The sequence below is a fragment of the Dendropsophus ebraccatus genome, chromosome 4 (genome assembly GCF_027789765.1).
Source record: "Dendropsophus ebraccatus isolate aDenEbr1 chromosome 4, aDenEbr1.pat, whole genome shotgun sequence".
In the NCBI taxonomy this organism is placed as follows: Eukaryota; Metazoa; Chordata; class Amphibia; order Anura; family Hylidae; genus Dendropsophus; species Dendropsophus ebraccatus.
Genome location: NC_091457.1, coordinates 34,708,281 through 34,957,737, shown reverse-complemented (window position 1 = coordinate 34,957,737; position 249,457 = coordinate 34,708,281). Strand labels below are relative to the sequence as shown.

Sequence of the window (249,457 nt, the reverse complement as noted above, 5' to 3'; positions counted from 1 at the left end):
ATTCTGAAAGCTAACCTTTTATTAAATCAAAATTTTATGTCAGGCGAACAAGTAGTTGTTACTGTCCTATGTAATTCACTTACGCAACAAGTTAGTGACCCTTATAATGTACTAATCTTAGGGACCTCTATTTATCAGGAGAATGAGTCCCCATTTTGCCAAACAAGGCTGCAGGGTGAATGAAGTGGTGGTGGGAAAAGCTTCTTGAATCTTCTAATAACTTCTATAGACCTGAGATGTATATGTGGGCATAACCTCTCCAGTCAGTCTGTGGTTGGATTCAGCTGCCGTGCATTGGTAGAATGGGGCCGGAGTCCTCTGACCCCCAACTATGAGGTATATACAGTGGTGCCTTGGATTATGAGCATAATTTGTTCCAAGACCAGGCTTGTAATCCAAATCACTCTTAAACCAAAGCAAACAAAAATGTAAATGCAGACAATTTGTTCCACATCCCAAAATAATGATTTTTTATTCTGAATAACAGGTAAAAATAATAAAACAAACCTTTAGAAACAGCTGAATATGTCATATTATAAGTTACTGTACAGTATAACAATCAGCATGTGGAGTATAATGTATAGTAACTGCATAAAGCTGAAAAAAACAGCAGCAGTTTGTAGATACAGGATGGAACTCCAGTTGCCCATAATGCAGTAGTGTAGACTAGAATAGATAGAGAAGCAGGGCTGCTGTCGGAGGTCTGTGTGGTGACATGACTGCAGTGGAGAAGGAGGAGGGGGTCAGCATGGACCAATCAGGAAGTAAGAATTACAGAACTGTGCAGGAGCAGTGACAGAAACTTTTCTATACAGCAGTGTGTATAACTGAGTGTAAGTGCAGGCAGATTATAGCAGGAATGGAGAGGGTGGGAAACACAAGGGCTGATAGAGACTGCAGGGAGCATAAAGGAATGAGCAGGACATATGTGGGCACATACATGCAGCACTCTCTATCCCGGGAGAGAGGGATTACAGCTATGAGGAGATTACCTCCAGTGTCCTGTCCCCTGATGCAAGCCCCAGCCTGAAGTGGATCTGCCATTATTTGGAAGGTGAGGGAGACTTCCTGGGTCAAAGTACAGTGCTTTAGACCATGCTATGCAGACCATGCCCCTCTTCCGCCCTCCAACCCAGTACAGGGAGCTCTTACACCAAAGCAATGCTCTTACACCAAGTCACAATTTTGAAAAACTGTGAGCTCTTCTTGCAAAATGCTCTTAATCCAAGTTACTGTTAAACCGAGGTACCACTGTATATGGGGATGTATATGCCCATTTTGGATATGCTAAAGATGTCTTAGATGGAAGGCCAGTGTCTCTAAAATGTCCCCCTGTACACCACTAATCCACATTTCTTGCAGTCTGTCAGGCTCATTCCCACTCAGAAACATCCCGGCACAAATATCCTTATGTGAAAGAGTTAAAGCAATAAGTATTAATGTAATTAAAATATAAATGCACATTGAATGTTATAATAAACTAACCTGTTAAGAGTTTTATCGGAATACTGAACCTAGAAATAAAAAATAAAATAATGAATGTATTTAAAGATCAACAACCTGAATATATTTTGTTGTACTTCAGCCTCATTAGTCAATACTAGTCATGTACAGTAAATCTACGCCTTTTGAAGAATGAAGCTAAGGAATTGCTTTTTGCCTTGCTGAAATTCCTATATGCTAGGTAATTGTCTTAAAATCTCGTCTGAAATACCTTTTGTTTTGATATTTTAGATATGGCACACTGTGGAGATATAGTAGGTTAAAGGGGGAGTGCAGCACTGACTTATTTCTGAAATCTAGCACCATACGACATATCACTTTGTCATGTGGTGCTATTACCTTTCTTGACGACCTCCGCAGTGTCCGGGCCCACGCGATTAAAGAAGATTTAGACTAATGGACTTCTGGCAGGGGGTGGGACAACCTGGACGCCGTGGAAAGTAATAGCACTGCACTACCCCTTTAAATTAAAGTGTACCTGTCGTGAAGTTTTCTATGTTTAAATGAATGTTATATATATGGCCAAACTGTGGTCCATGCTCCCTCTGTGCCATTATTTGATCTTTTCTTTGTTCAAGGTTGTGTGTCAACTGAGGACAATTAAAATTCGGCTAATTATTTTAACTTTTGTTAATTATTTTTTTCAACCAGATTTTGCTTAGTTGCACTTGGGTGTGGTAACCTATATTATACTATACTATAATGGCAGCCACTGCATGTCAGGGACCAAGCCTGTGTATTTGCATTTTATGTTACATCTCAATGAATAATAATCAATATCATTTACTATGGATACTTGGAAAAACTTACCTTCCCTTTAAGAACTCCTCCACCACTTATCATAGTTTCTTTTTTCTCCTTTGGTAGCTCAGATGTGTTTCCACTTTTCTCTCCCTTCTCCTGTGCCGATCTGCGGCTTGCTCTTCTTGGTTGGTGGCTCGCAGGTGAAACCCCAAGGTGAGCGTCCTCCCTCTCACCTCTGCGCCATGCCGAGGAAGATACAGAATCAGGGCTGGTGCTCATCTCTCTGCTTCTCCAGGTAACAGGAGGCTCAGTGCTCGTTTTTGTAGAAGACACAGATTTGCCTTTTCCCTTCCTTCTCACTTCTTGTTCTACAGCGGTGCCATGCTGAGTCCTTTTACCTCTAGACCCTGAACTATCCGTACTGGAATTCTTCCACTGTTCTCTGTTGCTGTGTGAACTGTGTCGTTCTTTTACTCCGAGAGAATTAAGGTTCGAAGGACTTAACACTTGTATGGTAATTTCATCTAGAAAGCGAGAAAATCTCTGCTTCTCCTCTGTTCCCTTTTTTCTCTCATGTCCTTGTCCCTTCTTTGTTTCTTTTGCTGCTAGAGCTTCCATGGATTTTGCTCTGCGACCTCCATTTTTTAGCATTCTTTTATCATCTTGTTGACTCTTGCTGTTGGGTGCCACATCTCGTGTGTGTCCAGCATGGCTCTTCTGTGCTGGTCCACCTTTATATATACCTGGAGCCAATCGTTCTGCTCCATCTCTGTCGGATTTTCTTCCATGAGTATCCTTCTGCTTCACAAGGTAATCTCTCTTCTCTTCATTCTCTCTTGCTCTTGCCACAGACAGATCATTGCAGGAACGTGAGTGGGGGGCAAGAGGCTGGTAACCAGAAAACCGTCCTCTAACTCCATAATTAGATTCTGATGACCATGGGGATGAAGAAGAGGAAGGCGAGGAAGATGTCATATACTCTTTATAGTATTGGTCCCTAATACCCTCCCAACTTGCTTCTTCCTTTCTCTGACCCTTTGCTCCTCTGTGGCCAGAAGCATGGGGCAGTGGCGTAAAAAACTTCTCCATAACTTCCAGTTTTCCAGCTGCTACCTCAGAACTACCTTGATCCTCCCAGGATGCCCTGGGTTCTGAAAGTCTGATTCTTCTAACCTCTTGCTTAGTGTTCATGGTCTTTCAAATAGACTGTGAGCCCACCACTAAGTGAATATGTTCCCCTCCCTCTACTGTATCTCAATATGAGTACAGAACCGAAGTCTGCTGACGTCCAGAAAGGCACATGAGCGGAAAATATAACACAACACAGCGAGAAATATTGATGGTTCCTGTGAAAAACACCTACGGACATAGTGAAAAAATCCATTCCGTTAAAAGGAGGAACAAAATGTAACTGGCTGTGAAAATCTGACCTGACATATAATCAATGAACCTGTGGAGCATGAATGTGTACAAGGCACTGTTACATAAGCCCTCATATAGTCACCATTGTGCAGGGCAACCTTTTTGGGAGGGGAGCAAAATCTATTTATTTAGTAGTAAGTAGCCATTCCTTTACTGGATACTGCTCATACAGCAACCTCAATATAACATCGATTTACTGTACGAATACCATACATAGCTTTACTTACATAATAGCTGTAGGGGGGAAAAGAATCTGATGAAGGGGGTTATTTAGCCTCATTATACAGCAGCAGAGGGGTAGGAAAGTTCTAGCTGTGGCTGTATGTGGCAGAGAAGGGATAGTGAAACTCCGGATGTGAATATATTGCACTGGTGGTGATGGGGGGGGGGGCACTTCCAAGCAATACCCCAGCTCCCTAATTACCCAGGTTTGAGCCCAATTGAGTGACCACCTCGATTGTCGTGTTTGCTCTATGGATCCTCCCCTATGCACCCTCCAGCAGCTGTGGGATGCAATGCAGTCAGCATGGCTTCTGATACCCAGGACACCTACTAGGTGTTAACCCCTTAAGGACCGGGCCAATTGTCACTTTTGCGTTTACATTTTTTCCTCCTCGCCTTCTAAGACCCATAACTCTTATTTTTCCACCTACAGGGCCATGTGCGGGCTTGTTTTTTTCAGGTGTACTTTGTAATGGCATCTTTCAATCTGCCATAAATGAATGACAAAACCCTCAAAATATCATTTATGGGGTGAATTTGGGCAAAAAAATATGAGATTCCGCAAATTTTGAGGGGGTTCCATGGTTACGTAATGCATTTTACGGCAAAACTGGCATTTTTTTCTTTATTCTATAGGTCAGTCTGAACACAGTGATATGCATGTTCATTAGGTTTTTTAACGTTTTACTATTTTTGTTAGCAGTAAAACTTTATTTTTTTGCAAATAGGTGTATTTAAAATAGCCCTATTGTGACTCTTATAGCGCTTTTATTTTTTTCACCTACAGGTTCATATGGGGTGTCATTTTTTGCGCCATGATCCCTAGTTTTTATTAGTAACATTTATTTCTATATGAGACGTATTGATCGCTTTTTATTAATTTTTTTATGCATAAAATGTCATTTTAAAAAAGCATTTTTTTTTTTTACCCCTTTTTGTTCACCGTCTGGGAATAGTATTGTTTTATTTTAATAGATCAGATACACTACGGTATATTAATTGTTAATTAACTTTATTACTTTTATGTATAAAATGGAAAGGAGGGCTATGGGGTATTTTTTTGTTATTTTATAGATTTTTTTTTTTTTTTACACTTTTTAAGTCCCCTTAGGGGACATTTACATTATTGCATTAGATTTCATACACTGATCACTGCTATGCCATAGCATAGCAGGGATCAGTGTAATCTGCGATCTTCTTATAGAGCCTGCCTGTTGCCGACTCTATCAGAAGATCAGACTGCACGGGAGGTCCTGTTACTTACACTTAGGGTTAATGGCAGGCCTGTCATTAATGGTGGGGGCCCGGCTGCTAATTGCAGCCAGTCCCTACGTGCTAGGAAGTGAGCTCAGCTCCTGAGCTTGCTTCATAGCGCGGCCCCCCCAGCGGGACATACATTTACGCCCTTTTGCATTAAGGCCCAGCCTGCGGGGGCGTAAATGTAATTTACATTCCAAACCACTGGCCCTGTTCGGTCAGGGAGACACATAGTAGTTTTTATATATCTGTGAACTCCCAGAATGTAGAAAAATGCTTTTATACTATAGTGTAAAGTCTAAGAGGCTTCCTTAGCTCCTGAAGTGCAGCAAGCTGAAACACCGGCTTACTCCGTCCTCCCATACCTGATCCTGCTTGGGACTTCTTGGTATCAATCAGGGAGGGGAGAAGAGAGGAGGCATTCCAGCTTGTAGCAAATGCAGAGATTGGTACAAGGAGTCAGAGGCTTTTCCAAAGAATGAATGCATTTTACTAAATTCTGGAAGCACAGCTGGATATATCAAAGGTACTATGTGTCTCCTTAACCTTACATCTATTTAACAGTGTCAGCAGCTTGAAGCATAATTTACAGCTGACAGATTCTCTTTAAATCAGTCCCAGCCCTTCTTTGCTGCACACGGGTACAATATACCTGCCTATGTGTTCAGTAGGCATTCATTCTAACTTGGTTATGCTACATTAAAGTGAAGTCATGTTGTAAAGAAGGTAGTTACACTTTAATAAACATGTGGTGATAAAGGGAATGTTACTGCTGTAGTCTTTACAATGAGCAGAATAATGAATACAGTCTTTAAAGGGGTATTATGCACACTGCTATGGCTGGACCCACACCAGTGCTTCTCAAACTTTTTCTACTGGAGCCTCACCCAACAGACAAAATGATGCCTGGGCCTCACCAGACTGACAAAGAGGATGCTGGGGCCTCACCATCTATGATAGAAGTCCATGCAAATATAAAGTGACTGTACCACCAGGCCCAGGCTGAAGCACTGGAGGCGGGCCGACCCACCCTTAGTGGGAGGAAACCCTAGCCCCTCTATGATAGGGTTCCATTGATTCTAATGGAGTCACGTCATGGAGGGGCTGGAGTTTCTTCCCACTAAGGGTGGGTCGGCCCGCCTCCCGTGCTTCAGCCTGGGCCTGGTGGTACAGTCACTATAAAAACTATTGCTCAGTCTACCCTCCATTTGTCTCCTAATCTCTGTATAACATAAAATAAGTACAAGTACAGAGATTGTTGCAGCCAGGGAAAGGACTGTGCAGCTTATGGTAACTTTTGTGAGAACTGCCTCCTTAGCTGGGCCTCATCAGCAGCACTGACCTACACTATACCATGGCCTCCTGGGCTAATATTAAGCCTACAACTGGGCAGGCAGGATCCAGCTAATCTCTGTTTAAATCACTCTTGGTGTGGGACAGGTGATTTCAGCAGAGATTAGCTGGATCCTGTCTTCCCAGTTGTAAGCTTAAAGAGAATGTACCACCATTCATTCTAAGGGAGCCGTGTCATACAGGGGAGGGAATTCCCTCCCACTAGGGGCGGCCCGGCCCGCCTCCAGTGCTTGAGCATCAGCCGTTTCCGGTGCATAGAACGGCGCCGTGCACGGGAACCGGGCCTCAGTCCGAAAAAAACGGACCGCGGCACCGGCTTCCCTGTGCCGGCGCCGTTCGATCAGTGGGTTTAGGTTAAAGAGGATGTACCAGGTGGTACATCCTCTTTAACATTAGCCCAGGAGGCCATGGTACAGTGTGGGTCCATCCTGACTCTGGGGTCACCTTTACGTGGTTGGATGGTACACACTATTTGATTGAATGGTACGCCATGTTTTTCTTTCGGTTTTTGTGGCTGAGCATGCTATCTTGGAAGTGGATGCAACTTTAATTTGAGTAGAATACCAATTTAGTCCAAGATCAGTGGGAGACAATACAGGAGGCTGTCCTTTCAGTGAGCTGCACTTCTCTAAATGTACACATAAAAGACTGTTAAAGACATTGCAGAACGCATTTTATTGTAATGATTCCAGATAGTATTTGCATGCATTGTTCACCAGCTCAGCACTGAATCAATGTGAATGCAAGGGCAGCAGCTGACGGACATTGTCAGCCTGTGCTATCAAGTGGACGCCATTGCTCTAATAAGCTGCGATCTGATTGGTTGGATATTTAACAATTGCATTCAACAAGAACCAATGTCACCAGCAAACTATGAAAACATTTCTATTTTTTTTTTGCCTTACAAGATCAGCTGTTACCTTTGGCAAAAAACCCACATATCCTACACAAACTATAATCATGTCTGTGTCACTGCCTCATTCACAACTATTTCTAGATGCCGGCCTGTTGGTGGTTACCAGATCCCAGGAGGAAGGATTTGTCACTTCCACAGAAGACCATGGGATGGGATAATAGTGGAGGAGTGGGTATCTTAAGAACACACATAGAGGAGGGGGTTCTTTTTACAGAATAACCCTCTTAATACAACTAAGGAAATAAAACAATCCTAGAATAACAAAGCTAAATGGAATAATTTGGCCATAAATAGAAATAAAATAGTCAGTATTCTGTGTCCTTATATGTCTCTGTATGCCAGAACATCCATGTTTGCTTTATTAGATCGATTGTTAGATACAACGGTGAAAGGGATCCGCCACGGTCTACTGCCTGTTATAAGGCTCAGTTCATCTCAGATGCAGAGAAACAAAGCTAAAACACAGGATTTGGATCGAGCACCTGGGGAGGAGCGGCAGGGAGCTGCAGCCTGATGAGCAGGATCTCAATAGGAACCTAACAGTCACATTTTTTTTTCTTGCCCCATGAAAAATTACAAATGGCCAACCACCATTCACTGGCTCAATAACGCAAGTGACAGCAATAAAATCAACTTGTCACCCCTCTGATGAGTTACTCTATGAAATCCTTACAAGATATAGAGATTATATAATATACATATATATAATATATATATATATAATCTGTTTTAAAACAGGTACTCTGAGTGACAACACATGCTTTTATTTTACTTTTCAGTAGGTGTTTATCTTTGTTTTGCTATAAATTGTCATCTATAAATTTATATATACATTTAGACCTTTTCTGTATGATCAGTATAGGAATATATTATTATTTTCATATACAAAGATCTCATTTTTACTTGCCAGGGTGCCCAGTTTTCACTATAGTAAATCTTGTATGCTTTAATGTTTGAATTGTTCCTTAAACAGGAATTAAAAACTTCTGACATAAAAGACCTGATTGCTGCGGATTAGATCCCCACCCATTGCTAAAACTAAGGGGTAGAAAATCTCAGCTAAACTCTGCCACTTCAGCTGTGAATGGCTGTCCAGCTAAAAGATGGTGGTAGTGGCATATGGAGGCTTGCATCTCCATAGAGAGCGGAGCAAAGCTGATCACGGCCAAAGGGGTGAAGGCCTCAGCTGAGCTCCTCTGCCTATGTGACTACAATCATTAGCTGGTCTCTAAAACCTTAAAAAGGTATTCCGGGAAAAAGTTGAAGTACACCCCCCCCCCCCCCCCCTTCCATCTCCGTATTGGACCAGTCGGCTCTGTTATGAATACAACTGGGTCGGCACATCACCCGCAGCTCTATTAATTCCTATAGATCAGACGGAAAGAGCAGAGTACTCGTGCCAACCAGGGATCTACGGGAATGTAAATCGTCAGGTGTGGGAATGTTTCCTGCCACTGCAGTTAAAGGGATTTTCTGGACTTATGATTTATTGATGATCTATCCTCCGGAACAGTGGGGTGTCACCTCACAATATCCCAGCCGATGAGGTAGAGGCTGTGGTACTCATGTGCGCACTGATGACTCCTTACCTCTTACCGACCACACAGTAATACATCTGGTAGTGGCAGCATCTGGTGTCGCCACCCCGCTGCTCTCATATTGATGACTGATCTTCAGAATAGGTCACCAATAAACTGTTTGACGGCATAAAGACATATCTGCTTTTGGTACATGGAATAACTGTCACTACGTATTCTGTCTTCAGTAAAAGAACCGGCCACCATAAGATTAAAAACAAGAACACATATACAAAAAGACAAAACATAACTATATTTAACATGATGTCTATAAGGTTCTGTAAGTCTATATACAAGCAGCGTCCAGTGTGACTGCATCACTCCACTAGCAGGTCAAATTTCTCTGCTTCATCAAATTCTGCATTCATGGCTGCCGCCCATTCATCCAGAGTGGATACCTGTGAACATAGGGGGAAAAAATAATGTGAATTGTGGATGTAGCAATCAGATCAGTAAAGGAAAAAAAAACGGTTTAGGAGCATGTCTGCTGCACCCGGCTCAAAAGTTCACCAAATTTAAAAAAAAAAAAAAAAAATCCTCCCTTCTTACCCGATTTCCCATGCTAAACACAAAGAATAAGGTGGATGGATTCAACATCCTGCCATCTTCCTCTTTCCCAGACAGGATCACCGCATGCCCCAAGTGCCAGCTACCATTGACTAACTTGTGGCATGGGGTGTGGAGCTGCCCATTCACGTCCCAGTTCTGGCAACAGGTGACAGACTATATCCACACTCACTGGAAGATACGACTCCCACTGACCCCGCAGGTCCTCCTGTTCCACCAACCCCGCCCCCCAGATGACACAGACACCGTTAGTTATACCCCCCAGTTAGTACATGTGGTGCTGGTAGTAGCTCTGCGCTGTTTACTGTTCAGTTGGCTGTCCTCCTCTCCCCCGGACATCCCCATGGTTATAGACCAGCTGAAAATCTTTCTGAATGTAGACAGGGTCGACACGGAACGGCACAAAAACAAATCAACCAAACAGTTTTTCCAGAAATGAAGAGTCTTTATTACAACGCACTATGACCAACGCTCTATAGCAGATATAATGAAGCCGTTCCGCTTTACTGAGTGGTATTGTAAAGCTGATATAGCAGGCACCCTAGGCCCGCTGAAACTTCCATAACTGTAAGGTCCATATCACTACCTGTCTCTTGGGGGAAATAGAATAGAAAACAGAAAATAATAAGTAGAAAAGTGTACTATCACTCGCCCCCTGTTGAGCTCGAGAGGGTCTACTCTGACACTGGCAATCTTGAAATGTTGGTGTATACGTATGATCGATCGTTGTTGTACCACTGGCAATGTTTCTATGTAATTGTTATTTGTATTCCTGTTTTGTCTCAAAATGCAAATAAAGAGATTATTAAAAAAAAAAAAAAAGAATAAAGGTGGAGGTACAGGAATAATATTTGCAGTTTAATTTCCAGGCCACTGCATTTAGAAATATTGTACACTTTATAAAACAGAGTTTTGCAATACATAACTTTATGATAGCTGCCATGTTAAAAAAAAATTATATATATATATATATATATATATATATATATATATATATATATATATATATAAATTGTAGAAATAGAAAAAAATAGTTCCTTTGACTGCTTTTTGCGTCAAATGATATTAGAATGGATAAAATTACAATGACAATTTCCCCTTTTATACCATGTTACAAAATCAATTGTACATTTGATTTCACAAATAGTTGGATTTTTCCTGGGCCTTTGTAGCCATGTTCCCCCCCCCCCCCCCCTTTTTTGTTCTTATGCTTCCCCCTTCCTCGCACCTAACTGTTTACATCATTTATTTCTAAAGATCAGAAAATGCAGTTAAGTCCTTTTACCCACACATAGCTGACAGATTTTTGAAGCCAAAGCCAGAAACAGACTTTAAACAGAGAACATTTCATAAAGGCAAGACTGAGATTTCTCCTCTTTTCAAATCCATTCCTGGCTTTAGCATCAAAAATCTGTCAGATAGCTGTGTGTCTGTAATAAGACCATTTATCATTAGCAGTCTTTATGTCCCCTGCCTTATTAAGTTCTTGCGTAGTGTGTACACAATTTACAAAAAGTTACAGACTGATAAATTTGTACAAATTCACACAAGGTTGCACTAAATGTCTAGACAGCTCTGTGCTTCAAAACAGGTCATCAGTGGCAGATGAGCCCTGTATGTTAAATCAGACAAGGGGCGGGTGTGACATCACCGGGGAGAGGTGACTCTTCAGACCACGTCTCTGGGCCACATCAGAGATGTAATAAAGCCACAAGCAATTTATGTAAAGGTAAGACAAGAGGGGGGAGGTTGTTTGTGCAAACTAAAAACAGACGCATTTTAAACTGTAAGGCTAGGTTCACACTACGTTTTTGCAAACATTTTTTTCATCCACTTTTGCAAAAAGCAGATGGTAAAAGATGCATTCGTGTGCACCCGATTTGATCCATTTTTTGATTGACTTCCATTATATATAATCAGTCAAAACACTTTTTTTGTTTATAAAGAAAGTCAATGGAAAAACAGATGCGGACTTCAAAAACAATGTGGACCCAGCCTAAGAGATTGAAAGGACACCTAGACCGGGATGCAGTTGCAGCTGACATCAGAAGTGTGGGCTGCCATGAATATGTCCCATGCACAGAGATTCATGCATAAGCCTTATATAGAACTGAGCCCAGCGTCAGCTGCAATTCCATGCCAATGAGGGGAGAAAATTGTGACTGGTAACCTTTAAATTAAAGGTACGCTCCTGGCAAATGTAAAGAAAATGTTTTTTTTTTTAAATCACCAAGGGCAGGGGGTGGTGGGAACATAGCAAAGCATAGCATCCCTTTGCAGTGCCACCACTCACTATCAGCCTCCAGTCTCCCGACTTTGTGTTCTCATGACCCAGTAGGAACTACCCGTTTAGCCAGTCAGTGACTGCAGGGGTGTCCTGCCTCAGTCACTAACAGGCAAAGGAGGCCTTCCTGAGCAGAATTGTGACGTCACAGCACTGGAAGATCCAGGAGACCGGCGGGTGACCATGGGCAGTGGTGCTGTGGGGCAACGGGCAGGTAAGTATCCCTTGATTGTTATGTTCCCACGACTCCATGCCCTCCATGATTTTTTTACATTTGCCAGGAGTACCCCTTTAAATAGATTTCCCAAGTATTACTGATCCATGTTCTATGAACTTTAACCTTATGGCTGTGTTCTAAAAGTGTGTGCCAGATTACCAGACTTTCTGGATTATGAGAAAACAGATTATAGAAATCACATTCTGTTCTATTACCTAGATGACAATGATAATGAATGATGCAACAAATAATGATACTACAAAGTATATCCACAGCATAATTCACTGAGGTCACCACTTATTGATCACACACCAGGAAACAAACAGCTCAGTCCAATAATGGATCACTGCCCTGGGCACTACTGCAGTCAGAGCCTCCATTGTGAATGAACGTAAAAAACACCATCAATACAATTATATAATGTATATAAAAATAGATGTGCTTTGTACTGTGGCTCTCCAGCTATTGCAAAACTACTACTCCCAGCATGCCTGGAAAGCCAAAGGCAGCACTTACCTGTAAGCTAAATATAGCCGGGAGGAAGAGTCAATGATGTCGCTGGTCATGTCATGCGCCAGCAGTGTAAAAAATTGGTAAATTATATATTTAATGTGGGGAAATAATAACCTCCTAGATTACAATGCATCCCCTACCTACAGAATAGGAGAGAAGTAACTGATAGGTTGGGGGTCTGATCACTGGGACCTCCACCTATTATAGAAATTAAAGTGGATGTACCATTAGCAACACAACTTAAAAGCGACTGTACCCACAATCTGACCCCCCAAACCACTTGCTTTTAATCCAAGATCTGTCCTGCGGTCTGTTCGGCAGGTGATGCAGTTATTGTCCTAAAAAAACAACTTTTAAACTTTCAGCCCCGTGCCCAGTTTAAAAATTGTTTTTTTAGCACAATAACTGCATCCCCTGCCGAACTGACCCCACGACAGATATTGGATTAAAAGCAGCTATCTGAAAGTACAGGCTGTTTGGGGGGGGGGTACAGAGTCGCTTTAAGATTTTTACATCAATATACTGGCGATGGAGTGGGGATGCCTATGCCGCGGTTCTTCTTTTGAACAGGCCCGTCTACAGTGCTTTAGGCCCAACCGCTCTGCTGGAACCGGGCAGTGGATCAAGAAAAAAACAAAAACCTGATGGTACATTCTGTTGTAGAGTGGAAGCATACATGCCCGTTCAAATAAATATATATACCTACCTCTATTTGGGGAACTTTCCGTTTCCTTCTTTTCTGCTTGGTTAGCACCACCCCAGGGATGTTATGATCCGGCTCTTCCACCAATAGCCTTGCTGACGACCCATTAGAACTTTCATTGAATGTCTGTTTCATTTTCTCCCCAACTTTCTTGTTCTCCACTTCCTCCTCTGAGCTCAGAAGTTTATCAAACCCAAAAAGTGACTTCCGCCCCGACTTGGACAGGTTTGGTGTGGACGTGTCAGATGACTCTGATGTCTTTTTGGTGGGACTATACAGAAATGAGCTGCTGTTCAGAGACATCTCTAGCCTGCTATAGGAGCGCCGGACTTTCTGAGACATCACTCTCTGACGGTCTTCGTGGTTAGGTGACTGAGGGATATTCAGGGGAATGGGAGATAGGACATCTATTTTGGAGGTTGCGGATTGGTTGGTTACATCTTTAGCAGAGTCATGAGACTTGTGAAGAACTGGATTCTCTTTCCCTGCATTTGGTGAAATCTGCAACAGAATGACAGGTTTTTACTTCTAAGAAACATGACAAACCAGAATGAACCACAATGGGCGTCAGAGCTTCCACATTACCATGCACATTGCTTCAGCAGCGGCTACAATTAGACCATGCAAAGAGAATCTGTATGGCGGAGCTTCTGGTTTAGTGATCAGTAAAGGAATCAATGACCACTTTCCCTTATCTATCCTATCCCTTATGGGTCCATCTGACATTGGTGCTATCTGTAATGTGACAGATCCAGCAATACATTTCCAATAAACCTAAACCAAGTGTGAACAGAGCCTAAGGATACATGATTCACCTGACTGGTGGCTGTCATGTTAGTTACATTTTACCACCAGATGACCCCTTTAACTCCCCTAACGGTCATAATAAAATAAACACATAACAAGTCAGTTTTGAGAGTTTAACCTCTTAATAATTGAAAGTAGTTGCCCCAACTCATGCTTGCTTTGTTTTACAGTGCTACTTTAAATCTTGGAATAACCCCTTTAAGTCAACAACATCTCATATTGAGTCAAACAATATCTACAAAACGTAATTCTAAGGACCAGTAAAATAAATTATTTAGGGTCAGCAATATTTACTTCTCTTCTGTGTTCAAACAAGTAAACCTATAGGAGACCTTGTTGTTGGAGAGGAAAGCGGTAGTTTTTACAGCAATGAAAGGATGAGTGCAGGAAAACACTAATGCCACTGGTTGTATCCCTCCCAATCTAGTAGATATGATGGGAATTTTTACAGGCTGGATAACATAATGGTAGGGTATCAACTTCTCTCAGCAGATGACTAATATATAGCATTACTCTGATAACATTGTGGAACTGAACTTACCCTTGAACTTCTCCTTGGAGCGGCTACAACACTTGCAACCTAAAAGTGAAAGACATTTTCCTAAATTAACCAAAGTTCTTGATCAAGATCAGACTGTGGGTAATATGTACAGATGAGATGAATGCATGAGATGTATAGTAGTGGTTTGGCTGTCAATGTAAGAACTTTGCCTGAGAGCATGCACAAAGCGGACAGTGGTAACGCAGCAGTGTTATTCTAATATACTATACAGCTGATATACTTACTATTGGTGTGGACTGTGATGCAGCTATGACTGTGTTAGACCGGGCTGAACTGGCGCAAGGACTGGGCTGTTCTACCATGGATGCAGCCTTAGGTTGAGATTCAGCAGAAGCAAGTGCAGCCTGGAAAACAAAGACAATTCTATATAGTTGACAAATACAACACAAAGCTACACGTGTGTGAACACTAACCAGAACCCTGCTCCGCACTGACAGATCTGCCTCTGGTTAGAGAATGCAGAGTGACCTTATAAAGCGAATCTATTCTTCGTCATACCAACAAAACCCCCGCTTTCTGTAATTTTGTTAAAGATACCTGACTTTTCACTTTGCAGAACAACATGGTAACGCATGTGCACGGTACCGCTATGGGCAGAAGTGCACGGTACCGCTTTGGGCAGTAGTGCACGGTACCGCTATGGGCAGAAGTGCACGGTACCGCTATGGGCAGAAGTGCACGGTACCGCTATGGGCACGCCCGTATCATGCACCTATGCCAATTTATTCCTGTCCCACATGGAAGTATTTTGCCCTATATATTAAGAATTTTTGGAGATATGTGGGTGATATTTTTATTCTATGGGAGGGAGGTGAAGTAAAATTTAAAGCGTTAGTCTGCTATCTGAATGAACATAATCACCTTAACATGGCATTTACTAGTATATACGGTGGCAAGGAGTAAAGGCCCTATTACACGAAACCATTATCGGTCGTTACGGCCTTGTGATTGCCCTATAAAGAACATTGTTACTAGATCTGCACGGGCAAAGGGATGCTGCGCCTTATCTCCCACGTCCGAGAAATACACAATGGAGATGCTAAGGTGTTAAAGTTTCTCGGTCTGGAAAGAGCGTTCAACCCGAAAGGGGGCGGAGACCAACACAGGCATTTACTGCAAAAAGACTATATGGATCAGTAAACCTAATGCCTGCGGTTTCGGAGGACTCTACTGAAAGAAAAAACTTCGGCTTATTTTCTGATCTGCTGATTTTGCTACATGTCGTGTGTTTTTAATTGTAACTTTTTGTAACTATGTTGTTGTACTTTTTGTAACTATGTTGTTGTATTATATTTGTCAATTTGAAGCACACCTCTTCCTCTGTAAGGACGTCCTAGACCAGAAGAAATGTCATTAAACGCGAAAAAGGTTGTTTGCCTGGACGCGCCTGCACACCTCTTCCTCCACATGTTCATGTGAATTTTTGTCTACAATAAATTGTATTGATTTTTTCAGCTAACACAGTGAGTGCACAGTACTTTCTCTGCCTGTATATATGTCCGCTTTTAGGGTGCACCTCCATAGCTAATAGGATCCACCTGCTGAACTGTCCGAGTGCTACATATATCCTAGCTCATAATGCTTCTAGCTGGATTTTTACTGTGGTGCCATCCCAGCATACTCTCCAGCTGATTATTATTCTGATAACGTTGTGGAACTGAACTCACCCTTGAACTTCTCCTTGGAGCGGCTACAACACTTGCAACCTAAAAGTGAAAGACATTTTGCTAAATTAACCAAAGTTTTTGACCAAGATTAGCCTATGGGTAATATGTGCAGATGAGATGAATGCATAAGATGTATAGTGGTAGTTTGTCTGTCAATGTATGAACCTAGCCGAAGAGTATGCACACAGCGGACAGTGGTAGCGCAGGAGTGTTATATAGTTATACTTACTATAGGTGTGGACTGTGATGCAGCTATGACCGTGTTAGGCCGGCCTGAACTGGGGCAAGGACTGGGCTGTTCTACCATGGATACAGCCTTAGGTTGAGATTCAGCAGAGGCAAGTGCAGCCTGGAAAACAAAGACATTTCTAGATAGTTGACAAATACAACACAAAGCTACTGACAGATCAGCCTCTGGTTAAAGAATGCAGAGTGATCTTATAATAAATTATATTATATTACATTGAAAAATAAATATAGTGCATAAAGGCATCTGACTGTCGTCCAATCCTTTTCCTAGCCTGTCATTGAAGATGTTGGATTTTAACAGACCCTATATCTGTTGTTCCTATGAGAGATCAGTAATGCCGTGCATCCGACAGTGGCTTATCAGGATAGATCATCAATATCAGAACAGTACTGGGGTAGTGGTACCACCATTCAGCTAACATAGTAAAAAGCTAGAATCAGATGGCTTTGTACAAGGGGTAGTGTCCAGGAATACATCCACTTCAATGGCAGCTGAGCTGCAGTCTAACCACCAAACTTGATGGCTTATCCTGAGGATAGGCATTCAAATGTTTTCTGAGAAAGTCTTTATAGGAGTTCCTTATGGGAAGGGTCAATGATGTACTAGCCTGTATATACATATATACAGTGGGGGAAATAAGTATTTGATACACTGCCAACTTTGCAAGTTTTCCCGCCTACAAAAAAATATTGTTGGTGCACTTTACCTGTAAGACAGAATCTATATAAAAAAAAAATAATAATAATCCAGAAACTCCAAGTCCAGAAGTAGCCCTCCTACCAATATGGCCAACTGGTTGCAGACCATACCAGACAACTCTCTTTAGGCATCCGGTGGCAGCTGGTTACTAGTCCCAATACATTGGTTATCCACCGAATTACCTACTATGGAGGAGTGGTGACCAGTATCTCGTATGGAGAGAGACTAATACAACAAGTTTCTGGCCATATAGGCCCCAAGGGCCACATATACAAGCTTTGAAAAGTCCTTACTTAACTTGCATCCTAATGCACTAACCTTAAGTAACATTTAACCTGACACAGTAAAACAAAGTGGTTTCCCACTAAATCAACTGTTATGTCAGGCGATTTGCTATGATTTGTGTGAAATTACACAGATATCTTATTAATCCAAATCACTTAAATGTCAGTGAACCTATTATAACCATTGGAATGGTTTTGTTTACTCCCCCGCCTCTTCACGCGAAAACTCTCCTCTTCCCTCTCTTCCCCTCCTTACACCCCCCCCCCAGTACAAAAATATCCTAGTACGCGCCTTCCAAACGCTTTAATTAAAAAAACAGCATATACTCTGGAGCAGAGGGTACAAATTCCTATCGAGTTGATTTGCCTTGCAATGCTTCTTATGGTGTCACTTCTTAGTTGCCCTGGCTGTGTGTCATTGTCATGCTGGAAGACCCAGCCACAACCCATCTTCAATGCTCTTTCTGAGGTTTTTAGCCTCTGGATTCATGGCCCCATCCACCCTCCCTTCAATGCAGTGCAAGTGTCCTGTAACCTTTCCAGAAAAGCAACCCCAAAGTCTGATGTTTCCACCCCGGACGGTTGGGGCTGTACTCATCCTTCTTCCACCAAACAAGGTGAGTGGAGTTGATACCAAACAGTTCTATTTTAGTGTCATCTGACCACATGGCCTTATCCCATGCCTTCTTTGGATCATCCAGATGGTTATGTCAAGGGCGAAGTTCAAACGGGCCTGTATATGTCCTGGCTTGAGCAGGGGGACCTTGTATGTCCTGCAGGATTTTAGCCCATGATGGCATAGTATGTTACTAACTGTAATCTTTAAGAGTGTGGTTTCAGCTCTCTTCAGGTCTTTGACCTGGTCCTCTTGTGTAGTTCTTGGCGGATTCCTGACCTTTTTCAGAATCATCCTTACCCCATGAAGCGAGATCTTGCATACAGCCCGAAGACCAAGGAAGATTGACAGCCATCTTGTGTTTCTTCCATTTTTCTAGCAATTTTTGCTAAAAGTTGTTGCCTTCTCACCAAGATGCTCACCTATTGTGCTGGAGCCTATCCCAACCTTATGCAGGTCTACAGACAGCTCTTTGGTCTAGGCCAGTGTTTCTCAACTCCAGTCCTCAAGACCCACCATGTTTTGAGGATTTCACAGGTGATATAATTATAGTCAGTGCGCCAGTAACTGCCACAGCTGTTTATTGTATGGGATATCCGCCATACACGACCTGTTGATGGGTCTTGAGGACTGGAGTTGAGAAACACTGGTCTAGGTCATGGTGGAGAGGTTTAAGTGTGATCGAGTGTGGACAGGTATTTTTTATACAGGTAATAAGTTCAAAAAAGAGCAATAAGTACATGTAATGAGTGCAGAGTAGAAGAAGCTTCTTAAAGAAAAGCTAACAGGTCTGTGAGAGCCAGAATTCCTGCTGGGTGGTAGGTGATCAAATACTTATTTCATGCAATAAAATGCTAATTATTTAAAATTCATACAATGGGATATTCTGATTTTAATTTTTTTTTTTATAGATTTTGTCACTCACAGCTGAAGTGTGCCTACAATTGACATGACAGACCTCCACATTCTTTGTAAGTGGGAAGAGCACTTGCACCTGTAGGTTGCTGTTGCACTTTGTTTTTTCTGTCTGTACTTAAGCCATATGCAGCGTGCAACCTGCAGTGTGAACAGAGGCATAGTGGTGCAGCCAATTTTTCCCTTTTTTCAGGTGGGAAAACTTGCAAAATTGGCAGTGTATCAAATACTTATTTTCCCCTCTGTAGCTGGTGCACTACAGGTATACTTCATTTTGCAGACAGGTCTATCTGTGCGTCAGATGTCCTTATGATTGAGGGTAACGATAAGTAAATAAAAGCTGTGGGCACCACCACACAATCTAGGGAGGTGACACTTACCAGTGTTTTGCGCGGCATGATCTTTTTAGCTGTGATTGATCGCTTTATTACAGGAGCAGGCATCTGAAATAAAGAGCATGGTACTAGATAAAGAGATTATATATATAGATAGATAGAGATAGATAGATAGATATATATATGTACACACACACACTGGAGAATTCGCTTTATGTTTCCATTTATTGACCACAAAAAAGATCTTTAACCCCCTTAAAGTGACTGTACCACCAGGCCCAGGCTAAAGCACTGGAAGCGGCCGACACACCCTTAATGGATGGGAGGAAACCCTAGCTCCTCTATGATAGGGTTCCATTGATTCTAATGGAGTCACGGCATGGAGGGGCTGGCGTTTCTTCCCACTAAGGGTGGGTCGGCCCGCCTCCAGTGCTTCAGCCTGGGCCTGCTGGTACAGTCACTAAGGTCAAAGCCAATTTTCATTTTTGCTTTTTCCACTTTATGTTAAAAGGCCATAGCGCTTGCATTTTTTCACCTAGAGACCCACATGAGCCCTTATTTTTTGCCACATCAATTGTACTTTGCAATTACAGACTTTATTTTCCCATAAAATATGCTGCGAAACCGGAAAAAAAAATCATTTGCATTGAAAAAAAAAGGAATTTGTTTTCATTTCACAGAGTTTTGTGTTTACGCTGTTCCCCCTGGGGTAAGACTAACTTGTTATATATGTTCCTCAAGTCGTTACGATTACAACGACATGTAACATGTATAACTTTTATATTATCTGATGGCTTTTAAAAAATTCAAACCATTGTTAACAAATATGTTCCTTAAAATCGCTCTATTCCCAGGCTTATAACGCTTTTATCCTTTGGTCTATGGGGCTGTGTGAGGTGTCATTGTTTGCGACATGACATGTACTTTCTATCGGTACCTTGATTGCGCATATGTGATTTTTTGATCGCTTTTTATTACTTTTTTTCTGGATTTGATGCAACCAAAAATGCGCAATTTTGCACTTTTTAATTTTTTTTCGCTGACGCAGTTTACCGTGCGATATCAGGAATGTGATTAATTAATAGTTTGGGAGTTTACACACGCGACGATACCAAATATGTTTATTTATTTTTATAAAATGGGAAAAGGGGGGTGATTTGGACTTTTATTAGGGGAGGGGATTTTTTATTAATAAAAAAACATTTTTACTTTTTTATTTTTACTTTAACTAGAAGTCCCCCTGGGGGACTTGTATATACACAGCACTGATCTCTCATAGAGATCAATGCTGTTTATATACACAGCAATGATCAGTGAGATCGGTGATACATTGCTCTGGCCTGCTGCAGGCCACAGCAATCTATTGCCGAGCCGGTATCAGCGTCATTGCGACGCTGACTCCCGGCCCGGCCAGAAGAACGGATCTCCCCCCCGCGTCACCATGAACTAACATATTGTACATTGCGTACATTTCACTATGCAATAGTGTAATTATGAAGTGTGCAACGGCAGGTGACAGTAAGCTGGTGGCACTGCGGGGGCACAGGGACAGGTAAGTATCACTTCATTATTATGTAAGCAACAACCCCTGTCGTCCCTGTTTTTTTTTTACATTTGCCCAGAGTTCCCCTTTATATTATTTTTCTCTTATTTATATCCACGGAACATACTACAAATGTGTGACCTATCGTAAGGATAAGCCATGAATATCTGAGATAGGAACCTGAATAATCCACTGGTGTAGCCAGGAGGTGTATACCAATGCTGATGTACACTGCCAATGCCTGAAACATACCGGGCTGTCCGAGGATTTGTTGAAGGATGATGAAGTTCTTAGGGATCTTCTGGGAGGTGGTGAAGAGATATCTGCAGGGTCAAAAAAACTAAATGTTAAACATCAGAATGTACTTTCTAACCAGGCAGAGAACAACAGTGTTCCCTAATCTATAGAAAAACTACAACTCCCAGCATGCCCAGCAGGCAAAATCTGAGTCAGTGCTGGCTGTATATGACAGATGACAAGCATTGACAGCGGCCATGCATGCACACTCCATGTATTCTCTATGACAGCCATGTACAGCACAGCGCTATCGCCATGTATTCTCTATGACAGCCATGTACAGCACATTGCTATCACCATGTATTCTCTATGGCAGCCATGTACAGCACAGCGCTATCGCCACATATTCTCTATGGCAGCCATGTACAGCACAGCGCTATCGCCATGTATTCTTTATGACAGCCATGTACAGCACAGCGCTATCGCCACGTATTCTCTATGGCAGCCATGTACAGCACAGCGCTATTGCCACGTATTCTCTATGGCAGCCATGTACAGCACAGCGCTATCGCCATGGGCCTCTCAGACAATAATGGTCTCTAATCTACAGAAAGACTCAGGTCCCCACTCTTGAGAATGCAGGGGATCCCAGCTGTCTGACCCCTGTATTCTGTGAATGTTATCTTGTCGGTAGATGCCCTGTTGTTGATGGACAATGCCTTTAAAAATACTTTATTTGCACTCTCTACAGTTCTTAAACACATATGTGGGAACACAACCTTAGGCAAAGAGAAAACCACAAAATTGAAAACGGACTGTGACCTAAGGCACACATGTACAATGCACAGTATGTCCTGGTATGATGGGCCTAGCACTAGATCCCAGCACTATGCGCAGTCCCGGACACTAGATCCCTGCAGATCCAGCATTATATCCCTGCTGCTCCAGCAATGTGTGATCCCAGACACTAGATCCCCAAAGATCCAGCACTATGCGCAGTCCCAGACAATAGATCCCTGCAGATCCAGCACTATGCACAGTCCCAGACACTAGATCGCTGGAGATCCAGCACTATGCCCTTCCCATTCAAACACTCTGTAAATAACCCCACTGCTGAAAAAACATTCCCTAGACCCATCTTGTGCAGCCAACTATCGGCCTGTTTCTAATCTCCCCTTCATCTCTAAGCTCCTGGAACGTCTTGTCTACTCTCTCCTAACCCGCTACCTCTCCGATAACTCTCTTCTCGACCCCCTACAGTCTGGCCTCCGATCCCTTCACTCCACTGAAACTGCTCTTACCAAGGTGTCAAACGATCTCCTGAAGGCCAAGTCACAAGGAAACTACTCCTTGCTGATTCTCCTGGATCTTTCAGCAGCGTTTGACACTGTGGACCACCAGCTTCTCCTCTCCATGCTCAGCTCTCTTGGTCTTAAGGACTCTGTTCTCTCTTGGTTCTCTTCGCTCAGACTCTGACTGTCGCCCTGATCCTCTCCCGTCTTGACTATTGTAACTCCCTACTAATCGGTCTTCCTCTCTCTAAGCTCTCCCCTCTCCAGTCTATCCTTAACGCAGCAGCCAGGCTCATCTTCCTCTCCAGCCACTATACCAACGTCTCCCCAATGTGCCAGTCACTGCAATGGTTACCTATTAAATCCAGAATCCACTTCAAGCTCCTCACCCTCACCCATAAAGCTCTCCACAACTCTGCCCCTCCATGCATCTCCTCCCTCATCTCCACCTACCATCCTTCCCGTGCTCTGCAAATGATCTAACCTTTACATCTTCCATAATCAGAACATCTCATTCCCACCTCCAAGACTTCTCTCGTGCTGCACCAGTTCTCTGGAACGTCCTACCCAAAGACATCAGACTCATACCCAATATTTACAGTTTCAAGCGTGCTCTGAAGACTCATCTCTTCAGGCTCGCCTATAGCATTCCCTAAACTTGTTTCCCCCTTCTGTTGTCTCCCTCGCTCTATCTCTGACGGTTCCTGCACTTTATATGTTTACTTGCAATCAGACATCGGCGTTGTTACTGGCTCATCCTGTATTTCTAACTATGTACAATGGCTGGACCATGGACAAATGAAGCACCTATGCCTGGTGTCAACCCAAATTATACTCTGTAAGCTCCAAGGGGCAGGTCTCGTTTACACTTTGTATTTTATGTTGTTTTTTATCTATTATGATGTTTTTCTTTATTCTAATTTAACTGTGTATTATGTACCTCTGTACTGTATACATAGAAAAAAAAAGCGCTGCGGAATCTGTTGGCGCTATACAAATAAATTTATTATTATTAATATTCCCAGACACTAGATCCCTACAGATCCAGCGCTATGCCCCTTCTTGGACACTAGATCCCTGCAGATCCAGCACCATGCACAGTCCCAGACACTAGATCCCTGCAGATCCAGCACCCTGCAGATCCAGCACCATGCGCAGTCCCAGACACTAGATTCCTGCAGATCCAGCACTATGCGCAGTCCAAGACACTAGATCCCTGCAGATCCAGCACTATATGCAGTCCCAGACACTAGATCCCTGCAGATCCAGCACCATGCGCAGTCCCAGACACTAGATCCCTGCAGATCCAGCACCATGCACAGTCCCAGACACTAGATCCCTGCAGATCCAGCACCATGCACAGTCCCAGACACTAGATTCCTGCAGATCCAGCACTATGCACAGTCCCAGACACTAGATTCCTGCAGATCCAGCACTATGCGCAGTCCCAGACACTAGATCCCTGCAGATCCAGCACTATGCGCAGTCCCAGACACTAGATCCCTGCAGATCCAGCACCAATGCTGTCCCAGACACTAGATCCCTGCAGATCCAGCACCATGCAGTCCCAGACACTAGATCCCTGCAGCTCCAGCACTACGCGCGGTCCCGGCACTCACCGTCCGCTCCCCAGGTCACGGTGCCCCGGCTACCACCCCTCTTCTTCCGATCAGACATGGCAGCGGCTTTAGATGTCAGAAATAATCTCTTCTGCGGGTTCGGGAGACTGGTGCGTATTACCGCCCTCTGTATACAGCGCCCGCAGGATTACATAACGCGCCGCAGCACGTCTCTCCCAGGACGCGGCTTCTCTCCGCCAAATAACGCAGGTGCCGTATTACACGTCTTCTGCGGCCGATCAGATCTCTAGACACCTAGAATCCCCGCTCATGCGAGCGCCGTTCACACTCTCCCCGCCAGCACGATCGAAGGCATAAAGTTCAAATGTTCCGCGCCCAGGGAACAGGAAATGACGACACAGCAACCCGCCCGCCGCCATATTGTGTGTGGCGGAAGTGACGGCACAGCCCCCCCCCCCATATTGTGTTTGGAGGAAGTGACGACACAGCACCCCGCCCGCCGCCATATTGTGTGTGGAGGAAGTGACGAGGAGGATGCTGCGCCCTGACACTGAGGCTGTCACTGTCACCCGGAAGAGACGTGGCAGATAGAAGTCAGAAAAGAAGGAAAAAAAATCCCTGGGTGGAAAGGGCGGCAGTGACTGTGTGTGTGGTGTAATGGGGAAAGCATAGAGAACGCAGGGTCACAGCGAGGAGGAAGACGCTGCGAGGACGACACGGAAGTGGGGCGTGAGTGACCCTGGCACTGTAAGGTATGTCCGTGGGATTGGGCGATTGTAGGCCTCCAGGCAGTCAGACTGCTGTTCTCTGTTATCAGCCACAGCACAGATAGTGCTCCTCAATGGGATTGTTCCAGGGAAGTGATGACATATGTGATGGGGCCCTCAGGGGTGGTCACTATGGCTCCTCTGTCTACTCATTCATGAGGCTCAATACAAACCTCTCCATTGGAGTCAAGAAGAATATTTGCTAAGTGATAACATATACTTTTATTATATTGACAAAGCAGAGTGATGTGCAGGCGGCATGTTATACAGGGAGAAGAGCAGTGTGATGTGCTGGAGGCATGTTATACAGGGAGAACAGCAGAGTGATCTCCAGGTGGCATGTTATACAGGGAGAACAGCAGAGTGATCTCCAGGTGGCATGTTATACAGGGAGAAGAGCAGAGTGATCTCCAGGTGGCATGTTATACAGGGAGAAGAGCAGAGTGATCTCCAGGTGGCATGTTATACAGGGAGAAGAGCAGTGTGATGTGCAGGCGGCATGTTATACAGGGAGAAGAGCAGAGTGATCTCCAGGTGGCATGTTATACAGGGAGAAGAGCAGAGTGATCTCCAGGCGGCATGTTATACAGGGAGAAGAGCAGTGTGATGTGCAGGCGGCATGTTATACAGGGAGAAGAGCAGAGTGATCTCCAGGTGGCATGTTATACAGGGAGAAGAGCAGGGTGATCTCCAGGTGGCATGTTATACAGGGAGAAGAGCAATGTGATGTGCTGGAGGCATGTTATACAGGGAGAACAGCAGAGTGATCTCCAGGTGGCATGTTATACAGGGAGAACAGCAGAGTGATCTCCAGGTGGCATGTTACACAGGGAGAAGAGCAGAGTGATCTCCAGGTGGCATGTTATACAGGGAGAAGAGCAGAGTGATCTCCAAGTGGCATGTTATACAGGGAGAAGAGCAGTGTGATGTGCTGGAGGCATGTTATACAGGGAGAAGAGCAATGTGATGTGCTGGAGGCATGTTATACAGGGAGAAGAGCAGAGTGATCTCCAGGTGGCATGTTATACAGGGAGAAGAGCAGTGTGATGTGCAGGCGGCATGTTATACAGGGAGAAGAGCAGTGTGATGTGGAGGCTGCATGTTATACAGGGAGAAGATCAGAGTGATCTCCAGGTGGCATGTTATACAGGGAGAAGAGCAGAGTGATCTCCAGGTGGCATGTTATACAGGGAGAAGAGCAGTGTGATGTGCTGGAGGCATGTTATACAGGGAGAAGAGCAGTGTGATGTGCAGGCGGCATGTTATACAGGGAGAAGAGCAGAGTGATCTCCAGGTGGCATTTTATACAGGGAGAAGAGCAGAGTGATCTCCAGGTGGCATGTTATACAGGGAGAAGAGCAGTGTGATGTGCTGGAGACATGTTATACAGGGAGAAGAGCAATGTGATGTGCTGGAGGCATGTTATACAGGGAGAACAGCAGAGTGATCTCCAGGTGGCATGTTATACAGGGAGAAGAGCAGTGTGATGTGCAGGCGGCATGTTATACAGGGAGAAGAGCAGAGTGATCTCCAGGTGGCATGTTATACAGGGAGAAGAGCAGGGTGATCTCCAGGTGGCATGTTATACAGGGAGAAGAGCAATGTGATGTGCTGGAGGCATGTTATACAGGGAGAACAGCAGAGTGATCTCCAGGTGGCATGTTATACAGGGAGAACAGCAGAGTGATCTCCAGGTGGCATGTTACACAGGGAGAAGAGCAGAGTGATCTCCAGGTGGCATGTTATACAGGGAGAAGAGCAGAGTGATCTCCAAGTGGCATGTTATACAGGGAGAAGAGCAGTGTGATGTGCTGGAGGCATGTTATACAGGGAGAAGAGCAGAGTGATCTCCAGGTGGCATGTTATACAGGGAGAAGAGCAGTGTGATGTGCTGGAGGCATGTTATACAGGGAGAAGAGCAGTGTGATGTGCTGGTGGCATGTTATACAGGGAGAAGAGCAGTGTGATGTGCAGGTGGCATGTTATACAGGGAGAAGAGCAGAGTGATCTCCAGGCAGCATGTTATACAGGGAGAAGAGCAGTGTGATGTGCTGGAGGCATGTTATACAGGGAGAAGAGCTGAGCACATCACATTCATATATAGGTGTATTAAGATTCAGTATACCATTTCAGTTACACATCTTCTTGCTTATTCTGAGCTTAAGAGTCCAATGGGCGTTGCCAGTGTCTGACAGCCGCCTTCAATAGGCATACACAGCTGGCAACAAGTGGGATTGGGACTTCCCACTGGACTCCTAAACCCAGAAGTCTACATTAATGGCTTATGTGTTATATAGTATTATGTATAAAGACTTAATATATCAGGCTGCTCTATAACATCATGTCAGCAAATGAAACTGCTTGTTCAGTGTGACAGGTCCTGTTGAAAGTTTTTCACCCCCTTCACTATACCACAACACTGTTAAAGGGGTGAAGAAAAATTGTTTTCAAATCAAGTGGTGTCACAAATCTGTATAACTTCCTGACACCAGTTGAATCAGGTAAATCTGTTACCATGTGATAGATGGCCAGACTAGGTGTCCCTGGTCTGCTCTGGCTTTTAGAGGAGGGTCTTGATTGAAAGGTTCCCCCTTATGACTCCTATATGTCTCTAAAATTGGGCACAGTCACATTAAAAAAAACTTCTGACATGGCCAAGAAACATGTCAGAAGTTTTGATTGGTTGGGGTCTGGATGTTCAACAGTAGTCAATCCCTAAGCCAGCTTGTTATTCCCTGTACTGTGAATAGGGGATAACCTTTTGGAGTTTGGGATCACTGACATTTTTATTAATGAAAGTGACAGTGTTCCCTTACGGTGGTTCCAGAACCCCCTTCCACACTCCCCAGGATGTACTTTCTATAACCTAGGTGCTGCTGCTCCCTGCACCACCTATAGGTGTGTCCCGGCATTGCTGAATCACTCCTGCTGTCTCCCTAGTTGACAGACCTGTCCTTTAGTATTATCATTGTCTGAATCCCTCTGCAGCCCTTTTAATATTCATTGCCTTCTTGTTTGCATCTTTTGGAAGTAATCAGATTATGTCCGTACAGGTTTTCTTCTGTAGCCAATGAACCTGGAAAATTGCTGCTGATTTCAATGTTTTTGTATTGATGACTACAGAAGCTCTTCAGGAGTAGTCTTACCACCCCCTATTGTCTGGGAAGAGAAATTTTAAGTTTCAAGTTTCCTCTTGCTCAGCATCTTCTTTAACAAACCGCTTCAGGGGCAGCATCTTATTGCAATAGTGGAGAAGAGAGAGAGAAGCAAGACTGAGCATGTGTGTCCACCTTCCCCCATTTCCTGAGGTGGACACAGTCAAGGCTATTGAGATCAAACAGCAAGTGGCACTATATAACTATCATAACTAGAGTATTTGGTGATAGGAGCATTTGTTTTAATGTGTATATACTTAAAATATTCACAAAATAGAGCTGGATTTAATCACAAACAGAATTCCTATAAAAAGTGAGCAGAGCGGAAACAGAGCATGTGTTCTGCTGCTTTATTTATTCAGAGTAAAACTGATTGGTTGGAGCTCCAGCATTCGGATTCCCAACCATTAGCTAGTTATCCTGTGACTATAGGAATATTTTTAATCATGGGATGGCACCTTTAATGCTGGAGCAAGTGGACAATCCCTTTAAATAACTTTTTTAAGCATTGCTAATTTTCCGTGTCCCCAATCCCTCCAACAGGTGTCTCCGCCATCATGGGTCTCTGCAAGTGTCCCAAGAGAAAAGTGACAAATCTCTTCTGCTTTGAACATCGTGTAAATGTGTGTGAGCATTGTCTGGTGGCCAATCATCCAAAGGTGAGACTGAGGAGCAGACATGGTAATATTGTATACATTCAGTGCTTCTCACCATCTGCACTGATATAGTCCTCTTCCTTCTTATGGAAACATCTGTGTATTGTCTGTTCCAGTGCATTGTTCAGTCCTATCTACAGTGGCTTCAGGACAGCGATTACAATCCGAACTGCCGCCTATGTAACACTCTGTTGTCTTCTAAAGAGACCACTCGCCTGGTGTGTTATGGTATGACATGTTATCTCCTTTGAATTCATAACATAGATATAAAGAAATAACAACTCTATAAGTGTATGGAAACTTGCACTAAAACTGGCTGCAGATACAGGACGACTATGGCACAGAAGTTGTTCACTTTCAATAAACTTTGCATTCTTTGTTCCTTTCTTTACATATCAAGCTTCTTTCACAGACTAATAAAGTGATATTTTCCTACACAGACCAAAATATGCAAACAGGGCTATCTCTAAAACAGAAAATTCCTACAAAACTGATAGCTCACACCAAAGTATAATAAACAATGTACACTTTATTGAAAATTCATATAACATTCATAAAAACACATATTTTAAAATTCCATGATAATGATATTGACAGATTTGCACAGATGACATAGGTGGGCCACAGAGATCACTAGGACATGATTGAGCAGTGAGGGGAAGCGTAATAAGATTATTCAGGCGCCCAAACAAAGGAAAAAATTATTAAAGTGCACAGTGCTGCAGGATCTAGTGTCCAACAAAAATATAGCAGCAAAGGTAGTATATGCTAAAGTGCACAGTGCTGTAAAGATGCTATGTACAAAATCTCTGATATATGGGCGGCTGAAGTGATTACAAATATACACAATAATAGCGACAATGCCTAACCAGCTTCTAAATTAGTAACATGCAAAAGTGCAGGGTATACCTCAAGTCCGGTGACTGCGTGGTCCTCCTCCCCCACGCAGTCACCGGACTTGAGGTATACCCTGCACTTTTGCATGTTAGCAATTTGGAATCTTATTACGCTTCCCCTCACTGCTCAATCATGTCCTAGTGATCTCTGTGGCCCACCTATGTCATCTGTGCAAATCTGTCAATATCTTTATCTTGGAATTTTAAAATGTGTTTTTATGAATGTTATATCAATTTTTAATAAAGTGTACATTGTTTATTGTACTTTGGTGTGAGCTATCAGTTTTGTAGGAATTTTCTAATAAAGTGATATGCAGAGAGGATAGATATGCATAGAAAGTTTGCCGCTTGTAGTGAGTGTTATATCTCACTTCAGGGCTTTATACACAGCTGATACTGTTCACTGATGCTCTATACTGTCCTCCATGCAGCTGCAGCTTCTGAAGACGTGCTATAGAGCTATCTGGGTGCAGGCTCTCCTCTATGTTTGTGCACAGCCTATTGGATGCAGCTTAGCAGCTACTCTACACCCACCAGCTCAGGGAGAAGTGACAGTAAGATATGAAGCTTACACAACAAAAAACACCATATCCAAGTTATATAATGTCTAGAAATAGCACCACACAGACACAGCTTGTTCTGTAAAGTCACTGGAAAAGTGCCCAGACGGTGTTATGCATGGGCCACATGAATTATTGTGCATACATGATGCATATTTTTGATTGAATGGGAGAGAATGCCTCAAAAACATACCTATTAATCTAATTTATAGAAGTTCTAAGTTCTATTTTACTATGTTTCTTTAGACTTATTCCACTGGTCCTGTCTGAATGATCTAGCCTCACAGCTACCACCAAACACTGCACCTGCTGGCTACCAATGTCCAAGTTGTCAAGGCCCCATCTTCCCACCCAGCAACCTTGTTAGCCCTGTGGCCTCCACCCTGCGGGAAAAGCTTTCCACAGTTAATTGGGCAAGAGCTGGACTCGGCCTCCCTTTGGTAAGTCACTAAGAATAATAAGGCTGTGTTCACACTGCGTTTATGCAGTTCGTCACTAGCGTCTGTGGCATACTGCAGCCGATGCCTTTTATTTCAGGTCACCTGTTCACTTAGTTTGGCCTGCTTCCCATTGCTATACACTAATTTTAAGAGTCCCATTAAATTAGTATATACTAGTGGGAAGCAGCTATGACCTAATCACTAGGTGACTATTGTAAATGGCCTTTGACACAAGTGGGTCCCACTACAGCACACAGCTGTACACCTTTTTGGACTGGATGTCGACAGATACTACTATAAACGCAGTGTGAACACGGCCGAAGAGTCTTTATACCTTTTTTCTAACTTTCAGAGGTTTCACAGTTTCCACAGTTTTTGTGTTCATTCCTCAATATGTAGGCTTTGTCTATAGATCAATAATCCATATATTTCCTTGTTAGATTGAAGAGACTGCAGCTGTAGAAGAGGTTTCAGAACATGACGTCACAGATTACAGGGATTGGTCTGTTGTCAATTGTGAGTGGTTTATCATGTGTTCTCATATAAATCACAGTGCCGGACCATTCCTATGTGATGTTTATGATTATTTGCTTCTTCTTCAGCCTCCTCTTCTGATCACATGTCTGAAAACTCAGAGATACCACAACAAACGGGGTATCTCTACGGTTCTGTACCTAACGCCACAGCTCAGCATGGCTTATCGGGCAGCATGTCAAAAGACCACGCTGTAATGATGGGAGATGGAGGAGCTGACAGTGTTACTATTAATGCAGGTAAGATGAGCAAGTATAATGGAATAATGCAGGGCTACATTATGATTGTGCTTTACTGTAGTTTTCTAGTGCGTCCATATAAATGGGTGATATCGCATAGTACATTGTGTAGCGTACATACCCGACCCGCTTGTGGTCAGGATTCTAAAGGCAGCCATGCGGCTATTTAACCTGGTTTACACAACTCCTATAGAAGTAATTGTAGCGGCTACATTGTTTCCATAACACCCAAGTTACAAAACCAGTGCTGTTCATGGAGCTAACCTGATTCAGCAACTTCCATTAACATATATGGGGTTACATAAACAATAGAAAAAAGTCCACTTTGCTGTTTTCAGAATTGCTGTAACCTCTGACCATCAGGCAGGACAGGGCCAGGAAAAGGGACAAGATGTTGTTGGGAATAATATTATTATTATTATTATTACATGTGTCTCTTTCGTAGCCTCGACTCCTAGAAAGATTTATGATACTCGTGATGTTGCTGCCTCACAAGATACCGTGATTGACTTTGATGATGACAAATACAGGAGGAGACCCACCCTAAGTTGGTTGGCAAGGATACTCCGGTAAGCTTCCTGCTATATGTTCCTTTTCTTTCCATGCTTACATGTAGTGTATGTGTGCATATAGTTTGCATTATTATTTTGCTTTTACTTGAAAATGATTAGTACATGTGAATATACAAACCATTGTAATATATCTGGTCCTCCATTTAGTCTTTTTTTTCTTTATTTAATTGACTTTGAGAATAATTTTCTGTTTTCTTTGACGCCAGGAATCGCACTGGGTCAAAGTCACGGCCGGTCTCCACCAAACAGCGGTTCCTGGTTATTCTTGTCATCGGTGTATTGGGCTTTCTAACTCTCATTCTACTCATGTCAAAATGGGGCAGAGCATCAGCTGACAATGACCCAAACCTTAACCCGCTGTTCAACCCTCATATCAGAGTTGGGCAGAAGTAGATAATAGAGAAGCATTCCAGGGGAAGAATAAGAATGAACATTGTCCCCACTACAAATTACTTATGCGGCCTAAGAAATCCCAGGTGAAGAAGTGCTCGGGTGGTCCCATCTTCCTAATGGGTGGGCTTCACGTTTAACATCTTTTACACTGTGTCTTTACAGCGTTCCTGCTACTGAGATATTCCAGCTGTAATGGCTATAGTGTTTTCTTCTGCCCAGAGAAGATATATGGATGCATTGGCTGGTACATGAGCTATGGGATCCTTTTGTGCCTTCACAGATGGCACGACGACATACAGTCTACCATTTCGGACATGGTAGAGGTGTTGTGTACGACACAGTCTTTGCTCCTTGGTTTAATTTAATAATTCAGATTTTCCGTGTATAGTGGATAATTCAGATGCCGAGACTTGCCAAGAGAAAAACATGAACTACAAGTACAACTGGATATAACATTCTATGTACAGCTTTGGTTTTTTTTGTTTGTTGGTTTTTTTGTAAAATTTTGTCTTTTTTTTTTGCCCTGAAAGAAACCATAGGGTGGATTGGATTAGAAAATGTTCTTATTAATTTTCAGGCTATTTAACTTCTGATTTATAACAATAATATCATTCGTATCAAGTGCGACTAAAAACACTACACCATTATAAAAAAAAAATTACTAATAGATGTTAATTAAAATACAGATTCATGACTGTTTCACAGGTTATACGGTTGGTTAGTTGGCGAGTTTTCATATGTTTATGCAGGCCTAATAACATCAGTTACAATTCCAGTATCAATCATCAGATTTTGTAGCCAGTGTACAGGCAGTGTACAACCTCTCTATTGGGCGCTCTGCTAAAGCCTGTAATGGAATACCAATAAGACGTTTACCTGTTATATTATTGGCACGTGGCTTGTTTTTTACCAAAAAATGCTGCGCCCACATGTTAGCTAAAATTGGGGGGGAATTAAACACAATACCCGCATCATTTTTTGGAATTTTTAATGGCTATTTTGGCGTTTTTCACGTTGTTTGCAGTTTTGTAAATCATAGCAGATTGTGCATTAGGGCGAGTGTTTTTTTGTCAAGAAACATTTGGCGTCTTTATGCATATTGGTATATTTTCTCCTGTTCTTGAATAGAAAACCCACTATCACATGACTTGCACTAAAAATAAAAACGCATTTAATCTGAAATGAGAAAACACCCAAAAAAAAAATGCCAAAAATGGGAAGAACTGCTAGCCGTTTTTTTGTGACTATGGAAAATTCTGAAAGAATGGCAAGGTAGTATCCATTGATTTTAATCATTCGAAATGCTTGAGACCCCCGCCACCTTACATGGAGTCCAAAAATAGGATTTGAAGATCATTAGAGGTTATTCGTTTTAGGAAAATTGGCTACTTAGAACACTTTTTTATTTTTTTTTTACACGTGAGGCAAGAGATTTGCACAAGAGTCCTTCCTTTGAAAAGTTTGTATGAGAAATGTTGAAGTGAAATACAATTAAATTTTACTATCTATAAAAAAGTAACTATTCTCGCTTTATTCACTGTGTGAATGCTTGACATCTTCTGTATTTTGTTCTGAATATTGTTAGAGAAGTCCGGCCAGACCCATTTTTTTTAGAAAGTGTTGGGAAGGGGGAGGATAACATGCTCTCACCTCCCCAGCTCCAGTGCTGGTGGCCGCGTAATGCTTCCTGGTCTGAGTGTGGAACAAGGTTGTAACATGCCCCATCTCGGCCACTGACTGGCTGAGCGGACCTCACATGTCACAATTTGGGTCACTGTTCAGACCTGGAAGTGGCAGGGGACCCAGGGACCCCTGTGCTGGAGCGGGGGAGGTGAGAGCATGTTATTTCTTTTATCCTCCCCAGCACATGCTAAAAAATTGGGTCTGGCTGGACTTCTCCTTTAAGGCAAACATGATACTAAAAGAAACTGTACTATACTTTTATGCTTGTTATATAACCCAGAGCCACACTCACAGTTCTACTAAGCTGATAGGCATTGGGTCATACACACAGTTGGCAGAGCTCCAGTAATGTACTTAGTTTACCTTCAGATTCTTGTACAGTACATGATGTAAAGGTGACACCTCCCAGAATACAAATCACTGCACACTCTGTGCAGACATTGAGCCAGCAGGCTGGGTGATTTCTCATTTCACTGACAGAATTGTGAATGCAGCTCTAGGATATTTAACAATGATGTAACATTGATCTAGTAGTGCAAAGTCCATGAAGATTCTAAACAAAACTAAGAACCAAGTTGCCACTTGTATTCTTTTTTTGCAGGGTTTTTTTTCTTGCTAGTTTCCTCCTGACCCAGTAATATTAGTAGGCCCTAAAGCGTTACTGTCACTTTAAAACGTTTCACATGTTACATAGATGTTTTAAAAGTTTTGATTAAGAGGCTTACCCAGATGCTGAACAGAGTTCCTATCAATAGTATATTTTGTATACAGGCAATACAAAGATGTGGAGCATGAACAGAAAGTAGTGGCAGGAAATGTATAATAATATACATTTATACAGTATAATACAGAGGAAACATTTAACAGTGCTATTGGTTTCAGACTGCTATACACTAAACATCACAGCATGGTATGCTCCTTTTAGCATAGTATGTGCAGATCAGGATTTGCTAAAGTTTACAGGTGATCCCCGTAGCTTATGCTTTCAGATCCTTAGCCTAACAAGACCTAAAACAAGAAATGGGTTTTCCAGGATTCAAATTCTGGCATGCCCACTGACCAGCTGACTGACTGAAGTGGCCACTGGTCTCAAAGAAGTGTCCCTTCATTGTTTACCAGTACAATTGGTTATAGAATTGTAGTTCAGTGCTTTTCAAGTGAATTAAACTGACCTGCAGTACCAGGCCCAGCCACTACAAAACGTATGGAGCTGTGCCACTGAAGTGAACATGACATATGCAAACAGCCTCTTCTACCAGTGGCATGGTTGCCTAGGGTTGGGCTACCACCAGTCTAACATTGTCCAACGTTGGGCTACCACCAGTCTTAACATTGGAGCGTGCTCGAGTTGCACTCATCTCTAGTAGTCTATCCTATAGGATAGGCCACTGATATTATAATCTACTATACACTATCCTCTTTGGCTTTACACTGTGCAGAACACATTTTTATCAGTTTCTCCTGATATTAAAGGAATTTCTAAATAATTAGGAACATGCTTTTACTTGTATATTTATATACATTTTTGGAGAAAAAAATCACCAGAAGGTAGAGAGATTTACTTTAAACTTTGGGGGAAGCCTCATCTCTATAAAACTTATATAACACATAAGGCAGACTGCATGTCTTGTGGGTACCTCCTCATTTGCTTATAGAAATAATACTGTTTGAACAGTTTCTTGTTGTTTTGTTTTTTGTTTTTTTTAGTGGGGTCAAGCACAATGGTCTCCATAATATAAGTGATGTATTCTGCTCACCCAATAGTAATCATTTCCATCAGTGCAACATTACATCTCTGAATCTTGCTTGAGTTATTTGTTTCTATCTAGTGGTTTGGGGACAGGGTTATTTGACCTGCTACCAGGTGATGCTTTACGGCTGGAGGGTCACACGGTTCACTGCTGCTTCATCCTGTTTTATAGTATCAGGGAAGTTACGGCTTAGCAGTTGTGGCCTTTTATCACAGTTTGATGGCTTGAACAGTTTTGAATTATTGAAATTAAACACAATTGTAATATTTATTTGTTTGATTTATTAAAACTGGAATTAAAATGTTTGTGTGAATGTGTTTATGGTATTGGATTCATAAATTGGCTGTGTGTGGCACAGTGTTTATGGTGCCTTGGGCTATGAACACATAGGGGGAGATTTATAGCATCTTCGGGAGGCCGGCCTCCCGAGCATAACTGTGCTCAGCCAGTCCCGGCTGAGCAGCTGATGACGTGGCAGAGGGGGACCGTCATGAGGGACGGCTGGAGTGGTTCAGCTGGCCTCCCGAAGATGTCGCCATTGTCCCAAGATGGTGGCTGGGGGTCGACAGTAATGCGGTGAGTATAATGCACCACACTTCCGGGGTGGGGGAAACACGGGGAAGGGGGCCATTCACTTACATAAAACACATTACAAAGTTGTATAACTTTGTAATGTGTGTTATTTTGTAAATAAATGTTTAGCGCCGCACTACCCCTTTAATGCTAATTTTCCATTTTACTGTCTATTATTAAATTATCCTTAAAGAGGACCTGTCACTCCCCGTGCCAGGGTGACAGGCTCCTGACCCCCTGCTAGATCCCCCTATACTCACCTAATCGCACCGGGTCCCACTTCCTGATCCGGTCGGGTCACAGAGATTTCAGCTCCCAAAGCCCGGCGCACGCACACACAGCAGAGTCCGACGCTCATAGAGAATGAATGTGGAGTCCGATGATCCGTCATTCTCTATGGGCATCGGACTCTGCTATGTGCGCGCACGCCGGGCTTCGGGAGTTGAAATCTCCGTGAGCCGACCGCATCAGGAAGCGGGACCCGGCGCGATTAGGTAAGTAAAGGGGGATCTAACGGGGGGGTGACAGGTATCCTTTAAATCTTGTAGCTTTTATTCTCACCACTGGGGCAATAACTAAGCTGAGGCTCTCCCTTCTGTCAGTAGGGATAAGAGGGGCATACTGTAAAGCAGTGCTTTTCAAACTGTGAGGCGGGCCTCACCAGTGAGGCGCCCCCTAGTTGTTGGTGAGGCCCAGCTGGGGAGCCAGTTTTCACAAAGTAACTATGATCTGCAAAGTAGTGACTGTTTGCAAAAATCTCCATTTTACCAACAGTACGTAGTTGCTTTATTAGTATCTAGAGCTTGGGAGATTGGTAAAAGGTTGCCCTAGCATTATTTAAATGGACTTCAACCACAGATAATGAGGCTCAGGCACCCTCTTGGTCAGTCTGGTGAGGCCCAAGCATTGCCTTGATCTATTGAGTGAGGCTCCAGTAAAAAAAAGTTTGAGAAGCACTGCTGTAAAGTGATCTGTAGAGAATTACAGCAACAGGTGACACTAGTGACAATAGCAGCTCCCTGTGTAATGACCTCTGGAACGACATTATTGAGTATACTCAGCAATGTTTGACATTCATCTGAAGGGGACAGACCCTGTCTATTGTCATCTATGTCCATGAAGCTTGCTGTAAAGCATGCCACTAAATGCTGACAAAGCTCAGGTAAGATGGCAGCCCCTATAACAAGGTACGGAAAGAAAAATTTAAATAAAAAATTGCACTCAGAAAATAGAAACAGCTTAATAAAAAAAGAACCTGCTCCAGTATCTGACTCTAATCAGTAACAGACAATTGACAATATATTCTCTAAAAGGTGCAAATTTTTTCACAAGCAGACTCCAGCCATGAGCATTCTTAGAAGCTAATGTATCCGTTATTTACAGCGATCACTGTACACAGACAATTATTTCACATTAAAATTTATTGTGGATCGTGTATCACTTAGCCGGACGTATGAATGCTCTTATTTGCAAGGTATAGATGTGGAATGATAAATTCCCCCCCCCCCCATACTTTTTATGGTAGACATGTTAACATGTAACCGATCAAGTGGCCAATAACCAGTTTAACATATATATACATTTGGTGTTTAGTGTTAGACTGGGTTCACACTGCGTTTTTGCTGTCCATTTTTTTTTTTTTTTTAATTATTGTTTAACCTCTTAAGGACAGAGCCAATTTTCGTTTTTCCCTCCTAGTGTTTAAAAGGCCATAGCACTTGAATTTTTTCACCTAGAAACCCACATGAGCCCTTTTTTTTGCGTCACTAATTGTACTTTGCAAAAGCAGACTTAATTTTTGCATAAAATATGCTGCGAAACCAGAAAAAAATTCTATGCGCAGTGAAATTGAAAATAAAAAGCAAATATTTTACTATGGAAAAACTGACATGTTATCCATGTTCCTCAAGTCAGTACGATTAAAACAATATGCAAATTGCATAGTTTTTATATATTTGATATATATAAAATATAAAAAATATATATTTGATTTTAAAAAAATAAAACCTTTTAGAGGAAAAAAACATTCCTTAAAATTGCTCTATTACCATGCTTATAATGCTTTTATCCTTTGGTCTATGGGGCTGATTGAGATGTCATTTTTTTTGCGCCATGATGTCTTCTTTCTATCAGTACCTTGATTGTGTATATACGACTTTTTGATCGCTTTTTACATTACAATTTTTCTGGATTTGATGCAACCAAAAATGCACATTTTTTGCACGTTGGTGGGTCTTTGCGCTTACGTCGTATACCGTGCGAGATCAGGAATGTGATAAATTAATATTTCACACGATTACGCGTTCACTCCTCTTGCAGATGTATGCCGTACCCGTATGGCATATATTCTTAAGAGGTTAAAGTGTCACTGTCATTATAACTTTGGAAATCTAAATGAGCAGTAGGGCTGGGTTCACACTACGTATATTTCAGTCAGTATTGCGGTCCTCATATTGCAACCAAAACCAGGAGTGGATTAAAAACACAGAAAGGATCTGTTCACACAATGTTGAAATTGAGTGGATGGCCGCCATTTAATGGCAAATATTTGCTGTTATTTTAAAACAACAGCTGTTATATTGAAATAATGGCCGCTATTTACTGTTATATGGCGGCCATCCACTCAATTTCAACATTGTGTGAACAGAGCCTTTCTGTGTTTTTAATCCACTCCTGGTTTTGGTTGCAATATGAGGACCGCAATACTGACTGAAATATACGTAGTGTGAACCCAGCCCATATGTGATATAAAGCAAGTTTGCAATTTACAATCATAATTGTTTTGATATCATGCTGGACAACAAAGCTTTACTTACTTACTAGAAATCCAGGTCCAGTCTCCTGAAGGCAGATTTTTCATCTTGTGCTGGTTTAAAAAAAGAGACTAAGCACATGACCTCCCAGCCAATACAGAGAGTCACTGCTAGGGATGGTCTGAACCGAGTTCGGTTCGGGTTCGTACGAACCCGAACCCTTGGTAATGATTCCCGCTGTCTGCCCGCTCCGTGGAGCGGGCGGATCCAGCGGGAGGACCGCCTGGAAAACTGGGATACAGCCATAGCCATAGGCTGTATCCCAGTTTTCCAGGCGTTCCTCCCGCTGTATCTGCCCCCGGCAGGTTCGGACCATCCCTAGTCACTGCTTAATGTGTCCGTCAATCAAATGGTTGCCTACTCAGTTGTACTCTGTGCTCAGTTGACCTAAGAAACACAGAACTCACTGTTTTTAGAATCTTTGGGGGCAAAAAAAAGTCAGAAAACAGAAAGTACCGTGTTTTCCATGATAAAAAAAAAAAAAAAAGAAATAAAGAATGTAAATTGCAAACTTGCTTTATATCACATCTACTGTTGATTTAGGTTTTGAATGTTATGAAGATGGGTACACTAACTTTAATACACAGAAAAACATGGTCAAAAAACTTAATATACACTCATCCTTTTTTTTACAATGTAAGTCAAAGGAAGATGGAGCTTGATGGATGGCATACAACTGCATCAGTTTTTACCGTGTACCATGGCCCACGCCATCCACTGTGAAGGGTGCAGTGCCTTTCTGTTTAAGTGAATGGAGCCTGCTGTACCATTATATGAAGGCGCCAACTGTCACTGTGTAGTAAACTCCCATAGAATTTGTATTGAACCCACACTGTGCATGCTTAAAGGGGTACTCGAGAGGAAAAAAAATGTGTTACAAAGTTATTACATTTGTAATGTCTGAAAAAAATGAGGCTAAAACACACCATGCACAGTTTGTGTCAGAAGGAAGTCTTATACAACTCTGAGGTCTATTGCTCTATCCATGTCGGTGGGTCTAGTGTGAATGGAGACTTGTTAGACTCCCCCCTTTGGGTGGTCTGAGGATTTTCTCATACTGAGCATTCCTTTCTGACTATCCTGCAGGAGCAATAATAGAGAATATTCATTGCTCAGTATTCAAGAGATGTATATACCTGAGCCCTGATGGTCAGATTAGCTACAATTCAGAATAACCATTTTCCTGGGTCTTACAGGTAAATGCTAAGACTACATAGTGCATCTAAACTAAGCATGTTTTCCTTTGGAAGTGATGCTGGTTTTATGTACACAGTTTATTACTCTATAGAACTGGAATGTAAAAAGCGCTTCAAGCTATGTGACCTGCTTCCAGTATCTTATGGGAAGAAAATCAATTACTACTGTCAACTAATAATACAATGAATAGATCATCTATCCTGGGGAAAGTGACCTGGTGGCATCATCCTGCTTAGAGAGAACTAATGCCTTCTGAGCATCCTGTATCAATAAGCATTTAGCCGAGATCAGTGGAGGTCTTAAAAGGGTTGTCCAGGAAGCAGAAAAGGTCATACCTATGCTGCCATCCTCAGTTCCCTTCCTCTTCACAAGTATACCTTGTGAAATGAGAGCGGAATGGGGGCATGTCGCAAGCATCACGTTCAATAACCATTTTGTCATCTATTGGACAATGCTTGGGGGCATGAAGGCCGGGACTTCCCCTTGCCCCCCTCTCATCATGAGCAGAAAGAGGAAGTGAGCGCCAGAGAGCAGAACAGGAGGGACCCTTTCTGCTCCCCAGACAACCCCTTTAATGCAGTTTTCTCAAGTGCAACAAGCTCGCTGATTAAGTCCGCAATCTATCTCCATGATCCGTAAAAAACACCTGTTTTGCATCTGTGTTTTTCAAGGTTGTACTTAAAGAAGTACTCTGGCACCCAACCTCTCCCCCCCCCATCCCTCCGATAACTATCGCAGAATTTCCCCCCCAGCCATGTCCCCGCCATCCTCACTTCTGGGTCCAGGTGCAGTGAATGGGAGAGAAAAGGCTGCCGGTGCATGTGCCCACTGGCAGCCTTTTCATTGGCTGGAGCACATCACATGGCTTTGAGCAAGAAGCCTTTTCCTCTCCCATTCACTGCTGTGAAAGACAGCAAAGAGAAAGTAGACAAGGATCACCCCCTGCTGTGACATTGACCCAAGATGCCGCCTGGGAGAAAAGGACGGGGTTGACAGTGATTTGGTATGCATACTTTATGGGGGAAAGGGGGGGAACAGGGCCAGGCCGCTTATCAACACACATTACAAAGTTATTACTATGGGCTCTATTCCACCGGACGATTATCGTTCAGATTATCGTTAAATCGTTCGAATCTAAACGATAATCGTTCGGTTGAAATGCAGTTAACGATTAACGACCGAGCGAAAAATCGTTGATCGCTTTATAAGACCTGGACCTATTTTTATCGTTGCTCGTTCGCAAAACGTTCGCAAATCGTTCGCATTGAATAAGACATCGTTCGGTCATTCGCAATAGATACGATTGCAATAGCGAATAAATAGCGAAGAAAAACAATCGCAATTACGATCATAAGTAACAATTATCGTTCCATGGAAATGACTGAACGTTTTCAGGTCTTTCGCAATAGCGGTCGTTTGAGATCGTTAATTGTTAACGATTATGCGAACGATAATCGTCCAGTGGAATAGGGCCCTTTGTAATGTGTGTTAATTAAAGGGGAACTCCGGATAAGAAAAACTTGTTTTCTATTAAAAGTACATTAAAAGTTATATAGAAGTGTCTATACAATGTATTACCATATCTGTACGGTTCTGCCACACTGGTAGCGGATAGACATCCAGGAAGTGAAAAAAAATGGCCTCTGTGCCAGTTTACATTGTCTCTTACTCCTTCTGCTATCCTCCCCTAGGACACAAATCTTCCATGCCTCTGTCTCACATTATGTGTGTTTGCTGATGATGCAAACAGGGGGCAGGGCATGATGTCACAGGAGGCTTGGCTGGATAACCCAATCCCCTGAGTAATTCACCATCTCTGTCCGGCCAGAAGCAGCTGCTGCCCCCAAACAAATAGATTTTTGGTAGTTTCAAAACTGGTATAGATAGGTAAGTAATGCTTTATGCTTCTGCAGAAGTTTCATTTTTTAACATCTACTTGGAGTTCCCCTTTAAGCAGAAAAAGTAAATGGCTGCACTACCCCTTTAAAGCTTTTTAAAGAGGAACTCCAGGTAGAGGGGGAAAATGAAACTTCTGCAGAAGCATAACGCATTACTTACCTATCTATCCCAGTTTTGAAACTATTATTTTGGGGGGTTTTGTTCTGTATTGTGTTTCTGTACTTCCTGGTTGAGCAGTTGTACACAGTACTACAGGTTCCAGAATGCAATGCTTTCCCTCAGCTGTTCATCACAGTCCTCCACCCTGCCCATTCCCCGCCCAAATCTGTTGCAGAACATCTAGGCTGTATTCACACATTGCAGTTTCATTGTGTTACTGAATTATTTGCAGTCAGTACTTTATCATGTCATTGTGGTCCCACACAGCACACTGTATTCTCTACCTGTAACACCACACAGCACACTGTATTCTCTACCTGTAACACCACACAGCACACTGTATTCTCTACCTGTAACACTGATATTGGAATAAAGTGAAGAAATTTTTAAATTTAATTTAATTTTTTTTTCTTTACATCCCCACACACATATTATGATCAAGCATCTTTTATCTTTGAGGTTCAGTCCCACAGGTGTTTTTGTCCAGATGAGATTGGCAGTGCCGACTCTGATCCTCTGTGTCTGTGGGGGATCCAGCCAAGCCTCCTGTGACATCATGCCCTGCCCCCTGTCTGCATCATCAGCCTGTGCTCAGCAAACACACACAATGTGAGACAGAGGCATGGAATCTTTGTCTCCAAAGGTGGGAGAGCAGTGGGAGCAGGAGACAATGTGGATTGGCACAGAGGCCATTTTTCTTCACTTCCTGGATTTCTATCAGCTACCAGTGTGGCAGAACCGTACAGATACGGTAATACATTGTATAGACACATCTATATAACTTTTAATGTACTTTTAATAGAAAACAAGTTTTCCTTATGTATGTGGAGTTCCCCTTCAAGTAACACTGATTACATCACATCCCTGTTGAGTTATGACATCCTATTTTTTACACAGATCGGATTGCGGATCTATGAAAAAAAACTTTGTGTAAATAACCTAATAGAAAGCAATGGGCTATAAAATTGTCCATGGTCATGGACAACTTCACGAAACATGTGAATGCAGCTTAAGGGTATGTGCACACTATGGAATTTGGGCGGAAATTCCAATCGGAGTCTGTGCGGCATTCTCCTCGAAATTGCAATATGAACAGCAGGTTTTCCACCAAACTGGTATCCCACCATAATGGTAAGGACTTTCCTTGGATGCAGGCAGCTGCTGGATTGTATGTTTTCATCTTGAATGCACATTTTGGGTACAGAAACAGTTACTAGCTTTCCACAACTATTGAAACAAAGTGGATAAACGTAGTACAGCTTGTTGGGATGTTACTTTAATATCTTTACCAAAAAATTCCACATATGGTTAATGTATTTGATGCCCTTCAATATACACCTCTTACCACACCCTGCACCTGTGTGCTGGAAAAATAAATTGTAAGACATACAACAGCAATGTAGGACAATGTTTATGTTATTGCCTTGCAGACATAGCCAATGGCTGCCCAGCACTGGGTGAAGCTTATGGCATGTGCTGCTGCTCTCCCTAAATAGTCAGGCAGGGGCTACCAAGGGCACCCATAAAAGAACACCCTTCTAGGGCACACTATTATGTAAAATGTTATATTCTCCTCAACATTTCATAGTGACTTTTTGGACTGGACCTAGACGTGGATTTCAAGTAAGTATAGCTTTGTTTTAAAGCATAATAACTAAAAAAGGAAAAATGTAAGTAAATTGCAAACATGCTCATTGATTTAGGTTTTAAACGTTATAAGGACAGTGCCCATTTAAAGCAGACAAAAAAAAACAACTTTTTTTCTTTTAATTGCTTTGCATTGCCATATTCTGACCTCTAAAACCTTTTTATTTTTGTCAAAAGATCTTGTTTTTCTTGCAAGGTGAGATTAATTTCCATTCTGGAATAGCTATAACTCTCTGTTAATTATACTCAGATTGATGCCATCTAAGAGAAGGTTATGTGACCAAACTCTGTACATCCTTGACATGTGACCACACTAGGAGTGGTTGTTAGAAAGTAGTGTTAACTCTAGCACAATCATCAGTTTTAGCAGCGTGGCAAGAAAAACATCAGTGCATACAAGTAAACTTACAACATGGTGGCACACTTTAAGACACTTTGCAAGAGATTCATTAGCCACACGAATACACGACATACACGACATAATTGTGCCCTATCCTGTGGATAGGGAACAAGTGAGCTTAAATTGTGAAGCCCCTCAAATACTAAAACCAAACCCATACGGACGCTTACTACATTCCTTAAAAACTGAACTTATACATGTCATCTGCATTGTCCAAACGTCAGCAGACTGGTGAGGAAAATACATACTTATTTTTTAACCACAATAGAGCAGAAGTTTCAGAACCGTTTATTACCAACCATATCATTAACCGTGGAATTTTAATCATCAGAATCCTAAATTCTATGATGTCCTATTATTATTATTATAAGTCGTGGATTAGCCAATAAACATGAGAGGAATGATTTATTATAAAACAGCAAAATATCTTATATAACTGTCCCCCACAGTTGACCCCACTATTTATAAAAGGAGAAATTACCTAATATAATTGGGTCATTTACAATCACCAATGCAAATTATAAACAAAGGGTTGACCTTAGGTGTGTGCACAATGCCACTGCATATATTGTTCTCATGTGTTATTGAGGTGTTTCATGGGTCTGAACTACTGTAAAGTCAGGGTAGCGTAAAAAGAACCTTTGGCCATTATCATCATTATCCATGTAGAACTGCAGCTCAATGACTGGCTTGTTTGTCTAGTGCTGTTCTGTCAGTCGATGCTAATAAGGATCTAGACTGTTTTTTTTGCAGAAATCAATAGTCCAGGTGATTTTAAGAAACTTTGTAATTGGGTTTATTAGCCAAATATGCCATTATCTGCATTTAAAAAGCCTTTTCCCAGACCACCACCCCCTTCCTCTTTTCCATCCACTGCAAAAAATCTGAAAATTGTGACTTTTTGCATCAGACGTACCCAGTCTGTTCTAGGGAGAGGGGAGGGGGGAGGAGGAAGGGAGGAGGGAGTTAGCCGGCAGCAGAAAGCAGATAACAGAGGATTACAGGCACAGAGCTGGGTGAACGCTGTAATCAGAGCTCAGAGAGGTCAGTGGTGACTGTCAGAGGAGATAGAGGGTGAGGTATTTGTAGATTAACTCTTTGTTGTCCTGTTTTGGTCTTTTATTTAGCTCTCTCCATAGGAGAACAATGAAGACAGGGGGGGGAGCTTCAAACTGCTTTTTCATGATAAAAATGCATTTTTCGGCTAATAAACCCAATTACAAAGTTTCTTAAAATCACCTGGACTATTGATTTCTGCAAACAAAAATTTCACGACAGTGACACTTTAACTCAGGCTCAAGTATAGGCTTCCAGGCTGTACCATGCTGCCAACAGCTCAGTCTATTGGCCAGAAGAGGCCTGTATTCATGGTTTATTCCTTTCATTATGGGGTAAGACATTATTATATTATTATGGGAGACATTTGGTGCTTACTTAGGGGGCACTGTGAGGGGGCACTGTGTGAGGTCTTATTAAAGGGGATTATTACTATGGGGGGGTACTGAAGGAGTGTTTTTACTTCATTGAGGCTTACTTAGAGGAGCACTAAGGTCACTTGTGTACCTAGTAGGAGACATCATTACTATGTGGAGACCACTCATGAGGCACTTTTACTAAGGGGGACTATTACTCAATTGCTTTGTGGGGCACAAACCATGTGGGTATCTGTTATCGTTTGGGGCACTCCTGTACAAGCATAGGTATAAGACCATTATTTTCTAAGTAAAGGTATAGTAATATTTGTACCTGAGATGGCACCAGTAACAGTAATTAGAAAGCAGCAGGATGGCACTATTAAGGGGGTGGGCAGGATAGGAAGTTTGTAAACAGGGTGACTACTTCCTGGGGCTTTTGGAGCGACAATGATTGTGTAACATCCATCAACCTCTCTTCAAGTAAACTTCGTAAAACAGCTGTTCAGGTTTGATAAGTGAAGCATAATGTAAAGTATATTTTAGAAACATAGGGTTTTTTTTTTTTGGTAAAAACCTTGTTGAAGGGGTATTTCAGCCTCAATAAATGAATCCCCTATCCTTATCCTGCATGAAAAACCCTAATGAGTAGTTCTGAGCAACACACCAGCTATTCCAATGGGAAAAACATGGTGGTCCTGTAAATATGGCCCATTAAGCTGAGGGCATAAAAGAATCCTATAAAACTGTGGACCAGCGGGATTCCAGCGTATAACTTTTTCTTCTGCGAGAAGCCAATGTATTTTATAGAGAAGTCAAAGTAATTTAATGTGATGACTAGAACTTTGGTATTTGGCCAACTCCTCCTCAGCTGCGAGCACTGACCTACTGACAGCAGCATTTCAGATTGCTTTCTTTCACTAGATCCCAGCTCAGCTGACTCAATTGATACACCCTGGTACAGGAAAAAATCCTGATCTCTCATAATTAAACAATGCTTTCATTAAATGAAGGGTGTGGGTGTAAGAGTTATCTGTAAACCTCTGACATCACTGGCCTTACAGAATGCCACTGTCATTGCTCCCCGGTCCAGCTGTCCCTCAGCCCCCCACCCCCATCAGCGATCCCAACAATGAGGTAGCACCCTCCTTTTAGTTATTTTACTGAACAACCTAAATATCTACATTGCTATCTCAGCTTGTTAGCATCTATCGATAGTAAGGGGTTTCAAGAAAAGGGATGCAGTCATCCCTAAAGTTAATGGCGTGTGCACCGCTTCCGAATGCTAAGGTCAGAGGCGTTCAGCAGCCCCATAGAGAATTAACATGAAACAGGTCATGGTGGTTGGTCAGACATGGTGAGCCTGACTGCACACCCGTTGTCGGGATCCCACCAGTCTAACCACCAAGGGTCAGCTTTTTATCCACTATCCTATGCATAGGTGATAATAAGCTGTGATAGGAATACCCTTTAAGGTAGTCACACACCTTCAAGAACTATGTTCAGCAGACAACCGTGTCTCCCAATGTCCCCATACATTCAAACATTTGGCCCATGCATTGTCAATTGAGAGAGAAGAGGTAAGCCTCTGCCAGACAGCTCTGGTGGCAGCTTATCTCTCTAAGAACAACAGGCATGAATAGCTGAAATTTGACATGCCACATCATGTCGGGAGAGAATCAAAAGCTCCCCATACACTCTGGACTGTCAGCTGGTCCCAATGAAGTTGGCAGGTTTGGACGACTTTTTACAAAAGTGTATGGGGACCTTTAAGGTTGTTTTAGTTGGTCATAGCACACCTGGCTTCTCTCACCCTTGGCAATCAGTTGTTATCCATTGAAACTGATGGCTATCTATGTAATGTTTGATCAAACTGGGTCTGCCAGAGTGAGAACGGCTTTTATAGAGGGGTTTGCCATTCTGCCATAAAGAGTGGGACATGAAGAGCATTACAGCATTAGCTTTCTTTACTTTGTATCCTGCCCTAGACACTAAACCAGAATATGCCCACTTACTCACACATACACCCACCAACTGTTATTTTTCAACATTTATAATGATCATTGGCCAGTCATTTATTAGATTTGTGCACCATCCAAGCAATCATTATTTAACGCACAATTGATGTAAATCTTACTCCTTGGATTAGGGCTAAGCAATGGGCTCAATTAGGTAACACAAGGCACACAATGTTGTATCCAAATCTGGAAACTAAATTTAAAAGATTAGCGTTACCCTCAAATAGTAATAAATATGACAACTAAATATTACCACCGTAGAGTGAATAAATAATAATACCATACTGTGACTGAAAAGTACCACTATAGTGTTACTACATAATACCACCATACAGTGACTGAATATACCACCATACAGTGACTGAATACTACTACTATACAGTGATTGAATAATACCACCATACTGTTACTGAATAACACCACCATATTATTACTACATAATACCACCATACTGTGACTGTATAATACTACATTATAGTAACTAAATAATACCACCATATTATTACTACATAATACCACCATACAGTGACTGAATAATACCGCCATACTGTGACTGAATAATACCATCATACTGTTACTTTATAATACCACCAAGCAGTGATTAAACTATACCACTACATTATTAAATAAAACCACCCTACAGTCACTGAATAATACTGCCTTAGGCCATGTTCATACTGCGTAACAGACCGGCCGTTCCATGACCAGGCCAGATCACGGAACGGCCAGTCTTTGAAATGATCATCCCCGCCGGTACTGCAGAACTGGCCGGATGATCTTTGCAATCGCAGAGTTCTGATGCGGGTGCATCCATGCGCGCCCGCATCAGAACTCTGCACTGCATGCTATAGAGCAAGCGTCCGGAGCCACTCACTCCACTGTGTGCTCTGACAGGGTTTTCTACGGCTGCTATTCAATAAATAGCGGCCGCAGAAAACTGACAAGTCAGTTTGCGGTGCCGCTAGGGATCCCGGTGGGACGTATACAATGTGTATACGCTCCAGCCAGATCCCGTAGACAGCAAGGTAACGTATATTTTTGTAATAATCACGCTCATTGTACAACGGCCGTGGTTTTACGAAAATATACGCTGTGTGAACATAGCCTTACTGTTACTTCATAATGCCACAATGCTGAGAATAAACAATACCAACATACTGTTACTAAATAATACCACTATACAGTGGCTCAATAACCATATTATTATCATAACAATATATTATCACCATATTATTACTACTCAATTTCATCATGATATGACTGAACAATACTATAATATTGTTACTAAATAATACCACCCTACTGAATAACTGAATTAAAGAACATTGCTGTTACTAAATAAAATCACATTCAGTGACTCAATAATACCACCATAATGTCACTACATACAACTTTTCTATTATAGCAACTTTGTGGCTTTATCAAATGGGCAAGATGTCACCCGAGTAGGCTCAGCCCTTAAAAAAAAAAAGCTCTATATGATTGATGAGCCTTTTGGTTCAGTTCTTGTGTACAGTTAAGCTGATCACTTTACTCATTGGAAGTTCTTCAAGGTGTTGTAACTTGAAGAAAGGAATGCTGCATGCTGTGGCACGGCCATGGTATATGTGCATGTTTTCTTTTTTCTAATATGTGGAGAGTGTAGTGTCACTTCAGTTTTGTATATTGTGCCTTTCAGTTGATTTAGGTCGAGTGACTTTCTGACGTCATTAGGAAAGATAATAATCTGCCACAAAGTTCATTCATTTGTGTCAATATAGGGACTGCTGATGTTCTGCTGTCTGGTCTGGGTTGCATTTGCTTAAAGGGGTATTCCCATCTTGTTATCCCCTTTACATAGGATGGGGGAAAACAAGCTGATCGCTGGTGGTCCAACGTCCACCGATCATGAGAACAGTATTGCAGTCATTCAATGAATGGAGCACTCCGCACACCTGCTCAGCCACCTGCACTCAATTAATTTTCTGAGGGGCCGCTGAATGCTTCTTGTGGGGCATTTGCGTCACCATTCTCAGGATGGTGGGGGTCTCAGTGGTCAGCTTTTTATCTCCCATACTATGCATAGAGGATAATAAGCTCAGATGGGAAAACCAATTTAAGGCCCTTATAAATATTAGAAAAAGGTCATCTCACTTTGCTGACGTTTGTAAGATCAGAGGATTGTCCAATGTCTATGGGGGCCTCCTAACTCTCCCCTGACAGTTGATGCTTTATGGATTTTGCTTAATCCTCTTGTCCTCAGAGAGACAAGTCAACCCCAGAGGAGTCTGACGTGGCTTACCCCATCTATCTCCATTCTGCAACACCACCGCACACACACACACACACACACTACCTCAGTATGTGAAATACCATAAGCATCTTTATGAATACAACACAGACCAACCTATATGTACATACTGGAATACCACATGACAGTGCCAATGCTGTTGAATATGACCATTGCCTCTCTTTCTGGCCTACCAGGTGAGTACAACTTTATTCTAATCTAAAACTCCAATGCTGGGCCCTGTGCCCATCTTTAACAAAGTGCATGTGATTTAACCTTGGTGCTTAAAGCAGGCGTCGCGCAATGCCTGCGCCGGGACCAGGGCCTGACGGGTTTACTAAGGGGTGTGCGCCTCTTAGTAAATCCGGACTGAGAAAAGGGGGTAGGGGCTTGTACACCAGTCTTCATAAATGTTCCCCTAAGTGATAGTACACTTAGACATTTAGGCGGACATTTATCAAAGGGTGTAAAATATAGATTGGTGTAAACTGCCCATAGCGACCAATCACAGCTCAGCTTTCAGCTCAGAAAAATGAAAGCTGAGCTGTAATTGGTTGTTGAGGACAGTTTACACCAGTCTATATTTTACACCCTTTGATAAATTTGGGCCTTAGTTTTGTCCTACAGTTCTCCTTTCTAAAGTTAAAGTGCATGTGAGAAACAGCTTGTGGCCCCTTGCGATCACTTCTGCTGTATGAGATGTGAACACGAGGACAGATACGGTGTGCTAACCTACGCTGGTTGCCGGACGCCTATCTGAACCTATTTAGATGCTGCCTCAGTTTTGCACTTGCTGAGGCAATTCATTGGAACCTCTGAGGAATGATTATAAAAACCCATGGCTAATAACACAAGGGTCTGTTCACACTGGGTCATACTTTCACCAGGTCAGTGGTGTAGTGTATTGCACCCCCTAACCCAGTAGTACACTAGTCCAATGGCTAACTTGTAACAGATTGCATTGGAAGGCCGCAGTCACCCTGTGAACACCTTGTATATTGCAGTAATAATACACTTGCTATAAATAATAGAGTCCTGAGAGGAGAGCTGCCAGCACTGTCCCTTGTGTCCTTGTGTTACATTAGCTTCCCTTTAGTATTATGCTGCCATAGAGCCCTGAGCTCAGACAGGCACATACACAGGCTGCTAACATGGTCTGCGGTGGGCTACTCTGGTACTGTGGCTCACTATATTACCAGCATAGGACACTGTGTAATGGATGGACTCCCGTATGTGACCACACTCCCTGCTCCTGTACTGTACTAAGCGGCAGTGTATACAGTGTGTGCATCACTGCTCGCTTTACATTCACAGACTGGTTGCGAGAGTAATAGACAGTATCACAGTATATACAGGAAGGGGGTGGATTGTGTCTAATAATGGGGCAACATTTCCTAGACTCAGTGACATAAGAGGTACATGGCCGTCCCCTCCATCCTACTCTTACACAAGAATGTTGCACCCAAGGACAACTGCCCTTGTGGCCCACCCGCAGTACACCAAGTCTCCCCACTGTTTCTGCTGAGCTGTTCTGCCTCCATTCACACATACAGGGTCTGCGACAGATTTGAAGCTGTGTTCACTCATTTAGTTAGGGGCCATTCACACATCCGCAATATATTGTCTGTGCATGGACTGTATACTGCAGAGCAGACCTCAGAACTCCCGACACCATGATTCATTATGATGCCGGGTGCACCAGAAGTTTAAATATTCGGGCTTCTATTCTGACACAGCATGTCAGGACAGTACTACAAACAATTTCACACTATAAGGTTCATACATCCTTAGTGCATCCCTTTCCCCCGGACCGCACTAGGAAGGTGCATCAGTAGTGCTCCGTGCTTTACAAAACACTACAGTGAGATAGTGATCCATGCCACAAATCCCTGCTCACACTACAACATGTGTTTTTTTTGTGGCACGGAGTGCGGCCCCGTACACACATGTGAACGAGGCTATTGGAATGCATTAGTCCCATGTTCTGTGTAATAAAATTCATAATAATAACTTACCCGTAAGTGAAGTGCCCTGAGAAGAAGGGAGTTGAAATGGCCAAAAGTGCCCAGTGGTTGGCATAACATGGGCATAAGTGAAAACACAAAATTCGGATAAATAAAAAATAAAAAAATAGACTCTGGGCGACTGATTTCACACTGACAGCACACAGAGAGGGATGCCCCGCATCACACCCAGAAGAGTCCAGCCTGGCCCAAAGTGGTTCTGGGTGTAAAAACTGGCATTTAAGTGGGCAAATGGGCATTTTTTTTTCCTGATATGAATAAGTAACTGGTGTTTTCAAAGAGTTAAATAAATTTGGGCCACTGTTTTGCCCACTTTCATGCCAGCTAGTTTTTACCCCCAGAACCACTATGGGCCAGGCTGGACTCTTTTGGGTTTGAAGTGGGCATCCCTCTCTGTGTGTTGGCAGTGTGACATCAGTGGCCCAAAGGGGTGAGATCTCACTTATCTCAGGCACGATGAGTGATGTCTCCGGAGTTCAGGCACAAAGCGACTCTGCCATGAATAGTAGTCCAATGGATACATTGAAATTACGTAAAAACCAACACGTTTCGAGGTGAAACCTCTTCATCAGATCATTACAAACATGTCTGCATGTCGGATATTTATGTCGGAAGACGCGAGATGCATCCGACATGCAGACATGTTTGTAATGATCTGATGAAGAGGTTTCACCTCGCAGAGTCGCTCTGCGCCTGAACTCCGGAGACATCACTCATCGTGCCTCAGAGAAGTGAGATCTCATCCCATTGTTTCTCCCGAATTGTTCGGACTCCTGGACGGGCAGCGGGCAAAAAGGTTGTAAAATTCAAGCATCTGGCGGTGTGGCGCTCGGAGCACTGCCGCATAAGGTGAACAATACTTAATTCTAGCCCCTTTAAGTGCATCATTACGTTATGTGCGCCGGGCGCTGTCTCTTTCTTCTATCAGTGGTCCAAAGTATATATATTTTTTTAATCACAATTTTCTGTTTTTACTTTGATGCCCATTTTTGTGCCAACCACCGGCTACCTTTAACCATTTATAACCCTATTCCCCTCAGGACACCTCTCTTACAGGTAAGTTAGGATTATTACACATTTTCTGTGAGAATAATGATGATGATCATTGTTATTCCAGAGAACCACCCAGTACAGCGGTCAGGGCTGCTGCAGCACCGCTTTATGTCAGAGAAGGGGTCAGCAGCAGTCCCCCGCACGGTCTCAGGCACTGTGTAGAGATCGGTGAGAGTCCTAGAGATCGGACCCCATTGTCATCGTAAAATAATAGCCTAGAGATATCCGATCTTTCCTCCCGGACCATAGCAGTGCACGAGCTGGTTTCTACCCACGTGACTCTACAGAGAACTTGTAAAACTGTAAGGACCTTGTGCTGTCAATCATACAAGGGGGCGTGGCCTTCAGGTGAGCGCCGGGAGGCGTGGGAGCGCTGCCTGTAGCCACGCCCCTCCCGTGTGCTGGGCGTGGCCCGGACAGGTGAGGGAAGGAGAGAGCCGATTGCAACAATTACAGGAAGAGCTCAGGCTGCGCCAGGACGGAGATGAGCACTGAGCGCACTGTGTGCACTGCACCTAGGCTATAGGCAGGCTGGACGGCACTGAGGTGGGTGACCCTCATAGTCAGTGTGTGTGACAGCCATGGCACTGCCGTGTGACACTACTACTGCTGCAGGGTGTCACTGTGTGACCTGCCAGTGTGCATGACAGTGGAAGGTGACAGCACGCTCACACTATGGTGGCATGCTTCACACTATCCCTATGACCTGAGTGTGAGAGTCCAGACCAATGTCAGGATATAGCAGCAGCACATTGTAGCTGTATTGTCTATGGGTGTCCTACACCATCAGCCTTCCATTGTGCACAATAAGGCAACTGGGGCCTGATCCCCATAAGACTGGTAGCATTCAAGGAACTTTCCTTTAAGACTGGGTGAGGAATCCGGAGAAAGTTTGGACATGTTGTAATTTGTTTGTCAAACTCAACTGGAACGTCTCCCGATTCTTCTTATCCACAAACGGGTGAAGAAGACGACGACTCAAGATGTCTGTAGAGAAGAGACTGAAGAAGCTGGAGGAGCTGGTCCTCAAAGGCCCCTATGGATGTGACAGCGAGTCCCTGAGCGTGGAGACCCTTCTGGACACGCTGATCTGTCTGTGTCAGGAATGTAATGTTCCGGCCCTCCGACGGGACAAGAATGTGACAGAATTCCTGGCCTGGGGTAAGAGACTGCTAAACACCCAAACTTTACTGACTATGTGGATGATATGATATATGCTGCTGTCTGAGACCATCATAGGGTTACATGGCGGCTAAGGTGGCAAGGATCGCCATGTTGTGCTCCGTGAATATGGTGCATAGTAGCTAATGTAGGTGAAGGGGTCCGCAAGTGGCTGCAACCTAAATATCACCAGAAACCCATTCAGGATGGATTTGTGGTGGTTGTTGTTGTGACCCAATCTACTTACGTGCAATGCAGAATGATTTCTTAGCACAACGTGGCGATTCTAGGCCACACAACCTGTGTCGCAGTCAGAGTCGCCATGTAGCCCTAGTCTGAGATGAAACTTGTCTAATGTATATGGTGGCCTTGTGACTTTCCCTCAGTGGCACATATCAGGGTGTGTTGTTTAACATGGCTGATCCTTTTGTTCTCAGAAGAGATAAGCTGCCCCCAGGGGTCTCTGACAGCAGCTTTCTCCCTTCTACTCATTCAGGACATCAGTATACCAATGAAGAGCAATATCTTTAGCAGCAGACAGGTCACAGGTGGTAAGGTTCTGTGCGCACAGCTTGAGCCATATATTTGATGTATACATTGGGAAAAGCTTCTGACATATATATTAAACATATCCATAGTGCTCCTCTAACCCAATAAGCCCATATAGGAAAGTATGGCGGACCTTGGCTTCCTATATTGTGGACCCCTGCAAGATAAAGTTTACTTTCTCACCCTATAAGCTGCAAGGACACATGTCATGGATGGCATCAGTTTTTCACTGGTGTCTTGATGATTTCAGTTTGCTTGGCTTAAAGGAGAAGTCACCAGCAGGGAAGTAAAAAGTCACTATGGGCAAGGGGTGGGGGTGGGGGAATAAAAAAACAAGTTATAGTCACCATGTCCGGGTGCCCGCACAGAACCACATCCCGCTCCTGGACCCTGCCGGCTGTCTTCTGAGCTCCCTGCCGGCTACGTCACCCCCCGGCTTACTGATGCCCCGCTCAGCCAATCAGAGACTGAGACTGGTCACCACTGCAATCACTGATTGGCTGAGCCGGCTAAATCCCACACGTCTGTGACGTAGAACTCGGGCCGTCACGTACCCGGAACTGGGGAGGGGATGACAGCCAGTGGGGTCCGGGACCTCTGTGATGCAGTGGCAGCATGGGCACTGAGATCGGTAGTGTCTTATTCCCCCCCCCCCCCACACACACTCAGACACACGTGGACTTGTTCCTTTAACGGAGAAGTCTGGTGAAAATTTTTATTAAAGTAAATACCTATAAAGTGTTTTTTTCCCTGCACTTACTACTGCATCAAGGCTTCATGTCCTGGATAAAATGGTGATGTCATGATCCGACTCCCAGAGCTGTGTGTGCTGTGGCTGCTGGAGAGGATGATGGCAGAGGGATGCTCAGTGTCCCCCCAGTGCCTTGTGTCCCTCAGTGTCCCCCTGCCATCATCCTCTCCAGCAGCCACAGCCTGCACAGCTCTGGGAGTTGGGTCGTGACATCACCATGTTATCCAGGAAGTGAAGCCTTGATGCAGTAGTAAGTGCAGGGAAAAAAAGCACTTCCCGTAATAAGTCTATATTGGTGATTTGTATAACTTTTGGGGGGCAACACAATACTTTACAAAAATTTTTTGCTGGTCTTCTCCTTTAAGTTGAATTCCACGCATTGACTGTTGGAAAAGATGATGTATGATGATGATGATAGCTTTATCATCCAGTCTGTCACCCCCCCCCCCCCCCCCCCATACCATAGCAGACAAGCACTGCATAAGTTTGGACTCAACCTAACTCCTGGCCACTAATATATGCGGTGGGAATTTTTAAGTATACTTTGGTCTGGAATAGGGGAACACGGCAGATAATTCCTCCATGTAATAATGCCTTTAGTGAGTATTTCCATGATAAACACCTTTGCACCCTTACATTGCAGCAGGGACTCCTCAATGGCTGCCATTTGTCTGTCTTGTTGATACATTTTTAAAATCTAAAAGTTGCTTGTGAATACAGCTTGATGTAATGCTATGGGAGGTAACTGTCTGTAGTGTGATATTTGCCATCATGGCATATGCTGGCTGAGTAGTACAAAGCAGCTTCACACCTGTTACACTGCATGTAGCTTGGCGGCCATGCTGCTTTTTTAGTGATGCTGCGTCATGTAGTGTCATCGTTCTTTTCAATACAGTTGTAGTTCATTTTGCATTTGCATCTGGAGCAAACTAAGACTCTGTTGGCTTATGCGTTGCAGATTCTGTCACTTAGTGTAGTATGCAATACGCGTTCTTTCAGAAGAACCCAACAAACCCTGTTAAAAATCATTGGGGCCACTGATGTATCTCATACGGCAAATATTATGCTCATTATAATTTTTTATTTTTTTGCTGCTATGATGAAGCTGGAAGGTATAATTGATGATCCAGGTGTGATCACTGCAGAAAACAGGCGGAAATTTCAAGCAGAATCCCCGCTGCTTACTCCGCTCTAAATTCTGCCTGCTTTAATGTTATGTATAGGGCGCCTCCACTCTCTGCTGAGAGAATTGACTTGTCAATTCCTTCAGCGGAGAGCAGAGGCGCCCTATACATAACATTGAGGCAGTGAGGCAGGTGGAATTCTGAGCAGAGTCAGCATTGGGGATTCTACTTGGAATTTTAGCCTGTTTTCTGCAGTGTGAATGGGCCCTTAGAATATATATTCACACATACCGTATAGCAGCGGATTTCACACTTTGAGGTCTGCAGTGAAATCCGCTGCGTTACTCTGTACTGTTATGGCCTCTGGGCTCTAATTTCTCAGAGTGGGTTTTCATTCCGCTGCGAGAATGTAGCCACAGCCTTCTTAACTTACATAACCTGCCCATGCACCAGCTTGCCTCTCCGGCTCCCGGGTCACTGATGTTCCACTCGGCCAATCAGTGTGTTGTCCTGCCGCAGTCACTGACTGGCCGAGCAAGACTGCAGTGACCCGGGAGCTGTAGAAGCAAGCTGGAGTGCTAAGTTAAGCAATCCGTACAGAGTATCGTAACGCATACGCGTAAAGGCACCCTTAGGAGAGATTCACATGGGGCGAATATGCTGCGAATTGTCCATCTGGATTACTGGGCTGCTGGGAGCTCTGCAATGGTAAATCCATTCCGGTAATCCATATGCCTTAGATTTTAGTGCAGAATCTCATCCAGATTGCTGGCACTGTTATAGGCAGTGGGTGTTCTGCCGATGTAACATGCCTACACTGTGTGAACATCTATTGGCATCTCGTCCAAATTCTGCAGGCGTTCTTTGTAGCGTGGACTAGATGTGAACATTCACCAGTATTATCATAATTCTAAATGTATATTCACACTAGATTGCTTTTACCAGTGCAGACGTGGACGTTGCTTTGCTAAGTTTCTCGAGGCTATGCGGAAGAATGTTCTAAGGAGCCAAAACATTATTTCTACTTGTTCAGCATTAAAATAGCTGTCATTGCTGCAGCGATAAGACCTATTGGTATGTAGAAGTCGTCCACGGATGAGCGCTGTAGTTTGTCTATTGCTGCTGTGTACAGTAAATCTGCAGCAGGTAAATAGAAAAGTATTGTTTCCTGCGATGCCTCGGCTTATTAGGGGTAAATCAAAGCAGCCGGTAGGGTGTGACATCTCGTCAGGCTGTGACATCACTGTCGCCCAACCTGTCCCCGACCACAGTTTGGTATCGGTATTTATGAAATTCTCAGGGTTCAGACTGGTCGGTCTGGCTTTCTCTATATCTTGCAGTTACCTGTTGCTGGCGTTTGATCTTATAATACGGAGGTCTCCATCTTAAGGCTCACTACCTCACCTAATCTGAGGCAGGTACTACTAGCTCAGTATGTTGGTGTTCATAAAGAGTTAAGCAAAGTGTGTGGAGGAGGAGGAGGATTCTGGTTCATATATAGTTACTCTATTGTAAAAGCTCGGTTGTAAATAAATTCATTCATTCATGATCTACATCAGCTTGACACTAAATACATGAGCTGGCGGTTTGGGGACAGTTCGTTTCGGCTGTTCTCATCATATTTATGACACCTGGACATGCCCATAGGCTATCATTAGACCCATGCTGCACTATATACACACAGACGTCATTCACCCAATGGAGACCATAAGGCTGTGTTCACATGGTCAGTATTTTTAGCCGAAGAAGTGACACAGCAGAAAACTACAAAAAAAAATTTGCACTTCTGGTTTTGGCTAAAGATCATAACCAAAATATAGATCAGTATCCTATACACTGGTATAATGTGGACAATACTTCTAATATAAGTATTCCTATAGCTGAAGGTTTAGATATGGTGGTAACAGAGATGAGCTCCTCTTGAGCGTCAGTCCGATTGTGGAGCATTTGAATACCGGTGGCTGAAAAAGTTGGATGCAGTCCTTGATAGTCCTGGAAATCATGGATACAGCCTATAGTCTATGCCTGTATTCATGTTTTACAGGACTCCTAAGGGCTGCATCCAACTTCTCAGCCACCGGTATTCAAACGACGAATGATCGGGCTCTAGCGGGCTTGAGTTGCGCTCGTCTTTAATGTTAAGACCCAAAAATGAACTTATTCATAAAAGGGAATCCCTCTGATGATGATGATGATCCTGCCAAGAAAAAGAAAACCTCACTCAGTGACGTAAGTGAAGGAAGTGCCAAAATATGCAAGTATATAGGCAAAGGAGGATTTACCCTCTGTGTTTTTATGTGATCTTGCATATCTATTTGCAGTGTTTTTACATGGGGGTTATGGAAAGTCACATGCTGTAAAATTTGGCAGGTTGGCTGGCCTAAATCTTACAGGAGCTCAGCAGTAGCATATCTGTTTTTTTTTTAAAGTTGCAAATGATGAATCGCATGTAACTTGTAAACCATGTAAACGCTCCCCCACACAAACTGTGCAAACAGAAAACCTACAGCGTAAATACTTACATATATTCTGTGCAGGGACTTATGATGCCGTATCCAACAAACCCGGGCAATTACCTTGAAAAATTGTGGAACACATTGGGTGGTGCTCTAAATTTGCACATGAAATGTAAAGCCTAAGGTCAGTTTTACGGTAGCATAAGACGGATATGGTCGGATTAGAATTTGTGACAATAATACAAAGGCATTTTTGTGTTCATAATACACCACCTTAAAACTAGCCGTGGGCTGGGTCAGGAAGTTTGCAATTTGCTCAAAAAAAATAAAATAAAAATCTGCTCTGGGATCAGTTACATCCGATGAGAGCGCTGAATCAATAAAACGGTCAGCCACTGTGTGGTTAGATTAGCACACATCAAACTGCAGGAAAATCTGCACTAAATAATGCTGCATTTAGGGCAGATTTCACTGTTTATCAAAGATCAGCTGATGGATTAAAAAATAAATAAATAAATACTCCTCGTACCTTCAGTACCCCACGCTTTCCCCATCACTGATTTAAGGCTGGGTTCATAAAACATTTTGCCCAATGTGTTTTGCAGATCTGATAATGGGTTTTATTGGGGCTTCTATTTTGGTTGGAAGAGTCTGTGTCCATTTGATGCGTTTCCATCACAATCTGTTTTTTTCTGCTCAGGGTACTATTACACAGAACGATAATCGGCTGAATGGGCCCTATGCGGCCAATTATCATTTTGTGTAATAAAGACAATGGTCAGCTGATGATCGTTGTCATAGGTTCTGACCTATAATCGTCGGGCACCGACTGTGCACCGCTACATGTAATAGCGGTGCGTGGCTGACGATATGCAAAGAGGAATACATACCTATCCAGGTCGCAGGGCTCCTCTTCCTCTGTGCTTCTCCCCGGGTCCCGCGCGCTGCAGCTTCAGAGCGGCCTGTCCCTGCAGCCCTTGGTAAACGATTATTGGGCCGTGTAATAGGCCCAGTAAACAAGCGCCGATCTAGCAGATCGGAGCTCGTTTACAGGTATTACCGGGCCCCCATCGGCCCACGTAATACAATCCTCAGTCTTTGTGACAGATTGGATGTAAAATGCAAAGCTTAACAGGTGGCATAGTATGGCTCTGTTATATTTTTAAAAATGTACAGTAAAAACATGCAAACAACATGCAAATAGTGGCGTTACAATAGAGTCCAATTCACTGTGGGAAATACAATTTTAGTAATAATTCTGATTATACAATAATAATTCTTTGATATACCTTCTTTTGATTCCTGAGCTCCCTTGAGTTACAATTGGTTTGTACATGGAATCCTAAATTTTTCTACTTTGGTTCTCAAGTTTACCTCTCCAAGAAGAAGAAAAAAAAAAAAGTCGGTTTCTGCTGCCTGTCCTTCAAGTGCTGTGACAGAGCTTGTTTTTCAGGTAGAACATGTCCATGCAAAACCCAGGAGAATGTGCACTTCTCTAACCAACTTCTTGAGGCCCTACTGAAAAATGTTTTGGATTTACGACTGCGTGACTTTGCAGATCAGATGCATGTAAATAGGCTCTTACCATCTGATCCTCATAATACCATCGCAACTGTAAGGCAGGGTTCACATGGAAAGTACACTGCAAACACACACACAGTTTAGCGCAGATTTCTCCAGTTTTTCGGCAAGTACACGATATACGTGCGATATATGTCCTTCAACGGTATTTGCCGGGAAGTGTTTAGCTGTGTTTCAGGTTCCACTGCTGACCCTCATAGGTCAAGTAGAAACATAGGGGCACATTTAGAAACCTAGAATATTGTCGGCAGAAAAAGACCACTGGGTCCATCTAGTCTGCCCTTTTAGTATTTATCAATGTGCGCCCCTGGCATACGCCACGGCAAAGGTACAGATTTTTGTCTTTTTGGTGCCATATGCCAGGTGTAAGCCCCAATTGTCAGATGCGCCTAATATATCGTGGTTATTCCTGGGAAAGCTTCTTTATAAAGATTTGGGGAAGGGTGGTTTACCAAGACCAAGGAATTTCTCCCTGCTGTTCACTTTGGCAGACTTAAAGTGATATTGTCACCCCCTTACTCTTTGTGCGGTTCTCCGCACTATCCACAAGCTTAGATACTGCGCATTCAATATATACCTGTATAACACTTGTCTATGTCTTCTTCTAGCTCTAAAATCGCTTCATTTCATCAGTGGACAGTGTCACCCAGGCAGGGCTTCATGACAGTTGGGCACTCTCTCTCCAGCCAGGAGATGGGACCCAGCTGCTATGGAGCCCCACACTGTAATGGTGCGTTTACAAAGAGAGATTCATCTGACAGATCTTTGAAGCCAAAGCCAGGAACAGACTGTAAACAGAGAACAGGTCATAAAGGAAAGACTGAGATTTTTCCTCTTTTCAAATCCATTCCTGGCTTTGGCTTCAAAAATCTGTCAGATAAATCTCTCTGTTTAAACACACCCTAAGGGTCCATTTACACAGATTATCTGACAGATTATCTGCCAAAGTATTGAAGCCAAAGCCAGAAATGGTTTTAAAAAGAGAAGAAATCTCAGGCTTTCCTTTATGACCTGATCTGTTTATGGTCTGTTTCTGGCTTTGGCTTCAAATCTTTGGCAGATAATCTGTCAGATAATCTTTCTGTGTAAATGGACCCTTAACCGATAAAATTAAGTGAGAGTTAGGGTCCATTTACACAGAAAGATTATCTGACAGACTATCTGCCAAAGATTTGAAGCCAAAGCCAGAAAGACTATACATAGAAAACAGGTCATAAAGGAAAGCCTGAGATTTCTCCTTGTTTCAATTACATTCCTGGCTTTGGCTTCAAATCTTTTGCAGATAATCTGTCAGATAATCTTTCTGTGTAAATGGACCCTAATGCTAAGTTTACACTGAGCGATAATTGGCCCGATCGCACGATTAACGATTTCGAAGTAACAATTTTTTGTTTTATAACGATCAGCGCTTAGACGGTACGATATTGTACGGAAAAATCGTTTTGCGATCGCGCGCTCGCAGCCCGGCCCCCTGCTCATTCGCAGCCCGGCCCCACGGTCAACCGCAGCCTCCTGCGCCGCTCCGATCGCCACCCCCCGCCGCTCCGATCGCCACCCCCGCCGCTCCGATCGCCACCCCTGCCGCTCCGATCGCCCTGCCGCCGCTCCGATCGCCCCCCACCCCGGCCACGAGCATACGTTACCTGCTCCGCATCGCAGGTCTTCGACATCCCCGGCTCCCCTCTTCAGTGCACTGATTGGCTGAAGAGGGGAGCCGTTTGAAATTCCCGGCTCCCTTCTTCAGCCAAACGGCTCCCCTCTTCAGCCAATCAGTGCACTGAAGAGGGGAGCCGGGGATGTCGAAGACCTGCGATGCGGAGCAGGTAACGTATGGTCGCAGCGGGGACGATCTGAGCATCGTCGGGGGTGGCGATCAGAGCGGCGGCGGGGGTGGAGATCGAGCCGGCGCAGGGGGCTGCGGATGAGCGGGCGGGGCTGCGGGCGGCGCGCGGCCGGACTATACCGCGACGACTGTTTACACGGAACGATCAGCGAATTTATCAGACGATTTAAGAACATGTTAAAAGATCAAAATGAACGATTTTTCGATCGTTCGCCGCGTTTACACGTACGATTATCGTTCAAATTCGATCGTTATTGCGAAAATTCGCCTGATCGTTCCGTGTAAACGTAGCATTAGTGGGGTGAGCGTATCTCTTTAATTATCAAGATACACCGACCCCTTAATAATTCTGCTCCTGTGCATAACGGCACCATGCACCACACAGGGAAATCCACACCAGCACAGATTTCCGCCAGGGTACAGGCATAAAGCTTGAACACGCTGCATTTCAGGTGTTGTAAATCAACCAAAAAGTTGCAAAAATGTGAACTTTTACATGTTAAAGCAGGCATAAATAGATGATAAATTCCCGCCATGGCGTCTCAGGAAACTGTTCAAGTTGCTGTCGTCTAGACAAGGCTTTTGCTAGTAGTGTCCACTACTGTACCTCGATGGTTGTCACCACTAGGCATTCACCTTGCTAGGGAGGTTGCGGTGGTGTGAACCAACAGCTGGAGGGAATTGTTCATTGTGAGGTCCTCTCCTCCTCATGCATGACTGTGTGCAGAAGAATTAGTGAATAAAAATAGAAGGTTTAGAAAAAATAGCTATAAACTACAACTATTACTATTACTTTAAATGTCCGCTGGTAGTTAAAAAAAAAAAGGGTGGGGGTGGGTTGTTACAGGATCGGGGAGCCAGGCCTGAACACACAGCCTAGCGGAGTCACAATGATTACTACAATTAGCGGGTGTTACGTACCTGGACTTTTGCTATTTTTAGCATTAACTAGTTCCTGCCATTAAAACACCAGTAAAACCATTACAACTATGTTTATGGAAAACTAGGTTGCAATGTGTGGCTGGAAAACTAGGTTGTAACAAGTCAGTTTCTGTGTTCTTTCAGAAAACCTATCACTTAAAAAAAAAAAAGCAGTTCAATCTACAGCCAGTAGGTTATATAGCCAAACAGATTGGAAAAGAACATGTTGTTTGGCTGTGTGATAGCCTCTTCTGTAGTAATGTGCATTCACATGCCAGTCACTACATAGGACCACCCATTGGACTCCTATGCCTACAAGAACAAATGTTTAGAACGGTAAATCAATCTTTATCCCCAGTACCATGTATCAGTTCACTCTGATCCTACAGCCCTGTAATATGTTTATTGCAGAATGAATGCATTATAAATGTCATCGGTTCTTTTTAGGAGCTCTCTGGTACCCTGGTAGGGGTTGTCCTTATCGCTAGTATTGGTGCTGATCCAGATATATAAGGTGTGTGTGTGTGTGTGTGTGTGTGTGTGTGTGTGTGTGTGTGTATACATACATACATACATACATACATACAGTGGTGCCTTGTATTTTGAGCATAATTTGTTCCGGGTCCGTGCTTGTAATCCAAATCCACTCTTAAACTAAAGCAAATTTTCCCATACGAAATCACGAATTCTGATATGCAGACAATTGGTTCCACACCCCAAAAATAATGATTTTTATTCTGAAAAACATGTAGAACAGATGAAACAAACATTTAGAAACAGCTGAATATGTGAAATTATAAGTTACTGTACAGTATAGCAATCAGCATGTGGAGTATAATGTATAGTAAGTGCATAAACCTTAAACAGCAGCACTTTGTAGATGCAGGATGGAACTGCCGATCTCCATAATGCAGTAGTGTAGTAAAACATGCTAGAATAGAGAAGCAGGGCTGCTGTCAAAGGCCTGTGTGGTCACATGACAGCAATAGAGAAGGGGTGTGTGTTCAGCATGGACCAATTAGGAAGTGAGAATCACAGAGGTGTGCAGGAGGACAGAGACTATTCTATACAGCAATGTGAATGGCTGAGTGTAAGTGCCACATTATAGCAGCAAGGTGTATAGCTGAGTGTAAGTGCAGTCACATTACAGCAGGAATGGAGAGGATGGAAAAAAAAAACAAGGGCTGACAGAGACTGCAGGGAGCGTGAAGGAATGAGCAGGACAGATGTGGGCACATACATGCAGCACTCTCTGTCCGTGGAGAGAGGGGTTACAGCTATAATAAGATTACCTCCACAGTCCCTTCCCCTCCCCCTTTCATCCAGGGAGCACTTAAACCAAAGCAATGCTCTTAGGGTGCGTTCACATGTACAGGATCTGCAGCAGATTTGATGGTTCAGAACTGATTTTCTTTGAATCTGCAGCTTCAAATCTGCGCCATCAAATCTGCTGCAGATCCTGTACGTGTGAAGGCACCCTAAGGGTGCGTTCACACCTACAGGATCTGCAGCAGATTTGATGCCAAGTTCAGTTATTTAAATGAAATCTGCTGCAGAAAATCAGCTGCAGATCTTGTAGGTGTGAACGCACCATTAAACTAAGTTGCTCTTGCAAAACGCTATTAATCTAACTTACTCTTAAACCAAGATACCTCTGTTTGTGTGTATATGTGTATATATATATATATATATATATATATATATATATATATATATATATATATATATATATATATAATATTTATTTTATCCTTTGTACAGAATGTGGTAAGGGTTACAGTGTGATTTCTGGTGGTCTGACTCCTTCACTCATACTCATCATGGATACATTTTTGGCTATTGCCACAGCACAACCCCAATCCCATTATACTCCTTACAACAGTTGTGTAGAGTGCAGTAAGCCAATATCCCCTTCAGGGATCCACATTACACCAGGAAGCCTCAGTGTGGCTCTGGGTAGATCTGATGCTCCGCACACGTTGTGGGTGTTTTCAGACATGCCGGTTATGCTTTAGCTTATAATTAGTGGTGTCCTTGTTTGCAGATCACTTGTTAGGAGTTTTTCCAGCAGTAGACGCTGCTTATTAAACATCAATTAGCATGCAAACCGGTTTAATGACACGTCTGTGTATAAGGATCTTTTTACCGAGTATATAAACGTATACATGGGTGTATACCCCTGCACATATGTGGTCTGTTTACTACTCCCCATGTAGTTATGGGGGTAAAAGTCACCTCTTCCCATGTTGTCTATTGGTCACTTACCTGCCTGGTGTTTATAGCTTAGCTGCTCTTTGGACAAGCTAGGCATACACCTAAAGAGGTACTTAAGCACTTTAAAGGGGATGTGAAGACCACATTTTCTTTTACTGATTAGAATCGGATAATAAAACTTGTTCTTTTATTCTAATCTGTTTCTATTTTCTGACTGTAATTTTTTAAATATCACTTTTTGTACATTGTTATGGGGGCTGCTATCTTGCCCGAGCTATTTTAACAGCACTCAGTGACATGCTTTACAGCTAGACTCATGGACATAGAGGAAAACAGAGTCTGTCCCTTTGAGCTGAATGTAAAACATTACTTGTCATGCTCTGTGACCTTAGAAGAAGAAATTCTACAGGGAACTTCTATTGTCTCCTCGATCTACTGGTATCACATGATGCTGTAATGCTCTACCGATCGCTTTACAGCAGCCTCCTCTTATCACCACAGACACAACAGGAAGTCTCCGCTTAGTTTTAGCCCCAGTGGTGAGAATGAAAACTGCAAAGTATCAGGATTATTTTATAATATAGATAGAAAAATGGAAAATTTAGAAAAAAAGTTGCCAAAAATTCTTAAAAAATATAAATAACATAAGTCATTTTCTGATGACACAATGCCTTTAAGATGTAATTCTGCCTTTTTATACAACGTAATTAACAACATTTTCTTACCTCACCTCATTCTCTCATTATCCTCCTGTGGCGTCTACTGGCCCTCCGCTAAATGTTGCATATGCAGCTTACAAGGCAAACTTGTCTTGGCAGTGACAGCTCACTCAGCCAATCGCTGGCTGCGGCACTGTCCTGTTTGTCAGTGATTGGCAGAGTGGGCTGTAACTGCAGAGACAAGTCTATATCGGAAGTGGCGGCAGTGTTCAGTGGGGGACCCAGAGACACCGCAGAAGAATACCTGGGAAACATGGTGAGGTGAGAATAAGATGTTAACTAGATTTGCATTTCCAGGGAAATACATAGTGCTTAAAAAGAGCGCCCCTTTAATAGTGACTTCCCTTTAAGAAAAACTTGAACCCTTGATTCCCCTTCCTTTAAGAGCGACTTAGGTACCACCCTTTGAAAAGCAACTTTAGTGCTTTCCCTTTAAAAGTGGCTGGCCTCTGCCCTTTAAGAACAAATGTAATACTTTAGTACTGTCCCTTTAAGAGGGACTTATGTACGGTCACTTTAAGAGTGGCTTTGGTACTCTCTTTTTAAAAGCTACTTTGCTACCGTGCTTTTAAGAGCTAGTTATGTAATGTCCCTTTAACCCCTTAAAGACAGAGTCGACTTGCATTTTTGCCCTTTCGTTTTTTTCCTCCTTGTGCTTAAAAGGCCATAGCACTTGTATTTTTTCACCTAGAAACCCACATGATCTCTTTTTTTTTTTTTGTGCCACTAATTGTACTTTGCAATGACAGACTGGATTTTTTCATAGAGTACACTGCAAAACCCCCCAAAAATTCAATGTGTGCTGAAATTGAAAAAACAAACAAACACGCATTTTGTTTATTTGGGGGGTATGTGTTTTTGCGCCGTTTGCCCTGGGGTAAAACAGACTTGTTATATATGTTCCTCAATTCGTTACAATTAAAACAATATGTAACATGTATAACTTTTATATTATGAGATGGCTTGTAAAAAATTCAAACCATTGTTATCAAATATATGTTTCTTAAAATTGCTCCATTCCCAGGCTTATAGCGCTTTTATCCTTTGGTCTATGGGGCTGTGTGAGGTGTCATTTTTGATCGCTTTTTATTACAATTTTTCTGGATTTGATGCGACCAAAAAATGCGCAAATTTGCACTTTGAGATTTTTTTGCGCTTACACCGTTTTCACGTGCGAGATCAGGAATGTGATTAATTAATAGTTTGGGCGATTACGCACGCGGCGATACCAAACATGTTTGTTTGTTTATTTATAACATGGGAAAAGGGGGGTGATTCAAACTTTTATTAGGGGAGGTTTTTTTTTTTTACTAATGTTAACACTTTTTTTTTTTCCTTTGCACATATACTAGAAGCCCCCCTAGGGGACTTCTAGTTTAAGCACTCTGATCTCTCCTTGATCTATGATGTATATAGTAATACAGCATAGATCGATGAGATAGGCACTCTATTGCTTTCGGCTGCTGCAGCCGGAAGCAACCGAGTGCCGAGCCGGGATCAGCGCCATTATGGCGCATACCCCGGCCGGCAGCAGACACTGAGATCGCTCCTCCGGGACAACGTCCCCGGGGGGCGATCTCCGCCACTAGACCACCAGGAATCGGGCTGCATAAGTAATCAGATGCAGCTGTCAACTTTGACAGCTGCATCTGATTACTTTATTAGCGGGAGGCGGCCACAGTGCGTAAATATACGCCCTGTGTCGTTAAGGGGCTAATAGCGACTTTGGTACTGTCCCTTTATAAGACAATGTGGTCGGCCCTTTAAGAGTGAGTTTGATACCGGCACTTTAAGAGTTACTTTGTGACTTTGGTACCATCCCTTTAAAAGCGTATTTGACTCACCTGCTTCTTCACTGACTCACCTCGGCTACATCAGCGACTCGGCTCTGCTATGTCATGTGGGTATTAGCTCCTCTACATTACCGACTCCGCTCTGCTGTCATGCGGGTATCATTTCTGCCACATCACTGACTGACATCTGCTTCTTCACTGACCACCTAATGGTTAAGAAGATTGCTTGGTTACCATGACAAGGACCTTCCATCTTCTACATCTTTTATTGGCCAATAGTGGACATGTGACTGCGTGGATGTAGTCAGGCATAGATAGCACACCTGTTAACGCTGAAAAAAAAATGTGGATCTGCAATAGGCTGGTTAACTGGTTACTTTTTATTTTTATCTTTATTTTTTAACCTGAACAACTTTATTTAAACTAGTAAATAGAGATGAGCGAACCTGGAGCATGCTCGAGTCGATCCAAACCCGAACTTTCGGCATTTGATTAGCGGTGGCTGCTGAAGTTGGATAAAGCCCTAAGGCTATGTGGAAAACATGGATATAGTCATTGGCTATATCCATGTTTTCCAGACAACCTTAGAGCTTTATCCAAGTTCAGCAGCCCCAGCTAATCAATTGCCGAACGTTCGGGTTCGGATGGACTCGAACCCGAACCCGGTTCGCTCATCTCTACTAGTAAGGTACAAATTAAACATTTCTTACTAAAAATATGAATTGCGTCCACACTTCTGATGCACAGTCCGTATTTTTTGGCGGATTGCAATATAAATAGTGGAAAGAATTTATGCCCCCCCCCCCCAAAAAAAACAAAACACCAACCTGTACATAAAACTCTGTCTAGTTGCATCTTCAGGGGAGGTGTGTGTGTGTGGGGGCTTCCTGTTTCCTAGTAGTTCTTGTTATGTCGACAAACTGTTACCTAGAGAGAACTCAGAGTGCTCTATACAGATTGACCATCTTATTTTTAGTCAGAGTAGACTAGACTGGGTTCACCCTGCCTTTTGTGTTTCAGTTTCATTATATTTAGTTTTGCTGTATATAAAAATCTACTAGTCTCTGCACATTGCAATGTGTTTGGTCAATGGAAGAATCATTCTGATGTATACAGTGCACCAACATCTATTACCATGTGTGTTTTGACCCTCTTGAAGAATATAAAATGTATACACTAACACCATAGTTTCCAACATATGAAGATTTTTTCCGTGTTTTATGGGGGTGTGGCCTGTTGTGGGTGTAGTTTGCGGAGTTTGGCTGATCATCAGTGTGTGGGGTTTTTTTTTTGTTTTTTTTTTTTACTAATTCTCCCTATTGGCCTCATTGTATGAACCTTACTGTTATGACAATACAAAGGAAGTATATAACACATCCCAGTATCAGACCTCAGCATATTACAGACTTCAGTATCAGGTCCCCACCATCAGGCCCCCCATTATATTACAGACCCCAATATCTGCACCATCCTTACGTCTATACAAACTCCATATCTGTATTGCCACACAGTGTAGCGTTGCCCATTTTGTGCTCCCATGTATCCCTATGTGTTTTGTGCTCCCATTAAGTATTTAGGCCCAATTTGGGCCCTCAGATAGTACTTAGGCCCCCTCTCTCACATAGCATTAAGCTCCCCAATCTGTACCCCCATATAGTGAATAAGCCCCTATGTGCCACCATATAGAACATAGAACTCCTCTGTGCCTCAATATAGTGGTTGGGTCCCTCTGTCCTCCGTAGGTAGCCTCCCTGTAGGTATCCACCCCATTAAACAGTTTTTCCCATGTAGGCATCCCCTCTGGTTAATCCCCGCTCCCCCCATAGCCCCTCCTCCCAGTAGGCATTCCCTGAAGGTAATCCCCCATGGCATTTGGCTCCCATAATATGTAATGTATTTGGCGCTCCACTGTAGACATCCCCCTGCCTGCAGCCACAAGAGGTACTGTCAGACAGGTGAGCCAATGGTTTCTCCCTCTGTCCGTGCATTATTTAAAGTGTTAAAAAAACAACAACAATTTTTGACATGTTCTAGAGACATGTAAAAAGTTTTGGTTGGTCCAGCTCTTAGTGTTCAGACCTGTTAGTATCGTTAGAGCGAGCCGTGTAAGCATGGTCCTCCCCCAGCTCTGTGGTCAGGTGATGGTCGGGCTTCTAATGTAAGTCTATGGTTTCATTGACAAAGAGCAGCTAGATTCATGTGCTAGAATTTTGGCACATATGGGCCATGCCCCTTTTTAGCAAATCATTTTCTTTTTTTCTTTCTTTTTTTAGTCATGCTATTCCAGAAAGAATAACAGAGGAACAGCACGTAACAAAGTAATTGGAATAGATGCATGTGAATTATTATTTTGTGGGAAATACAAGGATTTACTAAAACAGACAGGTCTGGAGATCCTCTATATTTATTCATACTGATAAATATAAAGAGTATTTGGTGACCGCCCGTTAACCTTGCGATGCTCTCCAGATATACACAGTCTGTGCTTCTGGCGCCTCTCCAGCATGGTATGGATCTTCGCTTTGATTTTAGATATCCAGCGATCAGATAGGATCTGGGGCACGCAGTGCTGCTGATACTTATATTCATGCCCTAAACTCCTTCCCTTCCTCCCAGCGTCTCGGTTTCAGCCTCTGACTTTCCCTGCGCTCTTGCCGGATATCAGGGTGATACTCCACAGAGGAATGTAGCAATATGGGATTACATACCCTGGGGGTATCTGCATAATTTAACCCTCATTTATGGAAGTGCACATTCATACACATCTACTTGGCTGCCTTGTGTTTTACAATAGAATACCATGCAGAAATATAATATATATTCTTTATTCCTTCACAATTCTCATTAGTCTAATAATTCGGTTGGAAAAATGGGTGTTTCAAAACTCAGTCTGTGCTTATGCATCAACTAGACACCACCTTCGTATATATGACATCCTGCTCCGTGTGGCCACTGCCGAACTTTATCCACCATCTTTAACCTCTAAGGAATCTTATCACTTATAAGGAATCTTATTTATTTTTTCTAATCTTTTATTTTTGATAGTTGTGGGGTTTTGTTTTTTTTTTCCTTCCAGTTTGAGCTCCTGCTCTGTTAACCCCTTGCCTCTGCAGCCTGTTTTGGCCTTAATGCCCGGGGCCTATTTTTCAAATCTGACCTCTCTCTCTTTATGTAGTGATAACTCTGCAATTCTTTTAACTGTCTTGCAACATCTACAACATGTCTACTTTATGGTGACGTCATTTGGTGACCGTCCTTTTACTTTTTAGGATGTTAGAGGGCTTCGAAAGTTTGCAGCGATTTTTTTTTTTTTTTTTTTTTTTTTTTTTTTTTTTTCAAATTTTCATGAAAATTTCAAATTCTGATTTTATTAGGGACCAGTTCTGAAGGGGGATCTCCCTCCAGATGCCCCATAGACGCCTAGGGAGGGAGGGGAGATGAGACTGCAGCCCTGTAGACAGTATCTACTTATACAAGGGACAGCTACCCTAAGCTTTATGAGAGGGGATTTAGCTGATTTTACCTTTCAGGAATAGTGTTGATCATTTAAAAATAATATATTATATAACATGTGCATTACATTACTGCCTGTACATGTATGCAAATTAGCTCTTCTCCAGAAGAGAGAGACTGCTTTCTAGTGCTACCTATTGAAGATTGCTACCCTGTAACACGGGTGATTATCTGTCCAAACAAGCCGATTTGGGCAGATATCTCCCAGTGTAATAAAAACAACAATCAGCTCTGATGGCCGGCTGATCGTTGTCTTTCAGTAGGTTTAAAGGGGTTATCCGGCGAAAAAAATTATTCACAGAATAACACACATTACAAAGTTATACAACTTTGTAATGTATGTTATGTCTGTGAATGGCCCCCTTCCCCGTGTCCCACCACCCCCACCCGTGTACCCGGAAGTGTGGTGCGCTATACATTACCTGTCACGTGCCGACCACGGTCTCCGATCCTCAGCAGTGACGTCTTCTTCGGGAGGCCAGCGGATCTTCCCGAGTGCTGGCCGCCCTCTGCAGCGTCATCCGAAGCTCAGCCGCGATTGGCTGAGCATAACTGTGCTCAGCCAATCGCGGCTGAGCAGCTGATGACGTGGCCGCGTCATCAGCCGCTCAGCCGCGATTGGCTGAGCACAGTTATGCTCAGCCAATCGCGGCTGAGCTTCGGATGACGCTGCAGAGGGCGGCCAGCACTCGGGAAGATCCGCCGGACTCACGAAGAAGACGTCACTGCTGACGATCGGAGACCGTGGACGACACGACATGCGGTGAGTATAATGCACCACACTTCCGGGTCTAGCGTGGGTGGGGGGAAACACGGGGAAGGGGGCCATTCACAGACATAACATACATTACAAAGTTGTATAACTTTGTAATGTGTGTTATTCTGTGAATAATTTTTTATCGCCGGACAACCCCTTTAACTTCTTCACAACCATCATTACACTTTTGTACAGCGGGCTGGCAATCATTGCATATAGCGCAGGCTCAGGAAGAAGAAAAAAAGTGAATGAATGTAAAGAAAAATCTATAAAAATCTTCCACTTGGGTAGAAAAATACGTTTAGGTATAAACTTAAATTATACTGTTAGAAATATTTACTACCATTCTTCTTTTGCCACTTTTTGCTAATCTTTTTGTTGCTTTTCTATAAATGTGAAGAATTCAAACTCTTTTGTGGTTATATACATAAAGTTTTCCTTAGGGCTCATGCACTCTGAGCAAAAGACGAGGAATTGGGGTATCTGCACACTGAGCAATTCTCGAGGAATTGGAGCAGAAAGTTTTGAGGCAGAATTCAAGCAGAATTTAAGCCCCCCCATTGACTTCTATAGGATTCCTCTAGCAGATCTACAGCAGAAAATTCTGCAGTGTGAACAACAGAGCAGAAAACCCATTGAACACAATGGGACTTTGTTCTGTACATATTTTACAGGAGGAATTTCAAGCTGAATTTCAAGCTGAATTCCTCGCCTTTTCCTCAGTGTGCACATACCCTTGAAGAGGAAAGATTTCTGCTTGAAATCCCTGCTCTGGCAGAATAGAAGCTGAATTTGAGCAGATTTTTAATCAGAATGCAAGTGGAATTTTAAGCAGAATTCAAGCCCCATTGACTTCTATAGGATTCCTCTAGCAGAATCCGCCCAAAGAAGTGGCATGTCACTTCTGGGCAGAAAGCTGATCTGCTGCAGAAAATTCTGCTCGGAAATTCTGCAGTGTGAACAACAGAGTGGAAATCCCATTGAACACAATGAGACATTGCTCTGTTCATTCTTTTACAGGAGGATTTTTAATGCAGAATTTAAGAGCGGATTCCTCTTCTTCAATTCCTCGTCTTTTGCTCAGTGTGCATGAGCCCTTACACCTCTCTCTCTCCCTCCCTCCCTCGTAGCTCTGCCCATACCTGATATTATATGTAAACAAACAGTATTGCATAAGTAGCAATGGCCTAACATACTTATATATTACCATATTCCTAGCCCATTAATACATATGGATTGTTTTATGACACACAGAATCAATTGTTCTATACGCAGAACACATTGTCATAAACTATGGCATGTGTTCCGCAACACAGGTGAAGCTCCCCTGCTTTATTGTTGGATCACTCTTGTTCATGAATAGCTCTCTCCTATAATAGAAATATAGATAAGAATAGCTGTATAGTGCTCCCTTAATATGCTACTCTTGAAGATACCGCTAGTTTTCACTTCATTAAATTATGCATTGTTTTGATACAGTCGGCACTCTGCTAGTACAACCTTCCTGAGGCAGGCGTTATAAGCAGATTTCCCTTGACAGACACAGAGGCCTTCAGAAGATGCTTTTGCGTTAAGCTTGCTTGTGGTCTTATTGCTGGGCCTTCTGATCGAGGGTGTAAATTTGTTGGAATGTTTTTTTCTCCCAATCCTCGACCTGTGTAAAATGGCCTTAAGCTAGAACACTATTCGTGACTGGAATTCTTCATGCTTATGAAACATTACATTGCTTACATGAATGCGGATGTGTTAGCAGGTTGTATGTACAGAGACTCTTTTGCTCTCCAGTATAAGGAAATAAACAGAAAAAAAGGCATAGTGCCTCATAGAGTAGTACAGTCAGGCAGATAGAATTTGTAGTGGTAGAAATTGGTGCCACTCACCTTATGGGGTTATGGAACCTAGACCCGCAACACCCAGGAGCACGTCATAATGAATGTATATCACGTTTCACAGGGCTGCATCAGAGTACCCAGCCTGGATCGGTAACACAATGGATAATAGTATTACTTGTCCATAATCTGAACAAGAGGCACATCCCAAAACACGTTATTTTGGACTTGTTACAAGTGTTTGTGAGCATTTTTTGGTTTAAAGTGTCCTGCCATTATCCATCTCTTTTGCTTTCCAGAAATTGTATATAAGCATTAAATGTGATAATCATCAGAATGTTAATATGTACAAGTCACCTAATTACTAAAATGTAAATTAAATGCCTATTAAGGCTGGGTTCACACTACGTATATTTCAGTCAGTATTGTGGTCCTCATATTGCAACCAAAACCAGGAGTGGATTAAAAACACAGAAAGAAAAACTGCCATTATTTCAATATAACAGTCGTTGTTTTAAAATAACAGCAAATATTTGCCATTAAATGGCGGCCATCCACTCAATTTCAACATTGTGTGAACAGATTCTTTCTGTGTTTTTAATCCACTCCTGGTTTTGGTTGCAATATGAGGACCTCAATACTGACTGAAATATACATAGTGTGAACCCAGCCTTAATCTGCATGTTTAAACCACTTTTTATGCATGAAAAGAATAGTCAGGTATATACTCTATAGTAATTTAAGTCACTATGCTGCTTATCAATAGGCCCACCACTATAGAATTATTGTAAGAAATATATATATAAAAAAAAAAATCTTTGAACAACTAAGAGAAAACTTTACAGCTTTTAAATCCACATGTACTGGGGGGGGGGGGGGGGGGGGGGAGTAAATGTGTCTGGTCGGAGGCAACAGGCCCGGTCTGGAATTGGTTAATAGTTTTGCTGTTTAATTAAAACCTCCATTGTACATTGTCATTGCTTGGGGAAGACCTGGGCTCACCTCAAGATTTAATTTCTGTTAGATTCGGCAGAATGTGTTTGTCTCCTTAAAAGGAGAGAAAATAAAGCTGCAGCTTTTCTCTAAAATGCTGACCATGAGGATTTCCTGAAACGAGTGCTTATTTTGTTTACCATATTATTGGCACAAGAACTGGCTTGACTTTGTTTTATGTGTTTATTCCCATTTAAGGCTATGTGCACACTGAGCAATTCTCGAGGGAATTGTAGCTGAAAGTTTTCAGGCAGAATTCAAGCAGAATTTAAGCCCCCCATTGACTTCTATAGGATTCCTCTAGCAGATCGACAGCAGAAAATTCTGCTAGGAAATTCTGCAGTGTGAACAACAGAGCAGAAAACCCATTGAACACAATGGGACTTTGCTCTGTACATATTTTACGGGAGGAATTTCAAGCTGAATTTCAAGCTGAATTCCTCGCCTTTTCCTCAGTGTGCACATACCCTTATAGACAATCATTCTGACTGAAACTTTACACTGGTTACTGGAGCTGATACGATAGACTGACACTTCCAGACTACTTCCTTTTGTCAGCTTTGCAGTGTAGACTGGGACAGGGTCAACTGAGGAGGGAGAATAGCGACACTACACTTTATTTATATATATATATATCTATATCCATATATATATATATCTATATATCTATATCTATATATAGATATTAGATAAGGCTCTGTATGCATCTCCCTTGGTCTCTGGAGAAGGGTGCTGCACTCTATATCCTAAAGACTATAAGGCCCTGGTAACATGTTTAAGTCCATGTAAAACCTAGTAACAGTCTGAGTTTGTTTTCAATGGAAAATTGTAACATATTTGTAACCAAATAGTGGTAAGTCCATGAGTGGTAATTGTATTCATCCGGTGCTCCATATAGAGCTGGCACGGGGTGTGTGATCCAGGGTGCATTCATATTTTCCTTTACAGAGGTGGAGGGAATGTTTTTGTGTGCGTGGTTGACACACTGTATAAACAGAGTTCAGAATGTTTAGTTGATTTGATGCTGAATGTGGGAGTACCAGGGTTTGGTATGGGAATACTATGTACACACATGGGAGTACAGTCTTCAGCATGTTTGTTGTTTTACGGGAGACTTGCATGTGCTGCAGTGATAAAGCTATAGCAGGGACTTTGTAATGTAACTTTTTTTAAAAAGTATTGTTGTTTCCACTTCCACTGACTGACAGCATTAAGGGGAGACACGTCCCCCTCTGCTGCCACCAACACTTATGACAGGAACGGCAGGGCTTTCTAAACCCTGCACTTCCTAATCCCCTGCTCTGATTATGTGCTGCCACACAGCGAGACATTGCTTGATCAGAGCAGGGGATCGTATGCTGTAGGGCTTAGACGTGCGTCAGGATGAAGGTCCATGAAGGGATTAGTTGAGTCACGGGCATGTGACTGGGACTGGTATTTTCTGGGAAACATGGTAACTCTGGAGTACCCTTTTTGAGAATAGGCATATCACTTTTTTTTTCCATTTATCTGTATTATATAATTATAAATTATGGGGGCTGCCATCTTGCATGAGCCACTTCAAAAGACGTTATCTGAAAAAGTCCTGCACTCCACTACCTCTCTCTGACAAGGGGGGTGCATATCGGGAGCATTGTTCTATAACCTGAAGTCACCAATACTGCGACAACATTGGGAAGCTATTGAACATCCCTTGTGGGCTTGGTTTTGCCCACACGCAATGCTTCCGACTTGCACCTGCCCCTCATGTCTCAAAAGATACCCTTCAGAGATGGCCAGAAGGAGAAAGTGGAGCACCTGGGAGTGGACCAGGTAAGACCTTTCCTACTACCCAGATAACCTCTTGCAGCAGTCTTATGGACTATAAAAAACAATAGTTGAGAGACCATTGGATACATCCTGAAGACCCCCTGGAAAACACAGATCCAGCCTATGGCTTTATCCACGTTTTCCAGGTGATCCTTGGGATGTATCCACTTTCTCCATGGAGTGAACAGACAGCAAGATTCAAAAGTCGATTGCTGTTTCGCTCATCTCTAGTTTGCATACATTGCTCATTGCAAAAGTTCACGAGACTAAATTGTATTTTACTTGTTGCTATGTTCAATCCATTTCCAAACATATACTGTTATTTATGGGACTCCAAAACACTGGAGGCCACGCTTTTGAGTCGTGCAAAATAACAAAGGTTAGGAATGGTCTGAATGTAGTCTCTATTAGAAGGGCCTGCTTTGGGTACGCAGCAGTATTTCTCAGCATCTTTTTTTGCTGGTATGCTAATGTATACCCTGGACATAGTATACTTTTCTAGTGTAAAAGAGACCTTACTGGCCAGAGTGAAGAAAAAAAAAAAAAAAAAAACAGTGATCCTCACTAAAACATACTTGGAGTTTGTGTATTTACTCCACAATGCTCCAGCGTGGATACCCAGAGTGTATTTTAAAAAAAGATTCAATCCCTCTAATATGGGATGGTCGTTTAGCAAGGATTAGGTTGTATACCCTTTAGAGGGGTAAAGAAGAAGGGGGCTTAGCGGTCCTGAATCCTTATCTGTACTATTTGGCATTTCAGCAAATGCAGGGGTGGAGTGGACTGGACAGTCTGGGACCAAATGGTCGATTACTTACGTGTCTGTGGAGGATATATTATATAGAGAAGTGACTCGGAAAGTAATGGAGTACATAGGCTGTCTCAGTTCTATAAAGAGGAGCTCTCAAGTCTTTTGCTATGCTTGGAGATGGGTCCTTGCACTGATCAAAAAAGTGTATAAGATAACTGTCCCTCTGGAACCGCTGGAATGTTTTCTGGGTCTGGTTGTTAACTCGCCTGAACTAGCAGGTATAGAGATTTGGGTGTGTAGGATTCTTTACCAGGCCTGTAAGATTATAGCAAAGCATTGGGATACAGGATAAACCTACCACGATGGCGGAGCTAACAAATAGGTCGGAAAACAACCCTAAATGTGCCTGAAAGGAATGTTCTCTGATGGATATATAGCAACTATTTACAAAAGGGCCATAAGCCCATAACTCATCAGAGCTAATTCCCACTAGTGAAAAATAACTTTTATTGGCTCATGTTAAAAGTAAAAACCATTAGTGCGATTTAAAATATACACACTCCTAATAACGTCTCATCCCAATAAGGGGATAGTACCCCAATGGCTTAGTAGCTGCAGACTACCCGCCAATAGCTTCAATATTTTTCTTTTTAGTATTTTATGGACAAAGAAGTGCTATTTAAAATACACAGCGCTTATGACTCATAAGCCCACCTCCTGATGACACCCGAGAGCGGGTGAAACTAGTTGAGGGGCTATGTGCGGTGTATTTTAAATAGCACTTCTTTGTCCATAAAATACTAAAAAGAAAAATATTGAAGCTATTGGCGGGTAGTCTGCAGCTACTAAGCCATTGGGGTACTATCCCCTTATTGGGATGAAATGTTATTAGGAGTGTGTATATTTTAAATTGCACTAATGGTTTTTACTTTTAACATGAGCCAATAAAAGTTATTTTTCACTAGTGGGAATTAGCTCTGATGAGTTTTGGGCTATGGCCCTTTTTGTAAATAGAACAAATAGGTTGAACACAAGGCTGTTGGGGGGGATGTTTGTTTTAATCAGATTTTTATTAAACTTTTATGCTTTACAGACACCTTTCCGACACATGACATACATGTTCATCATGTGTTGGAGGGGAAGTATGGACAAAGCACAGGACCAGAGCTTGCACCATACATAATAAACCAGCCATTTAGTTTGTCTTGATGCTCCAATCAATATCAGTTGTGGTATCTAAATGGTTAGATATGTATGTCAGTGGTGGTTCAGGGGTTGAGGTCTTCTGAAAGCCTCCATGGCTGCTGTGACAGATTTGCTAGTAGAGATCATTGAACAATGAACAGATCAATGCTATATATATGTATTCCATTGACCTGCACAAGCAATTGCATAATTTCATATAAAAGCCCCCTGGAAGAACTAAAGTGGGGAAAAGGAAAGTAAAAAAAATAAATTTTTAAATACAAAAAGTTCAGTATAACGTCCATATTTAATTTACTTTAAATTTTACTTTAATCACATATTTATAATGTGGATAATGCGTAAATGTCCAGACAACAATACCAGTTTAATGTTGGTCAGCAACTAATAAAATGTAATCTAAGGGTGGCTTTACACAGAGAGATTTATCTGACAGATTCTTGAAGCCAAAGCTAGGAATGGATTTGAAAAGAGAAGAATTCTCAGTCTTTTCTTTATGACCTGTTCCCTGTTTAGTCTGTTCCTGGCTTTGGCTTCTAAAATCTGTCAGATAAATCTCTGTGTAACTGCACCCTAAGAAAGCGTAGGGCTCCCAATCAGTAGCAGATTATAATAGGTCCGTTTCGGCGGTAGCCTGGGGCCCTGAGCTCCTGGGGGGCCCATGGCCACCCAAAAGGTGTATTGTCTCCTGGCTACAGTTCTGCCATGATTTGAAAAAAAAATCACAGTTTTTTTTGTACCGCAGTTTTGCACAAATCAGGGCATCATGATGTTATCTATCCTGTACTATGAGCACCACTCTAGTGCCACCATAGTTATTGTGGGGTTGGGGGCCCAAACTTGGGGAACAGCCTGGGGCCTAGAGTAAAGTTAATCTGCCCCTGCTCCCAATACATCCAAATAGTAGCAGATATGCTTAGTGTAGTCATACTTCCCTTATCCTGAAGCTGATGGAGGATTATTCATTTTCTTAGTTTCCTTAAGTGTAAATCCCTATAATTAGATAATTTTTCCCTCTCGCCATGGCTGCTTGAAGTAGAATTGGATTCCTTGTTGTCAGCACATCATCTAAGGAATGATTCATGTAAATTATTGTGGTTGACTGGAGACTGGTTGTATCGTACCTGAAGTTGTATATAATTGTAACATGTCAGAATGTTGTACATATTAGAGAATGTAATAATATGTTGCATTGCACTGTTTTGGAATTTTGATTAATCACCATATTATATAATGCACAGGCTTCACGTCTATGTGTAATTGCAATCTCAAGGGTATATGACCTTTTTTATATTTATTAAACACAAATTGTACATTTATTTTTGGAGTGTCTTGTTCATCAAGAGATCCATATAAATTGATATTTGGGGGCTCCTCAGCACTCCTCAGAGGCAGGGCTCGCTGTATACGCATTTCTGTTAGTCACACAGCCATGAGGCACTTTGCTTAGCACTTCTACTTTTTTATTTTTTAACATTGGAAGTATTAGCCCCTTTCCTGCAATAAGCTGGGGAGTGAAGTGCAAAGTTGCGTTCTTCTTCCAGCTGTATTTGTATCTGGAAATTGGTTGGGATACTGACTGACCACAACTTTGGATACATCGGTGTGACAAGTGAAAAGTTAGTTTTATTTTTAAAAGTGACTTTCAACAATTTCAAGTGTTGGCACCAGGAAGCAAAGATCAGTCGGAACCCAGACTAGAATATAAGCGGTAGAGTGATGGAAAGGTAGAAACAAGGAATGTGTTTTTTAAAATTCTGCCCCTTAAAAGGATAGACAGGATGAAAAGATCTGTGCTGCCACTTTTCAGATGCCTATCATCAAGGTATCATAGACGTACCTTTAGTAAAGCTGTGTGTTCCGGCATGTTGGTAAAAATGTTTACTTCCGGCCTGACATTGGCGGGTTAGCTCCTATCCCCCTCTCCGGCCTGCTGCTGTGAAGACACAGGAGCGGGCCACAGAGCAGGGCAGCAGCTGACAATGTCAAAGACCCGCCTCTGTGACTCTGTTAGCCCAGAATAAACAAAGTGTTTACTGAAGATGCCGGATCACAGATCATTGCTAAAGGTATGTATGTGAGGCTTGTGTGATTGGCATCTGTAAACAGGCAGCACGGATAGGTCACCTTTAACAATAGAATATGATTTAACATCCAAAAGGGTGTCAAAATCGTTGTTTTTTTCCCCCTAAAACCTCTATAAATACACTATGAATTCTGTTTATTGCTTTATGGATGTTAGAAGTATACGTCACTATGTAGGGGTCATTCTAGGTTATTGCAGCTCGACTTTTGTTTGTCATTGGCGATTAAGCTGTTATTGCCCAGCTTTTGTCTAAATAATTCTGCTGCGGATCCTGTACGTGTGAATGCACCCTTAAAGAGGAAGTCCCACAAACACTAAAATCGGTGAGAATGGTGACCCTGTTGCTCCCGGGTCTCTTTCACAGCAGCCGTCTGTCATCTCCTGCTGGAAACCCGGTACATCTAGTACCTGCCTCTTCCGGCAGCAATGCCATGGTCCAGCTGAGCTATTGCACGCTCAGCCAGTCACTGATTGGCTGAGCGGGCTATCACTTAGCTGGGGATGTACCGTTGCGACTAGCAAGGCTGCAGGACCCCAGCTGCTGTAAGTCACCCGCCGGTTCCCCCGTCTGCCTGCTGATTTTTAGTATTCATGGGACTTCTCCTTTAAAGGGGTTATCCAGCACTACAAAAACATGGTCACTTTTCCCACTACTGTTGTCTCCAGTTCAGGTGCAGTTTGCAATTAAAGGGGTGCTCCAGCGTGGGGGCACTTTTTTTTGGGGACCGGGGAGGAGGTGGCTGAAATAAAAGACGTCCACTTACCTCCCCGGTTCCAGCGGCGGGTCCCGCATCGCGGCGCTTTGGTTCCCAGACGCTTCCTGGTGTCTGACGCCGCCCGAGACGCTACGTCTCAGGGCCGCTCAGCCACTCGGTGAAGGAGGCGGGATCCGTTTGAAGTCCACTCGGATCCCGCCTCCTTCACTGAGTGGCTGAGCGACCCTGAGACGTAGCGTCTCTGGCGGCGTCAGACATCAGGAAGCGGCCGGGAACCGGGCAACGGAGCGCCGTGATGTGGGACCCACCGCTGGAACCAGGGAGGTAAGTGGACGTCTTTTATTTCAGCCACCTCCTCCCCGGTCCCCCCAAAAAAGTACCCCCACGTTGGAGCACCCCTTTAAGCTCCATTTACTTAAATGGAACTGAGTTTCAAAACCCCACCCAAACTGGAGACAACAGTAGGGGGAAAGTGGCCATGTTTTTGTAGCGCTGGATAACCCCTTTAAGGTTCCTCTTGGGTGCAGCGTGAAACATGATTTGAATGTCAGCCCTGCTTATTGGCTGAGACAGACTCCTTCAGCTTGTCCCAAGTACTGGAATACATCCTGTGTTCTTTGATGGATTTTTATTGGATTTTTATTTATTTGATTTTTTTTTTTTATTAATTAATTTTTTTTTTTTTATATATATATATTGGTATAAGTAACCAGACCATTTTCTCTTCTCTTTCAATTTATTATTTATCATAATTTTTGGGTTTGGAAATACTGGAAACATTTCTGTTTAGTAAATACTGATCTGAGAGGTGGAAAGTTGGCAGTCACTGCCTTCTTACCTCCACCAACGTAAAATCCATATTTTCCTTATACAGTGCTGCTTTAAACCTGGCACTATATAGAATTACTCTGCTGAGAGAATGACCTTCCTTGCTTCCCTTCTTTATACAATTTCATAATTCTCTTGAAGTTGAACTTGCACTGTAGTTATATGTACCTGTAAAAGGTTATACTCGTAGGGAGTTGCATAACACGACTTTGCGAATACATATCCATTAAAGAACCAGTTATCAGTCTCCAGCTTCATGCAGAGGAGAGCTGTTTATGTATTAGGTGTGGTCCAAAACTGGAACTTTGCTCAGGAATTTCTGGATGACTTCTAATCTGTCACTTGAATGGTCCGTGATTGATGCGAGTTTAGTTCGGAGCGGTCAAGTCATAACAGCAGTGAAGTAATGGTGGGATAGATAGAATGCCTTACTACTTATTTAGTTTACAGTGTATCAACCTCTACACTGCCTTTATCATGAGCAATGCTAAACAAGAGTGAATAAAAAATATACAGCATACTGTAAAGTATCACTGTCTTTTAAATTAGTACAGGCGATTTTAAGAAACTTTGTAAATGGGTTTATTAGCCGAAAAATGCATTTTTATTATGAAAAAGCAGTTTGAAGCTCTCCCCCCTGTCTTTATGGTTCTCTTATGGAGAGGGGAGGGGTTGAGGGAGCTGAGGCACCAAAACAGGACAACAAAGAGTTAATTTACAGCTACATCACCAGGCTATCTCCTCTGAGGTCAGCACTGACCTCTCTGACCTCTTAATAGAGGCTTTGTAATCCTTTGTTCTCTGCTGCTGGCTAATCGGCCTCCTTCCCCCTCCCCTCTCCATAGAACAGACAGGGCCCGACTGATGCAACAAGACGCAATTTCCTGATAATGAGCAGTGGATAAGAGGGGGGTTGGGGGACCTGAGGAACAGTGACACTTTAAGTGATCATTGTCCTTTCAGGAAACTTCCCTCTGGTCCACAGCCAATGTAATTCCTAACTTTTTTTTTTTTTAATTGCTTCAAGAATTACCCCAAATGAACAGCTCCAAAGCCCTGGCCACTAGGTGTTCCCCTTTCCTACAGTCAGCTGCATAATGCCTGTTGTCAGGGAAAATCTGTATCTAGCAACAGCCTCAACCAAATGGATTACAGGAAGTGGGGTGGTTAGAGTTAGAACTGACTTGAGAGAGTCGGGGGCAGGAAGCTGCTGTTTCTTTCCTTTCTGTTCATATGGAACATTTCAAACCCAGTGCATTAGTTATCCTTTATTATCTGTACTAATATACTGTATAAATCATCCCCTGGCGCAGTGCATCTGGATCAATGCACTTTCACCAGCACTGTGTCATGGCATAGTGAGACGTGTGACGTGCCATGTTTTCCTGTGCTGTGATTAACTAGAGAAGTTAGAGAAAGAAGAACCTGTATGTTCACTACTGTTCACTACCGGAAAAACTGTTTAGCCCTGGTCCCACCCCCTGAAATGTAGTGAATAGGATATAACTTAGCACCATGGAGGGGCCACTGAGCTCACTATACACATGACGTAATTGTATTCCATTGGCACCATAAACATGCATGATTCAGAGGAAAAGCCTGGAGTGTCCTTAAAGAGTCACTGCCGTTAAATTTTTTTTTTGCAGAAATCAATAGTCCAGGCAATTTTAAGAAACTTGTCATTGGGTTTATTAGACAAATATGCCATTATCTGCATGTAAAAAGACTTTTCCCAGCCTCTCGTTTCTGTCATCCACTTCGCAGAATCAGGAAATCTCAACTGTGTTTTTTTTTTTTTTTTATCAGTCGGATCTGTCTGTTCTATGAAGAGGGGAGGGGGGAAGGAGCGAGATTAGTGGGCAGCAGAGAGCAGAGAACAAAGGATTGCTCAGCGGGGGAGCTATTCACGGTGCTATACAGAGGTCAGAGAGGTCAGTGGTGACTGCAGAGGAGAGAGCCCCTGATGTGAATGTAAATTAACTCTTTGTTGTCCTGTTTTGCTGCCTTTACTTTCTCTCTCCATAGGAAAACTATAAAGACAGGGGGAGAGCTTCAAACTGCTTTTTCATGATAAAAATTCATTTTTTGACTAATAAAACCAATTACAAAGTTTCTTAAAATTGCCTGGACTATTGATTTCTGCAAAAAAATGTTAACGAAAGTTACACTTTAAAGTGTACCTGTCATTTTTAACTTTTAAAATGTAATTTAACAGAGAATATAAAGATCATATAAAGCATGTATGCAATTTATGTTCTATTATTATTTTTATGCTTTAAAACAAAGCTGTACTTACTTTTTAGTCTTGCGATGGTTGACAAAATGAGACTAAACGCAGATAGTCTTGGCCAATACAGTGTGTCATGTCTCAATGCATCCTCAATCAAATTGCTGCCTTCTCTGAGTGCTCAGAAGATTACTTCCTGTGTTTAGTCTTTTATTTTTCTCTCTCTCGAAGAGTCTAAACACAGGAAGTCCTGTGTTTTCCAAAAAAAAAAAGGTTATGTAAATTGCAAACTTGCTTTATATCACATCCTCTGTTGATTTTGAGATTTTTAACAACAGTGGCACTTTCAGCTGCATACTCCAGGGCTTCTAGTAATGCATAAGCTGAGTGTTGGGTAATCCATACTCCTAGAAGTGGGAAGGACAAAATGAATACTGACTGGATGGAAGGGGTACCTGAGTTTATATCTTCAGACAAATTATGCATTGCCCATCTGGTCATGTCACTTTGTGGCAGCTATATAATGTGGCAGCTTTATAATGTAGGTTTTCCTTGGGGTGATACCACTTTGCTGGCACGCTAGCTGTTTTCCTTTCCTTGCTTGGAGGTGTGGAAGTCTGTCAATTTGATACTTTGCCAGATTTCCATTCTCTCCATTCTCCATACGCTTTGTTGTTCACTTAGGAGCATGTAGGAAGCCTCCACCAGTCTGTTCTGTACCCACCCTTCTGTGTGTTTTCCATATCTGCTCCTACACATAGAATTCTGGGAATGAGCAGGAGAGGAGAGACCTGCCCACCAACCACTTGTGCTCCATTTTGGCCGGCAGCACTTGCTCTGCTACAAAAAGTCCATGTTACTTTTCCATTTAATTGTGCGCATCTTCTTGTTCACAATTTAAATAAATATTGTGTTTGTCTGTGTCCTGGTCCTTAGTCATGGTTGACATTGAAGTATCTTTTATTTCAGACTACCCAAAAAGTAATTTACTCTAATACTTACCATGTACACAGTGCTGCCTCCTGAATGTAATCCCTCTCATCATTCTCAGCTGGTTACACCAGTGCTGATTTTGCCATATAACTCCTTCCTTTTTTCTGTTAGTTTCTTTTTCTGCTCACCTAGGACCCTGCAAACCTAATACATTAATAACCCCCTTTCCTACATGCAATCTATAGTAATATATAGTTAATCATCCCCTAGCACACTGCCAGTCTAAGGACCGCTTCTGAGTAGGTGCTGAAGTGAAAATACCCCAGAAATATGCATGTATATGCATGTAGTTATATATGGTAACACAATTTGAAATAGAATTTAAAGGGAACCAATCACTTAAAAAACTGCTATAACGCTATGGGAATGTGCTGTAGCAGCGCACTTCCCAAACATGCTTCTACACCCCTGTTCCTGGAATGTACAGCCTTAAAACTTACTTTATAAACTTGGAGCCCTGTATGTAAATTGCCCCCAAGTAGTCACGGTGGGCGGTGCGCTGCGGCAAGTAGTCACGGTCCTTGGGCGTTCCGGAGTGGAGCGTGATTAGCCTGCATAATTATGGCGACGTCACCGAGAGGCGTGCTGTCCCTAACGTCAGCACGCCTATGTTCTTTCTGTGCCGCTCATGTGCAGTACAGCGGGTCCGGTCTACGCCGTACTGTGCAGTTGAAAAATAGCTTTGAACTCATTGCTGGACCTCCAGCAATGAGTTTGAGGCTTTCTGCACCTGCGCAGTACGGCGCGGACCGGACCCGCTGTACTGAGCATGAGTAGCACAGAAAGAACGTAGGCGTGCTGACGTTAGGGAAAGCACGCCTCTCGGTGACGTTGCCATAATTATGCAGGCTAATCACGTCCAGAGGGGTGTGATTACCACTCCGGAACGCCCAGGGACCCGTGACTACTTGCCGCAGCTCCCCGCCCACCGTGACTACTTGGGGGCAATTTAAATACAGGGCGCCAAGTTTATAAAGTAAGTTTTCAGGCTGTACACTAAAGGAATGGGGGTTGTAGAAGCATGAAGCAGCGTTATAGCCGTTTTTTAAGTGATTGGTTCCCTTTAACCCTAGATTCTTAGGTTTTGCATAGGATCTTGGTCTAGCTGAATATTAGCATATCTATTTGAATAGGTTTGGAGCTTTAAAAATTGGTCACATGATCCTAATATTTGCATGAATGACTTAGTAGATTTCTTTCTACCTTGTAGTCTTTGTGAGGATTTTTATGTGAAATGTCCAATATCTCTGCTTTGAGGAGACATGTTGACACATGTGCTGCACCATCACACTGAAGCAGTGCATAGTCTTCCTCCGATCTGTAGCTAGATACTGTTGCTGTGTAGAAAAACTGTTATTGAATCCAGATATTATTGCACGATGAGACATGTCATCCCCGTGCCTCTGGGTACAATAGCCAGTCTATTACACCTGAGGCCACATGTTGGTTTTCAACAAAAATGACAGCAGTTAATATATGGCACTTGTATTTCTTCATAGTAACCACAGAAGCTCAGTGCAACAAGGAAATACAGCTACTTCTCGTGATCATTGTACTATGAGTAGCTAAAGCAGCCACCCTGTTCTTTAAAACTATGAAAGACCACATAGGCAATATTACTAAAGAAAGTGGGTCACCCAGGATGGTCTCAGTTATTGCGTCGCCCCTTGCATAATGTTATATTCCACTTTAATAAAGTGTAGCAAAATCTTTAAAATCTGATGTAATACCAAAATACTCTGATCGCCTTCCTCATATTGCGTTACAGAGAGACCTAGGAGGACAAACAAATTGTGTCTGTGTAATATTCCATAATCTTGATACTGCTGATAGTGTTGCTATTTTGTTAGCCAGGAAATGTTATTGTCTGTATATCCTGTTCCCATTTGAACATTTAAAGCCTATGTCATACAGTTCTGATAGATGTGGATCCCGTGTCTGGGACCTGCACCTTTCTGGAGAGCAAGGGACCCCCAGACTCCTGTGATCCACCTCATTGCTGTTTTACACAGTGTATTTCTACAGAGTACCTCTTTAAATAGCCTAATACTGCATCTGAACTTGAGTGAACATCCTAACCAGTATAGACAATGAATAGTGTCTATTTTCTATCCTATGGCTGGGTTCACACACTGTATACTTCAGGCAGTATTTGGTCCTCAAGTCAGGTCCTCATAGCAACCAAAACCAGGAGTGGATTGAAAACACAGAAAGGCTCTGTTCACACAATGTTGAAATTGAGTGGATGGCCGTCATATAACGGTAAATAACTGCCATTATTTCAATATAACAGCAGTTGTTTTAAAATAACAGCAAAAATTTGCCATTAAATGACGGCCATCCACTCAATTACAACATTATGTGAACATAGCCTTTCTGTGTTTTCAATCCACTCCTGGTTTTGGTTGCTATACAGCCTCACAAATACAGCCTCAAATATACATAGTGTGAACCCAGCCTATACTTGCATATTATAAAAATAGGTGGTTGTGTCTGAATTTTTTTTTTCCTATTTCTTTTTTCAGCTGAGCCATTTGCCTCAAAAATCAAACAAATGAGACTCAAAAGAGAAGACTTTGAAATTTTAAAAGTAATTGGGAGAGGAGCATTCGGCGAGGTAAGTGCTGTATCTGATCTCCGTACATGCATCATATGCTGCAAAATTGCATACAGAAAGTGTACATATAAAACAATACATTGTTGTAGCATTGCATCATTGTAGCAGTGAATAAGCACATCAGAAGTCCCTGCTCCTTTACACACATTACGTAGTATTCCATGCTAATCTTTAAGCGTGCTACATAATGTACGTGCAGGAGCTCTCAGCTATATAGCAGCACACATCTTATTCTACGTAATCTTAGTCACTGTAGTAGTAATATGTGGTCCTGGTGTGGAGGGGCACACACCACTTTTTTGGTTACATGAAGCGGTGTGTACCCTTGTCTGACCGTGCCCCAGAATCTTGTACCCAGGTGCCTTATGCAAATAAGGAAAATGGCTGAATGTTATCTCTATTACTGTTAATGAACAAACTACCCTATACAGAGACCAATGTTACCCACATACAATGACTGTAATTACACAGACTATGCAGGGTGCATAAGTGATTACATCCAGTGACACACAGATGAAAGCAGCGCTTGCTAGAACTGGGGATCCAGAGCAAGTACCTAGGATTCCCAGTGTTTGCGACCCCCAGAAATTGTGCCCCCCCATGAGTCATATAGGTATGGCGTCTTAGGTGAGTTCCTACCGATTGTCTCAGCCCTGAGTGAGAACAAAGGACCAGAACCACTTAGCCTCGTGCAGTGCCTTGTTTCTCCTGGGTGCTCCTTAGAAAGCTAAGGTTCCAAGTACCATTTCAGCAAAAGCTTATAAGCCTTTCAGCACTGGGCAATGTACAAAAGCCCAGCAGAGAACGAATAGTGCGCTGGATGCACAACAAGAGCATTTTTTTTAAAATTTAATTTCAGTGCTATCGAGCTCAAAACAAAGTTCATAACCATAAGCGCTTTATGTAGTGTCTTCTGTGTTGACATGTGATATCTTAACATTGGGTCCAAAGCCTGGGGCCATACTACAGTCTGATGACATTTGCTATTATTTAAGCATCTAATATTTCATCGATAGTTTTTATACGCACATTTACCAATAATAAGCCAGTCCAGATGTCAGTGTTCACCCAGGTGGCTGACGCTGAATCCAAGACTGTACCTGACTGATCGTACCTGGAAATGTTATGGATATCTCCCTTACTTTGTAATCTCAGGCATTGAGCTTGTCCGTAATCCTATCTTAACATAGAGATAAATTAAAAAAACAAACAAACAAAAGCCTTCCTGCTAAACGGCTTTATAAATGTTTTTGAGTGGGATTTTACTGCTTAGATCCCCCTACCATCCTTAGAAGAGGTGTCCCAGTGCTTTGACCCATAGGCTGTCCGCCAGTTTCTCCTTGCCTTGCTGGACTTGACTGACCAGTCTCTGCCCATGCATTCATCAGTAGAGATTGCCACTGAAAATAATCAAATGGGTACCCTTTAACATGGGAAAAGTCCCATTTAACACAACAGTAAGGTTGTACTTGTGCTATAGTTTTCTCACTGTAATGCTTTATGTCCTTTTTGATTGATCGGTCTGGGGCATTCAGTGCTCCTAGGAACACAGATTGAATTTAGTCTATTTGTAATGTGAAAGTAGTTAACAAATAAGTAGTCTCTTTCCAGCGAAAGGACAAGGAGGTTCAAGACAGCTACATGGTCAGATATCCTCCAGTTATTGTTTTATCTATCTAGTCCATCATAAAAAATTGTTGTAGGAAAACCCCTTTAGAGGGAAACCATGAGCAGGTTAGAAGCTTCCAACCTGCTGAAATGTCCCCATAGTGCATGGGGTACTGAGGATGAAGGTATTTTTTTTTTTTTTACCTTTTATCCTTGGTGCCATTTTTGTGTATGCCAATTAGGCTGTTTGAAGCACTGGGGGCGAGGCTGCCACCCTAAGTGTTTTGGTCCGTCCTTGGCTGGCCTTCTAATGAATATTCTTCCAGTGCTGTGCAGGGATGAGTGCTGGAGTGACCCTAAGGGTGGATCAGTAGCCCCAACCCAGTGCAAAAAACACTCATTAGCATATGGATTGAACAACAAAGTGCACGAAAATGGTGCAGAGGATGAAGGTAAATTCGCAGCACCCTTTGTGCTATAGGTACATATCTTCAGGTTAGAGACTTCTAACCTGCTGGTAGTTCCCCTTTAAGGAAATGATTAGAGATTAACTTTAACATGCGTCTAACCAGCAGTGTGTTAGTATAAGGGGACCTATTCAGCAATGGGGAGTTCGGTATTTGACTCGTCATACGACAGTTAATTGCCAAATGAAAAGCTACATCAATAGGTCTTTTAATAAACTAAGTTTATTATACTGTAATTTTATTTCCCTTTTTTTTTTCTGTCTTTCCAGGTTGCAGTGGTGAAAATGAAGGGCAGTGGAAAAATCTTCGCCATGAAAATCCTTCATAAATGGGAGATGCTGAAACGAGCTGAAGTAGGTTTTAGTTTAGGCGTTTCTGTGGATATAGTTACTTTGTATAATCACACTGGTGTAGCAGGTGTAAGTTTTGTGGTAAATTGATTTTCATTACCAGTTATAAAACTGCAACACGGGTTGGGCACCATAACAAGTAAAGGATAGTACAATGGTTACCCATCAGTAGGAAGGAGGAGAAGTCTGGGTTTAATGGGTATATTGGTCAATTGGTCCTCATCTATTGAAGCATCACACCCACCCTGTGCTATCTGGCATAAAGATGGTAATGTTTGATTGTTTACATCCTGTAAGTGGCACGGGACGGACGGCAAGATGTAACGCCACTGCCGACTCTACCCCCCTTTGCAGCTGCCGGAGCCTCGATGCTGCCTGCCTGAAGCCATGGCCCCCATCAGAGAAAGGAGCTCCCTTGGGGGTCGTACCTGGGGTCTGGGCTTGTGCGGATGCCACAAGCCAGGATGCAGCCTGCTGGGGGGGTGGCCATCTTGAATGGAGCGCATCGGAACGGGTCTGTGCCTCGCTGGGAGGAGGCATCCGCTGGAGAGTGTGCGTTGCCAGGCAGAGCAGTAAAGGAGCAGGAATAGCAGCAATAGACATAGGAGGCAGTTGGCACATGGAGCTGCAATGGAGGAAGAGCAAGAAGTTAAAAAAAAAACGGCAAAGAATGTTTTGGCCTTCCACTACCCAGTCTGTCCCCAGTCAGCTGACAGACTATAAAAGGTAGATAGAAACAGCTGTGGAGAGAGTCCATATTGAGGCAGACGCAGCCTCCCAGAAGAAATGAGGAACGCTGGAATTTTAATGGGTGAGGACTTGCCTCATTGCACACTTGTATTGTTTTCCGGGTCCTTGGGGAACGGTGACAATATATGTTTTGCTTCCAGCCTGCTGTTGACTGCATCGAGTAAGCTTACTAGGTTGTACATCCTGTAAGTTGCGCGGTGTGGCCTCCCTGGATCAGATGTGCGAAACCACAACACCCATCATGCCTGGATAGCTAAAGCTTTGGATTTGGCTGTCCAGGCATGATGGGAAATGTAGTTTTGCAACAGCTGGAGGGCCGCAGTTTGGAGATCCATGCCTTAAACCATTTTGTCATGTTTCTGAAACAGTACTGCTACCATGTGAAGGGGTGTACTTGATCTGCAGCAGTGTTTGTTAGTAATTCATGTCTAGTAACACACCTGAATGCCCATACCCAGGGTTTTCCAGCAGAACATTGTCTGGAACATCATGCACTTCTGCCACCTTGCTTTCTTCCCTTCATACATCCTCTTCCCCAGGTAAGCAACACTTAAACAGCCATCCATCTACATGATGTAGAAGAAAAACATGATGCATCAGATCAGGGCCCCTGCTGTCCCTGCTCCATGGTTCAATTTGCTCCTGTGCCAGCAAAGTATGAGAACAGTCTACACATTTCTATCCTGTGCCTACTACAGCCAGCTTTATTCCCTTCTCAGCTCATATATTGCACCTGTTGCAACGTCTGGAACCAACATGGCACGCAGTCCATTTGCCATCGGAAGTTCGGATATCAGTGAAGACTACTGCGCTGGTTCAGTAATGCGTGCGTCCCTGGTTCCAGACTTCATGAGTGAAAACAATTACATCCACTTACCTCATTGTCTCCAGCCGCTCTGGTCCCCGGCCACTTCCTGGTCTTGAGACAGGACTTAAGATGTGACGTAGCATGCCTGTTCAACCATTCAGCGGCTGTAGTGGTGCCCCTGTATCCATCCATACATCGTGTGTAAAGATACATAGGGGGAATTTATCAAACCCCCTATATCTGCAATTTGGCTGTAGCCCTTGTACACACACAACAGCTTATCCTGAAAAATTGAACATTGTATTTACAATTGTAAACATAAAGAAAAAATTGGCTCCACTCCTCTGGTCAAGCACAGGAACTGTACTAACCTCCCAGTTGCTGGGATGTATTACTATAAGGCTATGTTCACACAACGTTTGTTTTTTTCTTGACAGAATAACAGCCATTGTTTGATAATGACGACCGTAAATAATGTTCATGATCATTATTGATGGCCGTTGTTGTAAAATAACATGCATACAAAGACGACCTGTGAACATAGCCTAAAATGGATGTGGTGTTATGTGATTATTTTGTATCGTTTTTCCTTGATCCCCCTCCATGATGTCTGTATGCCTAAAAGGAAAATATGGATAGGGAGTTTACTCTTTTTTCCCTTTCCCTTCTGTTTCCTGTGCTTTACAAATAAAAGCCCAGAACCCAAGGCATGCTGTTTTCTGATTACTTGCTTTGAAGTGAAGCAGGGAAAGGGAGGATTCTCAGTTTTCGGAGGAGACACACTTTTATAGATTATAGACCTGTTGATGAATCATCGACTTCACATCACTTTCAGCTCAGATTAGTGGAGGAAACTACAGTTTTTATGTCATTTCATGCGAGCTGGTAATTCGCTAGTTCTGAAATGCAGCTCATAAAATATACCGACAAATACAGCATTATAGAGAGAGAGAGGGGGCTCCACCATAAGAAACCTGTTTCCTTAACCCACTGAGAACAAAATCTAGTTTAGGCCTTAGAAGGGCAGCCATTTTTTGGTGTGTAGTTTAATTACACTATGTATATGTATCCATGATATATCTACGTGATATAAAAGAAATTGTAATTCGTTAGACCACCTTCCTCCATTCCTCCATTTTCTAGTTCTGATGCTAACTTGCCATTTGATGCTTTTGATTGGACAGGGGTCAGCACGGGCACTCTGAGCAAGATGTGAGGCACCATGTCTTTCAACACCTTTCTGTCGCATTAACTTTTTTAGCTGCTTGGTTACAGTGGCTCTTCAGTGGGAGCAGGCCTTCATTTACCATTGGTACCAGATGAGCTAGTCGTCACTGCCACATACCTTAGTCAGCCTGCCTTATAATCACTTCATACCAGGAACACCCCACAAGACTTGCCCATTTTGCGCTTACCCAGTCATCTAGCCCTTGTCAAAGTCACCCATATCCTTATCCTTGCCCATTTTTCTTGCTACTACCATCTACTTTAAGAACTGACTCTTCACTAGTTACCTAATAAGAATTCCACCCCTGGACTGGTGTCATTGCCACACAATAATCATTGTCACCTGTCTAGTTTTGATAACATGACGCTACCACCTATTGGAGGTAGCGTCCCTTTTAAGTCTGTTTTTATATTTTTTTTTAATTCCCCCACGCTGCAGGCTGCCACATATACTTATCAATGATGATCAGTGTCTCGTGGCTTCCTACGGTGCAGCTCATATCTCGCGGGCCCCCACGTGACCGCTTCAGCTCTGCAGCTCAGGAGGCTGGAAGTTAGGGTCTCCAATTAATCTCTGAGAGCGCTCTCATAGAGACATGCATTGTAGACCCTGACCTCCAGCTTTTAATAGACCTGTAGAAAAAGAGGGTCAAGAGAGCGGTGACATCACCACCAGCGGGATATGAGAGATGTCGTAGTACTGAAACGAAGCTGCGCCGTGGCTCGCTGATCAACATTGGTAAGTATATGTGGCAGCCAGGGGAACAATAAGAAAAAAAGTCCAGTGAAAATTTTTCTTAAAGTATTGTATTGTCCCCCAAAAGTTATACAAATCACCAATATACACTTATTATGGGAAATGCACATAAAGTGCTTTTTTTCCCTGCACTTACTACTGCATCAAGGCTTCACTTCCTGGATAAAATGGTGATGTCACGACCCGACTCCCAGAGCTGTGCGGGCTGTGGCTGCTGGAGAGGATGATGGCAGGGGGACACTGAGGGACACAGGGCACTGGAGGGACACTGAGCATCTCTCTGCCATCATCCTCTCCAGCAGCCACAGCCCGCACAGCTCTGGTAGTCGGGTCGTGACATCACCATTTTATCCAGTAGTTGAAGCATTGATGAAGTAGTAAGTGTAGGGAAAAAAGCACTTTATAAGCATCATTCGTAATAAGTGTATATTGCTGATTTGTATAACTTTTGGGGGGAAATACAATACCTTAATGAAAATTTTCACGGGACTTCTCCTTTAAGATAAGAGAGCGATTCCATAATGTTTGTACAGATTGCTGAAGAATCAGGATTTGTTTAGCACATATTATGGATCCAGAATGACCTCTTGAGTATTGTGTTTCCTGAGGCTGGATTTACCGTGTCCGCAGCGCAGTCAGAATAGGGCATTGTGAGAGTTGACCTTCCATTCCCCCCAGGTTATGTCAAACTGGAATGCCAAGATGTGTCACTGTTCTATTCACATGTCTGGGATACCTTCCAGAGATCAGACAAGTATAGACAGGCATCTAAACCCATCCTGCACTTTGTGAGTGACTTAGAAGACTCGTGTATGTGTGTTTTATATACTAAGAATATTATCGGTGTATTTGGTGGACATTGCAGATATTACGCGTGCTACTGATATTAATATTAATATAGTAATATTGTGTGCTCCACATTGAACTCTTTAGGTGTTATGATAAAACACACTCCGTAATCCTGAGGGCAGGTGATAAGAGGAAAAATTTACAGTTCTAATCAACTTCAATGCAAAAAATTGTACATGCATATGACCGAGACTAGAGGTGTGCAGTCCCTAAACCTGGTGTCAAGCTTCTTTCAATATCACATTGTAAGGCTATATTTGTGCTATTTGACTAGTAATATGTGTTGCCATTTCCAGTCTTGATCTAGATTAGTAACACAGTAAAATCTCTGTGTAAAGACCACACCATCATGATAGGCTTTCAGTTCTCTAATATATAATGCTAACTGTGAATATCAAGGAACCCAGTGCAGACTGTTAGTGGCTCAAGTTAGGAAGGTCAGTAATGTATGAAATCTACAGTTGTCAGCTGATATATGTATGTACAGAGTGCTATTCTATTAGCTAAAGAAGTGGAAGTATAGTATATAGGATAATCCGAAGATAATAGGAAATAAATGTAGGGTAAGGTGGAAAAATGCATCCACATGAATCCACACTACTGTGTCGCAGAGAAAATTCCTAGATAGAGCAATGTACTGCCGATAACATGGGTAGAAGCTTAGTGCTAAAGCATGGCATTGGCAGTACATCGCTGTACTAATGTACAAATGCAAACTTATTCAGAATTGATACGAAAAAGGATCTTGTGATCTCAAACACAATATGTATGTGTGCTTCTCTTGCAGGTTATATAAATTGGTGTTCTGTACCGAGCCTTGTACGTTGATCTTAAAGACACTATCACTGGAAACATGTAGATTAAAACTTAACCAATTTTATTAGATATGCATTAAAAACGTGGTCCAAAAATCAAGGTCAATAAATAGTGTAAAATATGGCACTATATCAATGAATAAATGGAGTAGTGTGTTTACCAATCTGTGCGATGACACACTATACCCCTCACAATGAATCTTTCCTAGATATAATATAGTGGCACCTATCTGCCACCCCGGTCTCTACGCGTTTCTCCCCTCCGCAACGGGGTTAATGCTGCCACTCTCCAATGTCACTAAGGACAATGCCGGACCAATGAGAAATAAAGCACTGAAAAAATAATAATAAATCAACCCGCATTTGTGAAAAAATACACATTATCTGTCAAGTTGCAAGTGTCACGATCGACAAACCAGTGCATTTTTTATAATTTTTCTTTCCAGACTGCTTGCTTTCGAGAAGAAAGAGACGTGTTGGTGAAGGCAGACACTCAGTGGATCGCCAGCTTACATTATGCATTTCATGATGAGAACTACTTGGTAAGTTATTTAGATTTTTGAAAGAATACCAGAAATAGTATACAGGGTAGTGGTAAATACAATGGCAGCCATTACATGTCATTTGTCATCTGCAGCTCTTGGCTGTCATTGCTTGCTGCATCCTTTTCTGTCCTTTTCCCATTTGGCAAATGTCACTGTAGATATGTTCACCTCTAATCACCTCATGAAGTGATAACCCTTACGGAGATGTATAATGTGTTCTGATGACATTTTATATTTTAAGTACTTGGTGATGGATTACTATGTCGGAGGAGATCTGTTGACTCTGCTCAGCAAGTTTGAGGACCGACTACCCGAGGAGATGTCTCGATTTTACTTGGCAGAAATGGTGCTAGCTATAAATTCAGTACATCAGCTGAACTATGTTCACAGGTGAGGCATGCGCCTAAATCCAGATACAGACTCGTGTTTTTAGGTTTATCCTTTACTTATACATCGTTTTATACATATTTTTAGCTTTAGCCTTTACTTATACATAGTTTAACATGGATCTGTTAACTTTTGTTGCCCTTGATAGTCTAAACTATGAAATGTTATCTAGCTGCAGAATGCTTCTATTTCCCGGTGACTGTTGCTGGATAACGGTACATATCGATGACGTCACGTTTCCGTGTAACATTCAATATGTTTTTATCCCCACAGAGATATCAAGCCTGATAATATTCTAATTGACCTGAAAGGCCACATCCGACTTGCTGACTTTGGGTCTTGTTTGAAAATGCGTCCAGATGGCATGGTAATAATACTGACTGTAGCTGGTGTGTGCATGAACATTGCCTGTTACATTGTTATTTAAACACCCATTGTGTTTGTCATTACCATAGTTTCACCATTGTATATTTGGAAAATAAATTAGTGTAAAAAATATGCAAGTGTTTATTATCCTGAGACACTGACATGGTACAAATGAAACAGAGAGGGGGTGTTGAAAATTGAGGAAAAACATTTTATCTACTTTTTGGGGGGGGTTAAAGGTCAAGACAACCACAGTTGTCATGGCAACAATAAAATCCGCTCTAACGACAAGGTTTTGCACCATGCTTTATTCATTTGGCATAATGTCAGATATTTTTTGTCATTATGTAAATTAGGCTAAAAACCCCAGGTGCGTTCCCCAGTGTGGCAGATGCCCAGCCCATGGCCTTTTATTCTCCACCTCTGTACCCGCTGGCATCCACCTACCCCCTTTGACCGACACTAGATAAAGAAGATCTGGGCTAGACCTGCCTGGGCCTTTACCCCTGGACTTTTAGACTCATTATAAAAGGCTTATATCTCAGTGGGGGATGGAGAGGACTATGGAGATTAAAAATTGGGTGTAATCATGATGAGTAGCCCTGTTTAGCCATTAGATTATTTACACCTCTGTTATCCTAATGACAAGTCCACTTTAATTCCTCTTCCAGGTGGAGTCATCAGTTGCTGTCGGCACCCCAGATTACATTTCGCCAGAAATCCTCCAAGCCATGGAGGATGGCAAGGGCAAGTATGGAACAGAGTGTGACTGGTGGTCACTTGGCGTTTCCATGTATGAAATTCTCTTTGGAGAGACTCCTTTCTATGCGGAATCCCTTGTAGAGACTTATGGAAAAATAATGAACCATGAGGTAAAGTAAATATTCATAGTGTTTTCTCATGAGCTGTCGAAACCTTGTTTTTTGGTTTTGCTTATTGCATGCTTGCACTGTACGATGAATGTTTTAGACTTACAGGCTTTTAAAGCAAAGTGGTTAAAGACAAGTAATGTCTTCTGTCAGTTTACTGTATTTAACAATGTACAGTTATCATGTGCGTAGATTTTGGAAGCTGAAACCCTTTCATTTTTGTTTCTGGTGACTTAAAGGGGTAGTGTGGCGTTTAAAAATTATTCACTTAATAACACACATTACAAAGTTATACTACTTTGTAATGTGTGTTATGTAAGTGAATGGCCCCCTTTCCCGTGTCCCCCCCACCCCCGGAAGTGTGGTGCAGTATACTCGCCAGATAACTGTCGACCCCGGCCGCCATCTTGGGTCGATCAACATAATCTTCAGGAGGCCGGACCGCTCCAGCCGTCCCTCATGCCGGCCCCCCCTCCAGCGCATCATGAGCTTCTCAGACGCGATTGGCTGAGCATAACTGTGCTCAGCCAATCGCTTCTGAGCAGCTGATGACGCGGCAGAGGGGGGCTGGCATGAGGGACGGCTGGGCTCCCGAAGATTACGTCGTTTGACCCAAGATTGCAGCCGGGGTCGATAGTAATCTGGTGAGTATACTGCACCACACTTCCGGAGGTGGGGGGACACAGGGAAGAGGGGCATTCACTTACATAACACACATAACAAAGTTGTATAACTTTGTAATGTGTGTTATTTAGTGATTAATTTTTAAACGCCGCACTACCCCTTTAAAACTGAAAGTTCTGATTGTTTGGTGGAGTGATCATTGGTGGAGTGCAGACTGCACCAAACCAGAAATGTCATATATTAACTCGAGAGATCACCATCTCCAGGGTTAGGAAACACAGGACAGAACACTGTTTTCTGTTTAAACAGACCTTGAACATTTTTATTATCAAAAAATGGTGCAAATAACTCAATAGAAAAATGTAAACTTCTTAAAAGTTCATACGTTTTATACCTGTGGATGTGAACAGCTTCTACCCAGGACCACAAACTATGCACTGTCCATAGTGTTTGCTATTTACCACCAGCAAGTGTCCGTGTGGTTCACACAAGCTTGAATCAGCTGATCTTCCCTTCCCTTCTCTTTACCTTTTGTATTAGCTCTTCCCTTCTTTTTACCTTGTGTATGAACTTTTCTCTACTTACCCCAAACTGTGGACTGTCATGGTCAAGTGATAGTCTTCCCTGTTCTACCCACTCTATTTGGTTTTCAATACAACCTACCATGGTAAGCAAACCCTTCCCTGACACATAGACCCCTAGGTTATTCATATTTCTTGTACGTTTTCTTATGTTTTTTTCCTTCATTTCTCTTGCTGCAGGTACATCTGCAGTTCCCCTCTGACATTACAGATGTATCCGACCATGCGAAGGATCTCATCAGTCACCTTATCTGCCGACAAGAAAATCGACTTGGAAGAGGTGGTGTTGATGACTTTAAGAAACATCCATTCTTTAAAGGAATAGACTGGGATAACTTACATACAACTACTCCACCCTACATCCCAGAGGTGGACAGCCCAGCTGACACTTCCAATTTTGATGTGGATGATGAGTCTTTAAAACATTCGGTAGGTAACAGTTCAAACCATAACCTATAATCTCACTTATAATTGTGGATGTAACTATATACTATATGTGGACGTAACACTAATATTCCTTTTTCACATTGGTGGAGTCCTCGCACTGTAAACCTGTTTGTCAGTCTGTTTTTGACTCTTAGGCTGCATTCACACGTTCCGGGAAGTTGTCCGTGCTTACGGATCCGTGCGCACTGACAATTTTACATTCCATTGCTTTCTATTGGGCTATTCAGATGTTCCGTGATTTCACCGATCCGTGATTCGTTCCGTTAAAAAATAGGACATGTCATTACTCGGAACGGATGCACGGAAAGGATTCCCCATAGAAATCAATGACATCTGTGTTCATCCGTTAAAAACACAGATGTGATGCTTTAACACAGATCCGTGAAAAAAACGGACACGGATGCAAAACAGATGAAAAACGGACTGTTTTGCACGGATCACGGAGGTAGCTGCCGGACCACAATCACGGACCGAGAAAAACACTGAACGTGTGAATGCAGCCTTAGGCACCACTTTGTTTGTATGAACAAGGTAAACACAATGTCTCAGTGTTTTATGACAGGTGGTGTTTTATTTTTTTTATGTTATTTGGCTACTATACATATACACCATATGTATTTTGTCCATTTGTAACATTTAACAAAGTTTACTAGTTTATTAGTGTGTTGTTTTTTAACTCTATTTTTTTATGTTATGTTTGTTTCCAGGAAACACTGCCTCCAAGTAATAACAATGGTTTTGCGACACATCTCCTTCCATTTGTGGGATTTACATTTACATCCAACTGGTATGCATGTTTGTTTTATCTGACTGTACTTTATAGATATGACCCATGACATTAGGATGTTATTGATGACTCTACCATTTTTATTAATTCTCCTTCTTTAGTATAGAATTAGCAAAGTTAAACTCCCCCCAACTCTGAGGGCTTTCTGCTACTGCAAATGAGATAATAAACAATGGATATGGATTTTAACAACCTTTATCACCCTACAAATGTTTTCTATATTCCCCTTAATTTTTAACAATGGTCTCTATTCAAAACCATGTTTTCCCCTCCTAAGTCTGCTGACAAATGGCATCCTTCAGGTCTGATTCCGGTCTGTCACGCTAGACCGGGTCTTTCAAGAAGCTCCATAACCAGAACACTCACAGGGTAAATTTTAGTGAGCGAGGAGGCCATGCTGTTGGGAATAACCGCTGATCAATAAAGGGGTATTCTAATCGCGTAAACTTTTGTTTAGTGATAGGTAATGCTAGCTAGTATACTACTAGCATATACTTTTACTCTTTCTCTCCCACTGAGCTTACACTTGGAATATCCCTGGAGAAATGTGTAATCTCAATGGGAGATGCAGCTGTGCCTAAATCTAAATATCTAAATCGTGATAAATCTGGCTCGGGAGGATGCCATGTCTCTTCCCACCTTGTGATGCCCCCCATTTGGAACGTGGGGGATATGAGTGGTGTACAACATGTAATAGGGGCAAATTTGCGCCTTCTCCATGAGGTACGCTTGGGGCGCATTTTTATAAATGTCCCCCAATGTTTTCTTCTATACACCCCCTAGGAGGACGGCACATCAGGTATGGTACGAGAACGCTTTAGCAGCCCTATTAGGAGCTACTAACAGCGTTATATGCATTCTACTACCGATTGGTTCTCTTTAAAGGTGTCAAGATTAACTAAAGTCAGTATCCTCCTCCGCTCCAAGGCGGGTAAAACAGGTGCAGGTCCAAGGGGTAATAGTGACATAAAATATCATAAAATTTATTAAAAGAATTATGTCAGCGACACAACGCGTTTCGAAGTCCGGTCTAATGACACTTGATAAAGAGACCGGAACGGTCTCGAAAAGCGTTGTGTTATTACCCCTTGTACCTGCGCCTGTTTTACCTGCCTTGTAGTGAAGGACGATACTGACTGTCTTTCATCCCTGTGGGTATTAGTCTGGAGTGGCTGTGGTTCATTCACATGATATAAGAAAGAGTTGTGCCTTACACCAGCACAACCTAATCAGGTGAGAGTTCTATGTGCTTACTTTCACCACTTCAGCCCTGTCTGAGCCCTGTGGAGCGCTGTCTTATATTTTTTTTAACTAAAGGTAGGAATAGTCATAAATAGCTGGATAGGTTCTGTTAATGTTGGGGTTTACTTCCACTAATATTTGTATTATCATTTTTAAGATGGCAAATGCTGTGAGTAGCCTTCAGGTAATTCTTGTACCATCAGGTTTTCCATCTGAGCAGAATAGCTGTCTGCTATTTTAAGCAATAATAGAAAATCGTAAATATAATGCAGTCCTTTAAGCTTGTGCTTTGATCTGTTAAGATCTGTCAAAAATAGAGACTTTGGTGCAGATGCGAGTTTAGGATGGAAATTTTATTTATTTATTTTTTGTATTTTTTGTCTTTGTAGAGCAGTGTTCCCCACCCTGTGGCTCTCCAGCTGTTATAAAACTACAAGTTCCAGCATGCCCTGACAGCCTTTGAGTTGGGAGTTTTTCAACAGCTATAAAGCCACAGGTGGGGATCATTGTTGTAATGTGACTTTATAACTCTGTTTTACTATATTTGCAGCCCCTTATCAGACAAAGGCTCACTGATGAACTGCGTGGTCAGTAATGGAATGGGAACTGCTCCGGGGCAAGAAAAAGACTCCATTTCAGGTAAGTTTTTCCAGACATTTTTCCCAGTTGACTTACAGTTGACTTTCCCAGTTGGTTACATGAGAGGACATACACACGGTGCACAGTCTTCGGATAGCCCAGACAGACCTGCAGTAGAGAGGATTGTTTACTATGCTAACAAGCAGCACTGACAATTTCCTTGTCCACCATCCAGACTCACCATCAGACTTCATTACACACTCCTGTCACTGTTGGGGCCATTTCCAGGTGCTTGGCAGAAGTATAGTCGGTGTGACAAAACCCATTACATGTCCTGCCATTAACAGCAGACGTGATATGACATCAGTATATGAATATACACTTCATGATGGATAATTGAGTGACTGTTTGTTACCAAAGGCGGCCAGTTGTCCTAAAGTGTACCTGTCTTTATAATAAACTTTTGACATGTCAAAAGTTTTCATCGGACCAGGTCTGAGTGCTCAGACCGTATTGATAGGGAGATAGAGCAGAGAGAAGACGTGCTGCGGCGTGTCCACTTTTCACTCTGAATTTAAAATGGGTTCCTATGGAGCCTGACTCTGAGGATGCGCTGCAGCTGCTGTCCTCTCCCTGCTCTATCTCCCGATTGGTACGGGTCTGAGCACTCAGACCAGGACTGATCAAAACTTTTTACATGTCTCTGACAGGTACACTTTAAGGCTATGTTCACACAGAGTAAAAGTACGGCCGATGTTGCAATCAGCAACAATGGCCGTACTTTGTACGACTAGGAACGCCGCATTCTCTTCTATAGGATCCCGTCCGGAGCGTATACACATAGTATACGCTCCTGCCGGGATCCCATACGGCACCGCAAACAACTGACATGTCAGTTTTCTGTGGCCGCAATTCAGTGAATTGCAGCCGCAGAAAGCTCTATCAGTTCACACAATGAAGCGTGCGGCTCTGGCCGCAAGCTTCATTGTGTGCTGTGAGGAGTTCTGATGCGGGCACTGCAGTGCCGGCCGGGATGATCGTTTCAGTGACCAGCTGCTCTGTGACCCGGCCGGGTCACGGAACGGCCGGTCCTATACGCCATGTGAACATGGCCTAAGAAAACCAGGCCACCTGTTATCATTTTTTTACAATGCATGATCAAAAATGCTCATTATTTTGGCTTCCAGCTACTATGCAGAATTCACATGTTTCAAGCCTTGAGACCCCTGCTAAAGATCGAGAGATCCGCAGTCTGAAGACAGAGATGGAAATTCTCCAGAAGAAATTAGCAGGTGTGTGTGCACTGAGTGGTAATTATTGTGAACTTTCCATTATCTCAGTTTTGTAATTTTAGCACTCATCCAGGAAAATCTGTCAGCAGCTGAGTACGACAGCCCACTGGACTCTCAGAATGAGCAAAAATTAAATGAAATATAGATTATACTAAATCTTCTCCCACAAAACCTTGTATCAATCTGCTCAACTCCTCCTGTGTTATATCATGCTGCTCCCTTTCATCATTACATGTTGGAATGTCTGCAACTGATTATTTTTTTCATGGACTTTGCACCTACACTTTAACCACACTAAAATTATGCCATACTTCTGATATTGAGTATATACCACAAATGGAAGCCAATACACTGGCAATAGCCTTTGTAGAGCTGAACTGTTGGTTAATGTAACATTGGGACATGTATCCTGTAGAGATGAGTACCAGCTCCGTAGTTAAGGCACCCCCATTCTTTTATTGTGGGCAGTGTAAACTTTATGCTTGGCTTCTGTTCTAAGAAAAAAAACATGGTAAAGGTAATTTACTATACTTTTCTTTACAGAAAAATCCACAGAACAGGAGACAAACAATGGAGCACAAATTCAGTCCTTGGAGAAACAGATCAGGACACTGAAACAAGATAAAGATCGATATACAAAGGTAATAACTAAAAGCCAAATCTACTCCCATGATCATGATGTAGGGCAGGACAAGCAAAAAAACCATACAAATAACATACATGTCTTCAGTTATCCAGTGTTCTACTTTTTCTTTCAAGGATCTCGCTGAAATGTTGGAGCAGCTAAAGTCTCAGGGAGAAGAGATGAGGACAGCATTTGAGAAGCAAAGAAAAACTCAGGATGAGCTGCGTTTAATGGAAGACAAGTGTGAAGGACTTAGTACGCAAAATAGCAGGTTGTCCCGTCGACTGAAAGATAAAGAAGATGAAGCAGAAGCAGCCGCAGAAAAAGTTAGGGCCCTGAGGAAGGATCTGCATAAAGCAGAGGCCAGCAGGCGGGAGGTAGGGACATATACTTTATAAATAAAGTAGCCCATGCCATATGTAACCATCCTATATTAATTGTTTTTTGTATTAATTATAGAACAGCTTTTTATAATATGTAATTAATATGAAATCTGATTTCTTTAGGCAGAATCACTAGTGGAGGATCTGACCATAGAAGTGGAAAGACAGAAGAAATTGATAGAAAGAAGTGAAGCACTAGCGGCCCAAGCATTTGAAGACTTGGAAAGAGTGAAGGTAATGTTTATGATAGTGTGTTCATTTGCTATCTAAAAGCTATTTGATTTGAAGAGGCTGTCTGAATTATTGAAAGGAAAACTCTTTGCAGACTGTTATTATTTATACTCACTTGGTTTATTCTTGCTGCATCCAGCCCAACCCTTTTGTTGTATTGCTTACAATATTTACTTGACTTGTAGCAAGTACCACTGAGGTTGGTAATTGGCTGGGAAGGTGCCCAGACATACTTCCTGGGTAGTACGCAAAGTGCATTATTCAGGAAAGTTTCTGGAGAAGCAAGGATAATATATATATTGGAGTATCAGGCTTTTTAATTCTTTGGACAAACATTTTTAAAAGGGTTGTCCAACTAAATTGATGACCTACTTTCAACTACTACGACTGCGCTGATCAGTTGATTTAAAGGGGTGGGTTAAAGCCATATTAGACAGACCAACTCTTGCTGTAAACAACTTCCAATCTGCTAGATTGTTGTAGAAAACTTTTATCAGAAGGTAATCTGCTAGTTTGGCGCTCACTTACCAAGCCTATTACAAGGCTCAGTAACGTGTAGGTGGGGCTGCACAGACATCATTGGCAATGTCCATGCCATGCAGCCCTTGCTTTATGGTGATGTTTCCCCATTGTCCCCCTGCTTTGTATCTGGAGTCCTCTGTTTAACTCAGCTGCCACTGACACTTCAGAACTAGTCTATGAGGTAACAGGCCGCCCAGCCATTCACTGGCCGCATCGCTGTCCCGTCTCCTAGAAACATAGAAGATGTCTAATCTGCCCTTTTTAGTATTTCCATTCTCGGTCAGTAATTGGCTAAGCAGATGGTCACTGCATAGATGGGTTCAGAAGTGTCAGCGGCGGCGGCTGCAGTCAGCGGGGATCTCAGAGACAAGGCAGGAGGACACCAGGGGAGCGTGGAGAGGTAAGTATCATCTTTATTATTTCATCAGTGCCGATTTCATAAGTCGTCGGCCACGATGCGTAGCCTGCAGTCGATGATTTTTGAACATGTCTTGTAGCGTGATTGGTGAAGTATATAGCCAGCATTGTGAAATTCATTTTTAACAGGTACAGCAGACTGTTGCTTCTCCCGTCATCAGCGGCTCACTTCATAGCTATGAGATGAGTCAGCAGAGAACAGAGCTTGAAAGACGGATCCAACAGCTAGAGACAGAACTTTCTCAACTGAGGGGAGAATTTTCACGCCGGGAGTCGGAACTTGCCAGTGAGAACAAATTACTCCGCAGAGAACTTGGAGAGAAGGAGGAACAACTAATGTCATTAAAGCATGAATTAGAAGGAATGCAGGAGAGCATTGGCAAAACAAGAAATGATAGGTAACTTCTGTTTGAAGTGAATATGTCAGCCCATCTGCACATTATGATCCACAGACATAGGGTAATAGATAATGGTGCAATAACATGAATGTTATTAAAAAAAACCTTTAAAATAAGTTTTTTTTAATCTTAGGCTGAAATGTCAAGGAGACGGGACTGAGTGCTAAGTATTTCGACTCCCCCTCCTTGACACTAAAGTTTGAAATAAAAACCTTATTTTTGACTTCAGCAAAGGGCCTTAACTTTAGAAAAAATTATGTTCATATTATTGCAGCTCGGTGTACAGATGGGCTGACAGATTCACTTTAAGTGGCTCAGTAATTGATTTGATGTCTTTAGCTTTTTTTTTTTCCTTAAACCATTGAAGAGCACAAAGCTTATCAATAAGCCTAGTTTGCATGAAGCATTTCTGTCATTCCCCAACTCAGTGCTTTTAGACAAGAGGAGGAGCTTCAGAAGATACAGAAAGCAAATGAACGGGAGAAAAACCAGCTCAAGGAAGAGAATCGAAAACTTCAGGAAGACATGGCCAAGGTAAGAGAGACTATGCTGGCACCTCAAGCATCCTTCGTGTCCATATTCAGCAACAGAATGAGACTTTAAAGTGATATTGTCACCCACCCTTACTTTGTGTCGTTCTCCGAACCACCCACAAGCTTAGATGCTGCACATTCAGTATATACCTGTATAAAACTTGTCTGTTTCTTATTGCTGCTCTAAAATCGCTTTATTTTATCGGTGGACAGTGTCACCTAGGCGGGGCTTCACAGAGTTGGGCCCTCTACCACCTGGGAGATGGAGCCCAAGTGCCGCCTAGGTGACACTGTCCACTGATGAAATGATGCGATTTTAGAACAGAAGACACAGATCCTGCACATTCAATATATACCTGTAAAAAAAAACTTGTCTAAGTTTGTAGATGGTGCGGAGAACCACACATAGAGTAAGCAGGGATGACAATATCATTTTAAAGTAATACTGTCATCACCCCTTACATGCTCTTCATTTCATTGGTTAAGAGTGTTGACCAGGCGGGGCTTCACTGCAGTTGAGCCCCATCTCCTTGGCTGGGTAGAGTGCCCAACTTTCATGAAGCCCTGCCTAGGTGACACTGTCCACCATTAAAATGAAGCGATTTTAGAACAGAAAGAAGACTTGTATACTGGTATATATTGAATGTGCAGCATCTAAGCTTGTGGCTGGTGCAGAGAACTGCACACACAGTAAGGGGACACAGTATCACTTTAATACAGCTTTTAGTTTGTAATTTTAAAATATTCTTTATTTAGCTAAAGACAGTATCAGAAAAGCTGTCTGCTTCTCAGAAGCAACTGGAAGAAGAAGTAAGAGTACTGGAAGATAAAAAAGAGACGTTGGCCAATTGGGAAGCCCAGATCACAGACATTTTGCAGTGGTGAGCTGTCTTTTTTTGCTAATAGTTTATAACCATTGTTTTTGCTTATGTTTTCTTTGAAAAAATTAATTTTTTTTTACGTAGCTATTAAAAAATCTAGTTTAAGGGTATTGGATTCTTAACAGTCAGTGGCTAAAGATTGCCATAGAAACACAATAGTGAAACCCTTAGAGTGCATGCAAAACATACCTTCTTTATAGGCTCCATTATATAAGTAAAGTTATCTTACAGCTCTCTATATCAGTACATTCATGTCAGCATCTAGTCAGTCTTGGGAATGCAAATGGCTGTCACAGTAGGGAAGGGAGAAGTGGCCAAGGAATGTGCTGGTGACCAAGACGCTCACATAGGATGTGCAGTTAGATGTCTACCTTCTGGCAATGAGTAAACAGATTGGCAACATCTGAGAAAAGCACTTGAGGAAACATATCATGCGAATAGCATATGTGCGACTTTTACTCTTTCGTTCTGATTTCCTCTCCTTTTATTGATTTGTGTTACTGTGCATTTAATGTCCAAAGCTATAAACATATAGTCAGCTGTGTATGTACTTATTTCTTGTAGGGTGAGTGATGAGAAACAGTCCCGTGGTTATCTACAAGCCTTGTCAGTCAAAATGACAGAGGAATTAGAGAGCCTGAAAAATTCAGGAAATCAAACGCCATCCAGCAAGACTGGGGTAAGAATTGGTACAATGAGTGAAAACTCGCCCCTCCAGGCTTTTATACTGGAATATAAATTTGTACATTCTCTTTACATTACAAAGAGTAATTTCATCTGATAATGGTTACGTACTAAAGTAGGTAAAGCTATCTTTTATGGATTACCTGAGTAACCTTATGTATCTCTCTTCTCGCTTTTTAGGAGAGCCAATGGAAAGCGCGCAGGCTGCAGAAACTGGAGGCATCAGCACGGCTTGAGCTTCAGTCCGCTCTGGAGGCAGAAATCAGAGCTAAGCAGAGTATCCAGGAGGAACTGAACAAACTTAAGTCTGAGAGCCTTGAAACGGACAGGTACTGACATCCGTGTAACTACTAGGGACCTATGCCAATATCTTTGCAGAAAGTGGTTCCGTTAGACCTGTGCAAAATGTCACGTCAGTCCTGATCCATAGTCTCAAAATGTAGAGGCCTAGAAGGAAGTGGAAGCCCTCCATGCATTCAGCTCTCACAGAAGGTTTTCTTGAACATGAGAAAAGATTGTGTAAAAGCTGATATATTGCTAAGGACAACTTAATGGACCATTTACATTGTACCGTCTATTGCCATCTCCTTGGTACATAATGTGATAAGCTGGGTGGTAAAACTGATTTTAATGTGCACTGTGTATTTTATGGCTTTTCTATAGAAAGCTACAAGAGGCAGATGAAGACAACAAGAAGTTGAGAGTGGAAATAGAGAAGTTGCGTGAGGAAGCAAAGACAAAGGGGACAGCAGGTGACAGGGGGGGTATCCATGGTGGTAACATTATGGTTATGCTTAGTCTATACCTTCAATGAGAATTTTCTGTTTTTTAGAAAACAAATTGCAGCGATCTCTTATTCCATTCTTATCATTCCGCTCTGAGGTATGAATGGCTTCTTCACTTACTTAATGTCATACTTACTTAATGTCATAATGCCAAGACATTCCTTGGTCTTCCTTTTGTAAAATTTTACTTTCCTTTTTCCAACAGAAGGATGTCACGTCCGAAAACTCAGAACAACCTCAAATGTCAGGCAGTGTCATCTTAAGACGAGGAGACAGAACTGATGTGAGTCGTCGAGTATAGTAGATGTGTACTATTGATACGATACTAAATGTTCTTACCAAGCCTCCACCTTTCTTCATCAGTAGCGACACAGGTTCCCAGAATTAGTTAGAATTGGCGGATAGAAAAAAAAATTAGAAAATAAGACTTTATTCTTGCAGTGTTTTATATCTGCAAAGAGGCCCAAACCTCTTGGGCTTAGGGTGCCTTTACACAGAGAGATTTATCTGACTGATTTTTGTAGCCAGAGCCAGGAATGGATTTAGAAAGGAGAAATCTCAGTCTTTCCTTTATGACCTGTTCTCTGTTTATAGTCTGTTCCTGGCTTTGGCTTCAAAAACGTGTCAGATAAATCTCTCTATGCAAAGTAACCCTTACAAGTGGTTGCTCACCTCAGTAGAATCTATAATTTTGTTCATTCCTATGTGTGTGTGTGTATATATAAGTATAGTATACGGAGGTATAGTATATTAAAATGTCGCTAATCACTTTAAAATCATTTTAGCCACACTGTATATGTTACTTATTACTTACTAATGCTCGGAAGGAAATGTAAGATAAGATAAACTACAACAAACCTTTTTTACCAAATGCCTTTATTGTCTCCTTCTCAGTCTGTCAAAAACAAAGTCAACAGAAGATCTGCCGGGATCATAGAGAGTATAGACGAGACCTCGGACAAGGTATCTGTGCACAGAAAGTGCTTAAATAGAGATCTGTATACAGAATTGTTTTTGGATGAGAAGTAGTAATTTGCTTTTTTCTCTTATGATCCCTCTGGCGAATGCTGGGTGGACTTTATTAGCAGGTGTATTTTTTATATATTAGAATATTTACTGTATGTTTATTTCCTCCATAAGAGTTGTGTTCTCTTTAGACATATATTTTTTTTTATACATAATTTATTTTGGTTCTCTTCCCGTTCATACTTGCAGCCTAAGACACACACCTTCAAAATAAAAAACTTTACATCACCAACAAAGTGTCTCCGCTGTACATCGGTCATGGTTGGACTCGTGCGGCAAGGAGTATGCTGTGAAGGTGAGAACTGCTTCTTTTGAATTTGTTCGTGTGTTGCAGTTTAATAGTTAAAGGGTTATCCAGCACTACAAAACATGGCTACTTTCTTCCAAAGACAGCACTACTCTTGTCTCCCATTCAGGTGTGGTTTGCAATTAAGCTCCATTCACTTCAATGGAACTGAGTTACAAAAGCCCACCCAAACTGGAGACCAGAGAGGTGCTGTCTCTGAAAGAAAGTGGTCATGTTTTTGTAGCGCTGGATAACCCCTTTAAAAACTAATGTTCTCTTGTGTTTCTGCAGTGTGTGGATATATGTGCCATATATCCTGCTGTGATGGTGCCTCAATTTGCCCATGCCCACCCAGTCAAAATAAGAGGATTCTTGGCGTAGACCCAAAAACTGGCAGCGGCACTGCCCTGGAAGGATACTTGTCGGTCAGTTTAATATATCTAGTTATAATAAATATCAGTATTACTGTATTACGTTCACCAAGATTAAAACTAATTGTGCACTTTTGGGTTTTTCCTCCCACTGGGGGCCAGCCGCGTCCAGTGCTTCACCCCCTGGCCGGTGCTCAGGAATAGAACGGGGCCGGAACAGAGCCTCGGCTCTACTCATGTGCAAAACTTTAAGTGAATGTGCTGATACATTCACTTTAATGCCCTCTGATATTAAGAAATAAGATGGATGGTACAATATATTTTGTATATTCTGTAGTATAATGCAAAAGGACCTGGTAATTTATTCTATGTATATCATGATGTATTAAGCAACGGCTGGAGGGCCCCATCCCTGGTCTTAGAGGAAAGTTTTCTACACCACCCTAAGGAAATTCTTTACAGTAACGGCAGTAACGCAATGAAACTGTCTTCTAGAGAATGTAAAGTGTACATGTCACGGAAAAATTCAAAAGTTTTTCTTTACGTCATACGCCTATGATGATTTATAAATGTTCTCTATTGCAAGTTGTTTCAAGTTTGTTTTTTTTTTGTCATTTTTATTTAGGTCCCTAAGCCAGCTGGAGTGAAGAAGGGATGGCAGCGCGCCTATGTGATTATCAGTGACTTCAAGCTCCTTGTGTATGATGCCAACTTCCAGTCTAATACTACTGTCCTACAGGCCATAGATATGAGGTGAGCATCCACAAGGCACATACTTTTTTTTACTTCACTGTATTTTCAGCAGCAATAAATCATTGTCCTTTTTTTTTTTTTTTTTTCATGGGGAGCAGAGATGAATATTTTTCTGTAAGTTCTGTCTTGGAGTCAGATGTCATTCATGCAAACCCAAGGGACATTCCTTGTATATTTCGGGTAGGTACATTTTAAAAACTTTTAACCTGTTGTAAATATATTTTTTTCAGCTATTAGTTATATAGGAATGATAACCAATACCATTATTGCTGCGCCAGGCCTCGTCACGAAGGTTTACAGGGCATCACTTATGTAGTGATACATCCAGAAATGTGGTGATTTTATTGCTGACAGATGCAATCACTTGTACGATTCTGTCTTCTGCAGGTCACCTTTTTACAGCTCGGCTTCCCGCTTACCACGTCCTCTCAGCTTCTGCTGGCAGAGACTTCTGAGGAAATGCAGAAATGGGTGCAAGTGCTAAAGGAACTGCAATCCCTTCTGCGGGAGCAGAAACCACAGGATCGCTCTGTTCGGTTGTTAAAGGAGGCATATGACAGTGCACTGCCGCTCATACGCACAGCACTCTGTGCGGCCATCATGGGTAATGTCGCTTTTCATGGCATTATTAAAATGAAGTCCAGTGTGCTGTATATGTACAGGAAACATCTAAGGTATGATTACGTTTTACAGATCAGGAAAGAATTGCTTTGGGAACAGAAGATGGGCTTTTCCTGTTGCACATGAATAAAAACGGTGAGTCTGTGTCTGCCTAGAAACACGGCTGAGCTCCCAGCTGACTGCCAATCAAAGATGAGATGGGGGTAGAGAAAGTGTTACAGCCCTTAGCACTTCAAGGGCTGTGAAAAAAGAGGCACAGATGGATATATGAAAAGACTTCATTACCTTGGTCGCCCTCTTCTGCACCCGCTTCAGTTCAGCCATGTCCTTGTTATATACAGGTGCCCAAAACTGTACACCGTATTTCATGTGTGATCTGACCAACAATTTGTACAGAGGCAAATCTATGTTTTTGTGATAAGCATTGTTGCCTCTTTTCATGCATCCAATTTTATATTATTAGCCAGCCCCTGGCAACATTGTTGGCAGCCACTGGTCACTATAGTTTAACCTTCTCAGAACAGGTTATTTAATATTTGATTGGCAGGGGTCCCAGCATCCTCATGATTTAGCTTTTTGAAGAGGTCATGGTGTACGCCACCCTTGTCCTTACATTGCCATAATATTAGTTCAAGGTACTGCAGCTTTGTCTCACTCAAATGAACAGGGTGAGGCCACGGTATCAGTACCATGCATAGCTACTACCTGTAGTATTGCAGTGCAAGGGCAAGCACATATAAACAATAAACCGACTGCAGTGCTCATCCAAGTGCTATGGCCCCTTTGAACAGCCAGTTATTTTAGGGCTCTGGAAGTTGCCCCCTGGCCAATATTGATATAAAATTGATAGCTTAAAGAGAACCAGTCACTCAGATTTTCCAGGTAATGCCACTAGTTATGCCCGAAGATGTGCCAAAACGCTCCCTTACCATGTGGTCCGTGTCTTTGGTAGAACCTTTAGCTGCTCAAACGAAGTCTTTTATTCCAGCGAACAAGACGAGCCAGGAACTAGTCTGTCTGGCATGCTGGAATAAAAGACTTCGTTTGAGCAGCTAAAGGTTCTACAGAAGACACGGACCACATGGTAAGGTAGAGTTTTGGCCCATCTGGCTGGTATTAGTAGCTTTGCCCTGAAAATCTGAGTGACTGGTTCGATTTTAGATAGACCATCCGCCCAACTAACTGGCCCTAGTGTGTGTAGTCTTTAACATTGACAAAATACATCATTAGGGCTTCCTTTCAGTAACTGGAAGCGTATACGCCTGGATAGCTTTTGTTGGATGCCTAAATAATGGGATATGCTGCAGTCTGTGACTTCCAATGGAAGGCCAAACTGTGTTGTGAATGGCACCTTAGGCCTTAGCTGCAATAACATTATTATGTTCCTTTATATTGATAAGTATTTTGCTTACTATTTCCCAATATCTGTGACACATACAAAAGAAAAAAACTCATATCTGTACCTTTCTTTAAACTAGAGATCACCCAGCTGGGAGACTGCAAGCGCGTGTTGTCTTTGCGCGCTGTTCCAGAAGTCCAACAGTTGGCTGTCCTTTGTGGGAAGAGCCATAGTGTTCGTCTGTTCACCTGGGACCTCCCACCAGACTCTCCTGGAGTAAAGATTCCTGAAGCTAAGGGCTGTCAGGTCATTACAACAGGTTTGGTGTGCCAAGGCTCAACCACTGTCCTTTGTGCTGCTTCCAAGCGTCAGGTTGTCTGCTTTCAGCTGACCAATCGAAAAGGTCTCCCTCGGCGGATCAAAGAGTTCCAAGCAGCTGGAGCAGTACAGTGTATGGACATCTTGGGGGAGCGACTATGTGTTGGATTCACTTCTGGGTTTTCCCTTTATCCTCTCCTCAATGAAGGGGCACCATTAAACTTTCCAAATCCAGATGATTCCAAGCTAACCTTCCTTATACAAGCTGCCCCTGATGCACTTTGTGCAGCTAGACTGGCACTTAGCGAGTATCTCTTGTGTTTCTCCACATTTGCCATATATGTGAATGCTGACGGGAAGAAGTCGCGTTCACAAGAAATCATGTGGCCCGCACCGCCACTGGCTTGCTGTGAGTACACATTTTCTTTCTGTTTTTACATATGAGTAATAACTGTACAGTTATATTGTTTATGTCCCCTTGCTTACTAGATTACCTAAGCAATCTTACCACCCTTTTTTTCCTTAGTTTGATCACCTTGATTACAAATTACCAGCATCTATCAGCGTCTCTTATGTCTATCAAGGAGGTTGAATTCCTAAAATCATTATTTTTGTTCCCCTGATATCTGCCAGTGATGGAGTCAGGAGGTCTGTGTAGCCGTACACAGGTGGATGTTTAATCTTCCAATGGGTTGACCTGGGGACCATTCTATAGAGCTATGAATTCATACATTTACCATGGGAGCGCCCATTTCTAACAATGCATTATGATTACATTTTGTGGCATATTAATATCCTGATGTTGCCTTGGTTTGCTTGGTTGGCACCAAAATGCCTGCTTGTAGATGGTATAAATATGAATATAATGAGAAATCCAGTCAAAAGGCTCTTCTCATATCACAGATGTGTAATAAGATGGCGTCAAGTCTGGACCACTCCACTAATCAGCTCCATAAGACCTTTCCACATCCATAGCTTTACTCATCTTGAAGTGATTTACGATTTTTGTACAGTATCATCATCTTTTTTTCCCCCCCCATTCGTGTCTAAAGAGAAATATAATTCAGCTTGTTTCCATTTATCAGAGAGCAGTGCATTGTGGGGACTCTGAGTAACACATGCTGTTCTAAGATGGTTATCCATAAACAATGGAATGAAGATAAACTGCGCTGTAAGGACAACCAGCAGAATTTTAAAAAACACTATGGAAAAATTTTCAAAACAGTACAGCAAAATATGGAGTTACTTTTAAAATCCTTGAAGGAGTATTTGAGCTGTGTATTACTCTAATATGCTCAGCCTGGGTGGGGTTTCACATAAACACATACCTACCTTGTTCCTGCCCCTTCTCCCAGAGTCGGTCCATTGCACGTTTGCTGTGTTTTGGGTCAGCATGTGCACTGCCAGCTCAGGAACTCATTGGGTGCAGTGGTGACCCTAAAAAGTAAGCGCTGTTTAATGTGACTCCAGAATAGTGGTAGTGAGGAAGTTGGGTATAAGATTATATATACCCCCAGGCTGAGCACATTATAGTAAAATAAAAACTTCTGGATATTCATTTTAAGTATTTTAAAAATAACTTTACTGTTGACAGGGCTTCCCGGGTGCTGCCACTTGCTGTGCTGTCTCATAGCTCTGCTCCAGCCACTAGCATAACCCCAGGAGCTGCAGCAGAGCTGTTAGCAGGCGACCCTGTGTATGTTACCGCATTGTAACACAGTGTATTACCGCATACGGCTACTCAAGCATTGTTCTCCTGCTGTCACTCATTTTTGTTTTGAAACAAACTGAGGGTTTAAAGGCACTTATTGTTTTCATCTCCAGACATCTCACCTGTTGTGAATCCCACTCCCTCCTTCCTGGTGCCAGTTGCTTCAGCCATGAGCTTCCTGCTCATCCCACACATAGAAAATACTCCCTTGGATGATCACTAGGGGAGGGTCATCACTATGACCAGTGACTGGTTGAGCAGGCATTTTCAATGTGTCAATAGGAGAGCAGGTAGTGCTTGGCAGTTGTGGCCAGGACCAGTGCACAGGGGATGGGTGACAGGTGAGGTTCCCCCCCCATTGTTCATTATTCATCCCACTTAGCTTTTTTTTTTTTCTTTTTAATAAAGGGAATGTGTCACTTAATGTGACTCTGTACCCGCAATCTGACCCCCCCCCCCCCCCAAACTGCTTGTACCTTCGGATAGCTGCTTTTAATCCAAGATCTGTCCTGGGGTCCGTTTGGCAGGTGATGCAGTTATTGTGCTAAAAAACAACTTTTAAACTGGCAGCCCCGTGACCAATGGGAGTGGCCTAGATTGCGTATGCATTAGGATGGCACCTCTCTGTCCCACCTCTCTGTCCCTCCTCCCCGCCCTCCTGATCATTAGGAATGCTCCAGGCAGATTGCCTCCTATTCCCCACCTGTGGCAGCCCAGCACATGGGCTGGATCGTTAAGTTCCAGTGGCATTCCTAATGATGAAGAGGGTGGGGAGGAGGGACGAAGGGGTGGTGCAAAGTTAGGGCACAGATACTCCCGTAGGGTACGGGGCTGCAAGTTTAAAAGTTGTTTTTTAGGACAATAACTGCATCACCTGCCGAACAGACCCCAGGACAGATCTTGGATTAAAAGCAGCTATCCGAAGGTACAAGTGGTTTGGGGGGGTCAGATTGTGGGTACAGAGTTGCTTTAAATCATTATTTTTTTTACTGTTTAGACTCGCATACAAAAACTTGTTCTTTTATTCTAATCTATTACGATTTTTTTTTACTAATTATTTATTTCACTATTTTTACATTGCTATTGGGGCTGCCATATTGCCTGGGCTGTTCTTAACTGCATTTAGTGACATGCTTTACAGCGACACTCGTTTTCTGATGACACATTCCCTTTATGTATAAAAAAAATTTATTCTCCAGACAATGTCTTTAACTACACCACATTTCTTTAAAAAAAAAATTAAAATTAAAATAAATAAATAAATATATAATATAAAAATCTAAAACTAATGGCTGTTAAAAGGTGATAAAAATTGACTTATGACTCTTATGTGCATTTATTTATATACATGCCCATCCTAGGGGATGGAATCCAGGTGTATGATTAACGTAAATGTGTTCTCTCCTCAGCGTATACTTGTCCGCATCTCACAGTTTTCAGTGAGAATGCAGTTGATATATTTGATGTCCGAAAAAGTGAATGGATCCAGACTGTCCATCTGAAGAAAGTGAGTCTCCTGCCTTCTAAGAAGGAAATACAGCATGAAACTGGCTACATGATACAAGGCATTCTCTGAACTTTAAATTGAAAGTAACATATTGGGAATGTCAGTTCTTTCTCTCTGGACACCCAAATCCACATTCCCAATCTGCTCTGTACACTATAGATCCATGGCTTCCCTGACAGTAACAACTACTGCTGCATCTTGCTGGGCTGTACAACAGCGGTTGCCAAAGCAAGACCCCCCTCTCTCGAATGTCACTTGGTGCCTTACAATGTGATATACAGCTGACTAAATAGCAGATATATCACAGACAATGTAACACTACATACACATGGCCTTTGCTGTGACCTATTTCAAATATGTTGTTATGCTGCCAAACTAGTTCCAACTATTTTTAGTCTTTCACTTCACTGTGCGTCGTTTTAAATTGCTAACCTTGTCTCTCCTTTGTCTGTAGGTTCGGCCTTTGAATTATGAAGGATCTCTATGTATCTTTGGCACGGAGAAAGTTCGCCTGGTATATCTACGTAATAAATTAGCTGGTAAGGATTCACATCTATAGCCTCATACAAATTGTTTTTATAGAAAGGATTTTACAAACGTGTTGGCGCCCTGGACAATGTTTTGTCAATTCCCAACAGATGAAGATGAGTTTGAAGTTCCAGAGACCTCAGACAACAGCAGAAGACAGCTCCTTAAAACCAAGAGCAAGAGACATTTCTCCTTCCGAATTTCTGATGAGGAGAGGCAACAGCAGAGAAGGTAAGATGGCGGACTGAGGAATAATTTTGTGGCGTCATCATTTTTTTTTTTTTTTTTTTGATTGATGGTACCACATTGATACCATAAGGTAACTCAAAATCCACTGCACAGCTTGCATACAGGCATATCACTGCAGACTTGTTTCTGCAAGTGCATTTTCTGCGAGCTCCAAGTGAATGGGACAAGTGCACAGCCTGTCTTTTGGCTGGGTTCAGATTACGGTGATAGTGATAGTCTTGAGACTATTAGTGCACACTATAAGTGGGTGTTTGCCATAATATGACACACATAACAGCAACTAGCATCAGAGATCACTCAGATCCTCCCCACAACTCAATCATAGGGTGCCGATCAGCATGTAGTGGGCAGCCAGGGGTCTTCTGAGCAGTAAAATAACACTTTTTTTAGTATTGCAGTATACTGGGCAAGTAATCACATGGTGAAGTTATCTAGGGAGAACTAGAAAAGTACTTAAATAGGTTTTAAAAATATCTAATATCCCACGCCCATATTAAAAACTCACCCCATTTTCAATTTTTTTAAATAAATTCAAAACTCCAAAAAATCATCAGAATTGGTAGTGAAAGACCCCCAGAATTAGTTCTGGCTTTTAGAGGGTTATTAATGGGTTAGATAGATACAGTGTGGAGTATGAAGAGGTTTTGCGTCTAATTTTCCTCATATATTTCCCTCACTATCCTATTATATCTAATAGTCCAGTAACTTTTTTTCACAGGGTGATGATGAAAGACCCTCAGATGAGATCCAAACTAATCTCAAACCCTAAAAATTTTAATCATTTGGTTCACGTCGGGCCTGGAGATGGAAAGCATCAGTTAAAAGATCTGCCAGTGGTAAGACCTGTCTGTTATGTTGTCTATGTCACTTACGGGGAGGGATTGGCTAATTTTATGAAAATACTTGTGACTGCTTGTAATGTTTGGCTACTATATTAATGGGTTGGATGGAAGTTGGAGATTTCAAGCATAACTTTGAATGGAAAAAAAATAAAAATAAATAAAACAAATAAACTCATGAACACCTGTGCCAGGCAAAACACATCTAATGGGCTACAGTCTGTCCTAGCACTCGTTAAGACAGCACATCATCATGTGAGCATGTGTAGTATATCAGATTGGCCCACTAGCTTTATTTCAACAATATAAAGGATATGGTTTAGAGAGAATTAGTTTATCAGTATATGGCTGGGTTCACATTTCTGTTACTCCTCCACCTGTTTTCCATTTCTCTGATCCATGATCGATTCTGCAACAGAAGAAACAGAAATAAACTGATCCTTTTAAATCTCCATTTTTTTTTAATGGGAATTAATTTGCATCCTACTTACATACATTTCGTTTTTTTAACAGAGAAAAACATATGGCATGCACAAATTTTATTTCTGTTCCAAAAAAATGGACACCAAATGGAATGTCTTAAGTGAATAATTTTCTTTTTTTCCCCATTGAAGTCTATGGTGATGGATGTAAACACGTCAGTGTTCCCCATATGTTTTACATCTGTCTGTCACAATCCTTTTTTTTTTAAATTAGAAAGAAATGGATTATGCAAAAACATTTTTGTTTTAAGGATTGTAGAATGGATCCTGCAATAAAAAAATAAAAACAGTTTGAATCCATTTTAAAGTATACGTTTTTATACATTGGATACTGGTGACAATGGAAACTTTTGTTTGCCATATATATATTGTCTGTTTTAATTGTCTGACAAAATATTGTGAACTATCAATTAGGCACAAGAGGAGAAAAGAAGAAGCCTCGGCCAAGAAGTAGCAGGGATGGAAAGACCACTATCTTCCAGCAGCGACACTGGTAAATCCCCAACTGCTTGTATCTGTCAGACTCCTGCAGTATTCTAGCCTGATATGACTCAATAATACAGACTTTTTTTTTCTAATACAGTAAAACGAAGTTCATGTAGCTCTCAGTCAGAAGACTCCCTCTCCTCACCTCACAGCTTGATCCTCTCATCAGATGTCCTACATGGGGTAAGAACACTGTAATGTGCCAGTGTCAAGTAAGAGGAAAATTATTTTGAATCTATACAGTGGATGGAATTTATGAATCCAGTATGTCTGGCTTCGTGCGCACACAAAGTAGGTTTTAACTCTATGCTTCCCTTGCCAATAGTGAAGGGCCGTCTGATCCGCAGCGGATTTCACGATTTCATCCCTATGATACCACATACCCCCCCCGCGAGTATATGCTATCATAGGGATGAATAGTACTGGATCCGCAGCGTGAAATCTGCTACAGATCCGGTAGGTGTAAAGGCACCCTAAAGGGTTTTTCTGATTTAAAACTTACTCGTTCCTTATCCACAGGGGACAAGTATAAGATTATGGGGGGTCCGACTTCCTTGCCCCTCTGGGATCTCTCGATTAGCACCCCAACTCCTTTGTTATGAATAGAGTCGTGGCTTGGCACGTAACCCACAGCTATATTCATTCTCTGATAGCCGCCGGAAAGAGCCGAGTGCTGTACTCTACTCTCTGGTGGCTCCATAGAGAATGAATGGAGCCTTGGGTCATATGCTGACCCGCAGTTTCATTCATACACACTGCTTATGTGATCTGAAGACTGGCAGCTCTGATATATGCAAAGCCGTACTGTCAAGCCTTTTAAGAAAAAATTGTTGCATCTCTTTCACTCTGTCTTTCAGACTTTGAAGTGTAGACTTCTGCCATAAAGACAAAGACATGTTGTATTTCTTAGGCACCTAAGATTCATCTACTACTTTGAACAAGTGGCGTATGTTGTAAAAACAGGGAGTCATACATTTTTTGCTCAAAACATGGCTTGTGCAAGAATGTGTGACTTTTGTACAACCAGAATAAATTCCCCTATTTTTTTTATCAAGTTTCTTCTTTAAAAAATCCAATCTTTAAGCCTAATTTTAATTATTATTCATTATGCAGCTATTCAGCCAATATAGACAAATATTTTTTATATTATTCTATCACATGTAATTTCTAGGGTGGTCACTATGAGATCACATGACCCAACTGAATGAGATGGATGTCCTGTGATCTAATGGTGACACCCCCCCCCCCCCCCCCCCTGGAAATTACATGTGCTTTTGTACTCTCAATGGACTCACTATTGGAGATAAGAAAACTTACAGCGTATGCCTGCATACAATGGATTCAGCCTAGGGCTGCTTCCATCTTCTCCAGACAGCGGGATTTAAATAACAAGCTATCAGGTTCACACAAGTCCAGACTTTATTGTAAGTTTGCTCGTCTCTCGTCACTATCTTAGCCGGCAAAAAATCTTGTATGATAACGCTTTATGGACTTTTCCACGTAAGACAGACAAGGGAGACAAACATTAGATTATACAGCTCCTGTCACACTGTTATAATTAGGACTGTATACTTATAGGCTTGTAGGTTATTTTAAAGATATATAGACACACTAGCCCAGATTTATGAAAGGGCGTAAACTATACACTTGTTTAAAGTGCCCACAACAACCAATCACAGCGCCTCTATTTTACCAGAGCTGAAAGCTGAGCTGTGATTGGCTGCTGTGATTAATCTCCCCCACTGTGTCAGTACAGTAGTGTGAGGATTTTAACAGTTTTGGAATGATTATGCCAGGCGTTCTAAAGTCCAGTCTGCAGCACAGCATCCTTTCATACAGACCGTGCACAGAATGCGGGAATGTAGACTTGCCCATCTCCATGTGTCGTGCACAGGTCCGACCTCTATAGTGCATAACACAGTATCAATATCCAATACCATAAAGTATACACTATTGCAAAGTAACACCTATATCTCTTTCTATTTCTAGATTCCCGATCAAACCGGATTTTTAAATACATCCAACACGTCTTCCTAAGACCTTGTCACCTCTCCTTTTTTTTTTTTTTTTCCTGACAAAGGTTAATCACAAGTGACTTGGTGGATTTTATGAGTTTTTGTTACAGTCAGATTTTTCTTTTTGTCCCGTTATGTTTTAATGGAAGTGTGAATATATATATATTTTTCTTCTCTCTGGATTGTTGAAGTTGATACGCCAGTGACCATGCACCGCATCCCATCATCTCTTGTACCCATGACACGTTTTATACATTAGATGCCAAATCAAGATGATGAATTATATACAGTGTTTCTGAAATGATTTTATATGGCAAGAAGCACCGACAGTGGTTAGACTTTTTTATGGAGTTTATTATATATGTACATGGAATTACAGAAGCGATAAATTCTGGTTTGGAAAATGTCATTTTATTCTTCGGCTGTGAATATACAGCATTGTATGTAAGATAAAAATTTATACAGCATAAATATTATGAAATCTCTGACCGTGTCCATTCTTTGCTGAAGGCAAGGTGTCTCATCCTGTGTCCTGGTGAGAAAGCATACGAGAAAAAAATTATAATTTATTTACACGGAGTAATAATTAGCTCAATCGTTTAACGATTTCGAAGTAATCTGTTTTTTTTATGCCGATCAGCATTTAGACTGAAAGATAAATAGTTAGAAAAATCGTTCTTACGATCGCTTAAGGCCATCTCACACACTAGGGTGAATTTTTAAAAGACTATTTAGATGAAGCTATCTTCGAATTATCAGCGATTATTTGAGAACATGTTGAAAAATCATGATGAACGATTTCTCCCTTATCGCTTGATCATTAGCTGTGTTAACACGAGCCGATTATCGCTCAAATGTGATCGTTGTCCCGGAAATTTGAACGATAATCGTTTCGTGTAAAAGGACCATAAGGCTATGTTCACATCTGCATCCTGACAATGCTGTGCTGGATCTGTCACAAGCAGCATTCACAGCAGATCCTGTTGCCTTATTATGGGCTCCCTATAGATATGACAGCAAGTATAGTGTTTCATGTTCTGCCTAACTGACCTAAATAAGGACTAATGAATATGTCCATATCTGGCCTTCTGTTAATGGAGCCGGGTGTGATGAAAAATTATTGCCCAACTCCATTTTCAGAGATAAGTCAGAGCTGTCTGGCTACTGCCTACCCCTCCTCTCCTCAGAGAAAACTGGAACGCTTGGCTATGCTAACGTCCCTGTGTATGGGGAAGACGGGGGAAGTAACTGATGGCCGAATGATCATTCAGCCATCAATTATTGAAGGTGTATGCCCTCCTTAACTTTCAATGTCTTAGACACAATTTAGAAAATTCCTGTTCAGGGATAGAAAAACAAAACCATTGAGTACATACCCATCTGTGGTGTTACTGACTATCACTTTACTCTTTAATCCAGTTTTCTCACACCGAGTTTCAGGGGTCCCTTAGCAGCTCTCCGCTCTGCCCGTTTGGCTTCCATCTCTCTCTGGCGTTCCTCTCTCTTCTTCCTAGCAATCTCTGCTTTGCTTAGGCCTGTCATATAAACAACATGCAAATTCATATTCGTGTAATGGTGTTTCTAGAGATCAGCTATAGTCTACGCGCAACTGACCCTGCTCTGCTTCCACAGACTCCCAGTTGTCATCTCCGCCCCAGTCTCCACATCCTTCTGAGCTGCGATTATCATCTTGTTTCTGTTGAAGAATAACCATTATTTATAGTATATGTACCTGATCTTTAAAATACGATAAGGTTCTAGAATCACATTATCTACATATAGATGTTTGATATTTATAGATTCTACTGTGCACCATAGAGCAAAATCCATTTCTTATTGTCTTGTATTACTATATATAATATATAAAAACAGAAACCTGTAAAATGTAGGTAAATACAGTTTGTTCATGTTACACCATAGAATAAATTTCCTTTTCAAGAAAAAAAAAAACACACACAGAACACTGCGTAGATCAGAAGCGTGAAAAAGCCTCTTTGCACTTCTGTTGGCTATGCTTTTTCTTTAAAGCAAGTCAGACTGTAGAAGACACAAGTGGCATAGAGCTTTCCTAGCATTTCTGCCACTGTGGCAGCAACTACAGTTGATCGAACCTTGGAAAATCCTAGGTTTGATCCAACTCCAACATACCCGAACCTTCAGCATTAGATTGCTGATGCCTTCCCAGTCCGTGGGGAAAGAGTACCCAAGCACCACCTGGAATTCTGGGATTCAGCCTATTACCTAGAATTCCAGGCAGTACCCGGGCACTCTTCTCCTTCCCCACGGACTGGGAAGGCATCAGCAATTGGAACTCTTATCATTTTCTAGTAAAAACAACCAATGTAACAAGGAAACAAAAGGGGGGAATCAGTATTTCTGGTATTAATGTAAAAGTGGTCTCTCCTGCACAATCCATGATTTAACATTAAGAACATGGATGTTAGACAGCTGGAGACAAAGCAGGTACAGAGAGCAGTTCACTATGTAAAGTCCTTGCTAGAATACAGATCTAATGAACTAATCAGTGATGGTGGGTCTGGCCAGCACCAATAGCTATGCTAAAATGTGGCAGTCTTCTATCCTGGACAACCTCTTTAAGTTTAAAACTTGAAGAGAGTATTTCCTACTTACCTGAGTGGCTTTTTCAGCAGCAACAGAGAAGAAGTCTGCATGCTTCCCACTTGGTTCAGTCGTACCCCAGTTGTATTCACTGGCTAACCTTGTGCCCTCTGGTGGGGCAAATGTGGATGGGCTTTTCTCTTTTTTCTGGGAAACAGGCTGAAAAGCGTCTTCCCACCCCCAGTTGTCTTCAGAAGCAGGAGAGATCCCGGTATCTGTCAGTCTATGATCTGTCCCTGCATTTACTTTGTTTTTCGATGATGTATATGTAACCTGAGAAGAGAAGCAGAGACAACTGCAACTGTATGCAAAGCTTCAGTATCATACAAAGTCAATAAGTCATCGCTCTCCCATGTTGGCTGAGACCCAAAAGTGTGGGAGATGTAGGAAAACTAGCATGGAGGAGTTTCTGATGGCAGCCAAGCAGTCTCCAATATGGTAGTTGTGTTGGCAGGATACAAAATCCCTGTAACACTGACGCCAACTGCTAATAAGGTGACCGGTATACAGAAGTAGGGTGGTATTACACGGGCCGATGGGGACCCGATAATACCTGTAAACGAGCAGCGATCTGCTAGATCGTCGCTCGTTTACTGGACCTATTACACAGCCCGATAATCATTAAACAAGGGCTGCAGGGACATCCTTACCGATGTCCTTGCAGCCCTTGCCTAACTATATACAATACCTATCCACTTTCCAGGGCTGCTGCAATCCTCTTCTCCACGGGTCCCGCGCGTTCTAACTTCAGAGTGGCCTGTCAGCTGACAGGCCGCTCAGTCAATCACAGGCCGGGACCGCCGCGGCCTGTCAGCTGACAGGCGCTCTGAAGCTAGAGCACGCAGGACCCGGGGAGAAGAAGACCGCAGCAGCAGCCCTGGAACGTGGATAGGTAATGTATATCATCAGTCGCCGGCCACACACCGCTATTACACATAGCGATGCGCGGTCGGCGCCCAACTAAAATAGGTCCAAACCTATATCAACGATCAGCCGATGATCGTTGTATATATTACATGGAGCGATAATCGGCCGAATCAGGACGATTATCATTCCATGTAATAGTACCCTTAGCGGACGTTTAAAATCGTACTTTACTGCTACAACAGGATATTTACTCTTTAACCAGAATTATACTTTCTCCTTGAATTAGTATATACAACATCTGCCTGCGGCAGGAAAATAGCTGATTATAACTAGACCATGGATTATACGTACCACAGCATATCATGACTGCCAGAGACTCTGCATGAAAACGCCATGGATTAGCCTTGATGAATGATTGATCTGGGCATTGATCTGCTGGCATATTTATCCTTCGATTTCTGCCACAGATGCTTTGAAAAGTCAACATGGCATTTGCCAAGGGAAATCTGACACTTGTGAACAAAGTTCACTACATACTAGAGGTCATATAGAATAAGTAACACCAGAAAGGATTTCGCTGTGCAGATTCCGATCAGGTCAATGACTTATACAACGGAAATGTGGATCACCTAAGCTACATTTCATAAGAGCAAGGAAAGAAATGGGACTTAATAATACAAATTTAAATCCCCCTAAATAAACAAAAATAAATCCCCCTAAACATGAGCATCTTAGTGTCCTCTGTAATACAGAGAAACCCGTGGCGCACACTATATTTCTCAGTATTTTATCTAGAAGCTTTCACATGAAATTCATAATAAAACAAATACAGTATCCAAGTGAATACTGTATTTGAAATATTCTCCCCTAAAACATAATCCTCTGAAAGACTATGGTCACCTTTGACATATAAAAAAATTATACTTTTACATACGTTAGTGTAACTTTAACATCTAACTAATGGACTAACATCTATTACTTCATCCTGAATGTGCTAGTCTGTAACCTTTGCTTTCAAAATAGCTTGTGCCAGAAAGATATACAGATTTGTAAATTACTTCCAGTAATTATCAGCTGCTGTATGTCCTGCAGGAAGTGGTGTATTCTTTCTAGTCTTACAATTTTTTTTTACCGGAGTACCCCTTTAAATGAATAAACTTCTAGGGTCATCTCCAATCCTGACCATTACTGCAGGATATCAGCTGCCCACACAACTACAGCCCCCCACACAACTAACACATCCAGCCCACAAAACACAGTAATCACTAAACTCAAGGAGAACAGTGAAAAAAATTCCAATGAAGTACTCAATCAAGAGTCTCCACTGATGCCCCAAAAAATTTAAATATGCAAAACAAAAGTCCTTGGAGTCTCGGTTGCGAGTCTCAAAACACGGGCTAGCCAGATATCTCTAGCCGGCTGTCTGTGGATGGAGGCCTGCCTTGGCAAGCCCTTGTCATGATCGCAATACTCGTATCTTGAGTTAGACATTGACAAAAAGGGGCCAACATGGTATTTCCCCGTTTTGTGTTCCAATACTCGCAACCGAGTGGGACTTAAGTAGCTATTTAGCAGGGTGGTGTGGTGCTCTCCCCATCATGGAGGCACCCCGTGGCAACAGGCTAGAGATATCTGGCTAGCCCGTGTTTTTAGACTCGCAACCAAGACTCTTGTTTAACACACCCAGCCCCCCTCAAACAACTAACACCCCCCCCCCCTAAACAACTACAGCCCCCCAACACAACAACCACCCCCAGCCCCCCTGTGTAGCAGAAAAACAACAACAAAAAAAGGATACTCCCTCTCACATAGCTCCTCAGCAGCAGCTTTCTCCTCCGGAAGCTCTGGTCCCAGTAAATGCTGTTTCCACAGCAGCCAGCCTCACACACAGCTCAGCTACCTTCCCCCGAAGCTCCTATCTCCAGCCCTGCATCGCCTGCACTTTCTTCTCTCCTGCTTGTCCCTGACATGTGACGTCAGCAGCAGCATCAGCAACAGCGTGGAGAACATAAGTAGGAGAGAAGAGAGTACAGGCGCCATGGGGCTGGAGATATGAGCTGTGTGTGAGGCTGGCTTTGAAAGTGACAGTGTCTCTGAAGCCATCTGACACGGTCAGCCACCACTGACAGATCTGCAGACAGTGTCTGATGGATTCAGGGACCCCCCTTCAGTGTTTGTCAGTGACCGTGGCCCCCTTCAGTATGTGGCAGCAGTTGCAGTCCCGATTAGCTCTCTACCTGCCGGAGCGCCCCCCAGCTGGCAAGGAGTGAGGCACCATGTGCAAGCGCACAGGTCGCACACCCCAAAGGCCAGCCCTGATGGCAGGGGATGCACGGATAAGGCTAAACTTATTTATTCAGTATGGCCCTACAGCTTTATTATCAGTGGATAGTTACTGATTTGAATACATCTGTTTCATACACAACTGCCTGTTTACTAAACATACATAAATGATCCCCCTTCTTACCATCTTCTCTGGTGCTTTTTTACTTTTGCCCTGGCCCCAGGCTGTGTCCCAGTCATCGTTCTCTGCTTGTACTTTGCTCTGTTCTGAATCCTAAATACAAAAAGTTGTAAGATGGTCAATAATCACTGCAAAGAGAAATGTACTGGAAAATATATAAGACAGGGCACATGTCAATGTTTCACCTCTAAGCTTCCCCAATCTTCGTCATCCCACCGGTCTAGGGTATTTTCATCTGCTTCATTTTCAGCTTCTTCTGGCTCATACTGGGATGTTAGGGATAAGGTAGAGATGGGAACAGAGGCAGGTGCAGAGTCTGCAGAGAAAAGCAAACAGAGTGTTAGGCGTTAACCATGAATGGTTAAAGTGACACTGTCACCCCCTTTGTGTATTCTGACATCTCTACACAGGTGTAAAGGGTACATTTAGCGTTTTTGATACCTTATTTCATATCATACGTCATGGTTCAAGTAAAAAGTCATCTTTTATCAACTGCAGATTGTAATAAGTGGGCGTGGCCTCGCGGCATTAGTGCCACTTAGCTCCACCCACAACGGCCCGTTGGTTGGCCGACGTAAAGGGGGTGGGGTCTAGACCTTTCGGCCAGCCTGTTCCAATGGCCGGCGAGGGGCCAACTGTGGTGCTGTGGGCGGGGCTAAGTGGCGCTAATGCCGCGAGGCCCCGCCCACTTAACACAATCTGCAGTTGATAAAAGATGACATTTTACTTGAACATGCACCATGACGTATGATATAAAATAAGGTATGAAAACCGCTAAATTTACCCTTTACACCTGTGTAGAGATTTCAGAATCCAAAAAGGAGGCGACAGTGTCACTTTAAGTATGTCCTGTAAGGCAAAAGTTGTGTCCATCTGTTTCCCTCCTATCATTTACAAATTATACATTACAGGGGTTTTGCCTGTGAAAACTATTACACAAATCATATGACAGCAAAGAAACACCCTTTTTGATATACTGTATTATTATTGTCATTTCTAGTAACTTTTGACGTGTGAAAAGTTACCGATTGCATTGGGTCTTACTCCTGAATCCTGCTGCGCTCTAAAGAAACAACTGGGGGACAGTGTGTGGCAGTGCACCCAACTACCCACCTAAAAACTTTTCAGATGTCTCAGATAAATTTTTAGTTACACTTTAAAAAAGGCTATAGGCATGTTTGCAAACCAAACATCTGTATAAGTCACATTCTTCTTTGGCTTCTGATCCATTGGTATATGTCCAAGTTAAAAAACAACAACAGACTAAGCTCTTGATGTAATGGCCTGAAATGGCACTTACTACTGGACGAAGAACATCAATGCAAGATCTTAAAAGTTACTTGAATCAGGTAAATTTGTGTTAAGTATAAAATCCCTATATACTTAGACATGCATGTCTGTATACGATGTGAATTATGACTGGCAAACAGCCCTTTATGAATCCTAGATGACCTCGGAGGTAGAAGCACAACTAAGAGTGCCAAGCTAAGTTGCAGAGCAGATTTACCTGGTTTACTTGCTTCTGCAGGTGCTGTTGCTGCAGGTACAGGAACTCCGCTTGCTGGTGCAGGTTCTGCTCCACCTGCTGGACTGGTGCGGATGAATTTAGATGTTAAGGATGAGACTCCGGTTACAGCCCAACCGGCCCATCCACCAACAATACCCGGGCTTGTTGATGCAGCATGGACGTCTTTTTCTATGGGAATAAAACAACATTGACAATATAAAAAGGTCACGGTGACCATAATATCATTGTTAGCAGGTTAAACCATGGTGCAACGTGGCCAGAAGAGATATGAATTTTCATGCAGAAAACTGATTTAGATGTGGAAATCCTGGAAATCCCGGTGTTGCAAACCGAAATTTATGTGCATAAGAAGCCCACTGTAATAAACCACCACCATATTCTGGATAAATCTAAACACTGGGGGGCACAGGATTGTAAGGCCCGTTCCGTCATTTTTTTCGGGCCCGGAAACCACCCGTTAAAAATTACGGGTTGGACATCCGTATTGCTTCCGTATTGCATCCGGAAGCACGGACGTCTGATGATGCCTGCAATCACCACCGAGCACGAAAGCGTCCCCAGTTGCCATGGTGATCGCAGGAGGACACTTCTGTGCTCGGTCTTTACAGGCATCATCAGACCCCTCCTGCGATCACCATGGCAACCGGGGACGCTTCCGTGCTCGGCTGGGATTGGCATCATCAGACCCCCTCCTGCGGCGGCATCAGACCCCCTCTGTGGCATCAGACCCCCTCCTGCAGCATCATCAGACCCCTCCTGCGGTAAGGATGCGATCTCCTATGCGATCCTCCTGTGCCGTTCTGCCTTCAGTGCTCTTAATTGATTCATTGATACTTTCCTAACTACATTGTAAACACCCCAATTTATTGAGGTAATTGGTACTTGTACCTTTGTAGCCCAGCTGCCAATCATCATTACCAATTAGCACAATAAATTGGTGTTTACTATGTGGTTAGGAAAGTATCAATGAATCAATTAAGAGACTGTGAGCAGTGAATGAATGGCCTGTCAGCTAAATTCGGCACAATTCTGCTACAATCGGCATACGGTGTTCAGCAACAGAAATCCGGAGAACTATAGATCCCAGCACTTCTATATACTGCTGTGCAAATAGGAGCATGAGTTATCCATATTTTTCTACGGAAATACGGATGCCAAACATGTTGCAATCCGCAAACAATCCGTAGACAATTGATGTCAATGAGAGCATCCGTGAAAAAATCTGGGTCCGCACTAGGACATGTCCTTTTTTTTTTACGGATTGATTTTCATCCATTTCTGCTACTGATCGTGTGAATAGCCCAATAGACTTCAATGTGCACTTAACTTGGATACGGAAATACGGATCCGTAAATTACGGAACGTGTGAATAAGGCCTAAAATTGACAGTCTGGCAGCCAGGATCGGAGTACAGAGGGGTACAGAAAAAAAAATGTTAAGGGATTATCCAGGCTTAGAAAAACATGTCCGCTTCCTAGTGGAAACAGCAGCACTACCCAGTTTGGGCGTGGGGTTTTGCAGCTCAGTTTCATTGAAGTAAATAGAGCTGAATTGTTATACAAAATATAACCTGGGGACAGGGGTTGCGCTGTTTTTGCAGAAAAAGTACCTGTACTTTTTCTAATCCTGGATAAACCCTTTAAGGTGTTATTTATTCTGATTGATGAATGTTTTACAATTGATAAATAATGTCAGAATTGCTGTTTTTTTTTCTTTATCACTTTTCCCAAAGAGAAATAAATAATTAAAGAAAAAGTCACATGTATGTCATAATGCTACCCATAAAAAAAAAAAAAAAAAAAAAACTAAAACAAGCATAAAATATATTAACCACAGTTATCAAATACCAAAATGGTGCAATTAAAAAAAAGCGTAACTTTCCCCTCATATGGTGCCTCATATGATTCCCCCTGATGGCAGCAACAGCGCACAGTATACACATATCTCACTCACCAAGCTCAGCTAACTGTGCTGGGTCCTCTGATATGGCCTCCAGTTTATCCAAAAAACTGCGGATTGCTTTGAAAGCCTAAAATACATAAATGAATATCTATGAAACACAGACTTCTACGTTGCACTAAGCCTCAGTAATAATAACACCAGGATTTACTTACCTGATCCCGGACGCTTTTCTCTGGATCCATCGTCACTGCACAAAGTACAGGAAGAATTTTCCCAGCACAATCGTTCATAGAGTAAAAGTTATGTGTTGCAGCAAAACCAAGGACACCAGCCGCACGTGATGGGGAAAAGGGATCTTTTGTAGCTCTACTGAAAGCCGATATCAAGACCCTCTGTCGTGTCTGTAAAGAGGTGGTGCGGGATTAGAGGCTGCTTAACACTTGCACTTACAATAAGTAAATCATAAGATCCCTTTTACTGCTGAAAAAGCATCATAGAGGTCAAAATAAGGTCATAACACAGATGTATATCATGGACATGCGAGTCCAATAATTGACCTAAAATGATGGATACTCTAGAAAGGAAAGTTTTATCTGACAGATTTTTGAAGCCAAAGCCAGAACAAACTATAAACAGAGAACAGGTCATAAAGGAAAAAAAGAGATTTCTCCTCTTTTCAAATCCATTCCTGGCTTTGGCTTTAATAATCAGTCTGTGTAAAAGGACCCTAAGGGGTTACCGCCCTTAACCTGTGACTAGAGGAAGACTTCTTGAAATAAGAACACCCCTTTAAACAGAAGTACATTAATGTCTCTGAACTCTATATATACAGAACACAATACAATACAAGGAAAGCCTCATTGGTAAAAGCCTTTACTCACAGCAGGGTTAAGGTAAGACGCGATCTTGCCCAAACACACAGTAGTATTGCAGCGGATTGGTCCTTGGTCATCTCGTGCCTGCAGTCGTGCAAAATGCTTCATCAGCTCCACATTAAGGTTATTTTCATTTAACTTGGGAGCCAGGAGCAACATGGACTATAGAGAAAACATAGCACATAGTCTTAACAGTAGTAAGCTACGTGGTACGGTGCAAAACCATAAATATTACAATACATGTCACACAGCAGGCAATATAAATATTTCAAAGAAGAAATAAGCAAACGATAGCACACATGACTTCTGCATGCTGCCAGGTCAAAATGAACTGCCATGCAGATCGGCAGGCAATCGCAGCTGACTGCAGAAGATCAGGTTGCCAGAGGTCTAATGTCGCCTGAGTACCGAAACTTGTGAGGAGTGGGACATATCCACGACAATGTGATCTTTCAGGTGACCTCACCTACAAGTGAGCAAGACAACTCATCCACACTGCCATTACCTTCACAGTCTGTTCACGTATCGCTGGGTTCGTGTCCATAAAACCATGGACCACATGAGGGAAGATTTGCGAGTTGACAGTCGGCTCGTTGAGATACTGGATAAAATTCTCCATCTGTCTCGGGTAAAATCACGAACAAACTCATGTTAAAGAAAAAAGGGTACTGTCTCTGTGGCAATATATGTAAATGATATGTATTGTCCAAATAAAGGCCAGTCACACATCTGCATAGACCAGATTATGCAGACCGGACCTCAGAGCTCCCGTCTTCATGATTCATTACGATACTGGGAGCTCTGAAACCATTTACATATTTGCACTACTGTACTGACACAGTGTGCATGGACTGTATACTGAGGACGTGTGAATGACCCCTAAGGCAAAAGGCAGCTGACCTCATATAACAGCTACCGCACCTGCTGCAGCAGTCGTATCCTCATGGCTCGATCAGTGGAAGAGAACATCTTAACTATGATGGGGATGATCTTCTGCTGATATTCTTCTGCATTCAGGAATTTACCAATCTGCAATAGAAATAGAATTAACAGAATATATTTTGCTTCACACTGTGATAACAGAAGGATAGGAATAACTTTCAACAATGCAACAGTTCTAAATGTCCAGAAGCCAGAGATCACACATCACAGGTAAGCTTGTCACACACTAGAGGGCGCTCTGCCTAGCTCTGTGACATGGGCTTGGCTTCTACTGAAGCTATCGATAGTCACACTCCCACCTCAAATTTGAACATAACCTGTGTTGCATATCTGTAATTTTTTAAGAAAAGACTTTTTAGGTACTGACAATGACTGAACCGCAGAAATCAGCCCTAGCCTATTTTAGTCACACTTATGTGTCATGAAATATCACAGACAATTACCAAAAGTCAACAGGATTCTGAAGCTGAATAGAATCATAATATACTATTAGAATACTGTGAGCACCGCACACTAGTCCTCTCCATTATGTGCGTGTGCTCAGTAATCCTCAATATTCATAGGCAACAGCTCCCTCTGCCCACCGGCTCCTGATTGGCCTATACTATGTGCTGTATATTGGCTGACAGCTATCAATCAGCAGCCAGAAGGTGGAGGTGGTGGCACAGCACAAACCCCATTCATCTGCATTTTAGGAGAACGACTGAACAGAATGATGTAAGTAATACACTTGTCTCTTCAGCATTATTGTCTCTAGTTTATAGGGTTGATATTGCTAAAGGTAATAAGGAAAAGGATTTAGCTTTACTAGATAAGTGGTCAAAACAATGGAAACTGAAGGTCAATGTTTCCAAATGTAAACTAATGCACTTGGGGAGGAGGAATCCTCTATCCAAGTATCACATCAGCAGTACTGTGTTGGCAAAGACTTCAGAAGAGAAAGATTTAGGGAAAGTGATTTCTTAAAATTAGTCACCAGTGCAACCAGGCAGTGGGAAAAGCAAATCGTATGCTGGGAGGTATAGCCAGAGATATAACCAGCAGGAAGAGGGAGACTGTGATCCCGCTGTATGGTGAGACCACATTTGGAATACTGTGTCCAGTTCTGAAGACCTCACCTAATAATGGATATTGATAAAATAGAACAGGTCCAAAGACTGGGCACAAAAATGGATCTAAATCTGAATAGTCTGGAAGAAAGAAGGGAAAGGGGGGACACGATTGAAACCTTTAAAAGACAACTCCGGTGGGACCCCCCCCCAAAAAAAAAAAAAAAAAAACACAGACACACACAGACACCATACTCACCATCCCTCCGGTGACGATCGCCACTACATTCGCCCGCCGTCCGCCTCACCGTCAACGCCTTCCAGCGATGTCTCTGACTTCCGGGTCCTGGGGATGGAAAAGGCTGCCAGTGCGCTTGCGCACCGGCAGCCTTATTGGCTGGAGCGCATCACATGGCTTTCAGCAACCTCAGCCAATCAGGGCTGAGCAAGCTGGAAGCCATGTGATGCGCTCCAGCCAATGAAAAGGCTGCTGGTGCGCATGTGCACCAGCAGCCTTTTCCGTCCCATTCACTCTCTATGAAGACGCAGAGGAGTAAGAAGACCCGGACCGCCCCCCGGCTCTGACGTCGTCGTCACCAGATGCCGCCTGGGAGAAGAGGACCGTGACGATCGTAATAGGTAATGTATACATTCTTTAACTTCCGGGCGGGGGGTCGGGGAAGGGGGCCAATACCCAATTTTGTAACTACCTTAGTCTCTATACCTACGATGTAAGTGGACCATTATGCTTAGATGCTGTATAACTACTGCATAACCCCTTCCTCTGTATCCTATTGTACATAAGTGTATATATATATGTATGAATTTTGTTGTCTTACATTATTACCGTACTCTCACATGCATCATGTCAGTTTATTATCAGGTATACTTTCGATATCACATATACCCTGTATTCATACAATGTTTATCCATTTCAGAGATCCATTAGCCTGAAGAAGGTTCGGGAAGGGCCGAAAGCTTGCTGCTTTACTATTATGGTCTCTACTACATAGTATCTCATATTGGTCGGAGTATACATGATCTATCTATCACTGTAAAATAAAAAAAATTTCACTTCTGCATAAAATTGAGTGCCGTGGACTTTTCTACTGTCTGGGGAAGGGGGCCAGACCGGGTATTTAACCACATTACAAAGTTATATAACTTTGTAATGTGTGTTAAATAAGCTAAAAAAAATTTTCGTCGGGAGTTGTCCTTAATACTTAAAGTATGTTAAATGACTAATAAGTTTGAAGAGGGAAGTATTTCAATAAAAAAAAAATGAACAAGGGATACAAGGGGACATGATTTGAGGTTAGTTGGGCTAAATATCAGAAACAACATGAGAAAATATTACTTTACTGAAAGAGTAGTAGTACTTGGAACAAACTTCCAGCAGATGTGGTAGGTAAGCCTACAGTAACTGAATGTAAACATGCCTGGGGTAAGCATATATCAATCCTAAGATAATAAGAAGGGAAATACTAATAGGGCAAACTAGATGGACAAAGGGGTCTTTTTCAGGCGACAATGTTGCCCTTATTTAACGCAGCACACACCTAGTAACATATGCCATAAATGTGTAAGATGGAAAAGTTCTGTTATAGATCTGAAGCCTTAGAGGTTTTTTGTTTTGTTTTTTTTAATTCTAGCACGTTATACACTATCAATGAGGGATAACTTGTTGGCTAAACTGCTGTTGATAACTGATGGGATAATTTTTGGATCGGCGGGGATTCGCTACTGGAACCCGCACCCTGAACAGAGTATATCTGTAGCCTCAAATGAATCCATTGCTCCATTCATTCTCTATTTATCCAGAGATACAACTTTACTGCATTCTGGGGATCGGCAGGGGTCTCAGCAGTCCCTCGCAGATCAGCAAGTTATCCCCTGTCCTCTGGATAGCGGATAACATGCTGAAATGAGAATACCCCTTTAGGGTGGTTGTCCAGGGATTTCCTCCTACATTCTGAAATGCTCACTAAAAAAAAGTAAAAACCATGTACTCACCTGCCCCATCCTAATGGTGACCAGTCCCACCGCACAGCACTTCTTGATCTCAGTCTCAATACAAGGAAGTGTCCTCTTAGCAAAGCAAGTCACTGCCGCGGCCACCAATCGTGCAGGCATTTCTTTGTGTCAAGACAGAGACCAGGAAGTGCTGTGCAGTGGGACAGAGAACCAATGGATCGGGATGGCAGTGAAGGATCAAGGCAGGTGAGTAAAGCTTTTTATTGTCTATACCCAAGTCTAAGCCTGTAGCTATAAATCCCTTGACAACCCTTTTAACACAAAAAGGTCCTAGTAATTACAGTGTACCATGCCAAGTTGTAATTTTACTCCTAGTAAATTTCTGCAACATCAACAGTTGGCAAGCTGGTTCCTACTACAACTGTACCCACATTAACCCTTTCCGTTCTGATGTTTGTGCTGCACTAACTTTAAATAAGGGAGTGAGGATGACAGCGCCCGCGCTGCCAAACTCAAAGGCTGTCAGCAGCTGGGGAAGGATTTTATGTCGACAGAAGTCTTCAGGAAAAGAGTCCAGATGTTCACTGAGCTGCTCAAAAAATGTCTGCCGTTCAGCCGGGTCTTTAATCTGCAAAGAAAACACAGTAATAAAATGTTTGTTGTCAAGTTTAATCTAAGAATGGAAACACCAAGGAATATTATAATGTAGTAAAATAATACTAGCTTTCATAAATAGAGGGACTGACCTGTATCTCTTCAAGGAACAGATTGATTTCCACAAAGCTGTTGCTGAGAAATCCCCCGGGAGCCCGACAGTTCTGCAGGAATCTTGCAGGGTTTGGACGGATTTTAGGGTTTGCTCCGACAAGTTCACAGTAGTGAGGCACCAGTGTCTTAGGGATCTGAAGTACATGAAGCATTGAAGAGTAATGTATAAGTAAGTAAGAGTTAGAGGGGTAAACCTGCCTTTAAATAGGTTTACAGTAACCCATACAATCCATCAATTTACTGTTTTCAATAGTTGTGTATTTTTATACGTCAATATGAAAACACAACAAAAATCTAAAAAAAAAAGCATCTTGTATATACGTATGTTTTCCTGTAGCAAAAAAAAAAAAAAATGAACTCGAGAACAAGAGGACATAATCTGAGATTAGTTTGGGGAAACGTCAGAACATGAGAAAAAGTGACTTTACTGAAAGAGTAGTAGATGCTTGGAACAAGCTTCCAGCCGATGTGGTTAGTAAATCTTCAATAACAGAATGTAAACACACCTGGGATAAACATATATCTATCCTAAGATAATAAGAAGGGAAATAGCAAAAGGTGGGACTAGATGGTTTATTTCTGCCGAAAATCTTCTATGCTTCTATGACTGTCCCATTTATCGTCAGCAGAAATCCACGCGTATGCTGCTACAAGCTCAGTCAGATATATAACCATCTTTTCAGAGATTTTTTTCAATAAACCAACCACATGTAATAACAGACATCAGTTCAGGAAGTTTTTAATAAATGACTTACTTTTCCAAGAGAACGGAGAGCTGTGGGACGTGGAAGAGGGCCATTAAACACTTCCCAGATTAAGCAGCCGAGACACCACATGTCTGCTGACCTGGAACATGGAAATCACTGATCATAATCATTCTATATACCGTGTTAGTCACACCGAGAAGATTTTCATGAAAAGCTTTAGGGATAAATATTTCCTTGGTCTCACATACCACTTCTCCCCAGAAGTCTTTGTGCGGTCTGACTTCTCAGGGGGATTATACTTCTCCAGTTCGGGTCCTTTTTTGGGGGCACTTTCTTCGCTACCAGCCGGGTACATATAGTCCAGGCCTCCAAGCTTCCACTCCCCTGCCCGGTCCACGAACACAGCCGATATATAGACATTGTTGTGGATGAGGTTGCAGTCATTCGCCAGGAAACTGAGCGCTTTCTAAATTCCAACAGAAGAAATATTAGAACAAGCTTAAGCAAAGAAACAGGATTTATAGAGACACAAACACATCCGCCATATGATGAATACACTCACCACTATCTGGTGGAGACCCCAGGAAATTTCCAGCTCGCTAATTCCTCCTGTGTCAGCCCTTGACTTTATGTACGTTCCCAGAGAGGTAACCGGTTCAGTCACTATGTATAAGCATTTGTCTGTCTGCAACAAAACAAAAGAGGAATAGGGTATCACTGCAGTGAGATGTTACACCCCAATTCATTCTGGTCTGCAGTAAAGCAATCTACATCTTTGCAACAAAATGTTTTATTAATGCTTCAATACATCTTAGAGGGGAACTCCGGAGAAAAATATGAGCACTACTGAAAAATATTTTTATTCTTGTTCTGTACTTACTATGGAGGGGGGGGAGATTCCTTGGGCGCTTATTAAATATTTCGCTTACTTCAGCAGGTAAAGCCACTGCGGCTTGCTGAGTTATCTAAGCCTAAGTGGTTCTCTCATACAAGCCGCCTTGTATCTGCTCTCACTGTGTGAGCTGCTCTCCAGGGATTCTCTCCTTACTGTCCACAGTCTGAGTTGATGTATAAACCCCTCGTGTCCATCTTGATGGATTTATCTTTCTTTGGGTAACATGAATATGTGTGTTTCAAACCATTGCCACAGATGTATAAAATTCTACCCCTACCAGTGCAGTCTGCCAAGCACTTGTGACAAAATGGGTTGTTCTAAAGAGCTAACTGATACCAAAGCGGTACTGTAATAGGAGTAACCGCTGCAATAGGTCAGTTCCTGAAATAGAAACATAGACAATTGTTCACAGAGAAAGACCATTTGGTCTATCTAGTCTGCCCTTTAAGTAATAATTTCTTATTGTCCTAGGATAGATATATGTTTATTCCAAGCAGGTTCACATTCAGTTATTGTAGATTAATCTACCACATCTGCTGGAAGTTTGTTCTAAGCATCTACTACTCTTTTAGTAAACATCTTCTCTCCTAGACCCCCCTCTTGGACTATCAGCACTAATTTGGTATAATTGAGAAATGGAAGTGTTTAGGAACCCCACCAACTCAGCCACAAAGTGGAGACCATGTAAAGTTACAGAGCAGGGCCACCGAGTGCGAAGAAGCATAATTCATAAAAGTTCTGCACAGACCAAACCTCATCTGGCATTAAAATCAGTACAAAAACTAAATTTCACGACATGGGTTTCCATAGCAGAGCAGCTACATACAAGCTGTACATCACCAAGAACAATGCCGTGGTGGAGTAGTGTAACGTTGTCACTGGGGCAGTGAAAACATGTTCTGTGGGGTGTTTAGTCTATATGGAAATCTGGTGGATGACTAGAGAGCCAAACCCTCTCATCCAACATCAGTGTCTGACCTTACAGATGCTCTACTGGATGAATAGGAAAAAAATATCCCACAAACAATGTCTTGTAGAAACTTATTATATTATTATTATTATAACCTCGAGGGTGGGAGAAATTCTGTATTAATGGCAAGAGATTTGGAATAGGATGTGTAGCCGTCCCCATCCTTCTGTTATATAATATAGTGTAGATATCACATACATTATCCCTTATGCTAGAAGGTATTGCAGTTACTACCAGCTTAGAACAATCCTTACCTCTAGTCCATCCACGTACGCTAAGATATTTGGGTGTCTTAAAGTCTTGACTCTTTTCAGGGCCGATTTAGCCGCTTGCGTCTGTTCTTCTGCTCCAGGACGGATCTCATAGGCGAATACAGATACCGGGTCACCCCCAGCCTTATCAGTGAAGACATGAATAAAGATTATACATGGCAACCTTCTCTTCAAATGTGCTTAAATATCATACATAATAATATTAAATGATCCCAAATGTGGATTTACCAACAGTGGAAATGGATGAGATGTACATATCAAATGACATGTATTTCATGGCATACCGAGTCTATGAGCCATTACACAATGTGCTGGCATCCAGATGAGTAGTCATTGTGTAATGGCTCATAGACTCGGTATGTGGCTACTAGTGGCCTCTATGAAGAAAGATTTGGCACAAAACACAACTGGACTTTCTGGGTATATCCGTCCCTGTGCAGTAAACATGATCCCTAGGTACAGACACATTTGAAGGGTATTATCAACTTAGGTGATAACAAACAAATCAGTGGTGGTCTGACTGCTGAGCCCCCAATGAGAATGAATGCAGTTTTTATGCACAACCAGCCCTCCACTCTTTCTGTCTGAGGCTTCCAGACATTGCCAAGCACGGAGCCTGGAAAATACATTGCACTGGCAACTCATTTTGGGACAATTTTCCTTTTTTTTTTTGATCTGAGAGGTTTTACCACAAATGACATTTATCACCTCCCCTGTCTGATTGCTGGGGAGACCCCTGTTCCTCCTCAAAATGTATCAGGGAGTTTCCCATGCTTCCTGACCTACTCAGGCCCAGGGTCTTAATCCTATAAAGAATCTATGGGATGTGGTGGAACAGGCTGTTCAGGACATGTCACTGGCCTCCATCATGTGCCGCAACTGTGAGGAGCTGTTCTGTCCACATGGAGCCATATTCCTGCAGTTTTCTTTAATTTCTTCCTAATAGAATCTAGGCCATGAATCATGGTCTTTGAAGACCAAATGAGATCCAACGTACTGCTGGAAGGGGGGGGGGGGGCATATCACTGCATTGTTCCCAATGTACAGTATTGTAAATCAATAGGCCCCTTTAAGAGAGTATGCCAAACTGTATATATAACAAGCTGATTGTGGGGGTCAGACACAAGGACTCCCAATTATCATGAGAAGGGGTCAACACTGTGCCCTGAATGACGTGCATCCCAAGTGCATGACCAGTGCTCCCGTCATTCTGTAAGGCAGAGATGGGGAACCTTTGGCCCGCTGGCTGTTGCAAAACTATAACTCCCATCATGCCTGGACAGCTTTAGCTTTGGCTTTCCTAGCATGATGGGAATTGCAGTTTTGTAACTTCAAGGGGGGCTAAGTTCAGCAATATTCAGAAGCCCCAAGAAATGAATGGAGCCCCGCACGTGCATAGCAGTCCAATTTTTTTTGGGGGGGGACAACTGATCTCCGTTCTCAGGATCAATGTAGGTTGCAGTAGGACCTCCACCTCTGTTAACCCCTTATTCTGTAGATAAGCGATAACTTTGCATCTCATGATACCATTTTTTATAGGTGCCTTTAACAAGATGCAAAGAAACCACTTACCACTATCATATTAATAGTGAAGGTTCGGAGCCTGGTCACAGATTACGCTCACTAGATTTATTAGAGTAACCAGTGGAGAGCAGGCGACCTACAGAGCGGCGGGAGTTACCAACCCAGTAGTATACCCTGCCAGGCCATTACGGATGCAGCCACATCATCTGCTGCCAGCACCAGTCATCAGAGTACAGAGAAGCCAGAGTGCAGTAAACAGCACCCCACTCCTGATGACGGATCCTATTATCCTACAGAAGAACCCCACAAGCTTGTAGTCTATGGGATCTCTCACTAGTAAGGGTCCAGATCTCAATGACAATACATTAGGGGGCTGCTTTATATCAGTGCCCCTAACCTCAGGGCCTCCAGCTGCTGCAGGACTACAAGTCCCAGCATGCAATGAGAGCAGAGCTGTAGGTTTGCAGCAGTTGGGCAGCCACATAAAGGAGACCATTGCCTTAGACTGAGCTGTAAATACATTGTATTACATGGAAGGGGCTATAGCCCTATGCCCAGTGATGCCCACACCACCCACCCGCATATAAAGCCCATGCCCAGCACCGTGCCCCTGAAGTACAGCCCAGTTACCCAGGTGCCCCAGGATATGGCGTCTACCCACCTTCTTTTTGCCCTTCTGAATCCCCCATCCTCCCGGAAATTCTTCTCTCTCCCCGGTGATATCATAGGGAAAATCACGGGCCGGGTCCCGGGACCAGAACCACATCTTCACACCGGGGATAGACACGTCACGGTGACGTTACACAAAGCTGGGAGGGATTACCCAGACACATCACCAGCGGGGGTCATGTGACTGCAGGAACACGCGTCACCAGTTCCGTCACGTGATCAGCTTTGGTCGTTGTGAAGATCGATCACATGACGTGTTGACGTCATTTGAATTCTAAGCATTCTCTGAAAGGGACATTGATCCTCCATTGTCTGCGCAGAAAATTATGTGCAACACTGTTGTATCTGTGTAGACTACCAAACAAGGCTCAGGATGGCAGTGCCCAGACTGTGCCATACAGAACCCACTTAGTGCCAGTCATTTTTCGCAGACAATTAGATTAAACCTCTTTTAGAAATTGCTTCAAAAATGGAGGTCATGCCATAGCCGCTTTCTGCACCAAATGGCGTTATTTCCAGAATTTACACCATTTTCTCCACCTTCAACACAAGTTGTTTGCCAGTTCTTTGCCAGAGTTACAGAAACTGCACATAAGGTAAACTTGTTTTCTATTAAAAATACATTGAAAGTTATATAGATGTGTCTATATAATGTATTACCATATCTGTGCGGTTCTGCCACACTGGTAGCTGATTAACCTCCTCCCGCTGCTCACCTGTAAATTAATGTTGCTTCAGATTATGCCTGATGCTGCAGTGACGTTAATTTATGATCCAGGATGACACAGTCGCAGGAGCTGTGCCTGTGTCATCCACGGTGGGTTCCGGCTATTAGTGATAGCCAGGGACCCGCCGCAACTCTCAGTACCGGAGCCGCTTTGGTGCTGAGAGTTAACCCTATAGATACTACAGTCAGCACGACTGCAGCATCTATAGGGCTCCTGACAGAGAATTCTCCCTCTACAGAGGGAGAATTCTCTGCCGAAGTGATCGCAGAGCCCCAATGGTAGCCATAGAAACTGGAATCCTCAAGCTTCTGGTTTCCTGGCTACGGGGGAAGGCAGGGCGCGCAGCCGTGAGCTCTGCTCCCTCCGCTCTCTCCCCTGGCACTGTCACAAGATTTTAACAGCGGCAGGGCACAAAGGAGAGACACAGGGACATCAGCTTATTGGATCATTATGATCCCATAAGCTGATGTCCTAAAACGACATGGGCATTGAGGCATCAATGACCCCAGGTCATGAAAGAGTTAAAATCCAGAAAGGAAAGACAAATGGCCTCTGTGCCAATCCACATTGTCTCCTGCTCCCACTGCTCTCCCAAATATTCTATGCCTCTGTCTCACATTGTGTGTTTGCTGAGCACAGGCTGATGATGCAGACACAGGGCAGGGTGTGATGTCACAGGAGGCTTGGCTGGATCCCCAATCCCCTGAGTGATTCACCATCTCTGACCGGCCAGAAGCAGCTGCTGCAACTTCACTGATTGTGCAAAACTCTGCCGTGAAATTAGGGCTGTGTTTACACATGTTGGAGTTTCTTTGCAGTACTCCACCCTATTCACAAAAATGATGCAGTAACACAATTAAATGAAGGGAGGGCAAAAGAGTGCGCAGCATAGCGGCAGCCCGTACATGAAGGGGTGGGCAGCAAGCGGTTAACTGGAGCAGGGCAGATGCACATGGTGAACACGGGACAGTTAGCTGGGTCTGGGGACGCCAGGATGGGCCAATCAGGGGTTAGGCTGAGGTATAGGGGGTGTGTTTGGAGGGGCCAGATATATAGGAAGGGGGGGGAGGGGTCACTCGCTTGCTCCGTGTGCCTGGACAGGGAAGCGTGACCTTCTGCTGCTGCTGCTGTGCTTCTGAGGGATGGAGCAGGAAGATTTCACTGCCTCTCTGAGGGAGGCTGTGGCTCGTCATGGGGCTGCCTGGCTGCAGGAGCAACTCCTTGCGGTCCTTGGGGAAAAGGGGGGGCGAGGTAGGTGCTCAGGGTGCTCGTTCCCCCGTACGCCGTTGGCACCCGCCGGAGCGGCTCAGCCCAGGTGTGCCCCAACGCGTAGGGAGCCCTATCCAGGACCATCGCCAGTCTGGCAGGTCTACTGGGAGGAATCCGGCACAAGGAACGCAGGGATCCGGCGCTAGAAGCGAGGCAAGCAGTAGTGGATTATAATAGGTCCTTTTCGGGCGGCAGCCCGGGGGCCCAGAGCTCCTGGGGGACGCATGGCCACCCAAAAAGACATATGCTTTAGTGGTGTCTTGTCTCCTGACTACAGTTCTGCAATGATTTGCTAAAAAAAAATGATGCTTTTTTACTGCAATTTTGCACACATCTGGGCATCATGGCATTATCTATTCTGTACTATTAACACTACGATAGTGCTGCCATAGTTACAGTGGGGTGGGGGGGCCCAGGCATGGAGAACAGCCCGGGGCCTATGATAAACTTAATCCGCCCCTGGAGGCAATTGCAGCAGGCTCTGTCAGGGGGCAGCCAGGAAGCATGTGAGTGCCGGGACTAGGCCTCACAAGAAGAGTGTCGGGGGGAAGAGCGGACTATCCAGGTGGCCAGATGGTGCATCCCGGTGGGGCTCCCCAGCAGGTGACGTCAGCAGGAGTGCGGGGGGTGGCTGGGCGCTCCGGGGACGCGGAGGCTTACAGCGTGGCGGCCAGCACTCAGCCTAGCAGCAGTCCCTCTTCAGCACCAGTGCGGGGGTGGAGTTGGACCTCTGGCACTGTTACCTGCGATCCAGTTCCGGGGGGGGGCCTCTTGATCGGACGATGAGCGGGCGGACGTGGAAGAAGGCGTTTGCTGGTGTCAGTGAAGCTGTGGTACAGTTCTTGGCTGGTGTGCGTGAGCTGATGTCCTAGAGTGTTAATGCTAGGGCGGGTCAAGGGTCGCCGGTGGCAGCTCTGCACCTATCCCGACTGCGCCGTCAGGTTTAGTTTAGGAGCACTTTCTCTAACTGGCTTCAGGCGTTCGCGATATTGGCGAGCGTGGTGGGGGAGAAGGCTCCTCATAACTGTTCAGCCTATCGGGTTCATGGTGGCACGGCTTAGCTCAGGTATGACGAGCGATTCCGGCATTTTCTTGTGGATGTGTCTCATAGCAGCAGCAAGGGCGCCCTCACAGCCGTTTCGGTCGGGAGGCTCCGCTGGGACCCCGGCTGGCCAGCGCCCAGGGTGCTGCTGGCAGTAAAATGAGGGACACTGCTGGTTCGGCTCCTCTTGCAAGTTCAAGCATGAGTGCGGAACTTGTGGGGGGAGTCAAACTCAGTCCAAGTGCTTTAGACGACAGAAGGGGCGCTCTGGGGAGGCTGGTGGTAAAGGGGCAGACGCCGGTGAGCCTAGAGGCGATGAGTCCGTGGCTAAGTATCCGGATCGGGAGGCGGTGAGGTTCTTGTTGGATGGATTTCAGCTGGGTTTTCGTATCCCATTTTCCGCGGACGCCCCTTTTTTTTTGCCCACCTAATTTGAAGTCTGCCAGGCTGCGCCCGGAATTTGTGGGGGAAAAACTGGGGAAGGAGGTGGCCCTGGGGCGTATGGTGGGCCCTTTTCGGGACCCGCCGTGGCCTCACCTGCGGGTCTCTCCTTTGGGTCTGGTCCCGAAAAAGGAGCCTAACAAATTCTGGTTGATCCATCATTTCTCCTATCCGGCGGGGTTGTCGGTGAACGATGGAATTGAGCAGGATTGCTGCTCCGTTTCATATGTTTCATTTGACCGGGCGGTGGAATGGGTGCGTCGGTGTGGACCTGGTGCTTTCATGGCCAAGACGGACATTGAGGCAGCATTTCGTCTATTACCGGTTCATCTGAATTGTTTTCACTTATTAGGGTGCATGTGGGAGGGGAATTACTTCGTGGACTGTTACCTTCCCATGGGGTGCTCAATTTCATGTTCGTATTTAGAAACATTTAGCACCTTCGTGGAGTGGGTAGTGCGCAGGGAGTCGGGTCTGCAGTCTGTGCTGCATTACCTGGATGACTTCCTGTGTGTGGGTCTGGCACAGTCCACGTAGTGTTCCCTTCTTTTGCGCACGGTTGAGCAGGTGGCTAGTAGATTAGGCATTCCATTGGCACCGGAGAAGACGGAGGGCCCGGCGACGGTTATCCGTTTTTTGTTTGCCAGAGGACTAATTAGTGGATCTGCGGAGGTTGGTGGGTAGTTTTTTGGGACTCCGAAAAGTGCGCCTGCGTCAGTTGTAGTCACTCCTTGGCAAGCTTAATTTTGCATGCCGTATTATGCCAATGGGGCTGATCTTTTGTCGGCGATTGGCGTTAGCGACGGCGGGGGTTCGGTCTCCCATGCATCGGGTGCGTAGAGCGGATTTGCAGGTTTGGGCGATTTTCTGGATGGTTATAATGGCCGGTCAGTGAGGATGGATGATTGGGTGGAGTCTGCAGACGTGGAACTTTTTACTGATGCCTCCGGGTCGGTTGGTTTTGGGGCCTACTTTGGGGGTGAGTTGGCGGGTGGATGGGTTGGTGGCCAACTTGGCCCTACTGGAATTGTTTCCGATAGTGGCAGCACTGGAGGTGTGGGGGGACAGATTTCGCAATAAGAAAGTTCATTTTTGTTGCGACAATCTGGCAGTGGTGCAAGCTGTAAACAGCTTGTCGGCATCATCGCCGGCGGTGGTGCGGTTGTTGCGCAGGCTGGTTTTGAAAATTTGCAGCTGGACCGGTTTCGTGTGTTGGCCCCGGAAGCGGAGCAGCATGGGAAGCCTGTTCCGTCCTGCTTATGGGAGGTGGTATCAGGACGGCCTTTGGCCTGATGGAGTGTGCGGTGTCCAGGAATACAAGGAGGAGTCACGCGGCTGCCACGGTGAAAGTCACGGTGGTTGACTTTCTGCAGGCAATGCGAGTCGGATGGTGTTCATGGTGAGATGGTTTCCGGTGTTGTTATGTTTTATTGGGAAGGCATTTGGGGCTGGGGTGTCTGCTTCCGGGATAGCAAGGAAGTTGGCGGGCTTGGCCTACTGGTTTAAGTTGTTGGGGGTGCGGGATGTGTCTAAGGAGTTTGCGATTCGCCCAGCTGGATAGCTGGATATAAGTCTCAGGTGTCTAGGGATGGTAGGAGGCCGGTGTCTTTCGAGCTCTTGATCCGGTTGGCTGGTGTGTTGGGGGATTTATGTTCGGATGGTTACGAGACTTTGTTGTTTCGGGTGGCGTTTTCGCTCGCCTTTTTCGGTGCCTTTCGGATTAGTGAGCTTGTCAGTCGGTCTTGTGGTGTGGATGGGGGTCTTCAGGTGGGGGAGGTGGTATTGGGGGTTGACTGCGTATCTTGTTGGTTGAGTCACTCTAAGACGGGTTAGGCCGGGAGGGGGTTTTGTTGTACGCGGTCCCGGGTTCGGTGGTCTGTCAAGTGGTTTGTGTGCGCTTGTTTGTGGCACTTAGGCCGGGTGAATTTGGGGGGTCATTTTTAGCTCATCATTATGGTAGGTTTGTGGGGGGTTTTCGCCAATGTTTGACGCAGTTGGATTTGCCTGCCAGGGAGTTTGCTTCGCATTCTATCTTGAGGAGTCGGTGGTGTGTCAGTTTGGAAGATGGGAGTCTGCTAGATTCCGCTCTTATGTTCGTACGGATATGATTTAGATGGGGGGGGGGTTGTTGGTGGATCGTTTTATTAGCTGGCCTGTGTGGGTTTTTTTTTGTTTATTTTTTAGATGCAGTCTGCTTGATTTGGATCCTTGGCAATTCCTATGTGAGCAGAGGGGCAACTCGAGCGGATGTTAGAGAGGAGGGCAGACAGCTGGAGTTCCCGCGGGCGTATGTCGCAATCTGGTGAATGGGCATTCCTGGCATGCTGTGGAGTGGAGTGCTCCCTGAGGTGCATTATTATTCACGGATGGATCGGGCGCCTGATGTGTTGGTGCTTCACGTGGGGGGCAATGACCTGGGATGCGCTCCTCTAGGGACTTGATTCGGGATGTCAAGTTCAATCTCCTGCGCCTTTGGTCATTGTTCCCCAAAGTGATGATTGTTTGGTCGGAGGTGGTTGTCCGATTTAAGTGGAGGCATGCCCGGTCGATAGACCGGCTTAACAGGGCACGGGGCTATGTAAATAGGGAAGTGGCCAGGTTTGTGGTTCAGAATGGGGGCTTGCTGGTCAGGCACAGGGATTTGGAGGTCCCTGACTGGGGGGTTATGGATAGGGACGGAGTGCACCTGAACGATGTGGGGATGGACTTATTGGCATCGGATTTGCAGGACGGGTTGGAGAAAGCTGTCAAGGTGTGGCGGGACACTCAAGCTCAAGGGATCGAGCTTGCGCGTGGTGGCAGAGGGGTGGTCGTGGATGGCACAGTTTGAGGAGGCTTTATTGAAAGGTGGCAACCCCCTTTCCTTGAAATCGCAAGGAGGTCAGGGGCATGGTTGGTGGTTTACCGATTAAACGGTGTGTTGTGAGGTTCCTTAAGAACCGGGAAAGCAGTGTGGGCATATTTGCCAGCCCCGAGTCTGCATGGTGCGACTGGGGATCTGAGGTTTTCATACTGCTGATAGGCCATCCATGACCTCCTCTGATTATGTAATGGTTCATATGCTGGTTAGGTTTGGGGAGTTATTTATGGACAAGTAATGTTATTATATTTGTATGTTAATTATTGTTCAATAAAAGGCTGCTGTGGCCGTTATTTTTCCAACGTCAAGCAGGTATCGTGTCATTATTTAGGTAAGGGAAAAAGGGAGAGTGGTTGGTAAAAGGTTATAATAACCCCAGGAATGCCATACCCCTAATCAAGGGAGGGCGAAAGCGGGCACAGCATAGCAGCAGCCCGTACATGAAGGGGTGGGCAGCAAGGGGTTAACTGGAGCAGGGCAGATGCACGTGGTGAACACGGGACGGTTAGCCGGGTCTGGGGACGCCAGGATGGGCCAATCAGGGGTTAGGCTATAGGGGGAGTGTTTGGAGGGGCCAGATATATAGGAAGGGGGGGAGAGGTTACTCACTTGCTCCGTGTGCCTGGACAGGGAAGCGCCCGCCCGCCCTATATGTGTTGGCCGGTGGGTGGTTTACTATACGTCTTTACAATTCGTCGCGGCAGCTTGCGGAGGGTTGGTCGTGGATGGCACCGTTTGAGGAGGTGTTACAAGCTTTAGTGAAAGGTAGCAACCCCCTCTCCTTGAAATCGCAAGGAGGTTGGGGGCATGGTTGGTGGTTTACCGTTTAAACGGTGTGTTGTGAGGTTCCTCAAGAACCGGGAAAGCAGTGTGGGCATATTTGCCAGCCCCGAGTCGGCGCGGTGCGACTGGGGATCTAAGGTTTTCATACTGCTGATGGGCCATCCATGCCCTCCTCTGATTATGTAATGGTTCATATGCTGATTAGGTTTGGGGAGTGATTTATGGACAAGTAATGTTATTATATTTGTATGTTAATTATTGTTCAATAAAAGGCTGCTGTGGCCGTTATTTTTCCAACGACAAGCAGGTGTCGTGTCATTATTTAGGTAAGGGGAAAAGGGAGAGTGGTTGGTAAAAAGTTATAATAACCCCATGTATGCCATACCCCTAATCATGCTAAACGGTACAGAAGATCAGAGCCGGCACTGCCAATCCCACTTGGACAAAAAAACAATGCATAAACAGTATATCCCATGTAAGATAATATCGGATAAAGTCCTTATTTTGGGGCTCAACCTCAAAGATAAAAGATTCTTGATCATAATATGTGTGTAGAGATGAAATGAAAAAATTTTTAAATAAAATTTGAAACGTTCTTTACTTTATTCCAATATCAACATTACAGGTAGAGAATATAGTCAGCTGTGTGGTGTTACAGGTAGAGAATACAGCGTGCTGTGTGGTGTTACAGGTAGAGAATACAGCGTGCTGTGTGGTGTTACAGGTAGAGAATACAGCGTGCTGTGTGGTGTTACAGGTAGAGAATACAGCGTGCTGTGTGGTGTTACAGGTAGAGAATACAGCGTGCTGTGTGGTGTTACCGGTAGAGAATACAGCGTGCTGTGTGGTGTTACAGGTAGAGAATACAGTGTGCTGTGTTATGCTAAAGGTAGTAACTGTGTGGTGTTACAGGTAGTAACTGCACTGTGTGGTGTTACAGGTAGAGAATACAGCGTACTGTGTGGTGTTACAAGTAGAGAATACAGTGCGCTGTGCGGTGTTACATGTAATGAATACAGCGTGCTGTGTAGTGTTACAGGTAGTAACAGTGTGCTGTGTGGTGTTACAGGTAGAGAATACAGCGCACTGTGTGGTGTCACAGGTAGAAAATACAGTGTGCTGTGTGGTGTTACAGGTAGAGAATACAGCGCGCTGTGTGGTGTTACAGATAGAGAATACAGCGTGCTGTGTGGTGTTACAGGTAGAGAATACAGCGCGCTGTGTGGTGTCACAGGTAGAGAATACCGCATGCTGTGTGGTGTTACAGGTAGACAATACAGTGTGCTGTTACAGGTAGAGAATACAGTGTGCTGTGTGGTGTTACAGGTAGAGAATACAGTGTGGTGTTACAGGTAGAGAATACAGTGTGCTGTGTGGTGTTACAGTTAGAGAATACAGTGTGCTGTGTGGTGTTACAGGTAGAGAATACAGCGCGCTGTGTGCTGTTACAGGTAGAGAATACAGCGTGCTGTGTGGGTGGGAACACAATGAAATGATAAAGTACTGCAAATAATTCAGTAACACAATGAAACTGCAATGTGTGAACACAGCCTAGATGTTCTGCTTTGGGCAGGAAATTGGCAAGGTGGGGGACTGTAATGAACAGCTGAGGGAAAGCATTGCACTCTGGAACCTGTAGTTCTGAGTAAAACTGCTCAACCAGGAAGTACAGCCACACAATACAGAACAACCCCCCCCCCCCTACCCAAAACAAATAGATTTTTGGTCGTTTTAAAACTGGGATAGATAGATAGATAAGTAATTCTATATGCTTCTGCAGAAAGTTTTTTTTTTTTCTTTTTTTACCTCTACCTGGAATTCCCCTTTAATGGAGCTGGAAGCAAACAGTGCCATACATCGCATAGTGGCCGTTCTGGGTTACTGCAGCTCAATGGCAGCTGAGGTGCAGTAACCTAACATGTAGAGTACACAATGTTCTGAGCTGTCAGCTTCCAGCTCTACTTAGTGTATATGAGGGTGCAGCAGTTGTCAGCTGTCAGACCCCACTGATCAGATATTCATGATTCTGAGGATTGACCCAATGTCCCAGAAACAGTGATCCAAGTCAAATTGAACGTCCATCCTTGAACCTGTCAGAATTCCATGCTGATGCAGTTTCTTAAAGAGGCTTTCCAGGAACAGCTTACTATATGACTCTCTGTTCAGTGCAATAAAAGCTAGAATACTTACCTCCCTTGCTCCCCCACCCCACGTTAATATTTTCAGCAAAGAGCGGAGGCGCCTTATACTTAACATTGAGGCACTAAGGCAGGTGGAATTTCCAAGCAGAGTCCGCAGTTGGGATTCCTCTCGGAATTTTCACCTCTTTTTCTTAGTGTGAACGTACCCTAAAGGAAATCAAGTCATTTAGAGACGTTCTGATAAAAAGGCTTAAACAAGTGATGTAGAGACAGCATTATGAATAGTGTCAGAAACGTGGTTACTTTGTTCACCAAGCCATGCAACGTTTCGGCTGTTCGTCAGCCTTTCTCAAGCGTAAGTGATTAGTGTTAAATACACTAGAAATGGACTCCTAGTAAGTGAACAATAACCCGCCGTTTGCACGGACTCAACACACTAGAAGGGGATAAGCGAATCGATCGCAACTGGGCTCAATCTGGGGTATTGGCTAAGTGATCAATCAATACCCAAAGTGCATCGACAATCACCTTGCCGCTGCAGAGCACCTAATCCACAATGACACTAATAGCTGATAAAAAGGCTTGACACAGAAAAAATTGTTGTACCGTACACTAATAGCTCTATTACACAGCCCGATCAATAATCTGCTAGTATGGTGTCCCACGACTTGTGTTTCTTTCTCTCTTATGCACCTGTCAAAAAGCTCTTTCTCTTTCTAGGTTAAGTGGTGGATGAGGTATTTACAGTTCCCCCACTAGGTATCAGTATTTACTTAATTATATGAACAGCTAAAGTAAGTCATGGGTTAATGTTTTATGTCTACCATGTGTTCCATGCTGACCAAGACGAGGTGCCCTTTTCTTTTCAACCTATCATCTCTCTTCTTTCTCCTGCGCACACTCATCCCCACCACTCACAGGCAGGCATCCAGAAGGCCCCCGTAGGAGGAGTTTTACTGGTGGAGGAAGTACACTTTAGTTCTAGTCTGATTCTCAGAGGGGAAAGACACAAAGAAAGCAGTTCCTGCAGAAACCAAGCCAGGGCCTGGCTTATGCCAGGACCTCTGTTCGGAAGTGACACAGGCAGTTGCGTCTAGCCACGTGTGTGAACAGATGCGACTAGGGACCAACAGTTGTTCTATAACTATCACTATATCTACTATGCAGTGCTAAGCACACCCAAGGGAGAGTAGATCACCAAGGAACACACTGACCCTCGCCAGGAACACATCTGAAAAGAGCAGAGCAGTATCCTGAACAAGATAGGAACTAGGTAAAAAGTGGAAGTCCACAGCTCCAAGTAAAATGTAAAGTCTTTATTTAGAAATCCTCTTAAAATCCAAACATAACAATAAAAAACACGCTGACGCGTTTCAGGACACTGGTCCCTTAATCATGGCAAATTTATACTGAATATTACAAGCTTTTATAAGAGGATATGACCAGTATGTTACAAGGGATACGCCCCCCAAAAGGGAGGAGAAAAACATCACATGATGCTAACAGGTGTGTGCTAATAGTTGAATTAAACATATTTATACAACTTATATACAATATAAATATATACAAGAGTAAATTACAAATGCCCCAAAAAAAAAAAAAAAAAAAAAAAAAGTTCTGCAGATCCACCGGCAGCAGTGGGCAGAAGACAGGAAGGCAACGGGAAGCGTGTACAACCACAGTGCAGCGCTGTCAGGTATGTATGAACGTTATTTTTTTACACAATCGTCAGCTATCACTATTACACGTAGTAGCAGCAAATCATTTTGGGTCGGGACCTAAGGACACAATCAGCTGATGCTCGTTGTCATCGGCTGATCATTGTCTGGATTCTGCAGATTATGGCTCCATGTAATAGGGCCCTAAAGCTATTTCTGATCAGCAATTTGTGGTTCTAGGAACATCAGCATGGCCGCAGAAGAGATACAAGTGGAGTAGAGATTGGACAGTAGTGTATAATCACTTTGGTTTGTGGAATTATTAAGTAGCAGATGAGGAGACATTCCTGAGATCAGGAAAAGCTTGTCTGTACAGCATGCAGGGCTATTTATAAGCTGGAATACCTTTGTATCTATGCAAGCTGTTCTGTTTTTCAAGAGTACACTAGATAAGATGGTAAAGTGGGCAAGTATATATGCTGTTAGGGCAGGGGTCCAAATTTTCAAGCGTCAGGTGTAATTTAAATTCAGCCTCAGTGACTCAGCCATCCATTATTATTATTTACTGGAAGCTGGATTGCTACGTAAAGGGAAACTGACACCACGGATATGCAGTGGGATACGCGGTGGGAGTCGCGGTACGTGTGAATGGTTGCATTCACTTTAATGGTTCCTAAAATTGTCCATGGTTGTGGGACGTGTGAATGCAGCCTCACGGGAAAACAACTTCTAAAAGGTGTTATGAGAGCTGCTTTGCATATCTTTTCTTGGAAGATGTTCACTATCTCTGTAATATTTTGTGGGATGCTGCTGCCACCCTGAGTTCACAGCTAGTATTGCAACTCTTTTTCATGGGCTACAGGTGCTTGCAGCTGCAAATCATTGAGAAAATCACTTAAGTTGGTGTAGATTTCTAAAACTGGTGCACAATAGTGTCAGGTTTGCTGGATTTTCTGAGAGGTGTGCGCTTCTTAGTAAATTCAGCATGGAGACAAAGATTTATGTAAGACCGTGCTTCCCAGGTATTCGCAAAAGTACTGTTTTTGAAGAAATCTCCTTTAAGAATATATTTACATCTGCTTCTATTTTCAATAAAAATGTATTTAATCTCTATTGAAATTGGGGTTTTGTTGTATCTGGTCCGTACTATATTTAATTGTTAGCTTGAAATTAAGGTGAGAAATGGGAGATGACCGCAAGCCAAGCATGCTCGTGTCCATCTGAACCCGAGCGATCGCCATTTGATTATGGGTGGTTGAAGAAGCTGGATTCATCCCTAGGGAGTCCTGGAAAACCGGATACAGCTGTATCCATATTTTCCAGGACTCCCTAGGGCTGCATACAACTTCTTTAGCCGGTAATCAAATGCTGAATGTTAGGGCTCGGACGTACCCGAGCATGCTCGAGTTGGGCTCATCTCTAATCTACTTGTGTCTTCTGGGTGACTTGCCTGTATCAGATCCTTCATTTTTCATGAGCCGTTATTTTTTGCGCCACTAATTGTACCTTGCAATAGCAGGCTTAATTTTTGCATAAAGTATTTTGCAAAACCAGAAAAATACTAAATGTGTGATGAAATTGAAAAAAAAAAACAAAAACATTTTTTTAATTTGGGGAGTATTTGTATTTACGCCATTTGCCCTAGGGTAAAACTGACTGTTATGCATGTTCCTCAAGTTGTTATGATTACAACGATATGTAACTTGCATAACTTTTATTTTATTTGATGATTTGATGGCTTTTAAAAAAGTAAAACCTTTTTTAAAAAAATTAATGTTCCTTTAAAATCACTCCTTTAAAATTACCAGGCTTATTGCGCTTTTATCCTTTGGTCTATGGGGCTGTGTCAGGTGTCATTTTTTGCACCATGATCTGTACTTTCTATCGGTACCTTGATTGCACATATGCGACTTTTTGATCGCTTTTTATTTAAATTTTTCTGGTTTGATGCGACCAAAAATGCGCATAAGACATCGGGAATGTGATAACGTGATAATAGTTTAGGCGATTATGCACACAGCGATACCAAATATGTTTGTTTATTTATTGATTTTTATTTATAAAATGGGGAAAGGGGGCTGATTCAAACTTTTATTAGGGGGGATTATTTATTAATTAAAAAAAAACATTAATTTACTTTTTTACACACATACTAGAAGTCCCCCTAGGGGACTTCTAGTATGACTGCTCTGATCTCTCATAGAGATCTATGCAGTATAGTATACTGCATAGATCCATGAGATAGGCACTCTATTGCTTTCGGCCGCTGTAGCCAAAAGCAATAGAATGCCGAGTCGGCGCAGACCCCGTCTGGGACCACTAGACACCAGGGAAGTGGCAAAGGAGCATTTTGACAGCTGCATTTAAAATGCTAATTAGCGGGCACGGCCCCACTCTTAACTCCCCCACCCGCAGGAGGACGTACAGTTACACAATCATGCGGGAAGGGGTTAAGGGGGAGGAACTTGGGTCCGTCTCATAGGGTGGGAAGAGGAGTGTCTTGGCAGCTATATGTGTTGGGGCATGTCAGCCAGTGGGTGTTCTCATTCCAAGGGAGGTCATCATGTTGGGGAATTCATGAAACCACTAAGCAGCACACTCCTCCGATGTGTTCGATTTGCAACCGAGACCTGCATTGTAACAGTAATTGACTACTGCTAACACTGTGTGTACCACTGCCTGTATTTGCACCATTGTATTTATATGTGTTATATACGTGTATTGTTTAGTGTGCCCTTAAAGAAATTTATATTCCATTCAATCTTGGATTGTTCATTTATCTCGATCCACATGCCTGTGTTCTCAGGCTAATGCTACACACTACAGGGCTAGCTTCTGGCCCAAAATAACATTGTTATATCTAATGAGGAGCCTCTGCCTGAGTGGACATGGGGTATTGGCGTAAATCTGTACCCAGCTGACCTTAAGTGGTCGAGTGTAAACAAAGGTTTTTTATGCAAAATGACAGATGTAATTTACATAATACGGATGTGTTTTGGTGCCAAAAATATGGCCATAAAATGGCAAAAAGGATTTCTTACTTTAGATTAGGCCATGTTCACACATCATTTTATAACAGTATTTTTGGATGGCTGTCATTCTGAGGTGAACTACGGCTGTATATGACTGAATGACGGCCGTCCAAATATACAGCCTAAAAACGATGTAAGATCATAGCCTGAAACTCACCAAATAACAAAGGACATCTCTAAGGATTTCTTTACCGCTTTTAACCCTATGGGCTCTTTTGACGCCAAGGTCCATGGTGACATCTTTCACCAGTAGTTCTCAAAATAAACTTTTCTGAGAGGCCATGGACTCTCAAGTTATTTTTTGAGCTATTTTCTAAGCCATCAACATGGAGTTATAGGAGGTAGTCTTCTTTGGATTTTAGTTTTCGTATATCTGAGACATTTCCAGATTTACAATTACTTTTTCTTAATATAGCAGCGCTGGAGATTCAGAAGGGATTTTATATCATAAGTTTGTCTTTAATATAATAAACATATTGCTATAATTTATACAGAGGTGTGGCTATGCTCTCCTGCACCCTGGGCAAAGATTCAATTTGTCGCCCCCCCCCCCCCCCCCCTTGTGTGCGCAGTAAGCACAGGGGGGACCATGTTGTCCCTTCACTCCTGATATATTCGCGATTCGCTCATCTCTACGGGCAGCACTAGTGTGGTGTTCACAATATGGGATACATAATGTCATATTTACTGTGTACCTGGAATGTTTTTATGAAGAATGATTATCAGGCAGCTCTGGACCCAATCAGCATTTTTTAAAGTACTTCCATTTTTCCCATTTAAAATTTGGTCCCTAAGTACCTTAACGGAGGCAACATTGTCTCCGCTCCCTGCTGTCTGTACCTGAGGAGGCGCCGTTGACTCCACTCCCTGCTGTTTGTACCTGAGGAGGCACCGTTGTCTCCGCTCCCTGCTGTCTGTACCTGAGGAGGCCCCGTTGTCTCCGCTCCCTGCTGTCTGTACCTGAGGAGGCGCCGTTGTCTCCGCTCCCTGCTGTCTGTACTTGAGGAGGCGCCGTTGTCTCTGCTCCCTGCTGTCTGTATCTGTGGAGGGGACGTTGTCTCTGCTCCCTGCTGTCTGTATCTGTGGAAGGGACGTTGTCTCCGCTCCCTGCTGTCTGTACCTAAGGAGGCGCCGTTGTCTCCGCTCCCTGCTGTCTGTACCTGTGAATTAGGAGGCAAAGCTTCCTGATCTATCTCCACTGTGACACCCAGTGTAATGTGATTCTTTGGTGCCGTCTCCTAATGCACAGATACGCTCAGCAGTAGAGTTGATCGAACCTCGGGAAATCCTAGCTTCGATCGAACTCGAACATTACAAACCTTCCGCATTTGATTGATGATGCCTTCCCAGACCTTGGGGAAGGAGGAGAGTGCCCTGGGACCGCCTGGAATTCCGAAATTCAGCCTATTACCTAGACTATTACCTAGGCTGAATCCCAGAATTCCAGGCGGTACTCTGGCAGTCTCCTCCTTCCCCACAGACCAGGCAGGCATCAGCAATTAAATGCGGCAGGTTTGTGAATGTTCAAGTTCGATCGAACCTAGGATTTCCCGAGGTTCGATCAACTCTACTCAGCAGTGGAGACCACAGCAGCAATACCTTCAGTAAGGTATTCCATCACCAAATTTAAAATAGAAATAATTTCTGGATTAGTTCTGAATAGTTCAGTGGATTTGTGTTTGACTGAAGGATAGATATCAGAGGGTTGTTGTTAATGGTGTATATTCCGAGCAGAGACTGGTTACAAGTGGTGTGCCACAAGGGTCTGTTCTGGGTCCTATTCTTTTTAATATGTTTGTAAGTGACATAGGAGAAGGTTTGGTAGGTAAAGTTTGTCTGTTTGCTGACGACACAAAAGTGTGCAATAGGGTTGATATTCCTGGAGGTGTCAGTAATATGGAAAATGATTTAGCTTTGCTAGATACTGTAAGTGGACCAAACAGTGGAAATTAAAGTTCAAAGTTTCAAAATGTAAAATAATGCACTTGGGGAGGAGGAATCCTCTATCCGAGTATCACATCGGCAGTACTGTGTTGGAAAAGACTTCAGAAGCAAAGGATTTAGGGGTAGTGATATCAGACAGCCTTATAATGAGTCACCAGTGCAACCAGGCGGTGGGGAAAGCTAATCGTATGCTGGGGTGTATAGCTAGAGGTATAACCAGTAGGAAGAGAGAGATTGTGATCCTGCTGTATAGAGCTCTGGTGAGGCCACATCGGGAATACTGTGTCCAGTTCTGGAGACCTCATCTAAAAAAGGACATTGATAAAATTGAACGGGTCCAAAGACGAGCTACAAAAATGGTGGAGGGTGTAAGGCATAAACCATATCAGGAAAGACTTAAAGATTTGAATCTGTATAGTCTGGAGGAAAGAAGGCAAAGGGGGGACATGATTGAAACCTTTAAGTATGTTAAAGGACTAAATAAGGTTCAGGAGGGAAGTGTTTTTAGTAAAAAACTGAGCTCAAGAACAAGAGGACACAGTGAGAGGTTAGTTGGGGGAAAGATCAGAAGCAATGTGAGAAAATATTATTTTACTGAAAGAGTAGTAGATACCTGGAACAAACTTTCAGCAGAGGTGGTTGGTAAATCTACAATAACAGAATTTAAACACGCCTGGGATAGACATATATCTATCCTAAGATAATAAGAAAGAAAATACTAAAAGGGCAGACTAGATGGACCCAGTGGTCTTTTTCTGCCGACAATCTTCTATGTTTCTATGTTTCTATTTAGAAAAATGACTCTTGTACCATGGTCACTGTATATACAGATACAGGTGCTTTATAGATTGGCGTAGGGAAACTTAGCTCCCCAGCTGTTGCAAAACTAAAACTTTTGCTGTCCAGACATGATGAGAGTTGTAGTTCTGCAACAGCTGGAGAGCCAAGGTTCCCAACCTCTGCAGATAGTAGGTAAGGTTTATATAAATGTGATATGTATTTGGAAAGGGCAGTTATTAAGGGGTTAAGTAAAGAATAATGTACAACCAGACCTGACCCCCAAATTGACACTGGACACTCTCTTGTGTGTCTCCCCCCATCCCAGACTGGTGTCACCCTGTACCCCCCTCCAGACTGGGCACCCTTCACCCCCCTCCTCAGACTGGGCACCCCTGATTGTCCTCCCCACTCCAGACTGGCCACCCTTCACTACCCTCCCCAGACTCCTCCCACACACCTGTATTTTCTTTCTTCCTCCTCCAAAGTGCAGTGTACATACAGGACCTGCGGTGACATCATAGTCACATGTCAAGGTCCTTCACCCTCTATACAGTAACTTTGCTGTACTGTCTCCTGACTGCTGTTTAGCCCTGATTTGCACAAAATCTCGGTAAAAACACAGCAATTTTGCGCAAATAATAGCTAAACAGCAGCCAGGAGACAGTACAGTATGGAAAATACCTCTGCTGATCAAGTTAAAATCGTTTCCTGTCTCCCCACACTGACAGAGGGCAGGATGCTTCCAGGCTGCCTCATCCACTGTGATCCTTTTCTCTTTGCTCCCTGTGATGGCATCCCCCCTGGTCTCTGCGCCCAGGGCAGCTGCCCCCCCCCCCCCTCCCTACGGCCCTGATTTATATCAAAATTTAGTTGCATTATAAAGGTTGGTCACTAGGTGGTGGTAAATGTTTTCTTTATATTTGGTATACTTAATAGGGTATAATTGCAGTATAAAGGCTGGCCACTAGGTGGTGGTACAGGTCTATATATATATATATATATATATATATATATATATATATATATATATATATATATATTGTAAGGATCTTCCCAGGGGATGGTGTGTTTGGACACAGTTCAGCAGCACACTTGGACTTATAAAACAGCTTGGTGTTTATTTGTAGCATAAACAGTCCACAACAGATATATAGCAACACCGTGCTTTTAAGAACAAAACAAAACAAAAGGTCTTGCCCGTCTGGGCGCTAACGAACAAAACAGATCACCTCTCTGGCACTTCGATAACAGTATTGCAGGGTATGGACAATCCCCAGCAGCAGTGGTATCCCTTGCTCCCAGCAAACACAGCATGCAGGCTTTTCACTCCTGGCTGAGAGCAAGGACCTGTACACTGTGAGAGCTTTTTGCCTTCTCAGGCTGATTGGGATCAGAGCTCACCTGATCCCAAAACCCACACTGGATCGAGGGGGAGGGAATGGCAGATCCCACTACCAACCTATCCGCCATTCCAGTAAATCCGGCCCGGAAAATTAAACAACAACTCAGCAGCATATCACTGCTGAACAACCGATCTCTCCCAGATTTACCATCTCACACTAAGCTGTAACCTAGGTGAGATGTACCTCCCCTCGAACACTTCTCCAGTGACATGTCTACATATCCCCCCCTCTTTTTCAGACCGGAGGGCTGAGCATTTTGTCCCCACAGACAGTGTACCCTTGATAGGGCGTCAGCATTTGCCTGTAATTTTCCTGGCCGGTGTTCCACACTGAAATTAAAGTTTTGTAGGGACAGGAACCATCTAGTCACCCTCGCATTTCTCTCTTTATTAAGCTTCATCCATGTTAGGGGGGCATGGTCTGTCACTAACTTGAATTTTCTGCCTAGCAAGTAATACCTGAGGGACTCTAGGGCCCATTTTACTGCCAGACATTCTCGCTCCACAATGGCGTAGTTTTTCTCGGCCGGGGATAGCTTTCTACTCAAGTACATCACCGGGTGCTCCTCGCCATTCACGACCTGTGAGAGAACGGCACCTAACCCTGTGTTAGAGGCATCTGTCTGTACCAGAAATTCTTGCCTAAAGTTAGGGGTAACTAGCACAGGTTGTTGACACAAGGCAGACTTAAGGCTTTGAAAAGCCTTCTCGGCCTCTGGAGTCCATGTCACCATTGCGGACTTCGCACCCTTTGTCAGGTCAGTTAGTGGGGCCGCAACTGTGGCAAAGTTTGGCACAAACCTACGGTAATAGCCCGTAATACCCAGGAAAGCTCTGACCTGTTTCTTTGTGAGGGGTTGAGGCCAATTCTGTATTGCCTCGATTTTATTTAGCTGTGGTTTGATTAACCCCCTCCCAATAATGTAGCCCAGGTATTTGGCCTCCTCTAAGGCTAGTGCACACTTCTCTGCATTGATGGTTAACCCTGCATCGCTTATGGCATCTAACACCGCCTGGACCTTACAGAGTTGACTTTCCCAATCAGGGCTAAAGATGACCACATCATCGAGGTAGGCAGCGGAGTAATCACGATGTGGTCGCAGAATCAAGTCCATCAACCTCTGAAAAGTGGCAGGGGCTCCATGTAACCCGAATGGCATCACTACATATGGGAAGAGCCCATCAGGGGTGGAGAATGCAGTCTTCTCTTTAGCCTCAGGAGTGAGGGGGATCTGCCAGTAGCCTTTTGTGAGATCGAGGGTGGTTATGTACCTGGCATTACCCATTCTTTCAATCAACTCATCTACCCTGGGCATGGGGTAGGCATCGAACTTGGAGATCTCATTTAACTTTCTAAAATCATTACAGAACCTCCAAGTTCCATTGGGCTTTGGGATTAACACAATCGGGCTGGACCACTCGCTCTGGGACACCTCAATGACTCCTAGGTCAAGCATACGTTTTACCTCGGCTGACACCGCCTCCCTCCGTGCTTTTGGTATCCTATAGGGCTTAAGGTTTACTCTGCTTCTAGGCTCAGTTTCAATGTGATGGTGAATGAGATGCGTACGCCCTGGAAGGTCAGAAAACTTGTCTTTATTTTTCTGCAAAAACTCTTTAGTCTCCTACTTCTGTGACCCTGATAGAGTATCACCAATCTTGACCGGAGGGATTGGTTGTGACAAATTATTAACAGAGTTTGTCACCACCAAAGATTCCCTGTCTTTCCAGGGTTTGATCAAGTTTATGTGATAAACTTGAAAAGGCTTCCTTTTACCTGGTTGGTGTACCTTGTAGTTCACCTCACTGACCTTCTCTACAATTTCATAGGGACCCTGCCACTTTGCTAAGAATTTACTTTCTACAGTGGGAACAAGAATGAGTACCCGGTCACCTGGGCTGAATGTCCTGATTCTCGCAGAACGATTGTAAATTCTACTTTGGCCCTCTTGCGCCCTCTGGAGGTGTTCCCTTACTAGGGGCATTACAGTGGCTATACGGTCCTGCATTTGTGCTACATGCTCAATAACACTCTTATATGGGGTGGACTCGCTTTCCCAGGTCTCTTTTGCAATATCCAACAAACCCCTAGGGTGACGACCATAGACCAATTCGAAGGGAGAGAACCCTGTGGACGCTTGGGGCACTTCCCTAATAGCAAACGTCAGGTAAGGTAGTAAGTGATCCCAATCCCGACCATATTTTTCCACCACTTTCTTTAACATATGTTTCAGGGTTTTATTAAACCTCTCCACTAATCCATCTGTCTGGGGATGATATACAGAGGTACGTAGGTGTGAGATTTTAAACAGTTTGCTTAGCTCCTTCATCACCTTTGACATAAACGGGGTACCTTGGTCGGTCAAGATTTCTTTGGGGATCCCCACCCTGGAAAACATATAAAACAACTCACGGGCAATTGTTTTAGATGCAGTGTTTCTTAGGGGTACAGCCTCAGGATAGCGGGTTGCGTAGTCTAAGACCACCAAAATGTACTGGTGTCCCCTTGCCGACTTTACAATGGGACCCACCAAGTCCATTGCGATCCGGTCAAAAGGTACCTCTATGATGGGGAGCGAAACCAAAGGACTGCGGAAATGCGACACTGGGGCGCTAAGCTGACATGTGGGGCACGACTCACAGTATTTTTTTATGTCAGCATAAATCGCAGGCCAATAAAACCTCTGGAGGACTCTCTCCTGCGTTTTATCCGTCCCCAAGTGGCCCCCAAGGACATGACTATGGGCCATGTCGAGTACCTGACGCCGGTACGACTTAGGCACCAGAAGCTGTTCCACAACCTCATCATTAATTTTAGTGACTCTATAGAAGAGATCATTAGTCATAGAAAAATGTGGAAACTTTTTCTCAGCTTCAGGTTCCTGAGGTACCCCATTCACAACAGTGACCTGCTCTCTTGCATTTTTGAGAGTGGGGTCCTGTAATTGTGCAGTACCAAAATTATCCCTAGACACCTCTAAGTCTGGAACATTCTGCTCAGTGGGAGGAGCCTCTTCCTCACCAGCCAGGACCTGTAAAGGAAAAGCATCATTTTCATCCTGTACATTTTTATCACTTACGGTGGGTAATGCAATAGACTTAGGGGTATCCTCACTCATTTCAGGGGATTGTTGATTTCCCCATAGAGCCCAGAACAATGGAAAATCACGCCCCAATATCACATTATGCATAAGGTTTTTAACCACACCCACTTCATATTGTACAGTGCCTAGTTCAGTCCCGACATTAGCCAGCACTATAGGGTAAACTTTTATATCACCATGTATGCACACCACACTCATATGTCTTTTTGGCACAAAGTCCCCAGTCACCAGGCTGGCATGCACCAAGGTGACAAGGCTTCCTGAGTCCAGCAACGCCTTAACAGGGAAGTGATTGACCGTAATGTTGCAGACTTGCGGTTCAGTCTCTAGTGCAGGAACTGCAACACATGACGGTTCTGCAAATAGCGACTGACGCCGGCTAGCGTCACACTCCATGGGCTCAGTGGTAAGGGGGCAATGGGCAGACATATGTCCCGTCTCATGGCATCTCCAGCACTGGATAGGGCCTGGTCTCCTTGGCAGGGAGTCCTTTTTAGGGCCACTTAGCCATCTGGGACCATCACCAGTCTTTTGCCCTTGAGACACCGCCTGAGCGCTCTTCCCTCTATCAGCACCCCTCCACACTCCCCCAATAGATGGAAGTCTCTTACCAGCTGACGGCACAGATCTGGCACTCCGGGGAGGTGAAGGTGCTGCAGGAACATCACGGAGGTAGTCCTCAGTCGCCTGGAACCTCCACAAGGTTGACAAGTTCGTCGGCACTCCCAGGGTCACCTTGTCCCACCCAGCGTTGTAGATCAGCCGGAAGTGCGAGAGGTAGCGGGAAGTGTCCCCGCATCCTCCACCAATTGTAAGGATCTTCCCAGGGGATGGTATGTTTGGACACAGTTCAGCAGCACACTTGGACTTATAAAACAGCTTGGCGTTTATTTGTAGCATAAACAGTCCACAACAGAAATATAGCGACACCGTGCTTTTAAGAACAAAACAAAACAAAAGGTCTTGCCCGTCCGGCCCGGAAAATTAAACAACAACTCAGCAGCACATCACTGCTGAGCAACCGATCTCTCCCAGATTTACCATCTCACACTAAGCTGTAACCTAGGTGAGATGTACCTCCCCTCGAACACTTCTCCAGTGACATGTCTACAATATATATATATATATATATATATATATATATATATATATATATATATATATATATATATTGCAATGCAATGCAAACAGTGCAATTAAAATAGAAGAAACTTGCTGGATATAATTTCTTTTAAAGGGGTAATTCGTCCAGGACCCCTTTTATTTTACAATCGCCGGGGTGGGGGATAAAAACACTTACATCTACTTACCTTCCCGGCTCCAACGCTGCCACCCACTACCTGTTGCTCTGGTCCCTGGTCTCTGGCCGCTTTCTGGTCTGAGACAGGACTTGAGGCATAATGTGGGCAGGCCCACTTAGCCTTTCAGCAACTGTCCAGTGTCCAGTCTCTGCTACTGAATGGCTGAGTGGGCCTGAGACATCAAGTCTTAATGGGGACCTGTCACCTCAGCTGCCAGGATAAAGCCCGCTCAACCCCTCAGTGGAGCCCCTTATACTTACCCCTTCCTCGAAGTCCCGGTCCCAGACGCCGCCACCAAGAAATCCCTGTTGGAAGCAATGCGTGCGCTCACCAATGATGAGTCCGACGTCTATAAGGAATGGCTGACATGGTCCGGGACCGAGACTTCGAGGAAGGGGTAAGTATAAGGGGCTCCACCGGGGGGTCGGGCGGCCTTCACACTGGCAACCAGGGTGACGGGTCCCCTTTAAATCCTGTCTCAGACCAGGAAGTGGCTGGGGACCTAAGTAGCAGGAAGCAGACATTACTGCAGGTGCTGGGCAGGTAAGTATATAATTGTAGACAAAAACTGAAAATTGCTGCAGCAAACGGCAAGTATCAGGACTCACCGTATATACTTCCCCCAGCATACACACAATAGAAACCTGTTCTAAATTTTATTTTTTTTTATGAATAAAAAATGAGGTTCCTAGCAAACCATTTCATAAAATAGAATGTACCAAGTTACCATGTTAAGGTGACCCCAAAGAGGGTTTTACCCTATACTTAGCTAACTGCCTCTTTCGGACTATAAGTCTACAAAACTGGGCATATAGGATCAACTAAACTCTGTGTAAAACACCCACAGGAGCTGGGTGGAGTGCACAGCTAAAAGGAGGTACCCACACCTCCCACATGTAACACAAAAAGCTAACGAATAGCCAGCACTCCACTCACACTTGTTCACACTATGTAGTTTGGACGCTGCCATGGCAAACAGACAAAAATAGAAAATTGCTGCAGCAAACTGCACCACCATCTTCTCCACCATCCTGTTGCCAGTACTCCTGTAGTGTATGTTGGTCTCTCATCTGATTTTCAAATGATATCTATTTATAAAAGTGCTTCCTGACCCACTGATTTTTTTTTACTCTACCCTTGAGAGTTTGCATCCTTCTATTTTTATTATTGGACCAGGACTGTAAAATCATGACTAAGATAGCTGATAAATTACAATGTATATTAGGGCCTATTATCTCATAATCCCTAAATGTCTTTCTTAGACTAGAGGTGTAGCTAGCTTATCCTGCACCGGCAAAGATTACGTTTGGCACCCCACCCCCACCACCACCAACAGCAACAACACCACCAAAGACTTCAACGACACCTGCTGAGTATCTTGCCTGCATATTCTATTAATAAGATACCACTCTCTCTGTTCCCCTAAATTAAATATAACTCTCTGTGCCCCCTACTGTAATCCCCTGCATATATTACACTGTGCCCCCTATTTACCTTGTGACCTGCTAATGACCCTGCCCTGCCACTATGTTGTGTGAATAATTGCACATTTGCAAGTAAGCTGTGGTGAAGTGCTTATATACTGCTTCTGACCCTCAGCCTTGCGCCCACGGTATATGACCCCCTAACCCACCTCTTACACCCCTGCTTAGACACAAACACTCTCAAAGCCATTCCTATACACACCACAGAGACATTTCCACTACAAGACGATACTGACGTTTAATGGACCTAACATATGCCCCACTACTGTCAACCTTTTACTGGGAAGAGGCTAAAGGCACTATTACAGGAAAACTATTATCAGTCGTACTTGGCTGATTAACGGCTGTTCCGGTCAATAATCTTTGATGTAATAGGACATGTCAAAAGACCATGATGTTGGCTGATTGTGCAGTCTGCCGCTTGTCGTAACAGTAGTGGCTGCTGACTCAATTGGCAGCCCGAACGATCTGAGGATTGTCTGGGCCAGCCCTCCCACTGCTCCACGCTTGCTGTCTGTGTGTGTGTAATAGCCCAAGAAGCCAGCAGGGAACGAGGGGGAAGCGAGTGCTAATTAGACAGGTCGGCATTCGCTTCTCACCCATTATCATACTGTGTAATAGGACTTTTATATAGTTAAACAATTCTTCTTAAAGGGGTAGTGCGGTAACAATCGCGGCTGAGCAGCTGGTGACGCTGCATAGGGGGGCCGGCATGAGGGACGTATGGAGCAGTTCGGCCGGCCTCCCGAAGACAACGTCATTGTCACAAGATGGCCAACGGGGGTCGACACGAATGTGGTAAGTATAATGCACCAACACTTCCAGGTCTAGCGTGGGTGGGGGGAAACATGGGGAAGGGGGCTATTCACATACATAACACACATTACAAAGTTGTATAACTTTGTAATGTGTGTTATTTTGTGAATAAATGATTAGCGCCACACTACCCCTTTAATACTGCATAACTTATTATTCAATGTATTTCTCTGTTACCAGTGTACCTGGCAGTATCACAGCAATTGAATATGGGTCAGCAAAAACACCACATAATAGTCCAAAATATCACTGCATAACAATGGGGTATGTAAATATTAAAACAGAATTTTTACTCACTTAGGCTACAAACCCACTTGGCGGGTCTGCAGCGAGTCCCCTTGCTGCGTATTTGCAGCGAGACTCGCTGCAGATCCCGGCCCTATACTTTTAATGGCAGACAAACATGCAGCAGGGATGTACATCCCTGCTGCAAGTTTGTCTGCAGCCCACCCCATTAACCCCGCCGGAGCTGATACTTCACCTGATCCCGGCTCCGGCGGTTCCCGATGTCTTCAGCAAGCCGGAGCGGGGACCAGGTGAAGTATATGCTCCAGCCAGCCGCCTGCAGCCCCGGCCGCTCGAGGGTGCCCCGGCCGCTCGGTGCTGCGGGGGGGGCGATTGGGGGGGGGGGCGTGCGATCGGTGCTGCGGGGGCGATCTGGTGGCCGGGACTGCAGGCGGCTAGCTGGAGCATATACTTCACCTCAGGGGCGGAACTACCGCCGTAGCAGCCGTAGCGGCTGCTACGGGGCCCCTAACATCAGGGGGCCCGTGGCCTTGGCCCCCCGAAGATGAACGCTTGCAACACCCGGCGGCCGAGCGGGCCTCCCGGGTGTTCAGTGTTCTGACTGACAGCGCGAGAAGCCATAGGCTTCCCGCTCTGTCAATCATTCTTGTGACCGCAAGCAAGCATTCTGCTTGCGATCACAAGAGTGTCCCACCCAATGAGCAGCTCTTTGGTGAAGTCCTGGCAGCGTCATCGCTGAGCGCTCAGTGTGCGCCGCCGCGGCTGGGACTTCCGGTACTAAGAACACAAACCGGAAGTCCCAGCCGCCGCGGCGCACACTGAGCGCTCAGCGATGACGCTGCCGGGACTTCACCAGAGGGCTGCTCATCGGGCGGAGGCAGAGAGAAGAGGAGACCGGGGACCGACGGGGGAGCGTGGGGTTAGGTGAGTTATGTGTTTGTTTATTTGTTTTTTTAATCAGAGGAGCAACACTGCGGGCTATGTGGGGAAGGTGATGCACAATACTGGGGGCTATGTGGGGAAGGGGATGCACAATACTGGGGGCTATGTGGGGAAGGGGATGCACAACACTGCGGGCTATGTGGGGGAGGGGATGCACAATACTGGGGGCTATGTGGGGGCTGGGGATGCACAACACTGCGGGCTATGTGGGGGAGGGGATGCACAACACTGGGGGCTATGTGGGGAAGGGGATGCACAATACTGGGGGCTATGTGGGGAAGGGGATGGACAATACTGGGGGCTATGTGGGGAAGGGGATGCACAATACTGGGGGCTATGTGGGGAAGGGGATGCACAATACTGGGGGCTATGTGGGGAAGGGGATGCACAATACTGGGGGCTATGTGGGGAAGGGGATGCACAATACTGGGGGCTATGTGGGGGAGGGGATGCACAATACTGGGGGCTATGTGGGGAAGGGGATGCACAACACTGGGGGCTATGTGGGGAAGGGGATGCACAACACTGGGGGCTATGTGGGGAAGGGGATGCACAATACTGGGGGCTATGTGGGGGAGGGGATGCACAATACTGGGGGCTATGTGGGGAAGGGGATGGACAATACTGGGGGCTATGTGGGGAAGGGGATGCACAATACTGGGGGCTATGTGGGGAAGGGGATGCACAATACTGGGGGCTATGTGGGGAAGGGGATGCACAATACTGGGGGCTATGTGGGGAAGGGGATGCACAATACTGGGGGCTATGTGGGGGAGGGGATGCACAATACTGGGGGCTATGTGGGGAAGGGGATGCACAACACTGGGGGCTATGTGGGGAAGGGGATGCACAATACTGGGGGCTATGTGGGGGAGGGGATGCACAATACTGGGGGCTATGTGGGGAAGGGGATGCACAACACTGCGGGCTATGTGGGGAAGGGGATGCACAACACTGGGGGCTATGTGGGGGAGGGGATGCACAATACTGGGGGCTATGTGGGGATGGGGATGCACAATACTGGGGGCTATGTGGGGAAGGGGATGCACAATACTGGGGGCTATGTGGGGGAGGGGATGCACAATACTGGGGGCTATGTGGGGGAGGGGATGCACAATACTGGGGGCTATGTGGGGAAGGGGATGCACAATACTGGGGGCTATGTGGGGAAGGGGATGCACAATACTGGGGGCTATGTGGGGAAGGGGATGCACAATACTGGGGGCTATGTGGGGGCTGGGGATGCACAACACTGGGGGCTATGTGGGGGCTGGGGATGCACAACACTGCGGGCTATGTGGGGAAGGGGATGCACAATACTGGGGGCTATGTGGGGAAGGGGATGCACAACACTGCGGGCTATGTGGGGAAGGGGATGCACAATACTGGGGGCTATGTGGGGAAGGGGATGCACAATACTGGGGGCTATGTGGGGAAGGGGATGCACAATACTGGGGGCTATGTGGGGGCTGGGGATGCACAACACTGCGGGCTATGTGGGGGAGGGGATGCACAACACTGGGGGCTATGTGGGGAAGGGGATGCACAATACTGGGGGCTATGTGGGGAAGGGGATGGACAATACTGGGGGCTATGTGGGGAAGGGGATGCACAATACTGGGGGCTATGTGGGGAAGGGGATGCACAATACTGGGGGCTATGTGGGGAAGGGGATGGATAATACTGGGGGCTATGTGGGGAAGGGGATGCACAATACTGGGGGCTATGTGGGGAAGGGGATGCACAATACTGGGGGCTATGTGGGGAAGGGGATGCACAATACTGGGGGCTATGTGGGGAAGGGGATGCACAATACTGGGGGCTATGTGGGGGAGGGGATGCACAACACTGGGGGCTATGTGGGGAAGGGGATGCACAACACTGGGGGCTATGTGGGGAAGGGGATGCACAATACTGGGGGCTATGTGGGGAAGGGGATGCACAACACTGGGGGCTATGTGGGGAAGGGGATGCACAATACTGGGGGCTATGTGGGGGAGGGGATGCACAATACTGGGGGCTATGTGGGGAAGGGGATGCACAATACTGGGGGCTATGTGGGGAAGGGGATGCACAATACTGGGGGCTATGTGGGGAAGGGGATGCACAATACTGGGGGCTATGTGGGGAAGGGGATGCACAATACTGGGGGCTATGTGGGGGAGGGGATGCACAATACTGGGGGCTATGTGGGGAAGGGGATGCACAACACTGGGGGCTATGTGGGGAAGGGGATGCACAATACTGGGGGCTATGTGGGGGAGGGGATGCACAATACTGGGGGCTATGTGGGGAAGGGGATGCACAACACTGCGGGCTATGTGGGGAAGGGGATGCACAATACTGGGGGCTATGTGGGGGAGGGGATGCACAATACTGGGGGCTATGTGGGATGGGGATGCACAATACTGGGGGCTATGTGGGGAAGGGGATGCACAATACTGGGGGCTATGTGGGGGAGGGGATGCACAATACTGGGGGCTATGTGGGGGAGGGGATGCACAATACTGGGGGCTATGTGGGGAAGGGGATGCACAATACTGGGGGCTATGTGGGGAAGGGGATGCACAATACTGGGGGCTATGTGGGGAAGGGGATGCACAATACTGGGGGCTATGTGGGGGCTGGGGATGCACAACACTGGGGGCTATGTGGGGGCTGGGGATGCACAACACTGCGGGCTACGTGGGGAAGGGGATGCACAATACTGGGGGCTATGTGGGGAAGGGGATGCACAACACTGCGGGCTATGTGGGGAAGGGGATGCACAATACTGGGGGCTATGTGGGGAAGGGGATGCACAATACTGGGGGCTATGTGGGGAAGGGGATGCACAATACTGGGGGCTATGTGGGGAAGGGGATGCACAATACTAGGGGCTATGTGGGGAAGAGGATGCACAATACTGGGGGCTATGTGGGGAAGGGGATGCACAATACTGGGGGCTATGTGTGGACTAGGGGTGCACAATACTGGGGGCTATGTGGGGAAGGGGATGCACAATACTGGGGGCTATGTGGGGAAGGGGATGCACAATACTGGGGGCTATGTGGGGATGGGGATGCACAATACTGGGGGCTATGTGGGGAAGGGGATGCACAATACTGGGGGCTATGTGGGGAAGGGGATGCACAATATTGGGGGCTATGTGGGGATGGGGATGCACAATACTGGGGGCTAAGGATGGACAACACTGGGGGCTATATGGGGGATACACAATACTGGGGGCTATATGGGGGATGCACAATACTGAGGGCTATATGGGGGATGCACAATACTGGGGGCTATATGGGGGATGCACAATACTGGGGGCTATATGGGGGATGCACAATACTGGGGGCTATATGGGGGATGCACAATACTGGGGGCTATATGGGGGATGCACAATACTGGGGGCTATATGGGGGATGCACAATACTGGGGGCTATATGGGGGATGCACAATACTGGGGGCTATATGGGGATGCACAATACTGGGGGCTATATGGGGGGATGCACAATACTGGGGGCTATATGGGGGATGCACAATACTGGGGGCTATATGGGGGATGCACAATACTGGGGGCTATATGGGGGATGCACAATACTGGGGGCTATATGGGGGGATGCACAATACTGGGGGCTATATGGGGGATGCACAATACTGGGGGCTATATGGGGGATGCACAATACTGGGGGCTATATGGGGGATGCACAATACTGGGGGCTATATGGGGGATGGGAATGCACAACACTGGGGGCTACCTATATGGGGGATGGACAACACTGGGGGCTACCTATATGCGGAACGGGGATGGACAACACTGGGGGCTACCTATATGCGGGACGGGGATGGACAACACTGGGGGCTACCTTTATGGGGAATGTGGGCCATCTAAAAGGGGAACTACGCAGAGGGGCCATTTATGAAGGGGACTAGGGGGCATCTATAAGGGGAACTACACTGGGGGGGTTGACACAGAGGGGTCATCTAAGAGGACTACACAGAGGGGACCATATACTGTAGGGCAGGGATAGGGAACCTTGGCTCTCCAGCTATTGCAAAACTACAGCTTTATTTTTGACTGTCCATACATGATGGGAGTTGTAGTTTTGCAGAAGCTGGAGAGCAGAGATTCCCTACCTCTGATATAGGTGATGCACAGAGGGTGTCATCTACTATAAATGGATTACACAGAGCGGGATCTCTACTATAGTAGATGCACATGGGGCCATCTATATGGAGGACTGAACAAGGGGCAATCTATAAGCTGTCTACACAGAGCCTAATTTGTCTGTCTGGCAGATTCTGTGGATTCGTGGCTTGGAGTTCTTATAATGGCCCAGGACAGATGGAGAAGAAAATGAAAAGGAAACAACTCTAATGAGAGAAGACGTCCCCTGTGAGTCACTTAATATAACTGCAGTGTAATTTATATGGTGTATAGAACCTGTGTAGAGCTGGGTGTGTTGATGGCATAGTGGTTGGTCGAGGAGGGGGGGCCCCAATCAAAAGTTTGCTATGGGGCCCAGCCATTTCTAGTTACGCCCCTGCTTCACCTGATCCCCGATCCGGCTTGCTGAAGACATCGGGAACCGCCGGAGCCGGGATCAGGTGAAGTATCAGCTCCGGCGGGGTTAATGGGGTGGGCTGCAGACAAACTCGCAGCAGGGATGTACATCCCTGCTGCGTGTTTGTCTGCCATTAAAAGTATAGGGCCGGGATCTGCAGCGAGTCTTGCTGCAAATACGCAGCAAGGGGACTCGCTGCAGACCCGCCAAGTGGGTTTGTAGCCTTAAGATATATGGACTGACAAAACACAAAATATGGTTCAGGACTCACAGCGGCATTTCAATGGCACATAGTAGATACAACTGTACCTCAAAAAAAAAAATGAAAAGGAGCATGTTTTCTAGGTCAAGCAACCCCTCATTCAATGATGACAGGGGCTAGGGAAATAAAAGGTCCCAGAGTATAATTACTGTACATCAAAAATTAAAAGAACCTTGATTCATGGGAATAAGCCCTAGTCATCCCTCTCCAACAATCTGGACTCGCCCTAGTCTGTCCCTTTTCCAAAACACAAGGCCATTGAAAAAAGACAAGAACAGTGTGAATGAGGGTCCCATCACCCAAATTGATAATAGCTTGTAAGCCCCATTCACACCAATCTCATGCCTCTACGTGTTTCTCTCCTCAGTGGATACATCACAAGGAGTTCATCAGGAGGCTTAGCTGAAAAATAAAAACAAAATGTCCCCATGTCCCCAAAATGTCTGGATGGTAGCCCCAGGGCCGTTTTAATACATTGGTGGGCCCAGTGCACAGGCCTCAAGAGTGGGCCCCCCCCCCCAACCCAGCGTTATCAGAATCGGAGCTCCACACACAGTATAATGCCCTGAATGCCCCCACACTGTATTAGGAGCCCCAATACATACAGTAGTTACCTTTTAACCTTATAAAGATAACACCAATGATACCATTACACAATACCGCCACACCATGACCACTATCACTACAGACCCTATAACAGTTACATCCATTTACTCACAGGGGGCGTCTTCTCTCAGAGTTTTTCACCTTTTCTTTCACTCCTTCCAGCCTGGGCCACCTTTAAGTCTTCCCCCGGCTGTGAGAAACATTTTAGGCTCCAACACATACAGTAGTAAGGTCCCCTGTGCCCCTATATAGTAGTTACACCCCTCTGTGCTCCTATATAGTAGTTACACCCCTCTGTGCCCCTATATAGTAGTTACACCCATCTTTGCCCCTATATAATAGTTACACCACTCTGTACCTCTATATAGTAGTTACCCCCCTCTGTGCCCCTATTTAGTAGTTACACCCCTCTGTGCTCCCACTTAATAATTAGGTATGCTCTGTGCCCCAATATAGTAGTAAGGTCCCTATATAGTATAGGCGCAGCCCTAATGTTAGTATAGACCGGTGTGCTTCCCCCAGTAGTATAGAAAGCTGTGTGCTACCCCCAGTAGTATATAGACCCCATTGTACTGCCCCCAGTAGTATATAGACCACTAGGTGCTGCCCCCAGTAGTATATAGACCCCTTGTGTGTTGCCCCTAGTACTATAGACCACTAGGTGCTGCCCCCATTAGTATATAGCCCCTTCTGTGCATCCCACAGTAGTATATAGACCCCTTATGCACTGCCCCCAGTAGTATATAGACCACTAGGTGCTGCCCCCAGTAGTATATAGAACCCTTGTGTGCTGCCCCTAGTGCTATAGACCACTAGGTGCTGCTCCCATTAGTATATAGCCCCCTCTGTGCTCCCCCAGTTATATATACCCGCCACTGTGCATCCCACAGTAGTATATATACCCCCTTGTGCTCCCCCAAGTAGTATATAGTCCCCCTGTGCACCCCACAGTAGTATATATCCCCTGTGCTCCCCCAAGTAGTATATAGTCCCCCTGTGCACCCCACAGTAGTATTAATATCCCTTGTGCGCCCCTATATAGCCCCCTGTGTGCTCCCTGACTTATATATACCCCCCTGTGCACCCCCCTTTTATATAATCCCCCTGTGCACCCCTGTTATATATATCCCCTGTGTGGCCTCAGTTATATATATACCCCCTGTGTGCCCCCCCCCCAGTTATATATATACCCCCTGTGTGCCCCCAGTTATATATATATATATCTCCCCTGTGTGCCCCCAGTTTTATATATATATATATATACCCCCTGTGTGCTCCCCAAGTTATATATACCCCCTTGTACATAATCCCCATGTGCACCCCCCAGTTATATATATATATATATATATATATATATATCCCCTGTGTGCCCCCAGTTATATATATATATATATATACACCCCCTGTGTGCCATCCAAGTTATATATACCCCCCTGTGTGCTCCCCAAGTTATATATACCCCCTTTATATAATTCCCCTGTGCATCCCCCAGTTATATATACATACACCCCCTGTGTGCCCCCAGTTATATATATACACCCCCTGTGTGCCCCCAGATATACATATACCCCCTGTGTGCCCCCAGATATACATATACCCCCTGTGTGCCCCAGATATATATATACCCCCTGTGTGCCCCCAGTTATATATACCCCCTGTGTACCCCCAGATATATATACCCCCTGTGCCCCCCAGATATATATACCCCCTGTGTGCCCCCAGTTATATATATACCCCCTGTGCACCCCCTTTTATATAATCCCCCGTCACATTGCGCTCCCCCAGTTTAAATATACCTCCTGTGTGGCCCCCCAATTATATATACCCCCCTGTGCACCCCATCCCCCCCTCAGTAGTATATAGGCCCCCTGTGTGCTGCCCCCCGTTATATAGCCCCCCTTTGGGCTTCCCCCTCCCATATAGCAAGTAACAAAAAAAAGCAAACACTTTATACTCACCTGGGTCCGCGCGTTCCTCTTCTCTTCACCTCACCTCACTCTTATGGCCGCAGGCAGTGCTTTACCTGCGGTCACAAGAGGCCGCTCTCCCCTCTCGCGGTGTCGTCACTCAGCGCCGATACCACTGCGGGAAAGCGGCCTCTTGTGACCGCAGGCAAAGCACTGCCTGCGGTCACAAGGATGACTGACAGGGAGGGAGCCAATAGCTCCCGACCTGTCAGTGCCGCTGCCTGTACCTATGAGCGCTCGTTTGAGCGTTCATAGCTACAGTACAGAGCGCTGCAGGGGGCGCCATGGACGGGTAACCTTATCCATCCGATGGCGCCCTCCTGGCAGGCTGGTGGCCGGAGCCCTGCACAGAGCAAAGGCCGGCCCTGCTCAGGGTGGGCCCCTTTAACCAGTGGGCCCGGTGCACGTGCACCATGGGCCCTCTGGTTAAAGCGGCCCTGGGTAGCCCTAATAGGGACCTGGCACCCGTGTACCTGGCAGGCAGTCATGGCAGGTTACCATGACTTTACACACACCTAACAACAGTGCCACCTACTGACTCCTAAGATCACTACCAAAGTTGGTCTTTGTAGCAAAGTTTCCAAAAGGAGGTAGGAGTTATGCAAATGAGGACCATATTTAACCTCTTAAGGACGGAGCCAATTTTCATTTTTGCTTTTTTGTTTTTTCCTCCTTGTGTTCAAAAGGCCATAGCACTTGCATTTTTTCCACCTAGAAACTCACATGAACCCTTATTTTTTGCATCACTAATTGTACTTTGCAATGACAGGCTGAATTTTTTCATAAAGTACACTGCAAAACCAGGAAAAAATTCAATGTGTGGTGAAATTGAACAAAAAAACGCATTTCTTTTATTTGGGGGGCATTTGTTTTGACGCCATTCACCCTGGGGTAAAACTGACTTGTTATGCATGTTCCTCAAGTTGTTACGATTACAATGATATATAACATGTATAACTTTTCCTTTATCTGATGGCTTGTAAAAAATTCAAACCATTGTTAACAAATATATGTTCCTTAAAATCGCTCCATTCCCATACTTATAACCAGGGCCGATTATGGGGTCTCTGCCGCCTGAGGCAAACCTCAGGCGGCCACCCCGTCAGTTACACCGGGATCACCCCCCCCCCAGCCAGCCGCTTACCTGTCCCACGCCGCAGCTGTCCCGTCGCCCGCGCTCTCCACATCCTGTCAGGTCCTGCGTCGTCACCCTGCAGCTGTCATGGACCTCCAGGCTGTAGTGAGTGAGTGGGGCGATAGCCCCAGGCCATCCCCCATCGACCCTGGGCACTTACCACAGCCTGGAGGTCGATGACAGCTGCAGGGTGACAATGCGGAACCTGACGGGATGTGGAGAGCGTGGGCCTCGGGACAGGTGAGCGGCCGCTGTCATTTTTGTTAAGTGATACTTAACTAAAATGACAGCAGGAGGGACATAATGCCGCCCCCTGCCGGACCACAAAATCTGCTGCCTGAGGCGGAAGGCTCACTCCGCCTTATGGCAGAAGCGGGCCTGCTTATAACGCTTTTATCCTTTGGTCTATGGGGCTGTGTGAGGTGTAATTTTTTGCGCCATGACGTTTACTTTCTATCAGTACCTTGATTGCGCATATACGAGTTTTTGATCACTTTTTATTACATTTTTTCTGGTTTTGATGCGACCAAAACTGCGCAATCTTGCACTTTGGGATTTTTTTGCGCTTACGCCATTTACCATGCGAGATCAGGAAAGTGATTAATTAATAGTTTGGGCGATTACGCACGCGGCGATAGCAAACATGTTTATTTATTTACTTTTATTTAAAACATGGGAAAAGGGGGGTGATTCAAACTTTTATTAGGGGAGGGGGCTTTTTACTAATAAGAACACTTTTTTTTTTTTTTTTACACTTATACTAGAAGCCCCCCTGGGGGACTTCTAGTATATGCACACGGAAACAAACAAGTGCCGAGCCGGGATCAGCGCCATCTTGGCGGAGACCCCGGCCGGATGAGGATGCGGAGATCGCTCCTCCGGGACAACGTCCCGGGGAGGGGGGGCGATCTCTGCCACTAGACACCAGGGAAGTGCTTCAGAAGGTAATTGGATGCAGCTGTCAACTTTGACAGCTGCATCTGATTACCTGATTATTGGGCACGGAGATTGGGCTACACGCGGCACCCGGGATCGTGGCAGTTCAGAGCAGGGTCACCGCGCGGCCCCGCTCTGAACACCTCTTGCGGACGCATGACGTACGGGTACGTCATGCGTCCTTAAGAGGTTAAAAAGTACAGCGAAAAGTATTGTATTGCCCCCAAATAGTTATACAAATCACCAATATAGACTTATCATGGGATATGCACATAAAGTGCTTTTTTCCCTGCACTTACTACTGCATCAAAGCTTCACTTCCTGGATAAAATGGTGATGTCACGACTAGAGATGAGCGAACTGGGTTCGGGTTCGAGTCGATCCGAACCCGAACGTTCGGTATTTGATTAGCGGTGACTGCTGAACTTGAATAAAGCTCTAAGGTTGTCTGGAAAACATGGATACAGCCAATGACTATATCCATGATTTCCACATAGCCTTAGGGCTTTATCCAAGTTCAGCAGCCACCGCTAATCAAATGCCGAAAGTTCGGGTTCAGATCGACTCGAGCATGCTCCAGGTTCGCTCATCTCTAGTCACGACCCAACTCCCAGAGCTGTGCGGGCTGTGGCTGCTGGAGAGGATGATGGCAGAGGGACCCTGAGGGCAGGGCCGGTTTTAGACTAGATGTGGCCCTGGGCGAAGTTAAAGGTGGGGCCCCAAATGCTGAAATATTTTAGCAACAATTTAAGGTCCCCATACATGTTACTCTTTTGTTGGTGGTACCTGTTGCTCCTGGTGGGTTCGGCCATCAGCGTAAGGTGTATGGGGCTCTCTGGACAGTCCTCTGACAGATGATATCAGTGGACATAGGGGGTCGAGCTTGATGGAAAATCAACGCCCAACCTCTTTGTTCTCAGAGAGATAAGCCGGCATCAGATCTGTATGGCTATGGCTTTCCCCTCTCATAGAGAACACAGGAACACTCAGATGTGCCAAATTTCTGTGTATGGGGAGGACGGGACCGGATGGGACAGATAATTGTCAGCTGAAGGATTGTTCAGCCAGCAGTTATTGGAAGTGTACGGCCACTTTTAAGGCCGTATTACACGGCCTGATATTCCGCAGAAGCGAGCGCCAATCTGGTAGAATGGAGCTCGCTTAGAGAGCCTACTACAGCAAAAGCTATGGAGGAGATTTATCAAACTGGTGTAAAGAAGAATTGGCTCAGTTGCCCCTAGCAACCAATCAGATTCCACCTACTTAGAATGTGAGTAATGAAAGGTGGAATCTGATTGGTTGCTAGGGGCAACTGAGCAAGTTTCATTTTACACCATGTTTGATAAATTTCCCCCCCTATGTGTATATATACAGTATATCATTAGTGATGTGTGTGCAATCCTTGCTGTATATAGTAAACAATAAAGATATATACTACCTGATTAAGGTCCCCCGGTGTCCTCAGGCCTTGTCTGTGATATATACTACCTGATCATGTTCCCCAGTGTCCTCTCAGAGCGATAGCGTCCTGATTCGGACAATTTTCGCTCCATGTATTAGGGCCCTTACTCAGTTCAGAAGGTTACATGCCAGGACTGCCGCTATATGCCAGGACTGCCGCTACATGTCAGGACTGCAGCTACATTATGGGTCTGCCGCTACATGTCGGGACTGCCGCTACATGTCGGGACTGCCGCTACATGTCGGGACTGCCGCTACATGTCGGGACTGCCGCTACATGTCGGGACTGCCGCTACATGTCAGGACTGCCGCTACATGTCAGGACTGCCGCTACATGTCGGGACTGCCGCTACATGCCGGGACTGCCGCTACATTATGGGACTGCCCCTACATTATGGGACTGCCCCTACATTCTGGGACTGCCGCTACATTCTGGGACTGCCGCTACATTATGGGACTGCCACTACATGCCAGGACTGCCACTACATGCCAGGACTGCCGCTAGTGGTGTAAACACAAGAACTATTTATATGAATTGCATTAAAAAAATAAAATAAAAAAATCACTATAATCAGGACCAAATATTACCTCCATACCGTTATTGAAGAAAACACACTATATATAGGCCAATATTACCACCATAAAGTGACCGCCCCATAATGACTTTATATACACTATATACAGACCAATATTACCGCCATAGAGTGACCACCGCATGACTCTTTATATACACTATATACAGACCAATATTACCGCTATAGACTGACCACTGTATAATGAATGACTCTATATACACTGTATACAGACCAATATTATGTGTCTGTAACTCTATGGCTGTACTTTTGGTCTGTATATAGTTTATATATAGAGTCATTATGTGGTGGTCACTGTATGGCGGCAATTTGGCAATATCATTATGTGGTGGTCAATCTATGGCAGTAATGACTATATATACACTATATACCGACCAATATTAATGCCAAAGAGTGACCACTGCATAATGACACTTTATACAGACCAATATTATTGCCAAAGAGTGACCACCGCATAATGGCTCTATATACAGACCAATATTACCGCCATAGACTGACCACCACATAATAACTCTATATACAGACCAATATTACTGCCATACAGTGACCACCACATAACTCTATATACACACTATATACAGACCAATATTACCGCCATAGAGTGACCGCCACATAACTCTCTATACACACTATATACAGACCAATATTACCGCCATAGAGTGACCGCCACATAACTCTATATACACACTATATACAGACCAATATTACCGCCATAGATTGACCACTGCATAATGACTCTGTATCCAGACCAATATTATGTGGCGATCACTCTATGGCTGTACTATTGGTCTGTATATAGTGTATATAGTCATTATGTGGTGGTCACTGTATGGCGGTAATATTGGTCTGTATATAGTGTCATTATGTGGTAGTCAATCTATGGCAGTAATGACTATATATACACTATATACAGAGCAATATTAATGCCAAAGAGTGACCGCCACATAATGACTCTATATACAGACCAATATTACCGCCATACAGTGACCACCACCTAAGGACTGAATACCACCTTATTTTTTTTTCTCACCGTATTGCCTTATATACATAGGAGCTGCAGCCAATCAGCGGCCTCAGTGGTCACCTGCAGCAATTACATAGGACTGATGAGGCCAGAGAATGGCTGCAGCTCCTATATACAGTCTATTCACCTCAACACTTGGAGTCAGCAGTGCTAATACACACACACCATTATATATATATATATATATATATATATATATATATATATATATACACACCATTATATATATATATATATATATATATATATATATATATATACACACACACACACCATTTTATATATATATATATATAATATATATATATATACACACACACCATTATATATATATATATATATATAATATATATATATATATATATATATATATATATATACACACACCATTATATATATATATATATATATATATATATATATATATATATAAAAAATTGAACACGAGGACGGCACTCCAGTAACACCATTATATATATATATATATATATATACACACACACACTCACACACCCACGAAAACACATTATACAGATACAAACCATCCAGTCCACACACTATACACAGGACATGTAACACACACTGCATTCATGCATTATACACTTACATTCATACACATTACACACTACATGTACAGTATACTTACCCCCTCTAGCATGCTGGGTGTAGTGGTACATCCCCCTCATGTACCTTGCAGCAGCAGCAGGCTGTCATCCTCACCCGGCAGCCCTCTCCTCCATCGTCCCGACAGCTCCACACCAGAGCAGGAAGTCACGTGCAGTAAGAGGAGCTGGAGGGAGGGGGAGGGGGAGCTACACACACGGAGCAGACACCAGCCCAGCGTCCTGCAGCCTCTGCGTGACCCCTGATGGCAGCAGCCAGGGATCACTCCCAGACGCTGCAGGACGCTGTCTGTGCTCTCCTCTCCTACTGGAACTGCGGGAGGGGGCCCCTGGGGGATGGGGGCCCTGGGCATTTGCCCTGCTTGCCCCCCCCTAACGCCGGCCATGCCTGAGGGACACAGGGCACTGGAGGGACACTGAGCATCCTCCTGCCATCATCCTCTCCAGCAGCCACAGCCCACACAGCTCTGGGAGTCGGGTCGTGACATCACCATTTTATCCAGGAAGAGAAGCGCAGGGAAAAACATCTCCCAGTGGCAGGAAAGAGGTGAAGGGCACAGAGATCGCAGCAGTGCACTCTGCCAGCCCTCCCTTCTCTCTGTGGCATCTGTAAACAGCCAGGACACATCTCCCTTTCTTCCTGTCAGCCTCTTCTCTCTCCCTGTCTTCCCCTCTCTCTCCCCGTCAGTCCATGTAGGCAGTCAGGACACCAGGGGCCTCCGGTGTCCATGGCTACTTGTTTACCAACACGGCTCAGCAATGTGATTGCAGAGGGAGAATTCTCTCTCTAGCCTTATAGATGCTGCAGTCGTGCTGACAGCAGCATTTATAGAGTTAACTGTCAGCACCAGAGAACGGCTTCAGTGCTGATAATTGTGGTGGGCCCCAGATATCACTGACAGTCGGGACCCACCATGGATGACACAGACACTTCTCTGTGCCCGTGTCACCAGAGAACACTAATTTCCAGGGAAGGAGGCGGGTCAGCTAGGGGGGGTCCCGGAGGCCACTACAAGGCCACTGAGAATGCTGTGCCTGGATGCTATAGCGCTCTTTCTTTCTCCTCTTAGCTCAGTCACGCCTCCTTCTTCTGTCCTGAAACCACTCTCATCCTGATTGTGGGCTCCCTCCTCCATCATGGCCCTGTTGGGCAGCAATTTTACAGTGGTGCCTTGGATTATGAGCATAATTCATTCCGGGACTGTGCTTGTACATACCTCCCAACTTTTGCAAAGAGCAAAGAGGGACATGTGCGCCGCGGTCCCCATAGCCACGCCCCCATAGCAACCCTCCATAGCCACGCCCCCATAGCAACCCTCCATAGCCACTCCCCTACAGTCACCACATGCTGCTGACTGAATAGTGCCCTATACAGTATCCAATCCCCCCAAAAATGCCCTATATAGTATCCAATCCCCCATTATAGTGCCCCACATAGTAGTCTATGCCCCCATATAGTGCCCCACATAGTAGCCTATGCCCCCATATAGTGCCCCACATAGTAGCCAATCCCCATATAGTGCCCCACATAGTAGCCAATGCCCCCATATAGTGCCCCATAGTAGCCAATCCCCCTCATATATGCCCCACATAGTAGCCAATGCCCCCATATAGTGCCCCACATAGTAGCCAATCCCCCCATATGTGCCCCACATAGTAGCCAATCCCCATATAGTACCCCAAATAGTAGCCAATCCCCCCATATAGTGCCCCACATAGTAGCCAATCCCCATATAGTGCCCCACATAGTAGCCAATCCCCATATAGTACCCCACATAGTAGCCAATCCCCCCATATAGTGCCCCACATAGTAGCCAATCCCCATATAGAGCCCCACATAGTAGCCAATCCCCATATAGTGCCCCACATAGTAGCCAATCCCCATATAGTACCCCACCTAGTAGCCAATCCCCCCATATAGTGCCCCACATAGTAGCCAATTCCCATATAGTGCCCCACATAGTAGCCAATCCCCATATAGTGCCCCACATAGTAGTCAATCCCCATATAGTGCCCCACATAGCAGCCAATCCCCCCATATAGTGCCCCACATAGTAGCCAATGCCCCATAGAGTGCCCCACATAGTAGCCAATGCCCCCATATAGTGCCCACATAGTAGCCAATGCCCCATATAGTGCCCACATATTAGCCAATGCCCCCATATATGCCCCACATAGTAGCCAATGCCCCATATAGTGCCCACATAGTAGCCAATGCCCCCATATAGTGCCCCACATAGTAGCCAAAGCCCCCATATAGTTCCCACATAGTAGCCAATGCCCCCAAATATGCCCCACATAGTAGCCAAAGCCCCCATATAGTTCCCACATAGTAGCCAATGCCCCCAAATATGCCCCACATAGTAGCCAAAGCCCCCATATAGTTCCCACATAGTAGCCAATGCCCCCATATATGCCCCACATAGTAGCCTATGTCCCTATATAGTGCCCCACATAGTAGCCAATCCCCATATAGTGCCCCACATAGTAGCCAATCCCCCATATAGTGCCCCACATAGTATCCAATCCCCCATATAGTGCCCCACATAGTATCCAATCCCCCATATAGTGCCCCACATAGTAGCCAATCCCCCATATATGCCCCACAAAGTAGCCAATCCCCCATATAGTGTGGCCCCAGCTAAAAAAAACAATAAACCAGTAACTCACCTGTCCTCCGGTCCCAGCAGCTCCTCTCCTGGCAGAGCGTGCACTCCCGTCATCCTCCGGGGCGGACAGCGGGATATACAGACACTGACTGTACCGGAAGTGAGTCATGACAGAGGCTGCAGGTCACTTCCGGTACAGTCAGTGTCTGTATATCCCGCTGCCCACCCCGGAGGATGGCGGGAGTGCGCGCTCTGCCGGGAGAGGATCTGCTGGGGCCGGCGAACAGGTGAGTTACTGGTTTATTGTTTTTTTCGCTGGGGCCACACATAATGCGGGACACGGGGGTAACAGAGTGCAACAGGCTAGAATAGAGAAGCAGGGCTGCTGTCAGAGGTCTGTGTGGTCACATGGACCAATCAGGACTGACAGAGGGGGCATGAAGGAATGCAGGGAGCATGAAGAAATGAGCAGGGAAGATGTGGGCACATACATGCAGCGCTCTCTGTCCAGGGAGAGAGGGGATACAGCAATGAAGAGATTACCTCCACAGTCCTGTCCCCTGATGTAAGCCCCAGCCTGAAGTGCATCTGCTATAATTTGGAAGGTAATGGAGACTTCCTGGGTCAGAGTACAGTGCTGTAGAGCCCGCTATGCAGACCATGCCCCTCCTCCATTCGCCCTCCCACCCAGTACAGGGAGCTCTTAAACCAAAACAATGCTCTAAAACCAAGTCACAATTTTGAAAAACTGTGAGCTCTTAAACCAAGTTACTCTTAAACCAAGGTGCCACTGTAAATCCATCTTCTTATGGATTCTTATGCATCTTCTTTTTTTATGGGGGTCTTCAGCTATTAAATCTTCACAGAAAAGTAGTCTTTGAGGGATCGGGGTACTGATTCTATATTTGAAGGCACAAAAATATGCAATACGTCAAATTTTTTCACAAATGACAAATGCTTGATTAACCAAGCCAATTTTCATTTTTGTACTTTCATTTTTCATTTTGTGTTTAAAAGGCCATAGCGCTTGCATATTTTCACCTACAGACCCACATGAGCCTTTATTGTTTGCAACGTCAATTATACTTTGCAATGACACACTTACTTTTTCCATAAAATATGCTGCAAGACCAGAAATTATTTGTGCAGTTAAATTGAAAAAACTTAAATTACTTACGGTAATTGTTTTTCTTTAAGCCCATATGACAGCACCCCTGGAGAGTGTCCATCCCCCTTCTCACGAGACAGGAAACAGCCGCCAGGCAATTAATCAAGCTTTAAAGCGTAACTGTCATGTTTTTTTTATTGCAGAAATCAGTAGTATAAGCAATTTTAAGAATCTCTGTAATAGGTTTCATCAGCCAAAAAAGCCTCCTTCTGTACTCAAGAAGCAATCTCCCAGCCTCCCCCCCTGACTTCTTATCTGTGCATTATCAGGCAAACACGTCTTCATTACAGAGAAGCCAGTGAAGACGGGTTCTGCTCTCTCCATTGTAAGCCTATGAAGGGGGGAGGGGCTGAGGGAGATGAGGGAGCAGGAAGAGGTGACATGAAGGTCAGCTGTTTGCAGACTGTCTGGGCACCTAAACTGCTAAATTCAGGTGTCAGAAAGGTCAGTGCTTATCTATGAACTTACTGAGAGAAGATTGCAGGGTGTTGTGCTTTGCAGGACTGCTCTGTGCTCAGTCACTCCTAACAGCCCCTCCCCTCTCCATAGCCACATAATGGAGACAGAAATCCTGCTTCATTTGATGTGAGGGGGGAGGCTGGGAGATTGCTTTTTCAGTCCAGAAGGAAACTCTTTTAGTACATAAAACCTATTACAGAGTTTCTTAAAATCGCTTGAACTGTTGATGTTTAATGTTTTCAGAAAAATTACCCTGAAATGACAATTACGCTTTAACCTCTTAAGGACATAGGACGTACCGGTACGTCCTATGTCCTCACTTGCACTTCAAAGCGGGGCCGCGCGGCGGCCCCGCTTTGAAGTGCCGCGATCCCGGGTGCCGCGTGTAGCCCGGGACCGCCGCTATTAGCGGGCACGGTCTGATCGCCGTGCCCGCTAATTAGCTAATCGGAGGCAGCTGTCAAAGTTGACAGCTGCCTCCGATTACCGGAGGCAACGTTTCCCTGGTGTCTAGTGGGGGAGATCGCTCCTCCGGGACCTTGTCCCGGAGGAGTGATCTCCGTTACTGATGCCGGCCGGGGACGCGTCCAAGATGGCGCCGTCCTCGGCTCGGCACTCGTTTACTTCCGGCTGCAGCAGCCGAAAGCAAACGAGTGCCGATCTCATGGATCTCTGCAGCATATCTATGCTGCAGAGATCTCAATGAGAGATCACAGTGTATATACTAGAAGTCCCCCAGGGGGGCTTCTAGTATATGTGTAAAAAAAAAAAAAAAAAGTGTTGTTAATAGTAAAAATCCCCCTCCCCTAATAAAAGTCTGAATCACCCCCCTTTTCCCAGGTTTTAAATAAAAGTAAATAAATAAATAAATAAACATGTTTGCTATCGCCGCGTGCGTAATCGCCCGAACTATTAATTAATCACATTCCTGATCTCGTACGGTAAACGGCGTCAGCGCAAAAAAATCCCAAAGTGCAAAATTGCGCATTTTTGGTCGCATCAAATCCAGAAAAAATGTAATAAAAAGCGATCAAAAAGACGTATATGGGCAATCAAGGTACCGATAGAAAGATCAAATCATGGCGCAAAAAATGACACCTCGCACAGCCCCATAGACCAAAGGATAAAAGCGCTATAAGCCTGGGAATGGAGCGATTTTAAGGAACGTATATTGGTTAACAACGGTTTGAATTTTTTACAGGCCATCAGATACAATATAAGTTATACATGTTATATATCGTTTTAATCGTAACAACTTGAGGAACATGCATAACAAGTCAGTTTTACCCCAGGGTGAATGGCGTAAAAACACATTTCCCCCAAATAAAAGAAATGCGGTTTTTTTTTCAATTTCACCACACTTCGAATTTTTTTCTGGTTTCGCAGTGTACTTTATGCAAAAATTCAGCCTGTAATTGCAAAGTACAATTAGTGACGCAAAAAATAAGGGGTCATGGGGGTTTCTAGGTGGAAAAATGCAAGTGCTATGACCTTTTAAACACAAGGAGGAAAAACCGAAAACGTAAAAACGAAAATGGGCCATGTCCTTAAAGGGTTAAATAGGCAGGACCACCTCCTTACACCAGTTCGTTTCACAAGCATCCTGGATTCTAGAAGAAAGCACAAATCTGCTCTCCAGCAGAGAAAAATATCTCCCCTCAACAGAGAGATCATATTCTACCCAAGCAGGTAGAAATAAACAATTAAACTCTACTGTGACTTGAATGGAGTATAGAAAAAAAAATTATATCTTTAATCTCTACATTTCACCCAGTGAAAAAAAAAAATGAAAACAACTATATATATTTACACATATATACAGGGGAGGGTATTTAGAGGGGTGCTGTCATGGGCTCAAAGAAAAAAAAAAGTTTTCCCTCTTCGCCCTATGACAGCACCCCTGGAGACTAGACTAGGCTAAATTAGGGAGGTACTACAGCCTGCAAAACCTTTCTCCCAAAGGAGAGGTCTTCGCTTCCTGGTAACTGTAATCTATAGTGCCTGAAAAAAGTATGCGGCGAGCTCCAGGTAGCAGCTCTGCAAATCTGAGGGATAGATGCAGCCGCTCTCTCAGCCCAAGATGTAGATACTGCTCTGGTAGAATGAGCACCAAACTCTGTAGGTGGAGTTGACTTGGAAGAAGAATAAGCTAAGGAAATGGTATCCTTGATCCATCTAGCTATGGATTTAGCGGAGGCTGACTGACCTCTATTCTTGCCCTGAAAAAGGATAAATAACTGCTGAGATTTCCTCCATTCCTCTGTTTTCTTTAAGTACATAATCAGGCACCTTCTGACATCTAGTGCATGGAACTTTCTTTCTCCCTCGTTTTTAGGGTCTGGACAAAAAGATGGTAAGATCACCTCCTGAGAGCGATGAAAATCTGTCACCACTTTCGGTAAAAAGCTGGATCTGGGGACAGGATAACTCTATCTGGAAGAATAGTCATATAGGGCTTGTTGATGGACAAGTCTGATATCTCCCCCACTCGTCTAGCAGTTGTGATAGCTAACAAGAAGGCTAATTTGATAGTCATGATTTTCTCTGATACTTCTTCTAATGGTTCAAATGGGGAAACTGACAGAGCTGACAAAACAATATTTAAATCCCTACCTCCTGCTCTTACAAAGCGCTTGATCCAAGGATGATCCGCAATTTTATAATCAAACAGAGCGCTAAGGGCAGAGATCTGAACCTTTAATGTGCTAGGTTTAAGTCTAGACCCCTCTGTAGAAACTCTAAAACCTTGGGAATGTCTGGGGGAAGCAACACATTCACAGGCTCAGACATAAATCTGCAAAAAACTTTCCAGGTTCTTATATATATTTGAGATGTAACCTTCTTTCGGCTAGCAAGAAGTGTATCAGTCACTGACTCAGATAAACCCCTATCCAGCATCAGTTGCCTCTCAATAGCCAGGCCGTCAGATGAAGATTTAGAGCAGATGGGTGCAGAACTGGTCCCTGCACCAGGAGATCCGGGATATCCGGAAGGACCCACGGCCTGGCTACTGAGAGTTTCCTGAGCCAGGAAAACCAAACCCTCCTTGGCCAGAAGGGTGCCACTACTATGACCAGAGCTTTTTCTTGGCGGATCTTTCTCAGCATCCTCGGAATCATCCGAATGGGAGGAAAAGCATAGAGGAGACCCTTGCTCCAGTCCTGAACAAGAGCATCCACTCCCGACGGAAGGTCCCTGGGATTGAGGGAAAAAAATCTCTCTACTCTCCTGTTGTCTCTGGTAGAAAACAGGTCTATAAGAGGGACTCCCCACATCTCCGTGATCTGACAGCCTAGGCCCCGGAGCCTCCCCCGTCCACGTCACCAGTCCGCCGGAAGTCACGTGGACCGGAAGACGCCAGCCAGCCGAAGACGCCCACCGGAAGCAGGCCGCACCGCCAGATCACGCCGTGACGTCACCCCGCCGACGCCGGCGTGTATGCACGGCGTCACCCGGAAGCCGCCACAGCAGCTCCGCGATGTGATCCCGCCACCGGCCCACACCCCCAGCAGCACACCTACCCATGGCCGGAGGGAGAAGGAAAGTAAGCCCAGGGAGAGGAACCAGGATTTTCCAGACTGCCAGGCGGCTCTACAGGAAGAGACTTACGCCAGCTGGGTGACCCAGGTACAACCATTATGACCGGGACCTGGCGCCCACAGCTCCTGCTTGATCCTGGCGACGTATGGAGGATGCAGAGGAGCTGCATCCCCCCATTCCTCTTCTCAGAAGACAGGAAACAGAACTGGTGTAAGGAGGTGGTCCTGCCTATTTAAAGCTTGATTAATTAATTGCCTGGCGGCTGTTTCCTGTCTCGTGAGAAGGGGGATGGACGCTCTCCAGGGGTGCTGTCATAGGGCGAAGAGGGAAAAGTGCAATTCTTTATTTTGAGAGGTTTCATGTTTAGGCTTTGTTCACACTACGTGAAGAGACCAGCCGTTCCGTGACCCGGCTTTGTCAGGGAATGGCCGGTCTCTGCACGGATCATCCCGGCCGATACTGCAGTCATCAGAACCGCATCAGTACCGCATCAGCGCACGCCTGCATCAGAACCTCCCACAGCTCACAATGAAGCAAGCGGCCGGATCAGCTTGCTTCATTGTGTGAACTGACAGGTTTTTCTGCGGCCGCAATTCACTGAATTGCGGCCGCAGAAAACTGGCATGTCAGTTATTTGTGGCCCTGTACGGGATCCCGGCCGGAGCGTATACGATGTGTGTACGCTCCGGCCGGGATCCCATACAAGAAAAGGCAGTTCAAAGTACGGCCATACTTTAGTGGCAACAACGGCCGTACTTTTACGTAGTGTGAACATAGCCTTAAACTGTTCGCCCTATGGTAAAACTGACATGTTATCTATGTTTATCAAGTTGGTACAATTACAATGATATGTTACTTATATAACTTGTATTTTATTTGATGGCTTTTAAATTTTTTTTTTTTTTAACTATGGGTCTATGGGGCTGTGTCAATTTTTGGGCCATAATCTGTTATTTCTATCGGTACCTTGCTTGCATACATGCAAATTTTTATTACAATTTTTCTGGATTTGATTTTATGAGTAATCGTTTGGGCGATTACTCATGTGGCAATACCAAATATGTTTATTTCAATTATTTTTATAAAATGTAATTTAAACTTTTATTAGGGCATGGGATTTTTTTTATTAATAAAAAAAACTTTAAATTTTTTTTTACATACATTAATTTTAAGTCCCCCGGGGGACTTCTAATACAACTGGACTGATCTCTCATAGAGATCATTGCAGTATACAAAATACAGCACTGATTGATAAGATTGATCAATTAATGCTGTACTAGTCTGGGCTGCTTCAGCCCAGATCAAAAGATTGCCGAGTCACGATCAGAGTCATTGCGACACTGAGGCCCGACCAGGTGAGATGAAGGGATCTCCCCTCCACAAATCTTTTTTTTGGATGCCCTGGAATAGGTATGATCAGTGTTGTCACACTGTAAGCACCAGCAGTAGTCTTCCATTTGGTTATACCTACTGCATATACAGCTTATCTTTCGCACACTATTACCTTTTTTCACACTCAGCATTTCCAAATAATATAATTACAGTGGTACCTCGGTTTAAGAGTAACTTGGATTAAGAGCGCTTTGCAAGAAGAGCTCACAGTTTTTCAAAATTGTAACTTGGTTTAAGAGCATTGCTTTGGTTTAAGAGCTCCCTGTACTGGGTGGGACAGGTAATAGGGGAGGGACATGGTCTGCATAGCGGGATCTACAGCCCTGTACTCTGACCAAGGAACTCTTCCTCACCATCCAATCATAGCAGATCCACTTCAGGCTGGGGCTTGCATCAGGGGACAGGACTGTGGAGGTAATCTCTTCATAGCTGTAACCCCTCTCTCCCCAGACAGAGAGCGCTGCATGTATGTGCTCACTCTACAACCTGCTAATTCCTTCCTGCTCCCTGCAGTCTCTGTCCGCCCTTGTGTTTCCCATCCTCTCCATGCCCGCTATAATTAGCCTGCACTTACACCCAGCCATTCACACTGCTGGTATAATGTGCCTGCACTTACACTTAGCCACTCACACTGCCGTATAGAATAGTTTCTTCTGCACAGCTCTGTGATTCTTACTTACTGATTGGTCCATGGTGAACACACACCCCTTCCCCATTGCTGTCATGTGATCACACAAACCTCTGACAGCAGCCCTGCTTCTCTATTCTAGCTTGCTGTACTAAGCTACTGCATTATGGGGATATGCTGCTGTTTTTTCAGGTTTATGCACCTATTATACATTATACTCCACATGCTGTTTGTTATACTGTACAGTAACTTATAATATCACATATGCAGCTGTTTCTGAATGTTTGTTTCATTTGTTTTACATGTTATTCAGAATAAAAAAAATCATTTTTGGGGTGTGGAACCAATTGTCTGCATTCCAATGATTTCTTATGGGAAAATTTGGTTTGGTTTAAGAATTATTTGGATTACAAGCATGGTCCCGGAACAAATCATGCTCGTAATCCAAGGCACCACTGTATATATAATGTTACGTTATAGCTGCAAAAGTTTATTAGTAAACAGCGTTTTTGGGGGAAAAAAAGAATTTATTTTTGGATTCAGCACACCAAAATATATAAAGATCACATGTTATCTTGTAATCAGCAAAATTGATGTACATCAGTGTAATAGATAGCCCTTAGGCAGCTACAGGTTGACATTAATTAATCTGACTGTTAACTATATAGCTCGGTTAGCTAGAACCCGTTTATGTATCAGTCTACGCATTAATTATAAAACACTATACACCTTACAGTGCTATGTGATAACTGCTCAGGATTAAAACAATGGGAGAAGTCAGGCATGGGCAAATAGCCTCTGTCACTCACTTGTAGAACTTAGTGAAGGTGTGCAAGGAGGACCAGGTGGCCGCCTTACAAACCTGCAGGGCTGAAGCTCTCTGCTGCACGGCCCAGGAAGCACCTACCGCCCGAGTAGAATGCACGGTAACCCGAAATGGAGGCGTCTGACCCCTGACCCGGTACGCTTTACCTATTGCCAATCTGATCAAGCAAGCAATTGTGGCTTTAGAGGCCAGCAACCCCTGGTACGGACCCTCAGGGATGACAAAAAGGGCATCCAAACGGCAAAATGAAGAGGTGAGGTGCAAGTAGATCAGGAGTGCTCTCACAAGGTCCAGAGTGTGAAGAGTCTGTTCCTTCGGATGAACAGGCGCTGGGCAGAATGAGGGTAAGACAATATCCTCATTTAGGTGAAATTAAGAGACAACCTTGGGGAGGAAAGAAGGTCCGGACAAAGAACGACTAACTGGTGGAGGATCAGAAAGGGTGAATGACAGTATAGAGACGCCAACTCCGAAACCGTTCGAAGCGAGGTAACAGCGACCAGAAGGACAACCTCCCAGGACATGAGACGCAAGGGAACCTCCTGAAGCTGTCTGAATGCTGCATGCGCCACTCCCTGCAGAAAGGTCCTAACGTCTCTGTTAGAAGCCAGAGTCTGGTGGAAGAGGACCGACAGTGCAGAGACTTGTCTCTTGAGGGAGTTGAGACTCAGGTGTCTAGCCAGGCCATTCTGAAGAAAGGCGAGTATCCTGGAGAAGGCGAAGCGCATGGGATGGAAGTTCCTGGACTCACACCAAGCAAAGAAGGCTCTCCATGTCTGATGGTAAAGACGGGAGGAGGACGGTTTATGAGCCTTGAGCATTGTCTGTATCACCTGGTCAGAGAAGCCACGCTGTTAAATGTAACAGGTCTAAATTCGGGTGGCAAATGGGGCCCTGACAGAGAAGTCGCTTTTTGACCCCCTGCAATCTGGCTTTCGTCCCCACCACTTCACAGAAACTGCCTTAACCAAAGTTGCCAATGACCTGCTAACTGCCAAAGCCTCACGCCAGTACTCTGTGCTCCTTCTCCTTGACCTATTTTCTGCCTTCGACACAGTTGACAATTCTCTCCTCTTACAAATTCTTTCATCCCTTGGCGTCACTTGCTCAGCCCTCTCCTGGATCTCCTCTTACCTCTACAACCGCACATTTGGTGTCTCCCACTCCCACACCACATCCTCTCTTCATCCCCTCGGTGTCGGCGTTCCCTAAGGCTCTGTACTCGGGCCTCTTCTCTTCTCCATATATACCTCTGGCCTGGGACATATCATAGAATCCCATGGCTTCAGGTACCACCTCTATGCCGATGACACTCAGATCTACCTCTCTGGTCCGGATGTCACCTCCTTGCTATCTAGAATTCCAGAGTGTCTATCAGCCATATCTTCCTTCTCCTCCTCTCTATTTCTAAAGCTCAACATCGACAGAAACATGAAACAGAACTAATCATCTTGTTTCACCCTGCCATCTAATCTGTCAATCACTATCACTGGCTGGACTCTGTCCCCTTACCCTCAAGTCTGCTGCCTTGGGGTCACCTTTGATTCTGCACTGTCTTTTAAACCACAGGCACTGACCACCTCCTGCCGCATTCACCTCAAAAACATTTCCAGAATCCGCTTTTTTCCAAATCCTGACTCCACAAAACTGCTGGTACATGCTCTCATTATCTCCCACTTGGACTACTGTAACATCCCCCTCTCCGGCCTTCCATCTAACTTCCCTGCTCCTCTCCAGTATATCCTTAACTCTGCTGCCCGACTAATCAACCTTTCCCCTCGCTTTGCCTCTGCCTCCCTCCTCTGTCAATCCCTCCACTGGCTCCCCATTGCCCGACATATTGACTTTAAATTGTTGCTGTTGTTGACATCAGTCCAGCTAGGTTAGAGTTTGATCTTTATGCGTCTTTAATGTCGACCGAGGAAACTCCGCCTGTTCCAAAGACCCGATGATGGACCCAAGAGACTCCATTCTGAAGCGCCGGAGGCACACAAAACAGTTGATTCGCTTGAGGTTGAGGATAGGACGTACTGTGCCGTTCTTTTTGGGAACGACGAAAAGGTTCGAATAGAAACCTTGAAAGTGTTGATGGCTGGGCACACCCTCCCCTCGGCGGAGTAGGGAGGCGACTGCCTAGAACAGAGCTGCTGCCCTGACAGGATCCCGAGGGGAGTGGATGGGAAGAAACAATTTGGTGGATGAGCTAAAAATTCGATGGAATAGCCGAGTTGGCGGTCGGTAGGGGGGTGGTCTTAGAGAGACTCAAGATAATCGGATCAGGGGCCTTGGACCATTTCTCCACGGATTCCGTAGGAAAAGGATACAAGACATCCAAACGCTTATCGCTGCTGAACTGCTTATGCGACTGTTTCCACTCCTTCAAGACGGTTTCTTCAAACTCTTCATGCGAGGGGAAAAACCCGTGGAGTCCGTTTGTGATGGTGGAAGGAGAAGGTGTCTTGCGCAGGGAAAGTGCTTTGGTCCTAGACCTGCAACGAGGAAAGCACTGCCCAAATCAGGTCGTCCACCATAGAGGATAAGGAGGAGAAGTATTCCGGGTCCTGATCGGAAGCAGAGTCTAGAGCCTCTTTTTCTGAGATGGGGTCTCTGTGAGGGGAAGGGGAGGCAGAACGGCGAACAGAAGAGAAGTGGATTGATGAGTAAGTTGGCTGAGGGGGTCTCTCATAGAGTGAGAAACTTCGGTAAGATCGCCAACGACCATGGATAGAGAACGCGCCCATGTTGGCTCCGTTGCAACCAATGGAGCAGCAGGGGGTCAGCAGGCAAAGAGGAACCAGAAGCCTGAGTAGGGGCTGGGCATGCAGAACAGAGGGGATCTGTGTGACCATGGGAAAAAATTTTGTTGCAGTGGGAGCAAGCAAAATAAGTGGCTACAGCAGCCACGGTGTGAGATGATTTACCTCTGGTCTCTGCCATGGCAGGTGAAAAAAATACTCAGAATCGTCGCCTAGAAAAAAGGGCAGAAAAAAAACTGGTAGGATAGAAACTAGCAGGACAGAGCCTACCCGCCACTGTGTCAGGTTCCCTGCTGGATGTAACAGGATGGGTGATGCAGGAAGGAGGAGGCTGCAGCTGGAGCTGAGGCACTGTGTTCAGACACAGGCAGAGAAGCAGAAGCAGAAGCTGTGCTGGAGCCTGTGTGGAGGTCTACGGTGGCTATTGGGGGAGGAGCCAAGCTAAGGCTTAAATTGAGACGAACCACGTGGATGTGCGGCCCACATCGGGTTGGGGCACAGTCATATTGAGTCTCACTGGGGCCCGGCTCCTCATCTACTCCCCCCCACCCCGGAGTGCCCCCGAATGACATCATATTGGGCTTCCGGGTCGGTGTTTACAGTCTCCCTGTGGCAAACTCTATGCACTGATTGCCGGGGGTCCCAATTGGACAGTGACAGGAGCTGTTTTAAATGAAGGGGTTAAAGGCAGCACTGTAGAGGTTAATGGCGGGGGCCATGTGATCCCTGCCGCTCGTCATTAACAGTGAGGACCTGCCTGCGTCCCTACGCTCTATGAAGTGAGGATCAGCTCCTGAGTTCACTTCATAGCACCACTGGACCCACTAGCATACCAGTTAAGAGATGAGCGAACCTGGAGCATGCTCGAGTCGATACGAACCCGAACTTTCGGCATTTGATTAGCGGTGGCTGCTGAAGTTGGATAAAGCCCTAAGGCTATGTGGAAAACATGGATATAGTCATTGGCTGTATCCATGTTTTCCAGACAACCTTAGAGCTTTATCCAAGTTCAGCAGCCCCAGCTAATCAAATGCCGAACGTTCGGGTTCGGATCGACTCGAACCCGGTTCGCTCATCTCTAATACCAGTATGTCATGCATCCTTAAGTGGCAGGCTTCCATGGCGTACTGGTACGTCATGGGTCCTTAAGAGGTTAATAGAAGTCACAAGACTAGGGGTTATTTCTCTACTGTTTGATTTGAAATTCCACACACAGTCTGGGGACAGGGATAGTGCTGTCTTTGTAAAAAAATAAGCTGCACTTTTTCTAATTCTGGATAACCCCTTTAACCCTTTAAGGACGGGGCCCATTTTCGTTTTTACGTTTTCGGTTTTTCCTCCTTGTGTTTAAAAGGTCATAGCACTTGCATTTTTCCACCTAGAAACCCACATGACCCCTTATTTTTTGCGTCACTAATTGTACTTTGCAATTACAGGCTGAATTTTTGCATAAAGTACACTGCAAAACCAGAAAAAAATTCAAAGTGTGGTGAAATTGAAAAAAAAAAAGCATTTCTTTTATTTGGGGGAAATGTGTTTTTACGCCATTCGCCCTGGGGTAAAACTGACTTGTTATGCATGTTCCTCAAGTTGTTACGATTAAAACGATATATAACATGTATAACTTATATTGTATCTGATGGCCTGTAAAAAATTCAAACCGTTGTTGACCAATATACATTCCTTAAAATCGCTCCATTCCCAGGCTTATAGCGCTTTTATCCTTTGGTCTATGGGGCTGTGCGAGGTGTCATTTTTTGCGCCATGATGTGATCTTTCTATCGGTACCTTGATTGCCCATATACGTCTTTTTGATCGCTTTTTATTAAATTTTTTCTGGATTTGATGCGACCAAAAATGCGCAATTTTGCACTTTGGGATTTTTTTGCGCTGACGCCGTTTACCGTACGAGATCAGGAATGTGATTAATTAATAGTTCGGGCGATTACGCACGCGGCGATAGCAAACATGTTTATTTATTTATTTATTTGTTTACTTTTATTTAAAACCTGGGAAAAGGGGGGTGATTCAGACTTTTATTAGGGGAGGGGGCTTTTTACTATAAACAACACTTTATTTTTTTTTTTTACACATATACTAGAAGCCCCCCTGGGGGACTTCTAGTATATACACTTGGATCTCTCATTGAGATCTCTGCAGCATAGATATGCTGCAGAGATCCATGAGATCGGCACTCATTTGCTTTCGGCTGCTGCAGCCGAAAACGAACGAGTGCCGAGCCGAGGACGGCGCCATCTTGGACGCGTCCCCTGCCGGCATCAGTAACGGAGACTTTGTCCCGGAGGAGCGATCTCCCCCACTAGACCCCAGGGAAACGTTGCCTCCGGTAATCGGAGGCAGCTGTCAATTTTGACAGCTGCCTCCGATTAGCTAATTAGCGGGCACGGCGATCAGACCATGCCCGCTAATAGCGGCGGTCCCGGGCTACACGCGGCACTTCAAAGCGGGGCCGCCGCGCGGCCCCGCTCTGAAGTGCAAGTGAGGACATATGACGTAGGGGTACGTCATATGTCCTTAAGAGGTTAAAGGGAATCTGATCTGTCATTTGCTATTCAGGTTTCAAACTGCTGACACTGATATAGCCCTTAGGAAATTTATGAAGTATGCCAGTCTTAAATAAAGCCCCACCCCCTTTTATTACTATGAGGCGCAGATGAGCTACTTAAAACACCACCATTTCTTCTACATAACATCTTATTAGTTTATTTTGAGGACACGAAAAAGAAATTTACTAAGTGCATGCAAGAAACCATAACTTATCTGGACAAAAGCATATAAAAGTTTTATTAACATAATCTGATGATTTAAATGATGATTCAACATGAAATTACAAGCAGTTTTTTGTATGACATTAAAGAAGCATCCACAAATCTTTTAATAGCACAAGTCCAGCAAGTGTATTCATGGAGAAAAGTCACAATTCATATAGTTTTCTTAGGCCAACTGTTGTAGGGCTCTTTGTAGTTCTCATTTTCTGCATACATGTCTGCCAATTCACAAAAGTTAAGCTGCATAAAGCACAGGGATGTTTATGAATTGAAGGTCATCAATGAACTAAGAGAAAGAAATGATGTGACGATATTCAAACAGAGGAACGTTGTGGTGAGGTGGGGCATCAGGGTCTTTGTATACAGCAGCTTTACACTGTAGTTTGGGCGTCTTAACTCCAATTTATGATGTAAGCATTTGCTTGTCAACACACTATAATCAATAAGTGACTTATTGAGCACAGCATGAATTAGGGTTGCATAATCTTTCTCTTCTCATGGTCCACAAAAGGTAGACAGTTCTTTTACTTCACTTTTTCCAATTCAGCAGACAGCAACAATAACCAGCGATGATAGAAGGGCTCAATGGAGAAGGATAGATTATATGCAGGCTTGAGAGTGGAATATGGAAAAAGAGGACTTGACTGGAGGGAAGACAGCGCTGAATGGATGTTACAGTAGCCGATGACTTGATGTGGAGGAGGAGTCTATAGGAAAGCTTTGGGAAGGGAAAAAAACAAGTTTAAAAAAAATGATGCATAAAGAAGAAAACTATTACCCCAATGCTAACAACCAACCTGTTCTTGCATTTACTAGAAGTTTAATTCCTCAACAACAAAGTTCTAGAAACCCACTAATAAAAATGCAAAACTAAACAATTCTCCTAAATTCACTAGTCTTGGCATTATCCTCCCTTACATCTGTAAAATCTATGCAGGTCCCTAGCTGTCTTCAGCAAGGGAATACAGGGCTCTTGACACTTGAAGTGCACTGGTGAAATCAAGAAGACAACAAGCAGCCCCAAACCCACTCATTGCACATGGTGGAAATCCTGTTGTATAAGTCTGAGAATGTACTTGCATTGTTAGGAGACTCAATTCTTCCAGCACTTAGCTCTCCGGGACAGCCGCTGAGGAAAAAGGGATCTAAAAAATACAGATCTAGAAAAGCGGTTTGGTTGCGCTCACCTCATTTTCCTGAAATCCGCCTCTGCTCCTTCACTGCTCTTGGCAGTATCCTTTCTTAGATCTGTAAAGAACTCAAACTGAACACAGTCTCCACGACCCCACACGTCCAACTTATGCCCCAAACATTTCCAAGCCGAGATCCTTTCACCATAATACAGGATTATAGAATGCTAAAATAGCGGCCTTACTTTTGCAGATAGGGGTCCGTGCCAAATTCCACTTTATTTTCTAATTCTGATGAGAGAAGATACAAAAGCAATACAATTCCCCTCCCCCTTCAAACACAATTCATCACAATAATATGCATTGCAAACAGTTATAAGTAAAAATGTATTAAGATTTCTTTATTTACCCCGATAAGCAGGTGTGTGTCTATCTTTGATGACGTTAAACAGGACTCCTGAGACTTGTAGTGCTCTGTTGAGATCAATGGGAAAACAAGCCTCCTCCAAACCCACTCCCAGTCAACCAATGGCCTAGACACAATCTCGCTCTAGTCTGATAGAATACTTGCACTTTGAAGGGTCACAATCCTGGGATCACCTAGCTGTACTGGAGAGCACTGAAAATAGACGGACCTAAAAGATACCAAAGGAGAAATGTCTTTCCTGCACTAACCTCCTCCAAACGGTAGGCTGCCATCAACCTCTGCTCCTTCACTGCTCTTGGCATTATCCTCCCTTACATCTGCAAACAAGTCCAACACAGCATAGCCTCCCCTGACACCATACGTCCGGCTTATGCCACAAACGCTTCCAAGTCAATATCTTTTCACCATTATACAGGATAAAGAATTCTAAGACAGAGGTCTTACTGTTGTAGATAGAGCTTCGTGCCAATTTCTCATTTCTTTTTGAATTCTGATAAGAAAACAGAGTAAAGACGACAAACCTCCCCCCAATTCAAGAACATTCCAACACAAGAATATACATGGCTACACAGTTTTGGTGAAATAAGCATATATAAATAATAATTGTATATTTACCACACTATGCAGGTTCCTAGCTGTCTTCAGCAAAGGAATACAGGGCTCTTGACACTTGAAGTGCACTGGTGAAATCAAGAAGACAACAAGCAGCCCCAAACCCACTCATTGCACATGGTGGAAATCCTGTTGTATAAGTCTGAGAATGTACTTGCATTGTTAGGAGACTCAATTCTTCCAGCACTTAGCTCTCCGGGACAGCAGCTGAGGAAAAAGGGATCTAAAAAATACAGATCTAGAAAAGCGGTTTGGTTGCGCTCACCTCATTTTCCTGAAATCCGCCTCTGCTCCTTCACTGCTCTTGGCAGTATCCTTTCTTAGATCTGTAAAGAACTCAAACTGAACACAGTCTCCACGACCCCACACGTCCAACTTATGCCCCAAACATTTCCAAGCCGAGATCCTTTCACTATAATACAGGATTATAGAATGCTAAAATAGCGGCCTTACTTTTGCAGATAGGGGTCCGTGCCAAATTCCACTTTATTTTCTAATTCTGATGAGAAGATACAAAAGCAATACAATTCCCCTTCCCCTTCAAACACAATTCATCACAATAATATGCATTGCAAACAGTTATAAGTGTATTAAGATTTCTTTATTTACCCGATAAGAAGGTGTGTGTCTATCTTTGATGACGTTAAACAGGACTCCTGAGACTTGTAGTGCTCTGTTGAGATCAATGGGAAAACAAGCCTCCTCCAAACCCACTCCCAATCAACCAATGGCCTAGACACAATCTCGCTCTAGTCTGATAGAATACTTGCACTTTGAAGGGTCACAATCCTGGGATCACCTAGCTGTACTGGAGAGCACTGAAAATAGACGGACCTAAAAGATACCAAAGGAGAAATGTCTTTCCTGCACTAACCTCCTCCAAACGGTAGGCTGCCATCAACCTCTGCTCCTTCACTGCTCTTGGCATTATCCTCCCTTACATCTGCAAACAAGTCCAGCACAGCCTAGTCTCCACTGACACCATACGTCCGGCTTATGCCACAAACGCTTCCAAGTCAATATCTTTTCACCATTATACAGGATAAAGAATTCTAAGACAGAGGTCTTACTGTTGTAGATAGAGCTCCGTGCCAATTTCTCATTTCTTTTTGAATTCTGATAAGAAAACAGAGTAAAGACGACAAACCTCCCCCCAAATTCAAGAACATTCCAACACAAGAATATACATGGCTACACAGTTTTGGTGAAATAAGCATATATAAATAATAATTGTATATTTACCACACTATGCAGGTCCCTAGCTGTCTTCAGCAAAGGAATACAGGGCTCTTGACACTTGAAGTGCACTGGTGAAATCAAGAAGACAACAAGCAGCCCCAAACCCACTCATTGCACATGGTGGAAATCCTGTTGTATAAGTCTGAGAATGTACTTGCATTGTTAGGAGACTCAATTCTTCCAGCACTTAGCTTTCCGGACAGCCGCTGAGGAAAAAGGGATCTAAAAAATACAGATCTAGAAAAGCGGTTTGGTTGCGCTCACCTCATTTTCCTGAAATCCGCCTCTGCTCCTTCACTGCTCTTGGCAGTATCCTTTCTTAGATCTGTAAAGAACTCAAACTGAACACAGTCTCCACGACCCCACACGTCCAACTTATGCCCCAAACATTTCCAAGCCGAGATCCTTTCACCATAATACAGGATTATAGAATGCTAAAATAGCGGCCTTACTTTTGCAGATAGGGGTCCGTGCCAAATTCCACTTTATTTTCTAATTCTGATGAGAGAAGATACAAAAGCAATACAATTCCCCTCCCCCTTCAAACACAATTCATCACAATAATATGCATTGCAAACAGTTATAAGTAAAAATGTATTAAGATTTCTTTATTTACCCCGATAAGCAGGTGTGTGTCTATCTTTGATGACGTTAAACAGGACTCCTGAGACTTGTAGTGCTCTGTTGAGATCAATGGGAAAACAAGCCTCCTCCAAACCCACTCCCAGTCAACCAATGGCCTAGACACAATCTCGCTCTAGTCTGATAGAATACTTGCACTTTGAAGGGTCACAATCCTGGGATCACCTAGCTGTACTGGAGAGCACTGAAAATAGATGGACCTAAAAGATACCAAAGGAGAAATGTCTTTCCTGCACTAACCTCCTCCAAACGGTAGGCTGCCATCAACCTCTGCTCCTTCACTGCTCTTGGCATTATCCTCCCTTACATCTGTAAACAAGTCCAACACAGCCTAGTCTCCACTGACACCATACGTCCGGCTTATGCCACAAACGCTTCCAAGTCAATATCTTTTCACCATTATACAGGATAAAGAATTCTAAGACAGAGGTCTTACTGTTGTAGATAGAGCTCCGTGCCAATTTCTCATTTCTTTTTGAATTCTGATAAGAAAACAGAGTAAAGACGACAAACCTCCCCCCAATTCAAGAACATTCCAACACAAGAATATACATGGCTACACAGTTTTGGTGAAATAAGCATATATAAATAATAATTGTATATTTACCACACTATGCAGGTTCCTAGCTGTCTTCAGCAAAGGAATACAGGGCTCTTGACACTTGAAGTGCACTGGTGAAATCAAGAAGACAACAAGCAGCCCCAAACCCACTCATTGCACATGGTGGAAATCCTGTTGTATAAGTCTGAGAATGTACTTGCATTGTTAGGAGACTCAATTCTTCCAGCACTTAGCTCTCCGGGACAGCAGCTGAGGAAAAAGGGATCTAAAAAATACAGATCTAGAAAAGCGGTTTGGTTGCGCTCACCTCATTTTCCTGAAATCCGCCTCTGCTCCTTCACTGCTCTTGGCAGTATCCTTTCTTAGATCTGTAAAGAACTCAAACTGAACACAGTCTCCACGATCCCACACGTCCAACTTATGCCCCAAACATTTCCAAGCCGAGATCCTTTCACTATAATACAGGATTATAGAATGCTAAAATAGCGGCCTTACTTTTGCAGATAGGGGTCCGTGCCAAATTCCACTTTATTTTCTAATTCTGATGAGAGAAGATACAAAAGCAATACAATTCCCCTCCCCCTTCAAACACAATTCATCACAATAATATGCATTGCAAACAGTTATAAGTAAAAATGTATTAAGATTTCTTTATTTACCCGATAAGCAGGTGTGTGTCTATCTTTGATGACGTTAAACAGGACTCCTGAGACTTGTAGTGCTCTGTTGAGATCAATGGGAAAACAAGCCTCCTCCAAACCCACTCCCAGTCAACCAATGGCCTAGACACAATCTCGCTCTAGTCTGATAGAATACTTGCACTTTGAAGGGTCACAATCCTGGGATCACCTAGCTGTACTGGAGAGCACTGAAAATAGACGGACCTAAAAGATACCAAAGGAGAAATGTCTTTCCTGCACTAACCTCCTCCAAACGGTAGACTGCCATCAACCTCTGCTCCTTCACTGCTCTTGGCATTATCCTCCCTTACATCTGCAAACAAGTCCAACACAGCCTAGTCTCCACTGACACCATACGTCCGGCTTATGCCACAAACGCTTCCAAGTCAATATCTTTTCACCATTATACAGGATAAAGAATTCTAAGACAGAGGTCTTACTGTTGTAGATAGAGCTCCGTGCCAATTTCTCATTTCTTTTTGAATTCTGATAAGAAAACAGAGTAAAGACGACAAACCTCCCCCCAAATTCAAGAACATTCCAACACAAGAATATACATGGCTACACAGTTTTGGTGAAATAAGCATATATAAATAATAATTGTATATTTACCACACTATGCAGGTTCCTAGCTGTCTTCAGCAAAGGAATACAGGGCTCTTGACACTTGAAGTGCACTGGTGAAATCAAGAAGACAACAAGCAGCCCCAAACCCACTCATTGCACATGGTGGAAATCCTGTTGTATAAGTCTGAGAATGTACTTGCATTGTTAGGAGACTCAATTCTTCCAGCACTTAGCTCTCCGGGACAGCCGCTGAGGAAAAAGGGATCTAAAAAATACAGATCTAGAAAAGCGGTTTGGTTGCGCTCACCTCATTTTCCTGAAATCCGCCTCTGCTCCTTCACTGCTCTTGGCAGTATCCTTTCTTAGATCTGTAAAGAACTCAAACTGAACACAGTCTCCACGACCCCACACATCCAACTTATGCCCCAAACATTTCCAAGCCGAGATCCTTTCACCATAATACAGGATTATAGAATGCTAAAATAGCGGCCTTACTTTTGCAGATAGGGGTCCGTGCCAAATTCCACTTTATTTTCTAATTCTGATGAGAGAAGATACAAAAGCAATACAATTCCCCTCCCCCTTCAAACACAATTCATCACAATAATATGCATTGCAAACAGTTATAAGTAAAAATGTATTAAGATTTCTTTATTTACCCCGATAAGCAGGTGTGTGTCTATCTTTGATGACGTTAAACAGGACTCCTGAGACTTGTAGTGCTCTGTTGAGATCAATGGGAAAACAAGCCTCCTCCAAGCCCACTCCCAATCAACCAATGGCCTAGACACAATCTCGCTCTAGTCTGATAGAAAACTTGCACTTTGAAGGGTCACAATCCTGGGATCACCTAGCTGTACTGGAGAGCACTGAAAATAGACGGACCTAAAAGATACCAAAGGAGAAATGTCTTTCCTGCACTAACCTCCTCCAAACGGTAGACTGCCATCAACCTCTGCTCCTTCACTGCTCTTGGCATTATCCTCCCTTACATCTGTAAAGAAGTCCAACACAGCCTAGTCTCCACTGACAACATACGTCCGGCTTATGCCACAAACGCTTCCAAGTCAATATCTTTTCACCATTATACAGGATAAAGAATTCTAAGACAGAGGTCTTACTTTTGTAGATAGAGCTCCGTGCCAATTTCTCATTTCTTTTTTAATTCTGATAAGAAAACAGAGTAAAGACGACAAACCTCCCCCCAATTCAAGAACATTCCAACACAAGAATATACATGGCTACACAGTTTTGGTGAAATAAGCATATATAAATAATAATTGTATATTTACCACACTATGCAGGTCCCTAGCTGTCTTCAGCAAAGGAATACAGGGCTCTTGACACTTGAAGTGCACTGGTGAAATCAAGAAGACAACAAGCAGCCCCAAACCCACTCATTGCACATGGTGGAAATCCTGTTGTATAAGTCTGAGAATGTACTTGCATTGTTAGGAGACTCAATTCTTCCAGCACTTAGCTCTCCGGGACAGCCGCTGAGGAAAAAGGGATCTAAAAAATACAGATCTAGAAAAGCGGTTTGGTTGCGCTCACCTCATTTTCCTGAAATCCGCCTCTGCTCCTTCACTGCTCTTGGCAGTATCCTTTCTTAGATCTGTAAAGAACTCAAACTGAACACAGTCTCCACGACCCCACACGTCCAACTTATGCCCCAAACATTTCCAAGCCGAGATCCTTTCACCATAATACAGGATTATAGAATGCTAAAATAGCGGCCTTACTTTTGCAGATAGGGGTCCGTGCCAAATTCCACTTTATTTTCTAATTCTGATGAGAGAAGATACAAAAGCAATACAATTCCCCTCCCCCTTCAAACACAATTCATCACAATAATATGCATTGCAAACAGTTATAAGTAAAAATGTATTAAGATTTCTTTATTTACCCCGATAAGCAGGTGTGTGTCTATCTTTGATGACGTTAAACAGGACTCCTGAGACTTGTAGTGCTCTGTTGAGATCAATGGGAAAACAAGCCTCCTCCAAACCCACTCCCAGTCAACCAATGGCCTAGACACAATCTCGCTCTAGTCTGATAGAATACTTGCACTTTGAAGGGTCACAATCCTGGGATCACCTAGCTGTACTGGAGAGCACTGAAAATAGACGGACCTAAAAGATACCAAAGGAGAAATATCTTTCCTGCACTAACCTCCTCCAAACGGTAGACTGCCATCAACCTCTGCTCCTTCACTGCTCTTGGCATTATCCTCCCTTACATCTGCAAACAAGTCCAACACAGCCTAGTCTCCACTGACACCATACGTCCGGCTTATGCCACAAACGCTTCCAAGTCAATATCTTTTCACCATTATACAGGATAAAGAATTCTAAGACAGAGGTCTTACTGTTGTAGATAGAGCTCCGTGCCAATTTCTCATTTCTTTTTGAATTCTGATAAGAAAACAGAGTAAAGACGACAAACCTCCCCCCAAATTCAAGAACATTCCAACACAAGAATATACATGGCTACACAGTTTTGGTGAAATAAGCATATATAAATAATAATTGTATATTTACCACACTATGCAGGTTCCTAGCTGTCTTCAGCAAAGGAATACAGGGCTCTTGACACTTGAAGTGCACTGGTGAAATCAAGAAGACAACAAGCAGCCCCAAACCCACTCATTGCACATGGTGGAAATCCTGTTGTATAAGTCTGAGAATGTACTTGCATTGTTAGGAGACTCAATTCTTCCAGCACTTAGCTCTCCGGGACAGCCGCTGAGGAAAAAGGGATCTAAAAAATACAGATCTAGAAAAGCGGTTTGGTTGCGCTCACCTCATTTTCCTGAAATCCGCCTCTGCTCCTTCACTGCTCTTGGCAGTATCCTTTCTTAGATCTGTAAAGAACTCAAACTGAACACAGTCTCCACGACCCCACACGTCCAACTTATGCCCCAAACATTTCCAAGCCGAGATCCTTTCACCATAATACAGGATTATAGAATGCTAAAATAGCGGCCTTACTTTTGCAGATAGGGGTCCGTGCCAAATTCCACTTTATTTTCTAATTCTGATGAGAGAAGATACAAAAGCAATACAATTCCCCTCCCCCTTCAAACACAATTCATCACAATAATATGCATTGCAAACAGTTATAAGTAAAAATGTATTAAGATTTCTTTATTTACCCCGATAAGCAGGTGTGTGTCTATCTTTGATGACGTTAAACAGGACTCCTGAGACTTGTAGTGCTCTGTTGAGATCAATGGGAAAACAAGCCTCCTCCAAGCCCACTCCCAATCAACCAATGGCCTAGACACAATCTCGCTCTAGTCTGATAGAATACTTGCACTTTGAAGGGTCACAATCCTGGGATCACCTAGCTGTACTGGAGAGCACTGAAAATAGACGGACCTAAAAGATACCAAAGGAGAAATGTCTTTCCTGCACTAACCTCCTCCAAACGGTAGACTGCCATCAACCTCTGCTCCTTCACTGCTCTTGGCATTATCCTCCCTTACATCTGTAAACAAGTCCAACACAGCCTAGTCTCCACTGACAACATACGTCCGGCTTATGCCACAAACGCTTCCAAGTCAATATCTTTTCACCATTATACAGGATAAAGAATTCTAAGACAGAGGTCTTACTTTTGTAGATAGAGCTCCGTGCCAATTTCTCATTTCTTTTTTAATTCTGATAAGAAAACAGAGTAAAGACGACAAACCTCCCCCCAATTCAAGAACATTCCAACACAAGAATATACATGGCTACACAGTTTTGGTGAAATAAGCATATATAAATAATAATTGTATATTTACCACACTATGCAGGTCCCTAGCTGTCTTCAGCAAAGGAATACAGGGCTCTTGACACTTGAAGTGCACTGGTGAAATCAAGAAGACAACAAGCAGCCCCAAACCCACTCATTGCACATGGTGGAAATCCTGTTGTATAAGTCTGAGAATGTACTTGCATTGTTAGGAGACTCAATTCTTCCAGCACTTAGCTCTCCGGGACAGCCGCTGAGGAAAAAGGGATCTAAAAAATACAGATCTAGAAAAGCGGTTTGGTTGCGCTCACCTCATTTTCCTGAAATCCGCCTCTGCTCCTTCACTGCTCTTGGCAGTATCCTTTCTTAGATCTGTAAAGAACTCAAACTGAACACAGTCTCCACGACCCCACACGTCCAACTTATGCCCCAAACATTTCCAAGCCGAGATCCTTTCACCATAATACAGGATTATAGAATGCTAAAATAGCGGCCTTACTTTTGCAGATAGGGGTCCGTGCCAAATTCCACTTTATTTTCTAATTCTGATGAGAGAAGATACAAAAGCAATACAATTCCCCTCCCCCTTCAAACACAATTCATCACAATAATATGCATTGCAAACAGTTATAAGTAAAAATGTATTAAGATTTCTTTATTTACCCCGATAAGCAGGTGTGTGTCTATCTTTGATGACGTTAAACAGGACTCCTGAGACTTGTAGTGCTCTGTTGAGATCAATGGGAAAACAAGCCTCCTCCAAACCCACTCCCAGTCAACCAATGGCCTAGACACAATCTCGCTCTAGTCTGATAGAATACTTGCACTTTGAAGGGTCACAATCCTGGGATCACCTAGCTGTACTGGAGAGCACTGAAAATAGACGGACCTAAAAGATACCAAAGGAGAAATGTCTTTCCTGCACTAACCTCCTCCAAACGGTAGGCTGCCATCAACCTCTGCTCCTTCACTGCTCTTGGCATTATCCTCCCTTACATCTGCAAACAAGTCCAACACAGCATAGCCTCCCCTGACACCATACGTCCGGCTTATGCCACAAACGCTTCCAAGTCAATATCTTTTCACCATTATACAGGATAAAGAATTCTAAGACAGAGGTCTTACTGTTGTAGATAGAGCTTCGTGCCAATTTCTCATTTCTTTTTGAATTCTGATAAGAAAACAGAGTAAAGACGACAAACCTCCCCCCAATTCAAGAACATTCCAACACAAGAATATACATGGCTACACAGTTTTGGTGAAATAAGCATATATAAATAATAATTGTATATTTACCACACTATGCAGGTTCCTAGCTGTCTTCAGCAAAGGAATACAGGGCTCTTGACACTTGAAGTGCACTGGTGAAATCAAGAAGACAACAAGCAGCCCCAAACCCACTCATTGCACATGGTGGAAATCCTGTTGTATAAGTCTGAGAATGTACTTGCATTGTTAGGAGACTCAATTCTTCCAGCACTTAGCTCTCCGGGACAGCCGCTGAGGAAAAAGGGATCTAAAAAATACAGATCTAGAAAAGCGTTTTGGTTGCGCTCACCTCATTTTCCTGAAATCCGCCTCTGCTCCTTCACTGCTCTTGGCAGTATCCTTTCTTAGATCTGTAAAGAACTCAAACTGAACACAGTCTCCACGACCCCACACGTCCAACTTATGCCCCAAACATTTCCAAGCCGAGATCCTTTCACCATAATACAGGATTATAGAATGCTAAAATAGCGGCCTTACTTTTGCAGATAGGGGTCCGTGCCAAATTCCACTTTATTTTCTAATTCTGATGAGAGAAGATACAAAAGCAATACAATTCCCCTTCCCCTTCAAACACAATTCATCACAATAATATGCATTGCAAACAGTTATAAGTGTATTAAGATTTCTTTATTTACCCCGATAAGAAGGTGTGTGTCTATCTTTGATGACGTTAAACAGGACTCCTGAGACTTGTAGTGCTCTGTTGAGATCAATGGGAAAACAAGCCTCCTCCAAACCCACTCCCAATCAACCAATGGCCTAGACACAATCTCGCTCTAGTCTGATAGAATACTTGCACTTTGAAGGGTCACAATCCTGGGATCACCTAGCTGTACTGGAGAGCACTGAAAATAGACGGACCTAAAAGATACCAAAGGAGAAATGTCTTTCCTGCACTAACCTCCTCCAAACGGTAGGCTGCCATCAACCTCTGCTCCTTCACTGCTCTTGGCATTATCCTCCCTTACATCTGCAAACAAGTCCAGCACAGCCTAGTCTCCACTGACACCATACGTCCGGCTTATGCCACAAACGCTTCCAAGTCAATATCTTTTCACCATTATACAGGATAAAGAATTCTAAGACAGAGGTCTTACTGTTGTAGATAGAGCTCCGTGCCAATTTCTCATTTCTTTTTGAATTCTGATAAGAAAACAGAGTAAAGACGACAAACCTCCCCCCAAATTCAAGAACATTCCAACACAAGAATATACATGGCTACACAGTTTTGGTGAAATAAGCATATATAAATAATAATTGTATATTTACCACACTATGCAGGTCCCTAGCTGTCTTCAGCAAAGGAATACAGGGCTCTTGACACTTGAAGTGCACTGGTGAAATCAAGAAGACAACAAGCAGCCCCAAACCCACTCATTGCACATGGTGGAAATCCTGTTGTATAAGTCTGAGAATGTACTTGCATTGTTAGGAGACTCAATTCTTCCAGCACTTAGCTTTCCGGACAGCCGCTGAGGAAAAAGGGATCTAAAAAATACAGATCTAGAAAAGCGGTTTGGTTGCGCTCACCTCATTTTCCTGAAATCCGCCTCTGCTCCTTCACTGCTCTTGGCAGTATCCTTTCTTAGATCTGTAAAGAACTCAAACTGAACACAGTCTCCACGACCCCACACGTCCAACTTATGCCCCAAACATTTCCAAGCCGAGATCCTTTCACCATAATACAGGATTATAGAATGCTAAAATAGCGGCCTTACTTTTGCAGATAGGGGTCCGTGCCAAATTCCACTTTATTTTCTAATTCTGATGAGAGAAGATACAAAAGCAATACAATTCCCCTCCCCCTTCAAACACAATTCATCACAATAATATGCATTGCAAACAGTTATAAGTAAAAATGTATTAAGATTTCTTTATTTACCCCGATAAGCAGGTGTGTGTCTATCTTTGATGACGTTAAACAGGACTCCTGAGACTTGTAGTGCTCTGTTGAGATCAATGGGAAAACAAGCCTCCTCCAAACCCACTCCCAGTCAACCAATGGCCTAGACACAATCTCGCTCTAGTCTGATAGAATACTTGCACTTTGAAGGGTCACAATCCTGGGATCACCTAGCTGTACTGGAGAGCACTGAAAATAGATGGACCTAAAAGATACCAAAGGAGAAATGTCTTTCCTGCACTAACCTCCTCCAAACGGTAGGCTGCCATCAACCTCTGCTCCTTCACTGCTCTTGGCATTATCCTCCCTTACATCTGTAAACAAGTCCAACACAGCCTAGTCTCCACTGACACCATACGTCCGGCTTATGCCACAAACGCTTCCAAGTCAATATCTTTTCACCATTATACAGGATAAAGAATTCTAAGACAGAGGTCTTACTGTTGTAGATAGAGCTCCGTGCCAATTTCTCATTTCTTTTGAATTCTGATAAGAAAACAGAGTAAAGACGACAAACCTCCCCCCAATTCAAGAACATTCCAACACAAGAATATACATGGCTACACAGTTTTGGTGAAATAAGCATATATAAATAATAATTGTATATTTACCACACTATGCAGGTTCCTAGCTGTCTTCAGCAAAGGAATACAGGGCTCTTGACACTTGAAGTGCACTGGTGAAATCAAGAAGACAACAAGCAGCCCCAAACCCACTCATTGCACATGGTGGAAATCCTGTTGTATAAGTCTGAGAATGTACTTGCATTGTTAGGAGACTCAATTCTTCCAGCACTTAGCTCTCCGGGACAGCAGCTGAGGAAAAAGGGATCTAAAAAATACAGATCTAGAAAAGCGGTTTGGTTGCGCTCACCTCATTTTCCTGAAATCCGCCTCTGCTCCTTCACTGCTCTTGGCAGTATCCTTTCTTAGATCTGTAAAGAACTCAAACTGAACACAGTCTCCACGATCCCACACGTCCAACTTATGCCCCAAACATTTCCAAGCCGAGATCCTTTCACTATAATACAGGATTATAGAATGCTAAAATAGCGGCCTTACTTTTGCAGATAGGGGTCCGTGCCAAATTCCACTTTATTTTCTAATTCTGATGAGAGAAGATACAAAAGCAATACAATTCCCCTCCCCCTTCAAACACAATTCATCACAATAATATGCATTGCAAACAGTTATAAGTAAAAATGTATTAAGATTTCTTTATTTACCCGATAAGCAGGTGTGTGTCTATCTTTGATGACGTTAAACAGGACTCCTGAGACTTGTAGTGCTCTGTTGAGATCAATGGGAAAACAAGCCTCCTCCAAACCCACTCCCAGTCAACCAATGGCCTAGACACAATCTCGCTCTAGTCTGATAGAATACTTGCACTTTGAAGGGTCACAATCCTGGGATCACCTAGCTGTACTGGAGAGCACTGAAAATAGACGGACCTAAAAGATACCAAAGGAGAAATGTCTTTCCTGCACTAACCTCCTCCAAACGGTAGACTGCCATCAACCTCTGCTCCTTCACTGCTCTTGGCATTATCCTCCCTTACATCTGCAAACAAGTCCAACACAGCCTAGTCTCCACTGACACCATACGTCCGGCTTATGCCACAAACGCTTCCAAGTCAATATCTTTTCACCATTATACAGGATAAAGAATTCTAAGACAGAGGTCTTACTGTTGTAGATAGAGCTCCGTGCCAATTTCTCATTTCTTTTTGAATTCTGATAAGAAAACAGAGTAAAGACGACAAACCTCCCCCCAAATTCAAGAACATTCCAACACAAGAATATACATGGCTACACAGTTTTGGTGAAATAAGCATATATAAATAATAATTGTATATTTACCACACTATGCAGGTTCCTAGCTGTCTTCAGCAAAGGAATACAGGGCTCTTGACACTTGAAGTGCACTGGTGAAATCAAGAAGACAACAAGCAGCCCCAAACCCACTCATTGCACATGGTGGAAATCCTGTTGTATAAGTCTGAGAATGTACTTGCATTGTTAGGAGACTCAATTCTTCCAGCACTTAGCTCTCCGGGACAGCCGCTGAGGAAAAAGGGATCTAAAAAATACAGATCTAGAAAAGCGGTTTGGTTGCGCTCACCTCATTTTCCTGAAATCCGCCTCTGCTCCTTCACTGCTCTTGGCAGTATCCTTTCTTAGATCTGTAAAGAACTCAAACTGAACACAGTCTCCACGACCCCACACGTCCAACTTATGCCCCAAACATTTCCAAGCCGAGATCCTTTCACCATAATACAGGATTATAGAATGCTAAAATAGCGGCCTTACTTTTGCAGATAGGGGTCCGTGCCAAATTCCACTTTATTTTCTAATTCTGATGAGAGAAGATACAAAAGCAATACAATTCCCCTCCCCCTTCAAACACAATTCATCACAATAATATGCATTGCAAACAGTTATAAGTAAAAATGTATTAAGATTTCTTTATTTACCCCGATAAGCAGGTGTGTGTCTATCTTTGATGACGTTAAACAGGACTCCTGAGACTTGTAGTGCTCTGTTGAGATCAATGGGAAAACAAGCCTCCTCCAAGCCCACTCCCAATCAACCAATGGCCTAGACACAATCTCGCTCTAGTCTGATAGAATACTTGCACTTTGAAGGGTCACAATCCTGGGATCACCTAGCTGTACTGGAGAGCACTGAAAATAGACGGACCTAAAAGATACCAAAGGAGAAATGTCTTTCCTGCACTAACCTCCTCCAAACGGTAGACTGCCATCAACCTCTGCTCCTTCACTGCTCTTGGCATTATCCTCCCTTACATCTGTAAACAAGTCCAACACAGCCTAGTCTCCACTGACAACATACGTCCGGCTTATGCCACAAACGCTTCCAAGTCAATATCTTTTCACCATTATACAGGATAAAGAATTCTAAGACAGAGGTCTTACTTTTGTAGATAGAGCTCCGTGCCAATTTCTCATTTCTTTTTTAATTCTGATAAGAAAACAGAGTAAAGACGACAAACCTCCCCCCAATTCAAGAACATTCCAACACAAGAATATACATGGCTACACAGTTTTGGTGAAATAAGCATATATAAATAATAATTGTATATTTACCACACTATGCAGGTCCCTAGCTGTCTTCAGCAAAGGAATACAGGGCTCTTGACACTTGAAGTGCACTGGTGAAATCAAGAAGACAACAAGCAGCCCCAAACCCACTCATTGCACATGGTGGAAATCCTGTTGTATAAGTCTGAGAATGTACTTGCATTGTTAGGAGACTCAATTCTTCCAGCACTTAGCTCTCCGGGACAGCCGCTGAGGAAAAAGGGATCTAAAAAATACAGATCTAGAAAAGCGGTTTGGTTGCGCTCACCTCATTTTCCTGAAATCCGCCTCTGCTCCTTCACTGCTCTTGGCAGTATCCTTTCTTAGATCTGTAAAGAACTCAAACTGAACACAGTCTCCACGACCCCACACGTCCAACTTATGCCCCAAACATTTCCAAGCCGAGATCCTTTCACCATAATACAGGATTATAGAATGCTAAAATAGCGGCCTTACTTTTGCAGATAGGGGTCCGTGCCAAATTCCACTTTATTTTCTAATTCTGATGAGAGAAGATACAAAAGCAATACAATTCCCCTCCCCCTTCAAACACAATTCATCACAATAATATGCATTGCAAACAGTTATAAGTAAAAATGTATTAAGATTTCTTTATTTACCCCGATAAGCAGGTGTGTGTCTATCTTTGATGACGTTAAACAGGACTCCTGAGACTTGTAGTGCTCTGTTGAGATCAATGGGAAAACAAGCCTCCTCCAAACCCACTCCCAGTCAACCAATGGCCTAGACACAATCTCGCTCTAGTCTGATAGAATACTTGCACTTTGAAGGGTCACAATCCTGGGATCACCTAGCTGTACTGGAGAGCACTGAAAATAGACGGACCTAAAAGATACCAAAGGAGAAATATCTTTCCTGCACTAACCTCCTCCAAACGGTAGACTGCCATCAACCTCTGCTCCTTCACTGCTCTTGGCATTATCCTCCCTTACATCTGCAAACAAGTCCAACACAGCCTAGTCTCCACTGACACCATACGTCCGGCTTATGCCACAAACGCTTCCAAGTCAATATCTTTTCACCATTATACAGGATAAAGAATTCTAAGACAGAGGTCTTACTGTTGTAGATAGAGCTCCGTGCCAATTTCTCATTTCTTTTTGAATTCTGATAAGAAAACAGAGTAAAGACGACAAACCTCCCCCCAAATTCAAGAACATTCCAACACAAGAATATACATGGCTACACAGTTTTGGTGAAATAAGCATATATAAATAATAATTGTATATTTACCACACTATGCAGGTTCCTAGCTGTCTTCAGCAAAGGAATACAGGGCTCTTGACACTTGAAGTGCACTGGTGAAATCAAGAAGACAACAAGCAGCCCCAAACCCACTCATTGCACATGGTGGAAATCCTGTTGTATAAGTCTGAGAATGTACTTGCATTGTTAGGAGACTCAATTCTTCCAGCACTTAGCTCTCCGGGACAGCCGCTGAGGAAAAAGGGATCTAAAAAATACAGATCTAGAAAAGCGGTTTGGTTGCGCTCACCTCATTTTCCTGAAATCCGCCTCTGCTCCTTCACTGCTCTTGGCAGTATCCTTTCTTAGATCTGTAAAGAACTCAAACTGAACACAGTCTCCACGACCCCACACGTCCAACTTATGCCCCAAACATTTCCAAGCCGAGATCCTTTCACCATAATACAGGATTATAGAATGCTAAAATAGCGGCCTTACTTTTGCAGATAGGGGTCCGTGCCAAATTCCACTTTATTTTCTAATTCTGATGAGAGAAGATACAAAAGCAATACAATTCCCCTCCCCCTTCAAACACAATTCATCACAATAATATGCATTGCAAACAGTTATAAGTAAAAATGTATTAAGATTTCTTTATTTACCCCGATAAGCAGGTGTGTGTCTATCTTTGATGACGTTAAACAGGACTCCTGAGACTTGTAGTGCTCTGTTGAGATCAATGGGAAAACAAGCCTCCTCCAAGCCCACTCCCAATCAACCAATGGCCTAGACACAATCTCGCTCTAGTCTGATAGAATACTTGCACTTTGAAGGGTCACAATCCTGGGATCACCTAGCTGTACTGGAGAGCACTGAAAATAGACGGACCTAAAAGATACCAAAGGAGAAATGTCTTTCCTGCACTAACCTCCTCCAAACGGTAGACTGCCATCAACCTCTGCTCCTTCACTGCTCTTGGCATTATCCTCCCTTACATCTGTAAACAAGTCCAACACAGCCTAGTCTCCACTGACAACATACGTCCGGCTTATGCCACAAACGCTTCCAAGTCAATATCTTTTCACCATTATACAGGATAAAGAATTCTAAGACAGAGGTCTTACTTTTGTAGATAGAGCTCCGTGCCAATTTCTCATTTCTTTTTAATTCTGATAAGAAAACAGAGTAAAGACGACAAACCTCCCCCCAATTCAAGAACATTCCAACACAAGAATATACATGGCTACACAGTTTTGGTGAAATAAGCATATATAAATAATAATTGTATATTTACCACACTATGCAGGTTCCTAGCTGTCTTCAGCAAAGGAATACAGGGCTCTTGACACTTGAAGTGCACTGGTGAAATCAAGAAGACAACAAGCAGCCCCAAACCCACTCATTGCACATGGTGGAAATCCTGTTGTATAAGTCTGAGAATGTACTTGCATTGTTAGGAGACTCAATTCTTCCAGCACTTAGCTCTCCGGGACAGCCGCTGAGGAAAAAGGGATCTAAAAAATACAGATCTAGAAAAGCGGTTTGGTTGCGCTCACCTCATTTTCCTGAAATCCGCCTCTGCTCCTTCACTGCTCTTGGCAGTATCCTTTCTTAGATCTGTAAAGAACTCAAACTGAACACAGTCTCCACGACCCCACACGTCCAACTTATGCCCCAAACATTTCCAAGCCGAGATCCTTTCACCATAATACAGGATTATAGAATGCTAAAATAGCGGCCTTACTTTTGCAGATAGGGGTCCGTGCCAAATTCCACTTTATTTTCTAATTCTGATGAGAGAAGATACAAAAGCAATACAATTCCCCTCCCCCTTCAAACACAATTCATCACAATAATATGCATTGCAAACAGTTATAAGTAAAAATGTATTAAGATTTCTTTATTTACCCCGATAAGCAGGTGTGTGTCTATCTTTGATGACGTTAAACAGGACTCCTGAGACTTGTAGTGCTCTGTTGAGATCAATGGGAAAACAAGCCTCCTCCAAACCCACTCCCAGTCAACCAATGGCCTAGACACAATCTCGCTCTAGTCTGATAGAATACTTGCACTTTGAAGGGTCACAATCCTGGGATCACCTAGCTGTACTGGAGAGCACTGAAAATAGACGGACCTAAAAGATACCAAAGGAGAAATGTCTTTCCTGCACTAACCTCCTCCAAACGGTAGACTGCCATCAACCTCTGCTCCTTCACTGCTCTTGGCATTATCCTCCCTTACATCTGCAAACAAGTCCAACACAGCCTAGTCTCCACTGACACCATACGTCCGGCTTATGCCACAAACGCTTCCAAGTCAATATCTTTTCACCATTATACAGGATAAAGAATTCTAAGACAGAGGTCTTACTGTTGTAGATAGAGCTCCGTGCCAATTTCTCATTTCTTTTTGAATTCTGATAAGAAAACAGAGTAAAGACGACAAACCTCCCCCCAAATTCAAGAACATTCCAACACAAGAATATACATGGCTACACAGTTTTGGTGAAATAAGCATATATAAATAATAATTGTATATTTACCACACTATGCAGGTTCCTAGCTGTCTTCAGCAAAGGAATACAGGGCTCTTGACACTTGAAGTGCACTGGTGAAATCAAGAAGACAACAAGCAGCCCCAAACCCACTCATTGCACATGGTGGAAATCCTGTTGTATAAGTCTGAGAATGTACTTGCATTGTTAGGAGACTCAATTCTTCCAGCACTTAGCTCTCCGGGACAGCCGCTGAGGAAAAAGGGATCTAAAAAATACAGATCTAGAAAAGCGGTTTGGTTGCGCTCACCTCATTTTCCTGAAATCCGCCTCTGCTCCTTCACTGCTCTTGGCAGTATCCTTTCTTAGATCTGTAAAGAACTCAAACTGAACACAGTCTCCACGACCCCACACGTCCAACTTATGCCCCAAACATTTCCAAGCCGAGATCCTTTCACCATAATACAGGATTATAGAATGCTAAAATAGCGGCCTTACTTTTGCAGATAGGGGTCCGTGCCAAATTCCACTTTATTTTCTAATTCTGATGAGAGAAGATACAAAAGCAATACAATTCCCCTCCCCCTTCAAACACAATTCATCACAATAATATGCATTGCAAACAGTTATAAGTAAAAATGTATTAAGATTTCTTTATTTACCCCGATAAGCAGGTGTGTGTCTATCTTTGATGACGTTAAACAGGACTCCTGAGACTTGTAGTGCTCTGTTGAGATCAATGGGAAAACAAGCCTCCTCCAAGCCCACTCCCAATCAACCAATGGCCTAGACACAATCTCGCTCTAGTCTGATAGAATACTTGCACTTTGAAGGGTCACAATCCTGGGATCACCTAGCTGTACTGGAGAGCACTGAAAATAGACGGACCTAAAAGATACCAAAGGAGAAATGTCTTTCCTGCACTAACCTCCTCCAAACGGTAGACTGCCATCAACCTCTGCTCCTTCACTGCTCTTGGCATTATCCTCCCTTACATCTGTAAACAAGTCCAACACAGCCTAGTCTCCACTGACAACATACGTCCGGCTTATGCCACAAACGCTTCCAAGTCAATATCTTTTCACCATTATACAGGATAAAGAATTCTAAGACAGAGGTCTTACTTTTGTAGATAGAGCTCCGTGCCAATTTCTCATTTCTTTTTTAATTCTGATAAGAAAACAGAGTAAAGACGACAAACCTCCCCCCAATTCAAGAACATTCCAACACAAGAATATACATGGCTACACAGTTTTGGTGAAATAAGCATATATAAATAATAATTGTATATTTACCACACTATGCAGGTTCCTAGCTGTCTTCAGCAAAGGAATACAGGGCTCTTGACACTTGAAGTGCACTGGTGAAATCAAGAAGACAACAAGCAGCCCCAAACCCACTCATTGCACATGGTGGAAATCCTGTTGTATAAGTCTGAGAATGTACTTGCATTGTTAGGAGACTCAATTCTTCCAGCACTTAGCTCTCCGGGACAGCCGCTGAGGAAAAAGGGATCTAAAAAATACAGATCTAGAAAAGCGGTTTGGTTGCGCTCACCTCATTTTCCTGAAATCCGCCTCTGCTCCTTCACTGCTCTTGGCAGTATCCTTTCTTAGATCTGTAAAGAACTCAAACTGAACACAGTCTCCACGACCCCACACGTCCAACTTATGCCCCAAACATTTCCAAGCCGAGATCCTTTCACCATAATACAGGATTATAGAATGCTAAAATAGCGGCCTTACTTTTGCAGATAGGGGTCCGTGCCAAATTCCACTTTATTTTCTAATTCTGATGAGAGAAGATACAAAAGCAATACAATTCCCCTCCCCCTTCAAACACAATTCATCACAATAATATGCATTGCAAACAGTTATAAGTAAAAATGTATTAAGATTTCTTTATTTACCCCGATAAGCAGGTGTGTGTCTATCTTTGATGACGTTAAACAGGACTCCTGAGACTTGTAGTGCTCTGTTGAGATCAATGGGAAAACAAGCCTCCTCCAAACCCACTCCCAGTCAACCAATGGCCTAGACACAATCTCGCTCTAGTCTGATAGAATACTTGCACTTTGAAGGGTCACAATCCTGGGATCACCTAGCTGTACTGGAGAGCACTGAAAATAGACGGACCTAAAAGATACCAAAGGAGAAATGTCTTTCCTGCACTAACCTCCTCCAAACGGTAGGCTGCCATCAACCTCTGCTCCTTCACTGCTCTTGGCATTATCCTCCCTTACATCTGTAAACAAGTCCAACACAGCCTAGTCTCCACTGACACCATACGTCCGGCTTATGCCACAAACGCTTCCAAGTCAATATCTTTTCACCATTATACAGGATAAAGAATTCTAAGACAGAGGTCTTACTGTTGTAGATAGAGCTCCGTGCCAATTTCTCATTTCTTTTTGAATTCTGATAAGAAAACAGAGTAAAGATGACAAACCTCCCCCCAATTCAAGAACATTCCAACACAAGAATATACATGGCTACAGAGTTTTGGTGAAATAAGCATATATAAATAATAATTGTGTATTTACCACACTATGCAGGTCCCTAGCTGTCTTCAGCAAAGGAATACAGGGCTCTTGACACTTGAAGTGCACTGGTGAAATCAAGAAGACAACAAGCAGCCCCAAACCCACTCATTGCACATGGTGGAAATCCTGTTGTATAAGTCTGAGAATGTACTTGCATTGTTAGGAGACTCAATTCTTCCAGCACTTAGCTCTCCGGACAGCCGCTGAGGAAAAAGGGATCTAAAAAATACAGATCTAGAAAAGCGGTTTGGTTGCGCTCACCTCATTTTCCTGAAATCCGCCTCTGCTCCTTCACTGCTCTTGGCAGTATCCTTTCTTAGATCTGTAAAGAACTCAAACTGAACACAGTCTCCACGACCCCACACGTCCAACTTATGCCCCAAACATTTCCAAGCCGAGATCCTTTCACCATAATACAAGATTATAGAATGCTAAAATAGCGGCCTTACTTTTGCAGATAGGGGTCCGTGCCAAATTCCACTTTATTTTCTAATTCTGATGAGAGAAGATACAAAAGCAATACAAATCCCCTCCCCCTTCAAACACAATTCATCACAATAATATGCATTGCAAACAGTTATAAGTAAAAATGTATTAAGATTTCTTTATTTACCCCGATAAGCAGGTGTGTGTCTATCTTTGATGACGTTAAACAGGACTCCTGAGACTTGTAGTGCTCTGTTGAGATCAATGGGAAAACAAGCCTCCTCCAAACCCACTCCCAGTCAACCAATGGCCTAGACACAATCTCGCTCTAGTCTGATAGAATACTTGCACTTTGAAGGGTCACAATCCTGGGATCACCTAGCTGTACTGGAGAGCACTGAAAATAGACGGACCTAAAAGATACCAAAGGAGAAATGTCTTTCCTGCACTAACCTCCTCCAAACGGTAGGCTGCCATCAACCTCTGCTCCTTCACTGCTCTTGGCATTATCCTCCCTTACATCTGTAAACAAGTCCAACACAGCCTAGTCTCCACTGACACCATACGTCCGGCTTATGCCACAAACGCTTCCAAGTCAATATCTTTTCACCATTATACAGGATAAAGAATTCTAAGACAGAGGTCTTACTGTTGTAGATAGAGCTCCGTGCCAATTTCTCATTTCTTTTTGAATTCTGATAAGAAAACAGAGTAAAGACGACAAACCTCCCCCAAATTCAAGAACATTCCAACACAAGAATATACATGGCTACACAGTTTTGGTGAAATAAGCATATATAAATAATAATTGTATATTTACCACACTATGCAGGTCCCTAGCTGTCTTCAGCAAAGGAATACAGGGCTCTTGACACTTGAAGTGCACTGGTGAAATCAAGAAGACAACAAGCAGCCCCAAACCCACTCATTGCACATGGTGGAAATCCTGTTGTATAAGTCTGAGAATGTACTTGCATTGTTAGGAGACTCAATTCTTCCAGCACTTAGCTCTCCGGGACAGCCGCTGAGGAAAAAGGGATCTAAAAAATACAGATCTAGAAAAGCGGTTTGGTTGCGCTCACCTCATTTTCCTGAAATCCGCCTCTGCTCCTTCACTGCTCTTGGCAGTATCCTTTCTTAGATCTGTAAAGAACTCAAACTGAACACAGTCTCCACGACCCCACACGTCCAACTTATGCCCCAAACATTTCCAAGCCGAGATCCTTTCACCATAATACAGGATTATAGAATGCTAAAATAGCGGCCTTACTTTTGCAGATAGGGGTCCGTGCCAAATTCCACTTTATTTTCTAATTCTGATGAGAGAAGATACAAAAGCAATACAATTCCCCTCCCCCTTCAAACACAATTCATCACAATAATATGCATTGCAAACAGTTATAAGTAAAAATGTATTAAGATTTCTTTATTTACCCCGATAAGCAGGTGTGTGTCTATCTTTGATGACGTTAAACAGGACTCCTGAGACTTGTAGTGCTCTGTTGAGATCAATGGGAAAACAAGCCTCCTCCAAGCCCACTCCCAATCAACCAATGGCCTAGACACAATCTCGCTCTAGTCTGATAGAATACTTGCACTTTGAAGGGTCACAATCCTGGGATCACCTAGCTGTACTGGAGAGCACTGAAAATAGACGGACCTAAAAGATACCAAAGGAGAAATGTCTTTCCTGCACTAACCTCCTCCAAACGGTAGACTGCCATCAACCTCTGCTCCTTCACTGCTCTTGGCATTATCCTCCCTTACATCTGTAAACAAGTCCAACACAGCCTAGTCTCCACTGACAACATACGTCCGGCTTATGCCACAAACGCTTCCAAGTCAATATCTTTTCACCATTATACAGGATAAAGAATTCTAAGACAGAGGTCTTACTTTTGTAGATAGAGCTCCGTGCCAATTTCTCATTTCTTTTTGAATTCTGATAAGAAAACAGAGTAAAGACGACAAACCTCCCCCCAATTCAAGAACATTCCAACACAAGAATATACATGGCTACACAGTTTTGGTGAAATAAGCATATATAAATAATAATTGTATATTTACCACACTATGCAGGTCCCTAGCTGTCTTCAGCAAAGGAATACAGGGCTCTTGACACTTGAAGTGCACTGGTGAAATCAAGAAGACAACAAGCAGCCCCAAACCCACTCATTGCACATGGTGGAAATCCTGTTGTATAAGTCTGAGAATGTACTTGCATTGTTAGGAGACTCAATTCTTCCAGCACTTAGCTCTCCGGGACAGCCGCTGAGGAAAAAGGGATCTAAAAAATACAGATCTAGAAAAGTGGTTTGGTTGCGCTCACCTCATTTTCCTGAAATCCGCCTCTGCTCCTTCACTGCTCTTGGCAGTATCCTTTCTTAGATCTGTAAAGAACTCAAACTGAACACAGTCTCCACGACCCCACACATCCAACTTATGCCCCAAACATTTCCAAGCCGAGATCCTTTCACCATAATACAGGATTATAGAATGCTAAAATAGCGGCCTTACTTTTGCAGATAGGGGTTCCGTGCCAAATTCCACTTTATTTTCTAATTCTGATGAGAGAAGATACAAAAGCAATACAATTCCCCTCCCCCTTCAAACACAATTCATCACAATAATATGCATTGCAAACAGTTATAAGTAAAAATGTATTAAGATTTCTTTATTTACCCCGATAAGCAGGTGTGTGTCTATCTTTGATGACGTTAAACAGGACTCCTGAGACTTGTAGTGCTCTGTTGAGATCAATGGGAAAACAAGCCTCCTCCAAACCCACTCCCAGTCAACCAATGGCCTAGACACAATCTCGCTCTAGTCTGATAGAATACTTGCACTTTGAAGGGTCACAATCCTGGGATCACCTAGCTGTACTGGAGAGCACTGAAAATAGACGGACCTAAAAGATACCAAAGGAGAAATGTCTTTCCTGCACTAACCTCCTCCAAACGGTAGACTGCCATCAACCTCTGCTCCTTCACTGCTCTTGGCATTATCCTCCCTTACATCTGTAAACAAGTCCAACACAGCCTAGTCTCCACTGACACCATACGTCCGGCTTATGCCACAAACGCTTCCAAGTCAATATCTTTTCACCATTATACAGGATAAAGAATTCTAAGACAGAGGTCTTACTGTTGTAGATAGAGCTCCGTGCCAATTTCTCATTTCTTTTTGAATTCTGATAAGAAAACAGAGTAAAGACGACAAACCTCCCCCAAATTCAAGAACATTCCAACACAAGAATATACATGGCTACACAGTTTTGGTGAAATAAGCATATATAAATAATAATTGTATATTTACCACACTATGCAGGTTCCTAGCTGTCTTCAGCAAAGGAATACAGGGCTCTTGACACTTGAAGTGCACTGGTGAAATCAAGAAGACAACAAGCAGCCCCAAACCCACTCATTGCACATGGTGGAAATCCTGTTGTATAAGTCTGAGAATGTACTTGCATTGTTAGGAGACTCAATTCTTCCAGCACTTAGCTCTCCGGACAGCCGCTGAGGAAAAAGGGATCTAAAAAATACAGATCTAGAAAAGCGGTTTGGTTGCGCTCACCTCATTTTCCTGAAATCCGCCTCTGCTCCTTCACTGCTCTTGGCAGTATCCTTTCTTAGATCTGTAAAGAACTCAAACTGAACACAGTCTCCACGACCCCACACGTCCAACTTATGCCCCAAACATTTCCAAGCCGAGATCCTTTCACCATAATACAAGATTATAGAATGCTAAAATAGCGGCCTTACTTTTGCAGATAGGGGTCCGTGCCAAATTCCACTTTATTTTCTAATTCTGATGAGAGAAGATACAAAAGCAATACAATTCCCCTCCCCCTTCAAACACAATTCATCACAATAATATGCATTGCAAACAGTTATAAGTAAAAATGTATTAAGATTTCTTTATTTACCCCGATAAGCAGGTGTGTGTCTATCTTTGATGACGTTAAACAGGACTCCTGAGACTTGTAGTGCTCTGTTGAGATCAATGGGAAAACAAGCCTCCTCCAAACCCACTCCCAGTCAACCAATGGCCTAGACACAATCTCGCTCTAGTCTGATAGAATACTTGCACTTTGAAGGGTCACAATCCTGGGATCACCTAGCTGTACTGGAGAGCACTGAAAATAGACGGACCTAAAAGATACCAAAGGAGAAATGTCTTTCCTGCACTAACCTCCTCCAAACGGTAGGCTGCCATCAACCTCTGCTCCTTCACTGCTCTTGGCATTATCCTCCCTTACATCTGTAAACAAGTCCAACACAGCCTAGTCTCCACTGACACCATACGTCCGGCTTATGCCACAAACGCTTCCAAGTCAATATCTTTTCACCATTATACAGGATAAAGAATTCTAAGACAGAGGTCTTACTGTTGTAGATAGAGCTCCGTGCCAATTTCTCATTTCTTTTTGAATTCTGATAAGAAAACTAGAGTAAAGACGACAAACCTCCCCCCAAATTCAAGAACATTCCAACACAAGAATATACATGGCTACACAGTTTTGGTGAAATAAGCATATATAAATAATAATTGTATATTTACCACACTATGCAGGTTCCCTAGCTGTCTTCAGCAAAGGAATACAGGGCTCTTGACACTTGAAGTGCACTGGTGAAATCAAGAAGACAACAAGCAGCCCCAAACCCACTCATTGCACATGGTGGAAATCCTGTTGTATAAGTCTGAGAATGTACTTGCATTGTTAGGAGACTCAATTCTTCCAGCACTTAGCTCTCCGGGACAGCCGCTGAGGAAAAAGGGATCTAAAAAATACAGATCTAGAAAAGCGGTTTGGTTGCGCTCACCTCATTTTCCTGAAATCCGCCTCTGCTCCTTCACTGCTCTTGGCAGTATCCTTTCTTAGATCTGTAAAGAACTCAAACTGAACACAGTCTCCACGACCCCACACGTCCAACTTATGCCCCAAACATTTCCAAGCCGAGATCCTTTCACCATAATACAGGATTATAGAATGCTAAAATAGCGGCCTTACTTTGCAGATAGGGGTCCGTGCCAAATTCCACTTTATTTTCTAATTCTGATGAGAGAAGATACAAAAGCAATACAATTCCCCTCCCCCTTCAAACACAATTCATCACAATAATATGCATTGCAAACAGTTATAAGTAAAAATGTATTAAGATTTCTTTATTTACCCCGATAAGCAGGTGTGTGTCTATCTTTGATGACGTTAAACAGGACTCCTGAGACTTGTAGTGCTCTGTTGAGATCAATGGGAAAACAAGCCTCCTCCAAGCCCACTCCCAGTCAACCAATGGCCTAGACACAATCTCGCTCTAGTCTGATAGAATACTTGCACTTTGAAGGGTCACAATCCTGGGATCACCTAGCTGTACTGGAGAGCACTGAAAATAGACGGACCTAAAAGATACCAAAGGAGAAATGTCTTTCCTGCACTAACCTCCTCCAAACGGTAGGACTGCCATCAACCTCTGCTCCTTCACTGCTCTTGGCATTATCCTCCCTTACATCTGTAAACAAGTCCAACACAGCCTAGTCTCCACTGACACCATACGTCCGGCTTATGCCACAAACGCTTCCAAGTCAATATCTTTTCACCATTATACAGGATAAAGAATTCTAAGACAGAGGTCTTACTGTTGTAGATAGAGCTCCGTGCCAATTTCTCATTTCTTTTTGAATTCTGATAAGAAAACAGAGTAAAGACGACAAACCTCCCCCCAAATTCAAGAACATTCCAACACAAGAATATACATGGCTACACAGTTTTGGTGAAATAAGCATATATAAATAATAATTGTATATTTACCACACTATGCAGGTTCCCTAGCTGTCTTCAGCAAAGGAATACAGGGCTCTTGACACTTGAAGTGCACTGGTGAAATCAAGAAGACAACAAGCAGCCCCAAACCCACTCATTGCACATGGTGGAAATCCTGTTGTATAAGTCTGAGAATGTACTTGCATTGTTAGGAGACTCAATTCTTCCAGCACTTAGCTCTCCGGGACAGCCGCTGAGGAAAAAGGGATCTAAAAAATACAGATCTAGAAAAGCGGTTTGGTTGCGCTCACCTCATTTTCCTGAAATCCGCCTCTGCTCCTTTACTGCTCTTGGCAGTATCCTTTCTTAGATCTGTAAAGAACTCAAACTGAACACAGTCTCCACGACCCCACACGTCCAACTTATGCCCCAAACATTTCCAAGCCGAGATCCTTTCACCATAATACAGGATTATAGAATGCTAAAATAGCGGCCTTACTTTTGCAGATAGGGTTCCGTGCCAAATTCCACTTTATTTTCTAATTCTGATGAGAGAAGATACAAAAGCAATACAATTCCCCTCCCCCTTCAAACACAATTCATCACAATAATATGCATTGCAAACAGTTATAAGTAAAAATGTATTAAGATTTCTTTATTTACCCCGATAAGCAGGTGTGTGTCTATCTTTGATGACGTTAAACAGGACTCCTGAGACTTGTAGTGCTCTGTTGAGATCAATGGGAAAACAAGCCTCCTCCAAACCCACTCCCAGTCAACCAATGGCCTAGACACAATCTCGCTCTAGTCTGATAGAATACTTGCACTTTGAAGGGTCACAATCCTGGGATCACCTAGCTGTACTGGAGAGCACTGAAAATAGACGGACCTAAAAGATACCAAAGGAGAAATGTCTTTCCTGCACTAACCTCCTCCAAACGGTAGGCTGCCATCAACCTCTGCTCCTTCACTGCTCTTGGCATTATCCTCCCTTACATCTGTAAACAAGTCCAACACAGCCTAGTCTCCACTGACACCATACGTCCGGCTTATGCCACAAACGCTTCCAAGTCAATATCTTTTCACCATTATACAGGATAAAGAATTCTAAGACAGAGGTCTTACTGTTGTAGATAGAGCTCCGTGCCAATTTCTCATTTCTTTTTGAATTCTGATAAGAAAATAGAGTAAAGACGACAAACCTCCCCCCAAATTCAAGAACATTCCAACACAAGAATATACATGGCTACACAGTTTTGGTGAAATAAGCATATATAAATAATAATTGTATATTTACCACACTATGCAGGTTCCTAGCTGTCTTCAGCAAAGGAATACAGGGCTCTTGACACTTGAAGTGCACTGGTGAAATCAAGAAGACAACAAGCAGCCCCAAACCCACTCATTGCACATGGTGGAAATCCTGTTGTATAAGTCTGAGAATGTACTTGCATTGTTAGGAGACTCAATTCTTCCAGCACTTAGCTCTCCGGGACAGCCGCTGAGGAAAAAGGGATCTAAAAAATACAGATCTAGAAAAGCGGTTTGGTTGCGCTCACCTCATTTTCCTGAAATCCGCCTCTGCTCCTTCACTGCTCTTGGCAGTATCCTTTCTTAGATCTGTAAAGAACTCAAACTGAACACAGTCTCCACGACCCCACACGTCCAACTTATGCCCCAAACATTTCCAAGCCGAGATCCTTTCACCATAATACAGGATTATAGAATGCTAAAATAGCGGCCTTACTTTTGCAGATAGGGGTCCGTGCCAAATTCCACTTTATTTTCTAATTCTGATGAGAGAAGATACAAAAGCAATACAATTCCCCTCCCCCTTCAAACACAATTCATCACAATAATATGCATTGCAAACAGTTATAAGTAAAAATGTATTAAGATTTCTTTATTTACCCCGATAAGCAGGTGTGTGTCTATCTTTGATGACGTTAAACAGGACTCCTGAGACTTGTAGTGCTCTGTTGAGATCAATGGGAAAACAAGCCTCCTCCAAGCCCACTCCCAATCAACCAATGGCCTAGACACAATCTCGCTCTAGTCTGATAGAATACTTGCACTTTGAAGGGTCACAATCCTGGGATCACCTAGCTGTACTGGAGAGCACTGAAAATAGACGGACCTAAAAGATACCAAAGGAGAAATGTCTTTCCTGCACTAACCTCCTCCAAACGGTAGACTGCCATCAACCTCTGCTCCTTCACTGCTCTTGGCATTATCCTCCCTTACATCTGTAAACAAGTCCAACACAGCCTAGTCTCCACTGACACCATACGTCCGGCTTATGCCACAAACGCTTCCAAGTCAATATCTTTTCACCATTATACAGGATAAAGAATTCTAAGACAGAGGTCTTACTGTTGTAGATAGAGCTCCGTGCCAATTTCTCATTTCTTTTTGAATTCTGATAAGAAAACAGAGTAAAGACGACAAACCTCCCCCCAATTCAAGAACATTCCAACACAAGAATGTACATGGCTACACAGTTTTGGTGAAATAAGCATATATAAATAATAATTGTATATTTACCACACTATGCAGGTTCCTAGCTGTCTTCAGCAAAGGAATACAGGGCTCTTGACACTTGAAGTGCACTGGTGAAATCAAGAAGACAACAAGCAGCCCCAAACCCACTCATTGCACATGGTGGAAATCCTGTTGTATAAGTCTGAGAATGTACTTGCATTGTTAGGAGACTCAATTCTTCCAGCACTTAGCTCTCCGGGACAGCCGCTGAGGAAAAAGGGATCTAAAAAATACAGATCTAGAAAAGCGGTTTGGTTGCGCTCACCTCATTTTCCTGAAATCCGCCTCTGCTCCTTTACTGCTCTTGGCAGTATCCTTTCTTAGATCTGTAAAGAACTCAAACTGAACACAGTCTCCACGACCCCACACGTCCAACTTATGCCCCAAACATTTCCAAGCCGAGATCCTTTCACCATAATACAGGATTATAGAATGCTAAAATAGCGGCCTTACTTTTGCAGATAGGGGTCCGTGCCAAATTCCACTTTATTTTCTAATTCTGATGAGAGAAGATACAAAAGCAATACAATTCCCCTCCCCCTTCAAACACAATTCATCACAATAATATGCATTGCAAACAGTTATAAGTAAAAATGTATTAAGATTTCTTTATTTACCCCGATAAGCAGGTGTGTGTCTATCTTTGATGACGTTAAACAGGACTCCTGAGACTTGTAGTGCTCTGTTGAGATCAATGGGAAAACAAGCCTCCTCCAAACCCACTCCCAGTCAACCAATGGCCTAGACACAATCTCGCTCTAGTCTGATAGAATACTTGCACTTTGAAGGGTCACAATCCTGGGATCACCTAGCTGTACTGGAGAGCACTGAAAATAGACGGACCTAAAAGATACCAAAGGAGAAATGTCTTTCCTGCACTAACCTCCTCCAAACGGTAGGCTGCCATCAACCTCTGCTCCTTCACTGCTCTTGGCATTATCCTCCCTTACATCTGCAAACAAGTCCAACACAGCCTAGTCTCCACTGACACCATACGTCCGGCTTATGCCACAAACGCTTCCAAGTCAATATCTTTTCACCATTATACAGGATAAAGAATTCTAAGACAGAGGTCTTACTGTTGTAGATAGAGCTCCGTGCCAATTTCTCATTTCTTTTTGAATTCTGATAAGAAAACAGAGTAAAGACGACAAACCTCCCCCCCAATTCAAGAACATTCCAACACAAGAATATACATGGCTACACAGTTTTGGTGAAATAAGCATATATAAATAATAATTGTATATTTACCACACTATGCAGGTTCCTAGCTGTCTTCAGCAAAGGAATACAGGGCTCTTGACACTTGAAGTGCACTGGTGAAATCAAGAAGACAACAAGCAGCCCCAAACCCACTCATTGCACATGGTGGAAATCCTGTTGTATAAGTCTGAGAATGTACTTGCATTGTTAGGAGACTCAATTCTTCCAGCACTTAGCTCTCCGGACAGCCGCTGAGGAAAAAGGGATCTAAAAAATACAGATCTAGAAAAGCGGTTTGGTTGCGCTCACCTCATTTTCCTGAAATCCGCCTCTGCTCCTTCACTGCTCTTGGCAGTATCCTTTCTTAGATCTGTAAAGAACTCAAACTGAACACAGTCTCCACGACCCCACACGTCCAACTTATGCCCCAAACATTTCCAAGCCGAGATCCTTTCACCATAATACAGGATTATAGAATGCTAAAATAGCGGCCTTACTTTTGCAGATAGGGGTCCGTGCCAAATTCCACTTTATTTTCTAATTCTGATGAGAGAAGATACAAAAGCAATACAATTCCCCTCCCCCTTCAAACACAATTCATCACAATAATATGCATTGCAAACAGTTATAAGTAAAAATGTATTAAGATTTCTTTATTTACCCCGATAAGCAGGTGTGTGTCTATCTTTGATGACGTTAAACAGGACTCCTGAGACTTGTAGTGCTCTGTTGAGATCAATGGGAAAACAAGCCTCCTCCAAACCCACTCCCAGTCAACCAATGGCCTAGACACAATCTCGCTCTAGTCTGATAGAATACTTGCACTTTGAAGGGTCACAATCCTGGGATCACCTAGCTGTACTGGAGAGCACTGAAAATAGACGGACCTAAAAGATACCAAAGGAGAAATGTCTTTCCTGCACTAACCTCCTCCAAACGGTAGGCTGCCATCAACCTCTGCTCCTTCACTGCTCTTGGCATTATCCTCCCTTACATCTGTAAACAAGTCCAACACAGCCTAGTCTCCACTGACAACATACGTCCGGCTTATGCCACAAACGCTTCCAAGTCAATATCTTTTCACCATTATACAGGATAAAGAATTCTAAGACAGAGGTCTTACTGTTGTAGATAGAGCTCCGTGCCAATTTCTCATTTCTTTTTGAATTCTGATAAGAAAACAGAGTAAAGACGACAAACCTCCCCCCAAATTCAAGAACATTCCAACACAAGAATATACATGGCTACACAGTTTTGGTGAAATAAGCATATATAAATAATAATTGTATATTTACCACACTATGCAGGTTCCTAGCTGTCTTCAGCAAAGGAATACAGGGCTCTTGACACTTGAAGTGCACTGGTGAAATCAAGAAGACAACAAGCAGCCCCAAACCCACTCATTGCACATGGTGGAAATCCTGTTGTATAAGTCTGAGAATGTACTTGCATTGTTAGGAGACTCAATTCTTCCAGCACTTAGCTCTCCGGGACAGCCGCTGAGGAAAAAGGGATCTAAAAAATACAGATCTAGAAAAGCGGTTTGGTTGCGCTCACCTCATTTTCCTGAAATCCGCCTCTGCTCCTTTACTGCTCTTGGCAGTATCCTTTCTTAGATCTGTAAAGAACTCAAACTGAACACAGTCTCCACGACCCCACACGTCCAACTTATGCCCCAAACATTTCCAAGCCGAGATCCTTTCACCATAATACAGGATTATAGAATGCTAAAATAGCGGCCTTACTTTTGCAGATAGGGTTCCGTGCCAAATTCCACTTTATTTTCTAATTCTGATGAGAGAAGATACAAAAGCAATACAATTCCCCTCCCCCTTCAAACACAATTCATCACAATAATATGCATTGCAAACAGTTATAAGTAAAAATGTATTAAGATTTCTTTATTTACCCCGATAAGCAGGTGTGTGTCTATCTTTGATGACGTTAAACAGGACTCCTGAGACTTGTAGTGCTCTGTTGAGATCAATGGGAAAACAAGCCTCCTCCAAACCCACTCCCAGTCAACCAATGGCCTAGACACAATCTCGCTCTAGTCTGATAGAATACTTGCACTTTGAAGGGTCACAATCCTGGGATCACCTAGCTGTACTGGAGAGCACTGAAAATAGACGGACCTAAAAGATACCAAAGGAGAAATGTCTTTCCTGCACTAACCTCCTCCAAACGGTAGGCTGCCATCAACCTCTGCTCCTTCACTGCTCTTGGCATTATCCTCCCTTACATCTGCAAACAAGTCCAACACAGCCTAGTCTCCACTGACACCATACGTCCGGCTTATGCCACAAACGCTTCCAAGTCAATATCTTTTCACCATTATACAGGATAAAGAATTCTAAGACAGAGGTCTTACTGTTGTAGATAGAGCTCCGTGCCAATTTCTCATTTCTTTTTGAATTCTGATAAGAAAACAGAGTAAAGACGACAAACCTCCCCCCAAATTCAAGAACATTCCAACACAAGAATATACATGGCTACACAGTTTTGGTGAAATAAGCATATATAAATAATAATTGTATATTTACCACACTATGCAGGTTCCTAGCTGTCTTCAGCAAAGGAATACAGGGCTCTTGACACTTGAAGTGCACTGGTGAAATCAAGAAGACAACAAGCAGCCCCAAACCCACTCATTGCACATGGTGGAAATCCTGTTGTATAAGTCTGAGAATGTACTTGCATTGTTAGGAGACTCAATTCTTCCAGCACTTAGTTCTCCGGGACAGCCGCTGAGGAAAAAGGGATCTAAAAAATACAGATCTAGAAAAGCGGTTTGGTTGCGCTCACCTCATTTTCCTGAAATCCGCCTCTGCTCCTTCACTGCTCTTGGCAGTATCCTTTCTTAGATCTGTAAAGAACTCAAACTGAACACAGTCTCCACGACCCCACACGTCCAACTTATGCCCCAAACATTTCCAAGCCGAGATCCTTTCACCATAATACAGGATTATAGAATGCTAAAATAGCGGCCTTACTTTTGCAGATAGGGGTCCGTGCCAAATTCCACTTTATTTTCTAATTCTGATGAGAGAAGATACAAAAGCAATACAATTCCCCTCCCCCTTCAAACACAATTCATCACAATAATATGCATTGCAAACAGTTATAAGTAAAAATGTATTAAGATTTCTTTATTTACCCCGATAAGCAGGTGTGTGTCTATCTTTGATGACGTTAAACAGGACTCCTGAGACTTGTAGTGCTCTGTTGAGATCAATGGGAAAACAAGCCTCCTCCAAACCCACTCCCAGTCAACCAATGGCCTAGACACAATCTCGCTCTAGTCTGATAGAATACTTGCACTTTGAAGGGTCACAATCCTGGGATCACCTAGCTGTACTGGAGAGCACTGAAAATAGACGGACCTAAAAGATACCAAAGGAGAAATGTCTTTCCTGCACTAACCTCCTCCAAACGGTAGGCTGCCATCAACCTCTGCTCCTTCACTGCTCTTGGCATTATCCTCCCTTACATCTGTAAACAAGTCCAACACAGCCTAGTCTCCACTGACACCATACGTCCGGCTTATGCCACAAACGCTTCCAAGTCAATATCTTTTCACCATTATCCCATAGCTGCACCAGGACGTTATTGAACGTCCTCGTGCCGCTATGGGAGTTCAGAGGGGGGTCGCGCGGCGACCACCCTCTGAACTGCCGCGATCCCGGGTGCCGCGTGTAGCCCGGGCTCGCGGCTATTAGCGGGCACGGTCCGATCGCCGTGCCCGCTAATTAAGTACTTAGAAGCAGCTGTCAAAGTTGACAGCTGCTTCTAAATACTTCTTAAAACACATACCTGGTGGTCTAGTGGGGGGATCGCCCCCCTGCGGCGCGATTGCGGGGGGGCGATCCCCGCATCCTTCCCGGGCCGGGGTCTGCGCCGTAATGGCGCTGATCCCGGCTCGGCATTCTATTGCATTTGGCTGCAGCAGCCAAAAGCAATAGAACACCGATCTCATGGATTCATGCAGTATAACTATACTGCATGGATCTCTATGAGAGATCAGAGTACATATACTAGAAGTCCCCCAGGGGGGCTTCTAGTATATGTGTAAAGTAAAAGAAAAATGTATTTTTAATAACACAAAACCCCCTCCCCTAATAAAAGTCTGAATCACCCCCCTTTCCCCATTTTATAAATAAAAATAAATAAATTAATTAATAAACAAACATGTTTGCTATCGCCGCGTACGTAATCGCCCAAACTATTAATTAATCACATTCCTGATCTCACACGGTAAACGGCGTCAGCGCAAAAAAATCCCAAAGTGCAAAATTGCGCAATTTCTGTCGCATCAAATCCAGAATAATTGTAATAAAAAGCGATCAAAAAGTCGTATATGCGCAATCAAGGTACCGATAGAAAGATCACATCATGGCGCAAAAAATGACACCTCACACAGACCCATAGACCAAAGGATAAAAGCGCTATAAGCCTGGGAATGGAGCCATTTTAAGTGACGTATATTTGTTAACAACGGTTTGAATTTTTTACAGGCCATCAGATACAATATAAGTTATACATGTTACATATCGTTTTAATCGTAACAACTTGAGGAACATATATAACAAAACAGTTTTACCCCAGGGTGAATGGCGTAAAAACACATTTCCCCCAAATAAAAGAAATGCGTTTTTTTTTTCAATTTCACCACACTTTGAATTTTTTTCTGGTTTCCCAGCACATTTTAGGCAAAAATTACATCTGCCATAGCAAAGTACAATTAGTTGCGCAAAAAATAAGGGCTCACTTGGGTCTCTAGGTGGAAAAATGCAGGCGCTATGGCCTTATATACACGAGGAGGGAAAAACAAAAATGCAAAAATAAAAACTGGCTGTGTCCCCTAAGGGTTAAACAGGATAAAGAATTCTAAGACAGAGGTCTTACTGTTGTAGATAGAGCTCCGTGCCAATTTCTCATTTCTTTTTGAATTCTGATAAGAAAACAGAGTAAAGACGACAAACCTCCCCCCAAATTCAAGAACATTCCAACACAAGAATATACATGGCTACACAGTTTTGGTGAAATAAGCATATATAAATAATAATTGTATATTTACCACACTATGCAGGTTCCTAGCTGTCTTCAGCAAAGGAATACAGGGCTCTTGACACTTGAAGTGCACTGGTGAAATCAAGAAGACAACAAGCAGCCCCAAACCCACTCATTGCACATGGTGGAAATCCTGTTGTATAAGTCTGAGAATGTACTTGCATTGTTAGGAGACTCAATTCTTCCAGCACTTAGCTCTCCGGGACAGCCGCTGAGGAAAAAGGGATCTAAAAATACAGATCTAGAAAAGCGGTTTGGTTGCGCTCACCTCATTTTCCTGAAATCCGCCTCTGCTCCTTCACTGCTCTTGGCAGTATCCTTTCTTAGATCTGTAAAGAACTCAAACTGAACACAGTCTCCACGACCCCACACATCCAACTTATGCCCCAAACATTTCCAAGCAGAGATCCTTTCACCATAATACAGGATTATAGAATGCTAAAATAGCGGCCTTACTTTTGCAGATAGGGTTCCGTGCCAAATTCCACTTTATTTTCTAATTCTGATGAGAGAAGATACAAGAGCAATACAATTCCCCTCCCCCTTCAAACACAATTCATCACAATAATATGCATTGCAAACAGTTATAAGTAAAAATGTATTAAGATTTCTTTATTTACCCCGATAAGCAGGTGTGTGTCTATCTTTGATGACGTTAAACAGGACTCCTGAGACTTGTAGTGCTCTGTTGAGATCAATGGGAAAACAAGCCTCCTCCAAACCCACTCCCAGTCAACCAATGGCCTAGACACAATCTCGCTCTAGTCTGATAGAATACTTGCACTTTGAAGGGTCACAATCCTGGGATCACCTAGCTGTACTGGAGAGCACTGAAAATAGACGGACCTAAAAGATACCAAAGGAGAAATGTCTTTCCTGCACTAACCTCCTCCAAACGGTAGGCTGCCATCAACCTCTGCTCCTTCACTGCTCTTGGCATTATCCTCCCTTACATCTGTAAACAAGTCCAACACAGCCTAGTCTCCACTGACACCATACGTCCGGCTTATGCCACAAACGCTTCCAAGTCAATATCTTTTCACCATTATACAGGATAAAGAAATCTAAGACAGAGGTCTTACTGTTGTAGATAGAGCTCCGTGCCAATTTCTCATTTCTTTTTGAATTCTGATAAGAAAATAGAGTAAAGACGACAAACCTCCCCCCAAATTCAAGAACATTCCAACACAAGAATATACATGGCTACACAGTTTTGGTGAAATAAGCATATATAAATAATAATTGTATATTTACCACACTATGCAGGTTCCTAGCTGTCTTCAGCAAAGGAATACAGGGCTCTTGACACTTGAAGTGCACTGGTGAAATCAAGAAGACAACAAGCAGCCCCAAACCCACTCATTGCACATGGTGGAAATCCTGTTGTATAAGTCTGAGAATGTACTTGCATTGTTAGGAGACTCAATTCTTCCAGCACTTAGCTCTCCGGGACAGCCGCTGAGGAAAAAGGGATCTAAAAAATACAGATCTAGAAAAGCGGTTTGGTTGCGCTCACCTCATTTTCCTGAAATCCGCCTCTGCTCCTTCACTGCTCTTGGCAGTATCCTTTCTTAGATCTGTAAAGAACTCAAACTGAACACAGTCTCCACGACCCCACACGTCCAACTTATGCCCCAAACATTTCCAAGCCGAGATCCTTTCACCATAATACAGGATTATAGAATGCTAAAATAGCGGCCTTACTTTTGCAGATAGGGGTCCGTGCCAAATTCCACTTTATTTTCTAATTCTGATGAGAGAAGATACAAAAGCAATACAATTCCCCTCCCCCTTCAAACACAATTCATCACAATAATATGCATTGCAAACAGTTATAAGTAAAAATGTATTAAGATTTCTTTATTTACCCCGATAAGCAGGTGTGTGTCTATCTTTGATGACGTTAAACAGGACTCCTGAGACTTGTAGTGCTCTGTTGAGATCAATGGGAAAACAAGCCTCCTCCAAACCCACTCCCAGTCAACCAATGGCCTAGACACAATCTCGCTCTAGTCTGATAGAATACTTGCACTTTGAAGGGTCACAATCCTGGGATCACCTAGCTGTACTGGAGAGCACTGAAAATAGACGGACCTAAAAGATACCAAAGGAGAAATGTCTTTCCTGCACTAACCTCCTCCAAACGGTAGGCTGCCATCAACCTCTGCTCCTTCACTGCTCTTGGCATTATCCTCCCTTACATCTGTAAACAAGTCCAACACAGCCTAGTCTCCACTGACACCATACGTCCGGCTTATGCCACAAACGCTTCCAAGTCAATATCTTTTCACCATTATACAGGATAAAGAATTCTAAGACAGAGGTCTTACTGTTGTAGATAGAGCTCCGTGCCAATTTCTCATTTCTTTTTGAATTCTGATAAGAAAATAGAGTAAAGACGACAAACCTCCCCCCAAATTCAAGAACATTCCAACACAAGAATATACATGGCTACACAGTTTTGGTGAAATAAGCATATATAAATAATAATTGTATATTTACCACACTATGCAGGTTCCTAGCTGTCTTCAGCAAAGGAATACAGGGCTCTTGACACTTGAAGTGCACTGGTGAAATCAAGAAGACAACAAGCAGCCCCAAACCCACTCATTGCACATGGTGGAAATCCTGTTGTATAAGTCTGAGAATGTACTTGCATTGTTAGGAGACTCAATTCTTCCAGCACTTAGCTCTCCGGGACAGCCGCTGAGGAAAAAGGGATCTAAAAAATACAGATCTAGAAAAGCGGTTTGGTTGCGCTCACCTCATTTTCCTGAAATCCGCCTCTGCTCCTTTACTGCTCTTGGCAGTATCCTTTCTTAGATCTGTAAAGAACTCAAACTGAACACAGTCTCCACGACCCCACACGTCCAACTTATGCCCCAAACATTTCCAAGCCGAGATCCTTTCACCATAATACAGGATTATAGAATGCTAAAATAGCGGTCTTACTTTTGCAGATAGGGTTCCGTGCCAAATTCCACTTTATTTTCTAATTCTGATGAGAGAAGATACAAAAGCAATACAATTCCCCTCCCCCTTCAAACACAATTCATCACAATAATATGCATTGCAAACAGTTATAAGTAAAAATGTATTAAGATTTCTTTATTTACCCCGATAAGCAGGTGTGTGTCTATCTTTGATGACGTTAAACAGGACTCCTGAGACTTGTAGTGCTCTGTTGAGATCAATGGGAAAACAAGCCTCCTCCAAACCCACTCCCAGTCAACCAATGGCCTAGACACAATCTCGCTCTAGTCTGATAGAATACTTGCACTTTGAAGGGTCACAATCCTGGGATCACCTAGCTGTACTGGAGAGCACTGAAAATAGACGGACCTAAAAGATACCAAAGGAGAAATGTCTTTCCTGCACTAACCTCCTCCAAACGGTAGGCTGCCATCAACCTCTGCTCCTTCACTGCTCTTGGCATTATCCTCCCTTACATCTGTAAACAAGTCCAACACAGCCTAGTCTCCACTGACAACATACGTCCGGCTTATGCCACAAACGCTTCCAAGTCAATATCTTTTCACCATTATACAGGATAAAGAATTCTAAGACAGAGGTCTTACTTTTGTAGATAGAGCTCCGTGCCAATTTCTCATTTCTTTTTTAATTCTGATAAGAAAACAGAGTAAAGACGACAAACCTCCCCCCAATTCAAGAACATTCCAACACAAGAATATACATGGCTACAGAGTTTTGGTGAAATAAGCATATATAAATAATAATTGTATATTTACCACACTATGCAGGTTCCTAGCTGTCTTCAGCAAGGGAATACAGGGCTCTTGACACTTGAAGTGCACTGGTGAAATCAAGAAGACAACAAGCAGCCCCAAACCCACTCATTGCACATGGTGGAAATCCTGTTGTATAAGTCTGAGAATGTACTTGCATTGTTAGGAGACTCAATTCTTCCAGCACTTAGCTCTCCGGGACAGCCGCTGAGGAAAAAGGGATCTAAAAAATACAGATCTAGAAAAGCGGTTTGGTTGCGCTCACCTCATTTTCCTGAAATCCGCCTCTGCTCCTTCACTGCTCTTGGCAGTATCCTTTCTTAGATCTGTAAAGAACTCAAACTGAACACAGTCTCCACGACCCCACACGTCCAACTTATGCCCCAAACATTTCCAAGCCGAGATCCTTTCACCATAATACAGGATTATAGAATGCTAAAATAGCGGCCTTACTTTTGCAGATAGGGGTCCGTGCCAAATTCCACTTTATTTTCTAATTCTGATGAGAGAAGATACAAAAGCAATACAATTCCCCTCCCCCTTCAAACACAATTCATCACAATAATATGCATTGCAAACAGTTATAAGTAAAAATGTATTAAGATTTCTTTATTTACCCCGATAAGCAGGTGTGTGTCTATCTTTGATGACGTTAAACAGGACTCCTGAGACTTGTAGTGCTCTGTTGAGATCAATGGGAAAACAAGCCTCCTCCAAACCCACTCCCAGTCAACCAATGGCCTAGACACAATCTCGCTCTAGTCTGATAGAATACTTGCACTTTGAAGGGTCACAATCCTGGGATCACCTAGCTGTACTGGAGAGCACTGAAAATAGACGGACCTAAAAGATACCAAAGGAGAAATGTCTTTCCTGCACTAACCTCCTCCAAACGGTAGGCTGCCATCAACCTCTGCTCCTTCACTGCTCTTGGCATTATCCTCCCTTACATCTGTAAACAAGTCCAACACAGCCTAGTCTCCACTGACACCATACGTCCGGCTTATGCCACAAACGCTTCCAAGTCAATATCTTTTCACCATTATACAGGATAAAGAATTCTAAGACAGAGGTCTTACTGTTGTAGATAGAGCTCCGTGCCAATTTCTCATTTCTTTTTGAATTCTGATAAGAAAATAGAGTAAAGACGACAAACCTCCCCCCAAATTCAAGAACATTCCAACACAAGAATATACATGGCTACACAGTTTTGGTGAAATAAGCATATATAAATAATAATTGTATATTTACCACACTATGCAGGTTCCTAGCTGTCTTCAGCAAAGGAATACAGGGCTCTTGACACTTGAAGTGCACTGGTGAAATCAAGAAGACAACAAGCAGCCCCAAACCCACTCATTGCACATGGTGGAAATCCTGTTGTATAAGTCTGAGAATGTACTTGCATTGTTAGGAGACTCAATTCTTCCAGCACTTAGCTCTCCGGGACAGCCGCTGAGGAAAAAGGGATCTAAAAAATACAGATCTAGAAAAGCGGTTTGGTTGCGCTCACCTCATTTTCCTGAAATCCGCCTCTGCTCCTTCACTGCTCTTGGCAGTATCCTTTCTTAGATCTGTAAAGAACTCAAACTGAACACAGTCTCCACGACCCCACACGTCCAACTTATGCCCCAAACATTTCCAAGCAGAGATCCTTTCACCATAATACAGGATTATAGAATGCTAAAATAGCGGCCTTACTTTTGCAGATAGGGGTCCGTGCCAAATTCCACTTTATTTTCTAATTCTGATGAGAGAAGATACAAAAGCAATACAATTCCCCTCCCCCTTCAAACACAATTCATCACAATAATATGCATTGCAAACAGTTATAAGTAAAAATGTATTAAGATTTCTTTATTTACCCCGATAAGCAGGTGTGTGTCTATCTTTGATGACGTTAAACAGGACTCCTGAGACTTGTAGTGCTCTGTTGAGATCAATGGGAAAACAAGCCTCCTCCAAACCCACTCCCAGTCAACCAATGGCCTAGACACAATCTCGCTCTAGTCTGATAGAATACTTGCACTTTGAAGGGTCACAATCCTGGGATCACCTAGCTGTACTGGAGAGCACTGAAAATAGACGGACCTAAAAGATACCAAAGGAGAAATGTCTTTCCTGCACTAACCTCCTCCAAACGGTAGGCTGCCATCAACCTCTGCTCCTTCACTGCTCTTGGCATTATCCTCCCTTACATCTGTAAACAAGTCCAACACAGCCTAGTCTCCACTGACACCATACGTCCGGCTTATGCCACAAACGCTTCCAAGTCAATATCTTTTCACCATTATACAGGATAAAGAATTCTAAGACAGAGGTCTTACTGTTGTAGATAGAGCTCCGTGCCAATTTCTCATTTCTTTTTGAATTCTGATAAGAAAATAGAGTAAAGACGACAAACCTCCCCCCAAATTCAAGAACATTCCAACACAAGAATATACATGGCTACACAGTTTTGGTGAAATAAGCATATATAAATAATAATTGTATATTTACCACACTATGCAGGTTCCTAGCTGTCTTCAGCAAAGGAATACAGGGCTCTTGACACTTGAAGTGCACTGGTGAAATCAAGAAGACAACAAGCAGCCCCAAACCCACTCATTGCACATGGTGGAAATCCTGTTGTATAAGTCTGAGAATGTACTTGCATTGTTAGGAGACTCAATTCTTCCAGCACTTAGCTCTCCGGGACAGCCGCTGAGGAAAAAGGGATCTAAAAAATACAGATCTAGAAAAGCGGTTTGGTTGCGCTCACCTCATTTTCCTGAAATCCGCCTCTGCTCCTTCACTGCTCTTGGCAGTATCCTTTCTTAGATCTGTAAAGAACTCAAACTGAACACAGTCTCCACGACCCCACACGTCCAACTTATGCCCCAAACATTTCCAAGCAGAGATCCTTTCACCATAATACAGGATTATAGAATGCTAAAATAGCGGCCTTACTTTTGCAGATAGGGGTCCGTGCCAAATTCCACTTTATTTTCTAATTCTGATGAGAGAAGATACAAAAGCAATACAATTCCCCTCCCCCTTCAAACACAATTCATCACAATAATATGCATTGCAAACAGTTATAAGTAAAAATGTATTAAGATTTCTTTATTTACCCCGATAAGCAGGTGTGTGTCTATCTTTGATGACGTTAAACAGGACTCCTGAGACTTGTAGTGCTCTGTTGAGATCAATGGGAAAACAAGCCTCCTCCAAACCCACTCCCAGTCAACCAATGGCCTAGACACAATCTCGCTCTAGTCTGATAGAATACTTGCACTTTGAAGGGTCACAATCCTGGGATCACCTAGCTGTACTGGAGAGCACTGAAAATAGACAGACCTAAAAGATACCAAAGGAGAAATGTCTTTCCTGCACTAACCTCCTCCAAACGGTAGGCTGCCATCAACCTCTGCTCCTTCACTGCTCTTGGCATTATCCTCCCTTACATCTGTAAACAAGTCCAACACAGCCTAGTCTCCACTGACACCATACGTCCGGCTTATGCCACAAACGCTTCCAAGTCAATATCTTTTCACCATTATACAGGATAAAGAATTCTAAGACAGAGGTCTTACTGTTGTAGATAGAGCTCCGTGCCAATTTCTCATTTCTTTTTGAATTCTGATAAGAAAATAGAGTAAAGACGACAAACCTCCCCCCAAATTCAAGAACATTCCAACACAAGAATATACATGGCTACACAGTTTTGGTGAAATAAGCATATATAAATAATAATTGTATATTTACCACACTATGCAGGTTCCTAGCTGTCTTCAGCAAAGGAATACAGGGCTCTTGACACTTGAAGTGCACTGGTGAAATCAAGAAGACAACAAGCAGCCCCAAACCCACTCATTGCACATGGTGGAAATCCTGTTGTATAAGTCTGAGAATGTACTTGCATTGTTAGGAGACTCAATTCTTCCAGCACTTAGCTCTCCGGGACAGCCGCTGAGGAAAAAGGGATCTAAAAAATACAGATCTAGAAAAGCGGTTTGGTTGCGCTCACCTCATTTTCCTGAAATCCGCCTCTGCTCCTTCACTGCTCTTGGCAGTATCCTTTCTTAGATCTGTAAAGAACTCAAACTGAACACAGTCTCCACGACCCCACACGTCCAACTTATGCCCCAAACATTTCCAAGCAGAGATCCTTTCACCATAATACAGGATTATAGAATGCTAAAATAGCGGCCTTACTTTTGCAGATAGGGGTCCGTGCCAAATTCCACTTTATTTTCTAATTCTGATGAGAGAAGATACAAAAGCAATACAATTCCCCTCCCCCTTCAAACACAATTCATCACAATAATATGCATTGCAAACAGTTATAAGTAAAAATGTATTAAGATTTCTTTATTTACCCCGATAAGCAGGTGTGTGTCTATCTTTGATGACGTTAAACAGGACTCCTGAGACTTGTAGTGCTCTGTTGAGATCAATGGGAAAACAAGCCTCCTCCAAACCCACTCCCAGTCAACCAATGGCCTAGACACAATCTCGCTCTAGTCTGATAGAATACTTGCACTTTGAAGGGTCACAATCCTGGGATCACCTAGCTGTACTGGAGAGCACTGAAAATAGACGGACCTAAAAGATACCAAAGGAGAAATGTCTTTCCTGCACTAACCTCCTCCAAACGGTAGGCTGCCATCAACCTCTGCTCCTTCACTGCTCTTGGCATTATCCTCCCTTACATCTGTAAACAAGTCCAACACAGCCTAGTCTCCACTGACACCATACGTCCGGCTTATGCCACAAACGCTTCCAAGTCAATATCTTTTCACCATTATACAGGATAAAGAATTCTAAGACAGAGGTCTTACTGTTGTAGATAGAGCTCCGTGCCAATTTCTCATTTCTTTTTGAATTCTGATAAGAAAATAGAGTAAAGACGACAAACCTCCCCCCAAATTCAAGAACATTCCAACACAAGAATATACATGGCTACACAGTTTTGGTGAAATAAGCATATATAAATAATAATTGTATATTTACCACACTATGCAGGTTCCTAGCTGTCTTCAGCAAAGGAATACAGGGCTCTTGACACTTGAAGTGCACTGGTGAAATCAAGAAGACAACAAGCAGCCCCAAACCCACTCATTGCACATGGTGGAAATCCTGTTGTATAAGTCTGAGAATGTACTTGCATTGTTAGGAGACTCAATTCTTCCAGCACTTAGCTCTCCGGGACAGCCGCTGAGGAAAAAGGGATCTAAAAAATACAGATCTAGAAAAGCGGTTTGGTTGCGCTCACCTCATTTTCCTGAAATCGGCCTCTGCTCCTTCACTGCTCTTGGCAGTATCCTTTCTTAGATCTGTAAAGAACTCAAACTGAACACAGTCTCCACGACCCCACACGTCCAACTTATGCCCCAAACATTTCCAAGCAGAGATCCTTTCACCATAATACAGGATTATAGAATGCTAAAATAGCGGCCTTACTTTTGCAGATAGGGGTCCGTGCCAAATTCCACTTTATTTTCTAATTCTGATGAGAGAAGATACAAAAGCAATACAATTCCCCTCCCCCTTCAAACACAATTCATCACAATAATATGCATTGCAAACAGTTATAAGTAAAAATGTATTAAGATTTCTTTATTTACCCCGATAAGCAGGTGTGTGTCTATCTTTGATGACGTTAAACAGGACTCCTGAGACTTGTAGTGCTCTGTTGAGATCAATGGGAAAACAAGCCTCCTCCAAACCCACTCCCAATCAACCAATGGCCTAGACACAATCTAGCTCTAGTCTGATAGAATACTTGCACTTTGAAGGGTCACAATCCTGGGATCACCTAGCTGTACTGGAGAGCACTGAAAATAGACGGACCTAAAAGATACCAAAGGAGAAATGTCTTTCCTGCACTAACCTCCTCCAAACGGTAGACTGCCATCAACCTCTGCTCCTTCACTGCTCTTGGCATTATCCTCCCTTACATCTGCAAACAAGTCCAACACAGCCTAGTCTCCACTGACACCATACGTCCGGCTTATGCCACAAACGCTTCCAAGTCAATATCTTTTCACCATTATACAGGATAAAGAATTCTAAGACAGAGGTCTTACTGTTGTAGATAGAGCTCCGTGCCAATTTCTCATTTCTTTTTGAATTCTGATAAGAAAACAGAGTAAAGACGACAAACCTCCCCCCAATTCAAGAACATTCCAACACAAGAATATACATGGCTACACAGTTTTGGTGAAATAAGCATATATAAATAATAATTGTATATTTACCACACTATGCAGGTTCCTAGCTGTCTTCAGCAAAGGAATACAGGGCTCTTGACACTTGAAGTGCACTGGTGAAATCAAGAAGACAACAAGCAGCCCCAAACCCACTCATTGCACATGGTGGAAATCCTGTTGTATAAGTCTGAGAATGTACTTGCATTGTTAGGAGACTCAATTCTTCCAGCACTTAGCTCTCCGGGACAGCCGCTGAGGAAAAAGGGATCTAAAAAATACAGATCTAGAAAAGCGGTTTGGTTGCGCTCACCTCATTTTCCTGAAATCCGCCTCTGCTCCTTCACTGCTCTTGGCAGTATCCTTTCTTAGATCTGTAAAGAACTCAAACTGAACACAGTCTCCACGACCCCACACGTCCAACTTATGCCCCAAACATTTCCAAGCCGAGATCCTTTCACCATAATACAGGATTATAGAATGCTAAAATAGCGGCCTTACTTTTGCAGATAGGGGTCCGTGCCAAATTCCACTTTATTTTCTAATTCTGATGAGAGAAGATACAAAAGCAATACAATTCCCCTCCCCCTTCAAACACAATTCATCACAATAATATGCATTGCAAACAGTTATAAGTAAAAATGTATTAAGATTTCTTTATTTACCCCGATAAGCAGGTGTGTGTCTATCTTTGATGACGTTAAACAGGACTCCTGAGACTTGTAGTGCTCTGTTGAGATCAATGGGAAAACAAGCCTCCTCCAAGCCCACTCCCAATCAACCAATGGCCTAGACACAATCTCGCTCTAGTCTGATAGAACACTTGCACTTTGAAGGGTCACAATCCTGGGATCACCTAGCTGTACTGGAGAGCACTGAAAATAGACGGACCTAAAAGATACCAAAGGAGAAATGTCTATCCTGCACTAACCTCCTCCAAACGGTAGACTGCCATCAACCTCTGCTCCTTCACTGCTCTTGGCATTATCCTCCCTTACATCTGTAAACAAGTCCAACACAGCCTAGTCTCCACTGACACCATACGTCCGGCTTATGCCACAAACGCTTCCAAGTCAATTCAAACGGATTTTGCATTATCCCCTCTGCGATTACTTGCATTGCACCACATTTACAGCTCTCTTAGGCCACACTTCCAAGTTACATATAATTTAGGATGAAGAATGGCAAGGTTGAGGTCCTACTATTGTAGATAAGGGTCTGTTCCCAACTCTACTTTCCTTTCTGACAAGAAAATTGTGAATAAAAAAAACAAACTCCCCATTTAACCCTTTCAAGCAAAAGTCAGTAAATTTACTGACCTGCTTCAGATGCTCACTGTTTAGACAAACAGTGACCGGAAGCTGCAACTAAACTTTCAGCTGATAGCTGACAGATCAGTGTAACTGCCACTGGACCCCCAAAGGGGGTCCAGCATCGGCAATTGCTGGCTTTGGTGGATCAGTAACGGTAATTGGTTTTGTAAAAAACACATAGGATTACATTGGAATCTCTGGAAAGAAAATGCAAATTTTAACTTTTCACTCTTACTTTGCAGTTATTCCTGTGAAATGCAGAAATGGTTAAATAACTGAATGAATGTAAATTTAAATACTTGAAAGAGTGAAGATTTCAAAATGGGTTGAATTGTGGGGGGTTTTAGTATACAGGCCTCTAAAATATACTCCAAAACTGAACTGGTGCCTAAAGAATTTCTGAGTTTGAAATTTTCACGAACATTTTGAAAATTGCTACTAAACATTTACAGCCTCTAACATCACAAATAAGTAAAAGCATGTTCAGCTAATGCTTTTAAAATAAAGTAGACATGTTATAGATATGAATTAATAAATAATGAATGTAGTATTACTATTTTCCTTATTGGCAGGGACTTTCAAATGTAGAGAATGCGCTTTTTTTACATTTTTAACAACATTTTGGAGTTATTCACAAAAAAATTCTAAAGCTATCAACTCAAATTTACCACTAACAAAGTAGAATATGTAACAAAAAAAACAATCTTGGAATCAGAAGGATTGGTAAAAGCATTCCCAAATGATTGATGAATAAAGTGACACAGGTCATATTCATAAAATTTGCCTTGGTCCTGGAAGGGTTAAGAGGCAAACATTTTGACCAAAATTATATGTTTATGTATTTGGTTATTTACCACACTAAGGGTATGTTGAATTCCGCCTATTCTACTCTGTGTGAACATACCCTAAGCAGGTCTCTAGCTATCTAGGTGAAGATATACAGAGGTACTGACACTTGAGACCAATAAAAGACAAGTAACATTAAACCCACTCAATGCAAGTAGACAGTCTGTTGTAGGAGAGCATACTTGCATTGTGAGTAGACTCCAAGTTTTCCCCATGTAATCTTCCTTCTGTGGTCTTGACTGAATCCTTTCATAGATCTGAAACCAAGTGCAGCCGTTTTCTTTGACAGTATACATTGACCTTATGGTGAAAAGATCTTTAATTTAAATTGTTTGTAGCATAATATTTTATAAAGTATAGAAAGAAAGTTCTTACACTTGTACATAGAGCACGGCTCCCCAGTTGTGGTGCCAAGATAAAAAATTTTCAGCCACTCTGCATAAGTCCGATAGTATGTATGTATTTTAATGGGAACACATCTCTTAACCATTCAGTTTGTCAGTATCGTTCAGGTCTGTTATATATCAGTAAAAGCCTGGTAACTGTTCCAAAAGAGAATAGGCTCAATTGACTTCATAACCCCTACTTGGGCTTTAAACAGTAAAAGTAAAACAGTAAAAATTTACACTGAAAAGCCAAAGCCAGGAATGGATTTGAAAAGAGAAGTCTGTCTTTCATTTATGACCTGATCTTTGATTAGTCTGTTCCTGGCCTTGGCTTTAAATCTTTGGCAGATAATCTGTCAGATAATCTTTCTGAGTAAATGGACCCTAAGTAAAGATCTTTTGTCCAGAAAATAAAAAGCATGAAAAGAAAGTGGACTTAAATATATTTACATCTACAAATTAAGGTAATTTCGAGCAAAACTGTTCTCCGATACTGTACTTGCAGTTTACGGCAAATGCATTCTTTAACCACTTTGTATTGTATCAGGCTTATTTGTGATTAGTGGATTACCACAGTAGAAAAGCCTTGCCAGCATTTCCTATTTAAAGGTGTCTGTGACTTTAATGATCTAGACATTTTTTCCCCACATGATTTCATATCAAGGATCTTCCTAAACTGTGATTTTCACATTCCTTCTTGTATGTAAGGGTCTATTTACACAGAAAGATTATCTGCCGAAGATTTGAAGCCAAAGCCAGGCATGGATTTGAAAAGAGGAAAAACTCAGGCTTTCCTTTAGGACCTGATCTCTGTTTAGTCTAGTTTCTGGCTTTGGCTTCAAATCTGGCAAATAATCGTTCAGTGTAAATGGAGCCTAAGTAAAATTCAGTAACTGATTTTAGACCCACAGCTTTTTGGTATTGTTGGATCTCGTATAGAAAGCATTCTATATAAACACGAAAATTCCAGTATGTTTTTATACAGCTGGTATCTTGCTTTAGTTACCATTCATTTCAAATACTTCTTTCAAATGAGACATGAACGTGAAGTGTATTCTTAAGCATGTGAAGAAAATGCTTTCCTTCTGGTAAATTAAGACAACGGGTACTTTATGTGTGGAGAAGTTTTCAGATGTTGTCTCACTATCGAACTTACCAGCACATCTAAATTGGATTTTTTAGGCTACTCAGTTGGATTTTTTTTCCAACCATTTAGACCAAATAATTTTTGTATGTACAATAAATACAAACGTCACAGTGGTTAAACAGTCTATTTTTGTAGCATTTCTTGCTGTATCTTACACTTTACTGAAACCAGACTTATTCCCCTTTGAGAGAAACTTTTTGTTTCATCAATTTGTACTCCTTGGGGGAGATTTATCAAACATGGTGTTAAGTGAAACTAGCAACCAATCAGATTCCACTTATCATTCCTCAGACTCTTGGGAAAATGAAAGGTGTAATGTGATTGGTTGCTAGGGGAAACAGCCAGTGTCACTTCACACCATGTTTAATAAATCCCCCCCCCTTATGTTAAAGGGGTGATGTCACAAAGCACAGAAGGTAAAATCAGATGTGTACCACATCAATATATGTAAGGGAGAACAAATGTGCTGTTTTTAGTGAAGTAACTTACATTACTGTACCATTCTTCTTGCCTATGCATCCGATTACTTCCTGGTTTTCTCTCCAAACAGAGGCCCTGCTGTTACCGTGAAACAATGCACGCACTTTCCCACAATCCTCCTTGCTTGCGGGTTAAGTGCAAACTGCCAATAATAACTGGACAGATCAGGAGACTGCAACGGAAATTAGCATGGGTGACCCAACTTAGTGGATGCCCGGCCAGCCGTAACCAAGCCAACAGGCTATAAAAACAAGACACATGGCGGGATTAGCGGGTCTGTTATTTCTCAAATGATACATTTTAAATTAGGATAATGCATTAGAATAAATTAGTTTTCTTTGTAACATGCCAGTTTTCCGCATAGGCATTAGAAATTCTGAATGCAGGGGAAGCCACACCCCCATTTCTTCCCTCAATAGCTGCGCAACGTCGCTGTGTTCCAGCAGCTTTTCACAGCTACTGGAAGCACAAACTGGGGGTGGGGTTTCCAGTACATTCAGAACGCATATTTAGAAACAAGTGATAATTGATTCTTAGAACATCGGGTGACTATTGGTGTAGAAATAGGCCACATTGGCGTCACTGCAAGGTGGAAGTATATGGTCTACATAACATAGGAATGTGACCTAAACGTTAGTCCACACATTTCTAGTTTTGATGCCAGTTTGTTAGAGCCTACTTAAAGTGGGCTTTGCCATGAGATCAGAATTACCAAGCTTAATTCAATTGTTTCAAACACCTGGGATAAAGCCTGGCAAGTAGACATATTTGGTCTTGAAGAGATTTCCATTAGTGTAAAAAACCAAAAATTAACATTTCCATGTTTTGGACCCACACCTGGTTTTAGCTTACCAACAATGCAAAATTTTGAAAAAACCAAGTAGGCCCAATAAGCTAACTAATATGACATTACCTAAAATTGGGTTAAATTTAAACTGGTAACATGGTTTCCAGCAGATAAAA

The 249,457-nt window shown here is 43.5% G+C and overlaps 4 protein-coding genes across 4 annotated transcripts; 2 read left to right on the top strand and 2 right to left on the bottom strand.

Annotated features, from left to right (window-relative positions):
- Positions 1–8,705: 8,705 nt before the first annotated feature.
- Positions 8,706–24,470, bottom strand: CDCA5 (cell division cycle associated 5). Its single transcript, XM_069968286.1, has 9 exons — positions 24,105–24,470; positions 21,209–21,279; positions 19,459–19,521; positions 16,544–16,663; positions 16,315–16,353; positions 14,872–14,991; positions 14,627–14,665; positions 13,282–13,779; positions 8,706–9,392 (listed from the first exon to the last, which is right to left on the bottom strand). Exons 1-9 carry the CDS (start codon positions 24,160–24,162, stop codon positions 9,312–9,314), a joined length of 1,089 nt encoding a protein of 362 aa, XP_069824387.1. The 5' UTR covers positions 24,163–24,470; the 3' UTR covers positions 8,706–9,311.
- A 107-nt stretch (positions 24,471–24,577) lies between these two features.
- ZFPL1 (zinc finger protein like 1) lies at positions 24,578–36,028 on the top strand. Its single transcript, XM_069965505.1, has 8 exons — positions 24,578–24,817; positions 28,531–28,646; positions 28,760–28,871; positions 30,346–30,539; positions 30,980–31,055; positions 31,142–31,312; positions 31,758–31,881; positions 32,091–36,028. Exons 2-8 carry the CDS (start codon positions 28,545–28,547, stop codon positions 32,275–32,277), a joined length of 966 nt encoding a protein of 321 aa, XP_069821606.1. The 5' UTR covers positions 24,578–24,817; positions 28,531–28,544; the 3' UTR covers positions 32,278–36,028.
- A 17,580-nt stretch (positions 36,029–53,608) lies between these two features.
- CDC42BPG (CDC42 binding protein kinase gamma) lies at positions 53,609–122,434 on the top strand. Its single transcript, XM_069965504.1, has 37 exons — positions 53,609–54,336; positions 88,518–88,609; positions 90,954–91,037; positions 96,687–96,782; positions 97,027–97,175; positions 97,446–97,539; positions 98,210–98,410; positions 99,793–100,041; positions 100,767–100,846; positions 102,639–102,727; positions 103,855–103,959; positions 104,503–104,600; positions 104,719–104,961; positions 105,091–105,201; positions 106,267–106,535; positions 106,964–107,069; positions 107,825–107,949; positions 108,514–108,628; positions 108,814–108,962; positions 109,297–109,385; positions 109,466–109,515; positions 109,624–109,701; positions 110,313–110,381; positions 110,634–110,739; positions 111,022–111,155; positions 111,727–111,854; positions 111,953–112,034; positions 112,242–112,458; positions 112,548–112,610; positions 113,954–114,541; positions 117,253–117,350; positions 117,805–117,889; positions 117,989–118,109; positions 118,846–118,963; positions 119,863–119,941; positions 120,032–120,117; positions 121,924–122,434. The coding sequence occupies exons 1-37, from the start codon at positions 54,159–54,161 to the stop codon at positions 121,969–121,971; spliced, it is 4,872 nt and encodes a 1,623-aa protein (XP_069821605.1). The 5' UTR covers positions 53,609–54,158; the 3' UTR covers positions 121,972–122,434.
- SCYL1 (SCY1 like pseudokinase 1) lies at positions 122,283–142,149 on the bottom strand. The gene is made up of 19 exons (XM_069965503.1): positions 141,967–142,149; positions 139,764–139,904; positions 138,207–138,329; positions 137,893–138,110; positions 137,693–137,783; positions 136,916–137,071; positions 136,639–136,797; positions 133,126–133,233; positions 132,710–132,823; positions 132,211–132,366; positions 131,542–131,730; positions 131,381–131,456; positions 129,407–129,595; positions 128,085–128,215; positions 127,903–127,992; positions 124,581–124,841; positions 123,564–123,645; positions 123,326–123,484; positions 122,283–122,481 (listed from the first exon to the last, which is right to left on the bottom strand). Exons 1-18 carry the CDS (start codon positions 142,069–142,071, stop codon positions 123,360–123,362), a joined length of 2,514 nt encoding a protein of 837 aa, XP_069821604.1. The 5' UTR covers positions 142,072–142,149; the 3' UTR covers positions 122,283–122,481; positions 123,326–123,359.
- Between the last annotated feature and the right edge of the window lie 107,308 nt (positions 142,150–249,457).

Excerpts from the sequence above, each read along its gene's own strand:
- SCYL1 (XM_069965503.1), bottom strand. The coding sequence starts at position 142,071 with ATGTGGTTCTGGTCCCGGGACCCGGCCCGTGATTTTCCCTATGATATC. Across the intron at positions 138,330-139,763 it reads CGTACGTGGATGGACTAGAG|ACAGACAAATGCTTATACAT; the intron begins GTAAGGATTGTT and ends GTTTTGTTGCAG. Across the intron at positions 129,596-131,380 it reads AGCACAGTTAGCTGAGCTTG|AAAAAGACGTCCATGCTGCA; the intron begins GTGAGTGAGATA and ends TTATTCCCATAG.
- CDCA5 (XM_069968286.1), bottom strand. The coding sequence starts at position 24,162 with ATGTCTGATCGGAAGAAGAGGGGTGGTAGCCGGGGCACCGTGACCTGG. Across the intron at positions 16,664-19,458 it reads TCATGCCGCGCAAAACACTG|GCTGCACTTGCCTCTGCTGA; the intron begins GTAAGTGTCACC and ends TTTGTTTTCCAG. Across the intron at positions 9,393-13,281 it reads GGAAAGTTCCCCAAATAGAG|GTATCCACTCTGGATGAATG; the intron begins GTAGGTATATAT and ends CTATGTTCACAG.
- ZFPL1 (XM_069965505.1), top strand. The coding sequence starts at position 28,545 with ATGGGTCTCTGCAAGTGTCCCAAGAGAAAAGTGACAAATCTCTTCTGC. Across the intron at positions 28,647-28,759 it reads TGGTGGCCAATCATCCAAAG|TGCATTGTTCAGTCCTATCT; the intron begins GTGAGACTGAGG and ends TGTCTGTTCCAG. Across the intron at positions 31,882-32,090 it reads TGGTTGGCAAGGATACTCCG|GAATCGCACTGGGTCAAAGT; the intron begins GTAAGCTTCCTG and ends CTTTGACGCCAG.
- CDC42BPG (XM_069965504.1), top strand. The coding sequence starts at position 54,159 with ATGTCTGTAGAGAAGAGACTGAAGAAGCTGGAGGAGCTGGTCCTCAAA. Across the intron at positions 100,847-102,638 it reads TTTACATTTACATCCAACTG|CCCCTTATCAGACAAAGGCT; the intron begins GTATGCATGTTT and ends CTATATTTGCAG. Across the intron at positions 106,536-106,963 it reads GGCAAAACAAGAAATGATAG|TGCTTTTAGACAAGAGGAGG; the intron begins GTAACTTCTGTT and ends TCCCCAACTCAG.